A 288358-nucleotide genomic window follows, 5' to 3' on the forward strand; every position below is an offset into this window, starting at 1 on the left:
GGGCAAAATGTTTCCTTATATTTTATGAATTTATTTTTACACTTTTTAATTGTCATTTTCAGTTGCACGACATAATACAGCGACATTTTATGGCCAAATAATGCACACTGTCCCTATTACTATTACTATCCAAAAACGCTTGGCAAAAAAAAGAAGAAGAAGAATGTTGCAGTTTGGTCAATTGAGTCTTCATAGTTTTCATTCTTGCTCGTGATTTTTAGCACTCGTTTTCAGTTGCACGGCATAATACGGTGACATTTTATGGCCAAATAATACACACTGTCCCTTAAAGAATGGCATATTTCTATCCTCAAAAGGCTTGGCAAAAATTGAGAGAAATAAAAATGTTGCAGATTGGTCAATCAACTCTTCACAGTTCTCATTCTAGCTTGTCATTTTTAGCACTCGTTTTCCGTTGCACTACACAATACAGCGACATCTAGTGTACAAACATTACACATTGTCCCTTCAAGATTGAACTATTACTATCCAAAAAAGGCTTGGCAAAAATGAGAAGAAGAATGTTGTAGTTTGGTCAAATGAGTCTTCATAGTTTGTATTCTTGCTTATGATTTTTAGCACTCGTCTTTGGCTGCACTACACAATACAGCGACGTCTAGTGTCCAAACATTACACATTGTCCCTATAAGATTGACCTATTACTATCCCAACAAAGGCTTGTCAAGAATGACAGGAATTTTGCAGTTTAGTCAATTGAGTCTTCATAGTTTGTATTCTTGCTTGTGATCTTAAGCACTCGTTTTCGGTTGCAGTACAAAATACAGCGACTTGTTCGTGTTTAAATATTACACATTGTCCCCTTAAGATTGAACTTTTGCTACCCCAAAAAGATTGGCAAAAAAGAAGAAGAATTTTGCAGTTTGGTAACTTTGAGTCTCTGTAGTTTGTATTCTTACTTGTGATCGTTAGCCCTCGTTTTAGGTTGCATGACAGAATACGGTGACATTTAGTGGTCATATAATAGACACAGTCACTCTAACTTTCATATTAGGGCTACTAATTTGCCCCAGGGCCGCGGGTTTCAGACCCCTGGTCCGTCATGTTTTTACCTAAGAATCAGAACTTCATCAGCAACTGTAAAGTGTGCTGGACTAGTTAACCGACAATAACCAGTTGAGTTTATTTCAAATGAGATTACTTTTCCCCCCGCCCGTCGAGTATTATGGTCTGTCATTTCCAGAAGAGTGTGACGAATGAGTCAACACGACTTCCTGCCTTTGTTTTTCCTCCCGACGCTTATCGTTCACAATTGATGAATTTTCCCGTGACCTCCAAATGGCGTTTCTATTTCCGCGTGACGTGAAACCGTATTTGTAATGTCCGCGCGGGTTTAGATATAGCTCAATGTTACGTGAACGTCTCCATTTTTTTGTTAATGCGCCTATTGTGACTGGAACTATAAATAACCAGGAAGCATAAATCATGTGACTCGTCATAGTCAGTCGCCAGCAACGGACAAAATGGCCGCTGCTTGAGAAGGAATATCGAACGTAATCTTAAATTTTGACCCAAATACAATTCTAATAAATTAGGTTTGTTTATTATGAATTTGTCACAAAATTTTTAAACTATTACAGTAGTTGACCATTTTGTGACAGGAACTCATAGCGAAATCATAGCAAGAGACAAAATGGCCGCCGCCTAAGAAGCAACACTGTCGAATAAATCTCAAATTTATCTCAATGTTTGTTGATGATAAAATTTATCCATAAAGTTGGAATTTTTAAATTATTCTAGGGGGCGACCATTTTGTGACCGTCACTCTTCATTGCAAGGTACAAAATGGCAGACACTTAAGAAGGAATATCGACAACTTAGACTTAACTTTCGATCCCAAAAACATTACAATAGTTATGTTTTCCGGTTATGAATTCATCAAAACATTTTTAAACCATCTTAGTGTCACGGTTGCCATGGCGCCCAGTTGGTCCCAGCCGGGTGGCACCAGATTATGTCGCGGTTGCCACGGCGCCCAATTAGCCCCGCCCATGGACACCGGCTGAGACGCATTGACTGATTGCTCCTTGGCAATACTTAAATGTGCTCCTGTGTTTTTTGGATTGATTTGATTGATTTTCACCACATTTTTGGGGGGATTTCAATCCACTTCTGCGACCATCGATCCCTGGAGTGAGTGTGCGCGCATTCCTCATCTCCTTAATAAATCGTGAGTACATTACGCGAGTGGGTTCTAAATTCTGTTTCCTGCCCTGGTCCGTGACCATGTTTTGACTCGTCACAGTCCATTGCTAGCAATAAACAAAATAGCTGCAGCTTAAGATGGAATATATTGCTAATTAATTCTCAAATGTACAGCCTAATAGAATATGAAAATGTTTGTTGATTGTGAAGTTTATCGTATAATTAGCCTTTCAAACAATTTTAGGGGTCAACCTTTTTGTGACCATCGCTGGTCATAGTCATTCTCTAGCAAGAGACAAAATGGCTGCTGCTTATGAAAGAACATTTATACTGTTCCTGTGCGCCAACACCAATTATAAGGGCGCCAGGGGAGTATTTGATAGACCAGGCACACTTGATGCTTATTAAAACTTCGATATTTAAGAACTTCTTTGACAGACTTAGAGCCTCAAATTGTTAAAGTTCCTGCCTGTTTGCTCTCAAAAGAGCCCTCTATGCCTCGTTGCCAATTAGTAAAAGTATTTATTGCAGCCGTGTCTTTTTATGGACTGTATTTTTTTACTTGTTTTTCTTTTCCCTTCCTTCACCGAGCCTTTTGTTACTTCCCTTATCCTCAATAAAGACTGTCAATCCGAAACGTGTGTCCACATATGGATTCTCTCTACTCAAACATAACAATATCAACAATGAAATCTCAAATTTTGACCCTAATAACATTCCAATAAATATTATTATTGATTATAAAGTTTATCAGAAAAATGCGCCTTTTTAAACCATTTTCGAAGGAATATCGACATACGTGGAGAACGTCAGTCTGAAAATAAGTGAACAACTGGGCTGAGTTCAAGACCCCAGATGCCCCTTCCCCCTGCCGTAGCACCCCACCCCCATCCCCCGGGGGCAGCAGCGAGCCATAAAAAAACATTGTGCCCTGAGCGCTTCCTTTGGAAATGAGACAGAAAAGCATTTGAAGCATTTGAAACAAGAATAGAGCGACGTTCGGCATGAATGCTTCACTTGAAAGGAGCCAGCAGAGCTGAGGGGAAGTTAAATAAGAATGAGACAGAGGATAGAAGGCAGTGGTCAGCAACCACCGGGCCGCGAACCGTTACTAGGTCGTGGATTGTTTTGTACTGGGCCGCACAGAAAGCAAAATAAATTGGCTTATTTTTGTCTTATACCATATTTACTTTTATTACAGTTAAAAGTTGGGTGAGCATCATACATGTGCATGGCTCTGGGTGTGTATTTTCAATAATTTTTATGTTCCTCATTAAAATATAATTTTCTGTATAGGCAATAGCAGAACTTGGTTGTGTTGCCTCTTTAGTTGTTCCTATTGTCAGAGAGCTCGGCCATAATCAGTTGGATGGCTAAGGACATGCACTTCTAATCTTTTGTAGTTTTCTAAATAGAATATATTTTGATTCTCTAAAGAAATAGTGGCACAAGCTGCTCATATCCCCTCTTAATCTCACTGTAATGTGTGCGGGGCACTGGAGAGCTTGGTCATAATTAGTCAAATGGCTGAGGAGGAGTACTTCTAATGATTTTAGGTTTCCTCACCGTAATATATCTTGATTTTCTATAGAAGCTATAGCGCAACTTGGTTGTGTCACCTCTCTGCCTCTTTATAATGTCAGAGAGCTTGGCCATCATTGTTTGCATGGCTCAAGGTGGGGATTTCTTATATTTGTATATTCCCTATTGGATTATATTTCTATTTTCTACAGAGGTAGTAGCACAACTTAGTCATGTTACCTCTCTACCTCTTCCCAATTTCTGTGAGGTACTGGAGTCACATGTCTCAGGTTGTGTACTTTGATAATGTTTAGGTTCTATATCAGAATATATTTTAATTTTCTGGACAAGTAGTAGCACAACTTGGTCGTGTCGCCTCTCTACCTCTTCAAAATGTCAGAAAGCCCAGCCATGATCATTTGAATAGCTAAGGATGTATACTTCTATTTTCTTTGTGTTCTTCATTAGAATATATTTTGATTTTCTGCACAAGAAATAGAACAAATTGATCGTGTCTCCTTTCTACCTCTTCGTAATGTGCCTATAGCTAATGTTGCTGTAATTGTAACCAAAAATAAAAAAAATATTAGTAATTTGTACAAAATTCACTGTAAGATAGGCGGCACGGCACCTGAGTGTTTAGCGCGTCCGTGGCACAGTTCTGAGGTCACGGGTTCAAATCCAGCCACCAGCCTTCCTGTCCTGCCCAAAGATAGCTGGGATGGGCTCCAGCACCCCCGCGATCCTACTGAGGATACCCGGTGCAGATAATGGATGGATGGATGACTGTAAGCGCCTCTTGTATCATTTCCTCCTAAGGCACCTGAGAGCATGGTCATTATAAGTCACAAGGTTTACCTAGGCTGTATAATATTGCTGTAATTATTATCAAAAATATAATTTAAAAAATATATATGATGGATTAAAATCGTAAAAAACAATGGATTTGTTTTTTTTTTCTTAATGGAAAAGGCAACTGAAGAAACTGAAGAAATTTGTCAGTATCTATTATCTTAAAACATTCTTCTATTCTATAGCTTATGAATGATCTACATTTCATTTTGACAATGTCTGTGTTTGCTAATGCTACATCAATTGCAGCCTCGTCATCCTTTTTATCTTATTTTTTATTTTATATTATAATTTAATTATTTTAGATTTTAATTTCAATGTTTGTTAATGCAACATCTGTTGCATCCTGGTCATCCTGGAAGGGGGATTACTTCATGTGCGGTCCCTTCTCAAGGTTTCTTCATTTTCCTCATGTTGAGTTTTTCCTTGCCCTCATGTAGGTTTTAGATCAGGAATGGTGTAAAATAGTCTGTGGTCTGTGCAGCCTTTTGAGACTCCTTGTGATTAAGGGCGTCACAAAAACACATGACTTGACTTTCTGTATTGGTAGGATAAAAATAATAATTGTTCACCCCTAGTTTAATCTGCTGTCACCATTAGAGGAGATTGAATAACCCTAACCTACAGAGTTCAAAAGGGAATTGCCCAAGGAGTCATTTATTAGCATGGGGGGGTTATTTGTGTAAAATGGACTGTAAGCGCCTCTTGTATCATTTCCTCTGACCTCCAGACAATGGAGCACTTCAAACGCTTTGCATTAGACATTCCTTTTCACCAAAAAATACACAAGGATGTGGTTTTAAATAAAGAGCCAGGAAGTAAAGAGGGAACAGGCTATAAAAAAAAAAAGAAAAAAGGTGGGAGCAGTGACATAGGCCACAGTCAAACAATCCTGGGGCCGCCTGGAATGACAGCTATTTGCCCGAAATAGCTCTCTTTAGACATCCACGTTTCCTTTTTGCTTTTCATGTTGTCAATGACAGGAAAGGGAAGCGATAAGAAGTCGGAATGTCTTTTTCCCAGAATGGAGACTCGCTTACGCACCGGCTGGGGCCAAAATAGGACTCGTCGGAAAAAGAATTCTGACTTCTTGCATCATATCCTTTTCTCCGGTGTGATTTACGAGAATTTTTTGTGTGCAGAACCCACCCAGCACTGACTAGTTGAATAGATGTATTATAGTCCAATGTTTCTCAACCTTTTCTTAGTCAAAACACGCTTTTTTTTTCGTTAAAAAAATCCTCAAGGAACATCGTCCATTAAAAAGTTTGAAGTCTGTTGAGATGATTCCCTTGCTTTAACAGTCTCCTTTTTTTTAATAATCGTCCCGATTGTTTATTCGTTACTGTAGCGCTACTTGGGGTAAGGATTTGCGTGCCTTCTTCATATTTCTTCGCAAGCTTTGTTTCCATGGTTATCATGTCTATGCTTCTTCCTTTAGCACCACTGCTAGCCTTAGGACCCATAGCTAATAAATGCAGTACAAAAAAATACAGTATTGTATCGCCGGCCCGCAAAGTCTTTACGAAGCACTTGAGATTCTAAACTGAATAAAGCGAAGGACATTGTTGGAAGTAGTTCAGCCAATAGCATAATGATGCCATGACACAACCAAGTAGCAGACCAGCATTTTAAATGACGTCCACAAATTGCAAACATGCATTGAAGAGACCTAAATGAGCAACAATTATCAGTCAAAAGAGCAAGAAAATTAAACCCTGGAAAAAAAATGTTTTATTTTTTCAAACAGTTGAGCAGTGTCTGTCTTGTTTAAAAAGTGAGATTCAGGCTGGGACTAATGGTTAATCTAAAAAGGAAATTGAATAAAATAACAAAAATTTAATTAAATATTGGCAAGGCACACTTATTCTGGTGCTAAACATATCGATGAAAATAATAAAAGAATGTACAAATTTCTAAAAAATGAAAAAATAAATAGAAAAAAGAAAAATGAGGGAAATGATCCCCCTCAAAAAAGACAATTATACTCCCTCCAATGGTTTTTAATTTATTAAAAAACAATTTTCGTTTCGCTCTCTACTTTTTTTAAATTGAATTGTGCAAAAGTTAAAATACAATTAAATACAATTGCATTAGCCCTGCAATTGGCTGGCAACCAGTTCAGGGTGTCCCCTGCCCACTGCCCGATGATTGCTGGGATGGGCTCCAGCACCCCCGCGACCCTACTGAGGATAAGCAGTGCAGCTAATGAGATGAGATGAGACAATTACATTAAAAAAACAAATATAATAATGACATGGAATTGTGGAGCTGCAAATATTGAAGGTAAAAAAGCAAATAAATACGTACGTAAATAAAAGGAAGGTTAAATTAAGAAAATTATCTGGCTACGGAAATTATACTCCGAAGAAAAAAAATCTTATAACAACCACCCCCGCTTCCAAACATTTTGTGTGTCTTGTTTAAAAGTAAAACATTGGCAGTAGATTAACTGTGAGAAAATGCCAAAAAGATGAAGAGCAAAGCAAAAAGACAGACGGACGTCTTGGTGCAGGCAGGAAGGACGAAGAAAGGAGGAACAGACGACAATGCGCTTGTGCATGAGGAGCTTGGCCCCGGTCAGGCCCCGGTTGGGCCCTTGGACTCCCAGAGGAAGCGGGGCCCTTGTTCAGTTTACAGTATAGGATTCTCTTCCTGCCTTGTGCAATGGCGCACATGTGATGTTTATGCTTTCGTGTGCTCGTGTGTCCTGTCTTCTTGTTACTCGGAGGACATTTTTCACATGAAGTCTTTTTTTTCTGGGGGGACGGGTTACAAAAGTTTAATGGATGGAGTGCAAAGAGGGAGGTCAAAGGTTGCTGTTCGGCTGACGTCAGATGCCGTGATGGGAACGTTTGCAGTTGGAGTTTGATTTCACGTCACATTTATTATTATGACTATTAGATTTATTTTACTTGCCCTGGAAGGAGAAGCCCTCTAATTTTGTTATACTTGTATAATGATAATAAAGGCCATTCATTCATTCACAAGCAAAGGACTTACAACAGCTTTTGGGAGTAAAAAACAGGTTGTAGCACTTGCACAGGGGCCTGTCACAGTTTTTTACTTTAAAAGAACGTCATGTATTATTTAGCGCCTCCTAGTGGTTAAAAAACTCAATTCAATCCAAAGAAACAGTTGATTTGATTATTAAGCAAAAACGCATGGAGTATTATGTAAACATGCATTTATTAAATTAGTCGTAGGCCAAGAAATTTTATCTTATATCCACTTGATGTTGCCAAAGCCAGCCTTTCTTTATTTCTCTTTGTCTCTTTCTCTCTGTGTCTTTTAACCTTCTTTTGCTCTCTCCTTTTTTTCCTTTTCTCTCTCTTTTCTTTCTTTCTCTCTCTCGCTTTCACTTTCTCCCTTTCTCTCCTTCTACTTTCTCTCCTTCTCTCTTTCTTTCCACCTCTCTCATTATTTCTCTTTTGTTTCTCATGTTCTCTCTGTCTCTCTTTCTCTTTCTTTGTCCCCCCTCTCTTTTTTCTCTCTCTCTCTCTTTCTCCCTTTCTCTCTTTCTTTAGCCCTTTGGGACTTCTTGTGATTAAGGGCTATACAAATAAACATGACTTGACTTGACTTTGTCCCACCCTCTCTCTTCTTCTCTTCATTCCTTTCTTTTATTTATTTCTCTCTCTTTTTCTTTCACTCTAATCTACTAGTCCCCGAAATAATGTTTGTTCTATCGTCTGGCCGCCAAGTTAAAATGAGTTTGACACCCCAGACCTAGAGGGAGCTCATATGATTGTTTTCCGTCTTGCTGCTACAGGTACCCAGAAAGCTCAAAAGGCTGGGCAAAAAAAAAAAATTACAATGGTGCATTTTGGTCACTTTGAGTCCCGATGATTTGTATTCTTCCTTTTGCTTTGCAGTACTCGTTTTCGATTGCACTACACTACACAACAAGTAGTGGTCAAATAATACACTCTGTCCCTTTAAGATAAAAAGAAAAGAAGATTGGCATAGCACTTTTGGTTTTTGAATGTATTTTAATTTTACGCTTTCATTTTTCATTAGTTCAGTCTTATTTTGTTTTGTTTTTCCCCATTTATTTATGTCTCATCATTCATTTCATATTTTGGTATTTTTTAAATTTCATTTCTATTTAACTTTTCTTTTTTTATTATTGTACTTTATTCTTTGTGTTTTTATTAGTAATTGTCTTTTATCTTTTAAGTTTTTCTTTTCTTTATATAGTATTTTTTAATTGTTTTGTTTTTATTAAGGTTATTTTTTTTAATTATTTTATTGTATCATTATTTCCTCTATAATTTTTGTTTTTCTTTTTCTATATGTTTAGTTTTCGTTTTTTTACTTTTGTAATTTCGTTTTGTATATATTTTTTTCTTTTTTTATTCATTTTATTTTTGTAGATTTTTTCATTTCTCAAGTTTATTTTTCATTTGTTTATTCTTTATTTTGTATTTTTGTTTATTTTATTTTTATTTCAGTTTATTTTTGTATTTTTCATCATCTTATTTAACTTATTTTATTATTCTATAAGTTTTTATATTGTGTATATTTTTTTCATTTTTACTATCTAATTCCTGATTTTTATTTCATTTTATTATTTATTGTTTTTATAATTATTAAAAACGATTTTTAATATTTTTGTCTACCTTGTGCCATGTTTGTTAGCATTGACTGTTAGCTAACACACTACATAATAAATTTGGCTCAGTTTGCTGGTACTGTTTCTTGTTTTAAATATTCGTCTCTTAATTTACAGAAATGTGTCAAGCTCTATTCTATTTTATTCTATTCTGTTCTAACAACTTCTTAAAAGTAACTTGATCATTTGATTTAAGGCATATAAAGGACAACAAATAACTAAAAGAGCGAAATCATCTGCCTTATCAAATATTTTAAGACTATAAACACTGCACAAAATGTTATCTCAGTAGAAAATGCTCATTTGTATGAATTGGTTTTCTTATTTATTTCAAACAAGTTTGAAAAGATAATTAATACAAAATAAGTATTAAAAACAAGTGATAATATGTTATAATCAAATAATAATAGGTAAAATGACATATAAAGTTAATATTGGCTGACGTGACATACGATATGTAAAGTTTTAAGAAAAGAACTGAAAACCAAGGACTATAGATATATATTTTTAGGCCAGGTTAAAACTAGACCGCTGCTGCTCTCTAGCGGTCACATAAAAATTGTAATTCCTGACTTTGGTATTACGTATTTATTTTTAAAACAATTTTAATTGTTCGTTGACGACAAAATAGACATAAGTACAGTGCATTGAGGATTTTATTCTATATTAAATACTAAGAAATAATATCATATTATAAATCTAAAATGAATTAAAGTGAAAGTAATTGAAAAACTTCATCCATTCATTCATTCTAACACAATATAAATTTCAATATTAAAAACTAAAACTATGCTGCTCATACATAAGTAAACGCTTTATTTACCAAGGAGGCAAACTGTCACCATCGTGTTGTCCATCCATTCATCCATTTTCTGTGCCACTTATCCTCACTAGGGTCGCAGGGGTGCTGAGGACCACTCCAGAAGACTACGGGATATGGGCAGGGGACCCCCTGAAATGGTTGCCAGCCAGTCGCAGGGCCATCGTGTTGTTCTAAAATTCAAATACAACGATAGAATACAATTTAAAAAACATAACATTTGGACTGCCGATAACACCTATAGCACGTGTGTCATTTAATAATATATTTTAGCTAATAATTAAAATTTCACACAATTAAATTTCTAATTTGAAAGAGTGATAGAGAGAATTGTCAGTGAAATAATTTGTTTTAAGATGTTTTTTCCACTGTTTTCCCGTTTTATTGCACAAAATAAATGTCATCACGTGATTTTTTTTGTTTAGTTTTAAAAAAAAAACAATTTTGTACCTTAAAATAAAAACATGTTTAGGTTACCGTTGGTGAAACGTTTATTGTGAACGCAAAGGAAAACATTTTGTTGAATTTAAGCAAATTCATATAAACGTAATGTTGTTTGGATGCTAACAGATGGCGCCCAAAACCCAGTAATGTTTGGGAAAGTGTGACGTCACAACAGCCTCCTTGAAAACAAGTGTATCGCTTCAACAATGAATAAAAATGATTTTATAAAAACGAAAATATGGAATAATGGGACAAAAAGCACTCCAATGCGGTAATCTATATTTAAAGCGTGTGTTTATTATTCGAATAAAAGAACAACCCCCGCCCCTTCGCTCTTCAAATGCACCCAATTGGACAAGAGAAACACCAGTCGAATGATTAATGCGCGGGTGGTTCAAAACAAGTGAATGGCCTCACAAATCGTTTTAAAACGAAAAATTATCAAGTAATTGGACCAAAAGTCACTTTATTTTCGTAAGCTAGAAAAATATAGGTATTGAGTAAAAAAATAATATAAAATTACAACAAACTATGTACTTTCCCATTTACGTTTAATGCCTCCATTGTCACTAACCCCGCCCCTTCAACCATTAAACGCATCCAATTGGACAAAACGTCAGTCAAAAGATTACTGTCGTTCAAAACAAGCGAATCACTTTAAAAAAAAAAATTAAAATAACAACATTACTAAGAAAAAAGAATAAAAGGAACTTTATATCACCAATATAGGAAAAGGCTATTTACTTGATGAAATAACAAAGCATGTACTGTCTATTCTTCCGAAAGAGCAACTTCCGCCCCTTCACCTTTTAAACGCACCCAATTGGACGAGAGAAACGTCAATTGAAGGGTTAACGGCGTGGTAAATTCATACAAGTGAATAACCTTGAACAAAATTTAAAACGACAATTATATCAACTAATTTGACTAAAAGGAATTATATTTCAGTAAGACAGGGAAAAAAATTTAAAGGTGATAAAAATCAACAACAACAAAACGTGTATTTCCCCTGGTACATATTCCCGCTCTTTCAGGCTTCGAACGCACCCAATTGGACGAAAAAACCTCAAAGAATTACTGTACTGTCGTTCAAAATAAGCGAATCCCTTTTTTAAAAATACGAACGAATGGGAAAACAAGACACTTAATCTCAGCAAAATGCAAAAATGTGATAAGATAACAAAAGCAGGTACTTACTGAACTGTCTATTCTTCCGAAAATAACAACTCCCGCCCCTTTACCCTTTAAACGCACTCAATTGGACTAAAGAAACGTCAGTCTAATGACCACTGTAATTCGAAACAACCGAACCGCTTTAAAATTGTTTTTTTTTTAAACAATAATTGGTATGAAAAGACAATTTATCTCAGCAAGATAGAAAAGGGCTATTCATGTTATCTAAAAAAGACAAAGCATGTACAGTAGCTTCCCTTGGAGTAACTACTCCCGCCCTTCTTAACGCTTTAAACGCACACAATTGGACGCTAAAACACCAGTCAAGGATTAGCTGCGTGGTTGGTTCAAAAGTGAATAATCTAAAAATGTTTTTAAAATAACACAAATATCAAGTGGTTGGACCAAAATGTAATATATTTCATGAATCTTAAAAAATATGTTTTGAGCTAATGTATAGAAAAAGCATGTATTGTACCATATACATAAGACGAGTACAATTCCCGCCCCTTCACCCATTAAACGCACCCAATTGGTGGAAATGAACGTCACTTAAAGGCTTAGCCGCTTGGTAGGTTGACCGCGCGCTGTCCAAGCGAAGCCTCCACTCGAGTAGTCCACAATTTTTTTTCTACTTTCAGTATCGAATTGGCGAGCTTCCTCTCCATCATCGACATGACTCGCTCCACAGGAATGCATTACCGGTTTACATGAGCATCTGGCCGCTTTCTTTGCCATTTTGGATTTATTCAACTAACTTTCTGGAGGTTGCACTGGGAATCGTTTGCACCTAAACAAGGATCCTCTGCAGGAAATATTTATGAAAAGGGTGATGCAGGTAAGGGTTCCTTCTCCTCTTGGATTGGTATTTGTTTTTGCATATAATCGGATTTTTGCACACCCCCTTCCATTTAATAGCGGCTATAGCTGTCCACGTCAGGGATCGCTGCTCCGGTTCCGATTCGGTTCTTCTATTGTTGCCGGCTGGTCCCTGCAGCTTTGAGAAGATGGGACTGCCAGCCTTGGAATTTAGTGATTGCTACTTGGATAGTCCTCAATTCAGAGAGAGGCTCAAGTCTCACGAGCTGGAGTTGGATAAGACCAGCAAGTTCATCAAAGAGCTCATCAAAGATGGCAAGGCTCTCATCCAGGCGCTTAAAAGTAAGTTACCGAACCACCGGTACCCAAAACATTAACATAACAAAATAGTCCAGAGTGAGTATTGCTTTTGTGCATAGGATTTAATAATGTTATAAATAAGCATACACATCGAGAAAAAAAATATATTTACCTTTCGTTTGATGTGACTTGAGCTGGTTGAGCGGTGTAGCGGGTGGATGCAGTAAGGGGGTGAGGTGATATCTGGCAAATTAAAAATGAAATTTATTTTAAAAAGCATAAGCTTTCAAGTGCCTATCCCTACCAATTATTCTTATAGGAAAGACATATTCAATATCAAAACAATAAAACAAAATCCTTGCCCACAAATATTAAAAGAGACAAAATAGCGCTTTCTATAATATTTAAAAGTTAGTTAGCTAGCCCTCGCTAGCTATAGTAAAGCTTTCTTCATATTTCTTGATATTTGCAAGTTTAGTTTCCATGGTTGTTATTTTTTGCTTTTCCCTTGTGTATCACTGCAAGTTTTTGTAGTCATAGTGAATACCATACCAAAAAATTCTAGTATTTTATTGTCGAAAATCTTAAAGAAGCACACGAGAGTCTTAACTGAATAGAGAGAGAAATATGGAGTATTGTGGGATTGAGTTCAGCAAAAAGCATATCAACATTGTCATGATGCACACCAACAGCAGTCCTGTTTGCCATTATGCTAGCTTGGTCAGGGTTCCTGCAGATCCTGAAAGGTCTTAAAAGGCATTGAAATTAATATTCAAAAAAATGCCTTAATTGGCAATAAAATGTCTTGAATCCAATTTCTAAAGTCTTGAAAATGTGAACACATTAATAACATTTATTTGAACTAAGAAGATTAAGAATAGACCATACTTGGACTATTCTTCCACTACAGTCACTTTCAACTGTATTCCATCCTTATTTTTATCTTATTGCCTTAACTCATCTTGAGTAATCTTGTATTTTTATCTATTAATATTCGTGATACGGACGCTCCCCTACTTACGTAAAACGGTAGATACGAACATTTTTTTTAGGGATGTCGACAAAATGTCAGGACATTGCTGTAAGTTTGAATTTGTATTGTGAGGACATTACTGTAGTGCTCCTTTCCGCCGCTACCGGCGTGTGGTGGCGCTGTGAGAGCTCACCCAGCATCCACCCTGAAGAAGAATTCCGCTTTTTCTTCCTAGTTCGTGCGTCAACATTCAATGCTGTATGTCCAGCATGCTAAGAACTTTGACATTTTTATTGTTCGATATCTCGAGCATCCATTCAAGATGGTTGGTGTAAATTGTAAAGAATAGGCGAGCCGTTTCTTTTGAAATGAAAGTGGAATAAGAAAGGTTAATGCGGTTGAGAAAATGGTCGGATTGCTTTTTTTCGGCCACTTTTTACCCTGGAGGAGGACTCCTTGAAACACATCTTCCAAAAGTAGGTTAATATTTGTTTTTATATAGCATATTGTTTTATGGAATGTTATTTTTTAGTACAAAACCATACAGGTTACTTATACAAGCCTTAAGCATACTTATATAAACTTTAAACATACAAAATATAGCACTGAAGCAACTTATGAACAAACTCAACTTACGAACGATCGTCCGGAATCTATCTTGTTCGTTAGTAGGGCAGCGTCTTTAAACGCAAAAAAGCCCAATGAGGAAAACAACTCTTTGATGTATCTGACGATGAATCGGACATTACGTTTATTCATATCTCTTTTCAGACAACCTTTTGTTTTCTCCATTCTCCAACATTGATTTCTGGTACGATGAGTGAAAATAGTGTGATAATAAAATCAAATCTAATGCCTTTTTGTATGTCAACTGTATCACTGGGTCTGGGTTCGATCAACGCTGCATACAATGTTTTTGTTTTTGGTCATACAAAATGTAGCACAGAAGCAACTTACGAACAAATTCAACTTACGAACAATCGTCCGGAACCTATCTCGTTCGTAAGTAGCCAGTATTCTTTTATATATATACATGTATATAGTTTCCCAGTTTCTATTTTTACACTGGCAATTGTGTGGACAGCAAAGTAAGAATTTCATTGTTCAGGGAACATGGTTCTTTACTGTGCATATGACAATAAGCTGTGCTAGGTAATGTGTATGAGGCTCGATGTAGTGAGTGCAAGAAATATTTGTGTTTTTTTGTTTTTGTTCGTTTCAATTGTGTTTTTTGTGTCGTCTTGGTCTTAAATTTTATTCCAAAAGGCATTCAAAAAGTCGTAGAAAGTCTTGAATTTAACTAGCCTTCAGCTGTAGGAACCCTGTTGGTCGCATCCTCCCGCACATACCAGCGCCCATGTCAATCTGATACACTTTTAGTGTCTTCCAAATGAGAATAGACTTGATGACAACATGAGGGTCCCTCTGGCATTCCTACACCTTGACTACCAACAAGAAGCACTTTAACAAAAGTGGGCAGATGTGTTACTCCCACGCTGTCGTAAAAAATATCCTTGCATGCCATGATATTTAGGGAAAAATAAAGAACATGCTCTCTCAAGGAGTTAAAATGGAGTCAGAAGTAACTGGAACATAAATGCTTAGAACAAGGGCGAGCAAATAATGAACCGTAGGCCAAATAAGGCCTGTCAAGCTTTTTAATCCGGCCTGCCAAACAAAAATGATAAAAATATAAATAAATACATAAATAAATAAATTGAAAATAAATATATATATATATATATATATATATATATATGAGGCGCACATAAAAACCCCAAATTGGCCAGAAAGTTCAAAGTGCACCTTATATACTGCAAAATACTGGTGGATACATTTGTAAATGCTTATCGTATTACTACACCAGGTTTTTATGGCATACTACAATTTTGTGGGCTGACCAAAATCACAAACATTGTATGCAACGTCGATCGAACCCGTGTCGCGGTGGTAAGAGCGGCAACACCTAGACACCTAGTGATACAGTTGACATACGAAAAGGCATTAGATTTGATTTTATTATAACACTCAACGTACCAGAAATCAATGTTGGAGAATGGAGAAAACAGAAAGTTGTCTTAAAATAGATATGAATAAATGTAATGTCTGATTTATCGTCAGATACATCAAAGAGTTGTTTCCCTCGTCTGGCTTTTTTGCGTTTACAGACAGTTTCCTTCTTACGAAAGAGATATGTTCCGGACGATCTTTCGTAAGTTTAATTTGTTTGTAAGTTGCCTCAGTGCTATATTTTGTATGTTTAAGGTTTATATAAGTATCTTTAAGGCTTGTATAAGTAAACTGTATTGTTTGTACTCAAAAATAAACATTAGATAAAATAATATGCTCTAGAAAGATAAATAAAGTTAAGTTTAACTTACTTTTGGAAGCTGAGCTTCAAGTTAGGCGACTTCCTCCTCCCTGGTAAAAAAAGGACAAAAAAAAGCGATCCAACCTTTTTCTCAACCGCATCAACTTTCTTATTCCACTTTCATTTCAAAAGAATCAGCTCGCCTCTTTATTACACATTACACCAACCATATTGAATGGATGCACGAGATATTAAACAATAAAAATGTCAGAGTTCTTAGCGCGTTGGAGATACAGTAAAGTATGTTTACACACGAACAACGAAGAGTAAGTCGGATTTATTTTTCGGGGTGGATGCTGGGTGAGCTCGCACAGCGCCACACGCTGCTAGCGGCGGAAAGAAGCACTACAGTACTGTCCTGTACTCGAAAAAAGGTGCACAATACAAACTCCAACTCACAGAAATGTCCGGATATTTTTCGACATCCTGAAAAAAATGTTCGTATCTACCGTTTTTCGAAACTCGAATGTTCGTAAGTAGGGTTGCGTCTGTATTTATATCCCTTTGGACAACTTTCTGTTTTTTCCATTCTCAAACACTCGTCTCTGGCACTGTGAGCAAAAATTAAGTGATAATGAGATCAAATCTAATGACTTTTCGTATGTCACCCGTATCACTGGTGATCTAATGATTACGTTTCAGCGCTCACACTGTTGCAACCCAGGTTCAATTCCCGTTGTATACAATGTTTCGTGATTTTTGTCGGTGCCGTTTTTTGACAGATTGCTCTATGGTAGCTCTTACTTCAGTTTTAATTCCATGCACTTTATAGTCCTGTGGGATTTATAGAGCGGAAACTACGCTATGTTATGCTACTAAGGAGCAAAATATAATACTCAAGAAAAAAGGGAAAAGAAAAATGGAAAAAAGACAAAAAAAGGAGCAAAAAAAGAAAATTGTATTTTGTTTTTGTCTTTCTCTTGAAACAGTTTCGTTCCTTTTTTTCTCTATTTTCCTTTTTGGCTTCCTTTTCCCTTACTTACTTTTTTATTCCCGTTTTCCTTTTTTTTTTTTTTTTTTTTTTTAATCTCTTTTGTATTTCTTCATCCCTCTTTATTTACACCTTTTAAAAACTCCATTTCCCTTCTTTTTGTCTTTCTTTGAGAAAGACTGGAAGAAAAAGTCTGCTTTTTGCTCACTTTCCGTCTCCATGGTTTGTACTCTTCCTTGGACTACACATGACAGCGACATCTAGTGGACAACTCTAAAACACTGTCCCTTAAGAAGAGAGGCATTTCTTTTTACCAGCGCTGTTTTTGTAGAAAAGCCAATTCGGCCCAACCTCACCCGGACCCTAGCTTTGATTGATTTAACGTATTCAGGTATTATAACCACCTCCATGTTCGTTTAGCTCCTCAGTGGCTTTGCTTTGCCATTGCATTTTTGCTTGCATTAGTTTGGTCTAGATCAGGGGATGGTGTCATAAGAGACGGGATGGTGTCATAAGAGACGGCTCAGCTAAAAAGTCTCTGTAGTGCGAAGTGGAAGGAGAAGAGGACGACGAGGTGAGCGGAGAAGATGAGGTAAAATTTTGGACTATTTGATAAAGTTTCAGGAGCGAGCAGAGAGAGTGGGAAAGGTGAGATGGCACAACATTCATTTGGACAGGTAACTTAAAATTAGTTTTACCTGGTTATATCAGTATCAGAAATTATTTTCCCCCCATTTTATTAACACTCCACTTATTGAAACATAAATATTTTGTTTGTTTGTTGTACATGATTCAATTGTTTGTTTGTTTGTACATGATTCAGATTGAATCGTTTCTTGTACATGATTCAATTGTTTGTTTGTTTGTACATGATTCAAATTGAATCGTTTCTCCGGCGCCGTCACGAATGGCAGCCACTCCAGCAGCTCTCGTGTTATTTTTCGATTGTTCTCAGTTATTTTCGATTGTTCTCAGCTTAGGGATGCTGCTGGAAAAGTGAATTTCCCTTCGGGGATGAATAAAGTATCTATCTATCTATCTATCTATCTATCTTGTGCCCGTTTTCCCTTCCTGTGTACTGTGCTCAAGGCTAATGTGCTATAGTTGGATATGTTTTTTAGAATCTATTTATTTTATTTATGAGGGAGTTTTTCCTGATGCAGTTCGAGTTTTATCATTTCAATAATTATGTCGTCCCCAAAAAAATCAAAGCACACTGTCAGTCAAAGATTTTTTAAATTTAATTCTTTGCACCATTTTGAAGGTTTTTTTTTTAAGCTTAAATTATTAATTAAATTATCTTGTTACCTTAGGTGACAGTATAGTGTTTTTTATTATCATTTGAAGTCAACAAAGCTCAGAAGGTAGTGCAGGTATTTCATTTTGCTCAATAGTTTTGCTATAATTTTGGATTTTACTAATTTTTTTAGCCTGTTTTTTTTAGGTTTTGCTACATTTTTAATCTTTTTATTTTTTTAGAAAATCTACAATAAAACAAAATATTAAAGCAAAATATTATTTGAAAACTTTCTAATTTTTTAATTAAAAAAAATAAATTAACTAAATGTGCAATATTCTGATTTTATTTAATTTCTTTTAATATTTTTTGCATTGCAATCATTAACAGCTTCGTCAAAAAACATTACTATATTAAATATCTACTACCCCGAGAGCAGATCAGTAGTCTATAAAGAGAACAAATCGAGCTCGTCTGCCGCCTACTAATATAAACAATTTTTTTACACTGTTTTTCAAGTGTTCCCTGTTTTTCTAGAAAAATGACAAAAATAAGCAAAAATAACTTGCCTGTGGAATATATTTACTCAGTTTTTTTAGAGAATTAAAAATGAGAAAACTGGTGTGCAGGATATTTATATTCATTTGATTCATTATATCATTCATTGCAATGCAATCTTAAACACCTTCAACAAACAAAATAAGTTAAAAAAATATACTGGAGTACCTCGTAAGCCGATAATCAGCAAAAAATGTAATCTGCTGCCACCTACTGATATGGATTATACTCATCCGATCACTGGAAGGCATGGCAAGGCAAGTTTATTTGTATAGCACAATTCAGACGCAAGGCAATTCAAAGTGCTTTACAGAAATGGCAAAGAGACAGGTTAAAAACACACAATTACAGTTAAAACATAGAAGAAAGGACATTAAAAATTTAAAATGTGTTTTTTAAAATGCATTAAAACCACAGATAGAACCCTTTCAGTTGTATGCAGAGTTGAACAGAGCTGTTTTCGGCCTGGTCTTAATCACTGAAAAAATCCAATCTGCAGAACAATATTGACGCTTAAATGCTGTCTTTAACCTGTCATGATCGAAATATTTCTTTAATACGAATATGAGATCGTAGTGACATTTTTTTTAAGCTCATCAAAGTAATAATTGTGTCTTTTTTTTCCTGAATTCCGGACCACGGTGCTTTCAAATGACAAAAGTTGAAACTTGTAACTGTAATAAAGACTTTGAGCTCTGGAAAATTGCAGTGTGTGTTTGCGGCACACGATTAAAGGTTAGCATCCTGGCATTAGCCGTAGCGTGTCTTTTTACCACTTCAAACCGGATCTTGAACGTTTGAGCTATTGTGCAAATGACTCTTATTTTTGTTACCTTGCCTTTGGTTTGTAGCCAAAAGAAAACAGAAGAAAAATACATTGTGGTCTTATTATTTGTGTTTCTCACTGCTTGAGTGGGAAATGTAGCTAGTGGTGAAGATAATGTGAGCTAAACATGGAAGATGACTATTCAGTTTTTGAATCTTCAAATATTTTCGTGCATCCATGACAATACGTGCACGCTTTGTGTGTGTTTCGTTGCACGGTGGGGGGTGGGGTCTTCCTCAAGCTGCAGTGTGAGGGAAAATAGGGCAGGAGGGAGCTCTGCCCTGCTGATATTGTTGCATTTCATTAGCACACATATTTTCTTAAGTTTACCAGTATATATTTTATCCCTTACATTCTTATAACAGTCATTTGCTTGTGGATTCAGAAATCATAACATGGCTTAAATTGTGATATGCATTTGATATTTTCTGTGTTTTTTCTCCCTTTTACTCTTTAAGTAACACATTATAAAACTATGGTAAAATCCAATTAATTACAGCACTGCAAATCAGTGTGATTTCTGTTATTGCCATTGAGAGACCAGTTCAGGTATGCATGGCTTCACCTTGGCAACTGTCATTTAATTATCACAGCAAAATCGGTTATATTTCCTTTTTTTTAATGTCCAGTAGAACGCATGAGAAATGGAGGTGAACCAACTCTAGCCATCTTGATAAAGATTTCCACACGGATCTGTCAAAAAGGACACTATCCTAGTAAAACAGGCATCTATCAGGGGGTGAAGAAGCGAAACAGAACATATTTCTAAAGTTTCAAACACACCGGAGAAACCTCTATCACATCTTTTATGATTTCAAGAAGATGTTTGACAGAGTAGGGCAAGCCACTATGTTGGCCACCATGCGGAAGTACAACATGGGTCAGAAACTAGTTCAGACCATTGAACAGCTGTATGCCAATGTCAACAGTGCAGTATTAATCAATGGTACCATTGGAGCGTGTTTTTAAACCCCAGTCGGTGTGAGACAAGGCTGCATTCTCTCTCTAACTTTATACATCATCATCCTGGAGAGGATCACGACTGAAGCTCTGGACCAACATGACGTCAGCAATGGGGGAGACCATGACTAACATCCGTTTTGCTGATGATATCTCCAGACTGGCAGGAGAATAAGAGGAACTCGGACATCTGGTCAATCACCTTGATAAACCATTAACTCAGTAAAGAATGGAAATCTGCACAGAAATAAACAAAATAAATGACCACTAACCTCTAAGGTATCACCACAATCATCACCATCAACCACCAACAGCTTGAACCTGTCATCAAAATTAAATATCTTGGAGCTGTCATCAGAAGAGGAGTCAGAACCATAAAACATAGGCAGGGTAGCTCAAACCACACTTGTCAGACTTACACCCATCTGGAGGGACAAGAACATAGCAGTGAAATCAAAGATCAGACTCATGCACGCGCTGGTCTCTTCCATCTTCCTTTACACTTGCGAAACATGGACTCTCACAGCAAAGCTGGAAAGGAAAATCCAGACCACTGAGATGCAATGCTATAGGAAACTTCTCGGCAGGAGGAGAGGAAGACCGAAAAAGAACTGAGCTGACAACATTATGGAATGGACTGGTGCCATCTTTCCCATGACCCAAAACAGGCTAGCAACCATCAGCAGTGAAAAAAAACTGTCCAGAGTTTCGTCCTCAGTGGTGAGACGACGATCTAGGTGTTTAAGGGATCTGTGAACTGTGATCATCAAAAAGGATTACCGTATTTTCCGCACTATAAGGGGCACCTAAAAGCCTTTATTTTTTTCAAAAACTGACCATGCGCCTTATAATACAGTGCGCCTTATATATGGATCAATATTAAGTCGCAAGGTCTCGCAACAAAGGCAAGCAGCCGCCGACTAGATTTTACCTCGTAGGCGATGTGGTCCGCGGTGTATGCTGGGATACATATGCCGGCGTTTCATTTCCCAGCCAATGTGTCAATCATCATTTGATACGATCACTATTGGCTAAAGTTATTCGGAGGTAAAGGGGGCGGATCCTTTTTATCATTCACAGGCTGGCATAGGCTAAAGGGGCAAAACAAAGCCTGCAATTGGCCGAAAAAGATGAATGTGAACAGCAAGTTTGGTTGTCTACGGCATAGAGGAAACATGTTTTACCATTCTGTATTTGTAAATATTTTACTCTCCTGGATTTACTACACTCACGGATATAAGAGGACCATGGTTGCACATTATAATTGAACGCCAACGACTTTGGTGAGCTACTCCGGCTATATATTTTCCCAGTATCTTGTTTCAGAGTGATATCGATGTTTCTGTGATGGGTCTTTTTTTTTAAATTAAACTCAGTTCCAAGTGTTTATTGTCATATGCACAGTAAAGTTGCGAGCGAAAAAGAAAATAGAAACTAAGGAATGGTTTGCATTTCTTGAATCACAAAACTTTAACCTTCCGAATGATATCTGGAACGATGCATTTCAGTGACATCGTAAGGACACCGCATCAGCACGTGTCTACGACACGTATTTGCTTCTTTGCAAGCTTTGGGAATGTTAAGGGGGTAATAAGTTGGACTGAACTATCTGACTGTTTTGTCGACGTTCCATTGTAGCGCCTTATAATCCGGTGCGCCTTGTGTATGTCAAATATAGGACCAAAAACTATTTTTTCGGGGTGCGCCCTATAACCCGGTGCGCCTTATAGTGCGGAAAATACGGTACCATCAAAGATAACAGATTGTGTTAATAAACTTTCTTGGAAAATTGTTGATACCAGAAGGTTCAAAAGCTGTCCCAAAGAGTTGCTTTTGAACCTGGTTTTGCCGAATTTTCATGATTTCAGTCATTGACTTCTGCTTTCTCATGATCAAACATGAAAGGTCTCCTCACCCATACTGGATATGAGGCTCATGCTTGGAAGTATCCGTCGAAAGCCTTTACAAGCTTTATCTAAGTGCATTGTAATTGTTTGTTTTAGTTCCATGGGTACAGAAACCTCACCGATTCAAGACACATCTTTGATCTTAATTACACAGTTGTCAAGAAGAAGAAAATTTAAACTCCTGAGATTGAGTCACCGAACCCCTCGGGGTTTGATCAAACCCAGGTTTAGAAGCACCGCCTTAGGCCTTGTCATAAATCAGAAAGGAATCTTGCAACTATGTTGACCCAGATACAAAAGTCTTCCACCGCCGTCATTAAAACATAATAACGATCTGAAATCATCTCCTTGATTTTACCATAAAGCCAGGAGTCTCATTTATTTCATCCCCTGAACTTCTACGACTTGACGTCTCCATTTGCTTTCCAGCCTTGCAATAATGATGTCTAAACCTCCGGTGAAAAAGGTGTGGCTCACATTTGGGAGCGTCTAAAAATAAATACAGAAATAAAAAACAAAAATGAAAAGCTCGGGCTCATTGAGCGGTGAGTGCCCGGACTTGCAAGACCGAAACGCGAAAGACAACAATTGTGTGCATGTAGCCACACGCTAACGCTAAAACCATTAGCGCCCTCCCAACGTCAAAGCCAGTTGCTAACTCGGGAACAATCTTTAAAGACCTAAATTTTGCTCGATTACTACAATTTAGGGATGTTTTTTAAGACTCGTGAGTCTTTGAGCAGAGTCTGCTAGGATACTTAGAACACTTCAAGAAAGAATGCTGAGTTAGTGTTTTTCTTTTGGTTCTCTTGGTCTTAAAAAGAGATGGGTTCAAGAAAAATATTTAAAGCTTTTATCCAACCCACTTGAAAAGAAATTAGTTTGAGGCAACCAACCATATTTGAGTATAACTCAGTTGAGTAAATCTCAGTTGAGTTTTATTGTTTTTTTAATAATAGTTAGTCATCAATACCGATACTATGCTATATCTTTGTTATCCCAGAACACTTTCAACCCATGACTGTTTGGGGCCACAAATTATCCAAATTAAATATGCTGTCGTTATTTGATAATAGTATGTAGTTGTTTCTCTTTCTTTAACTCTCTCTTTCACTGCTGCTTCTCTTTCTTCCCTTCCCTTCTTTCCTCCCTTCTGTCTCTCCCTCTTGTTCTCCCCCCTCTCTCTCTCCCTCACTCTTTCTCTCTCTTCCTTTCTCTCTCCCCTTCTCTTTCACTCATTCCTGCATCCCCTTCTCTGTCTCCCCTTTCTCTCTTTCCTCCCCCCATATCTCTCTTTCTCTCACCTTTCACTCATTCTGGCTCTCTCTCCCCCTTCACTCTCTTTCTCACTCTCCTGTGTCCAAAGCGTGAAGGGACTCTCTCTTCCTATTTCTCTCTCTTCTTCACTCTTCCCTTATTTCTCCCTTTCTTTCTCCATCCTCCCCTTTATCTCCTTTTCTTTGTTTTTTTTCTCTTTCCCCCCTTCTTTCTCCCCTTCTTCCTCTTCTTTTACTCTGCCCAATCTCTCTCTCTCTCTCTCTCTCTCTCTCTCTCTCTCTCTCTCTATCTCCCATTTCTTTCTCTCTCATTCTCTTTCTCTCACCCTTGTACTCTCTTTCTCTCCCCACCTTCACTTTTTCTCTCTCTCTACCCTTCACTCTCCCCTTTTATCTCTCTCTCTCTCCTTTTCTCTCTCTCCTCCCTCTTTCCCCTTCTCTTTCATTCTCTTTCTTTTACCCATACTCTCTTTCTCTGTCTCTGTATCCTTCACTATTGCTCTCCACTTCTTTCTTTACCCTCTTTTCTCCCTCTCCCCCTCTTCACTCTTTTTCTCTCTGTCCCTCTTTTTGCTCTTCACTCTCTTTGTCTTTCTCCTTCATTTTTCCTTCTCTTTCTCTCTTTCTCTATTTCACTCTCTCTCTCTTTTGTACTCTCTTTGCTCTGTCTCTGTCTCTGTCTCTGTCTCTCTCTCGCTCTCTCTTGTAATTAATGTCATAACAGTATTTGATGGTGTCATCGGGTCGTATCACCCCCCACACACATTCGGGTTGGGAGGGTGGGGTTCAGGAGGGGACAGAGGGAGGGCGCCCGGAGCCCTCTGGGTGCAAGACCAGCCAGCTAGCACTCCGTTTTAATGGGGTAATCTGGTAAAAGTGCCGGCGGCTTTGTGGGGGTGCATAGTGGTCTTATTGGGGGCTTGCTTCTGTCTGGCTGGTGTGTTTGTCTGCGTACAGGGGGAGATGGGGTTGAGGGTTAATTACTCACATGGATTTAAATTTCTATATAAAATCGGCATCATTGGCTTGTCGCTAGTGGCTTTTGTTGTTGTTAGCTGCTCTGGCTTTGTCCACAGCTCCTAATGCAAGCAAACGTCACAGAATTTTATGATTCTAGCAATGTTTTGCTTTTTTTCACTGTTTCCTTCTCTAGCCACTCATATTAGCCACTAGGCTACAGGCTATGGCTAGCTGCTATTGTTATTATTAGCTGCTCTTGCTTTGTCCTTCAGTGTCACTCGCTTTGCACAGCTGGTCCTGCAACTGAAGTTCCATGATCCCGCCCACTGTTTCCTTTTCAAGGAATTCATGTTAGCCATTTAGCTATGGCTCACCGCTAGCCAATATTGTTATTGTTAGCTTCTCTGGTCCTCCTGTGTCACTCGCCTTCCACAGTTGTTCAGGCAAGCGAACTTCGCTGAATCCTAGGATTCCGGCATTGTAATTTTTTCCCACCGTTTCTTTCTCTAGCCACTCATGTTAGCCACTAGGCTGCAGGCTATGACTTGCCGCTGTTATTGTGAGCTGCTCGTGCTCCATTTTTCAGTGTCACTTGCCTTTCACAGCTTGTCATGCAAGCGAACACAGAGTTCCAGGATTATCCTCCCCCCCACTGTTTCCTTCTCTGGCCACTCATGTAAGACACTTTCTGCAGGCCCTGGCTCACGGCTAGCCACTATTATTATTGTTTGCTGCTATTGCTTCACCCTTCAGTGTCACCTGCCTTCTACAGATGCTCATGCAAGTAAACGTCACTGAATTCTATGATTCTGTCATCTTTTTTTCCCTCTTTTTCCTTCTCTAACCCCTCATATTGCAGGTTATGGCTTGGCGCTCTCCGCAATTGTTATTGTTAGCTTCTCTTTGTTTGTCCTTCAATCCACTTGCTTTCCACAATTGCTCATGAAAGCGAACGTGATTGAATTCTATGCTCTGGCATTTTCCAAGTTTTTCCATTGTTTGCTTCTCTAGCCACTCATGTTAGCCACGAGGCTGCAGGCTATTTCTCGACGCTAGTTTGTATTGTTATCATTGGCTATTCCATGTAAGTAACGCTTGATTTAGCATTCGTTTACTAGCCTTTTTGAGTAGCTTTCTCCACTAACTGCTAAAGTTAGCAATTTACACCAGATCTGACCATCTCCAGCCATTGGGTCTTTACAGCCTCTGTGGGTGTATCCAGTCAGTTTGCTCGTGTTATTGTTGTCGTAGGCAGGAATGAACAAGAAAATTAGATAGTTTTTAACATTCAGGTTAAGGCTTCTATAGAGTGTCCTTTTCCAATAAAGATGCTTCAGTTCTGTTCTAAGCTACAAGGACCTCGAGTGGGGAATTATCACAAAATTAACTCCAACATAATAATGTCAGAAAAATTAATTCTCAATAATTGTTGATTTGTTTATGGTGTATTTCTGTCGTTTTTCATCAAATAATTGTCTCTATTGACATTATTGTTATTGTCTTGCTACTGTGTGAGCTGGTGAGTGGCTGGCTTCCAAATGTAACACGTCGAACGGGTTTATTCGAGGCGTTTTATTTTTTATGGCGCTTTATTTTTTTGCCTCCGTCTGGGAACGAGTTCAAGCTCACGTCGGGCGACGGGAAGGAAGCGGACGAAGCTATTTTGGAGAGCGGCTCTAATCTGGTTATTGTGGTTTCCGTCCTCTCCTTGACTTCTCCCGCCGTCACTGTTGCTCTTTTATTCCGGGTTCAAACTCGTGCTAATGCTAATACTGTATTATGGAAGTGCTCCAATATTTTTTGAGGTGTCCTAAACTTTTTAAAGTTAAATATTTTCTCTATTGAGTTTGTGTTATTGCCCAATTGAGTTCGAAGAGCCCTTATGCTTTATTTTCCACTGCTCCTATCTGCTTTTATCGTACTTTTATCAGAGCTGTTCGGGGTGGAACACTTTAGGTTCGAGGAATGGGGGCTGGGCAGAGTACTGGAGAGTGACTTCATGCTCGTCCCCTCAGGTTTTTTTAATCCCTTTAATGCTGGACAGTTTTTGAATTTGGAAGAGCCAATGCCAGCCAATTTTTTTCTCATTTTGACACATTTTTAAAGGCCCACAGTAAATTTAGTTATGTAGCTATAGAGGAAATATAAAAAAAACTTGAACCCTCATCTTTCATTTTGAAAGAAGTATGTTTCTAGCTTTTACCATTGTTTGGTAAACAACCATTGACATTGCTAGGTTTCTTGAGAATACTCCTTTTCAAGAAAACTTTTTGTGAAAGTAGAACTTTAGAATTTGTGTTTTTTTTTTTTGCATTTATCATACCTCCAATTTCTAAACAATGTTTTCCATAAACACAAAGGCACTTTGCTTGCATAATAAATTTTTCGAGCAAGAACACTGAACTGATGCATGTCCGGTGCATGAACTTTTCAGTGACTATGTTTCCGGTGACGTAATCCCATGATTTTGGTCACCATGGCGATCACGTCCCTGCTGATGCGCACAGAGCTCTCTGCCCCGCAGTGACGAAGAGACCTCTTCATTATTTTTAGAAAGAAAAACTATTTGAAGCGTTAACTGTCTATACTTATATCTCCTCTTGTCTAACCACTCTGGTTCACTACGCCTACTCACCATATGGGCCGCCTATACACTCATTCGCTCGATACAGAAAGCAACACAAGGAAGTAGGGGCTTCCTTGATGTGTGGACAAAGAGCTAGTCAAAGCCATTCCTGACATCTAATGGTGATTTTTTTTTTAGACTGAAATAATTCCCAGAGGCTTGATACACACTGCCCCAAAGCTTTCATAATAGCTTTTTAATAACATAAAACAAATACAACAATTTTTTTTTGTTTTGGCCCTCAGGGACAATGCTTCCAAAATGTATTTATACATAATGACACTGAATGCATTCATTTCCATTTGTCAGTGTGGCATGAGAATGGTGAAAGTAAGAAACAGCCTGCCTTAAGTCCAAATGCCTCTACCCCAAAAAAGATGAAAAAAGTAGTGTGTCTTAAAGATACATGTACTTGCATGGATTTTGAATGAGCCGAACGAGGCCGCAATGATGAAAGCCAAACAGGAAAGTTCCAAATTCCGTACAGCTATTTAAATGTCTTACATGCCTTGGCTTAAAAATACGTCACTAATTATTGTCAGGTGGCATTATCGTAGCATTACACATTAGGAGCTAGAATAAATTAAAATAAACGTAAAAATTGACCGGATTATAAAATAATCAATGCAACATCCTGAGCCATGCAACTGATTTAGCTAAGCTCTTCAGTGCCCTCCGCACATTACGGAGAGGTAGAGAGGAGACACGACCAAGTACTGCTACTACCTCTATTGAAAATTAAAATATATTGTAATTAGATATGTTCAGAACATTTATATCAAGTAGTGTCGGCTGATTTAATTTTATAGCATGGCCAAATAACTGTGACGTCATAGTCGACCGATAATTATCGCGCATCCCTTGTAAAATGGGAAAAATATTTGCATCCAAATTTTCTGTCATCTTATATTTTTGACACATTTTCTAGTACGAACAAATGTTTAAACAGGTTAAATTATATCCCAATAAAGGAACAAAATCTTTTCCTTATTTGACTGTATTTCTCCAATATTTTAAAAACCCCGGAGTGATGAAAAATGTATAGTAAGAAATGATAAACTGTTTCTACAAAATTTCCAGTAATTTTACATCTTTGGCTTATTTTTGAAATTGCACTTTAAATAACAAAAATGCGTAAAGAAAAATAAAACACAATGCTAAACAAGTTAAATTAAATGCCAGTAAAGAAACAAAAGATTTGTCTTCTATATACAGAAGTAGAAAAAAATAAATTCTCAAAAAAACTTGCTGTCATTTACCATATTGTACTTGTTTTCTAGTTCAGTAAAGTGTACAAAAATTGCATTAAAAACAAGAAAACAAATTCCATTATATGATAATAAAATAACAAAATATTCTTATTTAAAAAAACGATTCATTTTAACTCAGGTACAAATACAAATGGCAATGTTGTCCACTTGTAGGCCAAGTGAGCTCATAACAGATTCCCGTTGTGGATTTTTCCAGTCGCCGATTTCACCCGGCGGGAGCTCTTTCTAAAGAAGATGAGGGGAGGGGAAAAAAAAGGGAAACAAAAAAGAAAAACGTCCCTAGTTGTCTGCGTTGGCTGTGTCAGCAGCAGGCGTGACAGAAAATTCCAAAATCAGGGCGGGACGCAGGGGTCAAAGGGGCCCACGGACAATAAATGAGAGGGCGGGAACGGGAGTAATACTAGCCAGAAAGTACCTTATCAGGGGTCTCCAACCTTTTTCAACTGTCAAGTTACTTTTTGCCACTTATTCAAGTCAAGTCACGTTTATTTGTATAGCCCATAAACACAAGATGTCTTAAAGTACTGCACAGGTTACAATGACACCATCCCCTGATCTGAAACCAACATGCAGGCAAGGAAAAACTCAAAACCTCAGCACGAGGAAAAAAGAAACCTTGAGAAGGGGGCTCACAAGTGGTAACCCCCTTCCCGGATGACCAGGGTGCAATCGATTTAGCATTGGGTAACAGTACACAAAACATAGTGAACATCAACATAAGAAAACAATAGGTAATATGTTGAAATTTGTCCAGAAAGTGCATGAGAGCAAAGTAGTGCAAAGGGCACTCACTTTAATATACATTAATAAAATAATAACTAAATTTGTAATACTTACTATCTTGGTACTATGGTATTATCAAGTTAATTATTGCAAGTAGAAAAGAGAAAAAAGATAGAAAAACAGAGTGAAATAAAAAGGGAGAGAAAAAAGAGAAAGACAGAGAGAGGGAGAGACAGAGAATAAAGGGAGAAATAGAAAGAGAGAAGGAAAGGGAGAAAGGAAGAGAGAAAGAGAGAAAAATAAAGAAAAAAGAAAGAAGTAAGGGGAGAGAGTAAGAGAGAAATTGAGAAAAAAGAAATATAAAGAGAGAGAGAGAGAGAATGGAGAGGAAAAGGGAGGGAAAAGGAAAAAGTGAAAGAGAAAGAAAGAAGCAAAGAGAGGTTAAGAGAGAGAGAGAAAAGGGTAGATAAAAAGAATGAAAGAAAGAACGAGAGAGAGAGAGAGAGAGATTAAGAGAGTCAAAGAAAGAGAAAGAAAAAAATGAAAGAGAAAGAAAGGGAGGGAGAGAGAGATTGAGAAAATAATAAAAAGAGAAAGAAATAAAAGAAGAGAGATAAGTAAGAAGTAGGGTTAATTTGACTCGGTCACCTACAAAAATAACCCCAATAATTTTCTAGAAAATCACAATGACCCAGTACTGGGGGTCAGGTCTGTCCTCAGAGGCCATTCGGGTACCCACAGGCCCCATGTTGGAAACCCCTGTACCATATTTTCTGTACTATGAGTGCAAATGAGTCTTTTGTGATTTTTTGCGTTTGTATTTGGGCACGTGGAATTAAAACTACTGTAAGGGCTAAAGTTGTGCAAATAAGAATTGTGCATTGATTGATCATGATTGCATACATTTGCATAAGATAGAATGCGAAGGGAATTGAACCAAGATCGCGTCGAAGAGTGCGTCAGTTTCTATCCACTAGACCCACCATGCTTACAGACGACACATGAAAAGGCATTAGCTCTTATCTCATCGTCACACTATTTTTAATCACGGTACTAAATTGTGTGCCACCAGTTAGGTGGCCTTGGGAGAAGGGCCTCCGCCCCAAGACTTTAAGGTTCCTGGTTCGAGCCTCGGCCGAGTCATACCTAAGACTTACAACTTTGGTACCCGTTGCCTCCCTGCTCGGCATTAGGGGTTGGAATTGGGGGGATTTAGTCACCTAATGACTCCCCACCTTTAGGTAAGAGGTGTCTAAAAGGGGCTGGGAATCCCCTACTCTGTATCAATGTCCCAGAAAGAGTCAGGAATGCAAGAATGTGAGTGTGTTTTCTAGCCACCCCCCACTAGGGGGATATGGCTCTGGTATATGCATACATATATTAAATTAAATTGTTGATGCTATTATTGGGCCTGGGTCACGAGAATATTTTTAGACATTAAAACAGTCTGTCGTATAGCTGTGTCTACGAGCGCACGAGATTCTGAACTGAATGACGAAAAATGCATCATGGGAAGTAATTCGCTTGTCTCTAACTTAATGGAGAGAACACAGTGTGGGAAGTAATTCGGTTGTCCTGAAAGATATAAATGTCCGCATTTGCGCACATATGCAAATCGTTTGTCACTTACAATGCTAAATTGGAGCTGAGAAAAAAATGAAACCATAATCTCTGTACTTTAACTGATCTGGTTCTGTGACTCAAAATATTGTCTGTACCCCAAGTGGTCTAGTGGATAGGGTTTGGCACTCTCCCGGCTGCTATATGGGTTCGATCCCTATTGTTATGCAATTATGGTCAGCGATAAAATCTATTCACTAAAGAATAATTGCAATTTTGTCTGCATATAAGCCGCACCTTCGAATTTCTGCCCAATCCATTATTGGTGCGCGCCTTATAGTCTGGAAAATACGGTAATCTAAATATCAATAAATATACAAATAAAATACAAGGTCAGAAAAAACATATGATGCGTTGAGAGGCAATCAAACTACTTTCCTTCTTGTGGGTGTCGCCGCCTCTTTGTGCCTGTTGCTAGGATACCAGAGTTATTTGTCAGGAGGGGGGGGCGAGAGGAAGGAGACTATAAAAGAGTCACTCGTGTACAGTGATTTTGTCCTGCCTCTTTCTAGATAAACTACGCTGTTATCATATTTTTTCATTGAAATATTTCAGGTTTTAGGGGTCCGAGGATGATTTTCTTTGGGCATTGTTTACAAAACTTGTTGCTTAATTCTTTAATTGGACCTTTTAACGTCTCATTTTGTATTATACAGCGACCCCTATTGGTATTAAAATGCATCGTTCGTTAAATTAAAAGACAGTTGATTTAGATAACTAGCAAAAACACGTGAATTATCTCATATACAATATTTTAGGGATTTGTAATTGAATAATACTACATGGAGAAGCTGAGATGTTTGGCGGTCATCTTGCTACTACGGAAACACAAATCACCAGTTAACCCAGGTAGCTTTCTCAGTGGTGCTTTTAGCGTGCAATGACCACTTACCGCACACAGTTTAGCCCTGCATGTGATGGTACATTTACTCCGGCATCTTTCGCTTTTTTCCGCTGTTTCCTTCTCCAGTCACTCATGATAGTGTCTTGCCTGCAGGGAACGGCTTGCCTCCATTGTTATTTTTGACTCCTCCTGCTTCTTATGTCAGTTACACTCACCTTCCACAGCTTCTCAAGCAGCTAAGTCCAGTGATTGAGGCATTTTCGCCTTTTTTCGTACAGTTTTCTTCTCTAGTCATTCATGTTAGCACTCTGGCTGCAGGGTATGGTTCGCTGCTATTTTTATTGTTAGCTGCTACGACGTCATCTATCAGTGCCATTCGCCTTCCACAGCTACCCATGCAAGCAAACATCGCCGAGTCCTGTGATTGAGGCATCCTCAACTTTTTTTTCCGCTGTTTCCCTCTCTAGCAACTCATATCAGCCACTTAGCTGCAGACTATGGCTTGCTGTTAGTCGGTAATGTTAGGGTTAGCGTTAGTGGCTAGTAGGTTTATTCAGGCTTCCGGAGTGTGTCTCGAGGCCTACGCGAGACTCTTTCTCTAGGTATTGTGTCAAGGCACCCACAATATATACCAACAAAATACAAAACATCTGCTTTTGCTGGGTCTCCAACGCCCTCCGGCGGCCAAACTGTGTACTGCAGCTCCTAAACACCGACCACTCCAAGCAGCTGAATGCAATCTTCTATCGGCCTGGTAATGCTTTCTTGACCAATTTTAATTCTAATCTAAAACTATTTCTAATCCTTTTAACTAATCTAAACTACTTCACAAATCAAAATTTATGTGCGTGCGTGTTTGTACTTTATAGGCTCCGAAACGGCTGAACCGATTTTCGTGACAATTTACACAGTTGTACTTTAGGCTTCTGTAAGTATCTTTACCTAGGTTTGGTGTCAAGATACGCCCAATAAATGCCACCAAAATCCGTTAACATCTGCTTTCGTGGAGCCTCTAACGCCCTCCGGCGGCTAAATTGTGTACTGCAGCTCCCAAACATCGGCCACTCCAAGCAGCCGAATGCAATCTTCTATCGGCCTGGCAATGCCAGTACATCTTTCTTGTCCAATTTTAAATCTAATCTAAAACTAATATAATCCATCCAACTAATCTAAAATACTTCACAAATCTAAATTCGTGTGCGTGCGTGTTTGTACTTTATAGGCTCCAAAACGGCCAAACTGATTTTCGTGATAGTTTACACAGTTGTACTTTAGGCCTCTGCAAGTGTCTTTACCTAGGTTTGGTGTCAAGGTACCCCCAATAAATACCAACAAAATCCATAAACATCTGATTTTGTGGGGGCTCTAATGCCCTCTGGCGGCCAACTTGGGTACTGCATCTCACAACCACCGACCACCACTTGCTTGACCTTATTAATTGTAATGATATTGACATTTAAAGTTATATATTAATGTGGCAAACGTTAACCATGAATAAATGTTTTCTCTCTTTTCTTTGGCTTCATAAAATATCTCTCACTTAATTTCCATATGCTAGCAGGAGGTGGGCACCCATCATTTGTTTTCGCTATTTCCATGGTTAGAAAAAGGGCGTCGTGGAAGAGGGCCCACATATCTTCACTGCAGAACCCGTAAAAAGCTGGAGCCATAAATCCACGCTTGACATTTGTGTTGCCTCTCTGCCCGGTTCCTCGGATCTCCTTTTTTCCTGCATTTTTCCCGAACAATTGTTGGTCACCATCACAGTTCATTCTTTAGAGTGGGAGGGGTTGTGGAAATGGATTTTATGGGTCAGCATTCTTCTCCGGGCTTTATATGTTCTTTGTCGGTCGGCCATTCGGTGACAATCCAGGCCAACAAAGAAGTGGTTCTTTTTTCGTTTGTTTTTAAAATCGATCATGATGTACCAATAATATCCAGTGGCATTTGAAAAAGACCTATCCTTGAAAAGGCTTAAATTGAATGTATGTGAAGCGCTTGTAAATGCTTGGAATTGTTGCCGTGTTTCTCTGTAGTCTGACTCGATACATTACCCATTAAATGAAGCATTAAACAAGTCTGATTGAAAACGATGCGGGGGCTTCGCTTTTCCATTACATTTCTTCCCTCGTGCTTAACAGCAGCTGGCATTAGTTTGTATGTTGTTTGTCATGTGATCGCCCAAGAGAACAGGCGAATCAGCAAGTTCACCAAAGAACGAAATCTTTATTCTTTTCATTCTCAAAATCGATCATGATGTACCAATAACATCCAATGGCATTTAAAAAAGACCTACACTAAAATACAGTAACTATAGAAGCGGTTGGAATCCTTGAAAAGGCTTAAATTGAATGTGTGTGAAGCGCTTGGAATTGTTGCCGTGTTTCTCTGCAGTCTTGACTCGATACACTACCCATTAAATGAAGAATAAAACAAGTCTGCTTAAAAATGATGCGGCCAATGCTTTATGGGGGCTTCGCTTTTCTATTACATTTCTTCCCACTTGATCAACACCAGATGGCATTAGTTTGTATGTTGTTGTCACGTGAAGTGCCCAAGAGAACAGGCGAATCAGCAAGTTCACCAAAGAACTAGATCTTTATTCTTTTCATTCTCAAAATCGATCATGATGTACCAATAATATCTAGAGGTATTCACTAAGGACCTACATTTAAAGACATGTTTAGAATTACAATGGAAATATAAAACTCCTACCCTTCACCTCTAGAGTGACCTACCTGATTGCTTGTAAAATATTGTGATCTGGACCAAATTCGATTTTGCCTGGGAGGGTACAATGTCTTTCTGGTAAAGCTGAGTCAGCTAAACCAAAAATGCTGTATAAGGTCTTTTTTTCACATCTAGGGTAACCTACATGCCTGCTGTGAAAGATAATGGTCACATCTGAAGTCCCCCACTCTTCCCTTTCTTGGCTGGACAGCCACTTAAACAGACAAACATAGAGAACTTATGAACTTTCCCGCTTGCAGTAGCAAGACAATCTGGAGTTTTTTTTTATGTGGACACACTCCGGTAGTGCTTATCGTCATGGTGTAAAAATGCAGTTGTGCTTCTCGCTAATGTTCCAGATGTTGCACTGGATGCTCTTCTGTTGATGAATCACGTCTCAGCTGTTCTCTAGATGACATATTTATATTTTCGGTTGCTAGGTTTGGCATCGGAATGTGGAAAAAGAATATAGTTTTAATTTTCTGGCTCATTAATTTTGCCGTAAACTCTTTTGTTGCTGTCCAATTTCTCGAAGGAGAAGAAGAAAATGACGTCACCTTCGTGGAAATAGAGTAAATATTTTTGGAGCGTTAGAAACAAAACATGATTTAAATTTGGACATTAAGAGTCTTAAAGCACTCCAGAGTATTTTTAGGAGAATGTATTCTTTTTTTTGTTAGAAAAATATTTGGCTTTGTCCCCAGTGTGTGTCAACTACAATAGAAAAGTGTACTACAAATATAAAAACATTAATATTAAATTGAGTGAAAAATAGGGCCCTAATGTATGTTTTTGCTTTTAATTCTGAAAAGAAAAAACAATACAGTAATACTATAAAAATAGAGGAAACGACTACTAGAGTAATACTATATTACTGCAGAGATACTACAAAAATACTACTATGAAAATACTACAGAGATTCCACTTCACGAATACCACATAATTTTAAAACATACGCAAAAATAAAACTATGGAAATACTGCAGAAATACTACTACACAAATACTGCATAAATATTGAAAATACATCTGCAGTAATACTACAACATACTCCAATAATACTACTACAGAAATATTAAACAAACATCTACAGTAATACTACAAAATACAACCAAAGTACTTACAATTATTATAGTATTACTATAATACGAAAAAACATCTATAGTAATACTACAAAACTTCTACATAAATACTACAAAATTACTACAATAAAAATACTACTACAGTTATACTATGATACAGAAATACTGGAAAAAAAACATACCGGTACCATAAAAATAGTACTACTACAGAAAACACTAGTGCAGTAATGCTATAATACAAAAATACCACAGAAGTAATACAAAATAACTACTATAAAAATACTACTACTGTAATAGTTATCAAGAGAAATACTACTACATAGATACTACAGTACTATGGAAATACTACAAAAATACATGTACAGTAACACTACATTGATACTACAGAACTATAACGCTAGATACTATACAAATACTACAAAAATACATGTACAGTAACACTACAAAAATACCACAAAAAAAGCCAAAATATCACTAAAATACTTCAATGGAAATACAACAAATTGGATATCTCCAGGACCGGGCCTTTTTGAACCAATGTGTCCAGCGACTCCAAATTGTTGCCCATCCCTGTTCTAAAGTCAAATATGGGTACTTGATTTTACACGTTGTCCCTTTAAGTTTAGACATTGAGTTTTACTAAAATGCTATTTATCTGTGAGGCTCCTTTCTGGTCTTGAAATCTTGTTCCATGAGTGCTCGTCCGTGCCACTTTGCAAAAAAATAGAAAAAAAAGAAAAGGGAAAAAAAGAACATCTATTCATCGACATTCTTCCGTGACAAAGCCGCAGTTCGACATCCTGTTGATATCACACAGGACCGTTCTTCTCACTTCAGTTAGAGGGTGTGTGCTGGTGGTCAATGTACAGTAGTTCTGCACTATTGTACTCTACAGTGTTCCCATTGTATCCTGTAGAAATAGCTCTCTCTCTAACTCTCTTTCCCTCTCCCTCTCTCTCTATCTCTTTTGGTCTTTTTCTCTTTCTCTTTATGTATTTTTCTCTTTCTTTCTCATCCTTTTCTCTATCTTTCTCCTTATTTCTCTGCCTTACACTAGCTGTCTCTCTCCCTCTTTCCTTTTCTCTCTGTCACTCTTTGTCGTTGTCTTCCTATTTTTCTTTTTCATTCTTTCTCTCTCTTGATCTTTCTTTTGCTCTCTCGCTCTTCTGTCACTCTTTCCCATTCTCTTTCTCTCTCTCCCTCTCCTATCTTTCACATTTTCCTCATTATATTTCTTTCTCTCTGTCTCTGTCTGTCTTTCTCGCCGTTTTTCTAACACCCCGTGTCTTTCACTTTTTCTCTTTCTCTCTCTCTCTCTCTCTCTCCCTCTTCTTCTATCTTTCACCTTTTCCTCATATTCTTTCTTTCTTCCTATTTCTCTCTCTCTCTCTCTCTTTCCCTCACTCTGTGCCTTTCACTCTTTCTCATTCTTTTTATTTCTCTGTTTTTCTAATGCTCTCCCTTTCTTACTTTCTCTCTTTCTCTTGCGTTCTCTCTGTCTCTCTCTCCTTATTTCTGTTCTGCTTTCTCTTTTTATCTCTCGCTTTCTGTCTTTCTGTGTCTCTCTCTTACAATCCTTCACATTTTCTCTTTATTTCATTTTTGTCACTTTCTCTTGTTTTAACGCTCTCTCCTGTTCTCTTTTTCTCTGTCTCTCATTTTCTCCCTCATTTTCTCTCTCTGTTCCCTTTCTCTCTCTTTATTTTCTGTCTATCACTCTTTTTCTCTCATTTTAACACTCAATCTCTATGACTCTCTCTCTCTCTCTCTCTCTCTGTCTCTCCCTAGTTTTAACTCTCTCTCCTTTTCTTTGTTTTTCTCTTTCTGTCGATTTTCTCTGTTTTTCTCTCTCCCTCTTTTTCTCATACTAACTCTCTCTCTCTCTGTCTCTGTTTCTCTCTCTCTCCCTCATTCTTGTATTGGTTCTGGCCAGGAAAAGTGAAACTGAACAACCCTTTTTAGTCTTACCCAAGTATTTTTCATTATTTAATGGCTACTGTTCTTTTTGAACATGAGAAGAAGAAAAGAGAAAATGACTGTCTGCTCTCACGGAGCCGAGTGGAGCTGTCACCGACAGGAAGCAGAAGACGAAGCGTTTTGAGATACGGGCCAAAAATAAGAAAGGGCAGCAGTAGGACGGGGGAGTAGACCAAAAAGATGTTTACAAAGTAGATGACCTCAGCATGTGGGCCACCCAAAACGTTTTGGAGATGAAATTTGGTGGCCACTGCAATACTTAAAACAAAGTGACTACATCAACAAAAACTTAGGGTTTACGGTTTGGCGTTAGGGTTGGGGGATTTGGTTTAGACCTGGGGTCTCCGAGCTTTTTGTGGCCGAGAGCAACTTCAAGGGCGAGGAGTAACACAAAGGGCTTCTTGATAACGCACTTCCAGAACAGGAATTTTAAATGAATGAATTGATTTTATTTTTTTTACTGATATTTAACGTGAGAACTGATTTTTTTAATGACTGATAATTATTCAGAATGATTCAACAATGTAGGAAACAGATAAACCTCAACATGCAATATTTTAATTCTTCTTTACCTTTCTCTCATCTCATTAACTACACCGCTTATCCTCAGTAGGGTCGCGGGGGTGCTGGAGCCCATCCCAGCAGTCATTGGGCAGGGGACACCCTGAACTGGTTGCCGGCCAATCGCAGGGCACACGGGGACAGACAACTCACTCGCTCATTCACACCTAGGGACAATTTGGACCGGCCAATCCACCTGAAATGCATGTTTTTGGAATGTGGGAGGAAACCGGAGTGCCCGGAGGAAACCCACGCAAGCACGGGGAGAACATACAAACTCCGCATAGGAAGTCTGGAGCTGGATTTGAACCCACGCAGGAGGTTCCCAAGACATGAACTGTGCCACACATGCGCTAACCACCGCGCCGCCGTCTTTACCTTTCTAATTGTTTTAATTACAAATGCTCACAGGGCGGCACGGCGGATGAGTGGTTAGCGCGTCCGCGGCACAGTTCTGAAGAGATCAAACCTTCCTGTGTGGAGATTGTATGTTCTCCCTGTGCTTGCCTGAGTTTTTTCAGGGCACTCAGGTTAATTGGCCGGTCCAAACTGTCCCTAGGTGTGAATGAGCGAGTGAGTCGTCTGTCCCTGTGTGCCCTGCAACTGGCTGGCAACCGGTTCAGGGTTTCCCCTGCCCACTGTCGAAGATAGCTGGGATGGGCTCCAGCACCCCCCGCGACCCTACTGAGGATTAGCAGTGCAGATAATGGACGAATGCTCAAAAGGAAACAGAAGAAAACATAAAAAGACTCACATTTTGCAGGAAATCGCATTCATTTTTTCAAGACCCTATCATCAGTTTCATGATCTCTGCACCATGTTTGTGCAAATGATATTATAGTTATATTTTTATTACCATTTCAGAATCATTACCTTGTAACTCTAATTTGTGTCCTGTGTCAGGTTTGTCCACGGCTAAGAGGAAATTCGCCGACTCTCTCAACGACTTTAAATTCCAGTGTATCGGGGACGCCGAGACGGACGATGAGATCTGCATAGGTAAGATAGCCGATGCTAGGAAATTCGAAGCTGATCTAAATATCCATAATCTATATCGAATATGTTTAATTACCAAGTAAGCAACTGGTTTTATTTTCACTCAATAGTCGATGCTTTTGGGATTGCGTCATGAATTCTTCCACAAACTCACCAGGGCCTCTTTGATGTCAGTAGAAACATGCTAGTAATGGCAACCCCGCCCTTTGTGTGTGCACAACACTCACATTGATATCTTGCCTGAACAGCTTACAGGGCGCCACTCCAAATTACGGAAGCCTAAGAGTGCCAAAATGCAGTAGATATAAAAAAAAACAATTGACAGGCACTTATGCAATATCGCTATTCATTTCAAAATTAAAATGTGAATTAGGTGTTATATTTTTTTAATTACTCGCTCTAGTCCGTCAAAGTCAAGGCTCGCGGGCCACACTCGGCCCCCAAGTAAGTTTTCTACGGCCCCTGAGAGGATCTTGATGCATTATTGTATCATTCACCAGGAATCGTGTATTTGTTTTCACTGTGCGTTACTTCGGGTTGAACTTTAGTTGTTGGTAGTTTAGTGAACGATCGAAAATGTATATTATATTAGGTGATTTAAGCCTACTTTAGCTTAAATATAAAGTATAGGCTCTGGTGTTGCCTGAATGTTACAGGCTTTTTTCATTTAAAATTTGGAATTTCAATATAAAGGAACTTGACTTGACTTTCAACAAAATACTATACAAGCTCTTTTACGCACGTATTAAACTGCAAGGTTATTGACGCACAGGTGAAAAAATGGAGAGACTGTTAAACCAGTCAATCAGAATGCAGAACAAAATGTACTATCCAAATCTGTGTTTGCCAGAGTGAGTAAGAATAATGTGATAATGAGATAAGTCAAGTCATGTTTATTTGTATAGCCCTAAATCAACAGGAGTCTTAAAGGGCTACACAGACCGCAGATTGTTGCAAACCACAGACTATTATTACACCATCCCCTGGTCTAAAACCTACATGATGGCGAGGAAAGACTCAAAAACCTCAACATAAAAAAAATGAAGAAACCTTGAGAAGGGACGGCACATGAAGTAATACCCCTTCCAGGATGACCAGGCTGCAACAGATGTTGTAATAACAATTAATGCACAGATATTGTTAACAGGAAATAGAGTTCATTCATAAGCTATAGAATGGAAGTGTGTTTTAAGCCTAGATTTAAACAGTTCCACTGAGGTTGCAGATCGAATCTCATGGGGAAGAGCATTCATACCACACACCGGGGCCCAAATGGAGAACGCTCTCGAACCTGCGGATCTCTTCTTGGCTCTAATGCCTTTTTGTATGTCAAATGTACCCCTGGGGGTCTGGATTTAAAGCGTCAGCGTCTTCACCGTTGCAACCTGGGTTCGATTTCCGTTGCAAACAATCTTTTGTGATATGAATCAAAGACACTTAACGACCTTGCGGTAATATATAACGCATTAGTAGCTCTTACTTTAGTCTTAATTTCATGTGCCTCATGATCCAGCGCGCTTTATGTATGAAAAATGTGACAAAAATGTAAAAGACCTCCTGTTTTTTGTGTCATTTTCCCAAATGTTCATCCCAGCCAAGTCGCTCCAGGAGTTCGCTACCGTTTTGCAAAACCTGGAGGACGAGAGAACCCGAATGGTGAGTCCAGTAATCCCATAAATGTAAAGTTGACCATAGGGCTGCAACTAAAGACTATTTTAATAGTTGGTTTGTCAACGGATATTGAAAGCATTAATTGAATAATCTGATACTAATCAATTTTTTTTTGTTTATGTGTCAAATTTTGTAGAAATAAACACAAGGAAAATTGATACAATGAAAAATACTGTGGGTTGTGTTGAAAGTTGTGTTTTCAAGGATTGAAAGGTGCTTGAATTTTTGTTCAAGTGCTTTTAAATGCTTAAAGTTGTTGCCATGTTTCTCAACAACAGCTCAAAAATGACACCGACACTGTTCTCTGGTGGCTTCGCTTCGCCATTGCATTTCTTCTTCTCTCGCGATTAACTGTAGCTGGCATTAGTTTGTAAGGCATTGTTCTATGAAGCGTCATCGCCTCCTATAGGTCGTGCCTAAGAGGACAGGTGCACGCTTCATCTAAACAGGGCACAATAAAATGTTTATTAGTGCAAAGATGACGTATAAATTATGGACATTTATTATGAGCCATGCAAAAAAATGAAGGTATCATTTCTCAGTGGTAAATTGTAATGGGAAGAACTTCCTGCAACTGAAAATGTAAGCTACATATTACTGTCATTTTTACCCAACATCTACAGTATATGGGGAGAGATTTGTCTCAATAATATTTACTCACATATTCGCAATTTACTCAAGATCTAAAAATCATAAGTCTTGATAAATGCACACGCAAGATTAAAAATAGCATAGGCATAGTCATGGGAACCTGTCGTGGGTTCAAATCCAGCTCCAGACTTCCTGTGCGGAGTTTGTATGTTCTCCCCGTGCTTGCGTGGGTTTCCTCCGGGCACTCCGGTTTCCTCCCACGTTCCAAAAACATGCATTTCAGGTGAATTGGCCGGTCCAAATTGTCCCTAGGTGTGAATGAGCGAATGAGTTGTCTGTCCTTGTGTGCCCTGCGATTGGCTGGCAACCAGTTCAGGGTGTCCCCTGCCCACTGCCCGGAGATGGCTGGGATGGGCTCCAGCTCCCCCGCGACCCTAATGAGGATAAGCGATACGGCTAATGAGATGAGATGAGATAAATAGCAGATATATGTGTGGCTCTGCAAAATACATGATTAACACCAGATTTTATCATTTAAAGGTTACTGGAGAAATTGGGAAATTGACTTTAAAAGTCCTTAGGTGCCTAAACTTGGCCATGAAAATGGTGTACGTACCTTTTATTGAACATAGTGCGGATTCGTACAAAAATAAATAAATAAAATAACCTACCTAAAACTAATTAGGCACAGTGTTCAGTCATGAGAGAAAAAAAGTCATGAAAAAACATGCGTCGATTTTTAGGGACAAGCAAATAAATAATAAATTAAAAACAAATTTTTATCCTTGTAACCAAGAAGAGGCTCATTAGCAGCAATAAACAGTAAGTAAAACAAATATATGCTTTTTTGAGGTACATTCAGTGGTCAACTGAAAGGTTTGTGACAAAATAACTAACAGTTTGAAAGCAAACAGTTTTAACAACTAACATTTCTCGTTTTTAACGTTGTTGTCATGGTCGCCTTGGCGACCGGTCTGCCCAGCCCCCTGGGCACCAGCTGAAGCAGTTCAACTAATCGCGTGTCTGCTATTTAAGGCTGGATTGTGGGCTTTGCGGGTGCTGGCTCATTATATACACATGGTCCGTTCTGTTATGCCTTGTCCTGTTTTGTTGAGTTGGAAGAAGCCTGTGTTTGCACGTTTTGTTAAAACCTGTTTGTTCTGTCTTGTCCCTGAGTTATGGACAACTTTTATTTTGGTAAATAAAAGTTTTGGATCGTCACGCAATTGAGTTCTCCCTTCCTGCCTCCTGCCTCCGTTCTGGTCCGGTCACCCCTTCCATTCCGTGACAGTTGTAACCACTGATGTTTGTTGTTTCCAACATTTTAGCAACTGACGTTCTGACGTTTCGTTTTTAACGTCGAACTGCATGCATTTAATTTCATATCCATTTGTCTGGCACAGTCTGACATAACACTTAAACTCTCTTTAATGGCTAAAAAAATAAATCGTGTTTAAAATGTACAACACATGTTATCAAAATTGCATTGGCTCAAATGTTACTTGAATCTTACTGAGACGAGTCAGACTCCTTTGTTTGATTTTAGTTCTTTAAATGTGGTTGCATCACCAAGCTTCTCCCATGATACCCAAGTAGTCCTTTGATTTGCTGTTTCCAGGCTAAAATGCTCTAAAACTTTTGAAGTTTTAGTACACATACTTTATGTTGACGCGTCATTTCTGTATTTTTATATTAGCGCACAGGACGGAGACACTATTGTGCATGCCCGAATTTCAGCAGAGATTAGAATCATGTAAGATGCATCACTGTCAGAAAAATGGCGACAATGGAAGTCAGTGTCGACTATTCCTGTTATCGATTTTTTTCGACAAGCTTGATTATTTGTTGCAGCCCTATTTGGAGATGAGGCGCTCACGAATTTATTCCCGCAGATCGAAAACGCCAACGATGTGCTCATCATGCCTCTGGAGAGGTTCAGGAAAGAGCAGATCAGCGCTGCTAAGGTAAGCCGACGATGACGTTGTCATCGAAAAATTGCACTTTCACATTCATCGATCGATAAAGAGCACTTAGCGAGCTAGCTTGACATCCACTCTGCTAATATTTTTACATAATAATTACAGTTAGATCCCATGGAGGCTTGGAGATTGTTTACAAAAGTGGTGCACCATTTGAAAACAAGTTTGAAAAATGTGTTTAAAGCCCAGGTGTGTATTATCTAGCTAGTGGTGTAGAAATACTTCAGTTATTTAGGTAAAACACTTTTAATTGTACATGTGTTTTTTTCTTATTTTTTCAATCTGACAAACAGGATGTTTGTTTTAAAGACCAGTAGTTTTTTTCCACTGTTTTCTTCTCTAGCCACTCATGTTAGCCCCTTGACTGTGGACTATGGCTCGCGGCTAGCCTCTGTTGGTATTGTTAGCCTCAATGTGTAAATAAAGTAGACTGGTAAGCCCCAAATGTGATGGTCACTGAGTCCAGTCAATAACTTTTTTCCACTGTTTCCTTATCTAGCCCCTAATGTTATACAGTAGACTTGACTGCAGGGTATGGCTCGGAGCTGGCCTGTTTTGTTATTGGTGTGACTTGTCTTCCACAGCTGATTTTAGTTATTCAGGCATCCTCCACTTTTTTCTACTGTTTCCTTCTCTAGTCGCTCGTGCTAGGTAGCTGTTTTTGTTAATATTGGCTGCTTTTACTTGGTCTCTTGCTTTCCACAGCTGGTCATGCATATTAAAAAAAAAACTTCATTTTATTGTGATATTTTACATTTCATTTAAATTGAAAATACAGCACAAAAAACAAGAAAAAAAAATCTGTTTCTAATATAAAAATATATATGCATTTTTTATTGTTAATTCCACAATAAAGAGATATTAACTGTATACTTTAAGACACCTTTTATTGCTAAAAAAAGAAAGAAAATAAGGGGTATTTTACTAATTAACTACAGGTAAAAAAATGACTAGGTAGTTAATATGTTTTCAAAACATCACAACATTTGGCCGGCTAACATAAAAGGACAATACAATTCCAGCAATTGAGACACTTCTTTTTTTTGCCTCGTGGCATCATGTCCTATTTTATTTGCTTCTCAGTGTCCCCCTTTCGCAGACATTGACATGATTTATACTGACTACTTTCCCACAGAGGCATTTAAGAGTCCTATACTGTGTTCAAGATTAAAAATAACAGCTTTAAAATATTATTTCTTGACCAAAATAAATGTCAAACAAATATATATTTTGGTAATGTGTGCTTTTATTTTTAAAAAACACTTTTGTGTTGTACCTCAGTGACGAGTTTTTTGTTCAACTGCATTAATGTAAATAAAGTTCTTTGCAGAGGATAAAGAATGTACACTAAACCCCCTGGATAAGGCGTCCCCGCCTTACAAAGTTTTCACTTTGTGGTGTGGGAGAAGATGTTATTTTGGCCCCTCTTTATGGCATTTTTGCTTACCTAAAAACTGTCAAAGGGTATTAGTTTGCATCAATGTTAGTAAAGTGAGTAGTCTTATTCATCATAGAGGATCAAGAATATACAGTCGACCCCCAGGATACGGCGTCCCCGCCTTAAGACATTTTCGCTTTGCGGTGTGGGATAAGATGTTGTTTTGGCTACTTTTTATGGCATTTTCGCTTACTTAAAAACTGTAAAAGGGTATTAATTAGACTGCATCAATGTTAGTAAAGTGATTAATCTTATTCATCACAGAGGATCAAGAATATACAGTAGAGCCCCGGGATACAGCATCCTCGCCTTAAGACATTTTCGTTTTGGTTGTGGGATAAGATGTTGTTTCGGCCCCTCTTTGTGGCATTTTCGCTTACCTGAAAACTGTGAAAGGGTATTTTTTAGACTGCATCAATGTTGGTAAAGGGAGTAATCTTATTCATCATAGAGGATCAAGAATATACAGTAGACCCCCAAGAATACGGCATCCCCGCCTTAAGACATTTTCGCTTTGCGGTGTGGGATAAGAAATTGTTTTGGCCCCTCTTTGTGGCATTTTTGCTTACTTAAAAAGTGTGAAAGATAATTTATTAGACTGCATCAATGTTAGTGAGTAATCTTATTCATCATAGAGGATCAAGAATATACAGTAGACCCCCAGGATACGGCATTCCCGCCTTAAGACATTTTCTCTTTGCTGTGTCGGATAAGATGTTGTTTTGGCCCCTCTTTATGGCATTTTCACTTACTTAAAAACTGTGAAAGATAATTTATTAGACTGCATCAATGTTAGTGAGTAATCTTATTCATCATAGAGGATCAAGAATATACAGTGGACCCCCAGGATACGGCATCCCCGCCTTAAGACATTTTCGCTTTGCGGTGTGGGATAAGATGTTGTTTTGGCCCCTCTTTGTGGCATTTTTGCTTACCTAAAAACTGTGAAAGGGTATTTATTTATTCCTCATAGAAGATCAAGAATATACAGTGTACCCCCAGGATACGGCAGGGACGCCTTAAGATATTTTCGCTTTGCAGTGTGGGATGAGATGTTATTTTGGCCCCTCTTTATGGCATTTTTGCTTACCTAAAAACTGTGAAAGGTAGTTTATTAGACTACATCAATGTTAGTAAAGTGAGTAATTTTATTCATCATAGAGGATCAAAAATATACATTAGACCCCCGGGATACGGCGTCCCCGCCTTAAGACATTTTCGCTTTGCGGTGTGGGATGAGATGTTATTTTGGCACCTCTCTATGGCATTTTTGCTTACCTAAAAACTGTGAAAGGTAATTTATTAGACTGCATCAATGTTAGTAAAGTGAGTAATGTCATTCTTCGCAGAAGATCAAGAATATACAGTAGACCCCCAGGATACGGCGTCCCCGCCTTAAGACATTTTCGCTTTGCGGTGTGGGATGAGATGTTATTTTGGCACCTCTTTATGGCATTTTTGCTTACCTAAAAACTGTGCAAGGTAATTTATTAGACTGCATCAATGTTAGTAAAGTGAGTAATCTCATTCTTCACAGAGGATCAAGAATATACACTACACCGCCCGCAATAAAGCTCCCTGCCTTACCTTGTTTTAACGATACACTGTGAAATAATATATTTTTTCGGCCCATCTTTATGGCATTTTCGCTACCACATCAAATACAAATTTTGCATCTCGAAAATACCTATCTGCTATTGGTCGATGTCTTAAAAAATGCTGGTCTGATATTGGTTTGCATCAAGGTATCATGGTAAAACTGATATGCTATTGGCTGAATTACCTCCCACAATGCCTTTCTCTCTTTGGCCGGTTAAGTTTGTGCTTCGTAAAGACTTTGATAGTCTGCGATACATTACTCTAGTTTTGATCTTTATTTATTCGCTATGAGTCCAAAGCAGAAGTTATGGTAAAGGGAGAAGCAAAAACACAATAACCATAGGAAGGAAGCTTGCGATGATCAAGAAACACTTTTTCAAAATAAGGAGGCGATTAAAGAAAGGAAATCCTCTAAGGTCATGCAAATCTTCACAAGTGGATGTTTTCAAATCAGTTTTCATTTGTATCTGAAGTCTCCTGCCCCCTTTGCATCCACCCCTTACCCCACTGTACCATCTCAAATCACATCACAAAGGAGGTAAATAAAATGTAATTTTCATTTACATGCCCTTTTAGTTATAATGTTATTAAATCATATACACTTGTATCGTGCATAAGAAGAGTCACTTTTCAAATATGGCCGAGAAGGTTTGATTGCAACGCGGTGGGCAGATTACGGAGCGATCACTCGTAATCTCGGTGCCGCTAATCCCAGTTTAGCCCTGAAAGAGGTGAACAATCGTTGCACCTTCAGAGGTTAAATTCCGTGTCACTTTTCTCAAATTTGCAGTTTTTGGGTTGATTACGCGAAAGTCAACTGTCACTCTAAGTATTAATTGTTATTCGGTATTTTTTATTTTTCCACCTCTGCCGTTTATTTGGCAATAGCTCATAAAGTCGCAATGTGGGAATATACTGCACTCTGCTGGCTATATTAGGAACTATGTGCAGGAATGTTTTTATTTTTGTTTTATGCCAGACTCAAAACTTTGCAACTATGTATTAAAATAAATTTGTTGTATTTAAGTGTTTAAAACGCTGACATTTTATCACCTTATATATTAGTAGGATTTATAAATGATCAAACATGCACAAAATTACTTTGGAAAGAGTGCATTGCATGTAGAAGTATATAAATATCATGTTGTTTTACTGCAGTACAATAATGATGGGGGAAAACGCACTTTAAATTACCTTACTGTATAAACAGATTCTTATTCATTTATTTTAATCCGCCACTAACGCATGATGCACTTTGAGGACTGCCGTTAGGGGGAGCCCGTCTACTCAATATGAGAATCACGCGTGGTTCATTGCCATCGGTGAAATAAATCATTGTAAGAAATCATCATTTTTTAAAATACAATCATCGTATGATTTATTAGAGAAGTCTTAAACGATCAATTATTTGAAAAAAATGTTTTAATAAACCGAAAAAAACTACTTACTGCTCAAGAGCTAATGACGTAGTTCTACAGTTCAGGCGTCGATTTTAACTTCCGTGTTTATTTAATGTAATGGTCCTAGTCTAGTGGAATACATTTAGTGCGCTGTAATGTCAAATATCAAATATATTGCTATTATTTATCGTTAATGAGCTCTGGTGTACGTTTTGTGTCAGTATTGGAAATATTTACGTTTGAAAAAAACGTTGCGATAATTGTAATTTTTTGTTTATTTTTTCATGCATGTATTTATTCATTTGTTTATTTATGTATTTTAGGTACTTACTTATTTATCTATTTGACATTTTTGGGTTAATAATAAATAAATTCGAACAACACGCTCATTTTACACCACCAAAGTTGTTGGGTGAGTATTAGGTTTTAACGGCTTCAAAGGGATTTAGAACAGCAACCGGAAGTTGGCATCCATCGTAGTCTTTTATTTAATTTGCTTTTTATTTAACAAAACGTAAAAACAGTTCAAGTCAAGTCGTGTTTATTTGTACAGCCCTTAATCAAAAGAAGTCTCAAAGGACTGGAGAGACTACAGACTAGTGCAAACTACAGACTGCTATTTCACCGTCCCCTGATCTAGAAACCTACAGGAGGGCAAGGAAAAACTCAAAAACCTCAGCATGAGGAATATCAAGAAACCTTGAGAACAGAGGTAAATATGAAAATATTTGAACAATGGGTTTACAAAAGAAGTTAAAATTCAGTTAAAATATAGTTTCTAACCCCAATAAAGGTATAACAAATGTATATTTCTGCTGGTGGTAGCTATTACACAATTGATACATACAATTACAACACATTTTGACACGCTTTTCTAGCCAAAACTTGTTTTGAACCGACAAAATTGGTCAAAAACTGTCCCTTTTAGCAGACGACAATGTCATAGTAGAGTAAATGAAATTAAATAAACTTCTTTACACTGATTTTCTTTCCAGTCAAAAATTTCACAGCAATATTGTGTTAAGAGTAAAACCGAACTGTACAAACAATCCCAAATACATGAAAATGAAATAACACGCATGCCAGGGGGAAACAGTTACATAAGTGACATAAAATTGCTAAAATGTTTACAAGTATTATTGGTTTGAACAATTGTGGGAAAGCTTTATGGATTAAATGTATAGTTTTACTTCACATCGGAAGTTAAAGGAAGGGATTCTTCTTGAATCTGGTCAGAGAGGGGAAGTAATAAATGCATCAATTTGTTCATAGTAGACAGATGTTTTTTTTCTGCAAAAAAATATGAACTGGCAACCACATGTGTGCATTTTCTAAATGGTATCGTCTATATGTCATGAAACTGCTTTTTATTATAAGGACAGCTGCTCTACAACATGGCCAACACTAGTAATTCTTATCACATGTTGCTTTTTTTCCCTCTGTGGTACAAAGCAGTAACAAAAAACAAAATATAGTAGACCCTCGGGATATGACATTAATCTGTTTTGAGGTGGGGATCTAAATGTGAAATTGCTGGATATAGGGATATAAACCCATGGTGATGTGTAGCTAATGCGCTCCAAACCCCCCGGTATCCCACATAAAACCGTTTAAAAAAAGGTGTATAGTAAGTATTACTTATATGTAGTATATGTGCATATGTCATCAACATGAGAAAAAAAAATACATATTTAGGAAAATTGAACTACCTTTGGTGTGACGTGACGAACTGGTAGAGTGGAGTAGCAGGTGGATGCAGAGTGGGGAGGAGATAGCATAAAGAAGATTTTTACTCTTTATTGTCAAAGGGATATAATGGATTATTTAGCGTCTCCTAGTGGTAAAAAATCCTCCAATAAATAAAAACCAGTACAGGTTTAAATTAAAAGGAAAATACATTTACTATAATATAAATGTCTGTTTATTTAAATTCTCTTAGGTTTAGAAATTTGCATTTATTTCACATAAAATGAGGCTCACCTAAAGGGACCTGACATGATTGTCCGCCATCTTGCTTCTATGGGTACCCCAAAAAAACAATAAACTCTTTTTTTTCTCTCTTTTTTTCCCTCTTTTTTTCTCTCTTATTTTTTTTCTGCTTTTACTTTTTACCTTCTTTTCCCCTTTTTCTTTTTTTCTTGGCCTTTCTTTACATTATTTTCTTTTCTTTTTATCCCCTTTTCTTTTTTTCTTTCTATTTCTCTTTTTTCTTTTCCTCCTTTTCCTTTTTCTTTTCTTTCATTTTTTCCCTTTTTTATTATTTCACTTCTTTTTCTTTGTACATGTTTCTTATTTCCACTTTCTTTTTCTTTCTTTTTCCCTAAATTATTTTCTTTTTTGTTCTTTCTTTTTTCCCTTAATCTTTTTTCTTTGCTAATAGAAAAAAATGATTGGCTTGGTGACTGAGTCATTGTAGTTTGTATTCTTTGTGTTTTGATGCACTTGTTTTTGTTTGCACAGCGACATCTAGTGGTGCAATACTACACACTGTCCCTTAAATAACTGTCCCGATCGTCTATTTGTTATAGCAATGCAGCGAGGGTAGTCATTTGTATTTTTTTCTTGTATTTCTTGACCATCGCTCGCTTCGTTTCCATGGTTATCATGTTTTTACTTCTCTTAATCCAGGGATGTCAAACTCTGTGTGGCTCTGGGGCCGGTTGCAGACTTTCTGTTCTCAGGCGGGCCAGACCAGTACTTTAATTGCCTAACCTACATATTATAATCATGGATGACAATAGATATTTTCCAAGCATTTATTCACAAACAATGAGACAAAAAAGAAATGGTCATGTTTGGCATTGAATGCATTAACCGGTTTATTTTAACAGTTGATTGGATGTAGTTTTACACCTGAACTAACTCACCGCACTATACAAATTCAAGTGAAGCTATGAAATAATATTTATATAATTTCTGCCCTAATTGTCATACTGTTTTGAAATATAAAATAAATACAAATTAAAAGGTTGAGCAGCGCATGGGCAATAAAATTTGACTGAAACAACTACAGATATTAGGTCTGAGCCTAGTTAAGATGAGGTTTTATCCTTTACTGCCCTCCAGTGGCCAGAGGGAGCATTTGGTTTACTGGTATTCATTTAAAAAAAACATACCTTTTGATATAAATGAAGTTTTTGGTCATTCTCAGAAATGTAGGGTGGGCCAGATTAAATCATCCAGCGGGCCGGGTTAAGCCCATGTGTCGTATGTTTGACAGGCTGTCTTAAACGCATACCAGATAAATTCACTCCAAAAGAATACAGTATTGTATCACACTACCTTGCAGTCTTTACAAAGTGCACGGTATACTCAACTGAATGAGGAGGAGGGCATTGTGGGGGGTAATTCAGCCAATAGCAGACTAACATTTTATAAGATGTTGACTAATATCAGTCTTGCCTGTTTTCAAAAAATATATTTGATTTTTATTGTGTACTAGTTTTAAATGTCTTTTAACTACGTAGTACACCGGGGTCACAAATAAAGTGTCATTATTTTTTTAAAGTTAATGACGATAAAGCCAATCTTAAATTTGCATGAGCACAGCAAATTGTATGCATTTTTGTCATATAGTAGGGAAAATGCCATATAGAGGGGCTGAAAGAAAATCTTATTCTACCCCACGAAGCAAAAACATTGTGAGGCGGAGACGCCGTATCCCGGGTGTTTAGTGTATATTTTGGATCCTCCGCAAAGAATGATTGATTGATGCATTTAAGGGCATGGGAAATAAGTATTTTTTTTGATGTCATATGGAAGGGGAATCTTACTCTACGCTGCTAAGCAAAAATTGTTTTGCTAGTGTATATTCTTGATCCTCTGCAACGAATAAGATGACTGACTTTACTTACATTGATGCAGTCTACGTTTTTGGGGCACACGAAATAGGTTGTTGTTGTCATATAGTAGGGAAATGCAACATAGAGGGTCCGAAAGAACATCTTATTCTACCCCACTAAGCAAAAACATTGAGAGGCAGAGACGCCGTATCCCGGGTCTTGTGCATATTCTTGATCCTTTGCAAAGAATGAGATAACTCCCTTGCCTTTCTCACTTCCCCTACATTGATGCAGTCTACGCTTACGGACACGTGAAAGAAGTCGTTTTTGTTAAATGGTAGGGAAAATGCCAGAAAGAAAATCATCTTATTCTACCCCATTAAGCAAAAACATTGGAAGGCGGGGACGCCATATCCTGCGTGTTTAGTGTATATTCCTAATCCTCTGCAAAGAATGAGGTGACTTTACTTACATTGATACAGTCTACGTTTTTTGGCATGTGAAATAGGTTGTTGATGTCGTGTAGTACAGAAAATTCAACACCGTAAAGTGGAAATGCCAAATCCTGCGGTTCTACTAAAATAGGAAAACCTATTAAATAATTTTTTTTAAATTTTGAATTCTATTTTTTCCTTGCAGGAAGCCAAGAAAAAGTACGACAAAGAGACAGAAAAATACTGCGCCGTACTGGAAAAGCACCTGAGTCTCTCAGCCAAGAAAAAAGAGTCACATCTGCATGAGGTCCTTTTCTTAATTCCTGTTAACCCCAGGGTTCGTACAGGCGATTGAAATCCGGGAAAATGCTTACATTTGAATGCTGTGGCTTAAAAGTCAGGAAAATGCTTGCATTTTGAGTGAAGTATTGAAAATGTTTGAAATTCTTGCTTTGCTGACTCGACAGACCACGCAAAAATACAGAAGAAATACAATTATAAGAAGAAAGTCAGCTTAAAAATGACGCTGACATGGCAGCGGCTATTGCAGTAGTTTTTACAGGGTTCCCCCAAGATCTTGAAAACTGGAAAAAGTCTTAAATTTGATAATGGCAAATTTAAACCTTGAAAAGGTCTTAAATTTTGTCTACAACCCTTTAATTTACCTCTCAAATGTCTTCATTTTTCCCCAGTCTTAACTGCGTGATAGAGCAAATAACTGTATGATAAGTAAACTGAAGTCCTCGACCCCTACATGGTCTAGCTCACGGGCGCCTCAGACTATACATGTGTGGCGCTGCAAAATACATAATCCACACTGGTTTTCTTCTTATAATAGTACTGGGGAAATTGAATTACTGGCTTTGAAAGTCCTAAAAAGTTCTTAAATATGGCCTTGAAAAAGGTGTAGGAACCCTGAGTGGAGTAGCAGGTGGATGCAGAGCAGGGGTGAGACGGCGGATATGAAAACCATATCAATGCATATTAGATGTTGATTGTCCCGATCCTTCAATAGTTACAGACATATTCCTTAGCAAGCTTAACGATGCGTGTGCCTTCTTCATATTTCTATATAAAGCTTTGTTTCCATTGTTATCATGTATTTGCTTCTCCCTTTAGCGTCTGCAAGTCTTGCTCACAAAGTCATCACAAAAAAAAAATTGCAGATTCTGAGCTGAATGAAGGGAGAGTGATAGATTCTTTGTGAGAGGGAGTTTAGCCAATAGCATTTGGGCATGTTCATGATACCGTAACGCAAACCAGTGGCAGACCAGCATCTTGTATAGGCTTTGAAAGTTCTTAAAAAGTGCTTGAATTTGGCCATGGAATATGTGTACGAACCCTGTTACTCCTTACCCCTTTGTCTTATATCACCAGTCTTCCTTTGTCTTATCTATATTTTTCTGGCCATCTGCAGGCTGACCACCAGGTGGATCACGTGCGCCAACACTTCTACGAAGTTTCCTTGGAGTACGTCTTTAAAGTGCAGGAGGTCCAGGAGAGGAAGATGTTCGACTTTGTGGAACCCGTAAGATTTTTTTTTTACGTAACCTTGGACGATCTTGTGGTCTTTTTTTGGTGTACTGACTCCGTTCCTGTGTGAAATGTATACTTCTTCAGCTACTGGCTTTCCTCCAAGGCCTCTTCACCTACTACCACCATGGATACGAGCTAGCCAAGGACTTCAATCACTTCAAGACAGACTTAACTATCAGTATACAAAACGTAAGACTGCAAAAATATCTTGATTTTTGTCATTGTTTGAGTGTCTTTGATGAAAAGGCATATCGTAACTTTTTGTCTTTTTTTTTGTTGCAATTTTTCAAATCAAATTTAAATGTTTTTACATAGCTTGACTAACTTTAACTCGTGAACCACTTCAGGTTCTCAAATTTTGCAGAGGAGCCAGCTAAGAGAAACAATAATTGCAAATTACCGTCATGATCGTTCTGACACCTCTCCAATCTTGTGGGTGCATTGTCCATTTTTCATTTTCTTTCGTCCGCTCGTTCATAACGAAAGGCCTTAAGGGCGGCGTGAAAGGGATGAAAACAATATTAAGTAGAGAAGCGTCAATGGTACTATATGTTTCATGCCCCGAAGCTTCACTGTAGTTCTGGTGTTGTAACATTCTACTCCTACGGGTAAATGGGCACGTTTTCATCCTACCCACCATACTTGTCTTTGAAAGCGGTTATACATTCAGTTAAAAGTGGTGAGTGCTTATGATTTTTGTTTACATTTAGTCTCATTTCACTCTGTTACTGCTTCAAAATACTGTACTGTTTCGAGGACATATCAACCTCAACAGGTTAGGATGTTTTGGCAGAACACTGGTCACTTACATGTAAGATAAGGCCCAAAAAAATTCAGCCCGTCCCGACCCGAGTCGCAGGTATATAAACCCGAACCCGCCCAAACCCGACAGATTAACTCTATTTGATAAACACCCCGAAATAAACCAGTAGCTTTAATTTTCCGCCAAATTAAACACGAAGCTTTACTTCGCCAGTACATACTTTAGCGCCGAACTGTGTGTTTCAGCTGTAGCACACAGCTTGGGGCTTACTCAAATCAAGTGAAACTGGACATAATGGCTCAGAAAATAAAATACAATTCTGCAGATTACAAGCTGCAAAAAGTTAAAACTTTGTCCAACAAGCAGATAGAAAGTTTGTAAAGCTTGTAAGCTATTGGCAAGAAGCAGAAATGACATCTGACTTAAGGGAGGTGGAAGGAGGAAGCAGCGCGTCTTTTACCCCTACCCCAACACCGAGGAGGAACATTTCTTTGGATTTAGCGATTTTGAGTTAAAGTAATAGTTTGGTAAGCATTTTCTTTATCTAAATAATTACTTGTGTAAAAGTAAGTGCATGCTGTGTAGATCCTCCACGAAGGAAAAGAATAAAAATGAAAAACAAAAACAGCGAGAGAAAAGTCTGACTTAATGATTGACATTTTAAGCCCGAACACGTATCTTACCTCTACCGGTCACTGTTCGTGCAGCTGAGAACAAGAGGTGTACTACCAACAATGTGGTTGGATTGCACCATCTTTGAGGGAAATATGGCCATTGCAGGAAAAAGGAAAAAACAACGAATAGTACATTATAATATTACTATTTTTATTCGTTGAGCTGTAGTTGTATCATGCCTGTTATAGCAAGTTTCAGACAACGAATTCCAACTCAAAGAGCAGCGTAAAAACATAGTAGAATCAGAAAATCTTTTTTTCTTTTTCCCTGCACAGACGCGGAATCGTTTTGAGAGCACGAGGTCGGAGGTGGAGAGTCTGATGTGCAAGATGAAGGAGAATCCTCACGAGCACAAGAGCGTCAACCAACACGTGATGGAGGGATATTTATACGTGCAGGAGAAGCGTATGTATACCTTAATACAGTGTTTTTTTAAACTGTGTGCTGCCGAAAATCCCCCAATTTCATCTTTGTGAAAAAGGTATGCCATTTTTCAGTATCCTTTTTTTATATTAGCTGAGTAACATTATTCTATATCAGTAGGTGGCAGCAGATTACAATTGTTTTGCTGTTTTTTATTTCCTTTTTTTGTATCCAGTACAGTGACTAAAAAGGGTGGTAATGAGATAAGACTCACTGCCTTTTTTAACATCATCAACGTCCCTAGTGGGCTAGTGGATAGCCTTCCATGCTCTCACCGCCGCATTCTGGGTTAGATCCCTGTTGCTACCACTGTTATGCTATTGTGGTCAGCGCTAAATGTCGACTGATCAATAACTTCATAAATAGGAATATACTGTATGCATTTCCAATTTCTTTCTGTACATGAGGCGCACCGGGTTATTAGGCGCTTGTTTAAAGGGACAGTGTGTATTACTTAAAGCCTCCAGGTGGTAAGAAAAGACTTCATTTGAAAAAAACAAACAATATTGATTGAAATAATAAGCAGAAATATGTGAACTATCATGAAAACATGACATAAGATGATCCTCACCTAGAGAGAGCTGACATGATTGGCCGTCATCTAGCCTTATTTTTTTAACAAATACAACCGAAACATTTAGATCATAGTCAAAAAAATGTTCCACTGTAAGATAATTTTTCTCTTTTAACGTATTGTTTTTGTTATTTTTCCTTCTTCTCTCTTTTTGTCATATTTACTTTTTTTCCATTTACTTTTTTCTTCCTTTTTTCATATTTCCCTCATTTTTTTACTTTTTAAATTTTTAACTTTTCATATTTTATTTGTGTCCTGATTTATTTTTTTGTTTTATTTCCTTTTCCTTTATTTTTTTCTCTTTTCTCCATTTTGCTTCTTGTTTTCCATCCTTTTTTTAACTTTCCTTTTTGTTCGTTTTTAGTGAAAGGCTAGGCAAAAAGGTGATTGAAAACACTGTTGTGTTATGGTCACTTTGAGTTTCCGTAGTTTGTATTCTTGATTGTCCATTTAGCACTCTTTTCGGTTGCACACAAAAAGACCTCTAGTGTCCCAATATTACACACTATACCTCTAAATTTCTAGCCAACTTTGTTTTTTGGGGAGCATCTTATAGTCCGATACATACAGTAATAAAGAAATTTAATTTAGACATAGAAATGTATATTATAATTGTAGCCTTTGGCAGCAATTAAAAATTAGCTTGCAGCTTTTTGGCAAAAAGGTTGGTGATCTTTGCCCTTGAGCATATGTGTCAAAGTCACAGGCCGCGGGCCACATCGCCGCGGGCCCAGCGTACAATTATATCCGGCCCGTGAAATCATTTTATATAAATCTACTATAATGGCTCGGCTCTATGAAACGCTAATGACTTTCACACTACAGATCGCACAATGCAGCGCTTCAGCCGCCGCCACAAGACTTCCTGGAAATGTTCCCGAATCAATCGAGTTAGCTGTAGCCTGACGAACGCAGCCCCTTTGAAAACTATCTTCTGACAAACAACACGTCCAGTTGAAAAACAAGGCCGAAAAGTGCATTAATAGTGAGTCTTTAGTGTCAGGAAGCGAGGGGACGAACTTCTATCTATCACGGTCTAAAGGAAGGCTAAACGGAAAAAAACAGGGTGACGTTTCTGTTGCTGTGGATTACAGGGATGCCAAAACCTCACAATGGAAAACAGCCTTTGAAAAAAGGATGAATAGATGTTTACTGACATCGCCAGTTAAGCCGTGTGTCTTCTTTGTGGAGCTGATGTGGCCGTAATCAAGAAATTTAACGAAAAATGGCACTACAAGACAAAACATCGGAGTAGAAAAATATGAGGATCCACAAAATCACATAGTGAAAAGCACACATTTTATTTTATATTGTATGTTTCTACAATATGAATTTGTATAATTTTGACAGGAGATATTTTTATGGAGAGCGCAGTTAAAGTGATTTTATGTTTAAGTTTTTTTATTCTGGAATAACATTCCTGTTTGTTTTGAAATCATATTAATGTTAAAAACACATGTTTTTGATGTAAAGCACAAATTGTATTTATAATTCCATTATTTTTTATTTTACTTTGCTTTTTTTTTATGTAGAGCAAAGTATTTTAAGTTTATTTATTCTGGATTCATTTTCATGTCGGTTTTTAATTCATATTTATGTATTTATGTTTTTAGCGACCGACAGGTAAGGTTTGAGTTGTGGCCCTGTGTGCAATTGAGTTTTATACCCCTAACCTAGAGGGTGCCAACCTGGGGGAGCGGCTGGATAGCACCCACCTGTGCCTGATTTATTTCTTCTATTCTACTTCTTTACTATTCCAGCTCTTCATATTGTTTTTTTACTTTATTTGTTATTTATTTTACTTTATTTGAATCATTATCAGAACAAAAAATAAGGTAATAAATATAGTACGCTACCTCATGAGCAGATATTTAGTATATTAAAAGGAAAAAAATAGTAATCCGCTGACATGAATGATACAGTTGATCGGATAATTATTGGAAAAAAGCAAAGATACTACTTTTTTGCAAAGATAAAACTGGGCAATTTCCTGCAGAACCCAAATAAGGCTCTCACGGCACACTGCTTGAAATATACTAATTAGATAGATAGATAGATAGATAGATAGATAGATAGATAGATAGATACTTTGTTCATCCCCGAAGGGAAATTCACATTTCCAGCAGCATCCCTGAGCTGAGAACAAACAATCGAGAACAATCGAAAATAACACGGGAGCTGCTGGAGTGGCTGCCATTCGTGACGGCGCCGGAAGAAACGATTCAATTTGAATCATGTACAAACAAACAAACAAAATATTTATGTTTCAATAAGTGGAAAATGGGGGGAAAATAATTATCTTACCTGTCCAAAAATTAAATGGTGACTGTTAAGCTCTCTCTTTATTTTTACTCTTTTCGTTGGATGGACCGGATTCAAAAGTCTAACGGGCCGTATATGGCCAACGTTCCCTATGCTTTGACAATTCGGCCCTATTCAAAATGAAGACTTGATAATAAAAATGATTTCATGCTCTTTCCTCAGGCTCTTTTGTTTCCACCTGGGTGAAGTACTACTGCATGTACCACAGGGAGCCCAAACGTGTCACCATGGTCCTGTTTGACCCCAAATCAGGGGGCAAAACTGTGAGTAACGCTAACTGCTAACCGCTAACCCGAGCCAGCCTTACAGTAATCCATCATTTTTTACTGGTGTTGCTTCCCAAAAAAGTCTCGTGATATTCAAAACCTGCAATGTAAAAACCATTGTTATTTAGTTACTAAATACTCATTAAAACCAAACAACAAATCCAATTCACAAGGTTGAATATTTGATTAACAAATAAAAGTAACAAATAACTTCTGTACTTTCAAATTATAATTTAGAAAATAATCTTGCTGTTTTATTGCACAACTGTATTGATTAAGGACACGATCTACTTTACCTTACACGATACTGTTGGTTATGGCTCACCTCTCGTCGCCATCATGTTGACGTTATGGAAAACTGCATTCGGCTTCTGTTTTGCAACCCAAAATGTAGAAAGAGCCATATTGGACAGAAAATAAAATATATTTATATATACATAAGACAAAAATCTGAAGGCGCAACTCAGAAGAGGAAGTAGGCTAACTCTTAAAGCCTATCTTCCACAAGTAACTTCACTTTATTTAGCTTTATAGTGCATATTATTTTATGAAATGTTTATTTTTTAGTACGAAACAAAACAGGTTACTTATACAAGCCGTAACATACATATATAAACCTTAAACACACAAAATATAGCATTGAAACAACTTACATAACAAATTCAACTTATGAACGATCGTCTCGTTCGTAATTCGGGCAGCGTCTGTATTTTATTCACATTCTGACTCATCTAGTGTTGTGCTTTTGATTGCGCATACCTGTAGAGACTGTCCTTTTTTATCATCTGGAAATAACCACAGAAATACTGCATGTGCGTAAGCAGTATGACTCCCGACTGCAGTTTTTTTTTCTTTGCCCACGCACCGATTGAGCCACGTTTGATCCAAATACATATCTGAGAGAAAAAAATTGTCCTTTGTCAAAAGCCGTGAAGCAAACAGGTTCAGGTCACCGATGGAAATGTTCTTATGCGCAGCAATTGCCAATTTTTTAATTGAAAATTCAATGTTTTGAAATTCAAATGGAATTTTCTTTGTATTATTTAAAATTTACTCCATAAAATGACTTGTAAACATTTCATTTTTCCCAGAAAAGATATACTTCTTACCTTGTAATTATAAAAATGAATGCACCCTTTAATCATTATAAAAATATAATATTAAACATAAAAATATGAATGTTAATAACTATTGAAACATAGGTAAAATAAAATTAAAACCAGAAATAAATGACATTTCTTTTAATATTTATATAGTTCTAACCCTGTAGTTATATCAATAAATACATTCTTTAATAATTATAAAAATATGATATTAAACATAAAAAATGAAGGTTAATAACTATTGAAACATAGGTAAAATAAAAAATTATGAAATATATTAATTATAATGATAAATTAAAAGTATGATACAATACCTATTACAAAAAAATATATAAAATCATAAAAGAGCAAAATGAAATTTAAAAAATAAGTACATACATGATTTAATAATAAAGTCCAAAATAGGAATGTACTAAAAACGAAATAATAAAAATAAAAACATGTCAACAAGGTAAAACTAAGAAATACAATAATTAATAGAAAATTAAACAAAAAAATAAATAAAACTGTACTAACATAATAATAAAACTAAAGAAAAGTCAAATTAAACTTTAGTATGTAATTTAATTATTACAAAAAAGTTAATAACTAATAACAAAAATAAAAAAATATTGAAAACGAAATAATAAAAATAAAAACTAGCTAAAATAAAAATATCCGCATTAAAAAGAGGTAAAACTAAAACAAAAAAATGCAAAATACAAAGTATAGCTACAAAATTAAAAATAGAATAGAATATAAATAATAGAAATGAAAAATTAGTAAGTGAAATACAACAGTTAATACAACATAAAATAGTATAATAAAGAAAAAGAAAAATATTATGAAAAAGCTCAATAAATCAAACAAATAATTACATGAATCAATAAATACAAAATAAAAAGTGAGATAATAAAATAATCTAATAAAAATAAAATCATTAATGAAATAAAATTAAAGCAACTAAATGCATTAATTAATACAAGACAAAATGAACAACAAAAATAAGAATAAGATAAAACTTCCTAATAAAATAAAAAATAAGTAACCTTTTAAAACAAAAAATACATAAAGAAATTGCTATATAGGATTAATGTAAAATGGGGAGGGAGTTCAATAACTTTTCAATGAACCTATCGCTATAAATATAATAAGTAAAACATAATTAAAACAAATAAATACACTAATTCGAAATAAAAGTCAATTGAAAATAAAGATCAATCCAATTTCCTTCATTCTGCGGTGGTCATGAACCTATCGCTAATAAAAACGAAATGATGAAAATAGAAAATAAATACAATTCAAACATATACATGAAGTAAAAACAAACGATTAATGTAAATGTAAAAAAAAGAATCAAGACAATTTCCTTCTGTGTGCTCTATTTGTGAACGTGTTGCTATATTTATACTTCTAAAAATAAAAAGTACTTCCTTGTATTCCAGCTGTGAAAAAAAGTACATAAGAGGAAAAGCATGATCAATCATCTGCTGTCTGACACGTGATTACCGCAGCGCATAAAACAGGAAACCGAGGGGGAAGAAAGGGAAAGGAAGGGAATTTCTGGGCGTTAACGCGTCCTTTTTCGATTAAAAAAAATGGATGTGCAAAACAAATTCACCCCTGGAACATTCCCGTTTGGTGCATTTTTTCACTAACTGAGGGTCGCAAAGTGAAATTTCTGTTCAGCGAATGGGTTAGTCCGTGGTGCTCAACGTCAAAACTGGCTGATAGACCAGCTAGACTGGTTTCATCGGATCAACTTCTCAGAGAAATTTAACAAATACAGAATTAAAATAAAAACGTTCAAAAACCAGGGGAAGATGTCAAGGCAAACATGAACTCAACATACTATGCTAAACATGACTTTGCTAATCTCGATCTTACATAAGTTATTATTTCTCATGTGTGATGAGGAGATGTGATCTATTTATGTGAAAAGTGTATTGGTCGTACCTTTTTAGTAATTCACCGATTGACTTTGGTGGCAACATGGCGCGACCAAAATGACAACTATCAAAACGGTGATGTGGTTTCAGTCGGACACATGCATTATCCATCCATCCATCGTTCATGGTTAAGTGGGCATGTCTTAGGTCTAGATAGATAGATAGATATATGGATACTTTATTCATCCCTGTAGGGAAATTCACACTTCCAGCAGTATATTTTTTGTTGAAAAATAAAATAATAGAATAAAAGAAATAGAATACAGAAATACCCAATATAACGTGTTGATATAGAGTATTTAAATAGTGCTACATAAATACACACTGTAATAAAAATAGGGTAGTATGCAAATGTGAGGGTGGGGTTTAATGTGGGCTTTTACTCTCCCGGGTGGAGTTAAAGAGCCTCATGGCATGAGGAAGAAATGATCTCCTCATTCTGTCCGTCTACCCAGAATATACATTATATAAATCATAAATATGTACAATAAACATATCAACTTAGAGCTTAGAGAAGATTACTTTGGACCGTGGTCTTAAATTCGATTTCAAAACTCTTTCAAAAAGTCTTTGAAATTCTTGAATTTAACTTGCCGTAAGCTTTAGGAACCATGGTGTTAAAAAAAACATCTCATGAAAAAACAATTTTGAGGATCACACTTCTCTTTATTTGCTTCTCTTTCCTCCATCAGGGCGAAGAGGAGAGTTTCATCCTCAAATCCTGCACTCGGAGGAAAACAGACTCCATCGAGAAAAGGTTTTGCTTTGATGTGGAGGCTGTGGACAGGTGAGACTTTCTCCCGCAAAGAAAACGACCGCTAGGGGGTGCTCATGTTCTAGTTTTTTCCCATGCCAAGTCATTGAGTTCAAACTGTCAATGCGGGAATTCATTCTCCAAGATGATCTCTTTCTGTGATTTAAGCAAATCAATTTTGAACGACATATTTTTCATTTTTTGTTGTTTTACAATTCAGGCCGGGGATGATGACCATGCAAGCCCCATCAGAAGAAGAACGCAGATTGTGGATGGAGGCCATGGACGGGAGAGAGCCGGTACGTTGTCACGGTTACCGTTTAGCTGCTGTTACGCCACAACAAGATCAAGATGCAGCGGTACTGAGAGTTCAGGACAGATTGCAGACAAAACTCCCCTGAGAGTGCAAAAATAAAAAACAACAACAAAAAGAAAAACATTCAATCGACGGCCAGCAAGGCAGGTATTTATTTTGTAGAGGCAAGGAATCAGATTGGTATGGGGACTACTATTGTGAATTCATAGTGGACTCCCAGAATACGGCATCCCCATTTTACAAAGTTTTCTCCTCACGATGTGGAATAAGATGTTTTTCGGCCCCGAGTTACGGCATTTACCCATGCCCCAAAACTGAAAAGTGATTTATTAAATTGCATCAATGTAGGTAAAGTGAGGAATTCCATCCATTATCTGGACCGCTTATCCTCAGTAGTGTTGCGGGGATGCTGGAGCCCATCTCAGCTATCTTCGGGCAGTGGGCAGGGGACACCCTGAACTGGTTGCCTGCCAGTTGCAGGGCACACAGGAATGGACAATTCGCTCGCTCAGTCACACCTAAGGACAATTTGGACGGGCCAATTAACCTGACATGCATGTTTTTGGAATGTGGGAGGAAACCAGAGTGTTAAAAGGAACCCACGCAAACATGGGGAGAACATGCAAACTCAATTCCGCTTTAAAGTTCTTTCACTTTAATTCAAGATAACAGTGAAAACTAAGCTTGCAGTTAGTAAGAAATACTGTTATTAAAAATACAGAGACGGTTAAAGCTGGGAAAAGTGAGTCATCTCGTTCTTGGCAGAAGATAAAGAATATATTGCAGACCCCCGACATACAGTGACCTTGCCTTACGAAGTTTTCACATTATGATGTAAGATGAAAACTGTAAACGGTGATTTACCAGACTGCATCGATGTAAGGGAAGTCAGTAATCGAATTCTTCGCAGAGGATAAAGAATATACAGCACACCCCCAAGATATGGCGTGCTTAAAAACTGTGAAAAGTGATTTATTAGACACCATCAGTGTAAGTGACGTGAGTAATCTCATTCTTCTATGTGTGAGAGTATAGTAATGTCTGTATAAGAGTATAGTAGTGTGTATGAGAGACTATCGTTGTGTTTGTGCGTGGGTATGACTGTCTGCATGAGAAAATACTTGCCCATGTGTAAGAGTATGATGTTTTATGTGAGAGCAAGTATGATTTACTCCTCAAATGATCTCTCAGACAAAGTAGAACAACACATAGTGTTGAGGTGTTCATTACACTACATGAGAAAAAAATAATCGTGTGTGTGTGTGAGAGAGTATAATAGTGTGTTTGAGAGTCTATATTAGTGTGTGTGTGGGAGTATTGTAAAGGGTGTATGAGGGTATAGTAGTATTTGTGTTAATGCGAGGATAATAATATGAGTGAGGAGAGTGGTGTGCATGGGTATGACTATATAGTTGCGCATATGTGAGAGTATGATGTTATATGTGAAAGCAAGTTTCATTAACTTCTAGAACAGCCTCTCTTACAAAAGTACCCAAAGTAAAACAACACTGAGAGTTGAGGTTATTATTCCACTATTTGTGAAAAAACTATAGTCATTGCAATTTTAAGGTGTGTGAGAAAATATAGTATTGTGTGTGAGAGTCTATAGTAGTGTGTGTGTGTGGGAGTATTGTAAAGGGTGTATGAAGGTATAGTAGCATGTGTGACAGTATATTAGTGTGTTCATGAGACGATAAGAATATGTGTGAGTGTAGTGGTTTGCATGAGAGTGTGTTTGTGCATGGGTATGACTGAGAGTATAGTTGCGCATGTGTGTGCATGGGTATGACTGTGAGAGTATAGTTGCGCATGTGTGAGAGTATGATGATATATGTGAAAGCAAGTTTGATTTACTTCTAGAACAGCCTCTCTTACAAAAGTACCCAAAGTAAAACAACAGTTGAGGTTATTATTACACTAGATGTGAAAAACTATTGTCTTTGCAATTTAAGTGTGTGTTAGAAAATATTGTATTGTGTGTGAGAGAGTATAATAGTGTATGTGAGAGTCTATAGTAGTGTGTGTGTGTGTGTGTGTGTGTGTGTGTGTGTGTGTGTGTGTGTGTGTGTGTGTGTGTGGGAGTATTGTAAAGAGTGTATGAAGGTATAGTAGCATGTGTGACAGTATATTAGTGTGTTCATGAGACGATAAGAATATGTGTGAGTGTAGTGGTTTGCATGAGAGAGTGTTTGTGCATGGGTATGACTGAGAGTATAGTTGCGCATGTGTGAGAGCATGATGTTATATGTGAAAGCAAGTTTGATTTACTTCTAGAACAGCCTCTCTTACAAAAGCATTGTAAATGGTAAAGTATACTAGTATGCGTGAGAGTATAGTAGTGTGTGTATGTAAATCTAATAGTTTGTGTGAGAGTAGAGTAGTGCGTATTAGAGAATATAGTTGTGTTTTTGAATAGGTATAACTGTGTCGCATGAGAGTATAGTTGTGCATGGGTGAGAGTATGATCTTATATGCGAGTAGCCTCTCATAAAGGACACCAAAACCGTGACGTTAAATTTTTGGGGGGTGGGGGGAGCTGAAAGGAATGGGGTTCAGGAACTCATATAAAATAGTCACTATTGTGCCTCCATTCTGCCCTTGTGTGCGAGAGATCTTTGTGTGAGATGGTCGACGTTCGTTTCCACGACGACTAAAATCCTGACATTTACTGGCCGTCCTTTGTGTGAGCATCTCGGGATGTGCATTAGGCAGCTCCACATTAGCAAATGCTGCATTTGTGGAGTGTCATTTTCAGCTTCTACAGTAGAAAAGAATGATTGAAGCTGCCTGCTACATTCTAGTAATGTCTCTTATTTCCTAAAGGGACAGTGTGCATCACATAGCGATCCCTAGTGGTGTAAAAATACTTTAGTTGGTTCAAACACTATTGATTTTAATAATAAGCAAAAAAGTTCAGGTACTCGTCTATTTAACATGATTGTAGGTTCAGAAATGTGTCATACTACATAACTCAGTTGAACCAAACTCCCGTCATCCAGGCATCTTCCAATGTTCTACTGTTTCCTTGTCTAGCCACACATGTTGGCCATTTTGGCTGCAGGCTATGGCTTGCTGCTGGCCGCTATTATTATTGTTAGCTGTTCCAGCTTTGTCCTTCAGTGTCACTCGCCTTCAATAGCTGCTTATGGAAGTGAGCGTTGCTGAGTTCTGTGAGTCAGGCATCTTCCACTTTTTTTTTTTTACAGTTTTCATCTCTAGCCACACATGTTAGCCTTTTGGCTGCAGGATCACCTCCAGTTGCAGTTCCTGCTTCTTCCTTCAACGTCACTCGCCTTTCACTGGTCATGAAATGTTGCTGAGGCATCTAGTGCTTTTTTCCCCCCACTGTTTCCTTCTCTAGCCACTCATGCTAGCAACTTGGCTGCAGGCTATGGCTCACCTCTAGTCGCTATTGTTATCGTTACCTGCTCCTGCTTTCTCCTTTAATGTCGCTTGCATTCCACTGGTTGTGCAACGTTGCTGAGGCATCTGGTGCTTTCCCCCCACTGTTTCCATCTCTAGCCACTCAAACTAGCCACTCTGCTGCAGGCTATGGCTCACCTCTAGTCACTATTGTTATCATTACCTGCTCCTGTTTTCTCCTTTAATTTTTCTTGTATTCCACTGGTTGCGCAACGCTGCTGAGGCATCTTGTGCTTTTTCCCCACTGTTTCCTTTTCTAGCCACTCATGTTAGCCACTCGGCTGTTGGTTATGGCTCACCTCTCATCGCAATTGTTATTGTTACTTGTTCCTGCTTTCTTCTTTAATGTCACTTGCCTTCCACTGGATGTGCAACGTTGCTGAGGCATCCTGTGCTTTCGTTCTACCGTTTCCTTCTCTAGCCATTCATGTTAGCCACTTTGCTGCAGTCTCCCTTCTTGCTCCTATGGTTATTGTTAGCTTTTCTTGCTTCATCCTTCAATGTCTCTTGTCTGCCGCAGCGGCCATGCGAGAAAACATCCCATAGTTCCCTGATTCAGGCATCTTCAACTTTTTTTACGCAGTTTCCCTCTCTAGCCACTCATGTTGTTGAGTTCCATGACTCAGGGCCCTGAAACTTGCTTCATGGACTAACAGCGAAAGTTTTCCACTAACACCAGCTCTAAAACAACTCTAGTTATTGGCTCTTCTCTAGCTGTATCTAGTTCGCTACGTATTTTGCTGACTGGAGTTAGGCTTCAAAATTTTGCCAAATGATAAACTTCAGGTTTTCATAGTGTGTGGTCTTCCATTTTAAGCTACAACGACCTCTAGTGGGGAATTATTACACACTGTCACTTTAAAGTTTCTTTGTTTTTTTTAGGTCTACAATCTCAATAAGGACAACCAAACTGAAGGCAGTAAGTTGCTTTCTTCTCGTTATCTTCTTCACATAAATATTTATTCATCTTGCACATGCAATATTCAGTGAGCCCGTGTCATTGATATTCTGTGTTTTTATTTTTGTTTTGCATTAATTCTAATGTTTTTTTCCTCCCTCAGTGGCCCAGCTCGATGTGATCGGGTTCAACGTGATGAAAAAATTCATTTATGCGGTGGAGACGCGAGGTAGGTCACAGCAAAGACCAAAAAAAAAAAAACCAACAAAAAAAAAACACCTTTTCAACCTTTCTCCAGGAATCGATGAGCAAGGCTTGTACAGAATCGTCGGCGTCAGCTCTCGAGTGCAGAAATTATTGAACCTCGCTATGGGTAGGAACAAAAATAAGCTCAACACACAAAAACAGTGCCTTACCGAAAGTAACTTTTTGTCATATTGCCACATTTCACGCTTGTGAGATACAATCGTGAAGTGGAACCAAATTAGTAACAGTATATATTATTTTTACAAAGAAAAAAGTCAAAAGTAGGTGTCCAAAAATGTTGTCTTCCTGTTCTCTGACTCCAGAAGTTTCCTGATGAGTTCAGAATTATCCAATGTCGACCCCAATGACTATCAATGACGGAGTGAAACGGTGCGTCATTGAGTCTTGGTTTGAATGCACCTGCTCTGTGATGGTCTCACAGGTCTGTGAACAGAGACACTGGAGAACAGGCAACATTATGAAGACCAAAAAACACACCAGGCAGGCCCTAATAAAGGTGTGGAAAAATCAAAAGCAGCAATGGGATACAGGACGATTTCAACGTTTACACATCTCCCGGAGCACTGTGCAAGCAATATCAAAATTGAAATACCTCTGCAAACTTACCCAGTCCTGGACATCACTCTAAACCTTCAGCCCAAACAAGGAGAAAACTAACCAAAGGTGCAACCAAGAGACCCATGATAACATTGGATGACCTGCAGGCAGACACGGCTGAGGTGGGACAATCTGTGCATAAGACAACTATTAGTCAGACTGCATAGATCTGCCTTTACGGAAATGTGGAAAAAAGAAAGCCCTTTCTGAAAAAATTCCATGAAAACCTTTGGGGTTTGCTCGAAGCCACATGGGAGACAGAAATAAAATGTGGAACAAAGCTTTCCACTCAGATGAGACCAAAACTGAACTCTATGGGCTGAATGTGAGGCGTTGCGTTGAGCGTATAAGTAATACTCCACATCACCCTGAAAACACCATCCCCACTGTCAAACATGGTGGTGGCAGCATCACGTGGTTGCTTTCCTTTAGCAGGGACTTAGAGTTGATAGGAAGATACAGTATATGGAGCCAAATATAAGAAGATTCTGGCAGAAAATCTGCTGGTGTCTGCAAAAGACCCAAGAATGGGGTGCAGGTTCACCTTCCAACAGGACAACAACCCTTAAATATTGCAAGCTCTACAATAAAATGGTTTAAAACTAACCATGTAGTATAAAGGTGTTTAAATACTCAAGCCAAAGTCCAGACCTCAACCATATGGAGTAGAATTGAAAAATGATTTGCACAAATGATTTCGTTAAACCTTAGAAAACTTGGGGTTTTTTGTAAGGAGAATGAGAAAAAGTTATTTTTCAAGATGTGCGAAACTTTGAGCGACATACCCAAAAATAATTTTTTATCAGTTAGCACAATATAATATTTCGTTTTTTTCACAATTGTGTGTCACATCTCGTGACTCTTGGAAAATATTTAGTTTTTTTATCTATAAGCTTGAAGGCTGGAATATCAAAAAGTTCTTTCGGGGCCAATACTTTTGCAAGACACTGTAAATAATTTTTTTTTGTATTGTTGTCTGCCAGATCCTAAAACCTGCGCCGATGTAGAGCTGGAAAACCCAGAGTGGGAAATTAAGACCATCACAAGCGCTATCAAGTACTATCTCAGGTTTGTGTTTTTTCTGAAAGAACGTCTACAAGTTTGATTTTTTGGGGTTTTATTTGTTGTCCTTCTTTTGTAGGATGCTCCCTGCACCTCTCATGACGTATCAATATCAGAGGAGTTTTATCAAAGCTGCCAGTGAGTATTCCGGGCACGGTAGATGCAATTTTCATTTCAATCCTGTAAGGGTTCCTAAAATTCTTGAAAATGCTCGAATTCTAATGCTGTGTTCTCAAGGGTTGAAAAGAGCTTGTTAATGCTTGAAATTGTTGCCATATTTCTCAACAAGTCTGCTTGAAAATGGCTTCGCTTTGCCATTGCATTCCTTGTTCCCTCGTGATTAACAGCTGCTGGCATTAGTTTGTATTCTTATCCTAAGGTGTCGTTTATGATATTTTTAATTGAAATGAAGTTATGCTATCCGAGCTAATATTGATCTTTGTCGTCTATAACTGTCTATGGCAGCCTAGCTACAATGGATCTTTGAAGTTTAAAACTGATATTTGACATCTATAGCTGTCGAGCGAGAATAGATCTTTGACGTCTATAGCTATCTATAGCCTCCTAGATAGAAGGGATCTTTGACATCAATAGCCGTCTAGCTAGAATGGATCTTTGATGTCTATTGCTGTCTACGGGTTCCTAGCTAAAACGGATCCTTGACGTCTGTACCCGTCTAGCCAGAATGGATCTTTGACGTCAATAGCTGTCTACGAGTTCACTGCTAAAACGGATCTTCTACCTCTATAGCCGTCGAGTTAGAATTGATCTTTGACGTCTATAGCTGTCCACGGGTTCCGAGCTAAAACGGATCTTAGACGTCTATTTCCGTCTAGCTATAATGGATCTTTGACATATTTTGTAGTTAATGGGTTCCTAACTAAAATATATCTTGGACCTTTATTGCCGTCCAGTAGTTTAGCTCAAATGTCTATAGTCGTCAATCAGGGTTGGGTAGGGTTACTTTAACTTGATTACTTTCAACTACTTTTGGATGACTCCAATACCAAATATGCTAATAAAAGACAAAAGAAACTAAATACGAATAAAATTATGACTCACAACACATGGTTAGCTTTCTCTCCTCGCTTTGATCTCCTTGATCTCCGGCAAAACTAACATAAAATGCGACAGAAACAAAATGAAAATAAATCCAAACTGCTTGCCAACATCATTTTTGCCGTTCCATGTATTCCGTTACTCCCCAAGCCTGCACAAAATTTAGTCATTTTATTCATATTTAGTTTCTTTTGTCTTTTATTAGCATATTTGGTATCGGAGTAATCCAAAAGTAATTGAAAGTAATCAAGTTAAAGTAACCCTACCCAACCCTGTCGTCAATGGGACCCTAGCCAAAACACATGGTCAATGTCTATAGCTGTTTATTTATTTATTTATTTTTTATCCTTCTACGGTGTATTTTAATTTTTTTTTTTTTTTATATAAACTAAGAAACAAGTCTGCAAATGGAATAACAATTGATTTTTTTTTGCATCGAGAAACCTTAGCCCCGTTTTCTTTCCAGTGTTGAGAGTTTGAACTATGTCCCTAGATAATTTAGTGCAAGCGAGCTTGCTGGCCCCCCACCGAGTCGCTCTGGCTAAACCTAACAACCCAGACCCTCAGCCGGCTGTTCTCACCATTTTAATTGGAAGCCTGGAAGGATTTCACGCTCATTTATCGATTCGTTGATATCGAGGCCGGTACCTTTCACAAAACCGAGCCGTTTTCTCAGTTTGTGCACTCTTCCCAAACGGTGTTTGCTAGTCCAGGAAATGACAGAGCGTCTGACTGGGCCACCAGGAAGTGGAAAGAAACAGAAAAAATCGTGTGGAAATAAAGCTTGAATTGTTTCGCTGGTGGGGGATTACCTCATGTGCGGTCCCTTCTCAAGATTTTTTCAGTTTCCTCATGTTGAGGTTTTTGAGTTTGTTCTTGCCCTCATGTAGGTTTTAGATCAGGGGATCGTGTAATGATAGTCTGTAGTCTGTGCAGCTCTTTGAGACTCTTTGTGATTAAGGGCGTCACAAATACAAATGACTTGACTATTGAAACATCTGCTTTTTTCCCCATCAGGCTTCATTTGCATGAATACACCTTTTTTTTTTCCTATTTTTTATAAACAAAACAGGCAGGGTAATGTAAGGACAGCGCCCGCTGTGAACTTCCTGAATTCCCCCTTCAATTTGCATTGAACCCTCCCAGCTCATCTGGCAGGTTTCTCCCTCCTCATCTGGTTTACTGTCGCTCTTTAAATACCCGTTAAAGGTTATAGCGCAGGGCACACAAGCGCACCATATGTCCAGAAATATTTTTCTTGGATGGAAAAGGACGGTTACAATTTACATTGCCGTGGTATTCTCTTGGAAACGTACTTTCCTGGCCAATTATATCTGGATGCGATTGAGGGAAAACAGCTTTTTCTGACTCGACTATCCCGTGCTAATTGGAACGTAGCCTGTTAGCTGCATTGACGGTTCACTCTAATTGAATATCCGAGCTTAATATTGTCAAATTTTCTAAAATGGATCTTTGACGCTTCTAGCTGTCTTTGGCAGTGTAAAACTGTCATGTTTCACTGGCACACAATTTAGCTCATTTTAAAAATTTCCGATTTTTAGGTGAGTTTCAAAATTTTGTTTTGTTAGAAAAGTCTAAGGAACCCTTCCTAAAATGGATATTTGACGTCTATAGTCATCCGTGGCAGTTTCGCTAGCGTGGATCTTTGTCATCTATAGCCAATGGGATCCTAGTTAAAATAAATCTTTGGCGTCTACAGTTGCTCGTGGAAGTTTAGCTAAAATGTATCTTTGAACACCATAGCCGTCTAATTAGAATGAATCTTTGACGTCTGTAGTCGTCTATCTAAAATGGATCTTTGATGTCTATAGCCATCAATGGCATCCTAGTCGCAACAGATTTTTGACAGCGATAGCCATCGATGCTATCTTAGCTGAAGTTGGTTTTGACCTCTAAAGCTCTCTAGCTAAAGTAGATCTTTAATTTTTATAGTTGTCTATGGCATCAGTGCCAAAATCTAAAAACTTACACGTCTAATATCTTCCGTGGTATCCTAGCTACAACAGACCTTGACGTCTATGGCTTTCCATTGCATCCTAGCTAAAATTTATCTTTTGACATCAATGGCTCCATATATAGAATAAATGTTCGACATCCATGGCTGTTCATGGAATACTTGCTAAAATTGATGTATATAGCTGTCTAAGCTATACTAGCTGAAGTGGATGTTTGACATTTATAGCCGTCGAGCTAGAATAGATCTTTAATGTTTATAGCTGTCTAGAGCATCAAACTATAAATGGATCCTTGATGCCCTCTATGGTATTCTATCTATATTAAACCTGACAATATAGCCCTCTAGCTAGAATAGATCTTTGTTGCCTATAGCTGTCTTTGGCGCCCGAGCTAAAATGGATCTTTGCGACTAATATCCTCAATGGTATCCTACCTACAATCAATGTTTGATATCTATGGCACCATAGAGAATACATTTTTGATGTCTATAGCTCTTTGGCGCATCCTAGCTACAACGGATCTTTGACGTTTGACAGCCATCAAGAGCATCATAGCTCTAGGGAATACTAGCTAAAACTGATCTTTGACTTTGATAGCCTTTTATGGCAACCTAGCTAAAATGTATCTATGAGGTCTATAGCCATCTGGCAAGAATAGGTCCTTGATGTATCTAGCAGTCTTAAGGCTGCATAGCTACACTGCATCTTTCACGTCTATAGCCATTTGTGGTATCCTAGCTAAAACAGATCTTGGAAGTCAATAGCCGTTAATGGCAGCGTTTATGAATTTCCATGGCAAACGCTTGCGACCGTATGTTTTCTGACCAATTATATCTGGATCTGATTAAGGAAAGGCAACACAAGAAGTTTTTTCACTTAACTATCTCGGGCTAATCCAAGCGTAGCCAGTTAGCCGGATAGACGATACCCTCCCATTGAAAATCAGAGCATAAAATGAGCAATTTTCTGCCGGACGTATGTACAGTGTTTTTCTTCAGCGTCTGGGGATTTATTTTTTTCTCTTCGAGCATCCGGCCACTTCTTGCTTCATTGTGAGTCCATTGTATACTATTCTTACGCGTTATTGTTGGATTTTCTCCTAAATCAGAAAGGCTAGCTTGATTGGCTAGCCGTTAACGGACATGCTAACCGGTTGCTAAACGTTACAGCTTTTATGCCGTATCAATTAAAACTTTGACCTGCTGTTATTAGCTTTGAATGAAAGTTGTCAACGTTCTCATAATATGTATATACATACATACATATATATATATATATATATATATATATATAATCACTTAGAAAGTAGTATTTAACATTTTAAAAATATATCCCTGTATAATTTTAGTTTTTTTATTAGTTCTTTGGTACTTGCTATGTAGTTCCTTAGTACTTCTGATTTCAAGTGGCGTACCACTTTAAAATAATATCGTATAACATTTTAAAAGGAAACGCAACGTCTCACTGATAAATATAATTCAATTAGCAACCACATTTTTTATATGATTTTCAAACACATGTTAGGATCAAAACTTCGATTCTTGGGACAATTTTTGTTTGTTTGAAAGCGTAGCAATTCGTGTGCCTTATTTGTTTTTCTTGTTAATAGATAGCTTCGTTTCCATAGTCATCATGTATTTTCTTCTCCCTTTAGCATCACTGCAAGCCTTGGGATCCTTAGCAAATAAATACTGTTCAAAACTTAAAAATCTTGACAAAGCAAACTAAATTCTGAACTGAACCAAGTTAAAAGCATTGTGGGAGGTAGTTCGGCCAATAGCATATCGGCAATCGTCATGATGCCTTGATGCAAACCAATAGCAGAAAAGCATTTGATATGACGTCGACCAATAGCAGACAACCGTCATACAGCCGTGACGCATCAAACTCCAGTATAGGTTAAGTATAAGTATAAGTACAAAATAATTTGTAATACACTGGGAAAAAATGCCATAAAGAGGAACAGAAAAAAAACATCTTATTCCAAGTCTTAAAGGGAAAAAAGTGGGGTCACTGTATCTACTGTACAATGTGACAATAGTGCGTGTACTATAATATATGTGAAACATTTTCTGAAAAATGAATATTTTGATGGTCTGCCTTATATTCAGGTAGTAGACGGTTATTCCCGAGAATATGGATCTCTGACGCTCTGGGCATAATTTGATGATGTTGTATAGTGGATAAAATACTGCAAAGAGGGGGCTAAAAGATATGGTATCCCACACTGTCCAGTGAAAACGTCATAAGGCGGGGTCGCCGTATCCTTGGGGTGTACTGTAATACTCATCTAACGAATTGTTCAATAATATTAGCATGGATGCTAACTTGATGGTGGTTGAGGTTAGGCACAATTATTTTGAAATCCCTCGTCGCGACAACAAACAATTCCATGTTTTTGTGTGTGTTTCGAAAGAAGTGAGTCAGATTTGGTTTGCGTCCCCCGAGGGCCGACACGGTGGAGTCCGCCGTCGATTTTAACGCTAAGGTGCGACTCGATTGAGTTTTTCGGGAATCCGAAGTCTGCTTTCTGCATCTCCTCCATTCGACCTTGAGGGGATGTGAAAAACATCAGAGAGAACCCGAACCAAGGGCGGCCGGCTCCGCCTCTCGGCTTTCGCTTTTATGACTTCCTTAATATGCCTTTGGCACTTTGCTGCCGTTGAGCTAAGCCCTGGAAAACTGGTTAGAAAATAAATAGGTCATGGGAAAAAAAACCGCCGTAAACAGCTATTTCTATGCTAGGAATGGATTTCTTGTTTACTGTTTATACGCAAATACACGGTCACTGTCTCTACGACACTTGTAATACTCCGAAACCTCCACTGGGGGCACTGAAGTTAGGATATTTAGAAAGGAACAGAATCGTCTTTATTGTCATTGATACCAACGTTGTGAAACATCCTATGCAACAAGATGAGACATGACACTCCTGGGCAGGGGTGTCAAAGAGGCGGGCCGTGGGCCGGATCAGGCCCGCTAAGGGATTGAATCTGGCCCGCAAGACAACGCTGAGGGAAGCGCAAGAGAAAAACGAGCAGGTTGCAGGTTGAAATATGTCCACTTGATGGTGCCAAAGCCAGGTGCCTCTCACAAACGCTGTACTTGTATTTCTCACCCTCTCTCTGTCCCTCTTTCTCTCTCTCTCTCTCTCTCTCTCTCTCTCTCTCTCTCTTTTCCTCCCCTTTCTCTCACTCTCGGTGTCTCTCTTTTTCTCTTTCTTTGTTTCTCTTTGTCTCTTTCTCTCTGTGTCTTTTTACCTTTTTACCACGGAGGAGGACCTCTTAAAGCGCATCTTCCAAAAGTACGTTAAACTCAACTTTTTTTATTTTTTTAGAGCATATTATTTTATGAAATGTTTATTTTTAGTACAAAACAATACAGGTTACTTGTACAAGTCTTAAACATACTTTTCTAAACTTTAAACATACAAAATATAGCACTGAAGCAACTAACAAACAAATTCAACTTACGAACGATCGTACGTAAGTTGAATTTCATAAGTAAGTAGGGCATCGTCTGTTTAGCAAGATTTTGTAACATTTATCAATTGTCTTTTTTTAATAATTCACGTATTTTACTTTCGTGGCAACATCTGGTAACCACAATAACGGAATTATGAAAACGGTGATGTGCTTTCAGTCGGGGCTTTCGAAACAGTCACTTTTCTTGGGTCTACCACAATACACATAGAAACTTCGGACAGAGATGTTTACTGACTTGAAGAACACCATCTTTTACCATCGTATTTTGTTCCGTCCGTAATCTTTTTATGCCCGTCTGTACCTCTCTAACTAAAAATCCAAAGTGTCAAGTCTCTTATTTATGTATTTTTTACATTTTGTTTTGCAGAGTTGGACAATCCCGAGTCCAGGGTGACCGAGATCCACAGTCTAGTTCAACGACTGCCCGAGAAGAATCGGCAAATGTTGGAGCTGCTCACCAAACATCTGTCAAAGTAGGCACGACAATGACGACAAAATACTTTAAATCGTAGCTTGTTTTCTGTTGTTTCTGTATTTTCAGGTACAATATTCTGTTTTGTTTTTTTTAACTAAAGCTTCTCCTGAAAACCCGATTCTGTAACCTCCTTTGGTTAGTTAGCACGTTAGCCAAATGACGGTTAGCTACCATTTCGGACCAGAAAAGTAGCGAAGTTGGGCATTCTGGCCACCATAGAGAAAACATTATTAATATCTAAAATATATATATATGAAATATATGATGTATGTTTACCATTATTATTTTAAGGGTGTTATTTCTTATTTTTTGTAAAATATTCACCTTTATACTTGTTTTATCTAGCATTGTTTACGCATGAATACGTTTTCAGAAGCATTGTCCCTTAGTTCCGAAACGTAAAAAATATATATATATATTTTTTTTAAGTATTATAAAGGGTTTGGCGCATATTATCAGTAAGTATCAGTGGAAAATAAGCCATAACCTTGTTTGGCTAGGTAGCACGCTAGCCAGACGGCTGTTAGCTACCATTCGGGACCAGAAAATTAGCGAAGCTGGGCATTCCCAAGGATTTTTTGCGAGAAAATTGAATGACATCACCGGTTAGGAAGAATTTCATTCGCATGTAGAAAACACAAGATAGCATTTTATGCTAGCAAGCAGACTAACCTCTGGAATCCGTCGCGCTTATGGAGCTTATTTCAGCAGCTGCGGAACGGAAAACTGGCCGCTCGATGCCAAAAGTTCTCAAGTTTTATATGCCGACCTGCGTACAAGGGAGAATATAAGGTTTGAGGAATCGGATTTATTCTAGATCAGGGGGGTGTCAAACTCATTTTAACTCGAGGAACATATGGGAGACCAAACACCAAACTAGTAGATTAGATAGAGAGAAAGGGAGAAAATAGAGAGAGGGCGTGAGAAATATAAAGGGAAAGAAAGACAGGGGACGTGAGAGAGAAACGGAGAAAGACAGGAAGTGAGAGAGAAGGAAACAGAGAAAAGGAGTGAGAGAAAAAGGGAGAAAGACAGAAATAAAGAAATAGTAAGATAAAGATGGGGAGAAAAGGAAAGGACGAGAGATGAGGGAAAATAGAGAAAATGAGACAAAGAACAAATAAGAAAGAAAGAGACAAAACCAAAGAGAAATATATGGAGAAAGAAAAGACAAAAAGAGAGAAAGTGTGAAAGTGAGACACGGAGGGAGGAAGTGAAAAGCGAGAGCAAGATAAAAAAAAGAACAGAAAACTAGACAGACGGACAGAAAGAAAGAAAGATGGGGAAGAAAAAGAAAGGGAGAGAGATGAGGGAAAATAGAAAAAATGAGACAAAGAAAAGAACAAAGAAAGAAAGAGACAAAGCCAAAGAGAGATATATTTATATATAGAGAGAAAGAAAGACAAAAAGAGAGAAAGTGTGAAAGTGAGACACAGAGGAAGGAAGTGAAAAGAGAGAGCAAGATAAAAAAAAGAACAGAAAACTAGACAGACAGAAAGAAAAAAAGCTAAAGAACAAAGAGAGAAAGAAATAAAGAGATAAATATAGAGAAAGAGAGAGAAAGAAAAACTGAGATTTTTAAGGGAGTAACAGAGGGAGAAAGTGATGAAAAAGAAAAAGAGAGATAAAGCGAAAAATTGAATAAAGACAAAGGGAGTAAGATAAATGAAAGGATAAAGAGTGAAAAAAGACAAAGAAAGAAGACAATAAGAGAGAAAACAAGAAAGCGATATAAAGACTAGAGAAGGGAAAACGACAAAGAAGAAAAAACAGACAAAGAGAGAGATATAAATAGAAAAAAGAGAATGAGAGGGGAAGATGGAGAGAGAAAAGGAAAAAAACTTGTCCTGGTGGTGTATCTGAGAGTTGCTTACCAGTCCAAAGCTGAGCTTTTCATGTGATGGTCGGCAAGTCCTGTGATTTTTTTTCCACTGTTTCCTTCTCCAGCCACTCACGTTAGCCACTTGGCTGCAGTCAATGGCTTGCTCCTTGACAATATTGTTAGCTACTGCTTTGTTCTTGATGGCCATGCAAGCACACATCGCCAAGTTCTGTGATTGAGGCATATTACACTATTTTTACACGTTTTCCCTCTCTAGCCACTCATGTTAGCCAATCAACTGCAGGCTATAGCTCGCCGCTATTGTTATTTTTAGCTGCTCCTATTTCGTCTTGTGGTGTTACTTGCCTCCTACAGCTGCTCGTGCAAGCGAACGATGCTTGGGCACCTGGTGCTTTTTTTCCCACTGTTTCCTTCTCTAGAAACTCATGTTAGCTACTTGGCTGCAGGCTGTGGCTCACTTCTTGTTGCTACTGCTATTGTTAGCTGCCTGCTTGGTCTTACAGTGTCTCTCGCTTTCCGTAGCTGGTCATGCAAGCGAACGTTGCCAAGGTCCATGAGACAGACATCTTCTACTTTTTCGACTGTTTCCTTTTCTGGCCATTTATGTTAGCTTATCAGCTGCAGGCTGCGGCTCACCTCTAGTCACTATTGCTATAGTTAACTTCCCACTTTGTCCTTCAATGAGTTCCACAATTCGGGCATCTTCAACTTCTTTTCCCTCTGTTACCCTCTCTAGCCACTTATGTCATTGAGTTCTGTGATTAAGCATCCCAAAACTTGCAATCTTTTACTGGCCTTTTTAGCAACTTTTAGATGAGCTGCTAAATTTAGCCGCTTACACCAGCTCTGACTATTTCCAGTCATTGCCTCTTCAGCTGCTCCAGCTAAATGACCCTCAGTTATGAATTGTTACACACTGGCCCTTAAATTAAAAAAAAAAAGAAATCAGCTCGCAAATGGCAATTTCAAAAGATTGATTTTAGCTAATCAACTAAATTTAAAATTTAAAAAAAAACCTGGTAGGAGATTTTTCTGCTAAATGTTTACGCAAAAATGTTCCCACAGCGTGGCCAATCACCACCATCAGAACTTGATGACGGTGGCCAATCTGGGCGTGGTCTTCGGGCCCACTTTACTCCGCCCCCGAGAAGAGACGGTGGCGGCCATCTTGGATATCAAGTTCCAGAACATCGTCGTGGAGATCCTCATTGAACATCACGACAGGGTATTTAAGAAAAGATCCTTATTATATGATACAAATAAAGTTAAATGTTTTCTCTATCAGCTATGTGTTAACAATGCCCAACTGAGTTCAACGAGCCTTCATATATTTTATTTGCCTATCTGCTTTTATCTTACTTCATCATCGGTGTTCCAGCCACGGAGTGCAATAGGCGGGGCAAAGGGGGTTTCGGAGAGTGAACTCACTCGCGTGCTGGTTGTTTTCATTTATTCGAGGGTGAAAATGGTGAAAGTAAGAAAAGGATTGTTTCAAATACAGTCCAAATGCCAATCCAACCCGCCAAAAAGATGATAAAAAATAGATTATTTGAGCGCATCTAAACGAGATGTGCACGTGAAACACAGGCACCTTGACAGAAGGTGCAATGAAGATTTCAGACAGAAGATGGTGGAATCATTTTTATTACACAATCTTTAAAGCCCTATTGTGTAATATTTGACCACGAGATGGCACTGTTTTGTGTTGGTGCGAGCAGTATATATTTAGTATATATATTTAGTATCAAAAAAATGAAAATATATGTATATTTATATATATATATTTTTTTTTTCCCTTCACATAAGAAATATAACACTTAAAATAAGAAGCTCTCTTTGCCAACGATGTACGGTTTTATTTTGAAGTTCGTGCCCTCAACAGACAAACAAGAAATGCGTCCGCAACGGCGTCTAATTTTCATATTTTGCTGTTGCCGTGACGACACCTTTTTGCAGCCCGGCTGAAGATAAGTGATGGCGTCGCGTTGAGCTAACCTCAGCCAGTTGCACGAGTCTAACCAGAAATTCTGCCTCTTTCACATTAATTTCAATTTTGGGACGCCTACGTGACTCACAAGCACAGATTTTAGAAACCTAGTCTCATTTTTAGTCCAATTTCTGTCGCTTTTTCTGGTTTTTATCACTTTTAGGTAACTTCGTTTCTTATTTTTTTTATAGTCAATTGTATGTCCCAAAAAAATAAAATAAACATTGTATAATTAAAAAGAGATTTTTTTAGCTTATTACTAGATCCTCTTTTTTTCCTCATAAAATAGGAACATTTGTATTTGTCTTATCTAGTGTTTTTTTACATAATTTATTTAGGGTTTTTCTTTGAATGCACATTAAAAATATTTCTTAAAATGACCATCCTTCAGATATTTTTTTCTTGTTTTTCGTACATTTTTTTCTTATTTTATCAGACTTTTTTTTCTATTCTAAGTTTTTTTTTTCCTTTTTACTTAAAAAAATCTTCTAGTTGAGATATTTTATTTTATTTTAGAGATTTAAAAAATTTTTTTTAGGGAAACTAATCTGCTAAATTATTTTTTTTTCCTTGTTCTAAGGATATTGATTTTACTTATTCTATTAGAGAAATTCATGTGCAAGAATAAATGTGTATTATTATTTACAGGATTTTTTTTCTTGTTCTGCAAAATATAATATTTTTCTTGTTTTAAAGATAAACTTTTTATTTTATTCCAGAAATCAATGTGCTAGATAACATAATTCTTTCTAATTTTAAGGATTTCTTTTCATTTTAGTAGAGAAATCCAATTCGTTAGATGAGATGTTTTTTTTTAAGGTTATTTTTCTTATTTTAAGGATATATATATATATATATATATATATATATATATATATATTATATTACAGAAAATGAATGTGCAGCTAGATAATATTTTTCTATCTAATTTTTAAGGATATTTTTTTATTCTATTAGAGAAATCTAATTTGTTACATGAAATATTTTTTTTCTTATTTTAAGGCTTTTTTTCTATTTTGTTAAGGAAATTATTCAGCTAAATGGAATATTTTTCTTATTTTAGTGACATATATTTTAATTTTACTACAGAAATGCTAGACAATATTTCTAATTTTTAAGGATATTTGTTTTATTCTATTTGAGAAATTTGATTTGTTAAATATTTGTATCTTATTTTTAGGCTACTTTTCCTATTTTGTTAGTGAAATTATTCTAGATAGAATATTTTTCTTATTTTAAGGATACTGTATATATTTTTAATTTGATTACGGAAATGAAGAAAAATATTATCAAGAAAAATATGATGTATATTTTTCTTGATAATTTTTAAGGATATTTTTTATTTAATTAAAGAAATTCAATATGTGAGCTGAGATATTTTTTTCCTATTTTAAGGCTTTTTCATATTTTGTTCAGGAAATTATTCTGCCAAATAGAATATTTTTCTTATTTTAGTGACATATATTTTTAATTTTGTTAGATAAATGAATGTGCTACATCATATTTTTCTTTCTAATTTTTAAGAATATATTTTTCATTTTATTGGAGAAATTCAATATGTGAGATAAGATATTTTTTTTCTTTTTTTAAGGCTTTTTCCCATTTTGTTTAGTATATTTTTCTGCTAAATATAATATTTTTCTTGTTTTAGTGAAATATATTTTTAATTTTATGACAGAAATGAATGTGCTAGATAATATTTCTAATTTTTTAACGATTTTTTACTAGAGAAATTTGATTTGTTACATGAGATATTTATTTTGTATTTTAAGGCTATTTTTCCTATTTTATTAGGGAAACTATTCTGCTTTGTGACATCTATCCTTAATTTTATTACCTAAATGAATGTGCTGGATAATATATATCTTTCTAATGTTGAAGGATATTATTTTTCCTATTTTATATGCGAAATGAAATCCCCGCTCGTGTTTCAGATTTTCAAAAGCGCGCAGATTTCGTCTGGCGCCACGACCGAGCATCTCAACCAATCGAGAAGGAGAAGCGCGGATAACAAAATCCCATCCTGTATCGAAAGACCCCTCACTCTTTTCCAGACTCCGACACATTCCCTCAAAGGTGATCTCCTCTACTGAATCCGCATGAGCTCACTTTTGTGCTGTAATGCGCAAAAAGGTGCTAGACAACCTGCTGTGAATGAAGGCTTGCCTTTTCTGGTCATTGCAACGATTATTATTTTTGTCTGATATCACTGCAGGGTGATGGTTAGCGCTAAGGCTAAAGTTAGGGTTAGGGCTAGAGCTGAGTTTAGGGCTAGGGTTGAGTTTAAAGCTAAGGTTAGGGTTAAGGCTAGGGTTGGGTTTGGGGCTAGAACTGGGTTTTGGTTATGTGTAAGGCTAGGGTAAAGGGTGACGGCTAAGGTTGGGGTTGGGGTTGGGGTTACGGCTAGGGTTAGTGTTAAGGTTAGGACTAGGGTTAGTGCTGGAGCTGGGTTTAGGGCTGGAGTTGCTTTTAAAGTTAGGACTTGGGCTGTGTTTAGGGCTGGGGTTTAAACAAGTACTGGGCCTAGGGCTAGGGTTTGGGTTAGAGTTAAGTTTGAGGCTAAGGTTAGGGTTAAGGCTAGAGTTAGTGTTAGGACTGGAGTTTGGTTAGGACTCGGGTTAGGACTAGGGTTTGGGCTAGTGCTCGGTTTCGGGTTTAGACTAGTGTTAGAGTTAAGGCTCAAATTAGTATTAGGGCTATAGCTGACTTTAGGATTAGGTTTAAGTCTAGGGTTAATGGTTAGGGTCAAGCCTAGGGTACGAGTTAAGTCTAGGATCAGGTTTAGACTTAAGGCTTGAGTTAGGTTTAAGGTTTTGTTAACGGCTTGGGTTAGGACTGGGGCTTGGGTTGAGTTTATGGCTAGCGCTAGGGTTTGAGGTTTAGGTTAGGGTTAGGATAAAGAATAAGGGTTAATGCTAGAAAGGGCAAAATATTTGCACGATTTCACACTGCTGTTATGCACAAAAAGTGCCAAACAAACTGCTGCAAACGAACGCTTGCCTTTTCCGACTTGTTTTCATGTGACTCACCTGAATGACTCAATAAATCCACTCTTTAAAGGTGAGAAGAGGAGCAGCGCCGTTGTGGGCGAGCCGCGGCAGGCCGCGTCGTCCTCCGCTAACTGCAACAGCAGCGCTAGCAGTAGCGGCGCTAGCAGCAGCGGTAGTGTTAGCGGCAGCAGCCAAGGCTTGACCCCGCGGAACAGCCTAACCGGCAACGATGGCGATCACGAAGCCAGGCACGTCCGTCCCAATTCACTGTGAGTGCTACGTTTTTAGGCCTAGCCGAGGGGTGACAAACATGTGGCCCAAGGGCTTGCCAAGGGTTTTTTTTTTTTTCTTCTCGCGAAACAACGCCGAGAGAAACGCAAGAGAAAAATAAGCAGCGCCAAAAGCCAGGCGTCACTTACAAAGCAACCCAACCGTATTTCCTTCTCTCTCTCTCTCTCTCTTTCTCTTTCTCTCTTTCTTTCTTTCTTTCTTTCTCTTATTTTCCTCTCCTTTCTCTTTCTCCAATTGCCTCTCTCTCTGTCTCTTTTTCTCTTTTTGTCTCTCTTTTTCCACTTTCTCTTTGTGTCTATATATTTATTTCTTCTCTCTCTTTCCCTTGCTCCTTATCTGTCTTTGTCTCTCTCTTTTTCTCTTTTCTCTTCCTTTGTCCTTTTTCTTCTGTATCTCTTTTCTCTCTATTTGTCTCTTTCCTTCTCTGTGTGTCTCTCATTCTTTTGTACTCTCTTTCTCTTCTCTTTCTTTTTATCTATTTCCTTCTTTCTCATTTTTTCTTTCTCCAATTCTTAACATCTTACTCTTACTTTCTCTCTTTGTCTCTTGCTTTCTTTCTCTGTTTCTTTCTCTTTTTCTTACTTTATTGCTTTCTTTTCCTCTCTCTTTCTCTTCCCCTCTTTTTCTCCCCCTCTCCCTTTTGTCTTCTTCCTGTCCTTTTTTCTTTTTTTAATTTACTCGTCCAGGAACTGCTAGAGTAGTTTTTTTACCATGTAGCATAAAATAATCAAAATTTGTATTTGAAGATTATTTTCATCTTTCGTAACACAAAAACATTTCTGTTATTTGAGCAAATGGATCTCTATTTTTGTCATTGAAATTTGATCTTAATCAGATGTTCACTTATTTGTAGTTCTTTCTAACAACAAAAAATAAAATAAAACAACCCAGAAAATGTTAAAAAGCCCGATAAAAGTGTCGGAATCTTATCCGCATCACGCCCAAGGACTCTTTCTTTTTGTTCTTTTTTTCAATTTTCTTTTTTTTTCTTTTTGGCGCCTTTGAAGAAAACCAAGTAAACAACAGAGACACGTCGAGCAATTGTAGCACTATAAAAAGACGTACTGTACATTTTTCGTGGAGCTCAAGTTTGAAATCGTAAATTCATGACTGGATGCCTGCTTTCAATTAAAAAGAAAAAAAAGGGAACCTCAAGTCAGCAAATTGCACGCAGCTCCCATTTCTTAGCGTTTATTCTTCAGCTGTTTTGTGTCACTGGTTTCCCCAAGAAGCTGTCAAAAACGAACCCAAAAGTAAGACTCTTACCTGTTGTTCAATATATAGAACTTTAAATAAAACATGAGTGAGTGGCCAGACTTTTTTCAAGAAAAAACAATACTTTCTGTCACTGACATCAAACATGTACCACTATTATCTTCCAGTGGCACTAGAAGTCTTCATTCTTGACTAAAACTTCAACCGAAAATGGACTATAATGACTAAGTGGTCTCTTCCTAAGGTTGAACATGGAACACTAATGTCCTCCAGTGGCAGAAAATGACCTCAGTTGAAGTCTTTACTCATGACAGTAGGTTGAACTTAAAATGGACTATTTATATCATTTGATAGTAAAAAAAATTACATTTTTCTATCAAATATTCAACATGAAACACTCATTTCATCCAGTGTCAGAAAAATACCAAATTACAAGTTTTTACTTTTGACTATAATTGTCTATGTATAACCTTGGGCAAATGACTACCAAGTGCCCTGAATTTTTCAAGAAAAAAATGATAATTTTCCCTATCAAACCTTCAACATGAAACACTAATATCCTCCAGTGGCAGAACAATACCAACCTAGAGGTCTTGACTCTTGACTATAGATTGAACCTAAAATGGATTTTGTAGAACTTTAGATTAATGGCGACTAAGTGGCCTGGGTTTTTCAAGAAGAAACTCATATTTTCCTATCAACTGTTCGACGTGAAACCCTAATATCCTCAAGTGGCTGAAAAAATACCATATTCTGAATATTCACTCTTGATTATGGGTTTGAATTGAAATAGATTATCTATAACTTTAGACAGATACCTCTTGACTATAGGTTGAACCTATAACTGACTATGTACTGGACAAACAACCACTAAATGTCTTGACTTTGTAGAGAAAAATAACATGTTTTCCTGTCAAACATTCATCATGAAACACTAATGTCCTCCAGTGGCAGTAGAAGTCTTCATTCTTGACTAAAAGTTAAACTGAAAATAACGACTTTAACGACTACTAAGTGGCCTTTATTTTTCAATAAAAAAATCGTCTCTTGCTAAGGTTGAACATGAAACACTAATGTCATCCAGTGGCAGAAGAATTACCACAGTAGAAGTCTTGACTTTTGACTATAAGATGAACCTAAAACTGACTATGTACTGGACAAACAATTACTAAATGTCTTGAATTTTTCAAGAAAAAATAACACATTATTCTATCTAAGGTTCAACGTAAACCTCTAATGTCCTCCAGTGGCAGTAGAAGCCTTCATTTTTGACAATAAGTTAAACCAAAAATGAACTATAATGACGACTAATTGCAGTGTCTGAAATAATGTCTGCTCGGGCGTACAACTTACACAACGTCTCAAACCGGGTGGCTGACAACTTTTTCAAGAAAAAATGAAAAAATCTTTCGTTTTTATTTCTTATTTTAAAAAAATATTTTCAAATCAAACGTTTGCTTTATTCTGATTTCGAAGGCTTCGCTCGGTTTGGAAATTTCGTAATTTCGGTTCGTTAGGCAATTTGCATACTCGGCAGCCGATCAGAAGCCCGCATCGAATAACTTTGTGCTTCCGGACTCTCCCAAGCATTATAAGGTCGTGCATTTGCATATCATTTTCCAAAGTAGACGCAAAGAGAACACAAGAAAAATGGATAAGTGGTTAGGAATTAAGACAAAACCTCAGCCCCAGAAGAAAGTTTCAAAAGAAGCTAACAAAATCTATGACGCTACAAAACGTAAACGTAGATTAAAAGCATCGGGGAAAGAGGAGTTTATGTGGCCTGTAGCAGACGACGCAACGCAAACATTGCATGATTTGAGATGAGTAAATACAGGTACATACTGATGGCAGATGGAAAACGGCGATGTCATATACATGCAATGAATGTTATAAGGAGATTTGTAATAAACTTAAATGTACAGTGTTGTTCTGTTATATATTCTGATTATCAATCCTGAATATTTTGCAACAAGGTTTTTTTTTTTTTTTGCGATCAGTCGTCTTGTTGTGTTTCAAGTTGGGAAAAATGGGGCAGGCAACTTCTCAGAGTTCTCTACCCTGGTGTCCGGTAACTTTTTGTCATGAGTTTCAGACACTGCTAAATGGCCTTTATTTATCAAGAAATAAATCTTCTATTTCTAAGGTTAGACATGAAACACCAATGTCCTCCAGTGGGAGAAAAATACCAACCTAGAAGTCTTGACTTTTGACTAAAGGTTGAACCTTAAATATATTATTCATAACTTTGAACAAATGAAATAATTTTTCTATCAAGCGTTCAACATTAAACACTGATATCCTCCAGTGGCAGAAGGATTACGACAGTAGAAGTATTGACTCTTGACTATAGGTTGAACCTAAAACTGACTATGTACTGGACAAACAACTACTAAATGTCTTGAATTTTTCCAGAAAAATAACCTATTTTTCTATCTAAACCATTAATGTCCTCCTTGGTGGTTCAAACTTGGTTAAGGAGTATCAAAATTTGAACTCAGTTCAAAATAATTCACAACTACCGTAAATTCCGGACTATAAGCCGCTACTTTTTTCCCAAACTTTCAACCCTGCGGCTTATTCAGTGATGCGGCCAATTTATGTAATTTTTCTAACGGCCGCCAGCGGCGCTCGAGAACAAAAGGTAAGATTTAGACTGCAATCAATTTTGATGACGTCAGTTGGAAAGAGTAAGATGAGGATGGTTTGCCGTGCTTACTACAAGTACGTTATGTTTTTTTAACAGAGCTGTATACTGCGTTGCGAGCGTGTTGCTAGTAGCGTTTTGCTACCCTTCACAGGCACCGTTTGGGATGAAAGTTATAATATTATTATTAAAGCTTGGAAAACTCTCTCGGTGTACCGTCTTTCTTTGTAAATATGTGTAACCATGTATAGTATGTATTTGCAATTGTATATTTTTGTAATGTATTCATTTTAAAAACTTATTCTGTTATGTTCTGCACGAGCAAATGAGAAAGAAGGGGCGGGGCAAACGCGGGCTGACGGGAAGTGGAGTAAAGGTGAGACGTGTTTGTGGACGCGGCCGACAATAGTGGATATATATTTTTCCCACCCTTACCTTTGGAAATATACACTTTTTTTCCTTGGATTACTTTCAACGGGCACCCGGACTCTGCAGGTCTGCAATAAATTTTAAGTACCGGTATCATTTTCCGTTCATTTTGCTGGCTGTGTTTTTGGACTTTCTCGGGTATGGGTTAATTTCGTGTTTGTATTGCGTTTTTTCAATATGGTCGCATGCGGCTAATATACAGGTGCGGCTTGTGTATGTACAAAATCGGTTTTCCTCCTAAAATGTGGTGGGTGCGGCTTATAATCAGGTGCGCTCTATAGTCCGGAATTTACGGTATTTGGAATTTGATGACACAACTCTTGTTCTTATAATGTCATTTTTTTTTGTCTTTTAAGGTTGAACCCAAAAACCCGAGGCAGCATACCCGTCTGGTAAGGATCCGATTATAATGCTAATGTTATTGCTTCTAAATTAAAAACGTTGGGTGTCAACCTGTTAAGAAGTAATTAGCAAGTCATTGAAAAATATGTAGATTTAGTGATTCTCGGTTTTTGACGAATTGCAAAATGTTTCTTGAAATTGATTCTTTAATATATTTTATTAGCCCGTCCTCCTCCAGTCCCAACTCTCCGCGGTCTCCGTCCTGGCCCATGTTCTCAGCGCCGTCCAGTCCGCAACCTGTATCTTCGGCCTCCAGTGACTCCTCCCCCATCAGGTCAGTCATCATACGTCAAAATATTCAGGGGAATAAAGTTGGAGGAAGAAGAGGATTTTATGGTTAGAGTTGGAGCTAGGCTTGCAGTAGAGGTAGAGTTAGGGATGTTGTGGGGTTAGAGTTATGGTTAGGGTTATTGTAGAGTGGGTGAGGGTAGGGTTACGTTTACGGTTACAGCTAGAGTTAGGTTTAGGGTACGGTTAGGGTTATGGCTAGGGTTACAGTAACAGTGGGTCAGAGTTCAGGCTAGGTTTAAGGCTAGGTTTGGGTTAAAGCTAGAGTTAGGTTTAAGCCTAGGGTTAAGGTAGGGGTAGAGATATGGGTATGGTTACGTTTACTGTAGGGTTATAGTTACAGCTAGTGTTAGGTTTAAAGCTAGGGTTGGGCTACGGTTAGGGTTATGGCTAAGGTTACAGTAACAGTTAGGGTTACAATATGGTTATAGTTAAAACTAGGGTTGAGTTAAAGGCTAAGGTTTGGGTTAAAGCTAAAGTCAGGTCGGAGGCGAGGGTTATGGTAGAATAGAATAGAATAGAATATACCTTTATTGTCATTGTTACAAAATGGGTTAACATATTGTGACAACGAAATTGGGCATGACACTCCAGTTTTACACATTCACAGTGAGGTATGAGACAAGAAGATAAAGGAACAGAGAAGATAAGGTTATAAAACAAGGGGGATAAGGCTATAGTTATAATTTACATGGTATTTACACAAGAAATGTCGGCATGTGGGATGTTACATACAGTGTTGTCGTGATACCGTTGGTATCGTAAGGGTTGTGCAATATTGCATTTGGTGCAAAGTCATCATAGTGCAGGGGTAGAGATATGGGTATGGTTACGTTTACTGTAGGGTTAAGGTTACAGCTAGTGTTAGGTTTAAAGCTAGGGTTGGGGTACTGTTAAGGGTTATGGCTAGGGTGGGTCAGGGTTAAGGCTCAGGTTAAGGCTTGGGTTAGTGCTACGGTTAGGGTTACAACATGGTCATAGTTAAGGCAAGGGTTACAACCAGGGTTAAGTTAAAGGCTAAGGGTTCGGTTAAAGCGAGAGTTTGGTTTAAGGCTAGGGTTAATGAAGAGGTGAGATTTGGGAATGGTTATGTTTACTGTAGGGTTAAGGTTACAGCTAGTGTTAGGTTTAAAGCTAGGGTTAAGGTTATGGTACGGTCAGAGTTAAGGCTGAGATTAGGGCCAGGGTTAAAGCAGTAAATCTTCCTCCAATGTTTGATGTGGAATCTTGCAGCATTTGCGGCAAGCGAGCTCGGGCGCTTTACGCCTGCAAGGCCGAGCACGACTCGGAGCTCTCCTTCATCGCCGGCTCCGTTTTCGACAACGGTGAGTCGCCAAAACAAACCCTTTCGAAAAAAACGACTCGGTATTTATATATTCATCGTATTCTTGTTTGCAGTTCACGCCTCCAGAGAGCCGGGCTGGCTGGAGGGAACTTTAGACGGCCGAATAGGACTGATTCCTCGGAACTATGTGGAATTTCTCTAGCGTGACCACACTGGAGGGGGTTGGGGGGGAAAGGGGTCTTGGGGGGGGCATCCACGTTTTTTGCACGGACTTCGGCGACATCTCCGAGTCGCACTTGAAGGGGCCACCGTCATTCCAGCTGGATTCCTTTGGACCAACTTCCCGAGAAGTGCCGATGAGCCTGGAACCATAGTGTGTGTGCGTGTGCATGTGTGCCTGCACACTAGAGTAGTCCTTTTTTTCAGACTTTTGATCAGAGAAGGCTTGGATATGGTGTGAAACCATGAGAAAACACATCTTGTGATGTTTCAGGAGGGATCAGGTAAACTTAAGAAATACCCTAAGGCAGGTATGCCCAAAGTCTGGCCCGGGGGCCAGTTAAGCCCCATGATCACATTTTATATGTGGCCCCCGGTATTGAAAACCGCAGTATAAAATGAATTTGTACCAAAAAAAAAATACTATTTCACCAGAGCCTTTTTACCACTTTGCCTTTGGCTTTCTGTGAGAATCTTAGCCCACCCCATTTCCAGCATGGTGACTGTAAATAAAAAAGGAAAGTTGACTGTGAAAGCCGTGGCTTCCAGGACGGTGGAACTCGGAGCATTTTTTACTGAAATCGGAAACAACTGTGTCTTCCTGATTTGTGTAAGAGACTGACTGTTTTTAAAGAATATAATATAAAGAGGCACATGCCGACTACAATAAGCAAAGTGGAAACAAACACTGTGAAAAGGTGAAGCAACTGAAAGCTGTTTTTACGAGACCCAGCAAGTCAAATGGAAATGCTATAAAGGCTAGCTACGAGGCTGCGGCATTCATGGCCAAGCACTGCAAACCTTTCATGGAGGGTAAATTTATTTAAGACTGTTCAAATGCCAGGCTGAATAGTCGGCCCGCACATAGTTTCAGTTTACCAAATCTGGCCCTCTATCGGAAAAGTTTGGACATCACTGTCCTAAGGTCAATTTTGCCCAGTAATATAAGCAATCAGAGTTGTGCTTATAAACATATTTTTAAGTTCATTTGACTCACATATGGTGTAAAACATTGAAAAAAACATGCGTGTCACATTTACTCACGAAGTACCTAAATTGGAAAACATGGCCTCCAGTTACAAAGGCGTTTCAGGATACAAAGTCAAAAATACAGTACAGTTTGCGCTATTAGCCGCTCCCAGAGTTTCCATAACGTAAACAAACTGGCCATCGCTGAAAATCTGCCTGGCAACCCAGTGCGCTCTCTTGCTGCCAGCATGCTCCTCGTGTCACCGTCACAGTTCAGAGACAACGAGGAACAGTGGTTCCAGCAAGATAGCAAGGGGGAGGACGCGAACCATCATTCAATCAGCCCCAATTTGAGACGTTTAGCAAAGTCTTGGAATTTGTGGTTTGGAATCACCCGGAAAAGGTGTTAACAAGTTGGGCTATAGTTACGTCTGCCTCACGCATTTCCGACAGATTGGCAAAATCTGGCAAAAGCAGACGTCGTTGGATCAGTTTTTGAAATAACGCGAGGCTTATTCTTTGTTTATTTATATGATGTGCCTCTTGTTTTATGTTTATTGTGCGGTAATCTAATTTTAACATTATTTTTAAAGGGCATAAGAACATTTTTTCGTTCTTATGCCCTTTTATGATTAGAAAAAATATACTGTACTTTTGCAGTGTTTGGAACTGATTAGCACATTTACATTCAGAATGTGTCTCTACTTATGAAGTATTCAGGTTACGAAACTACTCCCGGAACTGATAGAATTCATAAGTAGAGGTACCATTTTATTTTATTATCATATTTTATTAATTGCTAATTTTTTTCCAAGTATTGGAGTGAAAAGATTGATGACTGCGAATGCAAATTCTCGCCCGCTTCCCCCGAGGAGGGCAGCTGCTTTCCCATCATCGGCTGGCCTATGGACCTCCGTCGCTTGCCTTGTTGCATTTGCAGTCGCCATACATCTGAAACTAAACTGGTACAAAATTAGCAACAAATAATGTCTTTTGAACCCAAATTTCAAACGCACTTTCACAAAAAATCCTTTCAAAGCCCAGCTCTAATTGTTTATAATGAAGGGCCAAATTGTCCTGGGGGAAACTCTTAAATATGTTCGATCCATCTGAAACTCCACAAGATGTGTTTTCTAATGGTGTGAAACCATTATATATATTATATATGAGGACTTCACGCGTGTGATAGTAATTTCATAATTGTGAGCTTTTTTTTCATACTGCACTGACTTCTTCCGGAGATTTTTTCGCAGATGCCACAGGCAATTGAATGTCTCCTCTCAGATTGGCTTTCAGGATGCTGTAAAAACAATTTTCAGCTCCCTAAGCCTTGTGTCTAAAGGCCCCCACAAGTCAGGTGAGGTGGCCCCCGCCAGAGTTTAGCCAAAGGTCAGTCGGCGTTCCCCGCTTGTGCACGCCGGTGTGAAAAATGCCAACAATTTTCAAACAAGAGCCGAGACGTTTTTGAGAAGAAAAAAAAATCTGGGGGAATCTTTCTCCTCCTCCAAAATGATGTTGGACGTCCATTGCTAGTTAACTTAGATTCTTCCCAAGTAAAACCAGGCACCAATACTATCCACATGGAAACCTCAAAAATACATTATTACTAGGTCAGTAGGGTTTTGGGTATTTTTAATAATTGTCTAGTTGATAGGTTATAAGGATTCCACATCTCGAGGGTAGCTATTTGTATTTAATGATTGCAAGCTTCATTTCTATGGTTATCATGTTTTTGTTTCTACCTTTCACGGAAAGCCTTAGGATCCATAGCTAATAGTCACAGAACAAAATACTCAGTATTGTATCGCAGACTTGCAAAGTCTTTACATAGCAAGCAATATTTTGAACTGAATCAAGAAAGAGAAAGACATTATGGGAGAAAGTTCAGCCAGTAATGTACCAGCTCAGTAGCCTAGATGGTAGTGTGCCCGCTTTGAGCCTGGGAGGTCGCTGGTTCGCGCCTCGGCCGAGACATACCTAATTGGTATAATGGCGGCGCCCTCTGACTCGCTACAACGGGTCAGGTGTATCGACATTTCGTTCTGTGTACATTGTTACAAAGAATGACAATACAAAGGAAATTATTATTATTATTATTATTATTATTATTATCAGCATCTTCAGGATGTGACACGAACCTATAGCAGACCAGCATATTTTATGACAGTGACCATTGGCAGACAGGCATCTTAGAGATATAACTATGTTTGAATTTGTTTGGAGCACCCGAAATAAATTTGTTTGATGCTCTACAGTGGGGAAAATGTCGTTACAAGGGGCTGAGAAAAGATCTTTTTTCACAATTTAACATGAAACATCATAGGTTGGGGTTGCTGTTTACCAGGGTTCTACTGTATTTTCATATTCCCAGTCAAGCCTGTACCAATCCTATGGGGCTAGTGTTGGAGCCATAGTTAGGGTTTTGGTAAGGGTCAAGATTAGGGTTTTGGCTGTTATTGGTATGGATTTGTTTGGAGCTAGGGTTATGGTTAAAGCTTTAGTTGGCATCTGAAATGGTAAAATCTCTGTATTTCATCGTAGGGTTGTGGGTTCAGTGCCTAGTCAAGGCCGTACAATTTTTAAGGTTAGAATTTTGGTTGGAGCTAGGGTTAGGGTTTTGTTTGCAGTTCAAAGTTTGAAATTGGGTTCTGTAAAATCACCAACACTTGTAGCTTAAGTAGTAAGCTGCCTGATTACTGCACACAGGGTTGTGAGTTTGTTCCTCAGTCAAGACATTAGAACATCTGGGGTTAGGGACCTAGTGTTGAAACTAAAGCAAGGGTTTTGGTTGGAGCATGGGTTAAGGTTTTGGTTGGAGCTGAGGTTAGGTTTTCTAGCATTCACCATCACCGGTAGTTCAACTGATAAACTGTCTGATTTCTTAGTAGTTGTGCTACCAGTACTTCTGTTTATCCTGATCAAAACTCTTAACTATAACTCCAACCAAAACCATAACGCCAAAACCCAAGCTCCAACCTGAAACCCAATTCCAACAAAGACATTAACTCTAGAACTTGTGCTGTCTTGACTGAGGATCAAACCTGTGGCTGTAATACAGTCATCTTACCAGGTGAGCTAACAGTGATTAACACTAATGTGAGCTGCAATCAAAACACAAAACATAATGCCAACCAAAACCCTAAAACTTCTGCTGCTTTACTGGGAATCTCAACTCTAGTTTTAGCCAAAACCCTAACCATAGCTCCAATACTATACCACTAATCATGAGTCCATCACTAGGCCCCTAACCCTCTAATATGTAATGGCTTGACTGGGGATCAAACCCACAACCCTGTGAGCAGAAATCATGTTGCCTACTAGTTGAGTAATCATAGCTCCAACAAAAACCCTAACTCCAGTTCCAGCCAGAACACTAACCCCAGCTCAGACCAAAAACATAATCCTTAGCCTAGCTCCAACCCCATGTTTGCATTTTCACTAACACGCAATAGTTGGGTGTCCTCGTATCATCTCACCAAAATCAATTCTGCCCAAACTAAAACGCTGCTTTTGCAACGTGGATCCCTGTGCCAAGGGATTAGAAATACAAACTCTCTGAAAAAAATCATGTGTGTTAATATTGATGTAGGGATTCCGCCATTTTGTCTGCTTACCATCTACTATCACTGATTGACTAAAAGCACTGCCCAAAAGGCGAATACATCCGCCTGCGCAAACTACACTTTTTTATTATTTTCAATCAAAAGCAGCATCTCAAACTTCCGCTTCATTCTCTGGACTCTCAAAACCCGCTCCAAATGTTTTCTCCTCGGGTCTACACGATTCACGAGACATTATCGTGCCTAACAACGTTGTTGACCTTTGCACCCTATTTCAAAACAAAGCGTCAATGTGAAACGAGACTACTTTTATTTATATTTTTTTTCTTATCATCTCAACTGAGCTCTTTTATTGACTTTGTACATATAAACTTTGTATGTTGTTTTTCTTGAATATGACATTTTTATATTTGAATTTCTAGCTACTAACTATCTGATTTGTATCTTGAAGGGTTTTGTTCCAGCCTTAAAAAGGGGTGAAATTGTATAATGATTTTTTTACATGTTTGGGAAACGTGGAAAATAAAAATGTTTGAAATCCTTTTTGGTCCTGTGTGAAAATGTATTTACTCTCACTCAAACCTGCTTACCAAAAGACCAAATATGTGGTTTGTGGGTCAGAAATTGACCATTAGTGAGTCCATTCTGGCCTGTTGGGACACAAACTACATCGGATGTTTATAAGTTCAACTGATTTTGTTACAAAGTTATTTGCACTAAACCTCCAAAATGACCTCCAATTTGCAGCCTATATGAGTCAATGATATTGAGGAGAAGAACAGACTTTATTGTGTAATAATTTCTTACCCTAGTGGTAGTTAGGGCTGGGGATCCCGCTAGGATTAAGTTAATTCTAGTGTTTGGGATAGGGTATGGGTTTAGGGTTAAGCCTACAGCTGGGGATACTGTTAGGGTCGAGGCTAGGTTTAGTGGTAGCAATTGTAGGCTAAGGGTTAAAAGTTGAGTCCAGGCTAGGATTGTGGTAGGGTTGGGTTAGGTTAATAGGTAGGGTTAGGGTAGCGTTAAGGCTAGGTTTAACGTTAATATAGGGTTTAGAGTAGGGTCAAGGCTAGGGTTGGGGCTAGGTTTAGGGGTATAGTAGGGAAAGGGTTAAGGTAGAATTCATTATAGGATAATGGTAGGGTTGGGGTTAAGGTAGCATTAGGGTTAGGGTTAAGATAGGGTTTTGGGTAGTGTCAAGGCTAGGGTTGGGGATGCTCTAAGGGTTGAGGCTAGGTTTAGAGGTGCGAGTAGTAGGGTAAGAGTTAAGGTAGAGTGCAGGCTAAGATTATGGTAGGGTAAGGGCTATGTTTACAGGTATGGTTAGGGTTAAGGTAGCCTTAAAGCTAGGGTTACGGTTGGTTTCAGGGTAGGGTTAAAGCTGGGATTTGTGGCTACTGTTAGGGTCGAGGATAGGTTTAGGGGTAGTGGTATCGTTAAGGTGGAGTTTGGGCTAAGACTATGTTAGGGTTAGGGTTCATGCTGGTGTAAGGTATGAGGCCAGGTTAAGGTAGGATTCGAAGTAGGGTTAAGGCTAGGAAAGGGGCTACTGTTAGAGTCGAGGCTAGGGTTAAGGGCAGTGATAGGGTTAGGATAAAGGGGGAGTTTGTGGTAGGGTGAGTGCTATGGAAGGGGTTAGGGCTATGTTTAAGGCTAGGGTTAATGTAGGGTTTGGCGTGAAGTTAAGGGTAAAGTTGAGGTAAAGTTAGGGTTAATAATAGGGTTTGAGGTGGGCTTAGGGTTAAGTTAAGGTTAGGGCTAAGGTAGGGTTAAGTTTAGCCAGGGGGTTAAGGTAGGGTTAAGTCTAGGAAGAGGGTTAAGTTTCAGATTCAGATATACTTTATTGTCATTCTAGTACACGTGTATACAGAACGAAATGTCGATACATCTGACCCGCACAGTTTCCTTGAATGTACAGATATAAATAAAATGTTGTATTGAAGTACTAATAATATACTAAATATTTATATCTATGTATAGTATTATACAGTAGTGCAAAGAGTGCAAGAGGAGCAGCTAACCAGATGTGCAAAATAAATAAATAAGTTAGGTTTAAGGCTAGGAGTAGGGTTGGAGCTAAGGTTAGGGAGAGGGTTAAGTTGAGTTTAAGGCTAGGAGTAGGGTTGGAGCTAAGGTTATGGTAGGGGTAGGGTAAGTAATAGGCTTGGAGTTAAGGCTAGGGTTAAGGTAGAGTTAGGGGTAGGTTCGGGTCAGGGTAGGCTTGGAGCTAGAGTTAATCAGCGTTAGGATCAATAATAGGGTAAACCTTGCTTTAATGTTTACTTTAAAACAGCTTACATAATGCTTCCCGAGCATTCGAGAGGAATCAGTCACAGCGAGTCCAAGATTTGGAAAAAAAACAGACTTTATTGTGTAATCGTTGGCAAGTCTAATTACTTCCTGCCGCTCCACCAAATAACAACACAAGAGGAATTTGACAATCAATCAAAGAAGTGAAAATCTGACAAGAGAGCGGCTCCAAATAATAATACACAAGTAAGATCCGAAACTCGCTTTGTGTTTCTTTTTTTTTTTAATAACCACTCCCGCCCTCTCTCACTCAAACATTTTTCATTATTACATTGAAGTGAAATAGCAACAAAAACGATACGGCAAAGCAAACGCTCCGTCGGCCTTTAAACTCTTTCATGATAAAACTTTATACAAAATAGACTCTTATTGGCCGGCTCTGCGAGTGATACATGTGATTTACATTCCGTTTTTTATTTTTTTTGCGGTGTAAAGTGACGAGTCTGCCCTCGCGTCGATAGCTGGGACGGTTACCGGGGCAAGAAAATAAAAGATGCCTTTCAAAGTAAAATCAGAAGTGCTACTTACAATCTAACGAAATATATATTTTTTTTATTCTATTTATATGTTTTGGCTCCTGAGCTTTGGTCGCAGAATCTTAACTCCCCCCCATCGCCCCTGAAAAAAAAAATGACACGTGGCTTTTAAACTGAAGTTTCCTATTTAGCTCACAATAAAACCCGATAGAATTCTACAGTTTTTCCTGATTTGATTTTTTATGGCTGTCTGTTTCCACTTTCATGATATGCGTTCATCTTAAAAAATAAGTCTCTTCTGAAAATAATTTTGTTGTATATTTTCAAATGGACCGAAAACGCACAGGGATGTACGGATCATTCATAAAGGTAATCGAATACCGTACATATTCGCATATAAGCCGAATATAGAACTATAAATTACGATACTGAAATCAGGGGTTCGGCTTATATAAAACAGACTTAGCAACCCACCATGCACCCTCCTCGCCGATCTCTTCCTGTTCAGTCAATTGGCTCCGTTCCTGATTGTGTTTGAGAGGGATCACATCTCATTTTATTGGGATTTACCGTGTTTTATTGCCCTTTTTTAAAATGGGTAAAAATGAGTCCAATTAAGTTGGTGATAAGGGAAAGAAAAAGTGGCAGAATCGTGACTTGATTAGTTGCCCACTTCGTCTGCTTTTTCCGCATTAGTGACGTCATCGGAATGTGTATACCATAGAACTTGTACCCCAAGTTTGCCGACACGACAATAACAAATCCCTATTCGTAGATGTGCCTTATTGATTAATTTATTTTACAGCTATCTTACTCCTTATTTGTATGACCTAAAATAATATTTGCCTCTATTTTCAGGTGTGTCCCGCCCTCATCATTTCTATCCAATACGAGTTTCTGTTTTCACTCAAATACTCTTAGTACAAACATAGTTATGAAGAAAACTATTATAATTTCGTAACGTGGCTGGTAATATTTAAAAAAAAGGCTAATTTAAGTCGATTCTACTTCACTTTTTTATCTTATGCGGTATGTTAATTATATTTACCTTCCATTCCCTAGTTTGTTCCGCCCAGGTCATTTCTGTCCAATGAGAGCCAACGCCACCACAAAAAAATCCAAGTACAAACCAGGAAATGAAGAAAACTATAATGAATTCTATTTAATTTGCAGCTAAGGTTTAAAAATGAGCTAATTCAAGTATGGTTGCCGCTGTACTTTTTAAATTTTATTTTTGAGCGTCATTTGTCCAAAGAAGACAATGCGATCCTCGCTAACTAAAGACCCTGATTTAGTTGGAAAAATCACAAACCAATTTTCCCTCCCGATTTTTGGCTACTTTTGGCGTTCTAATGACAGAAATACGGCACGTGGAATCGATATACGTCACTATTTCCTGGTTTGTATTCTAAGTCCCCCCCTCTCTCATTTCTGTCCAATGAGAGCTCACCTTGTCACCGCGTCGACTCAAAATGGGTATTTTCTCAAAAGTGCAATCTGTATACGATACAAAAGGGAATACAAATAGATTCTATTTATTTTTCCGGACCAATAAAGTGTACCAAAGAACTTTGCTGGTCTTAAAGGGACATTGCGTATAATTTTGCGCTTCCTGATGGTTAAAAAAAATAAAAAATCATAAAAAATATATATATTTTGATTTGAATAATAAGAAAAAATACATGAACTATAATATAAAAGTGCACTCATAGGTAGATAAATTTGTATTTATTTTATATAAGCTAAGGCTAACCTAGAGGGAGCTGACATAATTACACATATATATACATATATATGTGTATATACATATGCGTATATATGTCGTTTTACGGGAAACCAAGAAGCACACGAAAGGCTGGGCAAAAAAAAAAGGAGAAGAATGGTGCTTTTTGGTCACAATGAGACACCGTAGTTTGTATTTATCCTTTGTAGCGCTCGTTTTCGGTTGCACGAAACAATACAGGGCGTTCTAGTGGTTAGACACTATACACAGTCCCATTAATTAGCTGTTATAAGCATTAAGAGCACTTTTGATAACCCACAACGGCTGTGTTGCCCTTTTATTTGCTGTCGTTTTGGCTAGCGTTAGCATTTGCCTTCAAATTTTCCTACAAAGGGCCCTGTAATAATCCTAACAATGAAAACAAAAAAAGAGTGTCCCACTCCGTGAACTACAGTAGCTGTCGGATAGTAAATCATATCTTTGTGTTTAAAAAGAAGCAATAAAACAAAATGAATGCCTTTGCTGGTAAGCGTTCCATTTCGGTGAGCAAAATGCACATTTTCGCATGCATCTTGGCAACGTTGTCATTACGAGTTTCATTTTGTGAACCCGTTGACACTTGGAGCGACGTTTTAGCTAGCGTTTCGCTGTTTTTTTTGCTCCTCTACAAAAAGTAGTTTGCGTGATCGGGAGCGTCATCTTGCAAAAAGATCCCCCGAGAATCTTTTGATAGAATGCTATATTTTAGGCTTCAACGTTATCGATTAAAAAACTCAAAATATTTTCTGAGAATCGAGAACATGCGAGACACAACCGTGAAAAGAAACAACATGTATTCAACCTTTTAAAACGTACTAACGGATTAAAAATTGAGAAGTAGGAGTTTCAAACGACTCCCACTGATTTTATGCCAGGATCGCCCTGTATTTGGCTCTATCCATCCTCCCATAAACTAACGATCTTCTGAAGAAGAGCATGATGCTGCCACCACCATGTTGGACAGTGGGGATGTTGCGCAGTGTTACGCTTGTGCCAAAAGTAATGCTTTGCATTCAGCCCAAAAATTTCATTTTTTGTCTAATCTGACCAGAGCACCTTGTTCCGCCTGTTATTTGTGTCTCGCATGTGACTTCCAGCTAACACCAAACAGGCCTTTTTATGGAGTTCTTTCGGAAAGGGCTTTCTTTTTATCACTCTTCTATGATGAGCAGATTTATGAATAGTATGACTAACTGTTGTCTTATGCAGAGATTGTCCCACCTCAGCTGTGTTTGCCGCAAGTCATCGAATGTGATCATAGGCTTCTTGGTTGCTTCTTTGATTAGTTTTTTTCTTGTTTGGGCTGAGGGTTTAGAGGGACTGGGAGGTCTTGGTAGGTTTGCAGTGGTTTCATTCCCTCTCTATTTTGATATTATTACACACACAGTGCGTTGGGAGATGTGTTAATGTTGCAAAATGTTTTTATAACCCATTCCTGCTTTGAACCTTTCCATAACTTGATGCAGGACCTGCCTGGTGTGTTCATAGGTCTTCAAAATGCGGTCTGCCTCCTTTTACAGACACCTGAGTCCATCACAGGTGCTTTTAAACTTAAACCTATTGACACACAGGTACATTCTGTTTGTCATTGTTAGCCATTACAGTGGATTATTCAGAAGTCACCGGGGAACTTCTGGAGTCGGTTGTCTGAACCGAGAACAGGGCAGCGATATTTTTGCGACACCTTTTCATTTTTTTCATTGTAAATATAATATAAAATGTGGTCCCACTTGATGATTGTGTCTCATATGTTGTTGATTCTTGGTAAATATTTTTTGTTTTTTTTTTAGCTTTAAGAACAAAGCCTGAAATGTAGCAATATGACAAAAATCCTCAGGGGGCCGATACCTCCGCCAAGCACTCTACATGCCGAGGAAAAATCAAGTGCGATGATATTAAGCGAGGTGTTATTTTCCCTCTCTTTTTCTTATTTTGACGCGCGTGCATCCTCGCGACCGCTGTGCCGTTATCCTTAAGAAATACATCAATGGCCAGTCGCCATGGCAACCTCCCTGCTGCTCTTTTAACTGCTTGAGAGCTTGGCCATTAAAAAAAAGGTGAAAAAAAAAATCAATGGGCCCCTGGTTGATTCTGCTATTTGTATATTTCTGTTATATATATATTTCTATTAGAAGCTAGCATATTTAATAAGAGCAGAAAAAGACAGTAGTGGACAATCAGTACGTTGGAGCTGGTGTACATTTGTGAGAATCTCATATTAGCACCCTGAAGGTTAAAAACCGAAAAATAGAAAGTATAAACCTGCTCTGATTTTTGGCACTAGTGACCGAGCCTGAGCTTTTTTTTTTTTTTGTACATCGGACAGGACTTATAAGGATTTTTTTTTTTAAATATCTTACAAAAAAAAAATAGACTCTCTGTGTTATGTATGTATAGAACTTTCTTTTTTTCTCCGATTTGTAATTTTTACCTTAAAGGGTTTGTTTGTGTCATGTGATGAGTGTAAAAACCAAAAATAACAGTAAAGGGAAAAAAAAATGTGTTTTTTTTTCTTTTAATTATTTATAGTATTTTGGTTGTTTTATTATCATTAATATTTATATTTAATAATCGTATTTGTAAAATGTGATTTAATCATCATTTATTTTCTAAGACGTGTCCAAACTATTATTTATTATTTTTACCTGTTCAGGCCATATTTTTGGGTTTAAAACAAATCCCCAAAATAAAATAAGATTTGAAAAAATTATTTGTATGATTTTATTATTATTACTAGTCTAATATATTTTATATCAATGTTTTTTGAAAACCGGATTAGATCTGATATTTTTACTCACTTTAAATCAGAGAGGTCCAAACTATTATTATTATTTTTTATTTTTTTTTCAATTATTTGTAATCAACATCTTCCCATTTTGAGGTTAAAAAACAACAGATAATTCACTTTTGAATTGCGTATATGAAGGTTATAAAAAATGATGTTAAAAAAAAGTAATTTTAAAATCAACTGATTTCAAAGCTCGTTTTTTATGATTAATTCGTATTTTGATACATGCACTGCAAAAATAAAATCAATATAATATGCAGCTCAATTTATGTATATTCTGTCTTACTTTACAAACATTTGTTTCATAAAAATGGAGAAACAATCTTCAAAATATTTATATATTTTTTGCACATTTTATGAAATATTTTATGAAATAAAAAATAATTAGAATAAGCAAAACGATGCAACATTTCAAATAGTTATTTTCAAATTTTGGTAGTATATATTATTAGAAATTTTCACATTTTAGGAAAAATATTTATTAACATTTTGTCATTGATTGAAAAATAATCGAAATAAGAGAAAAAAAAAACAAAAATTTTGAAAAATTACTAGAATACTTAATAGAATTCAATTTTTTTTGCCATTGATTTAATATTCAGGCTTCAAATGGCCCTCGAGCTGTAGCTTGGACACCTCTGGTTTACAATGTATAGATGTATATTTCGAATTTGCAAATTTTATCAATGGGGAAAAAAACAATAAAATACAGTTACTATGCAACGAGCTTTTGTTTTATTAGCCACTGACTCGGCCGAGAAAGTTTTTATACTTCGAAAAAAATAAAAATCCTAAAATGGCGCTGATTGAATGGCTTTTGTATCTGAAAGGCACTGACAGTTTTGTTTTTTTCCCTTCTCACTCGTGCCGACTTCCGAGCCATAGTGCGAGCGTTACAACAGGAAAATCGATCCAAATTCTTTTTCAGTCGTACTTTTTTTTTTTTCATTGCTGGCTTTCGTTTGCTCGTTACAAGCCCAAAGCGATTTGGGCTACATTCTATATACAGATCGGAGAAAAACGAAAAAAAGAAAAAAAAAAACATGATAAAGTTGACACGTTACATTCGGAGGGTCGCAGTGAGCGGATGAGATCAAGTTTTTTTTTTTTTAAAGGTATTCCCAAACAGATATGGTTTTTTAAAAAAAATTAGGATTAAAGATAAAGAGATGTGGCGGACTCGAGAAATTTAGTCTCAAAGTTGAACACTTGCTGTGGAGCTGTGATGTCATTGAAGGAACACAACACTTTCAAAATGGCAAATCCCATTAACACATCATGTGAGGCCAACGCCTAAACAGATAGTGATTTCAGTAAACAGCTATTTCTGCTTGGAGGTTGTGGCTTTTTGTTTGTGTTTTTCGCCGCATGTGTCGCAGTTGGTATGATTTTATCCGGCTAGCTGCCCGTTAGCGTCGGAGCTGCCCACTCGTTAGCGCTCGTTGGCTACCCACTGTGTGTTGTTTGGCAGGCTAGCCTTGATATGTCCCTTGGTTTATACCTGGCCAGCTTTATTGCCATTGCCGGTTTTTGTTGTTGGTTTTCGGTTAGCCTGTCTAGCTTGGCGTTAGCGCCAGTGCTTTGAAATCCCTTCCTACTCGTCGAGACGTCTATGCGCGCCATTTTGAAAGTAAGAAATACTTATTGTTTTTATATCTTCTCATTTGACTCTTTCACTGCTTCAAAATACTGTTTTCTGGTTTAACTTTTAAGCCCGGCGTGTATTTATGTGGTTGCTTTCTAGCATTTTTAGTTGACTACGGTAATCGTACACTGTATGGTCGCATGGCAACCCTTACTTTATATCAACAGTTTGATTGTTGCTGGTTTCACTTAAAGAATCCGAAATTGCACGTCAGCGAATGGTAAGACGTCTCGAGAGTGTAGGACGTTTCGCCAGAATACCGGTTTCGCCGTGTTTGTTGGTTTATTCTCAGCCTGCTTCGCGTTTAGCGCCGTAACTGTTTGTTGTTGGTTGATGATTAGCCTGGCCGCTCATCGGGTGTTTTCCGATCAGCTAGCCTAGCATTAGCGCTGGTTTTGCCACGTCCCTTGGTTTATAACATGCTGGCTTTGTGTTTATTGCCGTAGCCATTGCCGCTTTTTATTGTTGGTTTCCGGTTAGCATAGCAGCTATGACATAGCTCCTCACGGCCTGTCTTTTGATCGTGTTACTCCGCCCTTCGTTGATCGGTCCCGGTTAGCCTCCCATTAGCTCTTTGTGTGTTGTTTTTTTGCCAGTTAGCCAGGTTTGGATTCTCGCCCTTTTTGGTACCATTACTGCAGTGTTTACCATACCAGGGGACGTTTCTGGACGGGCACCAGGGTTTAATTGGTCCCACCTGTCTCATAAACTTGTATTATTAAAACATATGATATCTTTTTTTAGATATACTGAATAAAATGGGGCGTAATGTGCACTTGTGTTTGACATGAACCCCAAACTTTTTACTGAAAATCATTATAAAATCTTAACTAACATATTTCCCAGCTCATACTTGCAACAGGAATCAAACCCAGGTCGCAGCAGTGAGAGCACCAGATTCCAACCACTAGACCACCAGGGGTATAAATGACCAATGAAAAGGCAGTCAATCTTATTTCATTATCACACTATTTTTTTAGTCACGGTACCAGATACAAATGGTAATTAAGTTGTGCATTTCAGATGTTATAATATCAATACATTTGTCACTTACAATGATTAGACTCTAAAACTGCACCAGATCGATGTGTTTGAACTTTGAAATGTACAGTTTTCTTCCAGGGGACCATGCCCCCCCCTAGACTGCCCACCCAACAGGGTCTCACAAAATTATATGACCATACGACCATAACTTAAAACGCCTTTGACTATTAACACGTAAAACAATATGGCAACTGGCATGCTAGGGTGCTGGTGTTCCTGCGATGACATCACAGCGCAGAATGACAAATACGAAACATAATAATTGGAATATACTGATGAAGTATATATAGAGTTTTTGGTGCAAAAAAACTTATTAAAACTATTTCCTTACATGTTGAAGAATTTGGGAACACCTTTAAATAAATGTAAGGCCTGCGATTGACAGGAGGAGGCGGGGCAACCATATTTCCAATCTCGAGTTCCTAAATGACAGGCCGCTGGTTAAACCTGAGCGAAGAGGCGGGGCAGATGGGCGGAGTTGGGGGGCGGAGCTTATTAAGGCGTGGCCGGCGCTCACTTCTGGTGGAAAAGAAGCTGCTTGACGCCTCCGTCTTTGACTTTTGGTATCTGGTTGGTGATGATCTCCGCCAGCATTTCCGGGAACTCCACGCTGAGCGTTTTGTTCATGAAGGTGTAAAAGCAGATCTGGAGGAGGTCCTCCACCATCTAGACCCAAAAAAAATCAAATAGAAACAAAGAAAGGTTTAAAAATACATCCAAAACTTTCTTTTTTTTTCAAACTAGGCATTGTTTTTTTGTTTTTCATTATTATATAACAGAAAATACTGAAATTTTAAATAAAATACCAGCTAGCACTAAATTTGCCAAGAAGAGTGAGCACAGCCTGAAGTGAAAATGTTTAAACTAGGTCCAAAAGTTTCTATTTTTTTTTTTAATTCCATTTTTTTTCTCTTTATCGTTTTACAAATAAAAGTAACTTTTTGAATTAAATATTAGCTTTGAACTTTTTAAAATTGTATTTATTTATTTATTGCACAAAATTAACTACCATCAAGACTCTATTTTTCAGATTTTATGGATTTTTAAAAAAAATGTCATTTTAGTAAGGAAACCTGATCACATTCATTAAAACAAGAAAAATATATTTTTAAAGAATCTATCATTTTTTGCAGTGTATTATTACCACTCAGCCGTCGTGCCGCTCTTTTTGGTTTCTATTTGTTAGTAAAAGAGTTTATTTGCGCACATCTGAGAAATGCACGTTCTTGCACGCGCACCATGAACGCTTAGGCTGCAATGATGACATAAGCCAGGAGTGTGTAAAAAAAGTTCCAAATTCCGAACAGCTCCTTAAATATTTAAGTCTATTGATGATTGCAGATGGATACGTATCCAATCGGTGTTTGACTGAAATGCCCGTCATTGGTTTCCTTGTTTCTCACCCCCTGCATGGCGTCCAGTAGCTTTGTGAGCTGGTAGAAGCGTTGCCAGTTCTGGCTGGTGTTCTCCTCCCGTTTGACGATTGCTTTGCCGAGCTCCTTAATGTACGTCATGCGGATCTCGTCGAACACCGCTTGGCTCTTCAGGCCGTCTTTCGGCACTTAAAAACGACAAAAAATGACATCTGTTTAGGTGCTGGCCTCACATGATCTGGTAATGGGATTTCAGCACTCTATGGCGCATGAAATTGAGTAATAGCAACAGTAAGAGCTACCGATACGGGTAATACCATTTAAATAATAATAATAATAATAATTTCCTTGTATTGTCATTCTTTGTAACAATGTACACAGAACGAAATGTCGATTGCACCTGACCCGTTGTAGCGAGCCGATGCAGCCGCAGCCAACAGAGGGCGCCGCCGACCACTTTTTAAGTCTTAGGAATGACTCGGCCGGGGCGCGAACCACCGACCTCCCAGTCTCAAAGCGGGCGCCTTACCATCTAGGCTAAGCCCCAGTGTGTAATATTAGATAGGACTGTATTGTCTAATATGAGCCAAAACCAGTGCCAAATGAGCATCGTGTAGCAGCAAGATGCCAGAGAACCATAGCGACGACTTCTGGGTAGGGATTCCACTATGTAAAAGAAATACAAATGTCTCCACCCAGGATTTTGTATCAAAATTACCATTGGTAGTGTAGCTTGTGTATTTTTGCCTAGCGATCAAATCAAATCATTTTTTGTACCACTAGGAGGCACTAAATATTACACAATGTTCTTTTAAAAGTCGCTGATTAAAATCGCAAAGCATTATTTGCAACAGAAATCGAGCCTGGATCCCGGCAGTGAGGGTGGTGACACTTTATCACTAAGGGGTACAGACAGCATACATAAAGGCGTTAGAGCTTATCTCATTATCCCACTATTTTTACTCATGGTGCCAGAAAGACTGATGTGCATAGTACATTCTGATAGCTTCAACAGTCTCTCCACTTCTTCAACTTTTCGTATGACACCTGTACCATTGGCGTTCTCACCGCCGCAATCAGGCGTTGAAACCTAACCACTGGACCACTACTGATACAGATGACATTTGAAAAGGCATTTTGTTTTATGGCGTACACCTTATATATCGAAAAAGACGGTGGATACTATACAAGATTCGAATCCGGGTCACGGCAGTGAGAGCAACCTAACCACTAGACCGCGGTCTCCATTCATGAAGGTATTAGTTTTATCTCATTTCCCTTGGGGGATGAATAAAGTATCTATCTATCCATCTATCTATATTAACACACTTTTTTTTTTACACACAGTGCCAGAAATTAATTTTAGAGAATGGATAAAACAAAATGTCGCCTTGAAAGATATAAATAAATGTAAAAAAACACAATGAGGGGAAACAACTCTTTAGGGTATCTAAAGATGAATCAGATATTGCCTTTTCATGTCACTTGTACCATTGGTGATCGAGTGGTGAGGTTTCAGCACTCTCACCGCCGTGACCCGGATTCTATTTCTGTTGCATACAAGGTATTGCAATTTTGATCAACAATGTCATTGCACAAATATGGTAGAATCTCATGTAGTATCGCATATAAATACATATTATATGCATTTCCAAATGTATCCACTGTCTTTTTCGGGATATAAGACGAACTTTCAAATTTCTGGCCATTTTGGGGTTTTGAGGTGCGCCTTATAGTCTAGAAAATACGTTCAAATTAAACTTTTGAAATTATGTTTTACTGTCCAATCAAGTGAGATGTGGGTGTGGCCAGGCTCAACTCACCTGTGCTGAGCAGCAGCAGCACTTTCATGCACAGGTATTCTTCGTAGGAAACCTCCAGACGCACAAACTCGGTGCAGATCTTCAGCATCTGCTGGCACTGCTCTGACATGAACGGGAGCTTCATGCGATCCCTGAAAGAAACATACGGGGGCGATAAAGCGGCTCATTATGACAAAAGTGGGCGGGGCCGCCCCCCAAAAAAGACATTTTAGATATTAAGTCATGGATGGAGGAGCACTTCCTACAGCTTAACCAGGACAAAACAAAGGTTTTAAGTCATCGCTCCGGAGAAAGTGTTCCTAAAACTACAAGGTTTTAGACCAGGGGTGTCAAACTCATTTTAACTCAGGGGCCACACGAAAGAACAAACATTCTGTCGGGGGCCGGACTGGTAGATTAAAGCCAAAGAAAAAGAGAGATAAAGAAATAAGAAGAAGAGGGAGGGAAAAGGAAAGAGGGCGGGACAAAGAAAGAAAAAGAGAGAGAGCGTGAGAAACAAAAGACATAAAAAGTCGAGAAAGGGGGAAAAGAAAGGGAGAGGAAGAAAGAAATCCAAAGAGAAATAGAAAGACAGGAGGAGAGAAAAGAGAGCGCAATGGGTAGGAAGAGAGAAAGAGAAAAGAGAGAAAAGGAAGTTAGAGCAAAAGAAGTTAAAAAGACACAGAGAGTGAAAGAGACAGAGAGTGGGAGAAAAGGGGTGGAAAAGAGAGAGAGAAAGAAAAAAAAAATACAAGTACAGTGTCTTTGTTCGAGGCACCTGGCTTTGGCAACATCAAGTTGACATATTTAAACCTGCAGCTCGTTTTTCTCTTGCGCTTCTTTGAGTGTTGTCTCGCGGACCGGATTCAATCCCTTAGCGGGCCTGATCTGGCCCGCGGGCCGCCTGTTTGAAACCTGTTTTAGACATTTGGACAGTGTTGAATATGTGGGTGTTATTTTTCATCAATAATAGAATTAAAATTGGGTTTTATCATCTGAAGTATAGGTGTCTAACATGCTGCCTGCGAGAATACGATGAGAGAAGCACAAGAGAAAAAGAACTTGAAGTGTCAAATATGACCGCTGGAAGTTGCCAAAGCCTGGCACCACTCACAAAGCAACTGGAGCTGTTTCTCTCTCTCCCTCTTTCTCAATCTCTTTTTTACTCCCTCTTTCCTCTCTTGTTCTCTACTTTGTCTCTCTTTCATCCTCTCTATTTTTATCCTTTACTATTTCTTTATCCCCATCTCCATTTCTTCTCTCTTTCTCTTCCTCCCTGTTTCTCTATTCAATTATCTTCTTTTCTTTTTCTCTCTATTTTCTCTTTTTCTCTCACTCTCTTTCTTCTCTGTCTCCCTTTTCTCTGTTTGTTCTCTCTTTCTCTGACTTTTCTCCTCTTTCTCACTTTTATTTCTCTCTATTTCTCACTCTCCCTGTCCCTCTGTCTTTCTCTATTTCTCTCTTATTCTTTCTGTATCTCTTTCTTTTTTCATTCTCTCAAACTCTTGCTCTCAGTCTATCTGTCTCTCTATCTATCTCACTATATCTATCTCTATAACCGTATCTCCCTCGTTAATCACTAGTCCGGCGCCCCGAGAGTTTTTTCTAACAGACTGATGGCTGAAAATCATGATGTCACCTGCTGTCATCCCCACTCGTGGGGATGAGTGTCCCTCGGGTCCCTTTCCTCACATGGTTAGTCTGTGCCTCGCCATAAATTTATTCATTTCATAATTTTATTTGTTTTAGTATTTTTTGGTACGTGCATTCGGTTGTCACATGTTTTTGGGTGGTGGAAAAGGGGGAAATTTCTTTGTACACCAAATATTTTTATACAACACCTCGAGCGGCCATTCATTGGCTGAAGAGTATTTCACAGGTAAAATTTGATTGATGAATGTATTGATTGACTGATTGATAGAAAAGGGAGGTGCTGCTACGCACTGGTTGATGACCAGGTCCGGTGCGAAGCATAGCATTCTCCCGTTGCACTGCTTGTACGACCTCCAACCCAAACTGAAGGACATCAGGAAGAGCCAGGAACACTGCAAAAGCGTCATCTGGTCGTCCAGGTGGAGGTTACGGAAGCCTGGGAGGGACAAAATCGTTTTCCGATTAAAGGCGGTTTTACAAGTAAATCGTACTTGCTCTCAAATACTCTACCCATACTCTTACACATGCACAACTGCAATCGCATACAGACACAGTCATACCCAAGCGCAAGCACTACTATGCTCTCTCATTTATACTACTATACTTTCATACATATATTCTAAACTCTCTCACACACACGACTATACTCTTACGAACATATTACCATACTCTTATACACACACTACTATGCTGTTACACAGATACTAATATACTCTGACACATATATAACTGGACCCTCACAAATACTTTTAGACTCTCATACACACAATACTATTCAATCACAGACATGTAACCATACTCTCATACACACACTACTATACTCTCACCTATTTTACTATACTCTCATACACACTACTATAGTCTCACAAACATATTACTACTATACTTTCACATATACATCTATATCAGACATACTACTATACTCTCATGTACACACTATTATACTCTCATTCACACACTACTAATTTACACGCATTATTATACTGTCATACACACACTACTAAGCTGTCACACCTGACTACTATACTCTCTCACATGTACAACAAGACTGTCATACGCTACTATACAAAAATATTGCCATACTCTCATAAACACAATTAAACTCTTTCACACATATTACAATACTGTAATACACACACAACTATTCTGTCAAATACATAATACTACTTTACAAAATACTATACACCATCACATATAATAATACACTCTCTAACATATACTACTATACTTTCTTAGACACACCATTATACTCTCTCACACACTTAGTACTATACTCTCATACACACACAATTATACTCTCGCTTATAGTTGCTGCGGGATACATCCCTTATGAATGAAATTATGTGTGAGAGAGTGTAGTAGTTTATGTGACAGAGTATTTGTGTGACAGCATAGAGACATATAAAGTATAGCAGTAGGTGTGTGAAAGCATTGTTGAGTCTCTATGAGAGTATAGTAGGAAGTGTGAGAGAGTATAGTAATGTGTGCACGAGAGTGTAGTAGTAAACATGAAAGAGTATAGTAGTATGTGTGTGACAGCATAGATACATATAAGAGTATGGTGTTAAGTGTGTGAGAGAGTAGAGAATTGTGCCTAAGTAAAGTAGTATATGGGAGAAAGTATAATAGTACTGTATGTTCGTGACAGCATAGGAGTGTACTATACTCTCATACACTACTGGAATCTCTCACAGATATTCTATGATACTCTCTCACACATACTACTAAACTCTAATACACACTGTACTATAGGAATGCGATTAACAAATTAAATCTAATCAAATCTATTATTGACATTAAAGACATTGATTTAAATAATCAATCCCGAGCTTTCATGAAAGATTAAAAAATGGCAGCAGTTAGGAACGCAAAACAAGTCACACGTGACCACAATGTCAAAAGAAATCCTGTCACGAAACTTCACTTTGTTAGTGCCTTATGTAAATGCATATATAAACGCTGCTAGCTGCTAATTCTAGCATCGCAGAAGCTAACACGAGTGTCGTGTAGCTAGCCGCTACGTCACCTTGTTTGTTATACGTCAACTCTGTTATTTACAGAACGAAAGATCTTGTTTCACTCTACTACATTGTCATTTAGCTCCTAGGTTATTAGCTACTAATGTTAGCGTGATGGAAGTTATCCGCTGATGCTAGTGACGTAAAGCTAGCTGCTATGTCAAATTGTCCCATTGTACGTTAATTTCAAAATAACACCTTACTCACAACTTCAATTGTCATGGAGACCTTATGCTTCCATCTGCTAATTATAGCGTGGCAGTAGTTAGCCGCTAAACGCTAATGTTGTGAAGCTAGCCGCTATGTCATCTTGTTTGCAATATGTCAACTCTTGTTTTTTACAAAATGAAAGATCTTGTTTCCCTCTTCTACATTGTCATTTAGCTCGTAAGTTGCTAGCTACTATTGTTAGCGTGGTGGAAGTCATCCGCTAATGCTAGTGACGTAAAGCTAGCTGCGATGTCAAATTGTCCCATTGTCACCTTAATTTGAAAATAACATCTTACTCACCCCTTTAATTGTCATGGCGACCCTATGCTGCTATGAGTTAAATCTTGCGTGGCAGTAGTTAGCCGCTAATTGCTAATGTCATATAGCTCGCCGCTATGGCACCTTATTTGTAATATGTCAACTCTTGTTTTTTACAGAATGAAATATCTTGTTTCCCTCTACTACATTGTTATTTAGCTCCTAGGTTACTAGCTACTAATGTAAGCATGGTGGAAGTTATTCGCTAATGCTATTGACGTAAAGCTAGCTGCTATGCCAAATTGTCCCCTTGTCACGTTAATTTGAAAATAACATATTACTCACCCCCTTAACTGTCATGGAGACCTTATGATGCAGACTACTAATTCTAGCGGGGCAAAAGTTAGCCGCTAAACGCTAATGTCGTGGAGCTACCCGCTATGTTTTTTTCTCGTTCTTTTGCCTTTTTCTTTCATTTTCCTGCTTTCTCTTTTTTTCCAATATTTTTCTTTTTTGTTTTCTTTATTCTTTTTCTTCCCTAATTGTTTTATGTATTATATTTCTTCTTTCTTTTCTTTTTTTATTAATTTTCTTAATTTCTTTGCAAAGGGTCACGCAAAAAAATTGAAAGAAAAACAGTTTGGTCAATTTGAGTCACCGTACTTTGTATTCTCCCTTGTGCTTTGTAGCACTGGATTTTGTTTGAAACACGCAATGCAGCGACATCGAGTGGTTCAATTTGACTGACTGTACCTTTAAACGACCGCCATGTTTATGCATACGGTGCATGTCGGAGGTGAGGGGATGGCGAAATGTGACGAAAACGTGATCTTCAAATACATCGAGAGATAAAAAAGATTGCAGCAGTTCGGAAAGCAAAACAAAAGTCCCACGTTGCAACAGCGTCAAAAGAAAATCCTGTCACGACACATCGCTTTCAAAGTGCCTTATGTAAGAGCCCCCTCGAAGCACCCCACCCCCCTCCACGAGGCGAGGCTGTGGCAAACCGCCAGCTCAAAAGAGCTAAGAATCTTCCTCGAGCGGCGAAACAGGAAATCAACAGAAAAATAAGGCTCCTGTTACGTTTATATCCCTCTTTTTTTTTTATCTAAGAGAAATGTGAACCGCGGTTATTGTGGCTAACAATCAAAGGCGCAAAATCCTCAAGAGAATACTTGCGGCTGTTGAGCAACTCATGTGGACGCTTTCTCATGATCGCTTTCCGCAGGGCACGCCCCTTTCCTTGAGTCTTTTAACCCTTTCAAGATCCCCCCCCACAATATAGCTTGTCTTGGGACCGAGAGGTAGCAAGTTCGATTCCCGGCTCCTCCAAGTCGAAGTGAAGCCTTAATTCCCCGATAGGCAGGTAGCCTCCTTGTATAGTTGCCCCTATATGTAGGGCAGCACGGCGGCACAGTTCATGTCATGGGAACCTGTTGTCGGTTCAAATCCAGCTCAAGACTTCCTGTGTGGAGTTTGTACGTTCTCCCCGTGCTTGGCCGGCAACCAGTTTAGGGTGTCCCCTGCCCACTGCCTGGAGATGGCTGGGATGGGCTCCAGCACCCCCGCGACACTAATGAGGATAAGCGGTACGGCTAATGAGATGAGATATATATATATAAGATAAGATATACTATAAAGTAATACAAAATATTATTACAGAAAATTATTCACAATCATTACAACAAAATGCATCGTAAAAGGATGTTACAAAATTGCAAAATACTGCAAAAATACTACTCCGGAAATACGACAGAAATACTACAAAAATACTTCTACAGAAACACTACAAAAATACCACTACAGTAAAAATATAATACAAAATTTCTATAAAATAATATTGACAAAAATACAAATATAATACTACAGTATATACTTCCAAAATTATACTACAGGTATTGAAATACTACAAAAATATTACAGAAACACTTCAAAATACTACAGTTAAAAAAATACTACTGAAGGAATACCAAACAAAACTACGATACAACTCCTAAATTACTGCAGAAATACTACAAAAATCAGACAACAGATATACTACAAAAATAATAAACCTCGACTCCAAATAGTTGTTTTAGTGGTTAGATTGCGCCATTTTCACTGCCGTGACCAAGGTTCAATTCCTGTTGCATACAATGTTTTTCCATTTAAGTCAACAATGCTTTTCAATTGATCAATCATTGTAAAAAATCTGATAATACGCCAAAAAAGTAGTGTAGTAATGCACACGAATAAATGTACGCCTTTCCAATTTTGTCCATCAGTTTTTTACAATATACATATAAGCAATGTTCCCTCTAAGCTGTGCGCGTGCGCAATCGCGCACTGCCCGCACATTCTCAGCGCACAAGAAAATCTATCCGGCGCAATGTTCCCTCTAAGCTGCGTGTGTGCGCAATTGCGCACTACCCAGAGCTTTTCCGCGCACAAGGAAATCTAGCCAACTCACAAAAATCAGGGCTCGAATTTGCTAATTAAGAAGCTAATTAAGTAAAAGTCACAGTGCATGAAGGCAAGAATACAAGAGTTCCCCTGACATTTGTTCGAAATGCAGTATTTTGAAGTCAATGTCGAAGTAGAACGAAGTTGAGTAAAGTCAGAGTTTTTCGAGAACCGGCTTCTTCGGCTCGGCTCACTAAAAGGAATCGGCTCTTTCGCGTCCTAAATGGCTCTTCAAGTTGTTTTTGCTTCTTTCATCCCTATACGACCAAATATTATGTAAAATTATGCACAAAATGACTTAAAGGAAGGGGGAATTTAACAAAAAAGAAAAAATATCAAAATGAAAAAGTAGTGAAAAGCTAAGAAAAAAAGAAACAAAAGGAAGAGAATAAAGAAGGAAAGATTCAGAAAAAAGCCAGAAAAAAAGAAAAGAAAGAAACAGGAAAAAGTAAATAGAGAACAAAAAGAAAAAAGTAACAGTTAGGAAAAAATAAACACAATGAGAGCTTTTTCAAAGGAATTAAAAAAAGTGGGAAAAAAAAACAGGGAAAAAGTAGAAAAAGTTTGTGTTGCATTCAAATAATTTCCAATTATACCAAGTCAATCTTGCTGCCAACATTGTACTTCCACTAAAAATGTAATTAAATACAGTTCTGTATCGTGCAACCGACTAAATAAGCCCCCAAAAATGTGAGTATGATGCGACTAAAGATACCAGGAATAAAATAAATGGAAATCTTGTGAAATAATTTGTAGGCCATACAACCTTTGCAATAGTACATGAGTCAATTCATTCAGAAGTGAAAAATAATTTTGCATTGCCGGAAACTCAGCCAAATGTAACTTGATGTCAAGTTTTGGACATATTTGATAATGGATTAGTTGCCGCACTTGGGATTGCTGTTGCTCACTGTTGTTTCAAGCGTTGCTCACCGACTTTGTGTGAACGCTCAGACCCGTGGAAAATTACAGGGAACATTGCACATAAGGCACACCGAGTTACAAGGCCCACTTTCAAATTATTAGCCAATTTGGTGCGCCTTATAGTCTGGAAAATACAGTAAGCCTATCTGTTTTTGCAAGAAGATTAGGAAAATGGGGTAGGATTAGAGTGGAGATGCGTGTTGGTGTTGGCGCCCTCACCTGGCAGCGATTTTGCCCACTTGACGGCAGATATGACCTGCTGCCCGCCGAGCTTGTTGAGCGTGCTCATCAGTCGAGAGGACGTGTCGGGCAGCGTGCCGTCGTACCCTGAGTAAATGATCTCCGGTTCGATCGCCTTCAGCACCGAAAGCATGGCGGGCACCAGCTGGGGCATGCAGGGGGGGATGACGGCCACCGGCATGGGGGGGAGCGGCTGCGGTTGGGGCGGCCTGCTGCCCCGCCTGTCTCGCTCCAGCTTCTTTTTCTTCCTCGCTGGTGGGAGAAGACGGGACACGGGTGGAGATCAGGAGGACGAGTTTGTTTATTTTATATATATATATATATATATATATATATATATATATATATATACACACAGGGTTGGGTAGGGTTACTTTAACTTGATTACTTTCAATTACTTTTGGATTACTCCAATACCAAATATGCTAATAAAAGACAAAATAAACTAAATATGAATAAAATTACAAAATTTTGTGCAGGCTTGGGGAGTAACGGCAAATTTGATGTTGGCAAGCTGTTTGGATTTATTTTCATTTTGTTTCCGTCGCATTTTATGTTCGTTTTGCCGGAGATCAAAGAGATCAAAGCCAGGAGAGAAAGCTTACCACGTGTTGTGAGTCATAATTTTATTCATATTTAGTTTCTTTTGTCTTTTATTAGCATATTTGGTATTGGAGTAATCCAAAAAGTAATTGAAAGTAATCAAGTTAGAGTAACCCTGTATATCTCGTAACCCTGTATATATATATATATATATATATATATATATATATATATGAATAAATGAAGTTTATTTAGGCACAGCGCAAACAAATTTATATGGAATAAAACCCAACTGTAAAGATCATAAATAGCTCCCTCCCCATTTTCTTTCCTCACCTCAACAGTTTCCATGGCAACTATGAGTCACACAAAAAGTGATGTGTTGTCCATCAAAATGTCCTCCCGCACTAACTCGCATAAATGGCCTTCGATTACACCACAAGACAGAAATTCTTTTGACGTTGTTATGAACTCTGTCGCCCGTAAAGTGTCCAAATCGTTCTCACGCGCAATTTACGAGCGCGTTATCTGCGGCAGTCATTTTGGCCCGCACGCTTCGCACGGAAAGCTACGCTAACGCTAACAACGTGCTCAAGTTCCTAGAAATCGGGTTTCCGCCGTCTCAAAAATCTACACGCGTGTTTCTGCTCTCACACAATTGGCAATTCGGCTTGGAGCTCAGCTACATTCTTCGTATGGGCGTGTGCCTGTCATTTCAAAGGTAAGAAGCAATAAATTAGCCAGTGTACCTAAACTCGTTGACCTGTCAATCCAAGGGGGCAAGCGAACTTTGATTAGCAGGCTAGCTAAGAACTTGCTAGCTTTCGTTTTGTAAATCGTCAACTCAATTGTGACATTTACTTTTTGGAAAATATCTTACTTCATTCTTGTAAATTGTCTTTGAGTGCTCAAGTTGCTAGCTGTTAATGCTAGCATGGTAGAAGCTATTCGCTAATGCTAGTGTCATAGGGATAGCCTTATATGTCACATTGTTTTTATGTCACATTAGTTTGGAAAAAAATTCTTATTACATCTTAAAAATTCCCATTGAGACACTCAGGTTGCTAATACTAATGTGGCAGAAGCTAACCGCTATGTAACATTGTTTAATTGTCATATTTATTTGAAAATAAAATTCATACTTCTCATCTCTCATCTCATCTCATTAGCCGTACCGCTTATCCTCAGTAGGGTCGCGGGGGGGCTGGAGCCCATCCCAGCAATCATCGGGCAGTGGGCAGGGGACACCCTGAACTGGTTGCCAGCCAATCGCAGGGCACACAGGGACAGACAACTCATTCGCTCATTCACACCTAGGGACAATTTGGACCGGCCAATTCACCTGAAATGCATGTCTTTGAAATGTGGGAGGAAACCGGAGTGCCCGGAGGAAACCCACGCAAGCACGGGGAGAACATACAAACTCCGCACAGAAAGTCTGGAGCTGGATTTGAACCCACAACAGGTTCCAATGACATGAACTGTGCCGCACAAGCGCTAACCACTGCGCCACCGTGCTGCAAATTCATACTTCATCTTGCAAATTATCATTAAGTCTATAGGTTGCTAGCTGCTAATGCTAGCTTTGAAGAAGTTGGCTACCAACACTAAGGTTGTGGAGGTAGCTGCATTGTCGTTTCTAACATTTTAAGAAGATGAATGAGAATAATCTATATTTTAAATCAATATGACAAACAAGGAGAAGTTAGCAGCTAGCTCCATGACACTAGGCTACTATCTGGTAATGCTAGCCACTAACACAGGCTAGCCTTAGATTGTCACATTGCTTTTAAAACTACATCTTACGCCATCTACCAATGTATAAGTGGCTAGCATGGCAAAACCGAGTCACTAACACAAGTGCAGTGGAGCTAGCCGCTATGTCACATAGATATTTTAAAAATAGCTTCTTAAGTCCCTTCCTAAATTGTTATTGAGCCCTTAGGTTGCTAGCTGCTAATGCTAGCATGGTGGATTCAAGCCACAACTGCTAGTGTCATGGAGATAGCCACTTTATCCCATTGTTTGCTTGTCACATTGATTTTTTTGAAAACTTCTTAAACCACCTCCTAAACTGTCATTGAGACCTTAGGTTGCTATCTGCTAATGCTAATGTGGCAGATCCTAGCTGCTAATACTCTTCCCGTAGAGTTCGCCGCATTCTGATTTCAAACAATTACAATTTAGAAGGTGAGAGGTAATTTTTAAATGGATGCGACTATTAAACAATGACAACTTAGTGGCTAGCTCCACCGGACTAGGTTTAGAGGCTAGCATTATTGAGTCCTTAACGTTCTAGCTGCGAACACAAGTGTCATGGAGCTAGCCGCAATGTCACATTTTATGATTGTCACATTCTATTAAAAATATTTTTTTATCCCCTCTCCTGAATCGTCACCAATTCCTGAAGTTTCTAGGTTGCTAGCTGCTAACGCAAGCTTGGTGGATGCTAGCCGATACCACTAGTGGCATGGAGCTAGCCGCTATGTCACATTATTGCTTGTCACATTGATATTTTGAAAGAAACTTAAATCCCCAGTAAGTTCTAGTGTAGCTGCTATTACCAGCATGATAAATGCTAGCGGCTAACACTAGTGTAGTACATGATTCATCACATTTTTTTCGTTGTTGCATTTACTTGAAAATGACCTACTACGTACTCTCCAAAATTGTCATTGATCACTTAGGTCGGTAGCTGCCAATGCTAGAGTAAGAGAAGACAGCTACTAATGCTAACACGGTGGATGCTAGCCACTAATGCTAGTGTCATTTAGCGAGCCGGTTTTTCACATTGTGCGCATGTCACATAGATATTTTGAAAATAACTTCTTACACCCCTCTCTAAATTATCATTAAGTCTTTAAGTTGGTATCCGCTAATACTAGCATGGAGGATGCTGGCCGCTAACTCTTGAAAATTACTTACTACGCCTAAATTGTTATTGAGCCCTTAGGTTATTAGCGGCTAATGTTAGAATAGTAGAAGCTAGACGCTTCCTTTCAATCCAAGAGGGCAACCGAACTTTGATTAGCAGGCTAGCTAAGACATTACTAGCTTTATATACTTTCATTCATTTACTTTATAGAAAATATATTACCTTACACTTGTAACCTGTCTTAAAGTGCTTAAGTTGCTAGCTGCTAATTCTAGAATGGCAGAAGCTAGCTGCTAAAGCTAAGACTGTAGCACTAGCCGCTATGTCAAATTATTCGTTTGACACATGAATTGGAAAATAACTTCTTCAAATAATCAAAACATGTAAAGTAAATATTTTGTCAAAATGATGCCCTCCACCATTTCATTCAATTTCATATCACATTGATGAATAAAACAATTTCATTTATTTATGAGTATTTGTTTTTTGTGGTTTACCTTCCAAGTTCATTCCAGCCTGCAGGCATTTGCGAAATCGGCAAGCCGGGCAGTTTTTCCGGCGGATTTTATCGATGATGCAATCGTTCCTCCCTGCGCACAAGTAGTTGTGCTGGCCTGTCGAAAAAAAGAAAAAAAAGAAGAAAAGAAAAGAAAATAAGACATTTTAGGGCATTTCAGTTGCCAGTAGCACAAAAAAAGACTCGCTAAACTGGGGGCAAAGTTGTGGTGCAGGTGATTTGAAGTAATCTGCAAATACATATAGATATATCTTTAGATGTATGTATATATTTAAATAATCAATTTTTAATACAAAACAATATTACGGCAAAACAATAAAAAGGGTTTTCATCTTTTGCTCTCAATTTTATGTGAAAGAGGGCAAACGATCTGATTGGTTAATCCAGTCAACATTGTTTACTCCCACAACAGAGTAATCGTTAATATATATTCATATTTGTGAAAGATATTTGAGTAAAAAGCTAATTTAAGGATATAACCGGATTTTTATTTTTATCTAGAAAAATTGTACTTTTCATTTTAATAATGCCATAAAAAATAATCACATTTGCACAATGAATTATAGTTAACTTATATCATTGTTTATATATATTATTGTATATTATATTGGTAAAAGAGAATATTTTGGTCAACATTACAAATATTATGTACAGTTGGTATTTGATCAAGTATGCCAAAATAATCCGTAACTTTTTGATATATATATATATATATATATATATATATATATATATATATATATATATATATATATATATATATATATATATATATATGTGAGTATATCAAGTCACATTTTTCAAGTAACATTTATTTATATAGCCCTTAATCACAAAAATGTCTCAAAGGACTGCACAGGATTACGATTACACAATTGCACAATTACCTGATCTTAAACCAGCATATTTTATTATAGTAAATACAGCAGCATCACTCAATATATTTACATTATATATATATATATATATATATAGCTATACATATATATACATACATACACATATATATATATATAAACATAAATATATATATATATATATATAGATATACATATATATACATATACTTACATATATATATATATATATATATATATATATATATATATATATATATATATATACATAAATATATATAGATATATATATATATATATATATATACATAAATATATATAGATATATATATATATATATATACATAAATATATATAGATATACATATATATACATACATACATATATATATATATATAAACATACATATATATACATATACTTACATATATATATATATATATATATATATATAGATATACATATATATATACATACATATATATATATATAAACATACATATATATACATATACTTACATATATATATATATATATATATAGATATACATATATATATACATACATATATATATAGATATATATATATATATATATATATAGATATATAAACATAAATATATACATATATACATATACATACATATACATAAATATACATATACATACATATATAAATACATATACATCTATACATATATATATACATCTATACATATATATATATATATATATATATATATATATATATATATATATATATTTATTTACACATAGCGTTTTTTAAATATAATTATTCCAGTCAATTATGTACAATACAAATTAAACATACTACAAAATAATTTATAGTAATAGAAATAAAATTGTGGGCATCAGAAATGATTTGTTGATTAAAAGAAAGATTTATAATTAAAGAAACAAAACTATGTTTTGATGTATTCCTAAATGATTGGACAATACTCCATGAGAAATATGATTAGTCGAAAAAAACATATCTGCTCGGAGATTAGCGATCATGGTATGGAATATAGGCCACGAATGTGCAATACGAGCAATTAAATTCCAATTAGATACACAAATCAACTGGAGCAACTTGAAGGTACAATTAGCTAAATCGTACACCGTGTGCTAACAAGCTCTGTGTTCATTTAAAGAAAAAAAAGAAAAAGGCACGGGAGTGATCAACGTTCCCATGCAGATTCAAAAAAGAGGAGGCTTTTATTTAAGGCGAGTTAAGGGGAAGGGGGCGATCATCGCTAAATCGATTATCATCATGATCAAAAGTTGCGTTTATTTACCATCGCTCTTTTGTCGTGCTCTCCATCCTTCGCCATTGACCGGAAAAATGGAGAGGGGGGGGGACAAACAAAAAATACAATAACAGATATAACATTTTTGGTTTGAAATGATAAAGTTTCATTGGAATTGCACATCAAAGATTGGCACCTGTTATTTGGGATAGGGTTTAGATCTGGGAAAGCGGGGTACACATATTGCCAAAGGTTTTTTTTTCCTTAAAAGGAAAACGAATCTTTAATAATGAATCATTTTTCACGTTTAAGGATTATTCGGGGGGAAAAAAAGGAAAAATTGCTATTTTTAACCATATAAGTCAAGGTTGCAATTCCGCGTTCTAACACTAGCGGCTAGAAGTGCCGTGGAGCTTTTCTACAATATTTTTTTCCCATTTTTGTGTTTCTTAGCCTATAATCGATTATTTGCTAGTTTGAAGGGTTATTATAGGAAAAATAATTCAAAATCCCAATTTTAAACCGTATAAGTCACGGTTGCAATACGACGTTCTACCACAAGTGGCGGAGAGTGCTGTAGCAGAATTCTACATTTAATTAAATAAGATAAACTTTGATTAAATGAAATCCAAAAGAATGAAACCAAAAATAACAATACATGAAATCACAAATCGATAAAAAAAATGAAACAAATATAAAATATTGCCTCTTAAATCAAATACAAATAAATGTAATAATCAAAAAAAAGAATAATAATTATTAACTCTGATGTAAAATACTAATAAAAAGAACTAAAATCAACCGTATAATAAACACTAAATGAATTGAGAGAATAGATAAATAATACTGGGTACAATATATTACCCCAGAGAAGGAATAAAAATAAATTGAAATAAAAACAAAGTATAAGAAGTATAACAAATAAATAAAATACATAAGTAAATGAATGCCTAAATAAATGAAAATGGATAGAAAATATTACGTCTGAAATTATATATGAAATAATAAAAAAAGATAAATAATAAATGAATAGTAAAACTGGATAAAATATTAACTTAAATACAAATAATTGCAAACAAAAACAGTAAACACATAAATAAATAGATTAAATCAGATGAAATATTACCTCTGAAATTAAAGACAAAGACATAAAAATAAAAACAACAAAACAAATCAATAAATGTAAAAATGAATAAGAAAATAAATAAATAAATAAAAATTGAATATCAACATAAGCACATAAATGCAGTTACAAATGTGTTTATTTAGTCTTAATGCTCCGTCGGGCCATAGCGGCTCCTTCCAGCAGGTCTCGGTACTACAGTTTGACTTTATGGGATAAACTAGTGTTTTCAATTGATCGTTTTCAACTTATTTACGGCTAGTGATCAAAAAATTCATGTGTATACCCCGCTTGACAGTGGATAAGAAAATGTGCAGTCATGCCAAAAAGGTCCAAGCCAAAAAGATGAAAGAAGTTTGGGAGGGGGCGGCTTAGGGCCCCTGTAGAGTCACGACCTCTACGGGGGCCCTAAGCCGCACACCCTGAGAGCTGATGCACTTCCACCAGGCGCTACTATTCTCTCCACCAAACGGATCAGAATCAATTTGGGCTTCCTTTATACTATATAAGCCGCACCCAAATATAAGGCGCACCCCCGAATTATAGTCTCTTATCATATATTTGTCATACAAAAGGCCTGAAATTGAGAGCTTCCGCGTGTACAGCTGCATAATAATGCATAAATATAATGCATTAATATTGACCCGCGGACTAAAATCGCAAAACAATCTACACATTCGGAGTCGAACCTGAGCGGTGGCGGCTGAAACAGTAACATTAGACCAGTTCAGATGATATAAAAAATGGCATTAGAGCATATCATTGTATTACACTATCTTTACTCACAGTACCACGACACTGATTTGCATAGTGCATTCTCATAGGCTAAACAGTCTCTCCCCTTTTTCAACTGTGCTTCACTAACCGGTTTTAAATGTATCCGTTTGAAAGAGCTTGCATAGTATTTTGTTGAAATAATTTGTTTTCTCCATTCTCTAGCATTCGTTGGTGAATAAGTGAAGGAATTTTAACACCGGGGTCGGGAACCTTTTAGACCCAAATAGCAAAAATATATGCGAGCCATGCTAAATATTTTAAGACAAAAATTAACAAAATTGCCAAACCCGCTCTCCAGACAAGAGCTAATTCTTCAGCGCGTTTTATTTCACTGCGTGATGTTTGATGATTTGATCAAATCCATGAAATAATAATAGTGCCGGAGCCTGGGTTCCATATCAATATAAATATACCACTTAAAATATCTCTCCTTCCCGCAATTACTTAAGAACGTTGAAGCTCATTTTCGCCATCATTTTTGTCCTAAATAATGGTTTTAAAACAAGGTGCAAGCAAACTTATTTTGTAAAAATGTCCCAAAATACTGCAAATGAGGAGACCAACGTATTTACTTTCAGTTCAAAGGGCGCTGGGCGAGGAGTGTGCATGTCCTGTCCTATTTATAGCTCCACCCAATTCTACCGCTAACCCAATCAAATTGCTCTAAGTGCTTTGCTAAAATTTGTTGTGTGGCTTTTCATTAGACTTGCTTAGTGAGCTTCCATATACAGGATTATTTAGCAATTTACAGACAAAACAAGGTCTGTTGGTGTGACACCTTGGCTGTAAACTGTAGTGAAAATTGTGTCCCCAACCAATAATGTCTCGGTTTCACATATCCAACAATCGCCTCTGCACATAACTCTACATTTGATTATTTAATTTTTTCCCTGAGCCTTATTTTGCTCGTGAGCCATAAGTTCCTGACCCCCGCTTTATCCAATTAGAATGCACTATGCAAATCAGTGTTGTGGCATGGTGAGTAAAAAGAGTGTGATAATGAAAGAAGTTCTAAAGCCCTGTCAAATGCCATTTGTACCACTGGTCGTCCAGTGGTGAAGTGTCAGCACTGTCACCACCATTACTCGGGTGCGATTCCCATTGCATATAAATCAATGCAATTTAATCCTCATATTATGTTAGCACCATTAGCGGATCAATTATGACCAGGGGTCTGATTCAGTCCTGACCACCAAAAAGAAAGGCCAATCACCGAATATTGTAAATACAACATCCAAAGAGCATCGTATGCATCCATAATCATATATTCCCATTCTAATTTGATTGTATGGCCCCTGAGACATATTCGGTATTACATTTCATAACCTTGAAACTGGTCACAGGAGACCTTAACACATAAGGTTTAAGTTTGCCATTTAGGGTCAGCAATGTTTAGCGATTTGATCAATAATAGCTCGAATACTGTACAACGGTAAAACCTTGTATAACGCCTACCCATAATTACCGTATGCAATTCCAACCTTATGCCCCGCCCCGTATTCTGTGGTGTATTATAAGGCGCATTTTTTTTAATTTCCTGCCAAATTGAAGTTTTTAGTTGCGCCTAATAGTCCGGAAAATATGGTAATTAGACATTATATGCAGCGCTTGGTGGAAAAGAGGGTGCGCTAGCGTGCACTTGAGAAGCACACCAACCTTCTACGGCCCTCTTGAAGAAAACCTTGCAGCTTCCGCAGGTGACCACCCCGTAGTGGCATCCGGAGGCTTCGTCCGAACACACCAGGCAAACTTTGTGGCTTTGCCCGTTGGATTTGGCTGGACCTTGCACCAGGGAGCTGCCGGCTTCTGCCACGACTCTGGAGGCGGAACTAGAAACCAAAGAAGAAGATAGGTTCACGTTGACGTATGCTAGTGTGGGACGAATACATGATGTTTTGGTTGAGATGTTAAGGTGATAATCATCTGAGGTTCTTCAAAATATATTAGGAGGAAAGCTTTTTCTAATATAGTAGACCAGAGGTCTGCAATCACCAGGCGGGCACAGAAAGAAACCAAGTGGTCTTATATTTTTGCTTATACCCCATTAAGACTCGTTTTACCCCCAAAAAACTCAAAGTTTGGGTGCGCGTTATACACAGGGTTCGAGCAATGGCCGAAAAATATCGCTGACAACATTTGAACATTGGTTACAATGGGCATCGAACCCGGATAGCGGCGGTGAGAATGCCTAACCACTAAGGATGTAGATAACAGAGGAAAAGGCATTTGATTTATCTTATCTTCACGCTATTTTTAATCATGGTACCACATTGTTAATGCAGGGAGACTTTTGTCAGACATTAAAATGGTCCGTGGCACGGGAAAGAATGTGTACCACTGAATTAGACCACTCCAGGATACGGCGACCGCAGCTAGGGACATTTTCACTTTAAAGTGGAATAAGATGCTTTTTCTGCCCCACTTTACAGCGTTTTAATAATATAGAACATCAACAACAACTTATTTCGAGTGTGGACTTAGCCTGTCTGCTTTTGGTTGAAGTCCTATAAAATGCTCGTCTGCTATATGTTGGCATTACAGCACAATGAAAATAAGACACATTTTCAACCAGCATTTTCTCCATAATACAACATAAACTTATTTCGCGTGCCCAAAATCGTAATCCGAATTTTTTCCCCTAAGATACCTGACTGCTTTTGGTCGACAACACTGGTCGATGACATTAAAAAAAAATGCTGATTCACCATTGGCTTGACTACTTCCCTCAATGCATTTCTCTCTCAGTTCAGTTAAGAATCTTGGGGTAGGAACTTCATTTAGCAGTAGGTCCCAAGACTTGCAGTGATGCAAAAAAGAGAGGCAAGAAGATGATAAAGCTTGTGATTGTAAAAAATATGAAGAGGGCACATGCATCCATACCCTTGCTAAGGAATATGGCCATAACAAATTGAGATCGTGCCTTTATTAAAAATAGGGAAGTGATTAATAGAAGATGTTAATTTGTTATTAGTGGATGTCATATAAAATGCTAGATTGCTTTTTGTTGAACTACCTCCCATAACGCCTTTGGCCCAGTCGAGCATATCTCCAGTCAACTATTGCCAAGAGCGTCACCAGAGAGAGCCAATGTGTCATGCATGTTCTTTCTTTCTGGATTTTTAACCTAAAATGAACAGCAACGGTGAGACCACAATCCATTATCCCCAGTCCACTCTGCTGAGAGGGGGGGGCTCTGAAGGGAAATTGACATGTATATGTATAATAATTTATAATATTATTTAATCATATGCACATATATTACACATGAGTAGAACTAACCTGATACTATTTTGTTATTTCATTGTTTTTATCAGACCTATTGGGGGTTTACATGAATAGCGGAAAAAAAAAACACAGTTCTGTACAGATTTTACTTATCCTGTTTTCTTTTATAACGCAACCTCTGTGAAAAATGAGGGTTGGTTTTCTTGGTGTGTACGTTGTGTGGAATAATGAGAGCAAAGTCATAAGGGACAACAAGAGCCGTGTCGCTATCAGGGCACGCGTGTCAAATTATAAGTCTGTCATCATTAGCGAGCTAGCAACGTACAGAACATTCCCATTAGGCGCCGCATAGCGATGATGATATACTATATTGACAACGTGCGCACCTGCAACTACCTGACATACCTTCGCCACATGCTGGCACTTTGCCAATTTGCTCAACTTCCCTCCTTAAATGTAATCAAGTCGACAAGGCAAAGTTTTTTTCTGGCGCTAATTGCAGTTTTTGCCGATGCTGGAAATTTAACTCGTGCTAGCCCTATGACAAAGATCCTTATTTTTGATAACATTCCGTATTTTCGATTGGTTACGGCAGGGCAACTTTAATGCCGTGGCGATCAATGTGCCTCTTTGATAATCACAAGCTCCATTTCCATGGTTATTATGTTTTTGCTTCTACCTTTGGGCATCACTACAAGCCTTGGAACCCATAGCAAAAAAATTCAGAATAAAAAATACAGTTTTAAATCGCCGACTCGCAAAGTCTTGATCGCATATTGCTACAAGCGATGACTGGTAGCGCGCACTTTTGTCGGGCCTGGCTCCCTTTTTTTTCCAGTTCTTTCACCCATGCGACCATGATCCATTACACCCCCACTTGACTATTGCTGTAAACAGGGGACGAGAGAGAAAATCAGGGTCATCCGTGTTTTTTCCCCCCATTCTTTCCTCCTAAAATGAACAGCACCGGTGCGACCATCATCCATTATCCCCAGCTGTGAGAAGGGGCTGAGAGAGCAAATTAGTTTTGTGTGGTTTTTTTTTGGATTTTTCACTTAAAATGAACAGCAACCATGTGACCATACTCCATTATCCCCGGTCGACTACGCCTGAGAGCGGTGGCCGAGAAATCAAATTTGTGTCATTAATGGTCTATATTTCCATACTTTTCAACTAAACTGAAAAAGTACCGGAGCGACCATGATCTATTATCCCCAGTTGACAATTGCTGTGAGCAGGGGACAAGAAGGCAAATTTGGGTAATTCATGTTTTTTTTAATCCCCTTCTTTCCTCCTAGTCAAGTCAAGTCACATCTATTTTTATAGCCCGTAATCACAAAAATGTCTCAAAGGACTGCACAGGATTACAATTACAACATTATCTGATCTTGAACCAACATGCGGGCAAGGAAAAACTCAAAACCTCAGCGTGAGGAAAAAAGAAACCTTGAGAAGGGGCCTCACAAGTGGTAATCCCCCTTCCAGTAGGACCAGGGTAGAATAGATTTAGCATTGAGTTACAGTACACAAACAATGAACAGTAACCGAGCAACCACGATCCATTATCCCTAGTCGACTATTGCTGTGAGCGCCCGGGCGAGAGAACAAATGTGTGTCATTCATGGTCTATTTTTCTGTTTATTTCCAACAAAAATGAACAGCAACAGTGCAAACACGATCTATTATCCCCAGGCAACAATTACGGAGAGTTATGTGATGCCTGCTGTTTTTCCATTCCCCCCGCACTTAAAATAAACAGCAACTGTGTGACCAAGATCCATTATCCCTAGTCGACTATTGGTGTGAGTGGGGGCCGGCAGTGTACATGTTAACAATGAGGGGTGGATACCTTGCAATTTTCCAGATGTGGTGGGTGGTTCTGGCCACAATTTGTGACAGTACTGTATTTTTACAATGAAATACTTTTGTCATTTAGAACCTTTTATCGACAAACGTTACTTCAATTCTGCAAACTGTTTCCGTACGTGTACAATCAGAAGGCAGAAAACAATGCACCATCAAAGTCATTGTAAAATGAACCCACGTTGTATTGAGGGTTGACTCTGTTCAAGCAATCCTCTGCTTTCAAAAGCCACAGCTCGACTCGGAAGGACGTCGCAAGCTAGCTTATATAAACAGAAGCGCGGCTAAAGAACCTAAGTGTCAGACCGCGGAGGACCGTGACTTCTTCAGCGCACGCCAAAGGGGAAGGAGGCCCTTTCCCTTTGCCAGGAATCCGACGATATACAACCGTGGCGGAGATGGTGTAAACAGATGACGGGGGTTGGCCCCGGCCAGCAGGAAACTCATTGAAAAAATGCGCCCCTCTTACGTAACACGTGCGAAAAAATGCTGGTCAAGTTAACCCCCGTGCGCAGCAATTGAACACTGCTTTTATTACAGTATAAACCCTCGCGTTGCGTTTAGGGACACAGTGATGCATTCAGGTTGAAAATAGATCAACGTACTCACAATTTTGACCCAGTGGAGTTGTTTCGAGGTTCAGGTGCTCGCTGACATAAATGAGAACTTGAATAAGTTACGGGAGATGAAACATTGAGGGGACAGCAATGAAAACGAGTTCTTCCATTATCTAAATAGAACACGGTTACCTTTCAGATCAATAAATGCTGACTTTACTATGATTATTTTCTTACATCTGAACCGGATTTTCATTACAGCTCCTCTTTCTTTCGCGTTACAAGAGACAGGTTTGTGTAAAGCTCAATCATTCTAAAGCAGGGGTGTCAAATGGGCGGACCGCAAGCCAGATTAGGCCCGCTAAAGGATTGAATCCAAGCGAGACAACGCTGAGGGAAGCGCAAGAGGAAAAACGAGCTGCGGGTTGAAATATGTCCACTTCGTGTTGCCAAAGCCATATGCATCTCACAAAGACGTTGACGTTGTTTCTCTCTCTCTCTTTCTCTCTTTCTCTCTTTTTCACTTTTTCTCTTTCTCTTTCTCTTTCTCTCTCTCTCTCTCTCTCTCTCTCACTCTTCATCTCTCTCTTTCACTCTCCCTGTCTCTCTTTTTATCATTCTTCGTTCCTCTTTGTCTCTTTCTCTGTGTCTTTTTACCTTCGTTTGCTCTCTCTTCCTTTTTCCGGCCCCCGAGAGAATGTTTGTTCTATCGTGCGGGCCCCCGAGTTAAAATGAGTTTGACACCCATGTTCTAAAGGTTGGTTGTATTAATTAGGATATCTTAGATGCTGCTGGAGAGAAAATAGATAATATTTTGAGCCGAAGAATAAATGGGATAGAAAGAATAGGACAGATGAAATAAAAAGAACGAGTGAATAGGAGAAATAGAATAAAAAGAAAAAGTATACATAGAGTAGTGCAACAACAGACGACAACAATAAATAAATAGTACAGGGTGGATAGGACTATGGAATAATTAGGAAAGAATAAATAGAATAGAACATATAGGATAGAAGTAATAGAGTAGGGAAAATAGAATGAAAAAAAATCATTAGAAAGGGCGAATCTAGGCTTAAAACAAACTTCTATTCTATAGCATATAAATAACCTGTATTTTATGTTGACAATATCTATTTACTGTTTGTTATTGCAACATCCGTTGCAGGCTGGTCATCCTGGAAGGGGGATTACCTGATGTGCTGTCCCTTCTCAAGGTTTCTTCATTTTCCTCATGATTCAATTGTTTGTTTGTTTGTACATGATTCAAATTGAATCGTTTCTTGTACATGATTCAATTGTTTGTTTGTTTGTACATGATTCAAATTGAATCGTTTCTCCGGCGCCGTCACGAATGGCAGCCACTCCAGCAGCTCTCGTGTTATTTTTGATTGTTCTCAGCTCAGGGATGCTGCTGGAAAAGTGAATTTCCCTTCGGGGATGAATAAAGTATCTATCTATCTATCTATCTATCTATCTATCTATCTATGTTGAGGTTTTTGAGTTTTTCCTTGCCCTCATGTAGGTTTTAGATCAGGGGATGGTGTAATAATAGTCTGTGGTTTGCAATAATCTGGTCTGTGCAGTCCTTAGAGATTCTTTGTGATTAAGGGCTATACAAATAAAAATGACTTGACTTGAATTGAATTGGGAAAATAAAATGAATCGAAAAAATAAATTGGGCGGATAGAATGGAAAGAATAGGTTCAGGGTGTCCCCTGCCCACTGCCCAAAGATAACTAGAATGGGCTTCATGACCCGGCGACCATGCTGAGGATAAGCGGTGGAAGAATAGGACAAAAATAATTAATAGGACAGGGCGAATGGGCTAAATAGAATAAATAGGTTAGGGCGAATAGAATCGGATGAGATAAGATAGGTAGGTAGAAAACTAGATAGCTTTCTATCTAGCATTTAGCGGTCTCATATCTAGCTATTTAGCTAGCTAGCTTTCTAGGTAGATAGATGCATAAGCGATAGCAGATTGGAAAATCACTACTGTCGTTTTGGGGCGGATATTCCATATCAATATCTAAACAGGAGTACTAATCACAAATACAAAAACCAATACTTTCCAAGAGTTCTAATCCTGTTGAACTTTGTCACGATTGCAACACACGGAATCGAAACCGCCAGAAAAACACATTTCACTCTTTTACAGTAGCTCGCTTTTTTCCCCTCTTCCTCTTTCTGCATCACAACAACGCTCACTAACCACCCCCCGCCCCCAACCACCCCATCTGTTACGTAATAATATTAGCGCTCCCTCACTCCTCCCACTCACTTTTTCTTTTAGTGTAGGCCCAATGGTGGGAGCTGTTCCTGCGGGAGGTCGGGCCGATTCCCGGGATTATCCGACTCAACTACCCGGGGACGAGCACACTCGCCTCGCTTGTTTCTGTCCCGTTTATTGTTGTGTCATTTGACATAAAGCCTCTTTTGTTTTACACGGCCTCTACTTGCTTGTATGATCCAAAAGGATAGGGCGCAAATCAAAGAAAAAGAATAAATGGGCGACGGTGCAAATGGGACAAAAAGGATAAATAGGATAGTGCGCAAATAGGACAAAAAGAATAAATAGGATAGAGTGTGAATAGGACTAAAACATAAATAGGATAGGGTGCATATAGGACAAAAAGAATAAATAGGGTAGTGCGCAAATAGGAGAAATATAATAAATAGGGTAGGGCATGAATAGGACAAAAAGAATAAAAAGCATTGTCAACTAAATATAAGTCAGGGAGTATAATCGTGTTCGTTTGTTGTTGTTGTGTCCAGACAAAGCTTCTTTTGTTTTAGACGGCCTTAACGTGATCGTATGATCCAAGATAACAATACAAAAAGAATAAACAGGGTCGGGCACAAACAGGACAAAAAGAAAAATAAGAAAGGGTGCGAACAGGACCAAAAGATTAGTTAGGATAGTGTGCAAATAGGACAAAAAGAATAAAAAAGACACAGGAATAGCACAAAAAGGATAAATAGGATAGGCCGAATAGGAAAAAATGAATAAATAGGATGGGGCATAAATAGGACAAAAAAAATAAAATAAATAAAAATTAAAAAAAACAAAAAATGGTTTAGGATGCGAATAGGACTAAAAGATTAGCTAGGATATGGTGCTCATAGGACAAAACGATAATTATGATGGGGCTCGGAAAGGACACAAAACAATAATTAGGGTAGGTTGACAATAGGACAAAATAAATAAATAGGATAAACAGTCTACTAAATTTTGTTTTACACGGCCTTCATGTGATCATATAATCTAGCCCCCCTCTCTCTCTCGACTGTCATTCCGATGATCCTTTACCGTCATTGGGATTATTCGGGAGCGCTCACCCGAAGTCAAGCGGCAAAAATGCGAGCTCGTTAGCGTAGCGACATGTGCTAATGTCGTCGCTGGGTAGTTTATAAGGTAACAAAAATCCGACGGCACATTGCCATGGAGACCCGGAATACCTTTTCATTAACATCATGAAGTTTTTGTGGGTTTTAAAATGTCAGTCGAAATGCTTTACAAGGGAAGGATATTCAAAAGGTTAATTGATAGCCAACAAAACCTGTGGGGTGTTAGCATGCTAACTATAAGCCTCTAGACCAGGGGTCAGGAACGTATGGTTGGCGAGTCAGATCTTAGCATGAGTACTTTCGGCTTCGGAGATTAAGTAAAAGCCAAAGGAATCTACTCTGTAACTTTCAGATTTTAAAGTATGCAAAGTCGAAATAACACAAGCAACATGTTTGTCCCAATAAAAACAGTGCAATGTATCAACTACCGTTTACACTCACGGTGGTACACCAACAGACTCCATTTTGGCTGTATGTCTCTGAGGAATCCTTTATATGGAAGCTCATTAAACAATCTATGCTCACTGTTCAGACACTTTATGATGAAAACCCACAAAACAAACTGTAAACACCCAGAAACACCAGCCAAGCACCCAGAGAAATTTGATAGGGGTAAGTAAATCTCTGCACACGTAGGGCACTGCCTTTAATACATCCGTATCCTTCTTGTTTTCAGTATTTAGTGATATCTTTACAGAGTATATCTGTTCACACCTTGTTTTGAAACCATAAGTTATGACAAAAATGCTGGTCAAAATAGGCCTCAACGTGACTACAGAAGACAAATTTTAAATGGTGTATTTGTTGGAATGGTACAGAGCCTCTGACATTATTATTCAATACATTTGATCAAATCATCAAACGTCACACAGTAAAATAGAATGTGCTGAAAAACTAGCTTTCGTCAAAAGAATCCACTATTTCAGGATACTTACTGTAGCTAGGAAAGATCTTAGCTAGCTAGCATCTCCTAGCTAAAAACGTTTTTTTAAACGCTTGTTACGATAAATAATTTAGCTTCTAACTTCTGAATTCTGTCTCACTAGAGGATTCTTTGCTAGGCTTTTAATGCTAAATATGTATTTGTGTTATATATAAACATATAATTGTATTTATACACATATATTCATATACATGTACCTATAAATATATAAATAATAGCAGGCAGGGAAGGTTGAGCTGCTCCCCGCAGATCCAATTTGCGGCTGCCACTTTGTGTCGTTTAAACCAGACGGATGACCGAGGCCTGAGGCGCACAGCATCCATTTCCCCTAGCGCCCTTATTAGCCCTCATTTCGTTTTCACTCGCCGATGTCCCTGCGCACATTCATGTATTAATTACATACCGACTGTTGATTCTGTTTTTTGAAAATTGGGAATCGGTAATAAAAAGACACCCCGCGACCTCCAGTTCGGTTGTCACTGGTTCACTGCTTCGCGGAATTTGAATCGAATCGTATGGCTGCGAGTCAATGTGTCCAACCGAAACAAACTGAGAAGGAAGGCTACAGCTACGGCTAGCATTTCAACAGATTTCTTAAATTGGAAAGAAATTCATCAATTAAATAGGACTCTAAGGAAAGTCACAAGTGCGCAGAGAAATTGGGATCAACCGCCGTGGATTGTTTATCGGGTCCAATGTTCCCTCTAATTTTCCAGGGGTCTGAGCGTTCACACAAAATCGGTGAGCAACGCTTGAAACAACAGTGAGCAACCATAATCCCAAGTGTGGCAAGATAATTAATGATCAAACATGTCCAAAACTTGACATCACGTTACATTTTGCTGAGTTTCCGGCAATGCAAAATTATTTCTCTCTTTTGAATGAATTGACTCATGTACTATTGCAAAGGTTGTACGGCCTACAAACGTCATTTATTTTTACAATTCTTTCACAAGATATCCATTTCTTTTTATTTCCTGATATATTTTGTCGCATAATATTAACATTTTATGGGGCTTATTTAGTCGGTTGTAAGATACAGAACTGTACTCAATCACATTTTTTAGTGGAAGTACAATGTTGGCAACAAGATTTACTTGATATAATTGGAAATTATTTGAACACAACACAAACTTTATCTTCTTTTTTTCTACCTTTTTTAAAAATTCCTTTAAAAAAAATCTCATTGTGTTTATTTTTTCCGAGCTGTTACATTTTTCTTTTGGTTCTCCATTTACTTTTTTTTTCCTACATTTCTTTCTTTACTTTTTTTCTGGCTTTTTTTTCTAAATGTTTCCTTCTTTTTTTTCTTCCTTTTGTTTCCTTTTTTTCTCAGCTTTTCACTACTTTTTCATTAAGGTATTTTTTTCTTTTTTGTTCCATTCCCCCCTTCCTTTAAGTCATTTTGTGCATAATTTTACATAATATTTGGTCATGTTGGGATTAAAGAAGCAAAAACAAACTGAAGAGCCGTTTAAGACCCAAAAGAGCCGGTTCCTTTTAGTCGGCCGAGCCGAAGAAGCCGGTTCTCAACAAACTATACTAACTTTACTCCACTTCGTTCTACTTCGACTCGACTTAAAAATACCGCATTTAGGACACAATGTAAGGGGAACCCGTGTTTTTTGCACTGTAACTTTGACTTCTTAATTAGTAATTTTGAGCCCTCATTTTTGTGCGCTGGCTAGATTTTCTTGTGCGCTGAGAATGTGCGCGCAGTGCGCAATTGCGCACACGCGCAGCTTAGAGGGAACACTGACCGGGTCCGGTAAGAGACTGAGGCGGCAACGGGTGAGAGGGCAATGGCAGTCTCGCAGGTCCAGCCTACTGAAGCTAGGCTATGTAACAACTCTCAAAAGCTACTCCTTTCGAGCCTGTATCTCACCAATGTCGGATCCATTACCTATCAAAACGGATAACCTGGAGCTACAACTTGTGGGAAACTGCTACGTTCGAGAGGGTTGTGTTTTAATCAATTCCAGGATACCCAATGCTAGGGTGCAGCTAGCAGGCCGCTCTTTAAATCACTTTTTTACGCTGAAAGGATAAACCCTCCATTTTTTTTCTACTTCTGTAAGACCATTTATTTAACCCCAATTCTGTGTTTTTATTTGTAGATCTCTAGTTGTTATTTTGTTATGGTCATGTACTCTCAGTCGGTTAGGACGTCATCTCGAGGTAAGTTTGAACCTTTGAGCTTTTATGAAGGGGCGTCACTAACTTATAGGGTTTCACATTTCGTGGGGGTTCTGCCCCTCATTAATTGCGATAATTGAAGTAGTACTGTATTGTATCAGTGTTACGGAAAAGTAATGCCACTCTTGCTTTTTGTTCTCAGGTGGGCTGGACAAGTAAAACAATTTCAACTGCAAATTCAAGCTTTGTTTTTCAGCATTATCGTTTATCACTCAGACTACTTTAGTAGCCTTACAAGCGATCTTTTCTTAGAATAACGCATTCATTTACAAACTATGTACAAAAAATATGTTCATGTGGGCACTGAATGCGTTAACTGGTTTATTTTAACAGTTGAGTGAATACAGTTTCACACCTGAACCAGCTTACCACGCTATACGAACTCAAGAGGGAGCCATGAATAAATATACAATTTTTGCCTTTATCGTCGAACTGGTTCGAAATAAAAAGAAATACAAAATAAAGGAGCTGGGCATGCTAAAGCTGAGAGTATTCTCCCTGCGTCTGGCCCGTCCGGCGCATAGAACGTAACGGAGGGGGGTGTTGACGCGAGTCGGGCTAGCTGTCGCCTAGCACGCGTGCAGCAGGGTTCGAGGTATCGCGTTCAATCAATTTGTGGCATTGCCGCCCGGTCCATTCCGTACCGCTGCTGGTCCTCTCGGATGCCAGTCAGCCCGTCTCTTTCTTACCCCGATAGCGACTATACCTTAGTCCGTGACCCGTCCCCCCTCGATTGCCATTGCGATATGGTCGCTCTCCGCACCTAAACCCAGTCGCCTAGTACGCAGGTACACCGTTCTAGATGGACACATCACGTTGCGAAATGTAATTTCTTGTTCAGTCTGCACTGCAGGGTCTATCACATATTCACTGCCCTCTAACAACCAGAGAGAGCATTTGGTTTCTATTTATTTTAAAAAGCATAACTTTTGATAGAAATGACCAAGAGACACATGTCTTTTATGACATACGCTGAAATGTATGAAAGGCCAGATTAAATCATCAAACAAAGCCTGTGGGCCGTATGCTTGACATTCTGGGTTAGGGTTAAGGTAAAGGTAGGGCTGGAGCTGGGCTAAGGATAGTGGTATGGTTAAGAGTTGGTGGATAGGGGTAATTAGGGTAGGGTTTGGTTACCTTTTCCTGTTTTTCTTTTTTGACAAGTAGAAGCAAGTTGCAAAAAGTGGTTTGATCAAAGAGAATTTCCAAAGAGCATTTTAGTGACTCATCCGGTCTTGGTGTTACAACATGCTTATGACACAACCATCGATTGCACTTTAAAAATGTATTATTAATTCCAGCAATGGTGAGTCCACTTTAATGTTTCCTTTTTGTGAGGTTAATCACCTGGGAAAGGGACAGCTAGAATAAAAAAAAGGGAAAAAAATGAAAAAATAATGTTGCGAAAAATACTGTGAAAGCTACGGTTCAGCTCATTTTTATTTAATAATAATGCACGAACACAAAAGAAATTAAAAACAAAAAACTTTTTAAAAATTGTTTTATATAACAATCGTATTTAAGTCCTTTACTGCTAAAAAGAAACTAGCCACTAAATATATGCTATTTGCTTATCCAGTCTTATACAGTCTTGTTCCGCGGACAGACTGAGGAGATCATTTCTTCCTCGTGCCATGAGGCTCTTAAACTCCACCCGGGGGAGTAAAAGCCCACATTAAACCACACACCCACATTGCATATTACCCTATTTTTTATTACAGTGTGTATTTTATGTAGCACTATTTAAATACTCTATATCAACACGTTACATTGGGTATTTATGTATTATATTCCTTTTACTTTATTATTGTTTTATTTTCAACACAAGGATACTGCTGGAATTTCCCTACGGGGATGAATAAAGTACCTATCTATCTATCTATTTATCTATCTATCTATCCGGCTAGCTATTGTATTAGCGAAAATGAACACTAAATCCAGGCGAGGGATTCCTGTAACAGAGACTATGTAGCAATCTTTGATTTTTTTTAAAAATTAAGATATTCTTAAAGTCGTTTATGGCTAGAGCAAAGCTAGACACTAAAGTGATGTTATTCGCTCATGCAACAAATGGCTGTGTTAGCAAAAATATGCGCTAAATCCAGGCAAGAGATTGGTCCTTCCATTTTTTTTAATAAGATCACAATCAGAGCTATTTGCTAATGTGGCTAGCAGATGAGTTATTAAAGATATAAGCTAAATCCGGGCCAAGCACTTGCTGAATAGAATAGAGACGATCTATCTAACGATCTTTTAATTTTGTAAGAAAAAAAATCCTGTTTTAAGTTATTCACGGCTAAAGTGGGGCTAGCCAACAAAGCAAATCTATATGATAGTGTGGCCTGTTTCTGCGTTAGCCAATATTGAGCTAAATTTAGGCCAGGAATCGAAAGGATCTTGCGATGTTTTAATGTTTTCAGATCACAAAGTCTGTTATAGCTAAAGCAAAACTTGCCACTAAAGTGATGTAAAATGAAATGAAATGATTTGCATTTATATAGCGCTTTTCAAGTCAAGACTTCCCAAAGCACTTTACATTGTGCTTCACATTTCCCAATAGCGGCCGTGCAGCCATGTAAGGCGCTAACCTGCTTATTGGTGGTATTAAGGGTTCAGTGTCTTACCCAAGGACACTTCGACATGTAACACGGAAGAGCCGGGATTCGAACTGCGATCTCTTTATCCCAAGACGATCGCTCTACCTCCTAAGCCATTGCCGCCCCTGTCTCCTTGCTTATGCGGCTAATCTAATGGCTGTGTTGGCAAAAATATGACCTAAATCCAGGCCAGGGACTGCCGGAATAGAATTGTAACTAGGGACAATCAACGGATCTTCCCATTTTCAGGATCCTGATTAGGTCCTTCACAATCTATTATCATTATATCGCCCGTTGCTAACATAAATATGCTAGAATGAGCTTAAATCCTCTTTCATTTTACATTTATTATTTTTTCACAAGTTTTCACCCATTTCGACTGCATTGCTGACCAAAGTAGCAAGACTGTCGTTTTTCATGATTTCCAACAAGTTCTTTGCACCGTTCTGCCGATGTTCACTAATTAGCTTCAGCTTAAATTATACCACTCACATGATTTTCCTTTGGAATATTAAAAATGCATCGAATCAAAAGCTGAACGCACAAACTGCCCCTGGCCATGCCGCCGATCCTTCATAAATAAACATATTTCTCGTGTGAAACTTTCGCTATTAAGCTAAAGAATGAAGCATGCATCACCTGAAACAAATTCATATGAAGCACGCGCAAGCTAACACTAGGTTTTCCCATACCATATAAAAACCCTGGCGGGCCATTAGGATCTTATCGGTCCCACTAGGGCGACATTAACTTGTATTAGCAAAATATACAGTTTGTATAAATATATAGTAATGCAAAATCAAAAAACTTTAGTATTTTTAATTTTAAAAAGATCGCAAACGCCACTGTATGCACCTTTTTTGTCCTTTTTTCTCACTTTTGGGTTATTGGTTGATTGGTTAATAGGTGTGTTTTCCTTCACTGAGCATTAGGGTGGGTTGGTCTGTGGAGGGAGCAGCACATTTAGCAAAGGAACTGATCGCGAGGAATAAAAATGAGTCCAAGCAGAAAAAACAATCTTAATTTGGACTCTTTTTTATAATACTAATGGCTCCAAACCACAGTGTTCCTAAATACTACTTTCAGAAAAGACTGATGCCACCCCGGACCCCCCAAGACTGTCCACCCACCGGGGTCTCACAAAATTCCATGGGAAACAGTGAACACGTTATATAAACCTATTTATTGGGCTTTACGAATTTTAAATAGAGGAATCAATTGAAGATGGAAAAATGCAGACGATTCCGAAGCTAACGTCCGACAAAGAAGATGAGCAAACGAGCAAGTGGGAGTCGCGGAACAAACGCTTGCAGAAGACTGACTAATGGACGTCCTCCCACCTTTTCTGTCTGAACAGAAATTATCAAACAGGACATTCAGGACATTACCAGAGTAATCCCAAAACGGACCAATACAAATGAACGTGCTTGTTTGATTCAGGCTCTATAAAAAAACAAATGAAATATACGGGCTTAATTTTTTTATTTTGGGGATAAATAACAACATGATGAATAGATAAATAATAAAAAATACAGGCTAGATTTTTAAAATAAATCAAGGCCATTGTGGTGGTCTATTCTAGCATAATAAATGAATAACTATATTAATAAAAAAAACTAAATTGACCAAAAATAAAGAATAAGAATATATAAAATAGAAACGTTAAATTTAATAAAAAATTAAATTTACAATGTTTAACTCCAACCTAATGGACACCTCATATTATATGTCTGTATGTTTTTTTATTACTTCTGGAAATGTAATTTGAATAATTACGGTTAATTTTTTTTTTTTAAAGATTGATGAAAAATAAACAATAAAATTATTTGAAAAACAAAGATCTACTAACCCTAAACCTTACGGTAATTGAAAAATTAAAAAAAGAAAAAAAACAATAACAACCCTAAGAATAAATGAATACATCAATTATTAAAAATTAAAATTATTAAAAACTCCTGAAATGTCAATCAATTAAAGTCAAAACAGTTTTTCAAATAAATTAGAAAATTGATAAAAAAAAACAATTTCATAATTCTAACCCTCATTAAAATAATAATTAATAAAAACAATTAAAAATAAAGATAAACTAAAAGAAATCTCTGTAAAAGTAAATCAATTAATTACGGTAAAAATAAAATTAATACATCTATTAACCCAATAATAATAATAATAATAATAATAATAATAATAATAAAGAAATAAATACAAATAAAAATTTAAATAAAACTTTGGAAGTTAAATCTATTATTTACGGTTAAAAAAAACAACTAATAAATCTACTGACCCTAGTAAAAAAACAATTAAATAATAATACAATTTAAAATGTTAACAATAAAAATAATAGAAACTAAAAATAAAAATATGGAAATATAACTATTAATAACATAAAAAAAACTTATAAATATACCAACCCAATCAAAAATAATAGAATGTTTTTAAAAAAATAATAATGTTCTAGTCCAACATAATGGACACTATCAGATTAAATTAAAAACATTTTATTTTTTTAAAATCAATACTTAAAAAAAAAACCATCGAAATTTGCCCATTTTACAACCTGAAATACATGTTTAAGGAATAACACGATTTTTTATAAACAAAAAGTGAGGTGGGGGCTTGATTTATATTTCGATAAAAAGAGAGGAAAATAAATAAATAAAATTAAATATATATTTAAAACGAAAAGTCCAACTGCAACTACACACATCTTGAATTTAAAAAGGACCAAAAAAAACATGAAAACAAAAACAGATAAATACCTAAATCAGTAAATTTATTTCACTTTTTGCTGGGTAAATGAAAAAATAAAAAAAATGAAGAAACCAATACAAACTCAACACTAAACTTGTTTACCATTTGGTTTCCGTGGCGATGTGTTTGCTTACAGGTCAAATTACAAAGTCCCGATTGTGTTTTTTGGCTCCGGTTTGAGAGCAAAACCAAAAAAGAAAAAAAAAATGTCTCATGCTTTTGTGGTAAACAATAAAGTTCATGTGAGCTATTTATATTCGGCCGTCATAAGCAGACACGAGCTTGATAAGAGGGGAAAAAAGCCAATAATCGACCCTCTCTTTTAATGTATTTTTATAATCATCTCTGGTGGCTCCAGGACATCTTGACGAGCTAACTTGAGGAGAAACAACATGATTTAAAGGCGGGAAATAAAACAAAAAAATAAAAGGTTATCTAGTGAGTCATTTTGTTTTAATGGAAAACAGGGAGCATTAGCTTCTAAAAATACCTTCTAATGTTCTCGAAAATAAATATAAAAATCACAGCGAGCAGTAAACAAAACAATTAAAAGCTTTTTGTTCTTCTTTCAGGTAGTTGAACGATAATGTCCTCGCGCGAAAAAGGCAAAAATACCATGTCACGATTGTTGTTTTTTTTTTTAACAAAGATGGATTCTAATCGCGATTTTTAAAAAAATTAGAAACAATTCTGTGACTGATTTCCACATGTCAAACCGTTTTCATTTTTTGTCAAACTGAAAGAAAACGATCTCAGAACGAAACAGAAAGGAATCACAGTGGCATGATCTAACTATCTTTCATTTCAATTTAAATCATGACTTAAGGGTAAAGCAAAGCTCTCTACCAAAATGATGCTATTTGCCAATCCGGCTAGCGGCTGTATTAGCAAAAAAATAAAAATTGAGCTAAATATAATTCAGGGACTCCTGGAACAGAATAGAGACGATCTTTCCGTTTTTTTAACATCACAATCCTCTTTAAGTTTTTTTATGGCTAAAGCAAAGCTAGCCAACAAAGCAATGTTATTGGATTAAGGGCTAATGGCTGCTTCAGCAAAAAATATAAGCTAAAACCAGGCCAAGGTCTGTCAAAACACAACAAAATAAGATCTCAGAGACATCTGAACAATAATTCATTATCTTTCAATGAGGTTCTTGTTTAAGTCCTTTGCGGTTAAAGCAAGATATCTATTTGCTAATACGGCTGTGTTGATAAAAACATGAGCTAAATCTAAGCTAGGGACTGCCAGATATTTTGAAATCAGGGTCTTACGAGATTCCTTTAAGTTTAAAACAAAGCTGGCCACCAAAATGATGCCGTTGGCCAAAGCAGTTAGCGGCTGCTTTAGCAAAAATATGAGCTAAATCTAGGCAAGAACTGTTGGAACAGTACATAATAAGATCTCAGAAACACTCCAACTGTATTTTAGTTTATTTCAATTCGTATCTTCTTTAAGTCCTTTGCGACTAAATTAAGCCTAGACACAAGAGAGATTCATATGCTAATGCTGCTAGTGGCTGTGTTGGTGAAACATGAGCTAAATCCTAGCCAGGGATTGCCGGAACAGAAAAAAAATAATCAAAAAATATTTACAAATCAAGGTGTTGGTTAAGTCCTTTAAGTCTAAAAGGAAGCTAGCCACCAAAGTGATGCCATTGGCTAAAGTAGTTAACGGCTGCGTTAGCAAAAATATGAGCGAAATTTAGGCAAGGACTGTTGGAACAATACATAATAAGATCTTGGAAACAATCTAACAGTATTTTAGTTTATTTCAATCAGGATCCTTTTTAAGTCCTGAGCGGCTAAATTGAGGCTAGCCACCAAAGAGATCCATTACAGATGCTGCTAGCGGCTGTGTTGGGGAAAACATGAACTAAATCCAAGCCAGGGAGTGCAGGAACCGAGACGATATAACGATATTTTGAAATCAGGGTCTTGCTTGAGTCCTTTAAGTCTAAAAAGAAGCTAGCCACCAAAGTGATGCCGTTGGCTAAAGCAGTTAGCGGCTGCGTTTGTAAAAATATATGCTAGATCTAGGCAAGGACAGTTGGAACAATACATGATAAGATCTCAGAAACCTTCTAACTGTATTTTAGTTTATTTCAATCGGGATCTTCTTTAAGTCCTTTGCGGCTAAACCGAGGCTAGCCACCAGAGAGAAAATCATTACCAATCCTGCTAGCGGCTGTGTTGGTGAAAACATGAGCTAAATTCAAGCCATGGACTGCCGGAACAGAAGAAAATCTACAAATATTTTTAAATCAGGGTCTTGCTTAAGTCCTTTAAGTCTAAAATGAAGCTAGCCACCAAAGTTATGCCGTTGGCTCAAGTAGTTAGCGGCTGCGTTAGCAAAAATATGAGCTAAATCTAAGTTAGGACAGTTGGAACAATAGACAATAAGATCTCAGAAACACTCCGGCTGTAATTTTGTGTACTTTAATTAGCATATTCTTTAAGTCCTTTGCGGCTAAATTGAGGCTAGACACCAAAGAGATCCATATGCTAATGCTGCTAGCGGCTGTGCTGTTGAAAAAATGAGCTAAACCCAAACCAGGGACTGCCGGAACAAAGACAATCTAAAAATCTTTCAATTTTTTTAAATCGCAATCTATTTTAAGTATTTACGGCTAGGGCAAAGCTAGCCCCCAGACGGAAACTGTTTGCTAATGCAGCTAGGAAAAATATGAACTAAATCCAGGCCAAAGACCGCCGGAACAGAGATGGTCTAACAATCTTTTTACTTTTGATATCGCGGTCTTTACGGTTTAGGCGAAGCCAGCAATCAAAGATATACTATTCGCTAATGCGGCTAGCTAGGCAAAAATTCCGCTAAATCCAGGTCAGGGACTGCCGGAACGGAATACAACTTATTGACGATAATCAAACTAGTAAATCCTGAAATTCCATTCCAGACGGACGTTCCAAAACACTAAACACATCCTCACAAATCCTTGAGGTATTTCCACGCTATTTCCTAGCGCCTAGCTAGCACACAGCTGTCTGGACGTGTGCCTGATGCTAGCCATCAATCTCTTGTTTCATACGATCCGATGCTCACTTCCTTCCAGATCATCTCTGGGAACGGCAAACGCAACTGACCCTGGAGTCGGTCGCCGAGGCAACGGAGGCGAGGGAACTGACGGCGTGACTAAGCGAGCTCTCGCGTAGCGTTATCTATAGACTAAGAAGCAACCCAAAATGTTGAAAGAGCCATATTAGAAAAAAACAAAACAAAATAGTGCTTCATATTAGTCTTATAAGAAAGGCAACATACTTCGATGGCAATACAAAAGAACTTCTTGATGGAACAGATAGTCATGTAGAATCTGTAGGACAAAGTTATAGAAATCTAATTGAGAAAATGAAATGAAAATGAAATGAAATGATCTGCATTTATATAGCGCTTTTCAAGTCAATGACTTCCCAAAGCGCTTTACAATGTGCTCCACATTTCCCAATAGTGGCCTTGCAGCCATGTAAGGCGCTAACCTGCTTATTGGGGGTATTAGGGGTTCAGTGTCTTACCCAAGGACACTTTGACTTGTAACACAGACGAGCCGGGATTCGAACTGGGATCCCTTGATCCCAAGACAAGCACTCTACCTCCTGAGCTACTGCCGCCCCGGAGAAAGAAAACCGGATGGATTTTGTGCGCAAAAAAAGAATTTTTGGTGAGTAAAATGTATTCCTAAATATTCATCCAATTTTTATTATTAATTATTATTGATGCTTTTTTATGTTTCGAAGCTGTAGCTGCAGTAAAAGTTTTATAGCTGTAAAAAAGTTACCATTTGTTGGATTGATACAGCCTACTGAAGTGCTAGGCCTGCAACACACATTGCATATGTCAGGGGTGGGCAGACTATGGCCCGCGGGCCAGATGTAGCCCGTCAGGCTTTTTCATCCAGCCCATCAAACAAAAATGGTCAAAATAAAATGAGCATTTATACACGAGTGAATAAAGTATAATAAATGAAAAAAATATTTGGGGGTGTCAACTTTGTCTCCATTCTTCCACTGCGCCTCTCCCCCCAAAAATACTACTAAAGAAATACTACAAACAGGCTACAAGAAGACTAAAAATACTAAATATCAAATTTCGTGGTAAAAAACAGGGACTTTACTTTGCTTTCATTCTGAAAAGAAAAAAAAACTATAGAAATACTACAATGAATAACCTACTCTTCTCGTCGGCTGAAAAATAGTCTGTGTAATATAGTGTAATAATCTGTGAAGCCCTTTGAGACTCTTCGTGATTTAGGGCTATACAAATAAAAATGACTTGACTTGACTTGACTACAAAATACTATTACAACTATTACAAAACAAATACTACAGAAGTATTAGAACAGAAAAACGACAAAAAAATACTACAGAAGTACTCCAGAAATACAAAAAAATAAAAATTATGGAAGTAATTAAAAAATTCAAAATTACGACTAGAGTAACGCTATAATACAAATATACTAATACCAAAATATTGTGACAGAAATATTACAAAAATATTACTACAGTAACACTACAAAAGTAGATTGAACCTTTAGCGATTTAGAGTGGAACCTCGGTTTTCGAACGCCTCTCAGTTCGAACAAATCGGTTCTCGACCAAAAATTTCGAGAAATTCTTGCTTCGCTTTTCGTTCAAAAAATCAGAGTTCGAACGCCGGTACGCTAGGGGCGATGTTGAGCGGCGTACGGGTGTAGATTGCCCCCACCCCTCGTGAAAAACTGTTGTCACGTGAGCGCGCACTTTTTGAATGGAGTGTTTTAACCCCTAATTATGCCTCGGAAGAAGTTCGGTGCAAGCAGCAAAGTTGCTACAGGTGAAAAAAGAAGAGTAGTGCGTACAACTATTGCATTTAAGAAAGAAATAATAGCAAAATATGAAGAAGGTGTGCGAGTTTCCCATCTTGCTATACATACAGCATGGCTTCTGCTGAGCACCACAAAGGTTAGAAATCCTATTCATAATTCTTTTCTTTATCCTTTAACAAGCTCACCACTTGCTGTGGAGACCCGGGTGCTAAATGATGTGTAAACGACCTGATTTTTTTTATTTTTACACGTTCATGTTCTTTCGTACGGAAGATTACGCTAACGCGAACGTACGATTAGCCTGGGTTAGCTTCATGTTTACGGTCATGGTAAACATTCAAGGGTGTTGGAACGGATTAAAACGGTTTTACATTACTTTTAATGGGAAAAACGATTTTCCGTGATCGACCAAATCGGTTTTCGAACAGGGTTCTGGAACAGATTATGGTCGAGAACCGAGGTTCCACTGTATATATATATATATATATACATTATTTATATCGAGCGAGAGCGAGAGAACTTACAGTATTTACATTCATTGGAAAACATTTTGAGAAAGCGCAAGAGAGCCACTAGGGAGCGCCAATGAGCCTCATGCAGCTCCAGAGCTGCCCGTTGCTGACCCCCGAACTTATAGAAGATATTTTTTGGGTTTATAAGAAAAAAGCCACATATAATGGTTAGTTTAAACCAGGGGTCGCAACTCAAAAATGTTGAACGAGCCATACAGAACCAAAACAAAGACAAACAAACCTTAAGAGCTTTTAATACACCTATTTAAATTAGAACAGGGGAAACACGTACATAAAAGTTTGCATATTTAATAAAAAATAAGTGTTCTAAATATTCTACACCAACAGATACCCACGCCTCCCCCCATTGCTTTCGACTTTGAAATATTTGGGAAAAACCTCCAAAGGGCCACTATAAGACAGCTAAAAGAGCTGCTTGTTGCCGACCCTCGGACTAAGCTAATACACGAACGATCGAGGCCGTGTGAAGATCAGGAACCACTTTCGATTAAAACACACTTGGTATTCTTTTTCCCAGGCTTTGTATTTCTACTTCTCCTTAAATAGAAACAAAGGTTTTTTTTTTTAAAACCACTTAATGACTGCTAATTAAAAAAATACGTTTTTGACAAACTGGTTTTCTGTCTGAGTAGAAAAAGGAAAGTGCCAAAAGAAAGAAAGGACTCCGTCGGGATTGAGGGTTTGAGCTTTTACTTTGGTAAGAGTTTAAACGCGGGTAATTTTATACAGAATTAATAAATTAAGTCAAGAAAATTGCATTGAAAATGAATGGTATATATTATGCTAAGTTCCCGAAAAAAGATGGGTCCGAAAATGACTTGTTGGGGTTGATTTGTCCCAAATTTGGCATTTTTAAGTCAAAACTTCCCAATTGCCCCTCCCATGCCAATGCTAGGTTTCTATTTCAATAATAACACAAAAGGGATATTATCATTTTAACCATCTTCAAATAAATATATTTTTGTGTCTTAGTTTGTTAAGTAGACCCAATTTTATTTTATTTATTAATAAAAAAACAAAACAAATATTGGACTCATTAAAAAAAGATTTGGGTTATTTTGCTTTAAACCAATATATTTTTTTATTTTTTCCTTTTTTATTGTTAATTATTACTATTTTAATTTGATATATTTCAACTATTTGCATTTTTTTTACTTTAACGAAAATTGTAATTGTATTTATTTTTTAATTTAATTGTATTTTTTTATTTTTAACCAGAGTATTTTTAAAGTAGTCAATGAATTTTTTCATTTATTGTATTAATTTGTATTTTTCAATATCAAATGTATTTATCGCATTTAATGCTTCTTTAATGTTTTTTGTTGTTTTTTTTTTGTTAGTTTATTATATTTATATCCTTTTTATTCTAACTTTAATTTAAATTAGTCAATTTCATTAAATTTTATTGTATTACGTACATTAGAATGGGCGTCACCAGGCTGTACTTGCCCAAGACACACCACAAGAGATAGTGCCCCTACGACGCAAGTGGTTAAGGAAATATTCATAATTTTTGGGTCTTTTAGTTAAAGTGTTATATTATTTTTTATTGTATTTCATTTTATTGTATAATATGTTATTTTAAAAGTATAGTCAATAAATAATGTTATTTCATTTATTTTGTTCATTTTTATCTTTTAAGATTCAATTTATTTACTTAATTTAGTGTTATTTCTTATTTTACTTTATTTCATTATTTCATTTATTAATGTGTTGATTGCATTTCATTTTATGGTATTATATACATTTGTGTTTGAGTAAAATCAAATTTTTATTTAATATCTTTATCATTTAATTACAGTGTATTAAATAATATTGAGTTTTGATTTCATTGAATTTAATCATTTTGAATACGCTAAACCTATTTTAAATTCGGCACCTAAAAAAGCATGATAACCTCTGTTCTAAAAAAAAACTAGATCGGTCAAAATAATAATGAGTTCAATTCATAAACCACTAGTGTACACGGTAAGTTTAAGAACGAAATCCAAGCTGAGGGAAGTCAGTCGACATATTTGCGTGCGTCCGTGAATGAGTAAACTTAAGTCAACAGAAGAAATGTCATACTGTACGCGTATTCGGGTCAACACTTAAAAAGAAAATGTCACGTGGTAAACTAGTAACGTTTTGCTTTTTTTCTCACGGTAAAACAATGACAAGAAAAAAAGAACAAAGAAGTGGAGAATTGCTTTCCACACAGGAAACAAATGCTCAAATAAAAAAAGAATACTGTGGTAAAAATGGACTAAGGGGTGGGCAACAATTTGGGTTAAAAATTGGACCAAAGGGCAAATACTGGAGACCTAAAGATTTTTTTCATATATATATATATATATATATATATATATATATTAGGGTGGTCCTTAATGGGGGGTCGACATTTTTTTTTTTGAAATATTGGGCTCTGACCCCCCGCATATGTTCTTATATCGATAAAAACACACTGTGTGCAATTTTGAACAATTTGGATAATATTTAGAGGTAGCTCAACGACTTTGAAATTTCCCAAAATGGTAAAATTTTGGCAATTTTCGAGAAAAAACGGAAATCTTAATCCTATGTATACGGCGTTTTAGAACATCCAATTTCAGTCCATTGCTTATAATTGTAACACAAGATAAGTTACAAGTAACTTTGTACACTAGGTCTGATATAATGTGCGAAAAATCCTTATTTTTCATACCAAAATTTCAGAGGCCTTGAGCGACCTCTAAATATCCTTTGATTTTGATGAAACTTTGCCTAATTACGTTTTGTATATATTGGAACATATTCAAGGGGTCAGAGCATGAAATTTTAAAAGTCGAAAAATAAGGACCACCCTAATATATATATATATATTATATATATGTATTATATATAATAGCACATTTCCCAATAGCGGCCTTGTATTGCAGCCATGTAAGATGCTAACCTGCTTATTGGGGGTATTAGGGGTTCAGTGTCTTACCCAAGGACACTTCGAACTACGATCCCTTGATCCCAAGACAAGCGCTCTACCTCCTGAGCTACTGCCGCCCCAAAAAAACAAAGCTACACATGTGAAAATCAAAGCTACACATTAGGTGTTGACATCCTGTGTTCTGTGAAGCCTTTGAGACTTATTGTGAATAAGCGCGTCACAAATAAACGTGACTTGACGATAAAGATAAATAAAGTTAAGTTTAACTTACTTTTGTGAGATGCGCTTCAAGAGGTCCTCCTCTGTAGTTAAAAGTGGCCGAAAAAAAGCGTTCCGACCAATTTCTCAACCGCATCAAGCTTTCTTATTCCACTTTTGTTTCAAAAGAAACGGCTCGCCTCTTCTTTACACTTTACACCAACCATATTGAATGGCTGCACGAGATAAAAAGTTCTTGACGTGCTAGAGATACAGTACACGTAGTATGTTTACACACGAACTCGGATGTAGGAGCCGGATTTTTTCTTCGGGGTGGATGCTGGGTGAGCTCTTACAGCGCCACACACCGTTAGCGGCGGAAAGAAGCACTACAGTAATGTGCTGTACTCGGAAAAAGGTGCACGCAATGCAAAATCTAATTTAAAACAATGTCCAGATTTTTTTCGACATCAGGAAAAAAATGTTCGTATCCACCGGTTTACGTAAGTTGATCGGTTGTAAGTAGGGAAGAGTCTATAATATATTAGGTCTCTGTTTGAAGGACTTATCTTGATATTTAGTTTTGTGGTATTTTTGTAGTATTTCTGTAGTATTTATGCAGTAGTATTTTCGTTGTATGCCTGTTGCATTTCCATTGTAATTTTTTTGTAGCATTTCGGTTGTACTTTTGTAGCAATATTTCCAAAGTAGTATTTTTGTAGACTTACCGTTACGGTATTTCTTAATATTTATGTAGAAGTATTTATGAAGTAATTCCATTGTAGTATTTTTTTTAGTATATCTGCAGTATTTTTGTAATTCAAGATTGTCTTGGTTGCTATTAACATAAAATGCCAGTGAAATTTTCTTTACAGCGTTTACAAAGGGAATTCAAAGCAGGATCTCCGATCGTAGGCTTCGGACCGGGACATAGGGGCAAATCAGATCTGAAAGATAAGAGGGAGCAAGTCCATGTAAGATTTTGTATAATACTAAGAGAACCTTGAAATCACATCTAAGGCTAACTGGGAGCCAATGCAGGTTAGCCAAAAGCGGTGTTATATGATCGTACTTTTTTGTCCTAGTTAAAAGCCTCGCTGCGGCATTTTGTACCAGCTGAATAGACTTGATTCTAGACTTCGGGAGACCAGAGAGTAGTGCATTACAGTAATCGAGACGGGAGGTAACAAACGCATGAATTATAATTTCCGCATCCGACTGAGACAGTATTGAACGGATTTTAGCAATGTTACGAAGATGGAAGAAAGCGGTTCTAGTAATTTTCTTTACATGCATTTCAAAGGATAGATCAGGGTCAAATATGACACCTAAATTTTTAACTGAGTCATTCTGTGTGATGTGACATTTGTCAATGTTCACAGCAGTTTTTGAGAATAAGTCACGGCATTTAGATGGACCAATGACTCTATTTCGGTCTTTTCAGAGTTAAGACGCAAGAAATTGAGTGACATCCACTCTTTTATCTCAATGAGGCAGGCCTCCAAATTTCCATTGTTTAGTGTGGGAGATTCCTCCAACGGAAGATATAGTTGAGTGTCGTCTGCGTAGCAGTGGAAGCTGATATTGTACTTGCGAATAATATCACCTAATGGAAGCATGTAAATGCTGAAAAGAAGGGGGCCAAGCACTGAACCCTGTGGAACACCGCAGGTAACATTAAAGGGCTCAGATGTCATTTCACCATATTTAACACAGTGCGTCCTATCTGAGAGGTAGGATCTGAACCACGTGAGGACGGTTCCTGAGAGACCAATCCATTTTTCCAACCGTTCTAGTAGGAAATTGTGGTGCACTGTGTCAAAAGCAGCACTAAGATTTCAAGGTTCTCTTAGTATTATACAAAATCATACATGGACTTGCTTCCTCTTATCTTTCAGATCTGATTTGCCCCTATGTCTCGGTCCGAAGCCTACGATCTGAGAGTGCCGGTCTTCTGGTGATCCCGAGAGCAAAGAAGTGTTCTGCTGGTTCGAGAGCGTTCTCCATCCGGGCACCGGCGCTGTGGAATGCTCTTCCCCCTGAGATCCGATCTGCAACCTCAGTGGAAATGTTTAAATCTAAACTTAAAACTCACTTCTACTCCATAGCATATGAATAACCTACTCTTCTCGTCGGCTGAAAAATAGTCTGTGTAATATAGTGTAATAATCTGTGAAGCCCTTTGAGACTCTTCGTGATTTAGGGCTATACAAATAAAAATGACTTGACTTGACTTGATATAACATTAAAATATATTTTATACATATATGTAGAAATAAAAAAAGAAAGAAACAAAGAAAGAAACAAAGAAAGAAAGAGAAAGAGAGAGAAAGAGAATAGAAAGTGTGCTTGTATGTACATGTTTTTTAATATTACAGAATTTGTATTTTTGTAGTTTTTCTGTTGAAATATCTCTGTGGTAGTAGTTTGCATTTTAGTATTACAGTATTAGTATGTCGTAGAATCTCTATAGTATGTTCATTTCAGAATGAACGAAAAATAATATTTTAGGTCCTCCTTTCTAAGCACTCAATTTGATATTGAGTTTCAGAGTAATTTTATAGTATTTTGTAATACTTCTGTAGGAGTAGTTTTGTTGTAGAAGCATAAAGTGACAAAGTAGGCCCCAACACATTTTAGTAGTAGTAGTTTATTTACTAATATATTTTCATTGTCATCAAATTTCAACCATTTTTATTTGGCGGGCCGGATAAAAAAGCCTGATAGGCCGCATGTGGCCCAAGGGCTGTAGTTATCCCACATCTAATATACGTGATGGAAAAGTACAGTAAACTTTTATTGCGGTAGACATAACTGAAATGGGCAAAGGTGGAACTTTGGCCCTACCTCCATTGTGCCACAATTACACCTTTCCTTTTTTTTCCCCATACCCTTATCTTGATGAAAATTCAGGTTATTAAAGCTGTCATTTCTCCATTTTTCTTGACCTCAATAAAGGCACTTAAAAATAATCACGGGCGCGTTGGCTTCCAATTACCGTTGTTGTATGGACGGAATTATAGCTATTAGCTAATATGCTTTAGTTCTTAACCCGGATCGAGAAAATTGGGAAAAAAAGGTTTGATGGCAAAAAGAATATATATATATATATATATATATATATATATATATATATAATTACAATAAATTCGAATGCACATTAAAAGTTCAAAAGTACTCCATTGGAAATTAAATACCGCATTTTAAATGGACTTTTTACGCTAATAGTCGGAGATTCAAATCAGTCTTTGACGGCTATAGTCACAAACAATTAAAAATAAGCCTTTGACATACAGTATATCGTCAATGACACGAAGATTTATATCAACCTTTGATGGTTATGCAACTCCTAGCAAAAAGTTTGGAATCATCAGTCTTGGACAAGCCAACACTCCGACATTTTATTCTGTAGTAAAAACTCAGATCACGAAGATAAAACAATCGTAAGGTCATTCCAAAGTGCAGCTCCTTGGCATTCAGAAACACTAAAAAGAAATAAATAGAAAACTTTGTAGTGGTCAGTAAATGCTACTTTAATAGAGCAAGTGTAGGGAAAAAATATGGAATCACGAAAAACAGACAAAGAAATAACAAGCAAAACATATCACTAGTATTTGGTTGCAGGAGCTTTGGCTTTTATGATAGCTCGCAGTCTTTGAGGCATGGACTTGATGAGTGACGAACAGTATTCTTCATCAATCTGGTGCCATCTTTGCAGGTCGGAGTCTTGCTGTGGACAATTAATTTTAATTTCCACCACAGATTTTCAATTGGGTTGAGATCTGGGCTATTTGCAGGCCATGACATTGACAGGATGCGTCTTTCTCCAAGGAATACTTTTACAGTTTTTGCTCTGTCGTCATCCCCAAACGTTGTATTCATTGAAGGAATAAGAAAGCTGTCCCAATTTTGTGCATTTATTGCAAATTTGACCTGTGCCATCTCCACAGTGGCTTTGACTGACATGCAGCCCCATATCATTAAGGATTGTGGGAATTTAGATGTTTTATTTAGGCAGCCCTCTTTGTAATCCCGCCAGAATGGCACCAAACAGCATCATCACCTTATCCAATGCAGATTTGTGACTCATTACTGAAGATAACCTTCATCCAGTCATCCACAGTCCATGATTGACTCTCCTCAGCCCATTGCAGTCTTGTTCTTCTGTGTTTAAGCGTCAACAATGGTTTCCTTTTAGCTTTCCGAAATGAAAATCCCATTTCCTTTAGGCGATTTTGCACAGTTCAGTCACACACATTGACTCCCACTTCCTCTTTATTTGTCTTGTTGTGCATTTCCTGTTTTCGAGACATATCGCCTTTAGTTGTTTGTCTTGACGTCTACATGTCATCCTTAGTCTACCAGTACGCTTGACTTCAACAACCTTCCCATACTGTTTGTATTTGGTCCACTGTGAACAGCCCACATCTTTGGTAGCCATACAAGTAGAGATACCTTTTCCAAGAAGTTTGAGGCTCCTGTATTTGGTCTCAAGAGACATCTCTCTTGTTAGAGTCATGATCCTTGCTAATCCTTTTAGTCCAGGAGCCCTCAAAGGTTTGATAACAGCACTGTTCTTAACTGTTGACCAATGGGCAGTCTTAATCTCAGCCAGGTGCCCAATTACGGAAAGGAAATTGACTGGGTGTGTCCTTGTTTTCTACCCAAAATGCACTGATTTCAATTTTTCTTACTCAGAATTAAATGATTCCATATTTTCTTCCCCTGCACTTGCTCTAAAAAGTAACATTTACTGACCGTTGCAATGTTTTTTCTTAATTGCTTTTAGTGTTTCTGAATGTCAATGTATTGCACTTTGGAATGACCCTACGATTAATTCATGTTTGCGATCGGACTTTTTTTCTACGGAATAAAATGTGGAAGCGAGGGCTTACCCAAGACTGGTGATTCCATACTTTTTGCTACGAGTTTTAGTCGTTCAGTCGTTCGAAATTTAAATCAACCTTAGATTACAATAGTTGTTAATGGTTGGATCCCTTAACCACTAGGGTTATCGGGGCCCCATTTCCTGTGGTGTGTCTTGGGCAAGTACAGCCAGGCCGTGCTTAGTAAAAATCAATGATTGATGTCTGTAGTCACCAGTGCACTGAAATTTTAATCCATCTTTGACGTTCATAGTAGTCAATGGCACCAAAATCAAAATCAATTGTGGACATTTTTACTTGTCAATGGTACTGATAATTAAGGTAAAAATAAGACAATTTTGCGTACTTTATTTATTACATTACTTTAAAACATTTTTCATTTAATTATTTTTGAAAATACATTTAAATGGACAGTGTGTATTATTCAGCGCCACTTCGTGATGAAAAAAAAGGTCTTTTCGGTTGCACTACAGCGACATCTAGTGGTCAAAAAATACACACTTTCCCTTTAAATAAACTTTTTTTTTTGCATACAAAGTTTTAAGCTTTTGATGTACTATTTTTTAAAATTAGGGGCATGAACCATGTGATCGCCTCTCCCGATGATGGAAACTTGAGCGCCTGCATTCCCGCGAGTGCCTCTTCAGCAATTTCGTCATGCATATCTACAGTAGAGCGCCTCGTTGTCAGTGAACACATGGAGAAAATTTGAAAAATCATTGCCGGAAACAAATATTATATTTTCAGTGTATGAAATAAAGAAAATCGAAATTGAATCATGTTATGTTATTGCCATTTTTTCAACATATTTAACCTGTTTTTTCCCCCTCCTCCCATGATGCTTTGCTGCGTCAACATTCCGACCGACGCAAAGCAGATCTCAGCGTCGATTATCGGCAGGGTTGAGACAAACGTGTTATGACCGAACACGTTCTTGGATTGTAACTAGTTTTCTCGGTACCAAGAACTAAAACACGTTATTAACATTTTCTAACGCTACTGATATGACTACAAGGTGCGTTACTGCATTATTTTGCTATTCATTAGATGTACTTCATGTATTACAATGTTGTCCATTTGCCGGCAATATCTTTTGATGGGTGGGCATTTTAATATTTACATACAAAGTACAACTAAATAGTATTATGGCACAGTCTCAAGCAGGAGAAAATTGAGGAAGCTGAATTCATCATCATGGAGATATTGTATCTACTGTATATACATGAATCTTTATTAACTACACAATTAAGTATTTAATCAAGTTTAAGTACACATTTCACTCATACTTTTGGTATTTTTTTTTAGTATGTGGTTATTTCAAAGCGGTTTTAGAGGGTCTCTTATATGCGAGTATATACAGTACTCAAAGACGTTTTGGTTTTGTTTTTGGATAAAAAAAGGTGAATATATTTTACTATCTCTGCTTTAAACAATCATTTTATTTGATAAATTTGGGAAGTGGAATTTTTTGGTTCTTGCGGTTACGGTGGGGTCCTAGAGTCATCCCATTTATTTTTACGTGGGGTGCCAATTCGCACAATGTTGTAATGGAGCATTATGGGAAAGAATTCAGCCAAAACAGACATTTTTTTCCTATGTCATCTGGATCCTGGTGGGATTGTGTTTTTACAGTGGGTTTTGGCTCTTTTGCTCTTTTGCTCTTTCAACATTTCTGTTTGCCAACCCCCTATAGCCCCAAAGGGCAGCAAAATGATGAGAGAGAGACACAAATGAGGTTTTAGAGTTTTTCCTTGCCCTCATGTAGGTTTTATGTCAGGGGATGGTGTAAAGATAGTCTGAAGTTTGAAATAATCTGTGGTCTGTGCAGCCCTTTGAGAGTCTTTGTGATTAAGGGCGTCACAAATAAACATGACTTGACTTGACTGTACTCGCATCTGAGACAAATTTACAACTATAAGATACTTAAATCAATGGGTCATCTTACATGCCCATATTTGGTTGTGTGTAACCAGTAGCGAATGATTAGCAATGTTTGGGAGAAGAGGGTGGGGGTGAGGCTTATACAGGAACAACAAACAAACGAAAAATCAACAGGGCAAACGTGAGCACAGAATTTACAGCAAAAGTATGCAGAATTTTGGCGTTTTTATTTGTAAAATGATTTTTGCAATGCACCATGCCTGGAGAACAAAACACCAAAATGCAAGAGCTCTTGGTATGGTTTGAAACTAGGGCTGCAACAACTAATGGATAGAATCGATTAAAATCGATGATTGAAAACGTTGGCAACTAATGAGATCACTGATTGGTTATATCACGTAATCTACAAGACACCATGTATGTTAAATCAATGCAAATGAGAGTGCGCACCATTTCGTTGTGACCGCTTTGGTCCGGCAGAGGGCGCCAAGACCCTTTTTAAAAAAAGAGTTATTTTTCATTTTTTTAAAATCATAAATATTGAACATTGCATCATTTTACCGTATTTTCCGCACTGTAAGGCGCACCGGGTTATAGGGCACACCCCCAAAAAATAGTTTTTGATCTTATATTTTCCATACATAAGGCACACCGGATTATAAGGCGCTACAGTAGGAACGTCGACAAAACAGTCAGATAGTTCAGTCAAACTTATTACCCCCTTAACATTCCCAAAGCTTGCAAAGAAGCAAATACGTGTCTCTGACATGTACGGAAACAGTGTCTGTACGATGTCACCAATCACTCAAATGCATCGTTCCAAATATCATTCGGAAGGTTAAAGTCTTGGGATTCAAGAAATGCCAAACATTTCTTAGTTTCCATTTTATTTTTTGCTGGCAACTGTGTGGACAGCAAAGTAAGAATTTTATTGTGCAGGGAAACGGGGTTCTTTACTGTACATATCACAATAAACACTTTGAATTGAATTTAGTTTAAAAATAGACTCATCACAGAAACATCAAGATCGTTCTAAAACAAGATACCGGGAAAATATAAAGCCGCATAGCTCACCTAAGTTGTCTTGCAGCCATCACGTTCAATAATGATACGTAACCATGGTCTTCTTACAACCGTGAGTGTAGTAAATCCAGGAGAGTAAAATATTTACAAATACAGAATAGTAAAAAAAAATGTCTCTATGCCGTAGTGCAACCCAACGTGTGATTCACATTCATCTTTTTCGGCCAATTGCAGGCTTTGTTTCGCCCCTTTAGCCTATGCGAGCCTGTAAATGATAAAAAGGATCCGCCCCCTTTACCTCCGAATAACTTTAGCTAATAGTGACTGATTCAAATGATGATTGACACATTGGTCAGGAAATGAAACGCTGGTATATAAATCCCGGCATTCACCACGGACTACTTCGCCTTCGGGGGAAAATCTAGTCGGCGGCTGCTTGCCTTAGTTGCAAGACTTTGCGACTTAATATTGATCCATATATAAGGCGCACTGTATTATAAGGCGCATGGTCAGCTTTTGAACAAAATAAAGGCTTTTAGGTGCGCCTTATAGTTCGGAAAATACGGTACTAACAAAATTGGCATAAAAGTTTGTAGCGTTTGTTACTAGTAACTGTGACTAATTACTATTTTTTCAGTAGTACGCCTCACACTGATTATCGGCCAGGCCCGTCAGTTTTAGCACAAGACGTCATAGAAGATGAAAAAAAGTAGGTCAGCGCAATCTGGTTAGGGGCCGTCTCGACCGACAAGACATTATAGACGTTGACCCGCCCACCCAGCAATAATCCCGCCCCTCCAGGCAATAATCCCACCCCTTCGAGCAATTATCTCGCCCCTTTGAGCAATAATCCCGCCCCTTCCTCCCATATAGCCAGCTGTCCTAGCACGTGGGGGTTATGTAAGAGTGCAATTGTTTACTTTGCATTTAATGATTGAAGAATTCCCGAGCTGAAGCGACACGTGCCGCTTGAGTGGACTCCATGATGTCAAAGGGACTTTTTGGGTTAAGGTCTGGCTCTGTTAACCATGGCCTGAAAAAAAATTGTGGTTGTTACTAACAAGGTGGAAGGTTAAGATGGGGGATTAGTGCGTGAACTTTGTCTGGATACTTCGAGACAAAATGTGATCGTTTATGACGAGGGTCTCCATCGTTTTTAAAACTGAGAGCCATGTTTGTTTGTTTTTTACTAACTAGTGCAAAGGGCTATCAGTTTGATATGCATTTCTGAAAAAAATAACTAATCATGTTATTACTAGGTTGTAACTATGTTTTCAGTTGGTTAATTGCTGGAAATAGGGTTAAAAAGACACATTAAACCAATTGAAACAAAACGTTTTACTAGAAAATCACAACGACCCAACACTGCTGATGAGCTATTTTCAGAACCAGTCATTTTGTTATATTAAATATCATTTTAGTTATTTTACTTATTTTACTTATTCTGTTTTTGTATTTTATTTTCATCTTATTTATTTGGATTTTCTATTTCATTCATTTATCATTTTATCCTTTAATTATTTCTTGTTTTTATATTCATTTTGTTTTTTGATTTCATGTAAAATATTGTTTTGGTGTTCTTGCTGTGTTTTCTTTATTTTATCATCCAGTTTTTTCTTAATAATATATTTTCTTTATCTGATTTATTTGAACATCCTTTTCCTCCCTGGTTCGGTTTGGGGCAACAGGCCTTTCTTTCTATCTCAGGAAGATTCAACACCGAAGCGGCAAAAATGATTATCTACAAGTGCGCCGTTTCCAACGATGAGATGTTCTAAGACGTCTACCCAGTCAAAGAGACTCCAATCTTCTATGAAGTGGAAGGTTTTGTTATTTATTTTATTTCAAATAATCGGAAGTTGTTTAAAATAAATTATTTGAAATTGTATGAGTGAATAAAATAAATAACAAATAATATATTACATGTAATAAAAAAGATAATGAATAAATTCAATTGATATGTAAATATAAAATATATCAAATTTCAAAAATAAAATATTCTTGCCATTGCTGTTATTATTTCAAATAATTTGTTGTTGATTGATTTTTCTAATTAAATCAATACAAACAAAATAATAATACAAATAAATAAAATAATTTATAAAATCAAAATAAATGTTATTGTATAAAATAATATGATTATGATTGGTACATTTGATTTTATTCCAAAAAAGTTGTTTTTGTAGTTAAAAACATTATTTCTGAAATAATATATACTAAAACAAATACAAATTTGAAACAATTTGAAAAAATAAAGCAAATACATATTTAAAACATTTAACAAATATAACGAATAAAATAATAAACAAAATAAATAAATAAATTATTAAATTTAACAGATAAAATATTTGAAATAAATAGAATAAAAAATATTGACATTGATTTTATTATTTCATTTTTCATTTATTTTATCGTATGTATACATTCAATTTAGAATATTTCGAAATGCGAACGCTACCTCTCTAATAATGCTACTGACTCCTTGTTGGTGTGGGAGTGTGTGTGTGAATGGGTAAGTGTGAAGCGCATTGTAAAGCGCTTTGGGAGGTCTTCATTGACTTGAAAAGTGCTACATGAATGCAGAGCATTTACCATATACATATCTACTTATACTCATATATACACATGCCTATATCATATTCACATACACACACGCACAGACACAATAAATATATATAAATATGTATATATATTTATATAATCAAGAATCCAAATGAGAAGTTGTTTACTTTCGTAAGAGTGGTGCACAGCCTAGAATATTCTCTGAGGTGCAAATTTCACGAGGACGCCAACATTATATATCATCGTTCCGCGCAGCGTACGTAGCATAGCAGCTAAAACTGGAGCCGGGCCGTAAATCCCGACCGATTCCGAGCCGTCGAACTCGTCGACCTCGCCTTCGAAAGCCATAAATAAATAGTTCATAAATAGTTCCAGGTAACAATTGCAAAAACACAAGCGTGAAATTTGCTCAGGAGACATCAAATGGCCGACAATTTTCCCGCGGTGATTACAAAAAGCCGACTTCAAAGCGCCGTCGGGTCGCAGATCGTAAAAGTGACAAATAGGTTCCAGGAGGCAAAGAATTTAGATCTGGCGCTCTTTGGAACGCTACGAACTACTTCTCTAGCTGTGAAAGAAAAAACATAAAAACTAACCACGTTTTCATAAGGATACTACCGTTACAGCTAGCAATAACTGTTAGCATAAAAATGCAGATCAATATAGATATTTTACGGATCTGATTACAAATCCGACAATGCTTTCATGAGGATACTAGCGCTGTGGTTAGCAACATTTATTTGTCCGCACTAAAACACAAAACCAATACAGTGAAAAGCCTTGTTGTATACAGATATTTTACCGATCGATTTAAAAACTGACAATGCTATCAAAAATGTACTAGCATTGTGGATAGCAACATTAATTTTTAGCATTAAAAAACAATACCAATACCATGAAGATAGGTCAATACACATATTTTACAGATCTGATAATGATTTTATAGGGATACTATCGCTGTGGCTAGCAACATCATTTTGTTAGCATGTGGTCGATACCTGTTGCCGTGAAAATCAGACAATACAGACGTTATACTGATCCGATAAAAAAGAAATGACAATTCTTTCAAGCGAATAATAGCACTGTGGCTAGCAACATCTATTAGGTAGCATAAAAAAAAACGATACCAATACCGTGAGTATAGGTCAATAGTTTACCCGTCTGAATACAAAAAACTCCATTTGTATTACATTTGTTAGCATAAAACGAGAGATGATTCAATACCAATACTATGGCTGTGAAGATCAGTCAATAAAAATCGTTTACCCATTTGCTGACCACGCTTAAAGAAGGATACTAGCCCTGCGGCCAGCAACATCCACCTGTTAGCATGAAAACTGTACCAAAACTGTTAGCGTGGGGATTTATCAATACATATATTTTACAAATCTGGTTTTAAAAAACGGACCTGCTTTAATAAGTATACTAGTGCTGTGGCTAGTGCCATCGAATTGTTAGCATAAAAAACAAAACCGATACAATGCATCATTGGTTCCGTGCGGATCGTTGTACATAAGCGCGAGGCACAGATCAACCATGTGAGGAAAGAGACCTAAACGTTTTGTAAAGGGATGGACATTTCTGAACGTGAAAACTATGCAAGAGGTTCTGACACCAGAGCTTTATTATAGAAGTTACGAATGCATCACAGCGCCAGTCGTCGGACTTCCGAGGGAGAATCAAGTTCTCAAACTTTACTAGAGGCTTCCGTTAAAAAAAAAAAATATATATTCTTAGAATGTTTCTTAATTACCGTAAATTCCGGACTATAAGCCGCTACTTTTTTCCCAAATGTTCAGCCCTGCGGCTTATTCAGTGAAGCGGCCAATTTATGTAATTTTTCTAACGGCCACCAGCGGCGTTGGAGTTAGAGCTAAGATTTATGGCCCGAGCCCGAACCCGAACCCGAGGCAATTTCGGGCCGGGTCGGGCCTGAAATGTCAGTCATACGGTCGGGTCGGGTCGGGTTCGGTCCTGCTTTTTTTTTTTTTTTTTTTTTTTTTTTTTTTTTAAATTAATTAATAATGTGTTAAATGTTCATTAAAAATATATACTTAAACTATGTATGGATACTAGACCAAGGAATACTTGTTATAAAATAAATAATTTGGATAAAACGGAGAAGGAGCTGTAATTGCTTTTAACGGAGCCAGAGCATGCTCTGTGCACGTGACGTGACGTGAATGCTGTCCTCTTAATAATCTTCCCCTCCGCAAATTCGCGTGATTTTGGCCTGGTATCCCCGATATGGAGTCGGACCAACAAGAAGTTAAGGATAAACTCAAAAGAGGAGAACTGACGAGGAAAACGCACTCTGGTAAGAGTCAAGTGTGGAGCAATTGTTTTAATAAGCGTTTTATATAGAATACGATCGGGGGGAGCGGGGTGGGGGGGGGAGTTTTCCTAGGAGTCGGAAAAGGGCACAACACGTCGTCAACACCCCCTCAATGAAAGTGCGCTAAAATCTTAAGGACGTACTACTACTGCTGCTGTGGATTATGGCCCAATGATCAAGTCGTCAAAATGACGGACGCCCTTAAATGTTTTCGCTACCTCGAAAAAAAAACCGTCAATGACAGATTGTCGCTTAATGTGACATCTGCAGTGCAGACACAGAAATATAAAAGATGTAAATGTTTATACAGTTTTATTTAACTTAGGCCTAGATGTTGTAACAAAAGGCAGAGTTTAATTTGTTATCATAAATCACCCCTCCTTATAAATAAAATATGTAATTTCGGGCCCCTCGGGCCGGGCCAGCAAATCCAGTTAATTAGTCGGGCTCGGTCCGGGTCGCGTTTATTACCCCTCGGGCCTGCGTCGGGCTCGGGTGCTTTTTTTGGGCCCGATCTTACCTCTAGTTGGAGTATAAGAGGTAAGATTAAGACGAGTAGAAAATGTGCGCCAAGAAAGACTGCAACCTCTAAGTTCATATATACATTGTCTGTAAAGGAAAGGTACGTTCCGATAATGAGGAAGACGCCCTTGATGGCGATAGTTATGAGGAAGAAGTTGAGGACGATCTACCGTGAATTTCACAATTACGGGATGCTTTCTTTTGCCGGATACGTTTGATGCATTGCGAGCGTGATGCTACTAGCGTGTTGGTACCTTTCAAAGGAACGGTTTGGGATGAAAGTTATATTATTATTATTGAAGCTTTGAAAACTCTCTCGGTGTACCGTCTTTCTTCGTAAATATGTGTAACCATGTATAATATGTATTTGCAACTGTATATTTTTGTAATGTATTTATTTTAGAGATTTATTCTGTTATGTATTCTACGAGCGAATCCAAAAGAAGGGGCGGAGCAAACGCGGGCTGATGGGCAGTGGGGTAAAGCTGAGTTACCGGTAGATCTGTCTGTTGTCGCAGCGGACAATAGTGGATATATATTTTTCCCACCCTTAACTTTGTAAATATACATTTTGTTTCCTTGGATTACTTTCAACGGGACCCGGACTTTACAAGTCTGCATCATACGTTAATTACGGGTATCATTTTCCATTCATGATGCCGATTGTGGTTCAAAGATTGTCTACTTTTTATTTAGTTACAATCGTGGAACGGACAGCCTGGTCCGGATTAAACTTGTGATTGTGTCACAAGTTTTAATGCGCGGCTGGTACAGAGGTGCGGCTTGTGTAAGTACAAAAGTGGCAAATCACATAAAAAGTGGTGGGTGCGGCTTATAGTCAGGTGCGCTCTATAGTCCGGATTTTATGGTACACAATTGTACCTCAGGAGGAGACATAGATCAACCATGTGTGGCTAAAAATCATCCACACTGAAAGTGCTATAGAGAAACATCAATAAAAAAGACTGTGAAGGCAAAGTATGGTGAGGCAAAAACCAACCACGTGAGGAAAAGGACAGAAAACAAAAAAGCAAGAAAACCAAGAAATAGTCACCAACCTGGAGAAGCCGAGCGGGTACGTGGCCAGCAGGGTGGTGTTGGGGAGCCCGTCCCTCGGGTCACCAGGGGCCCGGCCGTAGCCGTCCCCCGGCATCCACCCTTCCCCTAACGAGCTCACGTTGGAGTGCACACCGAACGGCTTCCGGTCTTGCTGTCCAACGGCGCTCCGACACCGGTACCCGCCCAAGTCGGCTGTCGAGGGCCCTAAAGCGCCCGCCCCCTCCTGGAGGCACTGCGCCTGGCAGAAGACAGGCTCCTGCTTCTCCTGCTTGACCATCCCGGGGGTGGGAAGATGCGGGAAGGAATTTGTGTTCTCCTCCTTGATGACCACGCTTGACAGGAGTGACGGTGGCTGGTGCTGGAGAAGCTGCTGTTGAGGATGGTGGTGCGCAGAATGGGGTCCGCCATTGGGGCAACCGGCCGATCTGCCGCTGGCCTGGTGGAGTATGTCATCCAAGTGGGCCACTTCCGAATCCAGATCAAAGTCGCCGATGTCCTGCAGGGAACCCGGAAGGTCTAGGTCTTTCCACAACTCGCTGTCCTCCATCAACCGACTGCCTCCAGCAGATGCGGACTGGAGTCCGCTGTAAGAACCAAGGTCCTTATCCAGGGGGAAATCTCCTTCCTGTTTGATGTGCTGGGGGAAAAGATCATTAAGAGGAAGGTTCCCAAAGACGGAGGAGTTAAGGACGGACGGGGACGCGTTGTCCAGCTCGGCGAGATTCTGGCTCAAGAGCGCTAAATCGTCCTCCATGTTGAAGGCGTCGTCCTGTCGGGGTCTTTTGTGGCTAGGGAACTGGGCCTGCTGGTGGTCCAGGAGGACACCAGGATCAAGGTGGTTTTTGGTCCCACCCCCGTTTTGGACGCCAGGGTGAAGACGTCCCAGTAAGGACACGTCTGCGGCATCCCTGCGAGCCCCACTTCCTAACTCCATGTACGTCAGGCAGTCGTCTCGGTTGGCGTTGCACTTCAGGCCAACCTGGTCCATCTTGTGGTCTGCAACAGGTGGTTGGAGGATTAAATGGAGAACAGAGAAGACATCATGTTAGGACAGACATCGACAATCACCATTTCAGGGGTCTCCAACCTTTTTGAAGCTGAGAGCTATTTTTTTTTTACTTGTTAGCGCAAAGGGGTATCAGTTTGAAATTTCTTCCTCAGATAACATGTTATTACTGTGTTGTTACAATGTAATTACGAGATTATCTTTATTAGAGGTTGAAATTGTTTCAGTCTTTACTAAACAGTGTGCCAGAAATCAAATTTCCTAGAAAATCACACTAACCCATGATATATTTTTAGAAACAGTCTGAGGGCAACTCAGGTGGTCTTAGGTAGCTACCTGGTGCCTGCAGGCACAATGTTGGGGACACCCTGCATCATTTAGTCCATAATTGTCTGGTATAGTAGACGCCGGGATGTGGCGACCCCGCCGCCTTAGAACCTTTTTACTTTATGTGTGGGATAAAATGTTTTTTTCTGCTAACCAATAAAAACTTTGTAGTGTTTTGTGTATGGACAGTTAAGTCTCAAAGACGCCTGTCTGCTATTGGTCAACATCATATAAAATGCTGGTCTGCTATTGGTTTGCATCCCGGCGTCATTAAATGCCGATACTCTGCTCGCTGAATTATCTCCCACAATGACTTTCTCTTCAGTCAGTTCAGGATCTTTTGTGCTTTGTAAAGACTTTGTGAGTTGGCGATAGAATATGGTGTTATTTTGTACCGTTTTTATTTACTATGGGTCCAATGCTAGCAATGATGCTAAAGGGAGAAGCAAAAAACACGGTAACAATGGATAAAATCTAGCCGTTATCAAGAGCGATGAAGAAGGCACACACAATGTTATCTTTTCTGAAGAATAAGGCCGTAACCATTTGATGATTGAGACGATTATTAAGAATATGGTTCAGTTAGAGTGAGTGTAATAGTATCCTGCGTTGTCTCTTTTCATATTTTGTTCTGTTACAAAGAATCTAAGGAATACGTAAGGGCATGCACAAATTTGTTGGATTTTTTTTCCTGTTACTTTTCTACCAGTATGTGGGTATATGTCTTTTTCATCTACTTTTCATGTTTTGTTCTGTTAGAATTAGTTAGTGTTCAAATATATTCTGTGTTGTCTAACTTTCATGTTTTGTTAATTAGGGTTCCAACATATCATCCACTGCATTCATTTCAAATTTTATTCCGTTAGTGTCCCAACATATTCTGCATTGCACATTTCATATTTTGTTCAGATAGTTGGTCATTGTTCAGCAGATCCTGCGTTGTCTTCCATTCATGTTTTATTCTGTTAGAGTAAGTGTTCTGAAATATACTACCCTGTCTTCCCTTTCGTGTTCTTGGTCAGTTAGTGCCCCAACATGTGCCGAATGTTTTCTTTCATGTTATAGTTAAGTTAGAGCTGGTTAGTGTCCCAACATATCCCTTGCCATTTTTCATTCACGTTTTTGTTCAGATAAAGCTAGTCTTTCAACATTGTCTGTGTTCATTTGTTCACGTTTTGGTCAGTTCAAGATAGTGATTGTTCCATTACATCCAGCAGTGTCTTATTTTCATGTTTTTGTTTGATTAAAGCAAGTGTCCCAAAATGTTCTGTGTTCTTTCATTCGTGTTTTGGTCAGGTAAAGATAGTGAATGTTCCATCATATGCTGCAATGTCTTTCTTCCATGTTTTTTTTGTTTAGCTAGCGTTAGCTAGTGTCCGTATATATTCTGGATTGTCCTTTCATTTTTGTTTAGCTAGTTCGTGTTTCAAAATATCCTGCATTGTCTTACTTATATGTTTTGTTCAGTCAGGTCTAGTTAGTGTTCCAAAACACCCTTGCATTGTCTTTCTTTTACGTTTTGTTCATTTAGATCACATTAGTGTTTCAACATACCCTGTGTGGTCTTCCTTTCATGTTTTTAGTTAGTGTTTCGACATATCCTGCAGTGTCTACCTTTCATGTCTTGTTCGGTTGCAGTTAGAATTCATTCAGATCTAGTAAGTGTTCTGACATATCCTTCAATGGTCTTTCTTTTAATGTTTTGTTTCGTTAGAATTAGTGCTCCAACATATCCTATCCTGCACATATTTTTGTTAGAGTTAGTGTTCTAAATTGCTCTTGGTTATTTTGTATTCAGTTAGAGTTGGTATTCTAACATCTCCTGCATTTCATTTCAAGTTTTTGTTTTTGTTACTGTACAAACATGTTGTTTAGTGTCTTTCTTCCATGTTTTTCTCAGATGAAGTTGGTGTTCTGACCTATCGTGTGTTACCATCCTTTCATATTTTCATCTTAGTTAGCGTTGGTTTTCTAACATATACTGCGTTGTCTCACTTGTATGATTTTATTCAGTTAAAGTTAGTATTCTTACATATGCTGCATTTACTTTCATGTTTTTTTCAGTATGTCTAAGTGTTCCAACATACTGTATCCTGCGTTGTCTTCTTTCAAGTTCTTGTTCAGTTATTGTTTGAACAAATACTGCATTGTCTTCTTTCATGTTCTGCTCCGATAAAGTTGGTGTTCCAACATAACCTGAGTTGTCGTCTGTTCAAGCTTTTGTTCCGTCAGCTCTAGATCTAGATATGGTTTCTCACGTAAAGGTACTTTCCCGTCTAATTCGATACGCCGAATAAAAAAAGTTACGCCAGCAAATAAATGAACTGCATTGCTTAAACTGAAGCTTCATTTTCTGGCCTGACGGTCACAAGATCCGTGGCCCGATTTCCTCAACAAGAATAGACAGAGATAATTACGCCGCAAATTACTGAGAACCACTACTGGGCTGAGCCTCACTTCTGATTAGAATTTAGATTTGTATTATTTTTTAATATCATTGCTGCTAATGAAACCTAACAAACATATTGAAAGAATTCCATTTGCGGGCGCTGCCATGACAAGCAAGGAATTAAACATGTGAGTAAGCAAGTTGTGTTAATATAACTAAACAGATCATGATAACCAATGAAACTGGTTGCTAATGCTAATTTTAAGACAATGTTAAAGTAAAACATATTTTCTGACATTTGAATCCAGTAAGTAACTAATAAGTAGATTGTTGTTATGAGATTAAATCTAGCGGCAGGTTTCTATATCAGTTTTTTGGACTAATTCTTTAATTCTTTGTTGTTTTTCCTAACTTGTTTTTTGGGGGGGGGGAAAGAGCTAAGTCAAGTCAAGTCATGTTTATTTGCGTAGCCCTTTATCACAAGGAGTCTCAAAGGGCTCCAGACTATACCATCCCCTGATCTAAAACCTACATGAGGGCAAAGAAAAAGTCAAAAACCTCAACATGAGGAAAATGAAGAAATCTTGAGAATTGACCGCATATGAGGTCATCCCTCTTCCAGGATGACCAGGCTGCAACAACATTGCAGTGTTGGGAAATATCTTCCATGCTCAAGTCATTCTTCAATAATTTAAAACAAATATTCCAGGGGAAATATATTCTAAAAATATTTTTCCCCAAAGAGGAGAATGTCGCATTTCTTTTTTCAAAAACAACAACAACAAAAAACAATTTTGAAATACAGAACAAATATTTCAAAAGAATAGCTCAAAATGTGTGGAAAATCACACAAAAATGTTTCGAAAAACAAGAAGTATTTTTAAAAACAGAATAAAATAAATATTTTGAAAATCAGGAACAAAAAAGTCAGTAAAAGGAATTCAAAAAACATTAAAAAAAAAAAAAAAAAGATTTCAAGAAACACATACATTTCAAATTTTAAAAAACAACCCGAAAATGTTTCAAGAAAGAAAAAACTATTATTTTGAAAAGCAATATATTCCCAAAGTCAGAAAATACGTCTGTTTTTAAATGTTTCAAAAAACAGAGACAAATATTCTGAAAAGCAGGAAGAAATACGTTCAAAAATCAGCATACAATTTTTGGGGGAAAAACTTAAAAAGAACAACTGAAAAACATGTATCTATTATATCTATTATATGTAATATATATATATATATATATATATATATATACAATTATTATTATTTTTTTAATATATATATATATTTTAAAATACAAAATATTCTTTCAGAAAAAAACAAAATCTAAATATATCAAAAATTGAAAAAAAAAATCTAAAAACAAAAACAAAAGTAAACTTTGAAAAACAGAAAAAAAAATCCGAAAACTAGAATAAATAAATAAAACAGCAGAAAAAGGTTTTGAAAAACAGAAACAAAAATTAAAAAACATGATTTATTTTTTTTAATAAAAAACATTTGATGTTTAACAGAAAATATTTAGATTTAAAAAACCAGAAAATATATTTTGAAAAATGGAAATACAATTTTTGGGGAGAAACAAAGAATATATATAAATAACCGAGGAGACCACTGAAAAAATGTCACCCAAAAAAATCATTTTATAACATTTATAAGGAAAGACGGAAATAATTTTTAATGTAAATCCAAAACTCCTTTATTACATGTTTACCCTGGAGTGCATGTCCAATCTTGTTTCATACCATGTTTACTACGTCGTTATCAATGACAATAAAGACGATTCCATTCAATTCAAATATACTTTCAATTGTTTTTAATTATTTTCCTTATTTCGTTCACAGGTCTCCCATGGGTTACCCCGCCCCTCACCGGAAGTCGACCCTTTCTAAATAAGGGCAAATCTTTCCAAAATCGATTCCTCCGTTTACATGCACTAATTATTTTGCATTCTTTGTTTGCAATGCAGATTGAAACGATTACAAATAAAATTTTGTTTTTGCTTCCTCCCACGCATTGCAACATTAGTGCAACCTGTTGGCTGCTCGCACAACTGCAGCGATCACGCCTTACACACATTTTTAAACCCAAATCAATGTATTTATATTGTATTAATTCATTTATTTTATTTCAAAAATTGTTATTTGCACCCGGTTGGGGTTTCTTACCTGGGGAGGGACGCTCCGTTCTAAGTCATGTCCTGTCAAAAGTCAGCGAGAAAATTTGCCACGGCAATAAAAAAACATTCCTTGCTGGTGACAACACGAGAAAATGAAACAAAACAAAAAACAAAAAATCCTTTGTGAAAAAAAAATCTGTTTCTCCTTCTGTCGACAACTATTTTAAAACTTAAGTAAACAAGGTCGAGGAGGAGATCCGAGGGGTGAAAAAACAGCACCACTTTTCTGTGTTTAAGAAGCAGAAGGCGTGAAAAAGGAGAAGAAATCCGAGAGGTTCTCTTGGGAAAGAAGAGTGGAGCTTGGCGAGGGGTTTGTAGGTGTGTTTTAAGTTAAAAATGGAAGTTATATAAGAGCGAGAGAAAGAGACGGTGTCGCGGTCGGGCAACAGCATTCTGCCGCGAACTCCACGAAGGCTGGGCGAGACGTCAACGTACCAGAGAGGGAAAAAAACACTTCCGGTTAACGCCGATCAGAGTAAAATCACATACCGGAAGTTCAGCTCTTTCACATTTCGACTGACGCCCGCTTTGGGTTTTACGCAGTCTTCTTCTTCTCTTTTTTTATTTCAGGGAAGTCCGTTGGGGTATTCATTTAGAGGGTTTTATTTGTCTTTTCATTTTCATTTTTATTACTCTCAATTAATTATTTTTTGTAAGGTTTAACTTCCATCCATCTATCCATTATCCTCAGTAGGGTCTCGGGGGATCTGGAGCCCATCCCAGCTATCTTCGGGCAGTGGGCAGGGGACACCCTGAACTGGTTGCCAGCCAATCAAAGGGCACACATACAGACAACTAACTCGCTCATTCAAGTCAAGTCAAGTCATATTTATTTATATAGGCTTAATCACAAAAATGTCTCAAAGGACTGCACAGGATTACAATGACACAATTACCTGATCTTAAACCAACATGCGGGCAAGGAACAACTCAAAACCTCAGCGTGAGAAAAAAGAGAAACCTTGAGAAGGGACCTCAGAAGTGGTAATCCCCCTTTCAGGATGACCAGGTTGAATTACATTTAGCATTACAATACACAAACATAATAAACACTAGGTAACATGTTGAAAATTTGTCCGGAAAGTGCATGATAGCAACGACACCCCCAGCCTATAAACTAATCCAGAAAGTCTATGACGGCCACGACGCAGCTTCCCATCACTGCCAGCTAGTCCATGCAGGCGTTGACATGCTTCAGGTCAAACGCTGACTCATCTCAAATCGTCCTTCTCCTTCGTATTACCACCAGGCAGGCAGTCGGAAAAAGACAGGACAATACAGAATATGAGGTGGGCATCAATCATAAGCTTTGGAATAAAAGTGTGTCTTAAGCCTTGATTTAAAAACTTCCATTGATCTCCGGAGGCAGGGCATTCCAGAGCACCAGGGCCTGGCTCATTCACACCTAGGGATCATTTGGACCGGCCAATTACTGACATGCATGTTTTTGGAATGTGGGAGGAAACCGGAGTGCCCAGAGGAAACCCAAGGAAGCAAAGGGAGAACATGCAAACTCCGCACAGGAAGGCAGGTAGCTGAAGTCGACACAATGACCTCAGAACTGTGCCACGGACGCACGAACCTCTCAGCCGCCATGCTGCCAGAGTTTCCGAATGTAGGGTTTTTTATTTCTTCAAAAATAAATCAAAATCAGAAAACGCACTAATTTTTAGATAACAAATTATCATGTTATTCCAATGTATTTGTTTTGTTGTGTTACTTAAAACACACTTCTATTCTATAGCATTGTCACGCAGCGGAGGAAACAGGAAAAAAAGGACCCATTCGCGCAGACATACTCACAATTTATTGGGGGGAGGAAGAGGAGGGTGCGCACACTCGATCCGGGGATCGATGGTCGCGGAGTGGATTAGAAATCCAAACAAAAGAAAAGTTGTCAAAAAAAAACAAACGGATCATACCAAAAACAAAACAGGATCAAATACAGGCAGATTCACAGAACTAGGCATTTAACAGGTTTTAACAGATGTCTCACAGAGTTTAACCAGGTTTAACAAACGTTCCAGCAACGCACAGTACAAAGGAGCGCGCTTGAGTACTCCAAGAGCAATCAGTCCAATGCGTCTCAGCCGGTGTCATGACAAGGACATGACAAGCATATGAATAACCTATATTTTATGTTGAAAATATCTGTGTATTATTTGCCCTCATGAAGGTTTTAGATTATGGGATGGTGTCATAATAGTCTGTAGTTTGGAATAGTCTTTGATCTGTGCAGCCCTTTGAGACTCTTTGTGATTAAGGGGGTCACAAATAAACATGACTTGACTTGACATGTTATTACTTAGTTCAAAATTGAATGAGGGGTTTTCTAAACTTAGTCAACATCTACAAAACCCACTTTACTAGAAAATGGCAATGACCCAGCACTGGTTAGGTATTTAAAGAACAGTTCCGCGGGCACTTCAGGTGACCTTAGGGGCACATGTTGAAGACCCCTGAACTAAATCAACAAAAAAGGGCAGAAGTGAAGTCAAGATTCTTCCATCTAAGGCAGTAAACAAAAGTGAAGCCCTTTCTCAAGTGTGATGTTTTTAAGATTGTGATTCATGCCTTCATCACATCTGGGCTAGACTACTGCAATGCATTTTATCATGGAATCAGCTGGTCTTCCTTCTTACTTCTCCAGAAGTTCCAAAATGCTCCCGCTCGACTTTAAACTGGCACACGTAAAAAGGAGAACATGTCCTGGCTTCCCTTCGCTGGCTGTCGTGCATTTCAGGGTTCATTTTTAGATTCATTTATTTGTTTTTGAATCATTAAATGGCCTTGCCTCCTTTACCTCAGTGAGCTACTTCACTGCTGGAGCTACCGAAGTCCAAGAGGAAGCTCACAGGGGATAGAGACTTTTTCTGTTGCTGCTCCAAAATTTCAGAATAATTTGCCTTTGCACATCAGACAGGCTCCCGCAATGTCCATTTTTAAAACTAGTCCTTGGCTTTTGACCCAACATGAGACTTGGCTCCTGTTTGATTATTTTCTATGCTTTTTATTCTATTCATTATCTTATGTTCTATTTAAGGTAGGGGTGTCCAGACTTTTGAGAAAGCAGGACAGATTTTGTAAGCGAAAATGTGTGAGGGCCGACCATACAGCCTGGCATTCTTTAAAGAGTCTTTAATAATTACATCCTCCGGGAAAGGTTTGCAGAGATTGATTTTTTAGCATCATAACCGCTTAGCTCACCTTTGTAGCATTTTCATGTCACTTGCAGGGTCTCGTGAAAAGCGCTGCTATTCCGTCTAAACAGCTTCCAGTTGTTTCGCCTTTTCACAGCATTTGTTTCCAGATAACTTTTTTATATTTCTACAACGATCTATCAATGTATCTATGTATGAATCTATATAACTGAGGAGCACATCACTAGTTGAGATATATATTTGGAAAAAAAGTAAAAGTATAAAACAGTATATACAGTATATACAGTATATATATATATATATATATATATATATATATATATATATATATATATATATATATATATATATATATAAATAAACAGAAAAACATATTCAGCAAAACAGAAATAAATATTTTAAACAACAGAAATTTTTTTAAAAAACAAAAATAAATGTATTCAAAAAATTAAAAAAAGAGAAATAACATTATTTGAGAAACAAATAAAATACCAAAAACATCACATTAAAAAAATAAAACAAAAAAAGACATTAATATTTCAAACAAAAGAAAAATAAATAAACAAAAAATAATTGTATTCAAAAAACTAAAAGTATATACGTTTGGTAAATGGAAAAATATATTTAGAAAATGTTTTAAAAAATCAAAAACAGACAAAAACAGCAAAAATCAGGGTTTTCTTTTTGTTCAGTGAAAATGAAAAAAAATATTTTGACAAACAAAAAATATATTTTTCACATCAGAAAAAAGAAATACCCAAACAATTACAATAATTTAGGAAACCCAATATAAATTATTTTTACGATTACAAAACAAAAATTCAAACATATTAAAACAACTTTAAAAACAGAAGTAAAATATTTTGATTAAAAGGAAAAAATAATAATTGAAAAAAAACCCAGAAATTATTATTTAAAAAAGATATATATTCAAACACGGAACCAAAGACAATACAAATTGAAAAACCAGAAAAAAATAATTTGAGAAACTTTGAAAAATAAATTAAATAAAATTCAAAACGTAAAAGTATCCCCCCCCCAATTTTTTTTTAATATTTCAAAAACAATAATTAAAAAACTGAAAATAAATTAAAATATAAAAAACATTTTATAAGTCATGACAAATATTTGAAAAATATGAACTAAATGTTTCAAAACAAAACAAAAATATGTTGGGGAAAAAAATCTAAAAGGGGGGAATATTTTAAATCACAAATAAAATGTTTTCACTTTTAATGATTTTTTTGGAGGGGTTTAACTTCCGATTTGTTAGTTTTTTTATTCTTCTGAAGTACTCTTAATCTAGATCATTCTCCCTCAAATAACAAAACAATGAATCACAGAAATATTTTTTTAAAAGGGACCCAAAATGTTACGCTTTTAATTTCTCAAAAACAGCTTCTCGTGAGCTTCGATATTGTAGCTTGAATTAAACATCAAGTCAAGAGACGCTAATGTACTATAAAAAATAGCTTCCTGTTGCCCCCTAAAAAATAAAAGTAAGGTAACAGAAGGCACAGCTTATTTTTAAATTTTGTTTTATTGTGATACGATTAGTTGTGTGTATACCTTTAATAAGCCATTGTTAATGACATAAAATGTTTTTAACCGAGCACTAAAACACAAATAAATAACATATAATATATTTTATTTTTTATTTGAGACCTTTCCGTGAGCTTTGATACTACCATGGAAACTTGACTATAAGAACAGAGTTTGACACTTGGGGTGAACGCCTCTTGTCCCCCTCTTAGCTCCCCTCCACGCAGGAATGTGTCAAAAGGGTGTCCTCGAGTTCTCGTTGCGAAACAACGCGAGACTTCCTGCGTCATTTGCCAAATGACTTATTTGTGTAGAGCTCTTAGGGGTGGGGGATCATGTGAGGTTATGAACGAACGTGACGTCATCGTCCCCCCTTATGAGTAGAGGGAAAATGAATTTTAAAATCTATTATGAGTCGATAAAAAGTATTTTCTTTCTGTTCATTTCTTAAGAATTTGGTTAAAAAAGAAGAATTTCACTCAATGAATTTGTTCCAAATCACGACACAATTTTTGTTTTTGTAGATCCCTTAAACCCTTTAAACTTATATTGCTGTTGATGTTATTTCCTGTATGTATCATTTTTTGTGTAAAGCCTTAGCTTTTCTTTTTTTGTATTTTACATTTGCATATTTTACTTTTTAATTCCCGTTTTTGCTACCTTTCTTTGATGCACGTAAAATAAAAAAAAGAAGTAGCAAAAGATGAACGTCGTCTGAGTCAAATGAAAGATGAGAAAGCGATTTATTTTGCAGCATTGCTCTTATTTTGAAGCATTGTGACAAAATTAGCGACTGAAGGAAAACACAGCTATGAGTGAGTCCATTTCTTTCCCCTGTTTTTTATTGAAGTGATTTCATTATTATTTTGATTGTATTTTCATTTATATTTTAATATTTGCATTATTGTAAGTTATTAAAATTACATATGTATTGTAGTTTTTCTAAAAATACTATCTGCTCTTATTTTGAAGCATGAAGACAAAATTAGCGACTAAAGAAAACACTTATTACTTAGTCAAATTACTTCCCTTAATTTTTCTTGAATTTGTCTTACAATTATTTTAACTGTAATCATATTCATATATTGATAATTGTATTATTAATGTTTATTATAATTATATTTGAATTGTATTATTTTTCTAAAAATACATGTTATATTTCATTTTAAAGCATTTTGACAATATTTGCCAAATTTGAGTGATATGAGTCAATTTCTGTCACTCCTTTTAAATGTATTTATCTTATTTTAATTTAATTTTGTTATCAACAAAGACATACAACTAAAATCATTTGTTATTTTAAAAAAATACAAATTTAGCACTCAATTTGAAGCATCAGGTAGTTATGTGAGTCAATTTCTTTCCCTTTTTTCATTAATTTGAGAATGTTTAAATCATAGTTTATTTTATGATCTATTTTATGATGAATATATATTCACTCCGCTATTTTCCTAAAAATATGTTTTTAATGCTCTTATTTTGAAGTATCGTGACAAAGAATTGAAGTACATATGTGCTTCAAATTCTCTCTCTCAATAAATGTTTACACATTTATTTTAACTCAAAAAATGTTTATGTTTATTAATATTCAGTGTGGCATTGACGTGAAACAACAGATTTGGTTGTTGTGAATATACAAGTACAAACGATCTATATTACAGTGGTGGGCTGTCAGGGCCTGCAAAGCTTTCTCTTCTGGCCTAAAAATAACAGAATCAAGGGATGATAATTATAATAATTTTGTCCATGAATACCTATTAAATAATTCAAAATTATTCGTCGACTTCCTTCCACTGTTCCTCACCTGGTTATGCTGCTTCCCTATGTTCAGATCCGGAGCCTTCGCTCTGAAAATACTGGTTTACTAGTGATCCCAAGAGCCAAGAAGAGATCCGCAGGTCCGAGAGCGTTCTCCATTCGGGCCCCGGTGCTGTGGAATGCTCTTCCCCCTGAGATTCGATCTGCAACCTCAGTCAACCTGTTCAAATCTGGGCTTAAAACACACTTCGATTCTATAGTTTATGAATGACCTATTTTTCCTGTTGTGTATTAATTGTTATTACAACATCCATTGCAGCCTGATCATCCTGGAAAGGGGATTACCTCATGTGCGGTCCCTCCTCAAGGTTTCTTTATTTTCCTCATGTTGATGTTTTTGAATTTGTCCTTGCCCTCATGTAGGTTTTAGATCAGGGGATGGTGTAATAATAGTCTGTGGTTTGCAATAATCTGTGGTCTGTGCAGCCCTTTGAGATCAAGGGCTAAATAAATAAACACGACTTGACTTCCAGGTGTGTGGTTTCACATTTAGGCAATTAAACAATCACAGGTTTAGAAATCTGCCCTGAGGCCTTCACAAACAGTTCTGAAGGCCTTGGGCATAACATGACTGTTCGATAAAGCTGTTGGTTGAGCCAATCGGATTCCAAGTCGGTGAGTCAGGGCCTGCTAGCGGGCCTTAGGAAAAGTCAGCAGTTTCACAAACTATGACGGGAATGGAACCATCACAAGAAAATAATGAAGAAAAATAGTTTTCCCCGTGTCCACTGCTAATGTAGAACAGACTTTCCTAGCCCTAAATGGAATAAAAACGAATGGGAGAAATACAACAAGACATGCTCGGCTTTAGCATGGCGATAAGGAAGGACTTCTTGATGGAACTGAAATGTATGGATAGTCTGTACGACAGAATAATTGAAATATTCTTGAGGAAAGAAAGGAGAATGGATTTTGTGCAGAAATAAAAATAATTTGGGGTGAGTAAAATGTGGTTACATTCCAAAATAATATTTTAATTTGATGAGGTTATTATTGATGCTTTTCATATGTTTCGCAGCGTCCACGAAATCATTCTTAAGGGTGGGATTGTTATGAATACAAATCGAAAGACTTACTATGACATATTTTGCATTTGACGCGAAAACTCACCTTGTTCCCGGCCTTGTTTTGAGAACAGTTCGCTTTTGTGGGGCCCTGTGGGAACGCCGGAAGGACCCTAGCTGATATTTGCTAATGAGAAATTTGCATGTGCTTGATTCCGCTCCATAATCGGATCGCTCACATGGAGGGCCACATCGAGACGGAGGAGCCGATTTGCGTCCTTCGTTACGGTTTTCCTTATGTTGCCCCCTTGGACAACCCAAGAAATAACAAAATGCAGTTTTAAAATGTCGATTCCATTTTTAAGGCACGAAAAGAAATACGAACCTGTTAAAAAGAAACTGCCTTAATAGCGACTTGAGCCACCTTTGGGAGCGATCACAGAAATCAAACGTTTAACAGATAATGGGCAATGAGAGTTTCACAGCGCTGTGGATGCATTTTGGCCCATTCTTCTTTGCAAAATTGATTCCAATCTCTGATATTTGAGGGTTTTCTAGCATGAACCGCCATTTTAAGGTCACACCACAGCATCTCAATTGGATTTACATCCAGACTTTGATTGGCCAGTCAGAACCATCATTTTTTTTTTTTAGCCATTCAGAAGTAGATTTGCTGGTGTGTATCGTTATCGTGCTGAATGATCAAAGAGCACTTGAGTTTGAGGGCACGAACTGATGGTCGGATATTCTCCTTCAAGATCTTCTGGTAAACACTAGAATTATTTCATTTAGTAGTTGTAGTTAATTATTCTGTCAACCACAGCAAGTTGTCGTGGTCCCGAGGCAGCAAAGGAGCCCGAGACCATCACACTACCACCACAATTCATTACTGTTTGTCAAATGCGCCATTTTTACGCCAGAAATAACGGGCTGCACCGTCCAAAAAGTTCAATTTTAGACTCAACAGTCCACAAAATGTTTCTCCAAAAGCTTGAGGATAATCAAGATGCTTTTTGGCAAATGTGAGACGACTCCTTGAGTTCTTTTGTGACAGCAGTGGTTTCGCCTTGGAACTCTCCCATGGATGCCGTTTCTGGCCAGTGTCTTTCTTATAGTGGAGTCACAAAGACTCACCTTAACTCAGGCTAGCCAGGCCTGCAGTTCCTAGGGTTTTTTTAAGGTTATTTTGTAACCTCCTGGATAAACTGTCATCACACACTTGGAGTTTTCTTATTTGGTCGGCCACTCTCGAAAAGACTTGCTACTGTTCTCAGGTTTATCCATTTGTGGATAATGGCTCTGACAGTGGTTCGCTGGAGCCCTACAGCCTTGGAAATGGCTTTGTTACCTTTTCCGAACTGACAGATTTCAATCACTTTTTTCCCAGTTTCTTCTGGACTTTATTTAGATTATTTTGTATTTCCTTTTGTGATGTCAAAATTAGTTTGATGATCTGAAACTTTTGTGAGTGATAGATATGTAAAAACACTTAATTTAGGAAGGGGCCAAATACTTTTTCACAGCCCTTTCACTGTGTTTATGTCAGAAATTGATTCACGCAACTATATCGACTAAAATTATTTGTCACTAGACTTCAAAATTAGCATAAACATACTTTTGGGAAAACAGTGGAGTAAATATATATTTATCATAAAATAAATGATAAAATAAAACATGATTAAAACATTCTTAAATAAATAAAAAAGAGGGAAAGAAATGGACTCACGTAACTTCAATTTTTTTCTCAAGATGTTTCAAAACAAGAGCGATAAAAACTTATTTTTGGGCGACTTTGTACAGCACTAGTTTAGCCTTTGTTATCAACAAAAATAAATAAAAATAAGATTAAATACATTTAGAAGGAGTGAGAGAAATTGACTCACATAACTGTGTTTAATACGATCCCAAAACTGTATGTAACATCCTAAATGCCCACATTTCTTGTGTAAATATTGTGTAAATTATAACCTTTATCTTCTTTGTTTTCTTTTATCCTCACCGTAAAATGTGAAAATGGAGTGCCACGTCCAATTTCGTTGTCACAATATGTTCAACCCATTTTTTAACAATGACAATAAAGGTATATTCTATTCTATTCTATTCTATTCTTAATACAGTTTTGCAAAAATGCTTCAAAATAAAATAGAATAGAATAGAATAGAATATACCTTTATTGTCATTGTTACAAAATGTATTTTTATAAAAAAATAATGCAATAGTTTATTTGGCTCAGAAGGTGCGAAGCGTGTGTGGGAATGTCATGGTTTGGGGCTGCTTGAGTGCCTCTAGAATTGGGGAGTTGCAAACACAAACTCAATTATGTACCGTGAAATACTTGAGCAGAGAATGATCCCCTCACCCTAGAAACTAGGTCCCAAGACAATGTTCCAGCCTGACAATAACCCCAAATATATGTCTCAGATGACCAAGGGTTTTCTAAAGAGGCTAAGGGAAAAGAGGATGGACTGGCCAAGCATGTCTCCAGATCTAAACTCAATAGAACATATTTAGGGCATCCTCAAGCGGAAGGTGGACTAGCACAAGATCTCGAATATCCTCCAGCTCTGTAATGAAGAAGTGGATGAGCATTCCAGTGGCGATTTCTGAAGCTTTGGTGAAATCCATGCCCAGGAGGATTAAAGTGGTTCTGTGAAATCATGGTCCCCACACAAAATATTGAACTTCAGGAACTTTTACTTAAGGGTGTACTCACTTTTGTCACCAGGGGTTCAACCACTAATCGCTATATTTTGCGTTTTTTGAGGGGGAAAATAAATCTACACTGCTTTATAAGCTTTACATGGACTACCTTTCATTGTGTTAAAGCGATGTTTCTTCAGTGTTGTTCACTTAAACGTTATAATGAAATATTTACAGAAATGTGAGTGTACTTTTTATGACATACTGTATTTATATACTATACTGTAATTTCATCACAATGCTTCAAAATAAAAGCAATAAAAACAAGACAGTGTAAGAAATATGTCTTCCTAGAGAGAAACAAAAGGAAGGAAGGATTTCTTTTTAAAGCTTTCGGCCGCCCTTTTCTTCCTGCGCGCTCCTAACCTCAAAGTTTGGACAATAGACTTGGGAAACTTCTAAAAAGGCACCCCGGGGAATTCAAACTTCCTGGACGCATGAAAAAACTCTTTACTAGAGTGTCTGGAATCAGGCTAGTATGCTAACAAGTGTTGGGCGTGTTACTGGAAAACAGTAATTAGTTACAATTACTAGCTCAGTTACTCCCCAGATGACTGACACCAATTAGTATCATGTTACTCTAAAAGTAACTGTTTAGTTAGCAATAACTGTATATACTCACACTAAAGCCACCCCCTAAACTGCTTAAATTTAGTCAAATAATAATAAAATAGACAAAAACGTGTACACCAACCTTGCTAAAATCAAGGATAGTATTTATTCACAAAACCAGGAACAAAGTAGCAAACGAACAAGGGGGAACAAAATAAAAGACATCTTCAAACAAGAAACCAGAAAGAAAAAAAACAAACAAATAGTGCGTGGCAGTGGACATGCAATGAACAAAGTAACAAACAAACAAAAAACAAGCGGGCGCAAAAAAACTAGACAAAATGTTCAAACTGGAGACAGGAAACAAAGACCAAATCTGATGTAGCAAAAACAAGCACTTTGCTGAGGTACTCCATATCTAATTTGTCTCAGGACTATAAACCACTCGAAGATCTCCTTCTCAGTTTCTAGGTACTGTCCAAGAGGTTTTTTTGTTTGTTAATCCAGGCATGGTGTATTGCAAAAATGACCTTTATTTTAAATTTTGTGCTCAAGTTTGTCCCATTGATTTCGTTGCTCCTGTATAAGCCACGCCCCCTCCCTAGGCACTGCCTACTATTCGCTACTGGTGACACACACCCAAATATGCGCATATAAAGTGACCCCCTGATTTCAGTTTTTTTATTTTGTAGTTGTGAATATGGCTTAGATGCGAGTATATACGGTAGGGAGAATATCTCCATGAGTAGAAATTCAGCACCACTATTCTGTTGTAATTTGTATGTACATTTTAACATGCTGTGAGCGGAGGAGGAACAGCTAGCAAACAGAGGAAGTTGTTATTTGTTATATACTTTATAAATGGAGGGAAGTAAAGCACATTGTTTTAACGATAGTTGAGTGACACATTTTTATAAACAACGTGTTACAGTATTCACTACCAAGAAAAGTAAATGCAAACTATAGTATTTAGGTAGTTTTTAGGACTATTTCTGTAATAATTAATAATAATAATAAGTAATGAGTAGTATTTCCATTGTAGTAGTATTTCCGTAGTAGTGTTTCTGTTGTATTATTATAGTTATACTTTTGTAGTATTCTTTTGTTTTGCTGTAGTAGTATTACAGTGGTGTTTTTGTAGTATTATTGTCATTGTGTTTTTGTATTATTTTCGTGTTGGTCTTACTGTAGTATTTATGTAGTAGTTTTTTTTTAGTATTTTTACAGTGGAATTTCTGTAGTATTTTAGAAATCACCCTGTAGTATTTTAGTAATTATTCTGTCGTTATATTTTAGTAGTATTTCCATAGTAGTTTTTCTGTATTGGTCAGGTTATTTTTGTAGTATTTCTGTAGTAGTACTTTTGTAGTATTGCATAGTAGTTTTATTCGGGGGTTTTGTGGTATTATTGTAGTTGTATTTTTGTACTTTTTCTGTGGTAGTTTTGTAATTGTATTAACAAACTTTGTCTGTTATAGTATTTTTGTAGTAGGGTGTATTGTATTTTGTACTATTTCTGTAGTATTTTTGAAGCATTTCTGTCGTATTACTGTTGTAAATTGTTTGTGGTATTTCTGTAGTATTGTATTTTGTATTATTGTAGGTGATTTTTTGGTGGTATTTCTGTAGTTGTATTTTTTTAAGATTGCATAGTTTTTTTCTGGTATTTTTGTAGTTGTATTCTTGTAGCATTTCTGTGGTAGTTTGGTAATAGTATTACTAAATTCTGTCTGTTATTGTATTTTTGTTCTAATTCTGTAGTACTTTCAAAGTATTTCTGTCATATTACTGTTGCAATATTTGGTAGCATTTCCATAGTAGTGTTTTTGTAGTAGTATTTAGTAGTATTTCTGTCACATTACCGTTGTAATATTTTAACAGTTTTTCTGCAGTAGTATTTTTGTAGTACTATTGTAATTGTATTTTTATAGCATTTCTATATTGTTTTGGTAGCATTTCTGTCATATTACTGTTGAAATTTGTTTGAAGTATTTATGTGGTATTTTATTTAGTATTATCATAGTTGAATTTTTGTGGTATTTGTGGTATAGTTGTATTTCTGTAGTAATTTCATAGTATTTCCATAATCGTATTTTTCTAGTATTTTTGGAGTATTTCTGTGGTATTTTTGTTACGCATTACTCCCAAAACAGATGCTAACGGACGCCTGGAAGGCGATAAATTTCCACTGACAAAGGCAGCCCTTCGTTTCATATCCCAAAAAAGAGAAAAGAAACGGAGCTAACCTTTAAAAATCAAGCGGCCGTGCTGACCTTTGAGTTGAATGGCCGACAGAGAAATACGATCCATTACCCGCCGAAAAGCATCGGAAAAAACATCGGAGATTAAAAAACTTTGTTCTGCCTCCAGTCTGGTTGTTTATGAATGCTGCATTTTAAAAATAGGAGAAATATACGTGAAAGTTAGACTATATTCCGCCTTTGTGAAACATATACTGACAGGGTTGGGTAGGGTTACTTTAACTGGATTACTTTAAATTACTTTTGGATTACTCCAATACCAAATATGCTAACAAAGGACAAAAGAAACTAAATATGAATAAAATGACAAAATTTTGTGCAGGCTTGGGAAGTACCGGAATACATGGAACGGCAAAAATGATGTTGGCAAGCTGTTTGGATTCATTTTCATTTTGTTTCTGTCGCATTTTATGTTAGTTTTGCCGGAGATCAAAGAGATCAAAGCCAGGAAAGAAAGCTTACCGCGTGTTGTGAGTCATTTCATTCATATTTAGTTTCTTTTGTCTTTTATTAGCATATTTGGTATTGGAGTAATCCAAAAGTAATTGAAAGTAATCCAGTTAAAGTAACCCTACCCAACCCTGCATATACAGTGGCGTGAAAAAGTATTTGTCCCCTTCCTGATTTCTGTGTTTTTTGTGTATTTATCATAGATCATCCAACCAATTTTAATATCAAGCCAAGGAAATACAAAATGGAGTTTTGAAATGTTGATTCCATTTATTAAGGGACAAATAAAATGTAGGCCTATTTGAAAAAGGAATTGCCCCTCCCTCCTTGTTTGATCATAAAAGTAACTGTGACAAAATTCCACAGGCCACACCCAAATTTGATTGTCACCACCTATGTTGAATCAAGAAATCACTTACTGTCATGATTGCTGATTCAGGGCACCTGTGACTGCCCAATTGTCGCCAACAGCCCTGAGCGCTGATTGGTTCAGTGACTCTTTACAAACCCCCGGCTTCCAAGAGGAAGCCGTCTGACCGTTTGCGAACCTATGCTCCCGGCTAGGCAAGCTCATACCTTCCGACATTTTCCTGCCCTGTTTTCTCCTGCCTGATACCTGTTGCCGACCTGTTTCTGGACGCGTTTCTCTCCTGATCTGCCATCCCGACCACCGACCTGTTTTGACCGGTTTCCTGCTTTATACCTGTTGCCGACCTCTTTTCTGAACTCGATACCGCCCTTGCTCTCCCGTCCAGGCTATTGACCAGTATCCATGCTGCCAACGATTATTCTCGCCCGACACGGAAGTGCCACTTCCGCGTTCCAGTTAGCTGCTACCCGTGTCCGTCGATCATCAGATCGTGGAAGCAATCCCTGCTCTCCCTCTTTATCAATAAAACTGAGTCAACGAACGCTACAGGGTCCTGTCTCCGTTTCTGGCTTGTGACACTTACATTGAATCAGTTGGACAAAATGAAGTATGTTACAAAGTCTCAACAACACAATTGACATGCCACGATCCAAGGAAAGTCCAGAAGAAATGAGAAAAAAGTGACTTTAATCTATCAGTCCAGAAAAGTCACAAAGTCATTTCCATTGCTGTAGGGCTTCAGCGAACCACTGTCAGAGCCATCATCCACAAATGGAGAAAACTGGGGACAGCAGCAAACCTTCCCAGGAGTGGTCAACCAGCTGGGATTACTCCAAGAGTGCAACAACGGCTTATCCAGGAGGTTCAAAAGCAACCCCGAAAATCATCCAAAGAACTGCAGGCCCTGTTGGCCTCGGTTAAGGTGTTGAGTGTTTATGACTGCACAATAAGAAACTGCGGCACGGCGGATGAGTGGTTAGCCCGCAGTGCCATAGTGTAGAGGTTCAGTGTTAAAGTCCAGCTACCGTTGCCTCCCTGTGTGGAGTTTGAATGTTCTCCCCATGCTTGCGTGGGTTTACTCCGGGCACTCCGGTTTCCTCCCACATTCCATTGCCCTGTGACTGGCTGGGAACCAGTTCAAGTAAGATAGCTGGGAAGAGTTCCAGCACCCCCGCAACCTTACTGAGGATAAGAGGTGCGGATAATGGATAAAAGAAACTGGCCAAAAATGGAAGAGTTCTCAGGCAAACACTACTGCTGTCACACAAAAATCACAAAGTTGTCTTACATTTGCCAAAAAGCATCTTGATTATCCTCAAGCTTTTGAAGAAACATTCTGTGGACTGTTGAGTCAAATATTAAACTTTTCGAAAGTCATTTAAAAAAGGACATGATGGCAAGAGTAAAGCGTAGTGGTGGCAGTGTGATGGTCTTGGTCTACTTTGCTAACTCAGTACCAGGACAACTTTCTGTGTTTGACAGAATAATGAATTCTGGTTGGTACCAGATGATCCTGAAGGAGAACGTCCGGCCATCAGTTCGTACCCTCAAACTCAAGCGCTCTTGGATCACGAAGCGGGACAATGATCCGAAAACACACCAGCAAGTCAAATTCTGAATGTCTCAAAAAATATAATAAAAGAAAGAAGGTCCTGGAGTGGCCAAGTCAAAAGTCTTTATTGAAATCCAATTGAGATGTTGTAACCTTAAGCGGGCAGTTTATGCTAGAACCCCCTCCAATACGGCAGATTTGAAACAATTTTGCAAAGAAGAGTGGGCCAAAATTCCTCCACAGTGTTGTGAAAGACCCATTTCAACTTATTGTAAAGGTTTAATTTCTGTTATCGCAGCCAATGGTGGCCCAACTCGCTTTTACAGAAGCAATTACTTTTTCACATAGTATTCTAGTCTCATCTCATTAGCCATACCGCTTATCCTCATTAGGGTCACGGGGGGGCTGGAGCCCATCCCAGCCATCTCCGGGCAGTGGGCAGGGGACACCCTGAACTGGTTGCCAGCCAATCGCAGGGCACACAGGGACAGACAACTCATTCACACCTAGGGACAATTTTGACCGGCCAATTCACCTGAAATGCATGTTTTAGAACATGGGAGGAAACCGGAGTGCCCGGAGGAAACCCACGCAAGCACGGGGAGAACATACAAACTCCGCACAGGAAGTCTGGAGCTGGATTTGAACCCACAACAGGTTCCCATGACATGAACTGTGCCGCATAAGCGCTAACCACTGCGCCGCCGTGGTGCCCTAGTATTGTAGTATTTTTCAGTATTTTTGTAGATATATTTTTGTGGTATTTCCGTAGGTGTATTTTTGAAGCATTTCTGGAGTATTTTTCCAGTACCTCTGTTGTATTCCTGTAGACTATTTTTGTAGTACTTGTGTGTGTGCATGAACATCGTCATGGCAACAGCAACCCAGCAGGTGAGATGCGGACGTCTTTCAGGCTTTCGACTTTGAAGCCGACAGCAGATAACCCGAAGCGGCCCTTGCTTTATGACGCCTCGCTATTTGACACCTCGCTTAATGACGCCTCGTTTTATGACGTCAAGCTCATTGATATGCAAATGAGCTCAGCTCGTTAAAAAAAAAAAAAAAAAATGATTTGGGTGTTTTTTTTAATGTATTCCAATAATGACTGTATTTAGCGTCACACGAGGGAGGGAGTCTTTCAAAAGGTTTTTGCGATTCATCCGATAAATGACAGCTGTACTTATTTTTATTTTTTTCATTTCGATTTGTCCAGTGCTAATTTTACTACGTTGCGAAAATAAAAATATTACAAAAAAGTTCATTTAAAATGGAATTAATCTGTATTAATGTTCAGTGATGTTTAATAAGCGTGGCTATGGATACCAATTAACCGTAGCCCTGCCCCTTTAAGAAACAAAGTTACTGTGTTAAAAAATGATGGTGATTTTGATTTATTTTAATTATTTGAAAGTGAGATCAAAAAAAGCATTTACCGTAATTTCCGCACTATAAGGCGCACCTAAAAGCCTTTATTTTTTTTCAAAAGCTGACCATGCGCCTTATAATACAGTGCGCCTTATATATGGATCAATATTAAGTCGCAAAGTCTTGCAACTAAGGCAAGCAGCCGCCGACTAGATTTTCCCCCGAGGGCGAAGTAGTCCGCGCTGTATGCTGGGATTTCTATACCGGCGTTTCATTTCCTAACCAATGTGTCAATCATCGTTTGAATCAGTCACTATTGGCTAAAGTTATTCGGAGGTAAAGGGGGCGGATCCTTTTTTATCATTTACAGGCTCGCATAGGCTAAAGGGGCGAAACAAAGCCTGCAATTGGCCGAAAAAGATGAATGTGAATCACACGTTGGGTTGCACTACGGCATAGAGAAAACATTTTTTACTATTCTGTATTTGTAAATATTTTACTCTCCTGGATTTACTACACTCACGGTTGTAAGAAGACCATGGTTACGTATCATTATTGAACGTGATGGCTGCAAGAGAACTTAGGTGAGCTATGCGGCTTTATATTTTCCCGGTATCTTGTTTTAGAACGATCTTGATGTTTCCGTGATGAGCCTATTTTTAAACTAAATTCAATTCAAAGTGTTTGTTGTCATATGCACAGTAAAGAACCCCGTTTCCCTGCACAATAAAATTCTTACTTTGCTGTCAACACAGTTGCCAGCAAAAAATAAAATTGAAACTAAGAAATGTTTGGCATTTCTTGAATCCCAAGACTTTAACCTTCCGGATGATATTTGGAACGATGCATTTGAGTGATTGGTGACATCGTACAGACACTGTTTCCGTACATGTCTGAGACACGTATTTGCTTCTTTGCAAGCTTTCGGAATGTTAAGGGGGTTTTAAGTTGGACTGAACTATCTGACTGTTTTGTCGATGTTCCCATTGTAGCGCCTTATAATCCGGTGCGCCCTATGTATGGAAAATATAGGACCAAAAACTATTTTTGGGGGGTGCGCTCTCTAACCCGGTGCGCCTTATGGTGCGGATAATACGGTATTTAAAAAAAACTAGATGGAAAAAAAAAACAACAGAATTTTAGGACAGATAATCCTAAAAGTGAGGTTTCACCACCACAAAATGACGACCCAAAAGAAAAAACCTGGATACCTCATTCTGACCGCATGGGATTTTTCAAAATAAAAGCGACGCCCTCCACAATGGTGGGCTTGATTAGCCAGCTAATTGAGGCTCTAATCAGGAGTTTGTTTATCTAGGAAGAGCAATTAGACATTTATTAAAGCGCTAGCGTTTTAAATGCGACATTAGAATGCAGCTAGCGAGCTAGCAATGTTCCGTTTTCATCAAAGATACGACTCCAATGTGGTCTCCGACCATTAGTTACGTCAATAATTGAGCTAGCGTGTTAATGATTTATTGATTAATCTCAAATAAATAATGATATATTTTAATTATAGAAGTGCATTGCATTCACTTGAAAAATTAGGTAACCTTCCTGTTTTACTGACTCATTGTTTTAGGGGCTTTATTTTTTTTTTTTAATTCTTGGAGTCTGTTTTATTGAATATTTTTTCTGTCTTCCCCTGCTTTTCAAAATATTTTTGTCGTTTTTTTTCATTTTATTTTGTCTTTGCCTATGATTTCTGAAAAAAAATATTTTTTTTAGGTATGTTTTTTTCTTTTTTTTTCAGTTTTTCGAAATATATTTTAAGCAGTATTTTTTTAAATGTCTTTCTATTTCTTATAATTTTTTTGTCTTATTCTTTCGAATATTTTTTCGGACTTCTCTTATTTTATTTCTGTTTTTCTTAATTGTGTTTATTGATTTTGTTTATTTATTTTTTCCGTTTTTGAATTTTTTTGCAACTTTTTCCAGAATATACTTTATATTTTTTTAACCGGTTTTAAAAATGTATTATTTTGTTTTTAATTTTAGTTTTACTGACTATTTTTATCAATTTCTCTAAATATTTTTGGGAGGGTTTTGAATTATTATTTTGTGAGGAAAGTTTTTAAGGTCTTGTTTTTTTTCATCCAATTTTCTAAATGTGTTTTTTTTAATCTCATTTCCTGCAAAATGTGTGTGAAAATGTATATAATTTTTGGTTTAAAACTATTTTATTTTTCTGTTTTATTTTTTTCAAAATGGCCTTTTTTTAAGAGCATTTCTTTTTTTTTCTTAAAAGACAAAACAACAACACCTATTTCCAAACATATTTTGCCTTTTTTCTGAATATTTCTTCTGACGTCTCTAGCGTAGTTTTTTGTTTTGTTTTTCAAAAAATATGTTTAAATATTTTATTTCTGTTCTGCAAAATATTTGTTTGTGTTAAGAGTCTTTATTTTTTTAAACCTTGGACTTTTTTTCTGTTTTAGATTTTCTTTGTCTTTTTTTTTTCAAGCATATTTTTTTTTTCACTTGTCTTCGAAAGTTTTAAAAATATATTTTATGGAGGCTTTTCGTTTTTTTTTTGGGGGGGGGGGGGCAATCCTTACAGGTTTGTTTTTTCAAACACACTTCTTCTCATACTAGTTTTTAGATGAGGCTGGGGCTCTAGCACCACTTCGAGTCTAGCTGTGCACACCTCTGCTTCTCATACTGGTTATTTTTGTATTGAGGGCAGGGCTCTAGCACCACCTCATGTCTATTTGTGCACAATATTCCATCTCGCGCTAGAGGTCGGGGCTTTAGCAACAAGTCATGTTTACTACTCCAAGCATTTCTTTTCATATTCGTTAAGGATTGGGTGAGCAATAGGGCTCTAGCATCACCTCATGACTATTTGTGCACGTTATTCCAACTTGACCTATTTTTTTCAAAATTGAGCAAGAGGCCGAGGCTCTGGGACCACATCATGTCGACCTCTTTTAGCACTTCTTCTCATACTTCTTTTAGCTAGGGCAAGAGGCAGGGGCTCTAGCACCACCTCATGTCTATTCGTGCACGTTTTTGCAACTTGAATCAGTTTTTTCTAGGTTGAGGCCAGGGATTTAGCAATACGTCATGTCTACCTCTCATTACACTTCTTCTTATACTCGTTTTAGACTGAGCAAAAAGCTGGTGCCAGACACCACCTCAAATCTGTTCTTGCACATTATTGCACTCCTAACTTCTTTTCTAAATTGAGCAAAAGGCCGAGGCTCTAGTACCATGTCATGTTTACCACTCCCAGCATTTCTTTTCATATTGGTTTTAGATTGGGCAAGACGCTGAAGCTATAGAACCACCCCAATTCTATTTGGGCATGCTATTGCAGCTCAAACAAGGTTTTCCAGATTGAGCAAGAGCCCAGGGCTCCAGCAACAGTTTACCTTCTTTTAGGACTTGTTTTAGATTGGGAATGAGGCCTGGGCTCTAGCACCACCTCACGACTATTTATGCACGCTATGGCATATCAGACTACTTTTTTCTAGATCGAGCATGGGGCCGGGGCTCTAGCACCACCTAACAACTATTTGTGCACGCTATCGCATATCAGACTACTTTTTTCTAGTTCGAGCATGGGGCTGGGGCACTAGCACCACCTCACGACTATTTGTGCACGCTATCGCATATTAGACTACTCTTTTCTAGATTGAGCATGGGGCCGGGGCTCTAGTACCAGCTCACAGCTATTTGTGCACTCTGTTGCATATTGGACTACTTTTTCTAGATCGAGCACGGGGCCTGGGCTTTAGCATCACCTCATGACTATTTGTGCATGCTATTGCATATCAGATTATCTCTTTCTGGAGGGAACAGGGGTCCTGGGCTCTTGTACCACTTTACGACTACTCGTGCACGCTATCGCATATCGGCCTACTTTTTTCTAGATCGAGCATGGGGCCAGGGCTCTAGTACCAGCTCAGGAATATTGGTGCACGCTATCGCGTATCGGACAATTTTCTCTAGATCAAGCACGGGGCTGCGGCTCTAGCACCATCTCACAATTATTTGTGCACGATATCGCATATCGGACTACTTTTTCTCGATTGAGCAAGGGGCTGGGGCTCTAGCACCACCTCACGACTATTTGTGCACACTATCGCATATTTGACTACTTTTTTCTAGATCGAGCATGGGGCTGGGGGTCTAGCACCATCTCACGACTATTTGTGCATGCTATCGCATATCGGACTACTTTTTTCTAGATCAAGCACGGGGCTGGGGCTCTAGCACCACCTCACAATTATTTGTGCACACTATCGCATATCGATATACTGTTTTCTAGATCGAGCATGAGGCCTGGGCTCTAGTACCGCTTCACGACTATTTGTGCACGCTATCGCATATTAGACTACTTTTTTCTAGATCTAGCATGGGGCCGGGTCTCTAGCACCACCTCACGTCTATTTGTGCACCATATTGCTTATTGTATTAGTCATTTTTTGTCGTTGTTTTAGAAATATACGACCAATAGCTGCCACTCGTGACACACACGTGCAGTTTGGTCTCCGCTCCAGCCCTCGCCCTGTTTGCCTTTGTTCATCGAGTCCCGAATCAAATGTTAGCACGTTGCGGTGTAGCGACAATTAGCTTAATGAAGTGCGGCGCCAAATCACACTTAGTGCTGTGCTAGCGCCGCTGTGAATATTCATGTGCTGTTTGGCTTTGCAACTGCATTAAAAAGGCGGCGCCGCCTTGTGCGGAATATCAATCGGCGCATTTGCCTTGGCCAGGATAACACGTTAATCTGCCCTATTCTATTTCTTTTTTGAGTACACATCTGTTGCTTCTCAGCTGGGTGACGGATGGTGAATGTGTGTGTGAGGGTCTGTGTGTGGGCAGTGGACCACCGCAGCACATTTGTTAGTGTTTCATGCATTATGTTTTTCCTAAGTCTAATGGTCGTAAGGGGAGCGTCTGTATGTTGGAACACTAATTAACTAACTGGACAAAAACATGAAATAAAAAGAACATCTACTATATTGGACTGACCAAAAACAAAAAAGTAGGACAATCCAGAATATGTGGGAACACTAACTAACTGAACAAAACTGTGAAAGAAAGACAACACAGACTATGTTGGGACACTCACAGAATGAAACGTGAAAAAATGAACACTAGGAAATCTTTGTCACATCAAAGGGTAATAACATTCGACTGGAATCTCCTAAACAAAGAACATGAAAGTACAGAACATGAAAATCTGGAAATCAATCTATGCAGAGCAGAAAAAATTGACCAGGAAATGAAATGGAATTCATTTCCAATCCATATTTGCAGTTCACTTAAGTTTCTCGTTCAGGAAATGAATGCATGGAAAACTCATGACTCGCGCATGAGACACATTTTCCACGCTCGTAATCTCGTTTAAAGGGAATAAAAATTAGGATGCAAATACTTTCACTTAAGGACATCGTCTTCATTCGAGAGATATGTTCTTTTTTTGCTTTTGGAAGTGGTACACTTTTTTCCACGTTAACAAACGAGACAGATGAAATTGGGCTTCATTTCCACCCTGGTTTTCTAGATAAATACGCTACCTGCCACTCTTAAATGCAGTCAACAGGTTTTTGAGATGTCTTTAGTTTTTCAAAATAAAATCATAGGCTGCATGGCAGCGCAGTGGTTAGCGCGTGTGCAGCACAGTTCTGAGGTCATGAGATCGAACCTTCCTGTGTGGAGTTTGCATGTTCTCTCTGTGCTTGCGTGGGTTTCCTCCCACATTCCAAAAACATGCATGTCAGGCTAATCGGGCGGTCCAAATTGTCCCTAGGTGTGAATGAGTGATTGTGTTGTCTGTCTCAGTGTGCCCAGCGACTGGCTAGCAACCAGTTCAGGGTGTCCCCTGCCCACTGCCTGAAGATCGCTGGGATGGGCTCCAGCACCCCCGCGACCCTTCTAAGGAAAAGCGGTGCAGATATTAAATAAATTGATGCATTTTCTCCCAAACTGTTTTGTGGCCAACACGTAGGCTGGGTGGTTAGCGCGCAGCCCCACGGTGCAGAGGTTCAAGGTCAAGTCGTGCCTCCCTGTGCCTGTGTGGGGCTCCTCCAGGCACTCCAGTTTCCTCCCACATTCCCAAAAACATACATTTCAGGTTAATTGTTATTCTCCAGCCAGTCCAGCAATATCATCAGTAATTTGAAGGTGAATGACGTTGTGTCCCCCGACGCTTGACTGTACTTTCATGTTACCCCAGAGAGTCAGTCATAATCCTCTCCAGGATGATGATGGAATATGCGGATGAATTATATATATAATTCGATGCAAAACTATGTACTATTACTTCACCTTTTACATGTTTAAGAATTGAGATTACCTTTAAGGGTAAAAAATCCTGAGTTCTTTGCAAATTGAGGCGTGGCCAATGTTACATAACATTGGCAGGAAGAAGAGTTAGCGCTTGTCACAGTTTAGATAAGACTGCTTTCAGCAACGTGCGTAACTGTCAAGAAAATGAATACATCATTCCACTGAAAGGATTTTTGTAATATAACTCTGCCATCTTGTTGTCACTCCCTGATAATGCGCTACTCATTTGCACAATGCACTTGATAAAACAAAAATATAATTAAATGATGGAACCCTCACTGAAGAAATGGACACCTCAACTTTAGTTTAGAAGTGAAAAAGAATTTGAAAAAGGAAAGTGTTGCATGATAATGCACAATGAACCATTGGAGTGCAAAAAGACAATAACATTGGAATAAAAAAATACACACAGCTCAGATCCTGTCTGGTTTGGTTCATTCCCTTGTTAGAACAAATTCTTTGCAAGAAATTTAACTCTGCATTCCCTATTTAAGTTTAGACCAGAGGGCTCAAACTCAATTTCCTTGGGAGCCGCCGTAAAAAAAGACTGGATAAGGCTAAGCCGCATCAGGTTTTTCACAACAAAAGCCATTTTCAAAACATACTAATGTTCTCAAATATATTGATTTTCAATTAAAAAAAGATGAAAAAAAAATAAACAAATAGAAAAATTAATAGGGAAATTAATCAGGAATAAATACATCAAATACTAATAATTCTGCAGCTATAAACAATTGAAGAAATCAAATATAGTTGCTGAGAAGAAAACATTGACCTCTGGTTTAGACAATGGGTCATTGGGATTTTCTAGGAAACATCTAACTGTCATGACAAATCCTTGGCATGATTGGCATCTCCAAACACAGGACATATACTGCAACATGCCTTTTTAAAATAAACCAAGAATTAATACAAGGAAAAAATTATTTCTAATTACAACCTGGCAATAACATAGTAATACCTTAAATTCAGTGTTTGTACACCTTTTCCCAAAATCAAATTCAAGCACTTTTTAAGGACTTTTATAGCAAATTTGACAATTTCTCCAATACCATTAAATAAAAAAATCTGGTGTGAATCATGTATTTTGCAGGGCTACAAATATATCTGTGTTTTACATATGCAATGTTTATACTTACATATGTATTTATAAAGACATATGATTTTGGGTTCATGAGTAAATTACAGATTTTATTTGATCTGAACAATGTGTGTGTAAATATTTTTGAGACAAATCTCTCTCCATTATAGGTGCTGGGTAAAAATGACAGTAATATGTAGCTTAGATTTTAGGTTGCAGGAAGTTCTCCCCATTCCTTTTTTTGCATGGCCCATAATAAATCTCTGTAATTGATATGTAATGCTCGCACTAATGGACATCTTCATCGAGTCAAACACGCCAAAGGTTTCAAACTTTCACAAGCGCTTCACTCAAAATCCAAGCACTTTTTAAACCTTCAAAACACAACTTTAAAATTCAAGCATTTTCAAGCGCCCTTATGAACCCTGCATACACCATCCTACCACAGTCGCGCACACAATCTTGCCCACCCAACACAAACACACAACCCTAGCCAGTTATTTGCATTTGCTGAGTGTTGTTTGCAGCAGAACGCAATGCACACACACACACACACACACGATAAAAATCCGCTAAAGATCAAAACAGAGAAAACAAACGATACAGCAATGGATCACTGCATTTTTTCAAATTGCCCTATGGTTTATATATAAAACTTAGTTTCCACATAAAAGGCAGATCAGATCAGTGGATGCCTGAGCCCATTTCAACCCTACTTCTAATTATTACAACCTGGTAATGACATAGTAGTAAGCATTTAAACGAGAGCAATTTGTTATCAAACTTGTTGACCTTAGTGCTAATCAATAACAAAATAGGGTAGCTTACTATTCAATACTTAACAGCATTCAAGGCTGATCAAGACGTCTTACCGCCAAAACAAGCGCGCTATTCAAGTGCTCCTGAGAAATCACCTCACATCGTTTATGTGATTGTTTTGGAAGTCTCACAACTCCCAAAATGGCAGTGATGGATTTGTGAAGTATGTGCAATGGCAGTATAATTTTTCCCTCAACTTAAATGAGCTTTTTTTTCTTCTTTCCCTTTTTGGATGTTTGGTTTACAGAGCTGTAGTCCTGATTGCGAGAAGTCAAATTTGATGGAAACCAGAGAAAGAAATTGTGTAATAAAAGTCCAGCGTCTTGCGGCGTGGTACAGAATAAACAGTCATTCATCTTATACGTACCTGGCTTCGTTTGGGTTGCGGGTTGGACAGAACCAGAGTGGGTATGCTTGCACAGTTATAGTCATACCTTAAGTTTTGAACTTTGCCTGAGTTGCACTTTATTTTTCCATTCTTTCAGCCACCATGCAAAGTAGAAATAAGGCTAGCATTCAAAGTGAGAGTGTGTAATAATTCACCATTAGAAGTGGTTCTGACTTAGAATGGAGCTAGTGTGTGTGCATTTGAAGAACACACCAAGGATATCAAAATTCAGAACCTTACTTCCATTTTTTTCAAGTGAACAAGCCTGCATTTTAGCCAGTGACAATAAAACATCAGAGCTGAATACACCTAGAGCGACTGAAAAGAACGAATATCTGGAGTTGGTCAGAGCTGGCTAACTTTCGTGGCTAGCGTGAAAAACTAGTAAAAAGGCTGGTAAATAATTTACATGGGCAAAGTTGAATTTGTCAAGTGATAGGACTTCAAATCACAGAACAAGCCACTCATGTCACTGGAGAAGGAAACAGAGGAAAGAAAGTGGTGATGTTTGCTTGCATAAGCAGTTGTGAAAGGTGAGTGACACTGTAGGACGTAACAGTAGCATCTAACAATAATAATAGCAGCTAAGAGCAAGCGATTGCGTGCAGCCAAATGTCTTGAGTGAATAAGGGAGGAAACTGTGGAAAAAAAGTAGAAAATGGCAGGGTGACAAGACTCGCCATCATTACATTTGGGGCTCAGCTGTGTGCGGTAAGTGGCCTTTGAGTGCTCATGGTACCACTAGTAGCTATCATTGCAAAATCCTTCATTTGGGTATGCTTGCAGTTACCGTCATGCCTAAGTTGCATTTTCCTTGTTCATTCCTCCAAGCACCATGCAAAGTCAAAACACAGTCAGTATTTAAAGTTATAGTCGGTGTAGCTTAACACAGAGCTGAAGCATGTGCAACAAAAAAAAAAACAATGAAAGATACTACTTTGCAGAATTTGGAGGCCTACTTTCATCTTGCAACAGGTGGCAACAAAAGAACCATCTAGCTGAAAACGCCAGGAGAGGCTGAAAAGAGCCAATAGCTGGATTTGGTCAGAGCTGGTGGAGGCGGCTATCTTCAATGGCTAGAGGAATAAAATACTGAATGCGAGTAATGGTCAATCGCGATGAAGCATAATCAGAGAGATTAGTGCAATTCGAGGCTGGAGAATGAAACAGTGGAAAAAATAGTGGTAAATGCCAGAGTCTCATAATCTGTCGATGTTGGCTTGCATGGGCAGCTGTGGAAGGCGAGTGACACTTAAAACCAAAGCAGGAGTACATACAAATAACATTAATGTCAAGTGGCGAGCCAGAGCCTGCAGTCAAGTGGCTAACGTGTGTGGCAAGAGAGGGAAAAAGGGAAAAAAGTGAAAGATGCCAGATTCACAGGAGTTAATGATTATAACATGCAGGGCTCAGCTGTGGAAGGCAAATGACACTGAAACACCAAACAGGAGCAGCCAACAATAACAATAGTGGCTCGTGGCGAGCCTACAGCCAAGTGATTAATATGTGTGGCTAGAATAGGAAACAATTAAAAAAAACGAAAATGTAAGAATCATGAAACTTGGTGACGCTTGGATGCAGGGCTCTATCATATGTGTCGTGAGTGATCCTTGATTGCTAATAGCACCACCAGGACAAGCTAGCTTCGCAAAACTCTCATTTGGGCTTCTGCAGCGAAAGATGGCCGCCAAACATATCAGCTTCTTAAAGATGTACATGTCCAAACCTAAAATCATGTTTATGAGATAGCACATGTGTTTTTGATTATTATTTAAATAAACTTTTGTTTAACCGATTTAAATGTTTACACCTCTATATAATACTCACTGGGGCTTTAAAAAGTGCATAAAAATAAAATGAGACTTACACCAGTCTTACAAGTTTTTCCTGTTTTCATTGCGCTCATATTTAAGCTTTTACAAGTACTCTTTTTTTGTGGAACCACACATACCAAAGCAGCTACATCATGTGTCTTTCATTTATTCAACTTGTAGCACTTTACGATAAACATCCATTTATGAGCTGTATCTCCATTGATGACAATAGAGTGGTAATGAACTTGCATTTGCATTCTACAAATGGGTTATTTGGGGGGGGGGAAGAAAAGAATCCCGCCTGTAGTCTGTACAGCCCTTTGAGACTTCTTGTGATAAGGGCTATACAAATAAACTTGACTTGACCAAACTAAATCCAAGAGAGCTTCTTGTTAAGATGGGGATGATGAGTCCATGTATCCATGTGATAAATACAACCTGGTGACATGTGGCGCCCCCTGCAGACTCACGTCGTAGCTTTATGCTCGTGATGATATCAGTCTTGGGTCCGAAGACAGAATTTTACAACAAAAAATATTACTTATCTCCACCCTGCACATTTTCTCATGAAAATGTGGTGACAGTTCATGGATGGTCAGAAGGAAAAACAAAATTCTTGTTTGGTTGTAAACTCTGGCTAACATTTCAAACCTGGATCGATCGATCAGACTTAGAAGACGGAGATGAGCGCAAAAACGCCATAGAGAAGTGCACAAGGGTAGGCCACCAGCAGCTGCTGCCCGTCCATGGCAAGCGCCGAGATGAAGATTTTGGAAGCAGACAAGCTGCACCAGCCGATGATGCTGGCCGTCAGGACGATTCCCATCAGACCCCTGGAGACCACAGGCAGATTTTATCACCAGGGACGCACAATAATTGTACCAATAGGTAGGATGTCAAAGTTATCGACCCAATAGAAAACAAAACAAAACAATAATGAGTCACTTGATACCAGACTACAATATTCCATCAGCTGACACTAATGGTAGGAAAGATTCTAAGCTTGTCCGTCCCTTAATATGATATACAGTGATACCTCTTTATAAAAGCACCTCTAAACATAAGTTTTATTTGAAAAAAGCATCTCGCTCCGTGTACGACTGAAGCAAAATCATAAGCAATCCCAGAGAATACCACTAGAGACTGCTCACGACAGCTTACCGCCAGGAAGAGTTGGACCCAGTTTGAGCATTTTAACTACTAAAGGCAATTTAAAAAAAATGTGCTTTAAAAATATTCAGTGAGTATAATCATTTAAAGTTACAGTAACTTTCATTTTAAGTGTACAGTAAGTACTTAGGTATCATCATCAGTCTCTTGATCTCATACCCGTCAACCTCAGCCAATTCCTGTCTGTATTAATGGTTGCGATTGAATTTAATAGTCTTTGATCTCAACGTGGTGAAGGATTTTATACATTTGAGTATAAAGGATTTTATACGATTAAATACAAGTTACCTTTATCGAGTGCAATGAAGACTTTCACTGAGTGAGCTTTAGGTGACGCCGTTCCAAATGCGGAATGTTTTGGCTGGGGAATTTTGATAACAGGGCTCTGACGAAGGACGTCGGGCATTGTTATGATAAACACTTGCATTACATTCTAAATGAGTCTATTCTTACAAAGTTTTCAGGTTACGAAGCTACTCCCAGAACGAATTAAATTCGTAAGTAGAGGTATCACAGTGGTGCAATTTTTCCCTCATTAAGCAATAATAAACCCTACAAACACAACGCAACATCTATGCTTTCAGTGAGAGACAAACTATGCAGAATACCGCGAGAATATTAGCAATCTACGTTGTCGTCAGCTACCGTTGACCATGGCGATCCATTTTAGTGCTGAAATGGGCAAAACGAGATCAGTCTGACAAAAAAAGTTTTTCTTTTAATTTCCTGTAAAAAAAAGTTATATGGCCTACACAACTTGAAATGAAAAAAACAAAACGCATGAAATACGTAAAAATGTATATGTTGATAGGTGAGCAATATCAGTCACACCCTCCAGCAAAACTAGATTGGTCTAACTAAAAATAGGCGGGGGGGATAAAATACGGGAGAACATATACATTGAAAGCCATTCGATTTCCACCTTCTCCTACAAATCATTTATATTTTCCTCATTTGAATGTATTTAAATTTGATGCAGAAGTAGCAGCACAACTTGGTCATGTCTCCTCTCTACCTCTTAATGAGCATTAGTCACTAGAAAGCAATAATCAATAATCAGTCGCATGTTTCAAAATGTCTACTTCTAATAATTTTTATGTTTCTCATTATCTTTTGATTTTCTATAAAGTAGTAGCAAAACTTATCAAAAACTTCTTAGTGATATCTTTTCTCTACCTCTTCATAATGTGTGCTAGAAAACGGGGAGCTCAGTTAGAATCAGTCGCATTGAATGGGCGACTGAACATAAACAAATACATTGTTTCGTTTAGCGTGTTCGTGCGTGAATACAGATCTCCTTGATTAAGATTGACAAAAGCCTGATGAATTCTGCAAACAAGTGTCTTGATTGTGATACAATCGGTTACTTCTCTGTACTAAAAATACACAAAGTGTAAGTGTACACATTAAAATGCTTACTACCCCTTTATGAAATCATTGTTGCCATGAATTTGCTAAGGCAACATTAAGCATTGTACTACTTGTATAATGTTTAGAAATGATGTATTTTGACATCATGAACACACCAGTAATCCTATGCACTTAACTGCAATATAATAATAAAAAATGCTCACTGTAACGAGAAGAGGACTCCGAAGCTGGAAAGGACGATCATGGGAAGGAGGCAGTAGCCCAAAACGCTAGCCACGCATCCGAACGAGACGCCCGTCATACTCATCAGGTTGAGCAGGCAGTACATGGCCAGGCAGCCAATGGCGCTAATGCCGTACACGTAGCCGAACTGGATCTTGCCGGCCTGTGGATGAAGAGAAATGGTTTACTGTATTTTGGGCACTGTAAAACGCACTGGATTATAAGGTAAGATGTAGATTATAAGGTAAAATGTAAGGTGCATCAGAATATAATTCACATAAAATTGAGACCAGACTAAGAGCTACAGTGTGCATGGATGTATAATATAGGGCCTTTTTATACACTTATGGTATGTATTAATGCAAAGATTGACCAGTCAGCAAGTGTCTAAAAACGTTATATGCAACAGAAATCCAACCCGAGTAGTGGCGGTGAGAGCGCTGACACGTTACCCCAAGACCACCAGCGGTACAGATGACACATCAAACGGCATTAGAGGTTGTCTCATTATCAGACTATTTTAACTCACGGTGCCAGAAACACTGATTTGCATAGTAAATTCAGATGGGTTTAACAGTCCATCCACTTCTTCACCTGTGGATCAATAACGTCTTGGTTCATTATGCATAAGTGCGTAAAATAGCTTGCAGTGTGTTTTTAAGAAAGACTTTCTGTTTTCACCATTCACTTACATTTATTGGTGAAGTAAGGAGACTATTTAACCTATAAGAATGCACTCTGCAAGTCAGTGTTCTTGGGAGAGTGAGTAAAAATAGTATGTTATTGAGAAAAGGGCTAATGCCGTATCGTATGTCATCTGTACCATTAAGGGTCAGCACTCTCACCAGCAAAACTTAAGTTCGATTCCAGTTGCATACAATGTTAATCAAGTTTGGTCAGTGAAGCTTATCAATTGATCAATAATCGCACAATTATTGCACAAAAATGGTGGTGTACTGTAAAACTATGGTAAAGCAAACCTACAATTACTGTATGCAATGCCAATTTTTTCCCACTGTATTCTGGTTATACAAGGCAAACTGGGTTATAAGGCACACTTTTATATTCCTGATCAAATTTGTGTTTTTAGGTGAGCCTTTCAGTCTGAAAGATACGGCACTACTACTGTATTTGTAGATTATTAAAATAAAAAAATACAGTTGCCAATTGAAATCGCAAACTGCTACTGAGAATGTTTACCAAGAGAAGCGTTGCACCAAACGCCAAGCAGAAGACCATGGGGCCGGCCAGGTCAGTCTCGTTCATAATACTGCCGTCTGCTACCTTCAGAGGATGGAGGACCGTCAGTGTCTTCTGCCAGATGTGGTCAAAATTGATGCCCAATTCTGAAAAAAATGAAACAAAAACTTAAAAAAAAAAAAACACCATGTTAAAAACCTCAAAGAGAATCATTAACACATGCCAGAAAATCATCAGCTGCTTTGTACCCAGACTTGAGGACACCAACATTTTTTTTCTTCAAAATCTATTATGACATGTTTAACCTGGGGTGTCACTTTCTAATCAAAGACTTTTCAAATTATAAGTCAAATAATCTGATTTTTTTTTTATTTCTTAAATTTTGCATAGAGCCGATTTATTCCTGTGGAACACAGTCAAACAAGAAAATGGTACGATTAAAAAAAAGACATATTTTATTCAACATACTGTGGATTCGTACAAAATTTAAATAAAACTACACTATCACCAGACATAATCCAATGAGTAAACCTCTTTCTATTTTAGGGACCGGCAAATAAATAATACATTAAAATCAAGTAAACATGTGTATCCCTGTAAAACAAGAACAGGCTCATTAGCAGCAGTAGAAGAGTCAATAAAACAAATGTGTGCATTTTGTGAAGTAAATTCAGTGGTCAACAAAAAGTCTGTAACTAAAGTGCCTAAAGGGACAATGTGTACATTAAAATCCTCCTAGTGGTACCAATTTTTTATCCAGTACAAAAAAATATTAATTTGAACACTGGGCAAAAATACTTGAACTATCATGCCAATGATAAGTTTAAAAAAAATAATAATCGATAAGTAGTTGAAAAATAAGTCGAAAAATGTGTATTTTCTTTGACACCCTGGAATCCCTTCTTGGATCAGAGCCTTGATCTCCCGGCATCCTGCCGCCACGCTCTGCTGTGTATAACTGGCCCTGTCTTGCAATAGACAGCACAGTGCCATGTAATGATCAAGTATTACACAAAGGACGTTAAACGGTTGTCAACAATTTGAAATCAAACAATTTTAACAACTGATGTTTTTAACATTTTAAAAACTCACACTTGTTCTTTGGACGGCATGCATTTAATTGCAAATATGTTTGTCAGTCTGCACAGTCTAGCACAACACTCAATTGGTAAAATCTACAATGTATGTCATCAAAGCTGTATTGGCTTGAATGTTACTTGAATCTTATAGAGTTAGACTCCGTTTCGTTCAACTGTTCGACTTGCTCTATAAATGTTCGTGCATCACCGAGCTACTGCCATGATATGCAAAGTCTGCTTTGCAAACTTTGTAAGTACAGATGCTGCCCTACTTACGAACGAGATAAGTTCCGGACGAACGTTTGTACGTTGAATTTGTTCGTAAGTTGTTTCAGTGCTATATTTTGCATGTTTAAAGTTTGTATAAGTATGTTTAAGGCTTGTATAAGTAACCTGTATTGTTTGGTACTCAAAAATAAACATTTCATAAAATAATATGCTGTATAAAAGTTGAGTTTAACATACTTTTGCAAGATGTGCTTCAAGAGGTCCTCTTCCTTGGTCAAAAGTGGACAAAAAAGTGGTCTGACCATTTTCTCAACCGCACAAAGCTTCCTTATTCCACTTTCGTTTGAAAAAAAACAGCTCGCCTCTTCTGTACACTTTACACCAACCATATTGAATGGATGCACGAGATATCAAACAATAAAAACAGCAAGGTTTTTAGCGCGCTAGAGATACAGTACACGTTGTACTGTATGTTTACACATCTCAAAAAAGGAGGCAGATTTTTTTTATTCCGGGTTGATGCTGGGTGAGCTCTCACAGCGCCACACGCCGGTTATGGCGGAAAGAAGCACTACAGTAATGTCCTGTACTCGGAAAAAGGTGCATAATGCAAAATCTAACTTGCAGCAATGTCCAATTATTTTTCGACATCCCGAAAAAAAAGTTCGCATCTACTGTTTTTCGTAAGTCGAATGGTCGGAATTAGGGGAGCGTCTGTAGTCTTTTTATTCACCGTATCCTAAGTAAAATACTCCCAAACGTTTAACATTTTGGTACGCATACTTGAAATTTATGCTACCATTTCAGTATGTTTATGTTACCGCTCGAGATATGAGCAACTGTTAGCAGAGATTATATTAATGTAGAGATGCCTCACTCTGCTGGACAAACAAGTCTGGCGACGATTTTCATTATCAATTTTTGCGGACAACATCGAGAAATTGTTACAGCTCTAGTAAATAATGCACACTATGTTTTTAATTGTTTATTTAATTAACGAGAATGAAGAAAATTCAGATCTATAACTTCCCTGCCCAGTGAAATTACCTTCCAATAGCGGCGGCTCATCGTCAAAACTGTTGCCGTACATGGATTGCGTCGGGGACGGGCTGTAAGTCTGCGTGGGCTGGAAGATTTGGCCTGTGTAAGGCTGCTGAGGCTGCATCATTCCTGGGGCAGGGTAGCCCATTTGCTGCGAGTAGTCGTATTGACTGTACTGTCTGGGGGGAGGATGGTTAGAAGGTTAGAACAGTAAGAATACTCCAAAGTAATATCAAAGGTATCAATTATAAAACTAAATCCATCCATGTAAGGCTTTGTAATCCAGTCTCCTGAACAAAAGGTTTTTAAAAAGTTCTCCAAATAAAAGACAATATTTTAGGTATCACACTTGTCTCCAGAGTCCCTTTGTGACCGCTCTCACGGAGGGAAATATATTTTCGAAAAAGATTACGTACTCCATTTGCACATCCAAATAATGTAATTGTTATTTTAAATATACAGGGTATTTTAAGAAATTGCATATCTTTTAAGATGTTACTATCACAGAAAGTACACGATTAAGGCAAATTAAATTAAAAAGTATTAAAGTTGAAGATTATAAAATCCAAAAGCAGGCGGGTTATGTGAACTATGCACTCAGCCTGAGTAATACAGCTCCTGACAAACACGCTGAAGCATATTTTAGGTATCAGACTCCAGCAGATTACTATGTCTTTATTTATACAAATCATCAGCGTGAGTTAGTGCAGGAAATAAGTATATTTATTCTAATAATAAATATTAACATTCAAAGGATTTAAAATTGCACTGTTTTCATGGCGCATTTTTCTGTATTGGCTATTTGTATTTTTCACGCATCACATCTTTTTATAAAGATAATTTAAAAAATGCCAAAACAGTTTGTTGTTTTGGTGCCACTCCTGTCCCCGTTTTTTTGTGCCCCTACTCCTCATCCATAAAATATATATATTCATAAGACATTGTGTACTGCAATGTGCACATTCAAATCATGTAAATATCTATTTTTATTACTTATTAATAGTGCATTTTCTCTGTATTTGCATTTTTAAAAAATAACTATCAAGATGTTTCTCAAATGTCATACAAAAGAAAACACTTGTTGGAAATTTAGTGCTTAAAAATGGGGGAATAATATATTACTTTGCTTTAAAATCCAATTTGATGTACTGGTCCATCATAAAAAAAGTGTAGATAGAGATACAACATGTACATATAAATGTCTGCATCCATATTTATATAGAAAACTAGGATACCATTTTTCCTCATGAATTGCCAAGGTATTGGATAAACACTGTGTCGGCAGATACACAAAAAAAATCAAATCAACCATTCTTTTATGTTGTGGTCTGGCTGTTCTGCCAAAAAATATGCCAAACGTTTGCCCACCCCTGGTCTGAATATCGCTTTGTATTTTCCATTTTCTACCTAATTTCTTGCATATAATAAAGTAATGCTTCACTCTATAGTGTTGCTTACTTACTTGTTATATTGGTTTTCATTGCCATAGCCAGCCTGGTTTTGGTCATCTACACTGTAACTCGACTGGTAGAAGTCCGTGTTAAAGTTGTCAAACCCAGACATTGCTCACTGTCGAAAGGAACAACATACAGGATATTATTTCTGCGAAGCTGAAACACAAAAAAACATTTTCTGCATAGTTTTTGTACAGTTAACCCTGGCTATAACGTGCTTCACTTTTCACTGATTATCATCATGCATTATGTTCCTGAATCTGTATGGTTAAACAGTCTCTGACAATAAAGATGAAAATCGTTATTACTGTACTTTTCTTTTTTAAACCAATGCTTGAACACAAGAAAGGCATTTTCTAAGTATATATTACAGCATTTAATAGTATAATAATTTTTAAAATGGATTTTTACTTAAAGATTTTGCCTATCAAGAGTTCTTTTTGGAACACAACCCAGACAATAAACTAGGGTTCACTGTATTAACATGGTAGTATTTATAGACTACCCTATGTTGTAAGTGCATCGGAAAATAGTGCGATGCAAATTAGCAGCAACATTTTGAAAAAATAAGAATAAAATCAAATAAATGATTATATTTGTGTCCTTGTTAAGGGTGGTGATGCCTCCAAAGTAGAAACTTTCTCTGAGCTAATAAAAAAAGAATTGGGATTGAATATTCCAAGCAAAGATTTCAGAAAGTTTTCAAATCAGGGCTCGTACACTTTTTTCATGGCCAAATTCAAGCACTTTTTGTGGACTTTAAAAGCCATCTTTTGTCTCTACAGTACCATCAAAAGAAAAGATTTAGTGTGAAAAGTGAGTTTGCGGAGTCACAAATATATCTGCGATTTGCATACCTGTATGTGATTTTTAATCTTTATCAAGTCTTATGTTTTTTAGATCTTGAATGCATATTTCTTGTTGAGACTATTTCCCATCAACAAGGTGTTTGGGAAAAATACTTATATTATTAGTTGGAGGAAGGTATTACTTTTACAATTTACCACTAGGTTAATTTTCTTACACTGCCCATATACATATGTCTATAACTGATAGGTAATCCTAACAGAATTACACATTCTAGTGCTGTGTTTGGGCATAGCATGCACCTGTCCTCTTGGGTGTGACCCTTAGGGGCCGATGACACCTCATAAGTGTCAATGCAACACAAACTAATGCCAGGTGCAGTTCATCCTGAGGGGAGAAATGCAATTGCAATGCGAAGCTAGTAGAGAGCAATGCCACCGTCATTTCTATGCAGACCTGTTGGGGAACATGGTAAAACCTCAAGCATTTACAATTACTTCACCTAATACGGAGGCACTTTTCAATCTTTGGAACCTCAACATTAGAATTTGAGCAATTTAAAGTATTTCAAGCACTCGTCCGAAACACAATTAAATCTAAAATAAAACAAATCATCGCTTGATTCCAGCAATAGTAAACACATTCGAGTTGCATCAGTAACAGTAACGAGTTAAGCTAAGTTAGCAAAACAAATTAACCAGGAGAGCTATCTTTAAACAACCCAAATTTTATTAAAATGTATGCATATCATATCCATTTAGCATTCAAGTTTATTATCTTAACTTATCTTAAGTAATAACTTAAATAAACAAGACGTGTTTATGTTGTCATACATTGTCCCGTTAACTCGACTAGCTAGTCTTTTGTCTTTACGTGCGCAGTTAAAGAGCATTTAGATACTAAAACCTGAAACCAAAGGTACAGTTTCATTTTAGAATATTATTAGAAACTTTATTAAACAAATTAAGTGAATTAAATAACTAAAAACCTTACCCTCGGAGTTTGACAATCCACGCAGGGGACTGCCAGTTTGCAAGCGGCTGCTACGTGTCAGGAGAGGGGCGATCACTTTCAGGATATGACGTGACAAAACTGAAGAAAAAAAAAGTCATCGTGTAAACTGTAGCGACGCTCACAGGCGAATATTGGTATTGGACGGGATTACTTAGAATAACAATACAATTGCTATTATTCAGAGTTATGAAAATAATAATTATATGAATATTTATTTTTCTGCATGCTAATGTTCAGTATATTTGTTTTGTTTAGCTGAGTTACTGTAAAAAATCATCCATATCATCATCATCATCATCCATAGGGAAGTGTGAATTTCCCTACGGGGATGAATAAAGTATCTATCTATCTATCTATCTATCTATCTATCTATCTATCTATCTATCTATCTATCTATCTATCTATCTATCTATCTATCTATCTATCTATCTATCTATCTATCTATCTATCTATCTATCTATCTATCTATCTATCTATCTATCTATCTATCTATCTATCTATCTATCTATCTATCTATCTATCTATCCATCCATCCATCCATCCATCCATCCATCCATCCATCCATCTATCTATCTATCTATCTATCTATCTATCTATCTATCTATCTATCTATCTATCTATCTATCTATCTATCTATCTATCTATCTATCTATCTATCTATCTATCTATCTATCTATCTATCTATCTATCTATCTATCCATCTATCTATCTATCTATCTATCTATCTATCTATCTATCTATCATCGAGTAGCGCAAGGAAATACATTTAAATTATTTGGTTTGATAACGCTGTTTAAGATTGCACTGAGGAAAAAGCAATTTAATTTACAATGTATTTCAAATAAAAACAACAGCACAATGATTACCAATAATTTGATAATTAGAATTTTGAATTGTTGACAGTTTTGATAGGTATTTCAATTTAATCAGCAACTCTTCAATTAAGGAAAAAAATCACATATTACCAACTTCTCATCTCATCTCATCTCATTAGCCGTACCGCTTATCCTCATTAGGGTCACGGGGGGGGCTGGAGCCCATCCCAGCCATCTTCGGGCAGTGGGCAGGGGACACCCTGAACTGGTTGCCTGCCAATCGCAGGGCACACGGGGACAGACAACTCATTCGCTCATTCACACCTAGGGACAATTTGGACCGGCCAATTCACCTGAAATGCATGTTTTTGGAATGTGGGAGGAAACCGGAGTGCCCGGGGGAAACCCACGCAAGCACGGGGAGAACATACAAACTCTGCACAGAAAGTCTGGAGCTGGATTTGAACCCACGACAGGTTCCCATGACATGAACTTTGCCGCACAAGCGCTAACCACTGCGCCGCCGTGCTGCCCATATTACCAACTTCTTCTGAATAATTATTTCCACACGTTAGTAAGAGGCGGCAACTATGAAAACACAAATAAACAAAAAAACAAGAGTTTTAAAAAAATGTTTTAAAACAAAATTATCATATTTATTAACTTGAGTATTTTAATATTAGGTCCGCACATCCGTCTAAAACAGGGGTGTCAATCAGGCGGCCCACGGGCTGGATCAGTCCTGCTAAGCGATTGAATCCGGCCCGCAAGACAACGCTGAGGAAGGCGCAAGAGAAAAATGAGTTGCAGGTTGAAATATGTTCACTTGATGTTGCCAAAGCCAGGTGCCTCTCACAAACGCTGTACTTGTATTTCTCTCTCTCTCTCTCGCTCTCTCTCTTTCTTTCTTTCTCTCTGTCTCTCACTCTCTTTCTCTTCCTCCCTTTTTCTCTCACTCTCTATCTCTATGTCTCTCTTTCACGCTCTCTGTCTCTCTTTTATTCTTTCTTTGTTCCTCTTTGTCTGTTTCTCTCTCTGTGTCTTTTTGCCTTCTTTTGCTCTCTTTTCCTTTTTTCATTTTCTCTCTCTTTTCTCTCTCTTGCTTTCCCCTTCTCTCTTTCTCACATTCTCTCTTTCTCCCCTTCTCTCTTTCTCTCCTTCTCTTTTATCTTCCTCTCTCTTTCTTTCTTTCTTTCTATTTCCCTTTGGATTTCTCTCCCCCTCTCTCTCTCTCTCTCTCTCTTTATCTCCCTCTCTCACTATTTCTCTTTTTTCTCATTTGTTTCTCACATTCTCTTTCTCTCTCTCCTTCTCTCTCTCTTGGCCCCATTCTCTCTTTCTTTGTCTCACACTCTCTCCATCTTTTTCTCTTATTTGTTCCTCTTTCATTTTCTTTCTCTCTAATCCGAGATAATGTTTGTTCTATCGTGTGGCCCTCGAGTTAAAATGAGTTTGACACCCCTGGTCCAAAAGTTTAAAAAAATCATACCGAAACATCTGAATTTTATGGTTATTTGGTATTAATCCAGACCTTTTGTGTCAAACTCACAGCCCACTGGCCAAACGTGGCTCGCCACATTATTTGATGTGGCCAAAATGAAGCCCCATAAAGCAAAGAATATGCTCCACACACGCACACTTAGAGCAAGATGATTCATTACCTCGACTATGCCATCATGTGGACAGAAGAATGTATAACATGCTTGTGTAAACTACGATATGAATACAAAAAATATATATTTGAAGAGTGTATTAAGACTGTATCATGACTTGTTCTGTGTGGCTTTGTGCATATGCAACAAGTGAAAAAATGAGGCATGATGAAATGCTTAGTAATTTTTATTTAAAATCAATATATTTTCCAAAGGTTTTGGACTGGGGCGCTTTCTTTTTTGCAGAGAATTCTACCTGTCTTTGGAAAAACGTGGTACTGATGAAGCAGTGGTGCATAGATGTGTGATAGTTTGTAAAGAATTGTGAGTGCATATGTCTGTGATTCCCAATACTGAAGGAGACTTTCAAATCTGGGAACGTTTCTTCCTGGTTTTTATTTAGAACCACACTCAAAGCTAGCGAATCATTTCCTGAATTGGTCACATGGTACACCCGCAGGGCTTCAAATGTCACTGCTTACGTCATTAACACACATATTGACTTATGGTTCATGAACCACTCATCTAAAATACCTGGCAGAGCTTCAGGGATTCAAACTGAGGAGCAGATCAGTACATGTGGGACAATGGTGAAAGAAACACAAGAGAAAAGTGAGCGTCAAACGATGACCTACAGTTTTAATGTTCTAGTGTTCAATATTTGACCACTAGATGGCACTGTTGTCTGATACGAATGAAAACCAGTGCCCCAGCAAGCAACGACACGGCAGACAAACATGGGGGTGACTTAAGTAGGGATTCCACTAATGTAAGAGAAATACAAATTTCTCAATCTATGTTTTTTTATTTTGTTTTAATAAAAAATAACATTGGTAGGATAGTTCATGTATTTCTGCCTGATACTCAAATCAATGTTTTGTTTACTGAATGAAAGTTTTTGTACCACTAAGAAGCACTAACTATTACACACTGTCCTGTTAAATATGTCACTGGATGTCACCACCGCCATTCATTTTCTAGTCTGGCCCTCGTAGGATCATTTTTTTTTCTACCATGTGGCCCCTGAGCTAAAGGAGTTTGACATCCCAGATCTACACAATTCTGTGGATTATTTGGTTTATCTGTCACGGTTGCCCATTTCCCTCACTTGGCCCCGCCTGTTTGGCGCCAGCTGCGACTCGTTGCCTGATTGGGTTCCCTCCTATTTAAGCTCAGTGCTCTCACTCACCCTTTGTCAGTCCGTCAACAAACCTCTGCACCCGCAAGACGTGTGTTTTGACTCTGTCCGGTATACTGCTTGTGAATGCGGTCTGGTATCTATCCCATCTGTTTCGTCATGTATCTTGCTACAGACTACGGTATCCAGTAGCGATTCCGCCTGTCTCATCCTGTCCGATATCCTGCGCCAGTCTCCAGTATCCGGTATCGATCCTATCTGTCTCGTCCTGTCTGATATCTGATTCCAGTCTCTAGTATCTGGTATCGATCCTGGCTGTTCCGTCCTGTCCAGTATCGACCCCACCTGTCCGGTATCTGCTCGTGTATCTGGTGTCGATCTCATCAGCCTCTGGCTTCCTGGTTTTCCACGCCAGACTTCTGTCTTACTTCTTCCGCCCTGCGATCGCCGAATCACTGGCGTTTGTGTTCACGCGCATGACTGCCCCATTCCCGTAAAATAAAGCTTGTGTGAAAACGTTACACATCTGGGTCCTCCTCCTGGTCTGGTTCTGACATTATCTATCAAGCTAACTGTAGAAAGTGTGATAAATGTCAATTTTATGATAATCTGCCATTTGTATAGGGGTGTGTAGACATTTAGAAAAGTATGCATGTTTACAATGCGCACAAGTATCATTTTCTGTGATTGAAAAATTTAATTTCCTTTTTTTGCCTTTTACAAGGTTTGCACACCTTTTTCGTGGCCAAATTCAAGCACCCTTTTGAGGCCGTACAAACTAATGCCAGCTGCTGTGTATAATAAATGCAATGGCAAAGAGAAGCCACATTTATAAGCAGGCTTGTTAGAAACATGGCAACAATTTGAAGCATTTATAAGTAGTTTACTTAAAATGTAGGTACCTTTCAATCCTTGAAAACACAACATTAAAATTCAAGCATTTCGAAATATTTAAGCACCCGTACAAACTCTAAATAATTATCGGGCGGATAGTGATCGAACTGGTTATTGCACGTCAGTTTAGATTATTTCTAAGGAATCAGTGTGTACTACAGAGACTCGAAGAGACCCAACTGCAACATTTTTCTTTTATTTATTTTTTGAAAAAGTCTTTTGCGAGGTTTTCGTTTTTTAGGGTAACCGTAGACTCAAGGTGGCCAACGAATATGTCAGCTAGTTATGTAAATTAAGATGATTGTTTTTCTAATGAATATAGCTTCTTTTTACCGCTGGGAGGCATGAAATAATATACAATGTCTCTTTAAAAAATGCAGTAAAAATATTTTTTAGGAAGTATAGTTTCTTTTTATTCTCAAAGCATTTAAAAGATGAGAAAATAATTGCTTATTTTAAGTAAAAACGTATTTTCTGGTTTTACCACTAATTAAGATAAAAAATAATACGGAATAATAAATATTCAAATATGAAAATCTGCAATTACAAAAGTATTTTTATACCAGTTTTCCACTTTATGTATGTTTATAAAAGCGTGGCCTGTAGGGGGCTGTGGTGCTTCATAGGAGAATACCGTACAAACTCATGCCAGCTATCGTTATTAACCAGGCAAGAATTGTAATGGCAAAACAAAACCACCAGGGAGTAGTGATACTGAATATTTTGGGGAATTATTGTTTTTTTTTTTGTTCTCAAATCATTTACAAGATGAGAAAAAAATTGCTTATTTTAAGAAAAACACACATTTTCTGGTTTTACCACTAATTAAGATAATAAGATAATATGGAACAATACATATTCAAATTGGAAAATCTGCAGTTACAATAATAAATATCTTATGCCAATTTTCCTCTTTACATATGTTTAGAAAAGTGTGGCCTTTAGGGGGCTGTTGCGCTTCATAGGAGAATGCCGCACAAACTAATGTCAGCTACCGTTAATAACAAGGCAAGAATTGTAATGGCAAAGTGAAACCACCAGTGAGTAGTGTTACTGAAGATTTTTGGGATTTATTGTTTTTTTCGTTCTCAAATCATTTACAAGATGAGAAAAGAATTGGTTATTTTAAGAAAAACACGTATTTTCTGTTTTTTCCACTAATTAAGATAATAGAATAATATGAAATAATAAATATTCAAATTGGAAAATCTGCAGTTACAAAAATACAAATGTTATGCCAAATTTCCACTTTACATATGTTTAGAAAAGCGTGGCCTATAGGGGGCTGTGCCGTACAAACTAATGCCAGCTACCGTTAATAACGAGGCAAGAATTGTAATGGCAAAGCTAAACCACCAGGGAGTGGTGTCGGCGTCATTTTTAAGCAGACCTGTTGAGAAACATGGCATTTACAAGCACTTTAACAACAATTCAAGCACTTTTGAATCCAAAAACATTTTAATTCAAATGCTGTCAAGGATTTTAAGCTCCCGTACAAACCCAGCTTTTGCTCAATGCAAAGGAACCAGATTCATCCCTTAATTAAACCCCCTCTCCCAAACAACACAGAATATTGTGTTCTTCATTTCCTCTAACACTTTTTAATCATCCCCCACTCGAGTAGGGTGCCTTACATCTTCCTAACGAACATAATAAAAAGAAAAATTGAAAAGAACTGCAGAGGGTAATTGAATTTAGGGCTCATAATTGCCTCCTTTTGTGACACGGCAGCTCTCATCCCATCTGCATGAATGTATTTAAATATTGAATTTCTTTTATTATGGCGAGCCCTCTTTTTCTACGTGTTCTCAGTTAAGATTCGGCTCTCCGGATCAAGTAGTGAGCAGTTTTATGATCAATTGCCAGGGTTTCTTTTGTGTCTAATCTGCCGACATCTTGACAGCCGGCGGCCATGTTTGCTCATATTTCCGGAGAGCGTTTACACTCGACTCTGTCGCTGCCGCACAACTCATAAATTAGTAGAGATCATCTGGTACCGGCTGGGTTTTTTTCATCGAGTGCTCAAACTAAAACTAGCCATGCACAAGATTTTTTGCACGAAGAAAAGAGTCGGCGATACAGTACAGTATGTTTTGTACTGTATGTATCGTTATGGGTCCCAGGGCTTGAAGTAATGCTAAAGGAAGAAGTAAAATATACTTTATAAGATGCTAAAATGAGAAGCAAAATCTAATTTATAAGATGCTATGGGGAGAAGCCAAATCTAATTTATAAGATGCTAAAGAGGGAAGCCAAATCTGATTTATAAGATGCTAAAGGGTGAACCAACATGTATTTTATTAAGATGCGAAAGGAAGAAGCAAAATATAATTTAAAAGATGCTAAAGGGAGAAGCAAAATCTAATTCATAAGATGCTAAAGGGTGAAGCAAACTATCATTTATAAGATGCTAAACGGAGAAGCAAATTGTAATTTACAAGATGCAAAAGGGAGAGGTAAAATATGACTTATAATATGCTAAAGGGAGAAGCAAAATCTAATTTATAAGATGCTAAAGGGAGAAGCAAAATGTAATTTATAAGATGCTAAAGGAAGAAGCAAACTATCATTTATAAGATGCTAAAGGGAGAAGCAAAATGTAATTTACAAGATGCAAAAGAGAGAAGTAAAATATGACTTATAATATGCTAAAGGGAGGAGCAAAAAGTAGTTTATAAGATGTCAGTGCAGCAGTTAATGGCTATCCAGCTAGTTTTTCATTTCTCACTATTTTAAATGGTCTGCGTTTATATAGCGCTTTTCAAGTCAATGAAGACCGGCTTATTCGGCTCAGCTCACTACAAGAAACCGGCTCTTTCGGGTCCTAAACGGCTCTTCAGGTTGTTTTTGCTTCTTTAATCCCAACATGACCAAATATTATGTAAAATTATGCACAAAATGACTTAAAGGAATGGGGGAATAGAACAAAAAAGAAAAAAACACCAAAATGAAAAAGTAGTGAAAAGCTGAGAAAAAAAGAAACAAAAGGAAGAGAAAAAAGAAAGAAAAATGTAGAAAAAAAACAGAAAAGAAAGAAATGTAGGAAAAAAAGTAAATAGAGAACAAAAAGAAAAAAGTAACAGCTCAGAAAAAATAAACACAATGAGATTTTTTTTTAAGGAATTAAAAAAAAAGTAGAAAAAAAACACAGAAAAAAGAAGAAAAAGTTTGTGTTGCATTCAAATAATTTCCAATGATATCAAGTGAATCTTGTTGCCAACATTGTACTTCCACTAAAAATGTGATTAAGTACAGTTCTGTATCTTACAACCGACTAAATAAGCCCCCAAAAATGTTAATATTATGCGACAAAATATGTCAGGAAATAAAAAATGGATATCTTGTGAAAGAACTGTAAGAACAAACGTCGTTTGTAGGCCGTACAACCTTTGCAATAGTACATGAGTCAATTCATTCAAAAGAGAAAAATAATTTTGCATTGCCGGAAACTCAGCAAAATGTAACTTGATGTCAAGTTTTGGACATGTTTGATAATTAATTATCTTGCCACACTTGGGATTATGGTTGCTCACTGTTGTTTCAAGCGTTGCTCACCGACTTTGTGTGAACGCTCAGACCCGTGGAAAATCAGAGGGAACATTGCTTATAACCCATCCCGGTGATGCTTGGAGATGTAAAGTGGCGTCTCATCTCCATTTTTTTGGCATCCACACCAAATGAACACTCGAGACAAGCTCGTCCGTTGCTGTAAATCTGCGATATTCCTCCTCCATGAATTCCTCCCACCCGACTGTTCCCTCAGCAGCGCCCCCCGCCCCCACACTGAAAATCGAATCAGGCTGACAAATGGACTTTTTTTCCTCCGTGATGGAATAAATGACAGGATGTGAGAAAGAATGACACTTATTATCGGGACTTCTCAGAACAATTGATTTTTTTTATAACTTGATAGCACAGTGGAACAATCACGGCTGACTTTTTTCTTTTTTTATCGATTTATCAGTAAGCTACTGTGTTTATTTCCTTAAAATGTGCCGTCCCTTCTCAAGGTTTCTTCATTTACCTCATGTTGAGGTTTTTAGTTTTTCCTTTTTGCATTAGTCTGTGATCTGTGCAGCCCTTTGAGACTCCTTGTGATTAAGGGCGTCGCAAATAAACATGACTTGACTTGACTTAAATATTTTCTCTATTAAATATGTGTTTACCAATGCCCAAGTGAGTTCAAAGATCCCTCATGCTTTATTTCCCATTGCACCTATCTGCTTTTATCTTACTTTTAGCAAAGCTATTCGGGGTGAAACACATTCTCTTTGAGGAATGGGGCCTCGTTCCCCCAGGTTTTCTGTATTTTTAAGTATAGCATTAAAATGCTAAAAGTAATAAGAGGGCTTTTTTTAAGTAGAGTCTAAATCCCAACCCAACCCCCAAAAAATGAAGTCGCAGGTTCCATTCCCGGGTCCTCCGTGTCAAAGTGTCCTTGGGCAGGACACTGAATCCCTAGCCCCCGATATGAAACTGCTATCGGATGAGTGAATATGTGTGAATGGGTAAGTGTGAAGCACATTGTAAAGCGCTTTGGGAGGTCTTCAGTGACTTCAAAAGTGCAATATAAATGCATACCATTTACATTTACAATAGTTTATTTGAGTGCCTCTTTGAAATGCACGTACTTGCATCATGAATGAGCTGACAGAGGCTGCAATGATGATAATTTTATTAGGGGGGCTGGAGTAGGAGCATTTGGAGTTTGCATTTTGGTATTATAAGTGTGGCAAGGAGCAGCACGGCGGCTGAGTGGTTAACGCATCGGCGGCACAGAGCCTTCCTGTGTGGAGTTTGCATGTGCTCCTCGTGCTTACGCGGGTTTCCTCCGGGCACTCCGGTTTCATCCCACATTCCAAAAACATGCATTTTAGGTTAATTGGCCGGTCCGAATTGTCCCTAGGTGTGAATGAGCGAGTGAGTTGTCCGTCTCTGTGTGCCCTGCGACTGGCTGGCAACCAGTCCAGAGTGTCCCCTGCCCATTGCCCGAAGACGGCTGGGATTCGCTCCTGCACCCCCGTGACCCTACATAGGATAAGTGGTGCAGATAATGGATGGATGGAAGGTGTGGGAAGTCCCAGTCAAGAGGTGCGGTCTTAATCACCGGTGAGTTCATGCTTTCCCAAATAAAGTTCTCCAACTGCTAGATTATAATAAACATAATCATTATATAGTTAATAATAGGCAAAGTTTTACTTTGACAAGTGGTGAACAAATTTTTGGCATGAACATGACACACAGATGCAGATTATTAATCTTTTGATTACATATTAACATTTGGGGTTATTAAATCTTTTATATACAGCTGAGGAGTCTGGTCACTTCCCGTGCATGGATTGGTGGAGTCGCGTGGGGGCACATTCTCCACAATACACATTTTTTTTATGTAGCATGCAACTGTCCTATTAGGCGCGACCTGTAGGAGGCAATGACGCTTCACTGGACAGAATTATACAAACTAATGCCAGCTGGGGTTAATCACGAGGGAAGAAGAAATGCAATGACAAATTGAAGCCAGCATTGAGCAGTGCCGTTGCCATTTTAAGCAGACTCATTGAAAAACATAGCAACCTTTTCAAGCATTTAAAAGCACTTCACCCGATATTCAAGGACTTTTCAATCACCATTTCCACTGGCTCCCAATCAACCATGGAATCACACCTACACCTACTTGGCCATTCATAACCTTGCCCCTCCTACCTCCCCGACCTCCTTCATACTGCCACGCAATCCCGCCCCCTCAGATAATCTTACTCCTTCCATCTCACTATACCCGCTGCCCGTCTCAGCTCCATGGGGAGCAGAGCTTTCAGCTGCTCTGACCCCCGGTTCGGAAACTCGTTGCCACCTGACCTCCGGAATTCTGCCACCCTGTCCACCCTGACTCAAAACTCACCTCTTGAGACTTGCCTTTTCTTTAACATCTGCCTTTTAACTCTACTGTTTTTATTTGCTATGTATTACTTGCTTGTTTTATTCTTGTTTTATTGTTGTTTGTTACTATATGTACAGTGACCTTGGGTGACCTGAAAGGCGCTTCAAAGTACAGTGTATTACTATTATTATCTTTATTGAAATACGTTAAAATTCAAGCACTTTCGAGGATTTCAAGCACCTTTACAAACCACGTATCTCATAGAATCATCAGCAAGCAGCAGTTGCCGATAAAAAGAGGGCGAGGCGAATATGCAGGAATGACAAGGACCCAAACGACTTTAAAATGCCGACTCTTTAAATAGCAGCGAGCGAGCGAGGGAGCAAGGCGCCATGTATTTATGATGAAGCTGCTGACGTGGCCTACTTTTGGGTGACTGCTCAGGTCGCGGCAAGCTGAAGTACCTGCTCATCTCCTTTTTTCTTCTTTTTTTTCCTCCATTTGCATTCACAATGCAAATACAATGGTTAAAACATATTAGAAGTGCCTTGTGCATCATACAAAATAAATATGTCAGGGGTGGGCAAGTATTTGGAGTCAAGGGCCACATTGGGCTCAAAAAGTTGGCCAAGGGTCTTTTCCAGGAAATCTATTCAGATTACTTTTTTACAGATAAACATACATGCAGACAGCTACATGTTATATTTCTTTTCATATTTGTTTTTAACTAGATTAGTTTCACCAAATTCGTTTTAAAATATTCACAATTAAAACAAGATAATATATTAGCAGCCTGTTTTAATTTGATATCTAGTTTTGCAGTACTACTGTGGTTGTATTTTTGTAGTATTTCTGCCGTAGGATTTTTGTGAGATATCCGTGGGAGTATTATTATAGCATTATTGTAGTTTTATTTTTGTAGTACTTTTTGGTATCTCTGCAGTACTGTTTTGTAGTGTCTCTGCAGTAGCGTTTCTGTAGTATTTCCATAATCTAATTTTTTTCTAGGATATCTGTGTTATTTTTGTTGTATTACTGTAGTTTTATTTTTTCAGTCATTCGGTCGTAATATTCCTGTAATAGTATTTTTTGTATTGAAGTATTGGTGTGGTGTTATTTTTGTAGTAGTTAATTGAAGCTCTCGAGACCCCAGTGACTACTGAGAACAGTGCAGTCGGAGTCCAGGGAAGACCGGAGGTCAGCCTGGAAAGACAGCAGGGAAAGGCCCCACAGGGAATCGGTGGCGAGTTCCCTAACCCACTAGTCTCTCATGAGAGGGACACCCATTTTTAACTACGAAAAACACAAGAAATAAATAACCCACAGGCCCTCCGAGAAGTGGGAGGAAAGATGGGCTTAATAAGATGAAAAACAGGGAAAGACAATGGCAAGGGAATCTAACTGTGACAAAATCAGAGCTTCAGTTGAAAAGGAAGTGTGCTTGTGGATGGACGAAGGAGGCTGGGAACCCAGCAGCGGGGAGCAAAGTGCAGTCAGAAAAACTCACAGCAACCTTGCACCGCAAGCCAGGTAGAAAATCACAGTGCAATTGAAAAACAAAGAGGGCACAGAGGAAAAAAGCCCACCGATAGAAGCCAGCACCCAACGTGACCCGCAACACCGAGCCCCCACCATCTCACATGGAACAGAACCAGAAGCAGACTACAAGAAACCAACAAGGAGTGAGATCAAATGGCCAAAGGCGAATGTAGCAGAGGCTTGCCACACTTGGGATACAGATCTAATAAATGTGTTGTAGGAAAGATTGCATTGAAGCATTAAAGCAAAGCTGAACCTGTTCGGGGACATTATATACCAGACCTGAAAAGACAGGTTTAAAGAAGTTACCCCCAAGCAGAGGGGGACTACCAAGAAAACAGAAAGGAGGGAGAAGGAGATCACCTATCTTGTACAAAGTCGCCGACAACTCCGTAAAAGCAGGAGGAAAGATACCTCGGAAGAGAAAGAAGGCCTTTGGTCATTTGGGAGGAGGTTAGGCAAAGGTTATCCAGGCTGCGCAGAGCGGAACGCATCCACACATGTAGCAAACGGATGCAGAATGAGCGGAACAGCGGAAAGGGCTAAAAAGGTCTTCATCTCAAAGGAACACAACTCCAGACACATTCGTCAATTTCGAAACATAACCCTGTTCAACGTAGAAGGGATGATCTTGTTCTCAGTTCTACCCAGAAGGATGACCACCTACCTGCTAAGGAATGGCTACATTGACAAAAAACTTCAAAAAGTGTCCCATGTTTTTAGGTACGTGGAGCCACAATGACCTGATAAAAGATCCAGAAGACCAAGCGCGAGAAAACGACCTGCATGTCATCTGTCTTGATCTTGCAAATGCGTAGGCTTCAGTATCCAACCAGCTTATCATCTACGCCCCGGGGTTCTTCTACATGCCGCCCTACATCAGGAGCCTGGTAGCGTCCTACTTCAGCGGTCAGCAGATGTGCTTTTCCCTTCAGGAGTTCACCACCGGGTGGCAGCAACTAGAAATAGGAATTACAATGGGGTGGACCATTTCTCCGGTCTGGTTCGTAACAGCCTGTGAGATAATCTTCATTGGCGCAAGACAAATCTGGCCAAAGGTTACCCCCACTGAGGAGCTATATGTAAATCATGTCATGTAATCTCGCCTTCTGAGAAGGCTGGACGAGCTGATGTTATGGGCCAGAATTAAAATCAAGCCGTCCAAAACAAGCAGCCTGTCACTAAAAAGGGGAATCAGCGTCATTGGAGGAAAAGAAAATCCCAGTCTTGGCGGAACAGCCCCTCAAAAAACTGGGGAGGCAGTACACTGCAGAGCTTTCTGACATACAGATGGGGAGGACTGTCTTGAGCTTACGGACAGCCTGGCAAAGATTGACCAAAGCCAACTCCTTGGAAAATGCAAGGTCTGGTGCTACCAAATGATTATCTAGCGAGGCGGATGTGGCCCTTGAAGATGAGTGAGATCTCCTCATCTGCTGTGAGCAAGATGAATGGAAAAGCCAATTGATTTATCAAAAAGTGGCTGGGACTGCCTCGTTGTCTTTCGGAAACGGGCCTTTTTGGGAAAAATGCACTGCAGCTCCCATTGCAGTCCCATCGGCTAGGCTATGTGCAGGAAAAGACAAGGCTTGTCCTCGAGCTGAAAGCATCAGCTGACCAATCAGTGAGGGATGCCAACGCCAAAGTCCCCATGGGCAGAATGTGGGGAGTACAGTCTGAGGTCGACCAAGCTGTGAACAGACTCCAGCACAGATAAACACCAGGTTGAGAGAGACATCAAGGCCCTTCTTACCAGTCCAGGAGTGGAACATGCCATCTCAAAAGGCAGTATCAGTTCCCTAAGGAGATCACAATAACATCTCTCCGCCCTGACATTGATGTGTGGTCCACTGAGGCAAGAGTGGTGCACCTCATCAAGCTCCTGGTGCCATCAGAAGGGGAACTCGAGGCCAACTTCCAGCGCAAGAAAGCCAAGACAATCTACCCGCTGGAGGTCAGCTGTCGAGGCTACGTAGGGCAGTCGACAACACGCCTCTTGAAAGATGCAGTAGTCATAGGAAAATTGAAGAAGACATTAAAAGATTTGACAGAGGATGTCGAGAAGAGCAGCTTTTGGCTCTGGTTGAAGAGGAAGGACAGGAGCTGGGGGAAAAACACCTAAAACTGAAAAAAAAAAACAGCTGCAGGGGATGGAGGACATCCATCAGCTGCGGGGGGTGGCAGGGAGACATCCTTGTCACTGCTCCACCACCAGGAGAAGTTCTAGTGATTAAAGGAGCAAAGTTTTGAGGAGCCGCATGTGTCCAATAAGAATGCGGCTCTTTGCCTCATCTTATTTTCTATATACTATGGCTCTTTGCTTTGTTTCAGCTTTAGTTTTTTTTTTTGTGTGTATTGAGGGTGGATACTTTCCTTGAAATCAACACAAGAACAATACTTGTTGCATTGTAAGGAGAGGAGTGTGTTATGGAAAATAAGATGTTTTTAATTGTGTGTGTTTGTGTGTGTCTGTCCGTCATTGCAGAAATTTCGGCTCTTTGTGTCAAACTTGTTCGCCACCCGTGATCTAAACTATTATATGAAACCCAATTTGCGTGTGTGTGTGTGGCTTGTGTAATTATTGCAGCCTCAGTCGGCTTATTCATGATGCGCATGCAAGTACGTGCATTTGATGCATGGACCCATTTGAAGACACTCTTTTTTATTCGTCTTTCTTGGGGTTTGGGTTGACGTTTGAACTCTACTTGAGGCAGGCCTTTCTTACTTTCACCATTTTCATGTTAAACTGAAAAAAACAATGAAAATAAGTTTAAAAAATTGTGGAGGAAGAGCATGAGGTCACTCTCTAGCACTCCCCCAGCCCCGATTCCTCGAATATAATGTCTTCCACTCCAAACAGCTTTGCTAAAAGTACGATAAAACCCTATAGGCGCAGTGGGAAATAAAGCATCAAGGCTCTTTAAACTCAACAAGTCAATGTTAACACATACTTAATAGAGAAAATATTTTACTTTCAACTTTTGAAAGACACCTCAAACAACGCATCCCACTTGTGTCACACATTTCATTTAATGCATCCTAATCCAGCTAGCAGCCTTCCAGTGCAGAGTTTGCAAGTTCTCCCCGTGTCTGTGTGGGTTTTCTCCAGGCACTGCTGTTTCCTCCCACATTCCAAAAGCATGCATGGCAGGTTAATGGGTGACTAGAAATTGCCTCTAGGTATGAGTGTGCGTATGAATGGTCGTATGCCCTGCGACTGGCTGGCAACCAATTCCTCTGCCCACAGCCTGAAGATAGCTGGAATGGGCCCCAGCACCTCTGCGCCCCCAGTGAGGATAAGCGGTGCAGATAATGGATGGGTGGGTGAACATTTATTCTCATTGAAGAAACATATGTTTACACACACAGGGTGGCACTGTTGCCCACCTTTGCAGATATTAAATTCTTTCAGATTTTTGTTGTTGTGTTGATGCATTTTTGGAGAAATTAGTAATACAAATATATACATATTTTGTGAATGTTTGTCGTCCCATAGTGGGAGAGACACACAGGCGGAGACAGCAAGTAGACGGGGCGGTGGGAGTGGAATTGGGGGCTGGCTCAGTACCACGGACAGCTCTCTGCTAGACGCACTCGCATTGCGCTCCGGAACCAAACTCGGAGGAGGATTTTGGGGCTCTTATATATATATTTAAGACAATCTTTGTTATTAGGATGTTAATGATTTTAAGAAACGATCTGGAGTCGTATCCGCACATCAAGTTTCTTTCTTTTCCCCCGTTTTTTTAAATGAGGAGTTTTCTCGGACCGGTTGGTTGGATTGAGATGGCGCCCGCCGAACCTTTTCTCACCTCCTTTTTTGTATTTACAGCCGGATGATTGTCACATTTCATGGAACTTTTTCCTCTCGTTTTGAAATTCGAAACGTGAAAAAAGAAGCGCGAATCTGCGATCGTAATGGCGCTGAGCGGGAACTGCAGGACTCACCTGAAAGAACCGGCGTCGGTCCAAAACAGCCTCCCAGATGTGCTGGAGCTCAACGTGGGCGGCCAGGTGTACTACACCCGCCACTGCACGCTCCTCAGCAGCCCGGCCTCCCTCCTCGCCAAGTTGTTCTCCAAAAAAGACGACCTGGCCCGGGACCCAAAAGGTCGCTACTTCATCGACCGCGACGGCTTCCTCTTCCGCTACGTCCTGGACTACCTGCGGGACAAGCAGGTGGTTCTGCCGGACCACTTCCCGGAGAAAGGTCGCCTCCGAAAGGAAGCCGAGTACTTCCAACTCCCCGACTTGGTCAAGCTCCTCAGCCCGGAGGAGGCGAAGTCAACCCCGGAAGACAGCGACGGAGAGGACTGCCCGCCGGCGTCGCTGGTGCCCGCCGACCGAAAGAGCGGCTTCGTCACGGTGGGCTACCGGGCGGGGATTTCGTGTGCAGCCGCCCGCGACGCTGACGCCAAGTTCCGGCGGGTACCCCGCATCCTCGTCTGTGGCCGGGTGGCCCTGGCCCAAGAGGTGTTCGGAGAGACGCTGAACGAGAGCCGAGACCCCAACCGGACCCCGGATTTGTACACGTCCCGGTTTTATCTCAAGTTCCGACACTTGGAGCGGGCCTTCGACATGTTGTCCGAGTGTGGCTTCCACATGGTGGCGTGTAACTCGTCCGTCGCCGCCTCGTTTGGGAGCCAGCGAAGTGAGGAAAAGTTCTGGTCCAGTTACACGGAGTACGTCTTCTACCGTAAGTAATACGCAATTGGTTCTTTACAAAACAGTGTAATATTTGGTAAAAGTTGTCCAGGTTTCCCATATAGATGGTTGCTAATTTCATGATTTACATGATTTACTCGAGTAGTGGCGACCATGTTGGATGGTTATGTGTATATTTATATTGTTGTTTGGTTAAATGAACCTTCCAAATGGTCATGTTCTGTAGTTTTTGTACTTTCATGTTTTTTGTTTGTTTTTGTTTTTGGGAATCATGCTCCTTGAGTAATAGCTTTTTTCCTCAGTCTGTTCATTGGTTACAAATACAGTGGAACCTCTGTTCTCGACCATAATCCGTTCCAGAACCCAGTTCGAAAACCGATTTGTTCGATCACCGAAAATCGTTTTTCCCATTAAAAGTAATGTAAAATCGTTTTAATCCATTCCAACACCCTGAATGTTTACCATGAACATAAACATGAAGCTAACCCAGGCTAATCGTACGTTCGCGTTAGCGTAATTTTCCGTACGAAAGATTACGCTAACATGAACGTGTAAAAATAAAAAAAAGGATTATGAATAGGATTTCTTACCTTTGTGGTGGACGGTGGGGAGAGAAAAATCATCAAAAGTTGTTCAACCTCTTCCAAAACTTGCGGCAGTTGCTTGCTTATAGCGCTAACTTCCTTAGCCGCATCACTCGATTTCACAGCCTCCTTATTCTTTACTATCGTACTGATAGTAGATTTAGCCATGCTGTATTCACTAGCAAGATCGGAAATTCGTACACCTCTTTCATATTTAGCTCTTATGCCTTTCTTAAAGGCAATAATTTTACGAACAACTTGTCTTTTTTCACCTGTCCTGCTTGCACCGACGTTCTTCGGAGGCATAATTAGGGGCTAAAACACTCCGTTCACCGATATTAAAAGCGAAAGCGAAAAGAAGTGCGCGCGCACGTCATAAAAGTTCTTCACGAGGGGTGGGGGCAATAAGCACGATCTACACCCTTACGCCGCTCAGCATCGCACCCTAGCGTACCGGCGTTCGAACTCCGATTTTTTTAGGACGAAAAGCGAAGCAAGAATTTCTCTAAATTTTTGGTCGAGAACCGATTTGTTCAAACTGAGAGGCGTTCGAAAACCGAGGTTCCACTGTACAGAGAAAGCAGGTTTTCAAAATGGAGGTTGAAAACAGATGAACAGTTCCTATGAATGTTTTATTTCCAGAATATGTTTTAGGCATAAATGAACCATCGGACAACAGCTGTAGCGATTCACTTGCGCAAAGGCTGTTGTGTTTTACCATGAATCTTATAGAAAAGGGGCAGTCCATAAGATGATTGAAAATCCATTAAAAGTCAAACATACAGTTGAATGGGGCAATATAGTACTGATAACCGCCACGTCATCTTTGGGAAAGTTTTACTCAAGCCGCTCAACCCTTAATGAGAAAATCTATTGTATCTTGTTAAAACGGATGAAGGCTGGACTTAAGTTAGTGTGATCTTCTTGGGAATGTTGGGAATGCTTGTTAAAGCCAAGTAATGTGTATAGCCCTTAATCTCAAGAAGTCTCAAAGGGCTGTACAGACTACAAACTACCATTACACCATCCCTGATCTGAAACCTACGAGGACAAGGAACAACTCCAACACCTCACTATGAGGAAAATGATGAAACCTTGAGAAGGGGCCACACATGAGGTAATCCCCCTTACAGAATGACCTTGCTGCAGACAATATACAGTATAGACATTATCATCATGAAATATAGGTAATAACAAAACATCTTTTTGACAGTCGTCTGTTCTAAAATATTGACCAATGCAGCAGGTTCTAGAAGATGATGGCGTACATCATGTTCAAGTGCCAGGACGATGGCTCAAAATTCATGTACCGCGCAACACCCAGGCTCATCCTTCTCCCTCAGAGACCAAGTGCTGTTAGTGTTATATGTAGCACTCAGCAGGAAAGACAAATGTCTGTGTCACGGCCAGAACAAATGGTAGACCAAATCGCGTAACGTTTACTCACAAGTTTATTGAGATAGAGGGGAAAGGCAGCGCACGCGATCCGGTGCTCGCTGGATGCGGGAGGCAAGCCGTGCACAGAATCGGAACGAGTTCCGAATGCGGAAGTGAATCTTCCGGAGCGGGAGATCGTGGTGTCGAGGATGGGAAAAAACAGGTCAATAGGGGAGCAAAACGTGGTCGGGATCAAAAATGGGTCGTAAGCCGAGACGGGAGAGCAAAACGTGGTCAGGATCAAAAACGGGTTGTAGCCGGAGACAAATGGGGAAATCAGGAACGGACGGGTAGAAAACGGGTGCAAAAAGCGGGACAGACGGGAGTCAGAGTCAAAGTGCTTGCCTTGTAGAAAAAGAGGTTCACTGACGGACTGACAACAGGCGAGTGAAAGGACTGGGCTTAAAAAGGACAGGGAACCAATCAGGTAGCCCGCAGCGGCTGGCGCTAAACGAGCGGGCACAGGTGAGACTAATCAGTCATCATTACAGTCTGGCCTGACGAGTTACATCAAGTTATTTTTTTACTCAAAACTCAACAAGAAATGTGACCAAGTTTCCCTATTATTCATTCTATAACGACTTTGCTTTCCTGGTTACTTATGATTTTCAAAATGTTCAGAACTCTCACACACAGATATGATCTGGCTGTTGGGTTTACTCGACTAAGCCTCGATAACTATGTTTGTCGCCTAATTCCTTACTTATCTTGCCCTGAGAGGTAACTATAGCAGAGAGACGAAAATACGACGCGTCCCACTTTTAGTCAATAACAAAATTGTAGACCCATGTTAACATCAAACCATGTCTGTTGGACCCATCCAGTATGGCCGACTGTCTACATATGGGTATGACATTACAGGAAATCTATTCATTGAGGGGTGACGTCACGTCTCAGAGGTACCCCCTATGATCGTACAACCCTCAATCTGACAGGAATGGGCGTGTTATTTTCACCTAAAAATTACAACTAAATACGAGTTACGGTGGCACAGTCTCAACCACAGAGTACGGAAACTCTGAATTTCTCCCTACTGATATTCTGATATTCTCCCTATCCTACATACTCGCATCTAGGTCATACTTACCACTATAGAATAAAACACTGAAAAATGCGCGTATTTGGTTGGGTGTCACCAGTAACGAATGGTCGGCCGCGCGTGGGGAAGGGGTGTGGCTTATCCAGGAACGACAAAATCAATAGGGCAAACATGATCACATAAATTACCGTAAAAGTGTGCAGAAGTTTGGTGTTTTTATTTGTAAAACTATTTTTGCAATACATGGTGCCTGGAGAAAAAACAAAAATATCTTAGACAGTACCAGGAAATGGAGAAGGAAATCTTCTAGTGATCTGAAGCCCAGAGACAAATTTAATATAGTGTGTCTCGGCTAAGTGTTCGTTTTCGAGCACTTGAGATTGCACCAAAAATATTAAGGGTTCACTGCTTCCTCAGCTTGGTGTAAAACATGTTCCACCATCCATTATCACCGGTTGTCAGTCGACTATTGCTTCAAGCGGGTGCTGGCAGAGCGCATATTAATAATTGGTGGGGAGCTTCCTCGCAGATTTCCACAGATAATCTCATATCCCGGGTTTATAGTATATGTATATTATTGTGACTTTTCAAAAACTCCTTCTCCTGGCATACTTCCATTTTTTTGGCAAAGGATCAACCGCCGGTGATTAGAGCGCCACAACATTAACTGGGCCCGTAAGACTTAATGAACCGACACAATAATCCACGATCACTAACCCCTCCTAGGTATAATTCATGATGTGCTTAAATACTGGCTATCCGGAAACATCCAGAGGGAAATACTCATTTACCAACATTTTTTAGCATCCTTGTGTCAATTTAACATAGAAAATAATTTATTGATTTAGGGAAAATGCCCTAAATTAAGAACATCATTTTTCACAGAAGCAGGGCGGCGCAGTGGTTAGTGCGTGTGCGGCACAGTTCTAAGGTCTTGGAAACCTCCTGTGTGGGTTCAAATCCAGCTACCGGACTTCCTGTGCGGAGTTTGTATGTTCTCCCCGTGCTTGCGTGGGTTTCCTCCGGGCACTCCGGTTTCCTCCCACATTCCACAGACATGCATTTCAGGTGGATTGGCCGGTCCAAATTGTCCCTAGGTGTGAATGAGCGATTGGCTGGCAACCAGTTCAGGGTGTCCCCTGCCCACTGCCCGATGATTGCTGGGATGGGCTCCTGCACCTCCGCGACCCTACTGAGGATAAGCGGTGCAGCTGATGAGATGAGATGAGATTTTTCACACAATCAGTTAATTGTAAACAAATCACTTATTAAAATTACAAATAATATTCAAATTATAGTCACATTGATTTAGGTTAATCCCTATTTACTCTTGCAAGTGCGATAATAGCGAAACACTATATCAATCCTTCAGCATTCATACCCAACCCTTCACCTTTATAGATGACATTAGTCCTATGACAGAATATATTCAACATTTAAAAAAAAATACTTCATCTTACAAAGATTGTGGATCATATTACCGTACTTGTACTATATTGGTTGTTCTCTCTTTGCAATGACAGAGTAAGCATCAGGAATGATCCAGATACTGTTTGTGAATTTGTGAATAGTGAATGATTGTGCTGCCTACAGTGATGATGACGGCAATCTGTCAAGACCTCTCACTTTCCATTCCACCCGGTTATGCCGTTATGTTTATGTGCTCTTATGTTATTGAATAAGTCCTTTTACCTTGCCGAATGTGAAAGTCTCCTTGAAATACAGCGGACCCACAGGTTACAGTGTCCCTAGCTTATGGTGTTTTCGCATAAATGGTGATTTTTGAATTGAGTTGGCTGGGTGGTTAGCGCGCTGCCCTACGGTGCAGAGGTTAAGGGTTTAAGTCCAGCTACCGCAGCCTCCCCGTGTGGAGTTGTCATGTTCTCCCTGTGCCTGCGTGGGTTTCCTCCGGGCACAAAGGTTCCACCGACAATCCAAAAACATGCATGTCAGGTAAATTGGCGGGTCCAAATTTTTCCATGGTGTGAATGAGTGAGCATATTGTCCGTCTCTGTGTGCCCTGCGACTGGCTGGCAACCAGTTAAGAGTGTTTACTGCCCAGAGATGCCCAGCAACCCCGCAACCCTACTGAGGATAAGCAGTGCAGATAATGGATGGAATGGATGTCTTTAGTGTAATTAATAACAACATTGTGAAATATTGTATGCAAAGAGATAAGACATGGCACTCCAGGGTAAAACACGTCATAAAGACTTTAAAGAAAAAAAAAGAGAAAAGTATATTAGGATAAAAGGCAGAAACAGCAGGGGTGGCAAACATTTGGCTCTAGAGCCGCCCACGGCTCTTGGCCAGTAAGAATGCGGCTCTTTGCCTCATCATATTTTCTATATACTGTGGCCCTTTGCCTTGTTTCATGTTTATTTTTTTTTTGTGTGTGTATTGAGGGTGGACACTTTCCTTGAAATCAACACAAGAACAATACTTCTTGTATTGTAAGGAGAGGAGTGTGTTATGGGAAATACTATGTTTTTGATTGTGTGTGTTTGTTGTGTGTCTGTCTGTCATGGCAGGTCAGTGCGTGGTGTGGCTCTTTGATTCTCGCAGTTAAAAATTTCGGCTCTTTGTGTCAAACTTGTACGCCACCCCTGATTTACAGCGTCACGCTTAGAGACTGGTCTAGGTTCCAATAACAGTGCAATTTATATATTTTCAGTTTCGTGCGATAACATTCTGTAAATGCGGATGTGTAATATGATGTTTTTTTCATCCTCTCGCTACAGCACTTTCACCAAAGTATTAAATCCACTCCTAATTCGTGCCCAGGAACATATACAATTCAAACTTTGCGATGTTCGTGCATATGACAAGTAATGTCTTTAAGATGCCGTTCTGCTATTGGTTGACGTTATATTAAATGCTTGTCTGCTAGTGGTTTTGTCACTGCGTTATAAAGATATGCTTCTGATGGAATTCTGCTACGTGAAAATCCACATAGTATTCCACCCATTTTTAACACTCTGTCTACCGGCCATCTCTTGCTGCAATAGTCGACCGCAGATAATGGATCACTTTTATTTTAGAAGAAAGGAACAAAAAAATATTGCCGACACGCATGACTCAAATTTGCTTTCTCGGGCCCCACTCTCTGCAATAGTCGACTGGGTTTAATAGATCGCAGCCAAGACAAAGTAGTTAATTTTAGGCGGGCCACAATTGCACATTTCAGCAGCCCGTACCGATAATTGGAGGTGGGGCGACAATTGGACGCAGAGATGCGGGCAGCGGAGTTGGTGTCTCTGGGGTCAGGCTTTTATACCCGCAGGCCCAGGCCGGTGTAGGGTCGGGCTGGATTTCTTTTACGCCTGATCTTACCTCCAACATCGGGGATATTGCATCACGGTTTCAGAAGTTCAATTCACATTTTGGTGAAATAAACAGCAAAAACAAAGCCACTATGTTATGATTGCCCATTGCCCACACCTGTGCCCGCTTGTTTGGTACCAGCTGCTGCTTGTTGCCTGATTGGTTCACCTCCTATTTAAACTCAGTACTCCATTCACTTTTTGTCAGTCCGTCAGCGAACCTCTACTCATGCATGGCAAGCACTATTTGACTCTGGCTCCGATCTGTCCCGTCCTTACCTGTATCCTGCTCGTTTCCTGATCGTCTCCGGTTCCTGACTTTTTCCTTCCTTCGACCACGCACCGATCTCCCGCCTGGCTACTCGACCTGTTTTGCCCACCGACCACGCTCCAATCTCCCGTCCCGGCTTCTCAACTCGTTTCTGCCCCTCGACCACTCTCCGATCGCCCATCCCGGCTACTTAATTTGTTTCCGGCTTCCGACCACGCTCCGATCCCCCGAGCTCCCTGCTCGTCCTGCCCAGCGATCGCCGGATTGCTGGCGCTTGCTTTCCCCTACCTGACTTCTCTGCTTCCGCAATAAAGTTTGTTTTGAAACGTTACGCGTTTGAGTCCATCTGTTCTGGTTCTGACACACTAAGGTCGACAAAAATTATCTGAGACGGCTCTTGCTTGCACCAATATGCGATCGGCGATAATGGGTGGCGGAAAAATTCTCAACCTGCGATGCATTGAGGCTGCAAAGTACAAACAAAAAGTAGCAAGTAAATACAGAATACATAGGGTAATCAGGCAATATTTACAATGTAATGCATGGGACTGGCCTAAATTGCTTGTACATTCGAAAATAGTGCTATCAAATTAGCAATGCTCGCAAGAACAAACCCGACAACGCGGTGCTAAAATCTCCGACAGTTTCCCGTAGCCCCGATGCAAATATCCAATTCCTATTCCATCCTCGCCCCGCAAGTCATTTCGGATTGCACGACCAGACGATGTCTCTGCTACTTTTAGCGAATGTAATGAAGTGCTGCTCCTTTTTCATATTCATGGGAGAGAAAAGGAAAAAAAACGTTTTGCTGATCAAAAAGGGACAACCTTATTTCTGTGGCTGCTTCTCCAGCTTTTAAAGCTCAATTTATTTTCCATTGGGAATAAAGGAGGAGTCCAATACGGAATATTTTCTATAGCCTTATATTATTGATGGAAATCAGGGATGGTCGGTTAGAAGCCCGTCTTGTTACTTTGTATTTTTGGTTTGCTTTCTGTCGGTCATATCTCACCCAGGCCAGCTTCCCGAGCAACATCTTAGTATGTGAGATAGCCTCGACTGCTTTTAGACGCTTGGCTGCTCTCTTATTGCGGGCCGCCTGTTTCGCATTCATGTTTACACGCTTGTACCTCTTCATTAAAACGCAGTGTGTACAATAAAGAAACCCCTAGTGATGAAAATATACCTTATTCTTTAAAAAAAACACTATTGATTCAAATGAGAAGCAAAAACACAAGTAGTATCCTATATACATTACGTTAGGTTTAGAACTTGGTAATTATACGACACAACTTAAAGAAGCTGGCATATTTGGTCACCATCCTGCTGCTACGGAAGCCCGGAAGTCGATTTTGCAAAAGTAGGTTATCCCTGTCGTGGTTTTAGCCACTTACTGAACAAAGCCGAGCCCCACATGTAATTGCTGCCATCATTCAGACATCTGGCCCTTTGTTCCTACAGTTTATTTCTCTAGTGTTAAGTTTAAACTTTAGTAGACACCCTAAATGCAGCGAGACGACATAAATTGATATGAGGAACTTTCAAATAAGATATTTCCTTGTCGTCCTAAAGCCCCTCTTCTAAAACCCTCTCTTTTTATTAAATCGTCGTGGTTACAAAAACAAAACAGCCCTAAAGGGTGTGGATATCAAAGAACAGTAACATGAATGGCCGAAAGTAAGAATGATGTGAGTCAAAATAAGAACCTGGCATCCTATTAAATCTCTTTTTTAACTTTTGCCGAATATTGAAAACAGAATCAACTTATCAATTAGCCACTCGGGTTAGCCCCTTGGCTGCAGGCTATAGCTTGCAATAGTCAATTAGAAGAAGTAAAAGGAACAGAAAAGCATTCCTTTTTTTGAGTGTTCTCCCAAATTACTGGTCCGGTTGTATCTTGCTCAGTCCTCTGTTGTCAATGGCTGGGATTCACAGCAGTTTTGGCTGGAATTTACAGTTGTTCACACAAAAAAAATTGGGACTCAAACTCCTGAATTATGCGAAGCAGTATCTTTAAGGCTACTGTAGTGTGAACTCTTCCAATGCGCTTGCTTCAACTATAAGCAACAGAGACCTCTTGTGGTGAATTATTACACACTGTCGCTTTATCTTTCTTTAAACTCCAACCAGAAGCAAGTGTGAGGACTAAAAGTGTGCAATCAAGCACATCATGGCGTTTGTGATGCTATTTAAATGAGATATGTTAAATTTATTTAGATTAACCACATTCATATATCCATCCATCCATTATCTGCACCACTTATAATAATAATAATAATAATTTCCTTGTATTAGGGTCACGGTGGTCCTGGAGCCCATCTCAGCTATCTTCAGGCAGTGTGCAGGGGACACCCTGAAATGGTTGCCAGCTCGTCGCAAGGCACACAGAGACAGACAACTCACTCGCTCATTCACACCTAGGGACAATTTGGACCGGCCAATTCACATTTTTTTTATATACATCTTATAATAGTATCATTGTTTTAATAATACATGTTAATGAGACCCTGACGGGACCAAATAGAACCTGGCGGTCCGCAAGAGACTTTATAAGGTATGGAAAACACTGGAGTCATATTTAAGATAGTTTGTCATTAGAACGTATTTGATAAAACGTGAAAAGTTTGAGAAGATTTCAGAAATGTGTATCAAACTAGTACAACTTTATTTTATTTTATATTCAGGCCCACCCTTATCATGGTCAATTCCCTAGTGTTTATTATATGCTCCCTCTCTCAGGATATCGGTGAGTGTTGAAAATGCCGCTCAACCCCTAGCGGGCAGACATGCGTTTCCATCAATGCGCTACACGGCCTGTTCGACTTCTAATTTATCATCTGGCCTGACAGTCAGTTCAGGCGTGTTCACCGCGGGGCTTGACGGGGCTGAACCGGCGAATACCGACAACAAAACATTCTAGATGCCGCCGGGAATATTTTTTAGCTGATGTGTGAGATGCCGGATTTATTTCAACCGCTGCACATCTAGAAAAATCGGAAATGCAAACTTGAATACTGTATAATAATCAATCCAATATATTTTTAACAGCTCTTCATATGGATCTTAAGTAGATTGTCTTTAGGCCTTTAAAATGGAGCTTTAATTCATCTCCCTCACGTGTATTTCTCCGAATGCAAACTCCCTTGTAACAGATACAACTGAGTCAACAACATGTTCAATGATTTTGCCACTAGATTAATACTACATTTGTAAAACAAATAAGTAGCTGACTAGACAAACGCTAACATCAGGTAATCGCGCCTTCAGCAAAATCTCCAGCGCTCTCTGCGATGATTAAAATATAAGAGTCACGTATGTAGCCATTTCCTACGAATTTTAGCTTCAGGTCTTCCATTTTATGGGCAATGGATCTGGTGTTGATGACTCGCCGTGTTCGGCAGTGGTGCCTTAAGAGTTGTTAGCCTGGCTGTCAGCTTTCATTTGATTCCCAGACGCGTTAACAATGCACGGAGCACCCGCTGGTGATCAGCATTCATTTTCGCTCTTCTGAGTTTCCTCAGAGTCCGATGTAGTTTAAGAATGTATTTTCAGTTCAACAAGCTGCTAAAGCTTCGAGCTGTCACGTTTGTTTTTGTAGCCAGTTGTGGAAAGGCTGTTTGACTGACAACTTACACCTATCGCGCACACACTGCCTGCAAACGTTGCCTTGCCTTTATTGGCTAGTGTCATTTACATGTGCCTCTGATTATCCAGCGTTGTTAAAAATGCAAACCTTTTACAACTCTTGTTGGCCAAACACTCCATCACTCACATAACATACCGCAGTGTCTTGTGATGACACAATCACATTACGTCACATTGCGATATCGATTAGATTTCAGTCAGCCCTATTGCATATCAGACCTCGAATAGCAGGGCAGCAGCATGGTGGTGCACAGTGTTAGGAATTAAACTATACAATAAATGTAGCCTTTACCAAATTGTTCGGATTAGATATCTGACTCCATTAACCAAACACAAACTTTATCCTCCTAACAATACGTGCTCGTTTTCTTAATTTAGGGAAACATATTGACAACAGACAGGCTTTTCCCCATGGGGGCAGATTTATTTTCTTAAATTAGTCCTTAAGTGAATTCCATCAAATTTTGCCGAATTATTGTCTAATTAGTCTTGTCGAGCCTTGCTCCCGTCTGTCTCTGATCCTGTCTGTCTGTCTCCGATCCTGTCTGTCTGTCTCCTCTTTTTCCATCTTCCGGGTTCCGTCCTTTTAATACGTCGGGGCGTCGGCCCCTCCCCCTTGGGCGGGCTGACTCCTCCTGTGGGCGTGCCAGGTGCCAACGTCACCTCCTCCTCCCATGGGCTTCTCACGTGGCCTCCACCCAGTCGCCACCTCCTCTGAAAGACAGGACGCCGCCATGTCTAGAGGGCTCAAAACAAGAAAGTTTATTAGCTCAAAGCAATGCCAAAAACAAGGCTTAATTCCCTCATCAGCGCCCGCTATCAAAATTCCCCAGCCAAAACACTCTACACTTCGAAACGGCGCGACCTTCAGCCTTCTGTGAAACAGCCCCACTGCATTCAACAAAATTTAATTTGTATTACATTAAATCCCTTATAGTCAATTAAATGAAATAAAAAATCCTTCAATGGACATTTAAAAAGCACATCGGACATTTGAACGAAATAGAGTCTGACTCGCCTCAGTAAAATTCGATTAACATTTAAGCCAATACAGTTTTGATGACATGATAGTACATTTAATACGCATATATTTCGCTATGGAGAGAAAGAGAGCATGGGCGTTATGGCAGACTGTGCCTGACAAACATATTTGAAATTGCATGCAGTTTCGAAGAACAAATGTTGGTAGTCAAAACATTAAAAATGACAAACGTCACTTGTTAAATCAGTTTGATTTCAAACTGTTGAGAATCATTAAGTTCTTATGTAACATACTTTCCAGTTGAGCACTGTATGTGTTTCCCAAAATGCTGGACAGTGACGTCATCCTCGTCCCTGCAGGATTTTTTTCCCTATTTGTCAGTGTACCACAAAAACGGTCAAATAAGATCAGGCCTGCTTCTACTAGAGTCCAAATAATTGCTACACCCCCAACAAGATGAAAAAAAGAAGAGTTTATTCGAGCGCTTCTAAGAAATGCATGCAAGTCATGTGTTATTCTCTGCCTCCATCTCCTAAGTTAAAGTTATGAATTCAGCCTTGAGTCTACAAATACCCCACCCCAGATGTAAGAAAAAATAAATAATTATCTGATGATTCAAATAATGCAGTCTTCGACAGCACTTTCTATTTTAACTCTAATGTAAATAACATCACCCTGTCAGCTGCTTTTACCTGCCACATCATATATTTTCAGACAAAATTGAAAAAAAAAAAACTGACAAACACGCTCTCGAGACCAAAGCAGATTCTGCAGCACATTATATTTCACTGTGTGTCATTTGATGATTTAATCAAATGTATGAAATGAAAATAACGCCAAATCAATGTAAATATGCCATTTACAATTCGTCTTCCACCTTAAATTAAGAGTGTTGAGGCAATTTTTTTTCCATGAAATTTGTCCTTAATAACGTTTTCAAAACAATGTGCATGCAAAGTTCTTTTGTAAAAATGTCACAAATGACTGCAAACGATAAGCATATCGTCATATTCACTTTCGGTGTGGACTGCACTGAGCGAGAGAGAGCGAAGGAAGTGCCTTGCGCTGTGTGCAGGGATCCGCCCACGTGTACTGCTCACCCAATGAAAGTCGTTTGCCAGCGTTTTTATTTATCAATTTAAATGGTTTCCTTATCAAACTTCTGGATTAAGTTGCTTCGGCTTTATGTGGACAAAAATCGGGATGAAATCACTTGACTTTGGAACGCCAAAGTGAGATGTGCATTGGTTACATTTTATTTCAAGGCCATATGTACTCATGAAAAGAGCCATATATGGCTCCCGAGCCACAGGTTCCCTACCCCTGCCCTAAAGTATTGTGGTTTTCTTCCTGCTAAAAAGCCAATGTTGCGCGCCATAGAGCTCACACTGTAGGAACACTTCAATCGATGCATTCATTGTTCATTTCGCTCTCAATTGATCAAGTCAATCGGTAGTCAGTTGATGTCCGGGAGCTCCGTCGCGGCATCCGTGTGATCTCCTTGGCCCAGGTGGCCGTCGACATTAGCATCGGCGCTCCCTCTGTGCACGCCTGTAGCAAATGATTAGCCGAGGAGCAGACAGGCCGTGACAGCTCTGAGGAGAGTCTTGATAGGTACAGCTGCTACCCAGGCCTCATCTCAGCGGGGCAGTTTCAACGCTCTGCACCGCAACGATGCATTATTCAGGCTAGCGCGCTACATCGCTCTTCTCGCTAATGCTAGCGTTGCGGCCGCTACAGGTTTTTGCGGCGGAGCTAAAACAAGAGCGACCAATTATCCTCGCAGCGCCGCCATGACTTGTGCCATTAATCTAAGTTTTACTGCTGCCGGAGCGTTGCTAGCATACCGTGGTGCTTTACCGCGTAAGGAACTAGGGCTGTTACTAACGACTATTTTAACAGTCGACTAGTCACCAACTATTGGAACGATTAGTCAAATATTGGATAATTATTCGTTTTTTTCCTTTTAATTCAGCATAAATGTAAATGTATTTGAGATGAAGTGTTTGAGGAGTATGTTAGGATTGACAAGATTGGATGGATTGAGAAATGAAATTGTAAAAGACAGAACTGGAGTAGTAGTGGAACTGAGCAAGCGTGTGGATAAGAGAGTACTCGGTTGGTTTGGACACATGGAGAGGATGGATGAGGAGCAAATGTTGAAGAGGATCTACAGAGCAGAAGTAAATGGAAGGAGACCAAGAGGAAGGCCGCAATTGACGTGGATCGATAGTGTTATGAGTGCACTGCAGGAAAGAGGTCTAAATATAATGGAAGCTAGAGCTCTTGTTGGTGATAGGAATGAGTGGAGAGGTGTTTTGAAAGGATAGTGGGACGTTGGACGAGTTCTCAGGGATGGGCAAGGCACCGGTATGATGCGGCAGGGGTAAACCAGTGAAAGCTGTCGGGCCCTGTTGTTGAACAGAAGAGTGTGTTGTTTCACCCTGAGAGACATGGCCGCTTTCTTCTGTCCCGGTTTATCTGGAGGGACGAAAGCATGACCAACTTGGGTGCCGAGGTGCTCAACTTGTTTGGGTGTTTGGGGATTTGTGTTGGCCATGGTCAATTTTTGTGTGTTTTAGGCTACTTTTTCCTTTTTTATTTTCTCTGTTTTTGTATATGTGTTTGTCTTGCTGTCGGTCAGATAGATAGATGGATAGAATTCAGCATGAGGTTGATTTAATTATGTGGATAATGACAAACACAAGTAATAATGTTACAATAGAAAATACATCCTTTATTGAACATATTCAGATTTGTACACGATCTAAAACCAATTGGGAAAGTGCTCGGTCAGTAGAAACATGAATATGTGGCATTTTTAAGGAACAGACAAACTAAAAATAGATTAAGATCAAGAAAACATTTTTTATCCCTGTCAACCAAAAAAGGCACACTACCAGCATTAGAACAGTAATAAAACAAATATGGTGTACATTTTGTGGAGTACATTCAGTGATCAAAATCGAACCATATTGGCTTAAACGTTACCTGAATCCTACCGAAGGGAGTCAGACTCCGTTTTGTTCATTCGTCCAATGTGCTCTATAAATGTTCGTGCATGACCGATCTACCCCCATGATACGCAACGTCTGCTTTAAAAATATAACCTTTGTATTGGCTGTATCCAGGCTAAAATGCACCCAAACTTTAGAATGTGTAGTCAATTTTGACGCCGCCATTCCCGTAGGTTTATGTCGGCACCCCAGACAGAGACGCTATTGGCTATTGAGCATGCTCTAATCTCAGCAAAGATTATATTCATGCAAAGATGCCTCTCTCTGTTGGAAAAATGTGTCTGAATACAATAATTGACAATTAATGTCATTGAACGTAACATGTTCGAAAAGGAATAGGAAGAAGCATATGCTTATTTGATCTTACCCCACTTCCTTAATAATTGTTTCTTATAGCTAAATATCCTGTGTATTTACATATAACTAACACCACAAGAATATACATTTTTACGTACGTTTTGTAGATGCACAGTCACTCAGTCATCATCATTACCATCGTTTTTTTGACCTGTTATTTAGTTTTATTTTTGTTTTCTCATGTTCGAAATAAAGTGGGGAAAAAATGCTTCAGTTTTTTTCTTATCTCTTAAGCATCACTGCTATATTTGGACCGAACTGAACTGAATGAAGAGAGAGAAAGGCACTGTGGGAGGGAGTTCAGCCAACAGCACATCGGCAGTTTCATGATGCACACCAATTGCAGACCAGCATTCTATATGGCTTCAACAGGCATCTTATTCTACTTTGTAGAGTGAAAACATAATAAGGCAAGGCCGCTGTATCCCGGGGGTGTACTCTACATCAAAATATGCAGGCATAAATGTTTTGCTCAATGCTAAGATCGAAAGTTCTAATAATTTGAACGTGGCTCGTGTAAAACCGCATGACCTGTGTTCTGAACATAAATATCTCGACCAGCCATTACGCCAATGCATCCCCAGAGCATCTCATGTGGGATACAATAACGGCCCTACAAGACGGATGGATCATAATAATGAGAATTAAAGCTCATCCCCTGTGGTTGCGGAAATATTGGGTTTAAGTTTTATGTTTTATGGGGAAAATCTTAAAACTTCACCACTACACATTGACCACGAGCAATGGCCGGGTTTCACTGTTGTATCGATTTTAGTCTGACTTCGATTTACGATGTTCATAAAATGTGTGGGAGGCATCATAGTCGGTCATCGACTGTTTCAGATGAAGCAAATTTGTGTTTCCTAGCTGGGCATCCTTTAAAACAGGGGTGTCAAAGTCAAACGGACAGAAGGGCCAGATACAAAATTAAGCTACGAGCTGAAGGGCGTGTCTGATCTGATTTTAGTGCAGTGGTTCTCAACTGGTCTTACTTCAGGATCCACCATTCTATCCTAAAGACGAGCTGTGACCCAAATCAAGAAATAAATTCCACTTCTAAATGAAAGTATTTTGAGGTCTAAAGCAGAAATATTTGAATATATTCACCATTTTTACAAAAACAAAACTGACCAGCTATAGCAAAACATTTTCAATTGCCATATATACAGTACTCACATATAAGAGGCAACTAATGACTATATTCATAATCGATGAATCGGTCGATTTTTTTTTTCTGCTTAATCAACGAATCGGACATTTTGAAGACATTTTTAGTTTCCTCTTCATTATTTAAATATTTATGTTTTTGACCTATAGAAAAATAGTGCACGAAACCACAGAATATTTTATAATATAAAACAATTTAAAAAATCCAAGTGTTTGTCAATTAACTTGATAATAAACAAAAATACATACAAATATTTACCATACACCTGCAAATGTGTCAAGTCAAGACACGTTTATTTGTATAGCCCGTCTTCACAAAGAGTCTCAAAGGGCTGCACAAATCAAAGGCTATTGCAAACTACAGACTATTATGACACCATCCCCTCGTCTGAAACCTAAATGAGGCCAAATAATATGCATATTATTAACATAAAATATAAGTTTTAAGCTTGGATTTAAACATTTCCACTGAGGTTGCAGATGGAATCTCAGGGGGTAGAGCATTCCACAGCACCGGGGCCCGAATGGAGAACGCTCTCGAACCTGCGGATCTCTTCTTGGCTCTTGGGATCACTAGTAGACCAGCGTTTTCAGAGCGAAGGCTCCAGACCGGAACATAGGGGGGGATTATATCTGAAAGATATGAGGGAGCAAGTCCATGCATGATTTTGTGTAATACCAACAGAACCATGAAGTCACATCTTAAGCTAACAGGGAGCCAATGCAGATTAGCTAAAATCGGGGTAATGTGATCAAACTTTCTTGTCTTAGTTAAAAGCCTCGCTGCAGCATTTTGTACCGGCTGAAGGCTCTTGATTTTGGACTTTGGGAGACAGGAGAGTAGTGCATTACAGTAATCGATATATAGTAATATGTAACATAGTCTTTTACTAACACATTGTCTTTGAAAACCCTTAAAAATTGCTTGAATTTGAGCATGTGTCAGAACCAGGACAAATGGTAGACTCAAACGCGTAGCGTATCACTCAAAAGTTTATTGGGATATTGAGGAAACAAACGCCAGCGATCCAATGCTCGCTGGACGGGGGAAGCGAGCAGCTCACGGGATCGGAGCGAAATGGGTATCCCGGGGCGGGAGATCAGAGCGTGGTCAAGTGGGCAAAACGGGTCGATAGCCGAAGCGGGAGATCAGAGCGTGGTCGGTGGTCAAAAAACAGGTCGTTAGCCGCAGCGGGAGATCACAGCGTGGTCGGTGGTCAAAAACGGGTCTTTAGCCAGAGTGGGAGATCAGAGTGTGGTCAAATGGACAAAACGGGTCGACAGCCAGAGACAAACGGGAAATCAGGAACAGACAAGTAGATATGGATGAAGAAAAAAACGGGTCATTAGCCTGAGCGGGAGATCAGAGCGTGGTCGGTGGTCAAACACGGGTCGTTAGCCGGAGTGGGAGATCAGAGCGTGGTCAAATAGACAAAACGGGTCGACAGCCGGAGACAAACGGGAAATCAGGAACAGACGAGTATATAAGGATGAAGACGAGACCGACGGGAGCGAGAGTCAAAGTGCTTACCTTGCGTATGCGGAGGTTCGCTGACAGACTGACAAGGAGTGACTGGAGTACTGGGTACTAGGGGGGGAATCAATCACGCAACTAGCAGCAGCTGGCGCCAAACGAGCGGGCACAGGTGAGTGCAATGAGTAATCAAGACAGCATGAAGATTTTGCAAGAACCCTGTATATAACTTAAATTTGAAAGCAGTTAGAATACAGGAAGTGACTTTAATGCTTTTTATACTACAATACATTCTGGGGTTTTGGGGTTTTTAAGGGTTATTGATCTATCTTCGTTATTCATTATCCATTATCCGTTCTGTCTAAGATTATCTCGCATTCAAATTGATTTTGTGTATCGATTTTGGCACGCAAGGTCACCATGTGGCGCACGAGAAGACGTGGCTAAGAGAAAGTTTACCCGTGACAGGCAAGGATGTAAAAAACAAAAGGGTGAGCCAGCAAAGTAGGGCATAAGGAGAGAGGATTGTTTTTGTCTCAGCTCCTCTTGACCTTCTCCCCTGAAAGCTTAGTGTAGCTAGGTGTGTAGATTCCCATAATCCCCGTACCCTGGAGGATAGGCGCTGCCGCAGAGACCTGCGACGCGGGGTGGGGAGATGGAGAGTCAACAACAAGCTTTTTCCCTCAGCCTTGGGTGCCTGCTCCTGCCCCCGCCATCCATCAGGCCCTATTTTTTCTAATCTTTTGAATCTTGACTCACTCGGAGGTGGTCGTTGCGCTTTTCCCTGTCGGGGACGTCAGCAGCAGGTCGTCCGGGTGAGCAAGGCGGCTCTGATGTCTGCAACCTCGTGGGGAATACGGGGCTTCTTCTTTCCGGCTCAATGCGTCCTCGCTTTAGAGAGCTCCATATTCGAGCAGAGGCTACGGCCGCAACCTTTTCAAATGGAAATTCAAAGAAAGAATGTTGGTGATTTAAAGCACCAGTGTGCAACGAATAGAGTTCCCTAGTGGTCTACAAATACTTCATTCATTGAAATAAAACAATCGAGGTCCAAATAATAAGCCAATATACATGTACCGTATTTTCCGCACTATAAGGCGCACCGGGTTATAGGGCACACCGTGAGTGTAGTAAATCCAGGAGGGTAAAATATTTACAAATACAGAATAGTAAAAAAGGTTTTCTCTATGCCGTAGTGCAACCCAACGTGTGATTCACATTCATCTTTTTCGGCCAATTGCAGGCTTTGTTTCGCCCCTTTAGCCTATGCGAGCCTGTAAATGATAAAAAGGATCCGCCCCCTTCACCTCCGAATAACTTTAGCCAATAGTGACTGATTCAAATGATGATTGACACATTGGTTAGGAAATGAAACGCCGGTATAGAAATCCCAGCATACACCGCAGACTACTTCGCCTTCGAGGGGAAATCTAGTCGGCGGCTGCTTGCCTTAGTTGCAAGACTTTGCGACTTAATATTGATCCATATACAAGGCGCACTGTATTATAAGGGGCATGGTCAGCTTTTGAAAAAAAAAAAAGGCTTTTAGGTGCGCCTTATAGTGCGGAAAATACGGTACTCGTCTCATGGACAGGATTTTAGGTTCAGAAATCAGTAATTTTATGACAGAACTTGAAGGACATGTTTGGCGCCCATTTTACTATCACAGAAGCTCGAATATAAATGTTGCAAAGGCAGTTTGTCCTGGTGGTGCTTTTAGAACTCAAGTTATTCCCAAACAGAATCTCTTTTTAAATTAGGCACGGAACGTGTCATGTTCCTCTCCACAATTATCTTCTAAACTATTCCACGTGCCAGGGGGCTCAAGAAATTAGATCTCAAAGTTGACCCATCCGGCTTGTTTGCTGCAGAGCTGTGATGTCATTAAAGGAACACAACATTTTCAAAATGCCAAATCCCATTAACACAACATGTGAGGCCAGCTACGAGACAGACAGCGACTGTAGTGAACAGCGCTTTTAGCTTTTGGGGTGTTTTTTGCCCTGTGTGTTGCGGTTGGTATAATTTTGTCCAGCTAGCTCACTGTTAGTGTCGGGGTTGCCAAGGGCTTTCCTGTTTTGTTTGCTCCCGTTCGGCAGTCATTGGCTGCCCACTGTTTAGAGTTAGAGCCGGTTTTGCCGTGTCATATGGTTAATTTCCATTTGCGTTCATCGTGGTAGCAGTTGCCACTTTTTGCTGTTGGTTTCCGTTTAGTCTGGCTGCTCACTGCTTGTTCTTTGGTTGGCCAGCCTCGCGTTTTTCCGCCAAGGGTGTAGCTGCCTTTCGTTGATGGCTCCCGGTTAGACTTCTGTTAACTCACCATATGTTGTTTTTGCCAGTTTGCACCTTTGGCCGCTCACCCTTTGCTGCACCATTACTGCATTAACCTGCGACACAACACCTCGGCATTCTTCACAAAAAATACTGAAACTTGCCGTAAAACACTCATAACCCCTTAGACTATTTAACACGTGAAACAATATGGCGACTGGCTTGCTATGGTGATAGGTGTCCCTCTGATGCTGTTACAGCTCAAGATGAGAAAGATAAGAAATACAGTCTTCAAAATTCATTATATCAGAAAATAATTTGGCATACATATACACATAAACCATTTCTTCACATTTTGCAAGTTTAAGAATTTGGGAATACCTTTAATGGTCACTTACAGCACACAGCTGAGAATAAGTCCCAGAGTTCAGGCGTCTTCAACATTTTTCCTATTGTTTCCTTCTCTCTCCACTCTTGTTAGGCATTTGGCTGCAGGCTATGGCTCAACACTAGACACTGTTGTTATTATTAGCTGCTCCTGCTTGATCTTTCAGTCCCATTCTATAGCTGCTCATGCAAGCGACTACCTCAGACCTTTGTTTATAGGCATCTTCCACAATTTTCCTCTGTTTCCATCTCTAGCATCTCATGTTAGGCACTTGGCTGCAGACTATGGCTTGTGGCTAGCCACGAGTGTTATTGTTAGCTGCTCTGTCTTTAAGCGTCACTCGCCTTTTACAGCTGCTCATGCAAGCAAAGGTCGCTGAGTTTACTGATTGAGGCATTTATGACTTTTTTCTTTCCTTTCTTCACTTGCCACTATTTTTAACCACTTACCTACAGGCTATGTTATTGTTAGCAGGACCTGCTTGGTCTTTCAGTGTCACCTGCCTTTCATAGCTGCTAATGCAAGCGAACCTCATGGAGTTTCCTGATTTAGGCTTGTTCAATATTTTTTCCAATCGTTTCCTTCACTAGCCCCTCATGCCATGCCACTTGGGCATGGCTTGCAGCTAGTAGCTATTTATATTGTTTGCTGGTCCTGCTTGGTCCTTCAGTGTGATTCGACGTCCATACGTGTTGGCTTTGTTTATTGATTCTGGAATCTGGTGCTTTTCATCTTCCACTTTTCTTTCATAGCTTATTTCTCTAGCCACTCATGGCCTTGAGTTTTGTGGGGTGACGTTACTTGACAAATTCTAATTTGCTCTTCCAATCTTTTACAGGCCTCTTCAGTAGCTTCTTCTGCTGGCCACTTCAGTTAGCCACTCCCAACCTTTCAGTTGCTCCGGGTTTATCTAGCTTGCTCGGTGTTTTGTTGTTTCTTGAGGAGATTATTAGTAGGGTTGTTGTGCTGTCGCTGAAATTCAGCCTTGCTTATTTGAGAAAATATGGAATTAGGCTTCTGAATTTCATTTTCCATTTACAAGTGTACATAGTAGGGAACATACAGCTCGCGAGCCATATATGCCTCTTCAATAAGGTCCATGCTAAACTTCTCTCTACCATTCCAATATAAGTGTATGGCAAAGCTGAAGCAAAACAGAAGGATATCAATTCGGTCTAAAATACATTGGGCAAAGTTTGAACTACAGTTTACACTCATGGTGTCACACCAAAGACCCTGTTTTGGCTGTACGTCCCTCAGGAATCCTGTGTATGGAAGCGCAATAAAAAAATCTATGTTCACTGTTAAGACAATTCATGATGAAAACCCACGGAACAAACAGTCAAGCACGCAAAGCAATTTGATTGGGTGGGCACATCTTTGCACACAGAGTGCACACCCCTAAATACATCCATATCCTTCTTGTTTGCAGTGTTTTCTGACATTTTTACAAAATAACTCTTGCACCAAGTGATCTTAAGTAACTGCAGGAGGGAGAAATGTTTTAAGTGGTATATTTGTTGGTTTAGGACACAGGCTCTGCCATTATTACTATTTCATAGATTATATTAAATCATCAAACATCACACAGTGAAATAAAATGTGCTGAGAAATTAGCTTTTTCCTAGAAAGCTGGTTTGGTGGTTTTGTTGAATTTTGTCTTGAATAAAATTGTGTTGTTCTCTGAAAAAAACATTTTGCTTTCATGGCTATTTAAGTCAAAAAGGTTTCCCGACTCTGGCATATAGGCGCAATGTTTTCGGGGAGTTAAAATATATGTTTTTTTCAGAATTTCACGACAGAGGTACCAATGCACTCAAGAACCAGCACTTGATTTGACCATTTTTTTTCTGCACTATGATGACTATGTTTGCACCAATGCATATGTTGACTCTTTTTTTTTTGCACTATGATGACTTTTGCACCAAATGCAAAGTATTACGATACCAACTGTATGTAGCATTCTACTTGCCGACATTTCTTGTGTAAATATCATGTAAATTATAACTATAGCCTTATCCTCCTTGTTTTATAACCTTATCTTCTCTGTTCCTTTATCTTCTTGGCTTTTTACCTCACTGTGAATGTGTGAAACTGGAGTGTCATGCCCAATTTCGTTGTCACAATATGTTAACCCATTTTGTAACAATGACAATAAAGGTATATTCTATTCTATTCTATTCTATTCTATTGATTTAGGAGACACAAATGAGCAAGCTGAGATCTTGGAAAAACACATCCTCTTGCAACCATATACATCTTACTCAGCTTCTCTTCTGAGTCTCAAGCCTTCCTATAGGAATCCGGACCCAAGGGTGATGTTTGCGTGAAACTTTGAAACAGGCAAACTTTTGCCTGCCGAAACAGCTGGTCAGTCTTCACTCCATTAGAACTTGAAGACGAACCCCCTCCCCGTCTCAAATCGCTCCCCTTTGCCGATTACCATCCCGCGTTGTACCTCAGCATCTCGCCTATTGAAGCGGCATATGGCCGAGCGTTCCCTCCTGCGGTGGGTTATAGCTTCGCGGTGCATGAGCATATCAGTAGCGATTCATTTGCACGTCTTTATGTCCCTTACCAAACCGAGGGGCACTAATGTGGCAACTCCAGAGGAAATTAACTCCGGGGAAATGATCTCCAAGGGAAATGGCTGGAACCAGTCATCTTGATGGCTCGTGGGAATATAGAAGAGCTTCTTTCTTTTTAGCTGTGTAAGCATTGCTTTTTAATGGATATATAATACAAAGAGAGACCCCTCGCTACTTTGGTTATCGCTGGTTCCCTTCTTCGCTGATTTTGAATTTAATTGAATTGTCTTTATTATCATTGATTTCAACGTATTGAGCATAGTGTTCTGGCAGACAGCACACATCAAATGCTATCACAGGGGCAGGTTAGGGGCTTTGTGTGTTTGTGTCTTGACCATGAAGCATGGCAATCGCTAGCCTTTAGCGGCTCGTTACATTGAAAAGAAATTCATCAATTAAATCGGACTCTAAGGAAAGTTAGAAGAGTGGAAAGAAATTGTGATCACCAGCTAGTGCTCCATGGACTGTCTGGGTAACAACTGAGGTGGCTTCAGGGGAGAAGGCAATAGTGGGGCTCTAGATCTGGCCTACTGCTACAGCTAGACTAACAACTCCCTTAAACCACCACCACCGAGCCTGTATCTCTCCAACACTGGATCCATTACCCATGAAACAGATGTCCTGGAGCTATAACTTGTGGGAAACTCCTACATTTGGGACGGTTACATTTCAATCATTGCAGAGACCTGGGTTAGTCTGATGTTACCAGATGTTAGCGTTACTTTTGTATAATGAAAAGAAAGGCCGTTCATTCAACTGGAATTCTGTGTTCTGTTTGTTTTTGTTGATCGATAGTTGTTATTTTGTTACAGTCAGATACTCTCTCGGTAAGGACATTATCTCCCGGTAAGTTTGAACCTTGGGGGCTTTTATGTAGGTATGACACTACTTCGTGAATTTTTACTTTGCTTGGGGTTTTGGTCACCGTTAACCGCAATAACTGAGGAATTTCTACCGTTCAAAAGTTTAGAATTGCCTAGAAATGTCCATATTGTGACGGAAAAACACAGTTTTTTTCCGATGAGTATAACATGAAACTAATCAGAAATAAACCTCATACATTCTTCATATGGTTAATGACTATTTTAGCTGAAAATGTCTGTTTTTAATGCTACACCTACATAGGTGTATAGAAACCCATTTCCAACAACCAGAACTTGAGTGCTCTAAATAGTACCTTTTGTTTGCTTATTGCATGATATGGCTAACGGATGATTAGAAAAGCCTTGTGCAATGATGTTAGCACTACCAAAACTGTTTAATTTGTTAGAGAAGCTATAAATCTGGATTTCCCTTGAGCTAATCCAGTATCTGGAGCATCACATTAGTGGGAGTGATTAAACTTTGAGAATGGCCAGAAAAAAAAGAACTTTAATGTGGAACTCAACAGTCTATTCTTGTTTTAATAAATGAATGATATTCTACGCGAGAAATTGCCAAGACACAAAAACATTTTTTTTTTTTGAAAGACCCCAATCTTTTGAATGGTGCTGTATTAAAAACAACTTCAATATGTCTCCATAAAAGGTTTACCTCCAATTTCCCCAATGACTTATCTGTTTTAGCAAAGGTGAGATTTGTCTCCTTTTTTGATTGGTTAGAAAGAATTGTGTTTCTGGTTTGGCCCCCAGCCAATTGTAAAGCTCGAAATCATTATGATCCTGTTTCATTGCCAGTAACCCATTTTACTTGACAAAATAAACAAACATAATATCTGGCTAGCTGAACATTAAAAAAAAACTGCAAGCGTTTCTGTGTTTACCTCATTGCCTTGCAAATATTATGATGGTGGTGAATAATTATCAGGAACATTATATTCAATCATATTCAATCATTGCACGTTGCAAAAATGTTGGCCCCCTTATAGTTAATACTTTGCACAACCTCTTTTGCTGGGATCACAAGCACGAATCATTTTTCGTGTATCTTTGTAAGTTTGGAACATCATGAAACAGGCATATTTGCCCATTCCTTCCATTGAAAAACGGCTTACGTTCTTTAAGGTATGTTGGTGATAGTTTATGAACAGCATTTTTCAGATATTTCCACAAATGCTCTGTACAAATGTGGTTGGGACTTTTGCTTGGTCATTTTAACACCTTTATATTGGTAGTTTTAAACCATTCCATTGTAGATTGTGCTTAAGTTTTAAGGTTGTCCTATTGGAAGGTGAACCTGCACCCAATTCTTAAGTCTCTTGCAGACCCCACCAATTTTCTGCCAGAATTGCCTTGTATTTGGCTCCATCCATCTTCCCATCAACTCCAACCATCTGCCCAGTTCCTAATGAAGAATAGTACCATAAAGCATGATGCTGACACCACCATGTTTGACAGTCAGGTGATGTGGAGTCTTACGCCAAACGTAACTCTTTGCATTCAGCCCCAAAAATTCAATTTTGGTCTCATCTGACCAGAGCTCCTTGGTCCGGATGTTATTTGTGACTCCCATGTGGCTTCTTGCAAACGACAAATGAGCCTTTCTATGGTAATCTTTCATAAAGGGCTTATTTCTTGCCATTCTTCCATAAAGTGTAGATTTATGCAAAGTACTACTAACAGTTGTCTTACGCACGGATTTTCCCACCTCAGCTATGTATACCCGCAGGTCCTCCAATGTGTTCATGATCCCCTTGGTTGACTCTGATTAGTTTTCTCCTTCTTTGGGCCAGACATTTAGAGGGATGGCTAGGTCTTGGTACGATTGCAGTGGTTTTATGCTCTCTCCATTTCGATATTATTGCTCACACAGTGCTCCAAGAGATGTGTAATTGTTGTAAAATCTTATTGTATTCCATTTCTGCTTTAAACTTTTCTGCAAATTTATCCCAAAACCGCCTGTCGTGTTCTTTGGTCTTCATAATGCTAGTGTCTCATCTCATAGACCTATGAGCCCATACTTTTGTGAGGTTCTGTATGTTTAAAAGGAAAAAAAAGAAAAAAAAGCTGGCATTCGTCTAATCCTGTTGTTCTCTTTACACAAGAAAAATAAATCAAAGGTGATGTTCTATCCATCACAGGCTCGCTCAGAGAAAACTAACCCCCATTCACATCTCGCTGATAAAAAACGACAAGCGAAATATGATTTGGATGGAGCGGATATGGATCGGGCCAAATGTGATATACAAAGCAACGCGTGGAGAGCTGCAAGTCAAAGCTGCGAGTCGCTCCATCTTTATCAGTTTAACGGTGATTGTAACACGGGCAGCCTTTAGCGATCGAAGTGGATTTAAAAGGATGAATGAATCAGAGCCAGTTTGCCGTCCGACTCATCGCTGTGCGCAACCTCTCCCGGCGGAGTTTGCTCTGGACTGATGGCACACAATCTAAAAACACTTCGACACAAATTGGCTACGAAATGGACTGATCCATTATTTTGGATCGAGTGGGCAAACTTTTAGAGTTGCGTTCGATTTAAAAAAAATCTAAATAAATACATCAAGTTTTCAAGTACAGAAAATTGTACACATTTGTCCCTTTTTAAGCACTAAATTTGAGAATATAAATTGAACAACTGATAAAGGCTCGGTTATGTTTTATTGCGGGGCAGCACGGTGGCGCAGTGGCTAGCGCGTTTGCGGCACAGTTCTAAGGTCTTAGGAACCTCCTGTGTGGGTTCAAATCCAGCTACCGGACTTACTGTGCGGAGTTTGTATGTTCTCCCCGTGCTTGCGTGGGTTTCCTCCGGGCACTCCGGTTTCCTCCCACATTCCAAAGACATGCATTTCAGGTGGATTGGCCGGTCCAAATTGTCGCTTGGTGTGAATGAGCGAGCGAGTTGTCTGTCCCTGTGTGCTCTGCGATTGGCTGGCAACAAGTTCAGGGTGTCCCCTGCCCACTACCCGATGATTGCTGGGTTGGGCTCCAGCACTCCCGCGACCCTACTGAGGATAAGCGGTGCAGGTAATGAGATGAGATGAGATGTTTTATTGCATGAAAATTGATACATCTTTTGAAAAATAAAGATTCAAAAAATAATTATATTTATTTGTCGTATTTTTTATATCAATATTTCTATATTTTTTCTATTTTTTTTCATTGACAGTTTGGCTTTCCGTCTTTTTAAGCTCAGTGCGCTCTCCCTTACTTTGTCTGTCCGTCAACAAACATCTTCCCTGCAAGACGTGGGTTCTGATCCACGGGGGGTGGGCCTGATCTAAAAGCCTGACAGTCCATCACTGTTCGAAATGATTATTTTTTTGATGACGGGAAAAAAAGACAGAAATAATACCTAAAATTTGCAAAATCATTCACCAAATAAATATTTAAAAATAAATAAATAATAATTTAAAAAAAAAAATAAAAAAAAAAAATAAATATATATATATATATATATATATATATATATATATATATATATATATAATCAATTTTCTGTAAAATGAGAAATATACAATAAATCGCAAAAAAAGAAAAATAATAAAAGAAAACTGCAAAATTGTAGATAAAACAATGTAGTAATAAATGAAATAATAGTACCTCAAATGAGCAAAATTATCTGCCAAATGATCTCATTTAATAAATGGTTAAATTACAAAAACTAAGAATTAAGAATTATTTCCAGTAAAAGAAGAAAAATACAATGAATCATACAAGTTGAGTTATACAAGGCAGTATAAACAGGTATATTTTATATTTCTGTGTCGTGTCCGCAGAGGTTATATTCATGGTAAATTTGCCATCGTTGCCGGATATTTTTTAAAGAGTGGACGGGAAAATGTCAAGGCCGTCCAGTTGAATATTAGACCATAAACCACAACAGCAGGACTTCCTTAATATTAACACGCACGGCACAGACAGAGGATTAGAGACAAAAAAGAACAATGATGAATGGATAATCAACAAAGTCTGTGAGGGAAAAGCTTGGCCCAACCCAAACGTAACGATTGACATTTTAGGTCTGACCCCACCTGAATTTTGGGTCAGGCTGGGGCTCAAATCTTAGTCCCAAGTAGTCTAATGATTACACAGTGGATTTAGGCTTATGATTACTGTTGTTGTTATCGGGCCAAGACGCAATAATATAGTCAAACATAAAAGCGGTCTGTGGTACAGAAAAGGTTAAGGACCTCTGATTTAAAAGATCCATTTTTTATGTTCTTCTTAGATTACTGGTGAGCCGCCAGGCAAACGGAGTGTGCCGATTATCGGCATCCTTCAACTCAGGAAGCCATTTAGCCAATTAAAATGCAGCCAAGCTGGCATCGGGACAACATCCCTCTTCCTTAATTACCACAGTTTCCTCATTGGCTCACTGTGGTGGCATCGCTACAGTGATGGAGATGTGGCATCACTTCACGACCTTGAAGAGCCATTTTGTGGTTCATGGCAAGGACACAAGCCTTGTTCGGTTCACACCTTGTGCACTTCCCGCTTTTTGTATTCCCCATCGATGAATCCACGCCGGACCAAACATGAGGTAAAACCCCGAGTTTCGACACAAGGGGCTGTGTCGTAAGATTATAACGCTCGCCTTTGAGTGAACCTGTCGGAGGCGTTTTGATTTAAACGGCGTTTTTTATTGTTGCCATAGCGCCCGGGTGTCAAACTCAAGGCCACGTCTGTCGTTTTTATGTTGCCCGTGAAGGATGGCTGCTGTTTTTCAGAACGAGAAATAAAAAATGAAAAAAAAACATCGGATACTGCCACATGGGAGCAGGGTTTAGGGTTAAGGTTAAGGGCTATGGGTAAAGGGTTAGGGGTAAAGTACCATATTTTCTGCACTCTTACGGGCACCAGATTATAAGGCGCAACCTTAAAAAACAGTCTTCTGTTATACATTTTTCTTATGTAAGGCGCACTGGACTAAAAGGCGCATGGAATTAAAACGACAGTAACAGATTTATTTGTTGTTATCTGTTGTGCATTACGGTATGCAGTGGAACCTCGGTTCTCGACCATAATCCGTTCCAGAACCCTGTTCGAGAACCGATTTGTTCAATCACCGAAATCATTTTTCCCATTAAAAATAATGTAAATCGTTTTAATCCGTTCCAACACCCTGAATGTTTACCATGCATGTTTAACGTAAACATGAAGCTAACCCAGGCTAATCGTACGTTCGCGTTATCGTAATCTTCCGTACGAAAGATTACGCTAACATGAACGTGTAAAAATTAAAAAATCAGGTCGTTTACAAGTCATTTAGCACCACAAGTGGCTAGCGCTTCATTGGACAGGGGGCTCCGTTCCAACACCCTGAATTTTGGGCTCAGTTACAACACCCTGAATGTTTACCCCGAATCATAAAGCTAACCCAGGCTAATTGTACGTTCGCGTTATTGTAATCTTCTGTACGAAAGATTACGCTAACACGAACGTGTAAAAATAATAAAAATAAAAAAAATAAAGAAAATAATTATGAATAGGATTTCTTACCTTTGTGGTGGTCAGCAGAAGGCGCATGCTTTATTCCCTATCAAGATCGGAAACTCGCACACCTCTTTCATATTTAGCTATTATGTCTTTCTTAAAGGCAATAGTTGTACGAACAACTTTTCTTTTTCACCTGTCCTGCTTGCACCGACCTTCTTCGGAGGCATAGTTAGGGGCTAAAACACTCTGTTCACCCATATAAAAAGCGAAAGCAAAAAGAGGCAAGTGCACACGTGATAACAGTTGGTCACGAGGGGTGGGGGCGAACTACACGATCTACACCCGTACGCCTCTCAGCATCGCATCCTAGCGTACGCACTCACGCATTACCGGCATTCGAACGCCGAATTTTTGACCGAACAGCGAAGCAAGAATTTCTTAAAATTTTTGGTCGAACTCTGATTTCTTCGAACTGAGAGGCGTTCGAAAACCGAGGTTCCACTGTATATAAGTCTAATGATTGATCAGTCAAAAATCTCCTAACATCGAATCCAACCGGAATCGAACCTGGGTTGTTGCAGTGACAACGCCGAAACGAAACCAATCAACCAACAACATAAGACTCAGGGTTTGTACGGGTGCTAGAAATCCTTGAAAATGCTTGAATTTGAACATGTGTTTTTAAAGTGTAAAAAGTGGTTGGATTGTGGGTGGAATGCTTGTAATTACTTGAAATTGTTGCCATATTTACTGGCCAAGTCAGGTCGAGTCATATTTATTTGTATAGCCCTTTATCACAAAAAGTCTCAAAGGGCTGTACCGAGCACAACAAAAACAACAAAATAACTAGTAAAATATAACATAAGCTATATAAAACATTTTTGTAGGAACGGAAATATGTCAAGCAAAATATGGAAACGTAAAATATGTAACTTGGTTTACGTAGAATCCAAATGAAAAATATGATTATGTAAAAGATAAGAATAATGTAAAGTTCATACTCAGGTAAAAAACTAAATGGGAGCTAGATAGCTAGCTGAAATAGTGAAAAAAGTTGTTAACTCGATAGCATGCAAAACATGTAAAAAGCTAGGTAGATAGCTTGCTAAATAACTACCGTTTTTAGTCCATCGAATGGTCGTAAGTAGGGAAGCATCTGTACTGTAATGTGGAAATTGCCCCCGAAAAAAGATTTATTCCACTTATTAACTCAGAAATATCAGGATATAGCATCGCCTTGCTGTTACTGTCGTATGAGTGGGACAATACTTTAACCAGGATCCGAAAAAACATCGTATACCACATCGTATTCCACATCATACCATGAAAATATTGTAAGTTATGAATGCCATAACCCAGAGGTCTACTGTTGTGAAGAAAAATACATTCTTGTAGGCTTTTCCTGTATTTTTTTTAACACACAAAATCACCTCCCCCATATTTAGCAAATGATAATCCAAATTCTAATTTCCTTTAATAGAATTAAGATCACTGGGGCTTTCAAACCTCCCCGATCGTCCAATACAGGAGCTCATTTTTCGGCAGAGAGTCGCGGGTAATAGCAATCCGGTGATGGTAATTTCTCCTCGGCCGGCTGGCGTGTTTTGATTAAGTATGCGCCACACTTGACAGAACACATTAAATGGGCGTGCTGTGATCTTTGAGAGAAGTTAACGTCTAAAAGATGAGCTGGGGAGATGAAGCGGGGCGACAAAGGATGGAAACATACCTGTTTGATTTTGCGACGCCGTCAGAACAACCTAGGAGTGGGAGTTTTTCCCTGCATAAATGTTTATTTTCCTGTTCCATATTTCAAGAGTCATACGGGTGCTTAAAATCCTTGAAAAGTGCTTGAATTTTGGTTGAAGTGATTGTTAAAGCTTGAAATTGTTGCAGTGTTCCTTGCCCATTGCCCTCATCCGTGCCCGCTTTTTTGGCGCCAGCTGCTGCTCGTTGCCTGATTGGTTCAACATCCTATTTAAACTCAACGCTTCCTTTCACTCCTTGTCAGTCCGTCAGCGAACCTCCACACATGCAAGGCAAGCACTATTTGACTCTGGCTCCCGTCTGTCCCGTCCTTACCTGGCTCCCTGACTTTTTCCTTCCGTCTACCACGCTCCGATCTCCCGCCTCGGCTACTCGACCCGTGTTTGCCCACCGACCACACTCCGATCTCCCGTCCCGGCTACTCGACTCGTTTCTGCCCATCGACCACACTCCGATTGCCAGTCTCGGCAACTTGACTCGTTTCTGCCCATCGACCACGCTCCGATTGCCCGTCTCAACTCGCTCGCGCCTTACGACCACGCTCCAATCCCGTGAGCTCCTGCTCCTCCTGCCCAGTGATCGCTCTTGCTTTCCCATGCCTGACTTCTCAGCTTCCGCAATAAAGTTTGTTGTGAAACGTTACGCGTTTGGGTCTGCCATCTGTTCTGGTTAGAAATGACACAGACACTGCTCTATGGTGGCTTTACTTTCCCATTGGAATTTTTCTCCCCTTGGTTTTACTGCAGCTGTAATTAGTTTGTACGGCATTGTCCTATGAGGTGTTATCGCCCCCTACATGTTGCGCCCAAGAGAACAGGTTCATGCTCCACCTAAACAGGGGACTATGGAACGTGTATTAGTGCAATTACTTATCAATTACGGACATTTATTATGGGACATGTAAAAAATGAAGGTAGTGTTTCCCAATGCTAAATTGTAATGGGAAGAACTTCCTGCAACTGAAAATGGAAGCTAGATGTTACTATTTTTACCCAAAACCAAAGTGGGATGAGATGTCTCTCAAAAACTAATATATTCGCGATTTACTCAAGATCTAAAAATCTGTGTGTCTTTGCAAATGCACACACAAGATTAAAAATGGCATATGTAAATCGCAGATATATTTGTGGCTCTGCAAAATACATGATTATCACCGGATTTCTTCTTTTAATAGTATTTGAGAATTGCTTTGAGAGCCCTTAAAAAGTACTCACATTTGGCCGTGAAAAAAATGTACAAACCCTGATATTTGCTTCAATTTTTTCATTTTTTATTGAGCATTTGAAGCACGGAGGCGTTTATTTTGGAGAGTTTCCTATCAAGAATGGATTAGTGGTTGCATGGTTGCTTCTGAACATCTCATTTGGCGGTGCGGGCTTGTCAGACAGATAGCTCTTGATTTATGACTGCTTTCAATTTTGAGCTTTTTCACTTCCATCTCTGCTCACGTGAAGTGGAATAAATCATCAACTTTTGCTACCTCCTTCAAATGCTCTCAAAGGGAGGGAATAGTACATTATTGTACATGTCTGGATTTGATATAGTTTTCAAATATGTAGACATTTATTTAGTATTTGGTTTTTACAGATTCTGTCACAGATTTATTGTAAAATAGGACGCCGTAACCACGGGCTGGAAAAACAACTGTACTTATTTATGTGTTATCATATGCAGTTGACCCCCGAGATATGGCAACCCTGCCGTATGTCATTTTCACTTTACAGTCTGGAAAGAGAGGTTTTTTTTTCAAGTCAAGTCATGTTTATTTGTATAGCCCTTAATCACAAAGAGTCTCAAAGGGCTGCACAGATCAAAGACTATTGCAAACTACAGACTATTATGACACCATCCTCTCATCTAAAACCTACATGAGGGCAAATAATACACATATTATCAACATAAAATATAGATTATTAATATGCTATAGAGTAGAAGTGTGTTTTCAGTCTAGAATTAAACATTTCCACTGAGGTTGCAGATCGAATCTCAGGGGGAAGAGCATTCCACAGCACCGGGGCCCGGACGGAGAACACTCTCGAACCTGCGGATTTCTTCTTGGCTCTTGGGATGACTCATAGACCAGCATTTTCAGAGCGAAGGCTCCGGAACGGAACATAGGGGGAAATTAAATCGGAAAGATATGAGGGAGCAAGTCCATGCATAATTTTGTATGATATCAACAGAACCTTAAAATAACATCTTAAGCTAACAGGGAGCCAATGCAGGTTAGCTAAAATCGGGGTAATGTGATCAAACTTTCTTGTCTTAGTTAAAAGCCTCGCTGCATATTACTAGAACAGCTTTCTTCCATCTTCGCAACATTGCTAAAATTCGTCCTATGCTGTCTCAGTCGGATGCGGAGATTATAATTTGTTACTTCCCGTCTTGATTACTGTAATGTAATACTCTCCGGTCTCTCAAAGTCCAAAATCAAGAGCCTTAGCTGGTACAAAATGCGTGAATTATAATCTCCGCATCCGACTGAGACAGCATAGGACAAATTTTAGCAATGTCGTGAAGATGGAAGAAAGCTGTTCTAGTAATATTCTTCACGTGTGTTTGAAAGGACAGATCGGGGTCAAATATGACACCTAAATTTTTGACTGATTTTTTTCCCCTTCATTACGGCAAAAAATTACTGGTCCCCGGGCCGGACTTTGGACATGGCTACCTTAACCACTAGAGTCATACGGGAACCATTTCCTGAGGTGTATCTTGGGCAGGTACAGCCTGGTTGCACCCAACATATGTTTCCACCCGGTTTACTGTTAATTTTGTACAGTTTATTTTTTTCTATGATTCTAAAAGGAAAAGCAAAACACAATAAGTTAGGAATGAAACAGAACTTGCAACAGTTTCTGAATAAAAAAACAAGCTTTTCCCTTGCATTTCTTACCTCGTAGTTAACGGCAGCCACCATTAGTTTGTAAGAGATTGTCCTATGAAGCATCATCGCTTCCTGCAGTGTGCACCCAAGAGGACAGGTGGTTGTTACCCCTAAACAGGGCAGTATTAAATGTGTATTGGCGCAAGGATTATGTATCAATTATGGACATTTATTATGGGACATGCAAAAAAATGATGGTAGCATTTCCCGGTATTAAATATTAATGGGAAGAACTTGAAATGCAACTGAAAATGTAAGCTACATATTTGTCACAAGCCAGAAACGGAGACAGGACCCAATAGCGTTCATTTTACTAAGTTTTATTGAAAAAGAGGGCAGTGCTTTCTTCCAAGATTGTCGGTCACGGGTAGCTGATGGCAGGAACGCGGAAGTGGCACTTTCGTGTCAAGCGAGCGTAGTAGTAGGCAGCGGGAAAACAGGTCAATGGCCAGGACGGAGGAGCAAGGGCAGTAACGAGGCCAGAAAAGAAGTCGACAACAGGTATCAGGCAGGAAACAGGGCAAAACAGGTTGATGGCCGGGACGGAGGAGCAAGGCAGAAACGGGTTCAGAAACAGGTCGGCAACAGGTATCAGGCAGGAGAAAACAGAGCAGGAGAATGTCGGATAGTACAGAGCTTGCCTAGCTGAAAGCATAGGTTCCCAGACGGTCTGACAGGGAGCCAATCAGCGACTAGGGCTGCTGGCGCCAACGGGGCAGTCGCAGGTGCCCCGAATCAGCAATCATGACAATATTACTGTCATTTTCACCCAGAATCTAGATGGGGAGAGATTTTTCTCGATAAACAAACATATTTGTGATTTACTCAAGATCTAAAAATTATATTTATTGATAAATGCGTACGCAAGATTTTAAATTGCATTTGTGAATCGCAGATATGTTTGTGGCTCTGCAAAACACATGATTGGCACTGAATATCTTCTCTCAACGATTTCTTTCAATTACTGGAGAAATCTAAGGATTGTCTTTGAAAGTCCTTAAAAAGTGCTTGAATTTTGATATGAAAAATGTGTACATACCCTGTTTTTGGACCGGACTCTTGTGGTTTTTCTTTCTTTCTTGTGGTTCAACGAGAGCAAACAAGAACAAGCCAAACGTCCCCGCTGACTCCATCATCCTCTTACTCTTTAGTGGTCACATTGTCTCGAACCCGATCTCTTGTCAACTCGCTCCACTTTCCTTTGTCTCCGTTTCAAAAGGAGCTGAAGTGGATGCCGCTTGTTTTTCACCACTCCAGGCCTCTTTTTCTATTTGCGTCCGTCTCTTCACGAGCTCGCTATTTGCCTTTTTCTGCCCTGCGGCAAGATCTGTTGTGTTCCTGCCCTCTCTTATTATTATTTCCTTTTCATTGCATCTTTGTCTTCTTCACGATCTCCTCTTTCCTGGTCGCTCTTTTTTTTTTTTTTTTTACATATTCCATTTTCACTGTGTGTGTGTTTTGTTGCAACCCCTATTTCTGTAAAAAGACTTCATTCATTCAAATATAACACTAAAGAGTCCAATCATAGACATAAACACTACTAACTCATAAATCAGATTTTAGGTTCAGGAATGTGTATTGTCACGGACCAGGAACGGAGATGGGACTTAATTGCGTTCGTTTACTCAGCTTTATTTAGAAGGAGGAAAGGATCCGATGATCGTCGGTCACGGGTAGCACATAGCTGGGAACACGGAAGTGGTACTTCCGTGTCGAGCGAAGGCAGTGTCGAGAGTGAGAAAAAACAGGTCGATGGCCGGGACTGAGGAGCAAAAACATAAACGGATCCAAAAAAGAGGTCGGCAACGGGAATCAGATGGAAAACAGGGCAGAATAGAATCAGGAGTCACAAAAGCTTGCCTAGTGTGTAGCGTAGGTTCGCAGACGATCTGACAAATGTTGACAGGAAGGCGGGGGTTTGAAAAAGAGGAAGCAGCCAATCAACGTCCGCGGCTTTTGGCGCCAACGGAGCAGACTCAGGTGCCCCGCATCAGTAATCATGATTTGTAATTATATTAATAACGTGAAAAAGTTGACGTGTTTGGCGACCATCATGCTACTACGGAAGCCCAGATGAGTATTTTGTTATTTTGATAACTTTTTCCTCAGTTTTTTTTTTGAGCCCCTAAAGTTAGCCATTTGGGTGCAGGCTATGGCTTTTCGCTAACCTCTATCGTTATTCTTAGCTGCTCCCGCCCTGCCCCTAGTGTCACTCGTCTTCCACAGATGGTCAGGCAATCGGACATTATGTACTGCTAGTTTTGTATCTTTTACTTTTTTCCACAGTTTCCTTCCCTAGCTACTCACATTTGCCACTCGGCTGCAGGCCTCCAGCAACTTTTGTTTTTAGTGGCTCCTGCTTTGTCTTTCATGCAAGTGAACAATGCCAAGTCCCATCTTTCAGGCAGCTTTCGTTTATTTTCTTCTGTTTCCCTCTCTAGTCTCTCATGATGCAAAAAGTCCGTCATTCAGGGTCCAAACACTTGACAAATTTTGCTGGGCATTTGAGCAGCACACTTCTATTAGCTTTTAAAGTATGCCACTTTCACCAGCTTCCACCAACTCCAGCTGTTTGTTCATTTCAGCCACTTTGTGGATATCCAGCTCACTCGGTATTTTGTTGTCACCGGCGGAGATTAACAACCTGTCGCTGGCTGAAACTCATCCTTGCTCAATTGGAAAAATCGGAAAGTAGGCTTCGGAATTTTGCTAAGTAATGTCCAAGTGATAGTGCCTCTTCTTCTAATGCACACCTCCATTGTGAACTACAAGGACCTCCAGTGGTGATTTATTACACATTGTAAATTTGAATCTAGATTATTCAATCTGTTACCTCACACTTCCTCTTTAGGCAAGTGCACATTCAGAAGCAGTAAAATCGGAAGTGTGGGGGGATAAGCCTGATTAAAAAAAATGTCATTTACTAGCTGTGACAAGAAACACTATGCCTTAAATGTCAGAATTTCCTTATTCCAGCATGTTAGCATGGTGAAAATGGCTGACATCAAATCCTTGTGACATCCAATCGCAAAAGTTGCACGGCACTGGAGAGTGAAAACCTTTGCCAAAGCTCATTTGGATCAACAACCATCGTACCTTGCTAGAGACCTGACTCCTACTGACTCCCACTTGAGTTTGTCAGGATCATAAATCATTCCCTGAGAAATGAAGGAATTAAAATGAAGTATACTGGGTTCGTTCGGGTGCTTGAAATCTTTGAAAATGCTTGCATCTTTATGTCGTGTTTTCAAGGATTGAAAAGTACTTGATTTATGGGTGAAGTGCTTGTAAATGTATGAAACTGTTGCCATGTTTCTCAACAAGTCTGCTTAAAAATGACGCCGACAATGCGCTCTGGTCGATTTTAGGGGAGAGTCAGCTCGCACCAGTCATATGCTAAGTAAATCGCGGAGATGACTAGCTTGACTATGATTTTTTTTAACTGCTACACCTACACAGGGAAATTATGAAATATGTATGCAAGGATTAAATATCAATTATGGACATTGATTATGGGCCAAGCAAAAAATGAAGGTAGCGTTTCCCATTGTTAAATTGTAATGGGGAGAACTTCCTGCAACTGAAAATGTACACTCACCATTACCCATATGGGGAGAGATTTTTCTCAAAAATATTTACACACAAAATAACCAGATCCACGTATATATTTGCGATTTACTCAAGATCTAAGAATCATTTGCCTTGATAAATGCACATGTAAATGGAGGATATATTTGTGGACCTGATAAATACATGATTAACACTGAATTTCTCCTTGTAATAGTAATAAAGGAATCGGAAAAATGGCTTTAAAAGTCCTTAAAATGTGATTGAATTTGGTCATGAAAAGGGTGTATGAACCCTGTAAATAGCTAAAACACATTTCTATAGGCTGGTTGCCAGGCTATTATACCATCACCATCTCTTCATTTACGGTGACTCTCGTAGTGGAAAAGTGGTAGCATCCATCATCTAATTATATTCTTGTTTGTCTCTTTCTGAATATTTTCATCTTTATCGCCATCTGCTGGCGTAGAATTGTTGGCAAGTCGCTTTGTTGCCCCCGAAGGTCAATTGCTCAGCAAAAGCATCAATTTCCTTCCAAGTAGCTCTTGTCCCGGAAGACACAAATCAGACTGCTGGAGTTCATCATAAAAAAGACACCTGACCCCTGAACTCACGCATACATTTTTACGTGGCTGAAGCAGTGCATGCTGGGAAAACCTAAAGCAAATTATGCACCCTGACAACGTTTTGCAAGCTTCCCAGCGGGCAATGCTGGAACGTTTTGCAGGATGGGATTTGTAATCCCTTCTGGATTCTTCGAGGCAGGCCTCGGAGGTTGAAATCGGTTTGATGCGCCCAGAATATCTTCGTAGCAGACGTCCAGCTGGCTTCGGAGCCATTCCTGCCTACAATTGCGATGCGGCGTGGAGCTTTGAAAATAAATAAGGGATAAAGGATAACTGTTTTTCACTGCCGATAACTGATAAAATTCTGCTTCTGGAGATTGATACAGAGAACTCTCTTAACTGCATTCTTCCTTTAGAAAAGATATAAGAACCCAGACAAAATCCAATTATTTATATGTATATATGTCTTTATTTATAATAACAAAATATTCAGCTCGATAAACGAGTCTCCAAAGTGTAGTGTCATGAAACGGAACGGGACCGTCTTGAACTGGGTCGGGAAGCAGGAAGTTGGAACTCATTTGCGTAGACGATCCGTCACTTTAATTGAGAAAAGTTGTCCAACACACAAACGGACCAAAAACAAAACAAAGCAAGCTCAAATGCAGGCAAAACTACAGACTAGGCATTTAATGGGATTAAACAGAACTTACAGGAATCTCTCAGAATGTTACACCGAAGTGCAACAAAGTCCAACAAGCACACCAAGAATAAACAGGTATCAAACAGGCATGAACGATCTGGCAAAGGGCAGTTCCAAAAGGCACGTTTAAGTACCCATAGGAGTAATCAGGAGTAATCAGGAAATGCAGGTCAGCCGGTGTCAAGGGGCGGGGCCAGCTGGGCGCCATGACAACCGTGCAGGACATGACATGTAGTGTTGGAGAGACTTTAGAGCTCGTCTTTATCAATTGATCGATTAACACTTGCCGTATTTTCTGCACTACAAGGCGCACCAGGTTTTAGGGCGCACCTCCAAAATATACGCTTGTGTCCTATACTTTCCATACATAAGTTGCACCGTACTTTACAGTGCATAAAATAGAGATAACAATAAGGATTTGTGTACGGTATGTATTAATGCAAAGATTTATCAGTCTATGAGTGCTGCTGACAAATTCGCAAAACATTGCATGCAACAGGAATCAAACTCAAGTTGCTGTGGTGAAACCGCGACACTTTGCCACCAGTGGTACAGATGACATACGGGAAAGTATTAAAACATCATTATCATACAATTTTTTCTTAAAGTACTAGAAACACTGATTTTTCTAGTGCACTATGTTCTGTATTCCAAGAGGTTAAAGAGTCTCTCCAATTCCTCAGCTGTGCGTCAATGATGTTGCAGTTTAATAGGTTATACGTATGTAGAAGAGTATTTTGTTGAAAGACTTCCTGTTTTCTCCATTCTCTAACTTGTGTTGGTGAAGAAGTGGAGAGGCTGTTTAACTGGAATGCACTATGCAAATCAGTGTTTGTAGCATCGAGGAAAAATAGTATGATAATTAAATAACCTCCGATTGGATTCTTATTTCATACGTTTTGCCATTTTCATTTAGCAATGTTTATTTATTGAACATTCATTGTACAATTATTGCACAAATACGAAGCATAATGTAAAACCTTGTATGATAATGCACATCTGTAGTTACTGTATGGGTTACCAGCCTTATCTACCGTATTTTGGAATATATAAGGTGCACTTTCAAATTTTAGGCCTAATATGGGTTTTTCGGTGCGCCATATAGCCCTGAAAAGACTGTGAATTGTTAGTAATAACCTAAAAGTCAAGATATTGTAATAAACACCATAACACTGGCATACATAAATATATATATATATATATATATTGCATAAAGAGTTCATGATTATGGGTGTGTTAATGATGTAAAAATACAATCTAAATACACGAGTGCTCCGATACTTAATTTTACACATGCCTTGTTTGAGAAAAATAAAACATTCATTTATATCTAAGCTGTACACATTAGTAGCTATAATAAATATGTCTGATACAGAAAAGCAACACATTAAGTTGGTTAAGTCACTCATTAGCGGACTTTGTCGGCAGTTGTCAATCTTAATCAACGAGCTGTCAATCTCCATTAAATTGTCGTTCAGACAAAAAACAAGCAGGAGTACAATTAAAAAAGAAAATTTTACATATAAAGCAATAATCAATCTACTGTCTTAAGTTCCGAAAGGCGTACAATCACGACAGCCCGAAGCCACGCGACTGATAATGGTCAAGTTCTCCGGTGCCTCACGCTCATTATAAAAAGGTAGAGAGGAGGCCCAACCAAGTTGTGCGACTACTGCAATAGAAAGTCCAAATAAAGTGAAGAACATAAATATGATGCAACTAATTCGGGCCAAGTTCTGCGGTGGCTCACTCGACCCAATTGTGCTACTACTTTTTTAGAAATTAAAAACATGTTATCGTGAGGAGCCTAAAAATAATTAAAAGTACACATTGTTAGCCATGCGAATGATTATGGCCATGCTCTCCATTGACCTGCGTATTATGACGAGGTAGAGTCCTAGTTGTACTGCGACTTCCACAAAGAATCAAAATATATTATAATGAGGGACACAAAAATGATTAGAAGTACACATCCTGACTTATGCGACTGAATATGACTAAGCTTTCTGGTGCCTCACACACGTTTTAGAGAGGCAAAGAAGAGACATGAGTAAGTTGTGCTACTACTTCTATAGAAAATCCAATTATATTACAATTAGAAAAAGAGAGAGGGGGCAGCACGGCAGCGCAGTGGTTAGCGCGTGTGCAGCACAGTTCTGAGGTCATGAGATTGAACCTTCCTGTGTGGAGTTTGCATGTTCTCCCCTTGCTTGCGTGTGTTTCCTCCGGGCACTCCGGTTTCCTCCCACATTGTAAAAACATGCATGTCAGGTTAATTCGCCGTTCAAATTGCCCCTAGGTGTGAATGAGTGAGTGAGTTGTATGTCTCTGTGTGCCCTGCGAGTGGCTGGCAACCAGATCAGGGTGTCCCCTGCCCACTGCCCGAAGATAGCTGGGATGGACTCCAGCACCCCGCCACCCTACTGAGGATAAGCGGTGCAGATAATAGATGGATGGAGATAATATATCTAACCTTTACCCAATTGCGAACTTTATACAATTAAATCTCTTCTTATAATTGATGTATAGCTATCATAGGATTCAATGCATATTTTCTGGCATTTCATTATTTTTTGACATTGCAAATAGGTTTAAGTTTTCTTGTGTGCAAACACAGATGGGCTTGTTTGTCCTGTGGCTGATTGCATATTTTCTTGTGGCAGCAGTTGAATAAGTATGGTATATTTATCCTATCGGCCCGAAAACTGTAACGTCATATTAGGCTGTTATCCATGGAGATATAGAGGAGACGAGAACACGATGTACTACTACTTCTGTACAAAATCAAAACGTATTATTGTGAGGAACATAAAAAAATAATTTGAAGTACACATCCTGAACTTGCCACTGATTTTGCCAAAGCTCTCCAGTGCCTTGCGCACATTATGATGAGGTAGAGAGGAGACACGACCAAGTTGTCCTACTACTCCATTAGAAGATAAAAAAATATTATATTGAGGAACATAAAAACGATGAAAAGTACACGTCCTGAACTTGTGACTGATTATGGCCAAGCTGTTTAGTGCCTTGTGCAGATTATAAAGTAGTATAGAGAAGACACAACCGTGTTACTGTGCCTGTAAAAAAAAAAAAGATTTGACGAGGAAACTAAATGCTTCAGATCATTGTAACGAAATAGTTTCGGCTGATTGAATAATCTAGCATCAGGTCTCTGGATGATAAGTTCTATGTCACTTTTGGCCAGTATCTATTCAATAACTATTGTTTCATTAACTATTGGTCCTATCTTAAAACAAGATTTAAAAATGCATTTTGGGTACTATTGAAAGATGAGGGCAGCATTTGCCCAGTCATGTAATCAAGTCTTGCTGCCGTCTCTAATAGTAACATCATTACTCTCGGGTAAAAACGAAAGATCAAATTAAAAGATTGGTGACCTTTAGTTGCTTCCACGATCACATCCCTCGTAAGGGCAACAAAAAAAAGAAAACTTGCCTTGTCAGCAGCTTTTAACTCGAAAGCATTTGTGCAGACTGCACAGCCAAGACTTTGTGCCACTCTTTTCTTCAGTCCCTGAAACATCATCGACCTTGACAGTTCATTTGCCTGTTAAAAAGAAACTTCTTTTTTTTTTTTTTTGGTGGCGGCAAACTAGCTGATGGAAGTGCCGGCTCAGCAAAAAGCAAGGATGCGGCCGGCATACAGGCCATAAAGTGGACAATCGCCTCGACCCGGCCGAGCTCGACTGCGAGGGCCATTAAGCAGCGAGAGCGTACGAGTTCTGTGGAGGCTTTTTATCTCCTAGTCTCGCTTTTTTTTGACAAATTGACATCAAGTGTTTAGCATATTGTCAATGCAACATTTTTACAAATTATTTTTCGGATTTTCCCGTAACCCAGACTCTTTTAATACAACTGACCCCCAGGACATGAGTCTGTTCTGAGGTGGGTATCGCCAAGTAAAATGGCCGTACGGCCGGGGAAAGAAACCTATGCTAATTAGCTAATGCCTAAGGAACCCCCAGTACCCCAGAGGAAAACATTAAAATGACAAGCTAGTATGCAGTAAGTACTACATATGTGGGATATACGTGCATGTGATTAGATAACATTGTAAGTAAATACACATGTACAGTAAAAACCAAAAGATAGAGAGAATGGCAAGCTGCTTGCCTCCTGCCACCATGCAGGAGTTTAACATGGGCAATAAGCTAGTTCAGGCCATTGAACGGCTGATCGCAATGTCAACAGACCGGTACTGCTCAATGGTACCTTCGGAGTGTGATATATGTAAAACCAAAGTTGGTGTGAGCAAAGGCCGCATTCTCTCTCCAACTTCATTCAACACCTTCCTGAAGAAGATCATGACTGAAAACCTGGACCAATATTAAGGTACAGTCAGCATTGGGCAAAATGACGTCACTCACTTCCATTTGGCTGATCATATTGCAAGACTGGCAGGAGAAGAACAGGACCTTAGAGACCTTGTCAATCACCTGGACTAAGCATCAACCCAGTATGGGATGGAAATCAACACAGAATAAAATAAAAATAATTACCAACAACCCCAAAGGTACCACCAAAAATATTACCATCATTCAACCACCAAATTTAAATCTTAAATCTTAAAACTTGAAGCTGTCATAGCAAAAGAAGGGTCAGGACCAGAAACCACAGCCAGGATAGCTCAAACCACCGACGCACTTGCCAGAATTAAACCCATCTGGAGGGACAAGAACATAGTAGTGAAATCAAAGATAGACTCATGAAAGCGCTGGTTACTTCCATCTTCCTTTACGCTTGCGAGGTATGGACTCTCACAGAAAAACTGGAAAACAAAATCTAGGCTATGGAGGTGTGATGCTATAGGAAACTTCTAGGCATCAGCTGCATAGCCAATATCACGAACAAAACGGTGCGCAACAACAATGCCATATATCAATTTAGCTTTTGATCTAACTATCTAGTTATCTAGCTATGATTCGAGCAATGCTAGTTCTTCATTATCAGTCCCCAAATAGTCCAAGAGAAATTGATGTTTTTGCCATTCTCCCCTGACCTTTACTCGATTGAGAGACTGTAAAGACTCAAAATCATTGATGGTAGTTTGCGAAGTTAAACCAGAAGAGAGTTAGGACTACAAAAAACTCTTTCGTGACTGAAATACCTTCCCTGGAATCGTCTTTTCCCAGACGGACGACTTCATCGAATTCAATTTGTGTGTTCGTGTCCACAAACTTTACAGCTCGCCGTTTAAAAGACCTAGGGTGACGAACGGGCTTCATCTCCAGCGCCGGGACGATTTCCGATGCAACCCGAGATGGGGAAAAGTGTCACACGGCGGTCTTGTTTATGTATTTTAATTATATGGTCTTGTTCTGGTTTAGGGCGAATCCTCTCGAAGGAACGCTGAAGCTGTTATCCCGTCATTTATCCAGGAAATTAATTCTAATGTCGCTCCTTTTCCAAGTCCTCCAGTCATCTCGGGGGACTTGAGCGGCGGCGCTGACGCGTCAAGCTAGCCGCTTCATCGGCGTAATTATCGTCTGTTGTTTGCTCAAGGGCATGCGGAGCGATTGGCGCTCACCTTCGGGCTGCACTGCCGGCTTACAAGACATGAATGCAAACGCGATGGCAAAATTGCCCCTTGCAAATAATCCCTGGGCCCCACCAAGATTTATGAATCATGTATACATTTGCCTCTGTTTAACTCATTCGAGAAAGCTTCAACCCTCATCTTTTATTAAAAGATACTAAAGGTATGGTTCTAGCTTTCACCATTGTTTAGTAAACAACATTTGAACATTGCTAGTTTTCTTGAAAATACTCTTTTACAAGAAAACATCTCAGAAAAAAATGGCTTTTTGTGAAAGGAGCCATTTCAACCTGAATTTTGACATCTGTCCTTTTTTGCACTTGTGATACCTTCAATATCTCATTCAATGTAGGAACACGGAACTTATGCTTGAATGATGTATGAACCTTACAAAAAAAATTCAGCGCCCGAGGTTTCCGGTGATGTGATCACATTTTTTTTGGTTACCATGTCGATCGTGTTCCTGCGGACAAGCACGATAAGTCATTCCCCTCTGCCCCGGTGATAACGAAGGGATTTTGTCATATCTTTTTTTAGAAAGAAAAAAGCTCTGTCTGTCCTTATCTATACATTTGCTTCTCTCACACATTGCCTCACCATCTACTCACCATATGGGGCTGCCTACACATTTAAATTGCTGGAAGCAAGACTAGGAAGTGGGCGCTCCCTCGATGTGTCGACAAAGCTCTAATCAACGCCACTCGTGCCATCTAATGGTGTGTAATCATACTGAAATCAGTCCCAGAGGTCTGATACTTTCTAACCCAAATTACTATTTGAAAAATAAAAAACATATGTTTACGTTTTGGCACTTACGGACAATGCTTCTACTGTTATTAACATGTTTAATTGGACAGGAATAAGACAAAAATGGAATGAATACAGTAATCCCTCGGTTATCGCGGTTATTGGGGACCAAAACCACCCGCGAAAAGTGAAAATCCGCGAAGTAGCGATGCCCCTTCATAAATGCTTAAAAAAACATTTCTTTTTAAATTGTATTTTTTTTATTTTTTATTTTTGAGTAGTGTTATCTTGCCATGGTCGATATGATTTTGTATAATGGGGACCAAAACCACTCGTGAAAAGTGAAAATCCACGAGGTAGCGACGCCCCTTCAAAAATGCTTAAAAAAAATATATATATATATATATTTTTTTTTTATCATTCTATTTTATTATTATTATTCTTTAGACCCGCGAAGCTCTGAACCTGCGAACGTGGAACCGCAAAGTAGCGAGGTCCCACTGTATTACCTAAAACAGAACAATTCCAATATTATAATTAATTTTCACAACATTTAATAAAAAATGACCAAAGAGAAGACCATAATCATGTTAATGGTTGCTCATTAATTAGGAAACTCCTTTTTTTTCCATATTTTTACATTTTCAATTAAGGACGAATCCATATTCATATGCACGGGACAGCTAACAATAACATTAGCGGTTAGCAGCCAGCCATAGCTAAACAGTTAACGTGAGTGACTAGAAAAGGAAATATAGGGAAAAAGGTATCATGCTTGTATCATGCAATGTTGGGCTGCATTAGCAGTTGTTGAAGGCAAGTGAGACTAACAATTGTAATGGAAGCTAGTGGCAAGCCATAGCCTGCAACCAAGTGGCTGACAAAAGAAGGAAGCGATGGATAAAAAGTAGAAGATCCCGTCATTATGAGAGTCAGCTATGTTTGCTTGCATGAGCAGCTGTAGAAGGTGGAGTAAGACCGAAGAATGAAGCAGGAGGAGCTAACACTAATAATAGTAGCACGCTATAAGCCACAACATGCAGCCAAGGGGCTAACATAAGTGACAAGGAAAAAAGTGAAAGATGCTTGAATCACAGGACTTTGCAATGTTCGCTTGCATGACCAGCTGTGGAAGGCAAGTAATGCTGAAGGAAGAAGCAAGAGAAGCTCAAAACAACAATAGCTGCCAGCGGCGAGAAATAGCCTTCAGCCATTGGGCTAACCTCGTTGACCAGAGAATAAAATTGGGGAAAAAAGTCTATGCTGGAATCATGGAACTCTGCTACGGTCACTTGAGCAGCTGTGGAAAGCGAGTAGTACTGAAGGATGACGTCTAACATGAGTGGCTAGAGAAGTAAACAGTGAAAAAAAAAGTTGAAGATGCCTAAATCATGGAATTCAGTGACATTCAGCTATGGAATATTAGTTAAACTGAAGGACAAAGCAGGAGCAGCTATCAATAACAACAGGATCAAGCGGTGAGTCATAGCCTTTAACTAAGTGGCTAAAACAATTGGCCAGAGAAAAAAACAGTGAAAAAATGCCCAAATGACAGAATTTGGGTTCAGTTGGATGCGCTAAGTGGCTTTTATGGGCCGGAATTACCACCAATACAAATCCTACTTAAAATGTGTCCAGTGATAATCGAAGCCCGAAGTAGCAAGAGGTCTCTGTATTGAGCTCCAGTCGTCTGTGCCTCAAGAAAGTAAATTTTATCTCCGAACCAGATGTACCGCTATGTACCATATGTTTCTGACCTCTGTACTAACCAATCATAAGTTAACGATCTCCTCAAATGTATTTTTGAAAAGGATTTGAAAATAAAATACAGTTATCCCTCGCTACTTAGCGTTTCAGTTAACACTGCTTCACTGTTTATGGATAAGATTCTACTTATAGTCATTGATATGAATGTATTGTGCATTGTGTTCTACATTAGACAGCAGACAGCAAATTCTATTACAGGGGCAGTTTGTATGTGTGTGTTGGGTGGGCGTGATTGCCTGTGCGCAAGCTGGCGAACTGTGAAGCATGGCGACCGCTAGCTTTTTGCATTGAAAAAATAATTCCTCGAATAAATGGGATTGTCGAAAATCTGAACAAAATTGTGTTCACCAGCAGGTGCTTCCTGGATTGTTATGAGGTCCATGAAGTGACTTAGCCGGCCTAGGGAGAGAAAGCACTATAGGGGCACCAGGTCCGCCCTACTGCGGCTAAGCTATGTAACAACTCTCACCAGTTATCCCTGCCAAGCCTGTATCTCTCCAACGCCAGATCCGTTAAACATGAAATAGGTGAGCTGGAGCCACAACTCGTCGGAAATCGCTACAGTACGATTGTATTGAAATCATCTCTGAGACCTGGGCCAATCTAAGGATACCCCATGCTATAGTGCAGCTAGCCAGTCGCTCTCTAAATCGCTTTCTTACATGAAAAGAAAACCCCTCCAATTTTGCCGTACTTTATATAATGACAATGAAGACCATTCATTCAACTGCAATTATGTGGTCTTTGTTTTTTATTTGGCGATCGTTAGTTGTTCTTTTGTTGTCTTCTACTAAGTTTGGGGGCTTTTTGTGAAGGAGTGACGCAGATATTCACGTTTCACGGAGGGGATTACTGTATTGGACAATATTTGGCAGCAAGAGATCCTAGGCTCAGGTGTCATCGCTTGAACCCGGGGCCCAGGTCGAGGGCTAATTCAAGCCGGTTCAATCTCTATCTGATCGTAGCTGCAAATTACTTTTGGCGCTCGGCTTCTTGCCGCTTTCGCTGCACCGTATCTTTGTTCCTTTCATCGCCACGCTTTGCGGCCACCACGCTGGCTTTTCAAGCTTTATAATTACGGATTTCCTCCATTCAGTCTCTACCTTCTCTATCCTCTCGCAAGTCTTGTTTGTTTCCCCCCCGCTTCTTCCACCAGTTCGACATTGGTCTCTATAAAAGTGGACTCGGTTCTCCGACGTTCCCCCCTCGTGATGATGCAATGCAGTGAAACGCCTATTCTTACGGACGTGGACGGCTAGAGCCCTTGTGGAAAGGAGAGTCAGGTGTAAGAAAAGGAGGGTAGATGGTTCGTATAATGAGCACTTTGAACGTGGGAAGTGTCAGGAGAAAGGTGTCACGGGGGGTGAATTAGTAATCAAACGCAACGTTGACGGGAAATTGGATTTCAACAGGTGAGTTGATTAAATAAGAGTCAGTTAACGTGACCGTTGAGGGATGAGATAATGGATTTTTTTGTTCCTCTTTGTTACAACATAGCATAGCATGCTGGAGAGTCGATGCGAGTAATAGCCGTTTGATCGTTATCTTCCGATTCAATAGTTCTCTAAAAACCCTTTGGTCAAAAATACCAGGTCAAATGCTTTCCTTAAATAAATGTATTTAGATATTCTGGGTCACTTTAAACACTTGTATGTAATGCAATAAAAATATATACATCATCCATTCTGAATTCCATAAGATATAACTGAAAAGTCTTTCATTGACAATTACTTTATAGAAAATAAAGACAAGTTAGCACTTCTGTGGTGAGAGAGCTTGCTGAGAGGGTTGGTGAAAATGTTCTGAAATGGTTTGGACACAGAAAGAATGGATGTGAACCAATGCTCTCAGTTAGGCAAGCTTTTGTACTCTCCGACATTATCCTGCCCTGTTTTCCTGCCTGATACCTGTTGCTGACCTTTCTCTGGACCCGTTTCTGCTTTTGTTCCACCATCCCGGCCATCGACCTATTTGGCCCCGTTTCCTGCCTGATACCTGTTGCCGACCTCTTTTCTGGACCCGTTTCCGTTTTGCTCCACCGTCCTGGCCATCGACCTGTTTTCTCACTGTCAACGACTACCCTCGCTCGACACGGAAGTGCCACTTCCGCGTTCCTGCCATCGGATCGTGGATGCAAGCACTGCTCTCTTTCTTAATAAAAACTGAGTAAAACGAATGCTATTGGGTCCTGTCTCCGTTCCTGGCTTGTGACAAAAAGGGTATGGAGTCATGTCAAGTCACATTTATTTGTATAGCCCTTAATCACAAGATGTCTCAAAGAACTGCACAGGATTACAATAACACCATCGCCTGATCTTAAACCAACATGCGGGCAAGGAAAAACTCAAAACCTCAGCATGAGGAAAAAAGAAAGTTTTAAAAGGAGCCTCACAACGATAATCCCCCTTCCAGGATGACCAGGGTGCAATCGATTTAGCATTGGGTAGCAGTCCACAAAACATATTGAAAATCAATAAGAGAAAACAATAGGTAATATGTTGAAATTTGTCCAGACAGTGTATGACAGCAATGACCCTCAAGCCTGTGAAATAGTCCAAAAAGTCCATAACAGCAACGAGTCAGCTCCCCATCTCTGCCGGCTGGTCGATGCAGGCGATGACAGGCTTCAGGTCCAGATGCTGGTCCGCTGACTAGTCTCAACTTCTCCTTCTCCTTTGTATCACCACCAGCCATGCAGTCTGAAAAAGACAGGAAAAGAAAAGTATGAGGTGGGCATCAATCATAAACTATTGAGTAGAAGTGGGTCTTAAGTCTAGATTTAAAAACGTCCACTGAGGTCCCAGATCTTATCTCCACAGGCAGAGCATTCCAAAGCACTGGGGACCTGATGGAGAACGCTCTTGAGCCTGCAGACTTCTTCTTGGCTCTTGGAGTCACAAGTAGACCTGCATTTTCCGAGCGGAGGCTCCATGCAGGAACATAGAGGGAAACCAAATCTGACAAATGAAAGGGTGCAAGGCCATGCAAACATTTGTATGTTAGTAAGAGAACCTTAAAGTCACATCGTAGGCGGATTGGGAGCCAGTGCAAGTTACTCATTATCGGAGTAATATGCCCAAACATGCAAGTTACTCATTATCGGAGTAATATGCCCAAACATTCCGTTCTTAGTCAAAAGTCTCTCTGCCACATTTTGAACCAGCTGCAAACCTTTGATGCTAGACATCAGGAGACCAGAAATACATTACGGTAATCAAGCCGAGAAGTAATAAACAGATGAATGTAGTGCAGAAGTGGTAGGAAATGGAATGAGAGGAAAGCCCACATATGGTCGGAAGTAGTGTGTACAAGGGAAAAATATGAAAGGTGAAGGATAGTTAAGAAGGACTGATATTGACACTTAGGAATTAAACACATTAAAATGGTATCGTTTTATCAAAATGTTTGAATTAGTTATCTGACTCCATTAACCAAACACAAACTTCATTCTCCCAACAATGCATGCTCTTTTCTTAATGGAAAATGTACAGGAGACCGGCATTTCCACACGGGGACAGATTTATTTTCTTAAAGTATTTCACTAAGTGAATTCCATCGAATTAGCCAAATAAGCAGAATTAGTGCCGCTCTTCGTCGAGCCTCTCTCTCAATTGTCCCTCGATCTGATCTTCCGTCTTCTGTCTTCTGCCCACGTCTTTTCACAAGCTGGGGTGCTGGCTCCTCCCCCATGGGCGTCAGAAGCCAGCTTCACCACCTCTTCGCCGAAAGGTCTAAAAAACTGACAACAAGAAAGCTTATCAGAACAACTTCTCCAAACAATGTCTCCTTTCCCGCGTCACAGGCTCCTCCGGCGTCCGCCCTTGTCCCCGTTCTCGCTGTTTTCTGTAAACATCCCTCTCTGTCTAGGCCGCATTGACCTCAAGCCTTCTCTGAGAAAAATCTTCATTGCACTCAACAAATGTGACTTGTATAAAATTGTATAAAATCCCTTATAGTCAAATAAATAAAATATAAAATCCTTCAACACCTATGATGCAGAGGGGGTAAACCAGTGTATGCTGTCTGGCATTTCTGCTGATGAAGGGTTGCACTCACCCTTCATGAGTTGGGCTTAATGATTGGTGTCAGGTTGGGAAGGGCAAAGGGGATTGAATGTTTTGGTGAATGTGAGAGTGTTCTTGACTCTAGCCACCTCCAACTAAGGGGACATGGCTTCGGTATATAAACCGAAGAGCAAAGTAGCGAAGTGTCTCTTTATTGAGGAGTTACTATGAAAAAAAACCTGGCACATTAGTGTTATTTCCCCGCTCAAAAGAAAAACGGCTTTTAAAAAGCATTTGACAGCTCACAAACGTCTTCCCGCCGGGATTAGTCATTCGAAAACAAATCAAACGGACGTGCGTTAAAACCCGTTCGCAAAACATATGCGTGAAAGAAGCCATCTTGAAAGAGAAGCTTTAAGCGTTTGACACGCAGTTGTTAGCTTAAAAACGGATGCGGCGGCTGTTAGCGGCGCCGACTTTCCGGTTCAGTGGCAAAGTGTGCACGTCGAGGTGCACGTCGGCCAAATTTAGAGTCCTTAAAGGGGAGTAACGACAAGTCACCTTGCGTCTGGCGGGGACAGCTTCACTATCTGCAATCGTCCCGCTCGATTTCGTGCCCGTCCTGACAACATTGAGAAGAACCGTCAGGGGGGACAGAATCACGTGCGTCCCTGTCAATCCCCGAGACGCTTCGGGGCCTCGGAAATTACCGATCGCTTTGACTACCTGCCGCCAACATTCCGGGTACTGCCAAATAAATTCTGACTGGTGGTGGATATCAAACCGGCGATACTAAAAATGAAAAGAATGCTTTAACATTCAGGGTTTATACAGGTGCTGGAAATCCTTGAAAAGCTTGCATTTTAATGTTCTGTTTTCAATGAAATGAAATGATCTGGATTTATATAGCGCTTTTCAAGTCAATGACTTCCCAAAGCGCTTTACAGTGTGCTTCACATTTCCCAATAGAGGCCTTGTATTGCAGCCATGTAAGACGCTAACCTGCTTATTGGGGGTATTAGGGGTTCAGTGTCTTACCCAAGGACACTTTGACATGTAACACGGACAAGCCGGGATTCAAGAATTGAAATGCTTGTATTTTCTTGTAACTCGAAGTCATGTTTTTTAACAATTCCGCTCAAAAATGATGCTGACACTGCTCTCTGGTAGCTTGGCTTTCCTATTGCGTTTCATCTTGCCCTCGTGTTTAACTGCAGCTGGCATTAGTTTGTAGTCTGTCGTCATATGAAGCGTCCGAGGACAGGAGCGTGCTGCACCTAAACAGGGCAAAAATGAGCTGCAGTTTTAAAAATGTCCACTAGATAACGCCAAGACATTACACCTGTATTTCTTTCTCTTTTTCTCTCAATATCTCTTTTTCTCTCTTTCTTTCCCTCTTTTTCTCTATCTCTTTTTCTCTCCCTCGTTTTTTTTGTCTCTTTCTCTTTCCTGGTCTTTCTATGGCTCTCTTTTTCCTCTCTCTGTCTTTGTGTCTCTTTCTGTTTCTTTCTCTTTCTTTCTCTTGCTTGCTATTTCTTCTTTCTTTCTCTCTCCCTCTCTCTCTCATTCTCTCTCTTTCTCTTTATCCACTCTCTTTCATTTGCTCTTTGGCTCTCTATCGCTTTGTCTCTTTTCTCTCTCTTTCCCTCACTCTTTCTCTTTTTCCTTCTCACATTCTTATTGTTTTTCTCTCTCCCTTTCTCTGTCTTATATTTATCTCTCGCTTTCTCAATCAATTTGTTGTTCTTTATATCACTCTCGCTCTCTTTCTCTTTCTTCATCCCTTTATTTTGCTTTCCCTCTTTCATTCTTTCACTCTCTCTCTCGATCCTTTCTTCATCTCTTTCTCTACTTCTCTAAACCCCTTTCTTGTTCTCTCTCTATTTTTCTATTTGTCTTTCTTTCTGTCTTTTGTTTTTTCTTTTTCTCTCCCTTTTCTATCTCCTTCTCTTTCTGCCTCCCTCTCTCTCCCCCTTTCTTTCTTCAGTCTACTAGTCCGGCCCCCCTTAAGTGTTTATTTTCTGGCTCGAATGAGTTTGGCAGCCCTGTTCTAAAAGATAGGTAATAATAGTCTCGACATAATTTGTCACAAACTTTGGACGTGCGAGGAAAATCACCAGAAATTAGCATGCCGGCGCCGGAGACAAAAACGCTGCTGCCGGAGGAGATTATGGAGGATTATATTAATGAGGTTTACGTGTTTGTAATGCTCGTGTATAAGAGCAGATAAGACGCTTGTTGTGGAGGAGGGCGTCTTTTGTTATCAATAGTGGAAAGGGAGCGGAGAACCACCAGGCGCCGGAAAGGAAAATAAAAGCAAAATGTTAAGTATTGTTACTCGGTACAAAGCGCCTCGTACGTGATTGACATCGTGGCACGCGGCTGAGGGAAGACACGACGCGGGTAAACAAACAAAAACAAAGGGAAAGCTAGCCCTATCCCCTCGTTCCCACGTGAAATATGGGAAACGGGGTACGTGCCAGAAGACCTAGTTAGAAAAGCCAACCTATATCTCTGTGGCGGCGGTGAATCTCTTCGGGGTAGGGTTTTCGCCGCAAAAAAAAACAAAAACAGGTCAAGAGCCCACCTTCTGGAGCCCGCCTTTCATAATTATGCGTTTTACGGCGAGTCATCAAACTTCACTGCCGCGCTCTGCCCACGCACAAAATGAGGAAAACACATTTTCTGCTATTTAATGTCAGCCATCTGTCTTGTGGAGCACTAACCCACTATCCATTATCCACTATCAAATATTTCATACACATTTTTTCAAGTCTGCATTTGTATTTTCCGCACTATAAGGCGCACCAGGCTGTAGGGCGCACCCACTAAAAATATTTTTTGGTCCTATATTTTCCATACATAAGGCGCACCAAATTATAAGGCGCTACAATGGGAACGTCGACAAAACAGTCAGATAGTTCAGTCAAACTTATTACCCCCTTAACATTCCGAAAGCTTGCAAAGAAGCAAATACGTGTCTCGGACATGTACGGAAACAGTGTCAGTACGATGTCACCAATCACTCAAATACATCGTTCCAAAAATCATTCGGAATGTTAAAGTCTTGGGATTCAAGAAATCCCAAACATTTCTTAGTTTCCATTTTATTTTTTGCTGGCCACTGTGTGGACAGCAAAGTAATAATTTTATTGTGCAGGGAAACGGGGTTCTTTACCGTGCATATGACAATAAACACTTACTGAATTGAATTTAGTTTCAAAATAGACTCATCACAGAAACATCAAGATCGTTCTAGCTCACCTAAGTTCTCTTGCAGCCATCAGGTTCAATAATGATACGTAACCATGGTCTTCTTACAACCGTGAGTGTAGTAAATCAAGTAGAGTAAAAAATTTACAAATACAGAATATGAAAAAATGTTTTCTCTATGCCGTAGTGCAACCCGTGTGATTCACATTCATCTTTTTCGGCCAATTGCAGGCTTTGTTTCGCCCCTTTAGCCTATGCGAGCCTGTAAATGATTAAAAAGGATCCGCCCCCTTTACCTCCGAATAACTTTAGCCAATAGTGACTGATTCAAACGATGATTGACACATTGGTTAGGAAATGAAACGCCGGTATATAAATCCCAGCATACACCGCGGACTACTTCTCCTGCGGGGGAAAATCTAGTCGGCGGCTGCTTGCCTTAGTTGCAAGACTTTGCGACTTAATATTGATCTATATATAAGGCGCACTGTATTATAAGACGCATGGTCAGCTTTTGAAAAAAAATAAAGGCTTTTAGGTGTGCCATATAGTGCGGAAAATACGGTAAATGCTTTAAATTGTTGCCACTTTTAAAAAAACTGCCTACAAATGACACCGCTCTCTGGTGGCTTTTCTTCGCCATTACCCAGCCTCTTCCCTCGTGATTAACGCCAGCTGACATTAGCTTGTATGGGATTGTCCTATGAAGCCCCTTGCGCCGAAGAGGACAGGTGCGTGCTAAACCTGAGCAGGGCACTATAAATTTATTATTGTTATGGGCCTTGCAAAAAAATGACGGTAGCGTTTCCCAGTGGTAAATTGTGATGGGGAGAATTTCCTGCAAGAGAAAATGTAAGGTACGATTTTAGTCTCAAAAACAAAAAAAATCGGGATTTACTCTAACAATCTTAATCTCTAAAAGTCATATGATTCGATAAATGCACACGCAAGATTAAAAATGGTACATGTAAATGGATATATTTATAGCTCAGCAAAATACATGATTCACACTGGATTTTTTATTTAGTGTACTGAGGATTTCAGATCAGCTTTGAAAGTCCTTAAAAGTGCTTGAAACTGGCCATGAACAAGGTGTATGAATCCTGACTTGAAATCTTTGCTAATCCTCACCTACAGATCACCAACTTGTTACAGTCATGCAACAAGTGCTGCTAGTATTTTATGTGCCTTCTTTGTATATCTTCATAATTTCATGCTTCGTTTTTACGTAATAAGGTTTTTGCTTCTCACTTTAGCACCATTGCAAGTAACCCATAGCGTGTAAATATAGTACAAAAAAAATACAGATCGATACAGGAAACAAAATCAGGATACAGATAGCCAGGACAGGGAAACGGAGCTTGGATTGGGGATCGATAAAGGAAACAGGTTGTGATCAAAACGGGAGCCAGAGTCAAAAGTGCTTGCCTTGCATGCGCTGAGGTTCGCAGACAGACTGACAAGGAGTGAATGAGAATGACCTGTTTAAATAGTAAAAATAATTAGGAAACGAGTGGCGGCTGGGGCTAAACGAGTGAGCGCAGGTGAGAGCAATGAGCAAATCATGACAGACAATTCTGGTTGCCCAAATACTCCATCCCTCAACAAACAAGGAGGAACTTTAAATTCTTGGAAAAAAAACGCAGTGTCTTGCGCTTACACAAACATACACCAGCCTATCATGCAAGCTTTGCCTCGCCTCTGTTAGCTAGTGCAGTTAAAACTCTGATCGGTTGGTCAGTGTTGTTAAAACCTGAACTGTGATAATTCTGATTGGCCAAACACCCCATCACTCAAATAACAAAGGGGGGACACGGAACAATAAATCCTTGAAAAAAACCCGCAATGTCTTGCGATTACATAATTGCACGACGTCACATCCCAATGTCCATTGGATTTCGGTTAATTGTGCAGACCTTCGAGGTAGTTCAGCCAATGGCTTATCGGCATCTTATTCCACACTCTGAAGGGAAAACGTGATAAGGGGGTGAGGCCTTCTCTCAGGGGGGTGTAGTGTAATTGATTGGTCATGCAAAATAGCCATGAAAAAGAGTTCCTCCGGAGTCTCCAAATGATCCCCGTCAAAATAAAAACACAATTTCCTTTCAACCTCCCGCCCATCCTGCTCAGCCGAAGCCCGGCGGCGTTCCTGCCTTTCACCGGGTCGGCTAACTGATGGATTTACTTTCATCGCACCCTGGCGACCTTGCCTCCGGCTATGTGTCATAACAGTGTCCAGTTGGAGCGCGGAATTTAGCAACTAGCGCCTCGCTCCTATCATCAATCGCCTTTTCTGCAAAGTCCGACCTTTAAACTCTTGTTCTCCAGTAGGGATAGATTTTTTAGTAAAAAAACTAATTGTGATTTTGCTGATCTGTATTGCAATTTAGGCAAGCACCGTACTCTCCGACAATCTCCTGCTCTGTTTTCTCCTGCCTGTTACCTGTTGCCGACCTGTTTCTGGACCCGTTTCTGGACCCGTTTCTGCCTTGCTCTTCCGTCCCGGCCATCGAACTGTTTTGCCCTGTTTTCTGCCTGATACTTGTTGCCGACCTTTTTTCTGGACTCGTTACCGCCCTTGCTCCCCTGTCCCGGCTATCGACCAGCTTTCCTGCCTCCCACGACTATCCTCGCTCGACACGGAAGTGCCACTTCCGCGTTCCTGCCATCAGCTACCCCCGACGATCATTGGATCGTGGAAACAAGCACTGCTCTCTTTTTTGATAAAACTGAGTTAAACAAACCCTATTGGGTCCTGTCTCAGTTCCTGGCTCGTGACAAAAAGTGCATTTTCTGTTCTATTTTTGTATTTCATGAGAACTTTATCATAGTGGCATGCAAACCTACCTCAAGATAACATCACAAAAGACTGAGAGTATATGACAAAATAACAACTTTAGATCTATGGATCAAACAAAATTGCAGTTGAATAAATTGTGTTTATTGATATTGTACAAAAGTATAGCAAAATTGGAGGGCTTTCTCTTTCATAGCAAGAAAGCAATTTAGCGGCTGGCTAGCTGCGTGCTAGCATTGTGTAACCACAACTTTGCCAAACTCTCCGCGGTGATTAAGATACAAGAGTCACGAATGTAGCAGTTGTTGCTCCAGGTCATCCGTTTCATGGGTAATAGATGCAGTGTTGGTGACCAACAAGGCTCAGCAGGGGTGGCTTGAGAATTGTTCGCCTAGCCTTGGCAGTAGGCCAGACCTCGCTATTGCTTTGTTTCTAGACACCGCCTCAATCGATTCCCGGATGCGATAACAATCCACAGAGCACCCTCTGGTGATCTCCATTTCTTTACGTTCTTCTGACATTCCTCAGAGTCTGGTTTAATTGATGAATTTATTTTCAATGTAACGAGCCGCAAAGGTTACTAGCTGTCATGTTGTGCCGTCGTTTGTTTGGTTGCTAGTTGTGCACCCGCCTACTCTTTGACTGACAGTATACACCAGCCTATCACAGCCGCTCACACACTGCTTGCAAACATTGCCTCGCATTTATTGGCTAGTGCAGGTAAAACTTGCCTCAGATTTGTCAGTGTTGTTAAAACTTTGATAATTCTGGTTGGCCAAACATTCCATCACTCAAATAACAAAGGGGGAAAAACAGAGAGCTATAAATCCTTGAAAAAACACACAATGTCTTGCAATTACACAATCGCACTATGTCACATCGCAATATCGATTCGATTTCAGTTCATCTTGCAGCCCTAGTCTCCAGCTTATTACAGCTGAGAACGGCGTGTGCTGGTTTGAATTAAAATACGAGCTCAACTTTAACGGCGGGGAGCAATTTCACGCTATTCGTCAGTGTTAGCGCGTTGTTTGAATAATGACGCTACAAAGACAACAAGGGCACAAAGCATGATGCGTCAGGAATGCCTTCTGGTAATGACGCTGTACATTGAGGAACTCTGTTCTCGAAGCTTATTTGCATGTGTTTCAAAAGCCAGGAGCAAAATGGGTTGTGTAAATTATTCTGCCACTCAAAACTAGAGCGCTGGAAAAATTGCTCTCTGGAGGAAACACTCGTGATTTTTTGCAAAGATTCTCCACAAATAGAGTTCAGCCTTGCTGCAAAAAAGACAAACTTGGACCAGGAAAGAGACACCGCTTGAGTTATCCTGTGTTGTGTAATTTAGGATTAAGACTGAATACGTTTAGATGCGGTGATCTGAAACTGAGACGAAGACCAGATAGGTTACCTCTGGGGATTACACTCCTGAATTTGGATAGCATGTGAAAAATAACCTTGTCAATGGGCATTTTTTCTCTCCAAAAGCCAATACCAGGGCACATCATTCCCATCCCGGCAGAAACATCTGCTAGAGAATTGGTTCCGGAAACCAAAGGTCCCTTCACCGGGGTGGCACAACACCCACAATACAGTAGCGCAAGATGGAGCCCAGTTTACCCTCGGAGCCCCCACCAGCCCTTTCTTCCCACACACACATACAAATCTCCAAGGCCTTTACAGCACCAGGGCACAGCATTCCCATTTTGGCGGAGACGCATGCCGAAAACCCATACCGGAGTATCCCTCCCTGGATAGATAGCCGCCCCTCAGGCCAGCACCGCCTTGCAATGCCTAGCCAATACTCACAGCCCCCACAAAATTCAGACCTTGTCAGCACCTCATTCTCACCCAGGCAGAAAAGCCCGCCAGAGAACTGGTCCCACACAGAAACAAACCAGTTGGGATGGCCAGCGAACCCCAGTCCACTGCCACAAGACTGAACCTGGTCAACTTCTACGACCAGTCCTAGCCTCATTTCCCCCTACCAACCACATTCCCAAAGCATCGACAGCACCAGGGAACTCCATTCCCGGGATAAACGGCCACCGTGAAAGAAATAAGGCCCGTCCGGATGGCCATCCCCAGTCCAGTGCTGTAGGATTGAGCCTGACTGACCCGTATGAGCACCACCTGTCTGATCCTCATCTCCCCCTACCAACCAAGTTACCGAGGCATCAGTAGCACCAGGGCATGCCACTTCCAACCAGGCATAATCGCCCACTGGAGAAATAGTCTGGAGCCCGAAGCAAACCCGAAAGAACAGGATGGCCTTCCACCATCAGTCCGAAGCTACAGGACTGAACTTGGCCGGCCAATACGGGCCCCACCAGCCCCAACCTTATCCCCCCCTACCAACCTATTCCCCAAGGCATCATCAGCACCAGGACACGCTATTATCATCCCCAGCAGAAACGCCCATTGAAGAACCGACCATGGAACCCGATGGGGCCTGCCTGGCCCCCCACCAGCCGAGCCCCATCTCCCCTGACCACACCCATCCCCCACACAGCCAACCCCACCCACCCTAAACAACCCAACACATTTCTTTTTGTGAATGAGTTAAAACAACGTCCTATGCGCAGTAGCTGGAAGATCACTCTACCGGAAGACACATGGGAGGGATGAGTGTCCCATTTCAGAAGACAAGATGATTCCCTTTGAACCCTTCCAAGGCAGGAGTGCTGCCAGCTGGTGGACCCCAGGTGTGCCGGATCAAAAATGGAAGAATTGAAGCCAGGACTGCAAAAAATGACTCGGGGGAGACAAGATCACAGTGGCAGGTTTTACTCAGTCTTAGGAAGCCGGTCACGTTTATTTATTACACCGTGTAGCATGTCGACACTGAAAACGTCCGGGAAAGTACTTCAAAAAAATCAATAACGGGCGAAAAACATACTCATCCTCTTTCTCAAGTATCCTCATAATGGATTAGGATAAAAGGAAGCTTCTCGTGATCTTTCGCTTGTTGCCAAAAACACGCTGGATAAACAGACGGGCGAGAACCTTCACCGGGTCGTAACCTGAAGGTCAGACTTGACGGTAGAAATGCAAAGTAATCTAATTGCTTTGGAATTGTAATAAGATTGTGAGCGCTCTTTTAATTATGATTGACCTTAAAGCCCTCATCGTACGGAGACACGTTGCGAAGAGGGTGAGGGTCATTTTCATGGTTGGCAACATTAGGCCAGAATTATCAACAATTCCATGTTTTTTTCTTGTTTAAAACAGTTGTACCATCAATTGAGAATCGAAAACTGTAGCTATAGTATTCCCTTACCGTTTTTCTATTATGAGGTTCCACAGATAAATCCATACTTGACGTAATTATGGTGTCACTTTACAAGTACGCTCAAATCAATCGAAGAACTGGCTTCTGTTTCTTGGGTGCCGAATGGAGCAATTCGAATGACTAGCTTACAAATCTAGTAACAATTGAGTATCTAAATGGATGTTTTTTTTCACACTTCCCTTTTGACCTTAAATAATGGATGATTTCATTCATGCCCCTTACCAAAATCAACAAAGTATCATCTTGCTTCATAACTAAGCTCCATTTCTGTGTCTTCAGCTTGCCAGTTTGCCAGGAGCATGGACTTACACTAAATATGGGTGGATACAACTGTGGCATTTTTGCCGTGGGAGCAGAATATTAAATGGTAATGTCCTGAAGACGGCAGCATGGTGGCTGAGTAGTTAGCACAACTGCGGCACAGTTCTGAGGTCATGGGATCAAAACTTCCTGTGCGGAGTTTGCATGTTCTCCCCGTGCTTGCGTGGGATTCCCCGGGAACTCCGGTTTTCCTCCCACATTCCAAAAACATGCATGTTAGGTGAATTGCCTGGTCCAAATTGTCCCTAGGTGTAAATGAGCGAGTGAGTTGTCTGTCCCTGTGTGTCCTGTGATTGGCTGGCAACCAATTCAGGGTAGCCCCTGCCCACTGCCCGAGGACAGCTGGGATGGGCTCCAGGACCCCTGTGACCCTACTGTGCAGATAATGGATGGATGTCCTGAAGATATCAACCAATACACATCAGGACTTTTTAGCAGATTAACCAAAATGATGTCTATTATTCCTCTCTGTGCTAAAAGTCCCACAGTTCTTTGTGGCTTCAAAACGTGTTCTCAGTGAGGGACGCTGACCCAAAAGCAGACGGACAAAGTTCAAAATACAAGGGTTTAATGCAAAACATTATCGCCATCTGCTGGACACTTGGAGTAACAGCAGGTTTTGTGTGCAGTTTCTACATTATCTAAGAACCACTTTCGACTAAAATCGAGCTCCCAAATGCTACTAAATTCTGAATAATTTCACAATCTGAAATATGATTATCAATGTTTGGCAGCTTTGATATATATTTATTTCCCACCTCACTGACAAAATCACTTAAAACGGGTGGTTATAGAATGGATTAACACGAAAATTGAGAGTTTCACGGGGGTGGACCCAAATGCGCGGAAGCCGAAATATAGGCGGGTGTGCTCAAGAAAGAATGGTATTTGTTGACAAAAAATAGGAACAACATACAAAAACAAACCAGGTGTCAAAACAACTACTAGTGTGCAAACCATATACAAAGAAAAACGAACCTGATATGATAACAGGAGGTCGGATGAAAATGGCAAAAGCCCCTTAACCGCTCTTGGTTTCCTGTCCTAGCGGCGAGGGGCAAGAACCCTCAGCCGGCGTTTCCGTTCCTGCTTTCCCCTCGCAAGGGTCCACCACCCCAAACTTAATTGATGGAATACGGTACTGTCATTAAATTATGTCCTTTTAGGCTCATATCCACTGAGCTGTGGGTGTTAAGGCCCGGCCCTACCCAGCCTGAGCCCGACTAATTAACTTGATTGGAGGATTCAAGACTGAAACAACCCCCAATTTTTGTATTTTATTTGTTAGGACTCAGGAGGAGGAGGAGATTTGTTTTTGTTCTACCCCAACTCCTGGCATGACTGATCCTCCACACAAAAAGAAACAAAGAACAATGACGGGTGTGTCAAGAATTCACTGATTAATGGTAGATGAACACTTGTTCCAATAAACAATAAACAAGCATGTCGTGGTAGTTAACGATACTTACATTCAATCACAACACAGGATGAATAATTTTTCTTTTTAAAAAGTCCGCGAGAGGAAAAACCCGGCCTGAACCCGAGCGTAATGATTGAAGTTTCAAGCTCCTACCTCTATAACAAAATCCACTTTTTATGGATTTCAAAACGCGCTACTAATTTAAGTAGCATGTTTAAAAAAGTACAACTTAAGCAGAGGCTTACATTCTTTTAAGTTGTTAGGCGATTCATCTATAATTACGTTACATTCGCAAAAATCGGCATTAGCTTTACACGTGCCAATTTTGTTTTTGAATCCCAAACTCTCGTAGGAGAATCGTCCCGATCTATTCCGAAACCCCTCCATGCATAATTTAGCAGGAGTCTATTTCGGGGGCTTTGTGAAGGCTGGCAGCAGTAATAGCATCGTGGATTGGAATACTGTAATATTCATAATTACGACTACTCAGGCACGTATGTATTATGCTGCCGTGCTCCCCCGTGACTCGGGAAAAAAAAACTTCTCGGCTCCGTGGGTCTTCTAGTCTGCTTTAAATTTCGCCCTCATCCAGAAGCCACATCCATATTCCCGTTTTCCATTTCAGCAGGTGACGAGCGAGGTCTCAAAGCCGTTGCTCTTCCTGCAGGCTATCCGTTGTCACGGCAACGCTGACATTACCCCCCAAAAAGAGTAAAAAAACATCACTGCGAGTGCGAAATGACTCAGACGGAGCTCCACTGCCACGGGAATCCTTCATTGATATCTTTGCTATGCTAATTTTCAAGTTGGGATTTCGCAGATGGGAAGTTTGGAGGGTGTTTGGACAGAATCTGCATCAAATTTGTTTTTGCTATTCGTCTTCTTAAATCGAGTACCTCGTTGTAAATAGGATACTCTATTTAAAATTATTACAAGACTAAAAACAGAACTTTGAGAAGTGTTCTACATATACTAGATATGTTGTGTTTATTTAAACTTTTACAATTGACAATTCCCGCGGCAATTGTAAGAGTTGTGATTGATCTGGCAGATGTTGGTAGAGAACCGGTAGCGCTGAGTTGTTAGCATTATGAGTTAGCATAAAGTTATTAACTCAGAGAGATGTATTTGTAATTTTTAACTTGGTTCTGTGGGGGGACTCAAGTTGTTAAAATATAGCCTCTACCAAAAAATTTTGGCACGAAGAAGTTAGCATTTAGCTGTTAGCATCACTTTTTAGCATGTATCCTTTAGCATAATTTGTAACTATGAAGTTGTTAGAATATAGCCATTACCAACATTTTTCAGCATGAAGAAGTTAGCATTGCCGACAGTGTTTACAGCTAGCTTGCGCTTATACTTGGGCTGGCTGTGCCAGCCCTACCCATTGCCGGCAGTGTTTACAGTTAGCTTGCGCTAATACTTGGGCTGGCTGTGCCAGCCCAACTCATCACCAACAGTTTTTAAGGCTAGCATGAGTAAGCATAGCATCAACCTATCTTTGCTAATACTTGGGCTGGCTATGCCAGCCCAACACTTTGCTATCGGCGCACATAGCTGTTAGCATCCTCTTGCTAGCATCCACTCTTTGGAATTCATCATTTACCCATGGTTAAAGGTAATGTGGGTCGGGCCCCCTCAAGCCACCCTTCCAGCACTTGGCAATGATAGATAGATAGATAGATAGATAGATAGATACTTTATTCATCCCCTAAGGGAAATTCACAATTCCAACAGCATCCCTGAGCTGAGAACAGTACAATAATAAAGCCAAAAGAATACAATATACAAATACCCAGTGTGACGTGCAAATGCAATCATATAGAGTAACTAAATAGTGCTACACAGAATACATATTGCAGTAAGATTCGGTAATATCCAATGTAGGTGGTGTGGTTTAATGTGGGCCTTTACTCTGCCGGGTGGAGTTAAAGAGCCTCATGGCATGAGGAAGAAAAGATCTCTTCAGTCTGTCCGTAGTACAAGACAGTGACAGCAGTCTGTCGCTGAAACTGCTCTTCTGTCTGGAGATAATGCTGTGTAGTGGATGCGATGGATTGTCCATGATCGACCTCAGCTTTTTCAGTGCTCGTCTCTCAGCTACTGTTGTTAGGCTGTCCAGCTCTTTGCCCACAACAGAGCTCGCTTTCCTAGCCAGTTTATTGAGACGAGAGGCATCCTTCTTCTTGACGCTGCCTCCCCAACACGCTGCCGCATAGAAGAGGGCGCTTGCCACTACTGTCTCATAGAATATTTTCAGGAGCTTTTTGCAGATGTTGAAGGACACCAACCTTCTGAGGAAGTAAAGTCGGCTTTGCCCTTTCCTACATAGAGCTTCTGTGTTGGCAGTCCAGTCCAGTTTGTTGTCCAGCTGCACACCCAGGTATTTGTAGGTCTGGACAAATTCTACACATTCTCCCTTGATGGTTACAGGAACCGGGTGAGTTCTGGTTCTCCTGAAGTCCACCACCATCTCTCTGGTCTTGGTGGTGTTTAGGTGCAGGTGGTTTGCGTCGCTCCATCGGACAAAGTCCTGAATCAATTTCCTGTACTCCTGTAGTCGTGCCTTGCTGGAGCAATCACAACTAATAATATAGCGAACTAATTCTATTTCCGGGTTATCTCCATGTCTAATCCATCTCCGTCCATGTTGAAGGATTAACTAGGCAATGCCGTATGTTTCTAAAGGTGTTTGTATGATAAACAACTAGATTTTGTCATAGTTTAGAAAGATGTAAAGATAATGTATTTTATTTTTGTAAACTTATTTACCATTAGTATCAATGCATCGTAATCTAGTCGTTCAATTTTCACCATCCAGAGAAAGCAATTAAATCCTCAATATCACATTCGCTCTGGTCACGTTCCTTCTTTGGTAGCTTAGCTTGACCGGAAGATAATGCTAAAAAGGAAATCGTTTTAAATTAGTGAAAAAGGATCGGAAAAAAAGGTTCAGGTTTCACAGAGAAAAGACCCGGCAGTTTCTCAAAGGCCACGTTACAATATGGAACATGATGTTTTTTGTGGATGAAAAATATCGTATTCTACATTGTAACCAAGAAAAAATGAGTGGCAGTTGTGAATGTGTCCACTGGATGTCACCAAGCCCAGTCGCCACTCCCAGAGCAACTGCAGCTAGATTTCTATTTCTGTTTCGTTCGTCCGTTCTTTCTGTCTTTCTGTTCTTTCTTGTTATCTCTTTTCTCTTTTTTTCTTTTTCTCTATTCGTCTAACTCTCTTTATCTCGGTTTCTCTTTTTATTGTTCTCTCTCTTTCTCTCTCTATCTCTCTCTCTCGCTCTCTTTCTCTCTCTTTTTTCCCTTTTCTCCTTTCCCCTCTCCTCTCTTTCCCTCTTTGTCTTTTTCTTACTTTTTTTCTCTCTTTGTCTCTTTCTCTCTCTTTCACTCTCTCTTTTCTCCAGCCCCATCTTTCTTTGTTTCTGTCTTAATTTTTATTTCACTTCTCTTTCAATTACTCCCCCCTTGTCTCTCTCTCTCTCTCTCTCTCTCTCTCTCTCTCTCTCTCTCTCCTTCTCTCTCTCTCTCTACCTATCTTTCCCTCTTTAATTTTCTCTTTCTCCCTCTCTGTCTCACTTTCTCTTTCCCTCTCTGTTTTGTATCTCTTTATATTGGTCTTTGTCTCTCCACCTTTTTCCTCTTTCTCTCTCTGTCTCCCCCTCTCTTAATAAGTCTTTCTTTCCTTACTTCTTTCTTCCCTTCTTTCTTTCCTTACTTCTTTCTTCCCTTCTTTCTTTCTTTCTTTCTTTCTTTCTTTCTTTCTTTCTTTCTTTTGTTCTTTCTTCCTTTCTTTCTTTCTTTCATTCTTTCTTTCTTTCTTTCTTTCTTTCTTCATTTTCCTCTCCTTCTCTCCCTCTCTTTCTCTCTCTTTCTCTCTTTCTCTTTTTCTATCTCTGTAATCTAGTTGTCCGGCCCCTGTGAAAATATTTTTTCTACAATTTAACCTTCAAGCTAAAAGGAGTTTGACAACCCTGTGCTAAGGGGAAGAATTGGGAAAAGTCTAAGTGGAGGAAAGAAGACGTGAAGGTTTTTTTTTCTGCTTTTCTAAAGCACAGCTGGATTTTCCAACTTATTTAAGCGCAGAAAATGTCATCTGGCACGTTTGGTTGCAGTGGTGCATATGCATTATTAATAATTGATACCAAATTGCTTCCATTGGAAGCGGTCCGGGCATCAATTATTTAGCTTACGAGTGTTTTGGCAAAGCATTTATGCAAATGAGGCCCCCCAGGAGCGTTTAGCGGGTTTAAAGGTCGATAAAAAGTGTACAAAAGTCATAAATAAGATTAAGTCCATTTTAAAGATAATGATAATAAAAATAAAAATCATTGGTTATCATTCATTCAAAATTATGTTTGATATTTTCTTTCAAAAAAGGGAATTTGAGAGAGAAATCGACAATATACTCTAAAATACATGAGAAAATACCTGGGAAAACAATCAACTGTTATACTATTTGCTCATTTTAGGTTTTAATTTTCAAATGATT

The 288358-nt window shown here is 38.9% G+C and overlaps 4 protein-coding genes across 6 annotated transcripts in view; 2 read left to right on the top strand and 2 right to left on the bottom strand.

The window, feature by feature from the left end:
- The first annotated feature begins 12201 nt into the window (after nucleotides 1–12201).
- On the top strand, nucleotides 12202–90487 carry LOC148349292 (rho GTPase-activating protein 26-like). The gene is made up of 25 exons (XM_088321144.1): nucleotides 12202–12426; nucleotides 12507–12749; nucleotides 39043–39138; nucleotides 40730–40791; nucleotides 43290–43361; nucleotides 52235–52336; nucleotides 53447–53557; nucleotides 53650–53754; nucleotides 55279–55408; nucleotides 58485–58585; nucleotides 62312–62406; nucleotides 62594–62672; nucleotides 66995–67031; nucleotides 67174–67239; nucleotides 67309–67383; nucleotides 68858–68942; nucleotides 69016–69074; nucleotides 75824–75929; nucleotides 78840–78999; nucleotides 81696–81837; nucleotides 82822–83020; nucleotides 87690–87725; nucleotides 87899–88009; nucleotides 89257–89348; nucleotides 89422–90487. The coding sequence occupies exons 2-25, from the start codon at nucleotides 12596–12598 to the stop codon at nucleotides 89508–89510; spliced, it is 2364 nt and encodes a 787-aa protein (XP_088177270.1). The 5' UTR covers nucleotides 12202–12426; nucleotides 12507–12595; the 3' UTR covers nucleotides 89511–90487.
- A 7631-nt stretch (nucleotides 90488–98118) lies between these two features.
- On the bottom strand, nucleotides 98119–169556 carry LOC148349293 (glucocorticoid receptor-like). 3 transcript variants are annotated; one of them, XM_088321341.1, is made up of 10 exons: nucleotides 169534–169556; nucleotides 163141–164137; nucleotides 124601–124773; nucleotides 121093–121119; nucleotides 118917–119033; nucleotides 114981–115253; nucleotides 109201–109345; nucleotides 107278–107408; nucleotides 105485–105642; nucleotides 98119–104747 (listed from the first exon to the last, which is right to left on the bottom strand). In XM_088321341.1, exons 2-10 carry the CDS (start codon nucleotides 164127–164129, stop codon nucleotides 104595–104597), a joined length of 2166 nt encoding a protein of 721 aa, XP_088177467.1. In that variant the 5' UTR covers nucleotides 164130–164137; nucleotides 169534–169556; the 3' UTR covers nucleotides 98119–104594. The 3 variants fall into 3 exon arrangements, with proteins under 3 accessions (XP_088177467.1, XP_088177466.1, XP_088177468.1); XM_088321340.1 differs by lacking the exon at nucleotides 169534–169556 and adding an exon at nucleotides 169034–169435; XM_088321342.1 differs by lacking the exons at nucleotides 121093–121119; nucleotides 169534–169556 and adding an exon at nucleotides 169034–169435.
- A 26942-nt stretch (nucleotides 169557–196498) lies between these two features.
- Nucleotides 196499–205898, bottom strand: yipf5 (Yip1 domain family, member 5). Its single transcript, XM_088320907.1, has 6 exons — nucleotides 205787–205898; nucleotides 203995–204101; nucleotides 202539–202711; nucleotides 200185–200330; nucleotides 198966–199147; nucleotides 196499–197054 (listed from the first exon to the last, which is right to left on the bottom strand). The coding sequence occupies exons 2-6, from the start codon at nucleotides 204093–204095 to the stop codon at nucleotides 196892–196894; spliced, it is 765 nt and encodes a 254-aa protein (XP_088177033.1). The 5' UTR covers nucleotides 204096–204101; nucleotides 205787–205898; the 3' UTR covers nucleotides 196499–196891.
- Nucleotides 205899–221530: 15632 nt separating this feature from the next.
- kctd16b (potassium channel tetramerization domain containing 16b) overlaps nucleotides 221531–288358 on the top strand; it is a 102059-nt gene continuing 35231 nt past the window's right edge. The window contains exon 1 of the mRNA XM_088321444.1: nucleotides 221531–222419. Coding sequence (XP_088177570.1) covers nucleotides 221642–222419 — 778 coding nt within the window. The 5' untranslated portion in view covers nucleotides 221531–221641. The remainder of the gene's footprint in view (nucleotides 222420–288358) is intronic.

Source organism: Urocampus carinirostris, chromosome 17, assembly GCF_059441175.1.
Source record: "Urocampus carinirostris isolate Australia breed hairy pipefish chromosome 17, RoL_Ucar_1.0, whole genome shotgun sequence".
Taxonomy (NCBI): Eukaryota; Metazoa; Chordata; class Actinopteri; order Syngnathiformes; family Syngnathidae; genus Urocampus; species Urocampus carinirostris.

What these genes read in the sequence shown, in the direction of transcription:
- LOC148349292 (XM_088321144.1), top strand. Translation starts at nt 12,596, where the DNA reads ATGGGACTGCCAGCCTTGGAATTTAGTGATTGCTACTTGGATAGTCCT. An exon ending in TCTCATCCAGGCGCTTAAAA is followed by an intron (nt 12,750 to 39,042) that starts GTAAGTTACCGA and finishes GTCCTGTGTCAG; the next exon opens with GTTTGTCCACGGCTAAGAGG. An exon ending in GAGTTTTATCAAAGCTGCCA is followed by an intron (nt 69,075 to 75,823) that starts GTGAGTATTCCG and finishes TTTGTTTTGCAG; the next exon opens with AGTTGGACAATCCCGAGTCC.
- LOC148349293 (XM_088321341.1), bottom strand. Translation starts at nt 164,129, where the DNA reads ATGGACCAGGTTGGCCTGAAGTGCAACGCCAACCGAGACGACTGCCTG. An exon ending in TACCCGCTCGGCTTCTCCAG is followed by an intron (nt 124,774 to 163,140) that starts GTTGGTGACTAT and finishes TTTGGTTTCTAG; the next exon opens with TTCCGCCTCCAGAGTCGTGG. An exon ending in GGCTGGAATGAACTTGGAAG is followed by an intron (nt 115,254 to 118,916) that starts GTAAACCACAAA and finishes TTCTCCCACCAG; the next exon opens with CGAGGAAGAAAAAGAAGCTG.
- yipf5 (XM_088320907.1), bottom strand. Translation starts at nt 204,095, where the DNA reads ATGTCTGGGTTTGACAACTTTAACACGGACTTCTACCAGTCGAGTTAC. An exon ending in AATGAAAACCAATATAACAA is followed by an intron (nt 202,712 to 203,994) that starts GTAAGTAAGCAA and finishes TCCTCCCCCCAG; the next exon opens with ACAGTACAGTCAATACGACT. An exon ending in TGAGCCGCCGCTATTGGAAG is followed by an intron (nt 200,331 to 202,538) that starts GTAATTTCACTG and finishes CATTTTTTTCAG; the next exon opens with AATTGGGCATCAATTTTGAC.